The 288358-nt window shown below is 41.7% G+C and overlaps 1 protein-coding gene and 5 long non-coding RNA genes across 12 annotated transcripts; 2 read left to right on the top strand and 4 right to left on the bottom strand.

Annotated features, from left to right (window-relative positions):
* Positions 1-16295: 16295 nt before the first annotated feature.
* LOC135974357 (uncharacterized) lies at positions 16296-24074 on the bottom strand. The gene is made up of 3 exons (XR_010591599.1): positions 23270-24074; positions 19655-19801; positions 16296-19538 (listed from the first exon to the last, which is right to left on the bottom strand). It is a non-coding gene; the product is annotated as an uncharacterized LOC135974357 (long non-coding RNA).
* A 1209-nt stretch (positions 24075-25283) lies between these two features.
* LOC135974356 (uncharacterized) lies at positions 25284-33289 on the bottom strand. Its single transcript, XR_010591598.1, has 2 exons — positions 32998-33289; positions 25284-25672 (listed from the first exon to the last, which is right to left on the bottom strand). It is a non-coding gene; the product is annotated as an uncharacterized LOC135974356 (long non-coding RNA).
* Positions 33290-47604: 14315 nt separating this feature from the next.
* Positions 47605-61420, top strand: LOC122174728 (uncharacterized). Its single transcript, XR_006176937.2, has 3 exons — positions 47605-47794; positions 49972-50092; positions 61038-61420. It is a non-coding gene; the product is annotated as an uncharacterized LOC122174728 (long non-coding RNA).
* Positions 53780-136600, bottom strand: UBE2E3 (ubiquitin conjugating enzyme E2 E3). Of its 7 annotated transcripts, none has more exons than XM_065561923.1 (6): positions 135906-136600; positions 133962-134164; positions 131069-131119; positions 59711-59843; positions 57939-58086; positions 53780-56258 (listed from the first exon to the last, which is right to left on the bottom strand). In XM_065561923.1, exons 2-6 carry the CDS (start codon positions 134153-134155, stop codon positions 56161-56163), a joined length of 624 nt encoding a protein of 207 aa, XP_065417995.1. In that variant the 5' UTR covers positions 134156-134164; positions 135906-136600; the 3' UTR covers positions 53780-56160. The 7 variants fall into 7 exon arrangements, with proteins under 7 accessions (XP_065417995.1, XP_005300552.1, XP_005300551.1 ...); XM_005300495.5 differs by lacking the exon at positions 135906-136600 and adding an exon at positions 135760-135875; XM_005300494.5 differs by lacking the exon at positions 135906-136600 and adding an exon at positions 135259-135652.
* On the top strand, positions 118237-272491 carry LOC135974358 (uncharacterized). Its single transcript, XR_010591600.1, has 2 exons — positions 118237-118324; positions 272375-272491. It is a non-coding gene; the product is annotated as an uncharacterized LOC135974358 (long non-coding RNA).
* LOC112061803 (uncharacterized) lies at positions 145354-153331 on the bottom strand. Its single transcript, XR_002890401.3, has 3 exons — positions 152882-153331; positions 151991-152478; positions 145354-150563 (listed from the first exon to the last, which is right to left on the bottom strand). It is a non-coding gene; the product is annotated as an uncharacterized LOC112061803 (long non-coding RNA).
* Positions 272492-288358: the final 15867 nt, after the last annotated feature.

Here is a 288358-nt window from a genome sequence, read left to right as displayed (position 1 = left end):
CAATTAATGCCCTAATGCTAGACCTGATCTTCTTACTCAGCTATTCTTACTCAAACAAAATTCCCATTGTATATTTCACTTTAATGGAGCCTATATTACATAAAAGAGACTAAAATGAAACAAACAAAAATCCCCACGGAACTGGAACAAGAAGAGTTCTAAATTCCCTTCTAAATATAGAACACTTTCCTTTTTTCTTATACTTTCTAAATAAGTTCTCCTGTGTCTGCTGATTAAGCTCTACCTTTGATACGCAGTATGAAACTTACATTGATTACTGTTCTTTCATCAGTAGGGTTAGGAAGTCTGGTTCTTATTTATTAAAAATGCTACTTTCAAAGCAGTTCTCTTTCAACAAAATGATAGCCTTGTAATGGAGCAATGTCATGTGAAGCACTTCAACCACATAAAGCAAGAAAGATTCCTAGTTGGCTCAAATCAACAGCAGAGATGGCATAAATGGTAAAATATGACACTAAATGAAGATACCATCTGTCTACACTATTGAAGCTTATCCCTAGTAATACAGCATGTGTGTACGCAAGTACACACACACACAGAGCAAGGATCAAATCCTGTGCCATCTTCTGCAGCTGTGGAATTTCGCAGAACTAGTGTGGTTCCATTGTGCATTGGAAAGGGACAGCATGTATGGAGTCTGCAGAGGGGGTCCACACCTCCTGCATTCTACACAGCACTGTCACATGGGCAGCGCACTCTGTTACAGCAGTGCAAAGAGGTGTTTTGGTGCAGGCAGGAGTGTAGCCACAGATCCAATGTCCAAATTCTGCTCTGGGAGTGACCATGTGTATTCTCCACAGTTGCAATACCAGCTATGAAGTTGTTCCATTGGAAAGAAGATTCTGATTCCTCTTAGCTCCAGGAGCTGTATTCTGGAGCTTACTTAGGAATGTGCAGAAGGACCAAGATTTTGTCCTTGTTTTACATATCTTTTTCCCCCAGTACACACAGACCAACTACATACATTTGGTCTAAAATGACTTATTTTAGATAAAAGAAAGCAATAAGAAGGAAGTTCAAAAGTTAACTCTTCTCGAGACAGAGGGCGTGTATGTCTTCTCTCTGCCCTGCAACAGGCTGCAGCAACTCCGAGAACCAAATAATAGCTGTTGTCTTTGATCACAGACAGAGTTCTTAGAAATGTAGGGCCAGATCCTCAGCAGATGTAAATCAAGGGAGCTCCCTTGATTTCAAAGTCAATTTATACTAGCTCAGGCCCATAAAGTGCAGTACGCAAAACAAAGGCATCACACTTTCATAGCTATATGCATCATGGGCCCTAGACATTATGTATAAAGAGTTTGAGGCCAATTCTGTTTCAACTGATTATCATTTAAAATGACATGCTTGTAAAGTTCTATTAAAATATGAATTAAGTAATAACTCAGTTGTTCCTAGTCACATTTGGGGTTCACTTGTAGCATGTACCCACAGCACCATGCTGGGCTAATGCAGAAGTGCCCATGCCCCGCAGGAGCTTTAGGAGACATTGTGCTTGGTGGCTACCTTGGATTTGAGGAGCAGAGAGATGACCATTGCCTGAACCTTGAAGGGGGCTGATATGTTAATTTCAATGGAGTAAGTGGGCCCAGAGAGTTAAAGGTGTTAACATGACCCTGCCATAGTACAGCATTAAACAGTTAAACATGGTTCAGGGCTAGGAGTACAGAGATCTTGGCTTGCTCAATCCCCTGGCAAACACACCAGAAATGTATTGATTAGAAGACACAAGAGAAAGAAACTAAAAAAACAAAAACATTTTTAAATTAAGTGGTTATGCAAAACAAACGTCATCAAAACTTATTAAAGTCCATTTTTCAGAAAGAGGGTATTAGTTAATCTCTTATTCTGTCAAGCTCTCCTTCTTAGAGAAGAAACTTGTTGAATTTTGAGTGGATTGTGATGAAAGGGGGTTACTTTTCCTGCTTTTAACAAGACAGACAGACAAACAAAGGGGGAGAAGAGAAAGGATAGTAAAGGTGGGGGAAATACAGCTGGTCTCTGGTCAGATGAAAGAGAGAGAGAGAGTGAGGGATGGAAATGAACACATGACAGAAGGGAACACATAGCAGGATCTCAGATGTATCAAACTGGGATCCTTGGTGATGATGGTCAGGCATCCTCACTAGTGTGCTGGTCTGAGCAACCCAGTAATGGAGACTTACCAATGAAGAACAATCTTTGGAGCAAAGCAGAGGACTGTTGGCCTACCCACAGGGAATCCCAGGGGTCTGTTCAAACCCTGTTTGGCCCCCAAAGTCTCTCCTTTTAGAACTCCAAATTGGGGGCAGAAGGTGGAATAGACCAGACCCCCCCACATTATTTTGTTCACCAGCAAGGCATAATTTTTGACTTACCAATTTGGGGCCATTAATTTACAATTTTACAGTCTTTGATTTGCATCAGGAGTAGTTTTTTGTTTGGACTAATTCGGTCTGTCTGTCTCATTTTCATATCTCTTCGGCCTGGTCCACACTAACCCCCCACTTCGAACTAAGATACGCAACTTCAGCTACGTGAATAACGTAGCTGAAGTCAAAGTACTTAGTTCGAACTTACCGCGGGTCCAGATGCGGCAGGCAGGCTCCCCCGTCGACTCCGCGTACTTCTCTCACGGAGCAGGAGTACTGGCATCGACGGCGAGCATTTTCGGGATCGATCCCAGAAGATCGATTGCTTACCGCCGGACCCGGAGGTAAGTATAGACCTACCCTTCCATCAACATTCATTGTTATAGGTTATTGTAACATTTCATCCACTTTCCAGTAGTTTAACTCACAATTATGGTAGATTTATAGGCCCCATGTACTACAACATGGTACAATGTCCAGTCCCCTTTGCAATCTGTCAGCTCTGCTGTCTGGGGAGGGGGTCTAGCAGGATAAGATGCAGGGATCATACCCCACCACTTCTTTGTTCCTTCCTGCCCATGCTGAACAGGCTACTGGCTCTTAGTGGCTCTGTGCTTCATTCCCTTAGCATGGACATTCAAGATGAGGGTATAGGCTCATTGTGCCTTTTTCTTCTGTGACTGGGTATGTACAGGCTCTGTAAGGGTTAATGTGGGCCTGAGAGTCCAGTTATGCTACCTGGCAGCACCTGGAGGGTGGGCCACACTTAAAGATCAGTGCCAGCTGGGAGAGGAGTTGAGTGGTTAGTATAAACAGCGGAAGTTTGGAGCAGAAGGTGGCTGTAGGGGGAGTGGAAAGAATACTGCAGTCATTCTTTGTGAGTAGAGAGGTTGGCAGAGGAAGAGACCCCAGGGAGGCATTCAACTGAGGAACATGAAAGGTCAAGCCCAAGGAGGGTGGAAATGGCTTTGTTTATATTTTGTGGTTTGAGACTTTGTTAGGGGATTCTAGGGGAGGTCCCTGAGAGTCCTGGTCCTGAAACAAGATTGAACCTAGAGAGGCTGTGGGGAGGGAGAAGACATGAGAAAAGCTGAGTAGAAAGAACTCTATGGAGGAAGCAACAATAAGTCTGGTGCACTGAACCCTGACTGCCTGTTTTAGGGTCCTTGGACTGGAACCCATTGGAGTGGGAGGGCCTGGGGTCCCCTGCCAGCCACTGCTAATGTGGCAGGAGGCCCTGAGAAGGGGACAAGGTTGAAAAAAGCCCTGAGAGAAAGGTGGGAGGACCACAGGAACCAGAGTTAGGGCCAAAGAGCTTTTTGTAAGGCGCTCTGGACTTTTGTGGGATCCTCTTAACCTGAAACGGGTGGGACTAAATTGTGATCTGGGCAGAGGGCTGAGTTATAGGAAGAGAAATCACCTGGACCAGCTGCCAGCAGGGAGTGCCAGCTGGTACACCACATCCAGCCATAGGTGGGCACACCAGCAGCGAGTGAACTCTTGACATCTTCCCTTTCACACCTCCACAAGTGTGTGATACAATATCCTTTCTTAATGGTATGTCATTTTTCTGAAACACAACTTCATTAAATGCTAAAAATATCTTTCCAGTTAAACTTTTACAAGAAATTGCAGTCATTCAGCAGCACAATACCATACCAAGCTATTCATGACTTCTGCCAGTTCAAATGAACCTTAAGTACTTCTCCCTTTGCCAGTGAGTTGCACAGAGCCCACCATAAATGTATGCATAAAAACATGTCCGCTACAACAAGAGCCATAGTAGGAGAGACCCAGAGCTCAGTGGTTCAGAGCTCAGCTTTGCAAACTCTCTTGTCAAGATGCCACAGGAAAGTAGATGTGACATTTAAAAGGAAAATTACACAAATACAAGATAATGAAGAAATAAAACCATGATGGTTGTTACAACCTGGCCCAGTTCTCCACAGTAAGGTCACAAGTCTGTTGCAAGTGGATATAATTGCTGGGTCCCAAGTGCTTCCAAGCCAATAGGGTCTGGGTAGAGTTTAGTTTCTAGCTCTGGGGCCTTTGATCTCTGCCTGATGCCCTTCTGAGGGAGGAGGGGTGCCTCTGTCCACCTGCTGGAGATTCCAAAATTGCCTGAAGCCTCCTGAGCCCCCCGTTGCTTACACATGCTCTCCCAGAGATCCAGTTAGCCTGTGTGCTGCCTGGGCTTCTAGTTTATCCCCTTCAGGGACAATATGGCAGGAAAGCAAGGAACAGACTTAGTAAAGTCATTGTGAATTCGTTAACCACCATGACTTTACTCTTTACACCCCTGAGAGTTACAAATCTTTGAATGTAACAAAAGTCCTGAGATGCTCCTTCCCCTTGTTTGACCTCACCCTTCTGTGAGTCTGTGGTTTGTCAGTATTTCAGGCTGGCAGAGTCCCTCTTGTTCTCTCTCTCTTGCATGTCCTTCTTACAAGTGGTGATGGTTGCCCTGCCTTGCTGCACAGAGCAGAACCCTGCTGCTAAGTAGCGTTAACAGAAATGCCTGTAAGTTGAGTGCATGGTCTCATTTCACTCAATCAGTTCTGTTATTGTCAGATTTTTGAACTAATTTTCTGTGCAATTTTGAAAGTACAATACTGAGAAAACTGTGTTACATGCATGGCCCTATTTAAAAGTTAAAGAACAAACACTTTTAAAGTAACAAACTTGTTTTCTCTATTGAACCTTTGTGGTTTAATGGACTTAAACTCATGGTTTGTTTTCTCTTCCTGTTTTGTTGTTACTTAAAAATAGTTACAGGAGCAAACATTTTTAGAAATTACCATTGGGGTGGGTACTACTTCTTTTCTTGCACCTTTTTTTAAAAACTGCTTTACTTGCTAGCCAACTTCCTTCCACCCTCTCAGAAGGTATATTACACCCATTTAAACTCGCTTCCACCAGAGGCAATGCAATGGGGAGGAGTGGGGATCCAGGGTCACATGCCTCCCCCCGCCTGCTCCAGATTTCTGCCTCCTATTTAACAACAGCTAAATGTTCCTAGGGGATCCATCCAGAGTGGCAGCTGCAGACTCTGCCCCACAGGGCAGTGGGGTGGGCAAGTCCTCAGGCTGCCTCTCACTGGAACATTCAGCAACATGGAGGCAACAGCTCCCCCTGGCGGCAGCACTCACCGTGCGCCCATGCTGCACAGGGAGACAGGAAGCAGCAGGGTGGCTGGCTCCCTTCCCTCCCCCCCACCCCACGCCCTTCTCCTTCCTTGCTGCTGGAGTTCCCCAGCGCTTCCCACTGCCTGCTATGCAGACTGCCCTGGGGTGAACGCCACATACCTATTCTCAGGGCAAAGGCCACTCTCCCACTCCTATAGCAGGGGCTCAGCCAGGGAAAACTGCTCCCCTCGCACTGCAGTAGAGCTTGCCCTGCTTTCCATTTAGCAACAGCTTCTAGATCCAGAGACGATACATGGGGCAATCTAGGGTGACCAGATGTCCTGATTTTATAGGGACAGTCCCGATTTTTGGGTCTTTCTTATATAGGCTCCTGTCCCGATTTTTCACATTTGCTGACTGGTCACCCTAGGGCAATCACATGCCCCCTCCCAAAATTTTAAATTGTGCCCCCCCCCAACAGTTATGCATCACCTCTGGCTTCCACCAATTTACCCTATCACTTCCATTACCTCTGAATATGAATCAGTGACAGCAGTGGTCATAAATTCCTGAACTTTTTATTAAGAGTTGCATGGAGATTTTGCTCTGCATTGTCCAGTCACATCCATGACAGCTGTTACTAAGAATGTGTGTGTCACTTTGAACATTTAAAGGATTGTGTCTTGTTAAATAATATTGTATTGAGACACTACAGGCCCAGTACTGAAGTTCTCACTCAGGCAAAACTCCCACTGAAGTCAGTTAGAGGCTTGCCTGATTTAAAACCCCCATGACTATGGCAAAATGACTAACTGAAATGCCCATGGTTTAAATAATAATTGATTTGAGGGCTTTGGTACAACTCTCTCAAACTGGTTGAATAGTAGGTGCCACTTATCTACATCCAAGTATTATTTTCACCATAATAAACTACACATTTTGGGCCCTGATCCTGCAAACATTCATATACACGAGTACCTGCATGTGTAAGTATCCCCACTGAGCTCAGTAGGAATACTTATCTGCATAAAGTTACTCCCAAGAGTACCAGATCACAACTTTAATTTGCATCTAACATCATGTGAGATTAACTCGTTCTTTACAGAAACATCTTATGCTAATGTTTTTCCTTGCAACTTTGACTCATGTATTTCCGCTTCTACCCTGCTTTATAATTAATGGTTTTCAAAAGCTATTTTCAAACAGCTCAGGAGAATCTCCAGATGGAATAAACACCAAAAGGGAAACCACAGGAATTTTTAATAGTTTAAAAATATTCCAACAATCTATAGCTAGTGACCTAAAGCAAATTATGGCAGACAATAAATAAATGGAGATCTTAATGAGCCAAAATCCTCAGCTGGCGTAAATCAACACAGCACCATTGAAGCGATGGCCCATTATCTTCAGTTTAAACTATTGGCTTATTAGCAAAGGAAAAACTGTAAAACATTGTGGAACTGCGAATCATGGTCTTAGTACTGGATACACGGTTTATTGCAGTAAAAAAATGCAATTTCAAAATTCCTTATCACTTATGTCTGTACAGTGAAGGAAATATAGCTCATCATATAGCTGAGAATGTGCTTACTTTCCTCCAAGGCATTATTTCCTCATTTAAGAAAAATAGTTGAGTTTTTTTGACAGACCTGAATAATATCAAACTGTTTTTTCAACCTCATGAATGAAACTGTCTTGCTCTCTGCTCCCTTGGCACTTCCTGTTGTTCATATCAATTGCAGCAGGAAGTTGTATGATAGAATCAGCATGTCTGTGTTTAGAATGTTAACCTTAGTCCTAGTCTAAAAATGTGACACTATTATTTCTCTTACATATTTTCCCCTAAACGCTGTAATGAAGTGTGGGAACTCTCAGTGTGCATGACAGAAAAATATTGATAGTTTTGGAGAGGTCAGATGCAGGCACAATGCTGGGGTGGGGGCAGCTTTCCCACAGAATTCTGCTTGAGTAAGCTACCTGATTAGGAGCAGATATTGCCAGTTTCCAAATCGATCTTGATAAGTTTTACCAATAAGCAAGTAAAATGAATCCACCCATTAGAAAAGCATGGAAAGGTTTATATGGTTGGTATTTAAAATCAATAACAACCCTGAACATGTGGGAGTGTTCAGATCTGGGACTTTGTTTTGAGTCTATTTCTATTTTAAAATGAGAGACTAATAAGGCATTACAGTCATATAGCACCTTTCATCTAAGGACCTCCATTTAGGTAACTCTTAGTTACAGAGGGGGCTAAAGATTCAAGTCCAGGTCGTACCCATATTTAGTTTCTCCTTCTCTGTTTGACTATAGGGTGGAAGTTCACTAAGTAATTTCAAGAGTCAGAAAGAGCACTAAGAAAATGTTGGGGTTTTTTTTATATAACTCTTTTGCTGTCTATCTTGTTCAGTATTCCTAATCATGCAGATACATTACTCTACTCACATAAGTAATCTCCTGGGACTTAAGTTAAGTTAAACACACACATCAATGTTTGCAAGGTCACAGACTTGAAATTTGTCAATTACTCTTCTGAAGTATTTTACTATATAAAGTAGTAGAATACATGCTGCAAACTCCACCTATAATTGGCAGCCTACCATTCACGCTGGGCTAGCTTCAACTCTGAAGTTTCTTTAGCATTAATGGGAATTTTGGATACATATCAAAGGAAGTCTCTTAACTACCTATGAGAATAAAAATGAAATATCTTTTTACGTTTTTAACACATTGTGACAAATGCATCATATTACATCTGGATTTGTCAGACTGCTTTATGTCATGTGATGCTCTGTAATGTGATGTAACTAAATGCATATTCCAAGTCATACCCAAGTAAGACTTAAAAAAAAAAAAAAAAAAAAAAAACTTAAACTCCAGCTGCCAATTTGGAGAAACTGGCAGAATTTGTTCTGTCAATTTTCTACTGAAACAGATCAACTCTGCTCACTTAGCATTCTGTTAACTGAAAACAATTCTCTACATTATTTTGTCCTGCTCACATCTGACCCCTGTAGGTTCTAGATTTAAATTTAATTGGATGCAAAAAAGGTACAAAAGAACATTCAGGAAATGCAGCAGTTCGTAATGCGTGTCTCTAACCTGACTATCTTGTACGTACCATATGTATCTATGTATACGCAGTTATTTCTTTTCTGTCACTTTATATTAGGCTAGAGATTTATCTGTATTAATGTTAAGTATATACCATGTAATAATATACAATATTAACATCCTTAACTTTTCCATTTCATTGCTTTCATACTGTTTTCAAAGCAAAAACTTTTTTTTTAGCTTTGTAAACAAACAAAGAATTGCCTGGGCTTAATAATAGTTAAATGGTCCCAGTAAGTTGCTGAGGTTCATACCTCTCTGAGATGAATGAAATGGAGATGGTGGTGGTGGTAGTGGTGTTACACTTTTGCTGCTGCAATTATTTAGTTGGAGACAGTGTTCTGAAAGGCTAAATTAACAGGACAGAAGCACATAATGATACATTTTTACAGCAATATCATGGTTACTGACAATGACAGAAATTGAAATCTGTTTTAAATTAAAGCTTAACGTATCTGTAAGAACCAGTATATATTACAAACTTGGGAGGAAACCTTAAAAAACACAATATTCAGTTTCACACGCATGACCTTATATGGATGATTTGAAAGCACTGGCTTTTGTTTTTGAAGTCTGTGTTTCTATGAGATTTTTGCAGTCTCCTGCATGCAGTTTGGCTCAGCAGCAACCCCAAAGCCTGTCATACTGAGGAGAGAAAACACACATTATGATGTCACAAAGGGGGCTTCACAGGGCTCTGATAAAAATCTCACCAGATGAGCACACTCAAGTGACTTTTTAAAAAATTCTTGATAACGGTGCTATTCAACCAATCTCTTTTCAGATCTAGCAGTGGGCACAATCCATAACAGCAGTACACATTTGTCAAGATTCAGGTGATGCAGTTCAGCCATTTGTGAATTACCTCTGAGAAAAGAAGTGCTGCAAACTCTTCCTGTAAAGTAGTATAGCCCTTCCCCGCAGAACTAAGAAACTGTTTCATTTCTCAATTAAGACTAAGCACGGAGAGCTGCAGTCCAAAAGACGACATCTATTTTTTTTTTCAAAAAGAAAAAAAAAAGTAAATGAAATTAGAGGGTTGTAACTGACACTGTCACACAACATTAGCTCCGTTGTTTGCTACCAGACGTGCTAACTAGAATATATAAATTCAGCATAGATCAGGGTTAAGCAGGACAGGAAAAATGTGAAGATACAGAAAACATAAACCTGAGCTCCTAAACTTCTTTTCTGCTCTTAGTAAAATAGTCTCTAAAGAAAACGTGAGACCGAATGTGAACTTTTTCTTTCTCTGCACATAGGACATGGATTTCATTATCATGATGATTATGGTTCTCTCTTTATAGCTTTACTGATGTTTATGATAAAGAGTTGGTGATAATCCTGTGGTTGGGAAAGTAGTTTTCTGTTCCCTAATAGCAGTGCTATCTGAGCAGGGTTCAAGATAGTTCATCTGTCATGCTAAGAATGAGACATCAAAGCAAGTTCTGCAGCAGGCAGGCAGAGCTTTCACCTACTTTACAATGAGGACCTTATTCTGCTCTAGCCAACACTGCGAGGATGAAGCAAGGACACTGACAGACGCATTATTTGCTCCCCCAGGAATCTTGCTATTCTGAACAAGTTTCCAGTGGGCCAGGTGAGTGCACCCTACAGGTACTCTGAAAAGAAACAACCTATGACCTGGCTAGAGCATGCTGACCACAGTATGAATACTCTCCAAGGGAGACTGACAAGTCATTTAGCCCACCACATCTAGTGCAAAATTACTGGGGGATGCCAGTGCCCCGCTCACCATGTTAGGGGAATATCCAGCAGCTTGTGCAGAGGATTGAGGTTTTATCTATCTATCTATATATATATACACACACACACATGCACAGTTCCCTCATCACCCTCTCACTTTGTCTATCAGCAAAATCAGATACACCAAAGTAACTGAGCAGAATTTGGCCCAAAGAATCTTAAGCAATGTACAGTCTGAAAATGTTTTCCCTGCATGGAAATAGAAACCTCCTGATGCTATTTGTGGGGCACTCAAAGTATTTTAGTTCCCAGAGCCTAATAATCAAATGTGTTCCAATGGGCTGCTCCTATATTCTTTAGATTTCCACTGTCTCCAGAATCATAATTACCAAGTTCTCAGGCTGTGTAAAGGCAGAACTTCACACTCCCAGCAAAATTCACACATATACTTCCCACTCATAACCTCCTCTCCTCACCCCTCCCCCCGAAATCTTTCAACAGGATATAAATCCATATATTTACTACTTAAGCACAATTCCATTTTGCCTATGTTGTGCTCATTTGCACCTCTAACAGGCCACACTGCAACCATAATTTGCACTTTTTAAGAAAGGAAATTCAGCTGCAGTTGTACTTGGAGAACAGAGAAAGGTGTTACTGTTCAAAAGCTGTCAAAATATAAACATACTCAGAGAAATCTATATGAGCGGGACTGTGGGGCAGTGTGTGATGACAGCCTCTTGTTACAGTGCACAGCACGTGTCCCATGGATCACACTTCTGAGGCGTCTGAGACATACTTGCTGCATTCCAGGTGTCTGCACTAGGTAAAAATCTCTGCATCATCCTGTTTTCTCTGCAATACAACCAAATCCATCGTCTCTTTTGTTATTTCCTTTTTGTTTGCTTTGCCCCCTTCTCCCCCCAGTTATTTGCAAACTGAAAAAAAAGGCAAGTGTTTTAAAAAAAACATACAGCTCTGCGAATAAGTCACTTTTATCTGTTGATGGTGAATCATGCTGACAGGCTGGAGTTGTTTACATCAAACAAACTGTCGAAAGTGCTCACTATCCAAACTGTAGAAAGGAAGAGGCTTGCAAATACAAGCACAGATCGGACTGGAGTGTAGCTCATCATTTGCATATTTCATAGAATGTACAAGTCTGACCATATGTTTACAAAGATATTTGGTATCTCAACAGCAGAAAGCTATTAAGAATAATGTAGATAATGGGGCTTAGTGGATTCTTTAATTTTTTCTATCAGGTGAGATAGATACCACAGGCTAAAGGAGCTGCATTACATGCAGTGCAGTAAGTTCCATGAACATTGCTCCGTATTGTTTCATGCTCCGTATTGTTTCAGCAATTTTTGGCGATGTTCTTGACAAAGGACCCAAAGGGGCTTTATGCCACCTATCTGCTTCCTTGCTTCCCTGGGCTGGCTATAGTCTCCAGAGCACACTGCCCCCCAGTGTGTCCCCTGTGCCAGAGGAAAAGAGTGGCATTGAGCTGTGTTGCACCCTCTAGGGACTTTACTTATTCACAAGTGTGATTAAGTTATTTATATTCTACCTAGACAGCCAGCAAAGATGGTGTGAACAGAACTTAATAGACTGACTCATGTGAACGGTGCTCTCCAGTGCTCCATTTACTAAAGGAGCTGAGTTTCAGCTTGAGTGTTGCTATCTGACATGCCCTTGTAGTTGTTTGATGGGAGTGCTAACAAACAAATAAGTTTTGCTTATGTCAATTGTTTATTGTGTTTCTCATCCAAATACACAATACAGGAACTTTTTACAGTTGTGAAGATTCTCACAAGAGGCCAGTGGAACACACTGTGGGTGGGTGCTTACTTGATTAATTTGTATATTGCCTTCCATCTGAGGATATCAAAGCACTTTACAAACATCAGCACATTAATCCTGTGCAGAAAATAAAAAGTATCCACATTTTACAGAAGGAAGAACTGAAGCAGAGAAGGGTAAGGGACTTGCGCAAGATTAAATGGTGACTCAACAGAAGAGCCAGTAGTAGAACCCAGCTTACTTGACTCCAAGTTCTGTACTTTAACTAATAGAAAAATACCTCTTACTCCATATCTAATGTATGTTTAAGAAAAAAAATAGGCTAGACAGTGTATTTATAATTAGAAAGTATCAGTGCTACATTGCTGTTCTGAGCTGGACGTCATGTGACCTTGGCTACTCTAGAAAGACAATAATCTGATAGAATTTCATTCCTTGATTTTTCTTATTGCTATTGAAAATGGAATCTGTTTGTTTATTTTTTAAAAAGGGAGGGGCACAACCAAATCCATTAACTTTGTGAGGATTTTGACATTGTTGTGACATTTCTAACATGCAAAGTTCCCAGAGTGTCTCATTTTGAACCACATCACCATCCTTGTAAACAGCAGTGGAAAATTAATGTGACTAATATATTATTATTTTCACACTTCACTTTCACCTTATTGAAATGTTATCTCAACATTTTTTTTGCCATCAGCCATATTGAGTCACACCTTGCAATTGTGGGGGGTAGCAGTGCGACAACTCACCAGCATGCCGCCTCCTGCTGGTTGTCTTGGGAATTAGCTCTCCAGCTCCAGAGCACCCTCTGGTGACCGATATCCCGCTTGCCCCCGTATCCCTCCTAGACCCCGGTGCCCCTTCCCTCGGGGTTCTGCCCTCTACAGTACCCCCACAGTCTCTGGGTCTCCCCTCCCAGGGGAACCCCCAACCCTCTATCCCCACCTTGCCTCAGTGGCTACTGCCAGTCATCATCTAGCCCCCACTCCCTGGGACAGACTGCAGTCTATAAACCACTCATCATCAACAAGGGGGGTTTTGGACCTGCTGCCTTTCCTAACCCTGGACTGCACTTCTGCAACCCTAGTACCTGCCTTAGGCCTTTACCAAGGCCTGCAGCCTGGGGAGTTGCCAGGCTGGAACTCCCCAGCCCCTCTGCCCTTCCCCAGCCCTGTTCAGCCTCAGTACCCTGCTCAGCTCCCAGACAGCCAAGTCCTTCTCTCTCCACTGCTAGAGAGAGACTGCTTGAACTGCTGCCTCACAGCCATTTTACAGGGCCACCTGTGGCCTGATTAGGGCGTGGCCCCAGCTGTGGCTGTTTCCCCAATCAGCCTACCTTTAACCCCTTTAGGGCCGGAGCAGGGTAACCGCCCCGCTACATGGGGGAACTGAAACCATTTGTCTCTGTAATTGAGACAGTACTACTTCTGTGGGTGCTGGTAATTTCTTCTGGACTGGGAAACATCCATAGTTCTTCTGGTTGGCCAGAATTTTTTACTGAGGTGGAATGTCTTTAAGAAGAGGAAGAAAAGAAAAATTAAAAGGGCTCTTACAGGGCTTTGAGGTCCTTCTACAAGTGCTGTTATTTCAGAAGGATCTCAGGCCTACAATAGAAATTAATGAGAATGACAACACTGTAGCCCAATGGGATGGGAGATTGAAAGATTTCTTTACAAAAACTCCTTTTCTATTCAGTGCCTTAAGTAATGCTATTTTACCATTGTGTAAACAGCAAGTATACAGGGTGGAGTTTTGACATGATAGTTCAAGTTAATGAATTTGGAGATAACATGTAACCGCCCTCCCCTCCCTCACTTGCTACCTCCAAATGAAAACACATAATCCGTTATCTACCTTCTGAATATCATTGTATATGATGGATCGGGAAAAAAGAGCATTGAAGCACAATGGTCTAGTGGGTATACCAGGGAACTGTGGTCAAGAGACTTAGTCTGTTCCTTACTCTTCCACTGACTCCTTTTGTAACCTTAGGCAAATGGCTCTGGGCTAGATTTTCACAGGTACAAAAAGCAGTTAGCTGCCCAATTCCCATTCACTTTCAAACTCCCATTTGTGCCTTTGGAAATTTCCCCTTTAAACTCTATGTGGCTTGCCCACCTGTCAAATGGGATGATAATATTTGCACAAATTGTAAAGCACTTTGGCATCTTTGATGGATAGCATTATATATGTATCCTATCATGAAGTAAACTTGATTTCCTATAGTAGTTGATATATTTTGTTTATGAACAAGATGATTCCATTTATAGAGAAAGAACATAATTAGTAATATACATTAATGTTTAATTTGTACAAAAATATTTTTGTTTCTCCTGCACATGTTCCGTAAAAGGCCACTTAAAAATATACTTTTAACTGTTTATTAAGGCAACGTTTACAATAAAATGTTTACATACCACATCGTAGGTTACTTATTCAGAATCAGGTTAATATTCAAAGAACGTGGCTACAGATTCTGGCTTGCTGGCTGAGGAGTACTCTGAGTACTCTAGAAAGAGTGCCCAATTTTTGAAGAACTTATCAACTTTTTGGTGCTTCTCTTGTGTACATACTTGGTGTACAAGCTTTTCCCATAGAAGGACATTCCATATTTTACTACATCACAAATCCATAGGAGGAGGGGTCATATTTCTCCAATAACGTGCAATACAAAATCAAGATGCTATGAATAAAAAAGAAATTCATTTGGCGTTCTGTTTTAAAATATAGATCCTCTACAGGAGCATTGAGTAAGCAGGTCAGAGGATCTTTAGGTGGCAGGCAATATAAAGTTCCCTTATTATCAATATTTACAAGTCAATTTTTGTTCTGAAATCTGAATCTGAAGCAGCTCTGTCTAGACCTTTAACCACAGTTGAGGAGTTGACTCAGGAGCAAGATGGAACCGTGGTTTAATTTCTGAGATATATTCAGCTTTGACTGAAAAAAAATTAAGAAAACAATGTAGATGAAAAGCTAGGAGAGGGATTTGGATGAAGAAATTAATCTGGCTAAGAGGGTCTCTATATGGGAAAGGAGCTCTATACTCCCGTTAGTCTAGCTCATGAAGAATTTTTTTTTTTATAAATTACTGTATAGATAACATTTGACTCCAATTAAGATCCATCATATTTTGGGCCTCTGTTGGAGGAACTGAGAGGAAAGGAGAACATACCTGCACATAGGGTGGTTTTATCTAGAAATGTAGATGGTTTGGGGAGGAAATTATTAAATTAATTTTATGAAAAAAAATAATTTCTAGTGGAACATAGATTTTTCTTATACAACCTGCATTTCTCTGGTCATATTTTAATTACTGGTAAATTAAATATACAAAAAGAAAGGTTTAAGGGCTTTTTATTTATTTGCTTATTGGTTTTTATAGTTTTATTCAAAGGAACATCCTTAACTGTTTGTTTATGGTTTTTTGTTTGTTTTTTATTGCATTTTTCTAAAATTTATAAGCAGTTACTCCTAGACCAAGACCATTACAGTGTTACCAGATTTGCGTGTTACTTTGGGGTACGCTCATTTATTAGGAGTATTGGGAGCATAAGCTTTTGTGGGTAAGAACCTCACTTCTTCAGATGCAAGTCTTGCATCTGAAGAAGTGAGGTTCTTACCCACGAAAGCTTATGCTCCCAATACTTCTGTTAGTCTTAAAGGTGCCACAGGACCCTCTGTTGCTTTTTACAGATGCAGACTAACACGGCTACCCCTCTGAACATTTATTAGGGTTACTCTTCTGGGGGGGGGGGTTCTGTAATTCTATCAATGTACTGCTTGTATCACTTCTGCTCTCATACGGAGCTCTACTTCTCCCTTCTGCAAGTTCCCTCCCAATGGAGCTATCCTTCAGGACCTAGGTTCCCCAGGGCTGGGTTCTTCCAGCCCCAGAATCAGATGAACACAGAGTGCGTCTGAGCAGACCAGGTCAATCAGCACTCCCAAGCTGACCCCTTATATGTCCCTGGACTCAGCAGGCTGGGTCAAGCAGCACTTCCAAGCTGTTGCCCTCATATACCTCAGGTTCAGCACATCCCTATCCCCACTTTCATGTTACAATTGTTCTGGTAGTAACTCACTTGATGAGCAAACACCACAGGATTTTTGGGTGCTGCAGGGATCTATAGCTTAGGTACGAGGAGCGTTGCTGCAGAGCAAATGGGGAAGCTAAAAAACACTCACAAGGGGGAAAGAGAGAGAGAGAAGCAACCAGCTTAACCATGAAAGTTATTTATTGCCAGGTAATAACCATACAAGGGGAGCCAAACAAACAAAACAGTTCTAATATTATATCTGACTTAAATTTGATTATAAAAGTCAGGTTTAGAAAATAATCAGTTCCTATTGTCTAACCTGAACAAAACAACTTTGGTATACTCCCTTGAGCCATCAGTTTACCCATAAACAAATCTAGTGTTCTCCCTTGAACCATTGTTCTTTCGCTACAAAAACCCCTACCCACGCTCAAGTAAGTGCTCTGATGTCTGGATCCAAAATCGGTTCCATTGGGACTTCATCTTCTCCTGACTGATCGTGCTGGGGGCGCTGCCTGTCTCCAGCACTCTGGACCCTCAGCTACCACCACCACCTGGGAACCCCAATTGATTCAAGCTTCATGGAATTGTGAGAACCCAGCTCTCTCTCTGTCTTTCTAGGTATAGCCTTCTGACACTGACTTGTGTGATCAGAGTTCCTGGCTATTGGCGGTGTTCCTGCGAGGGAGCTCAAAATGCAATTAGGCAGCTTCCGTATTTTGGATACCAATAAAGGATTTATTACTAGAATTGGTCTGATAACTGCTGAGCTGGGTGTGTGCAGGCGTGGGTTCATTAACCTCTGGAGCAGAGATCCCCCATCATGCAGTGCTTCCCTGCTTTTCTGGTCGCAGAGTTCAGTGCTGTTCTTGCCTTGGAATCTCTGTTCTCCATTCTGTATGCTAATGAAGATACCTCCCTGTCCCATCTTTGAAGCAAATGAGTTGGGGAGTTTCCTTAATCCTGTCACCCTTGTCTGGAGGGGTTTAGGTGTGTCTGCCACAGCCTTTTTATTGCTTTTTCCAAGTCTTTCTTCTGATCAGCTTTGGTTAAAGCAGAGGCTGGGATGAGGAGAAGGTCTTTTGTGAGTCAGACAGGCTGGGTACTGTGCCCTGGTTCCCCAAGAACACAGAGCTGATAGGTAACAACAGTAAATAGAGTTATTCTGGTTTTCAGCCCCTGACAAACTGGCCTCTTATATGGGCCCTCTGCACTAGGTTGAAACTCCTCTTTATGATTTAAATATGATCTTATATTACACTATTGTAAAGATAGTATAAGCGCTGAATGAGACACCGTGAGATTGATTCTCCACTGCTTTGCACCTTATTTAGCTATTTTGTTTTTGCAGTATTTTATACCCACGTTGCAATCATTCTCCACAGGTGTAAAACACTACACAAGATGTAAGGCACTGGTGAATCAGTCCCTTTATAGTTTTGAGATAACACCTAACTTCATAAATGTATTAAGAGCAAATATGCAATAGTTTTTTTTCCGGTATTATCCAAGATCATCTAAAATAAACAAACTTACAACAAATGTGTGTTATCTCAAAACATATAAAATTTATGTTGAAAAGTGTTTATTACAAATTGATACAGTATAAAAGCTTCTCTAGGATCTTCTGTATGTAAATCCCAGTATACCCTACAATGCTTCAGGGAACCTGTAAGTTAAACAATGAAATCAAGATGTTCTTTGAAATGTCAAACATAGAAAAAATATTCAGTCTCTATAGTCTGAAGCTTTAACTGCTCTGCATAGGTAGGAGCTACAGTAATGTTGCAATGCACATTATGACACTTTTCTGCACGACACTAAACCCAGTCATTGATCCATCAACAATATTTTCTTAACAGTTCTTTGCAGATGACATTTAGTATTGGAAATAAATCACCATATTGGTGATTTATTTAAAACAATAATCTGCAGTGAAAAAGTTTCTGATGGTATTCTCTAAGCTCTGTAAAGCAGTCCAGGCTACAGCTCTGGGCTCTGTGTAAACTGACTGAATCTGTCAATCAAAAAAGGGCTGCAGGCTCTCTCGTGTCAGCTCTGGTTTGTGTAGCATGGCTTCATAGGTCTAGGGTGTACTAAAGTGCCATCTATGCAAACAGATATATACACAACACTTGAAATATTAAAGATCTATTTGACTGTATATTGGAAATAAAATTACCATAATTTTGTTCTCAGATTCAGAAAAGACTGTTAATATTTAGTGTTCATTTCACTATGTTTGTGTAATTGCTCCATTTTTTCTTTCATTATTAACAGACCATATGTGTCATTAATTAGGGCTGCAGTCTTTTTTACAGCTCTTATTTGGGACTGCTGTGCACTTCTGCCTTTGGGACATCAAGATTGGGCTTTCCTTACACCATTGGGGTAGCAACACTCTTCCATAAATGAAAGAATTGGTTCCAACCGGCATGAGCTTGGTGCTGGGGAAATACACCAACAGCTGCCCCAGTTCTAACTCCTGACAAACTACAATATCCAGCAGCTTTACCAGAATAATTCAGAGTTTGTCAGTGATACTTGTGGGATGAAACAAGCAGCTCATAAAGAAAAAAATCCTATGTGGTGTCACTCACTTTCCAAGCACAGACCAGTACATGCTCAGTATCTGTCTAATCCTCTACTTTATCACTTCCCGGTCTTCTAAGTCACTGGGGGCAAAACAGGACTAATTTGTTTGGATTACAGATTTTGTTTGGCTAATTGAGATCGCTGGTGTTGGAAGACAAAAGAGCAAAACTTTTCAGCAACCAACATAGGATGTTGAATGTGGTTTTCTGCTCATGCATGCATTCTAAGGCCACCATTTCCTTTATGTTCAGTAAGCCCTTGGTCTCCTCCCCCACCTTTTATAAGGTAGCATTCCCCTTTGCAATGTTGCTATGGCAACCTTTGCTCTCACTGTTGAAGACAAAACATGCTGCTTCCTCACAGACCACCTTCAGTGCTGTTGTGTACAGGCAGGTAGGGAGAATGTTGGAAGAGAGAGGTGGCTTGCTCCTGATCTAGACAGGGAGAGCCTTTCTGGTTTCCATGATTGCTAATGTCTCCTCTGTGACCCTGATAGCTCTATATACTGTGCGTAGACAAGTAACCCCAACTGGAAGCAGTTTAGCAGCAGTTAATCTAAATCAGTAGTAAAAAAAATCTCTTCAACAAGGCAAGAGCTCCATTGTCAGAAATTTTGGGACAATAGCATCTTTATTAATCAGTCCAGGAGCTAATATTACCACCTTTCAACAAGCTCCTGCTCCCTTTTGGAGAGCCATTGGGGCTGAGGAAGATATGTCTTGCAGACTGCAGCAGTCTCTTCTTGGAGCATAAAAGCATCTGGAGAAATCATTTTTCTGCAAAACAAATGAGATTAGTCAGTTTATCTGGTGTTTATTTTGGGCTGTTCTGCAGATCTGGTAGGAGTAGACAACATTTGAATAGTTATACCACTAGTAGCAACTTAACTTACCTTTTCTTGCAGGACTGTGTGAGGATTGTCCTGACTTGAATCAAGTTTGTCAATGCCTCCACCATGCACTGGCTAAGGTTTTCTTAGGCTGGGAAGGTGCTGAAATTAGGACTCTGCTGACAAGATGCTAACCAATGCATCCATCACCTTTGAAAAGGAAGCCTAACTTAAAATTTGTCAATTAAGTAATTTTTGTTAAGGCTAATGAGGAATCATAAATGTACCTCTTAATACTGATATAAATCAAGTTAGAAACACTGAGAGGTTAATAGACTTATAAAGGAAAAAATGAACTTTTGTTGTACACATTCAAAAAACTGGACATCAGTAGAACATTTTGAGTACCCATTAATTATAATTAAATTGATGTATATTGCCCAGTAAATACACCCATCTGACTATTTGCCTCTTTTATGCATGATGGCTCAGCCAGTAGTACTTATATCCAGAAAGTCTCCTGGATATGTGATCCTTCCTATCCACTTCAATACAGAACTATGGAGGTTTGTATGACTGCAGATGAAACCTGTGGATGAGATTAAAAATTGAGGTTATTAATACTGTGGTGATGGGTCTCCAGGTAAAAGTCAAAGATCTCCTGGCAATTGCCTTGTGCAACTTTTTCTTCTTCTTTGAGTGATTGCACATGTCCATTCCAATGTAGGTATGTGTGCACCCCAAGCACAGTTGCTGTAAAATTTTCCCTCTGTGGTATCCATTGGAAGGATGCCAACAAAAAGCTCTGGTGTCCTCCAGTGCCATACATCCATAGCGCCGGTTTAAAGGGCACCGCCAAGCCCATCCATCTCAGTTCCTTCTTACCACCCATGGCAGTCACTGGATCTGCTCTATCCTTGCTCTTGCAAGTCTTCCTCAGAGGACTTTGTTCCCCTTTTTTTCTGTACATAGTTGTTGTTCATAGTTTTCTTTGTAGTTGTTAGAGTTAGTCTCTTCCATTATTAGTGGAGTTACCTCCACTTCTGGTACCAAGTCATGCCTCAGTTGCCAGGCTTCAAGCCTTGTGCTTCCTGCAGCAAGGCTGTGCCTCTGAGTGACCAGCACTGCAGTTGCCTTAAGTGCTTGGGTGAAGATCATGTTCAAGAGTGCTGCAAGATTTACAGGGACTGCAAGCCCTGTACCAAAAAGGACTGGGATGCTAGGCTGATGTCCTCTTTAATGGAAGCAGTGCTCAAACCTCCCTCAGAGCTGGATCATTCAGACTCAGCACCATGCACTTTGGAATCAGTGAAGAACACTCCTGCTGCCGTCCAGGAGCATTGGCACTGTTGACCATCTCTGTTGCCAAGGAAAAAACAAAAGAAGACGCCGACTGAGAGAGGATAGTCCCTGACTCTGAAGATGGACAGGCATGGAGACCAGAGCAGAGTGTGACTCACATCAGGCCACTCCGTGTGTCCAGCAGCTCAGTCAGCGCTATTGTCTCTGGCCTCTTCACAGGTGCCATTGAGCCCAGCACTGGACAATCGGTCGGCATCATAGGGGCAGTGCGGTACCAGCAGTTTTGGGGTGCCGTCGAGGTGCTCCTACTCAGTGGCCTCTAAGGGAAGAATACTGCTGCCCCTTTGAGCACAGCCTGATCCAGGCTCTGGTACCAAGGCCGGTGCTGAGTATGAAGAGCCAATGCCACAAGACCTGGCTGGTGCTGAAGGTGAGGAGCAGTGCCCGCTGCCGGTGCAGGCCTCCTCTTCTCCGGACAAGGCCGTGGCAGGAGCTGACATATCACCCTCCCACTATGACTATAAGGCCCATCAGGAGTTTCTCAAAAGAGTGGCCCAAAACCTGGGCATTTAGGTGGAGGAGGTTAAAGAGTCTTCCCACTCTTTGGTGAACATCTTGTCCACGGCAGGCCCATTGAGAGTGGCCCTTCTTCTCAATGAGGCCATCATGGACCCAGTAAAAGCCCTGTGGCAAACCCTGGCATCCCTACCTCCCATGAAAAGATATAAGTGGGAAACTGTTGGTCTACATGAAATGAGTGGGAAGGCAAAGGAGAATTCTACATGATGAACATAGGATATTGACACTGGGAAGAGAAGATGGTGGCCACCAGGACAGGGTTGTACTGATATTAAAGCTGAAGGCCAATATAAAGCAGAATAACCCAATATCTCCTCATATGTTGAAGGTGGGAGTCAGAATCAAATCCAATGCAGTTACAATAATACAAGTATATGAGCCAATCTTTGCAGAGCCCAAGGAAGAAATAGATGAATTTTATAACAATCTACAGAAAATAACACAAGAAGTTTAAAGACAAGATGTGTTACTGGCAATGGAAGATTTTAATGTAAATATATGATCAAACTGGAGTTCCTGGGCTGGATCAGTAGGCAGATTTGGAATTGGTGAAAAAAATGAAAGAGTACTAAATTTCTGCCTAAGCACAGTCTGGTGATAATGCACATGCTATTTCAACAAAGAAAGCCTCAGTAGAAGTTGACATGGATATCACCTGATGGGCAAATGAAGAACATGATAGACTTTTTGTACTTGTGAATTGCAGATGGAAATCAAGTGTGTTATTGTGCAAATCATTTGCAGCCAATATCAGATGAGATCATTAGTTAGTGCTGGCATCAATCATTAATTGTTGAAAGCAATTTAAAAACTAAGAACTAAGAACTAAGATCTATGCTGTGGACAAATTGAAAGAACCAAATATCAGGAAACAATACAAAGAAGCCATGCAGAAAAACATCACAACTCTGGTAAAAGAAGAAATGAATATTGAAGAGATATGGAACAGTGTAAAAACATGGGATTACAAGCAGCTGAACAAGTGGTAAATTTCAAGGCCAAAATGAAGAACCCAGGTACCTAACAGATGAAGTGCTGTAGTTGAATGACAAGAATAGGAAGCTGAAGGAAACTAATAAGGAGGATGAAAGTCTAAGGCCATGTCTACACTACAAAGTTAAGTCGACTTCATGTAAGTCGATATCGAGCCTCCACTTTAAGCAGAGCAGAACAGAAACACCAATCCAGTAACCAATCCCTGTAGCAAACCTTGTTGCCTACTCTGTCCCCATATCTACTCTAGCGACACCATCAGAGGACCCAACACATCAGCCACACCATCAAGGGCTCATTCATCTGCACGTCTACTAATGTTATATATGCCATCATGTGCCAGCAATGCCCCTGTGCCATGTACATTGGCCAAACCGGACAGTTCCTACGTAAAAGAATAAATGGACACAAATTGAACATAAAAAAAAAATATTTTTTTAAGTGCCAAACAATGGAGCTTTAATCACCACCCATGTAGACTGCTCCAGAGCCTAATACAAGTAGAACTTACTGTCAGGAAGGCTTTCCTGGCTTTCACTTTGAACTTTCTTTCCTTAATTTCTCCTTATTCCTAATTGTACCCACATATATGCCCCACTGACTAATTCCTCTCCTTCCTTAGGCCCCTGATCCTGCATGTGCTTAACTTTATTATCAAGAGTAGTCCCACTGGAATCACAATAATAAAGCACATGCATAAATGTTGGCAGGAAAGAGGCCTTAGTGTTTACATTCTTCAAATATCTGTAGACTCAGACTATTATAATCTCCTTTGGCATCACTTGGCCGGGCTATACATCTTACCTGGTTTAATCTCCCCTTCTAAAGCAATCCATCCAGAACCTTAATCATTTAGTCCCTCTTCTTTCCAACTTTCGGTATCTTTCTGGTAATTAGGTACGCTAATATTCCAGGTGTGGTTGCACCAGATCTGCACTGAAGGACAATATTAAGTAAGGCTCATTCATACCGATGATGATACATTCACCGATGTACTATTCATGTCTAAAGAGCTGTACAGACATGATTCCATTGTACATACCAGGCATACACAAAGGACTGCTAAAAATAAAAACAAACAATCAAGAAAACCACTCCCATGGATGAATGCTGCATGTCCATTTTCACATGTATGCCACTGCGTAGATGTGCAGTGTTCCATAAAAGGAAACATAATTTCTTTATATTGCAAGAAATCAATTTCATAGGGTATATTTGAAAGAGTAGGACAGTTTATATGAGCAGATCATTTTCCATAGAGAAGAACTCGGAGTTTCTAAACAATGATGGTATTTCCATTGGTCTAAACCAGGAGTAGGCAGACTACGGCCCGCGAGCCATTTTAAGCCGGGAGCTGCAGGGGCGGTGGATGGGGCAGCGTGCAGAGCTGCCTGGCCGCGCCTCCGCATAGGAGCCAGAGAAGGGACATGCTGCTGCTTCCAGGAGCTGCTTGAGATAAGCGCCGCTCAGAGCCTGCACACCTAACCTCTCCCCATGCCCCAAACCTCTGCCCCAGTCCTGATCCCTCCTGCCCTCTGAACCCTTCAGTCCCAGCCCAGAGCACCCTCCTACACCCTAAACTCCTCATCCCCAGCCCCACCCCAGAGCCTGCACCCCTTCCCCACCCCAACCCCAATTTTGTGAGCATTCATGGCCCGCCATACAATTTCTATTCCCTGATGTGGCCCTCGGGCCAAAAAGTTTGCCCACCCCAGTCTAAACTCTGAAATTGGTAACTTTAATATTTCAAATTAACCCTAACTTCATTTAAAATAAGAGCATTAGAGGGACCAGAGCGTCATGGTATTTTCATTATGCAAAGAGGTAAGCAATAAATAAATAAGCAGTACATTAATATTAAATTAACAGCACAATAATTACTCATTGGGTGTAGGCAAAATCCTCAAATAAATACTTATTTAACCCTCATTTTTCACATATGCCTATTGCCTTTATCAAAAGCATATGACCTGACATTACAATCCACACCAAAACCCAGATCAGCTACAAAATCTGTTGAGATCCCTGTTGTTTGGCCGAAATGTCACTGAGCGAAAGCACAAAACCCATCTCTGTGAGCTGTTGGCACTGACTCAGGCCTTGCAAACTACAGTGTTCAGAATGTCTGAATGTAAACCATTATTATTTTGCACATTATAATATACTTAAGTACTGTGCTAGCTCTTTAAACAGCCTCATCTAGATAATCAATGTAGCCATTCTACTGAAGTGCTATCTTCCTGCTGTGAGGAAGCACAATCCCCCTCACTGCCACAGCTCCCTGCTGACTTGTTTTACAACATTTAAGCAGGAAACTGTTAAACCTTATTTCTTTCTCTTTCTTTCTTTTTTTTCCTGTGCAGACAAAAATCTGCTTTCCTGCTGCTTTCTCACTTGTCCTGAAACCCGTTAAAAAGTCTCCTAGCTTCTACCCTCAGTACTGCCCTAATTTTAACCCTAAGTAACGGTTATCTTATTTTTACTCAGATTTATAAAATGACTCATTGGATAAGACAAAGTGTGAAAGCATCTGGTAAAAGAACAGATTTCCAATGAGGCGAGGTGAAAAGGTCACTTGTGTCAAGTTCCCCATAGAAGTAAGAAGCCAGCCGCTTCAGTTGAGTCATTTATAAGCCAAAGCAAGTACATTTTGGGTATTTTCCTTTTACCATCAAAGGAGCTAAAAATAGAAAGGTCAGATCATGAAATACTGTACTGTCATTTCAAGGCATTTCTATACGTTTCTTACTACCTCTCATCAACTGCACTTTTGGAAAAGCAAGAGAAAATAATGATATGTAAAGCGAAGACAACCTAGTCAAGCTGAATAAGTATCTTCAATAGACATTGCATTTTACAGCTAAAAAGCCGACATGAGTATGTTTTTATGAGTCTTAAACTTTACTTTGACATAATGGGTAAAGTTAAAGCCTGGGGCATTTACACTATTATCAGAGGCTCTGTCAGTGAGAGCTGTAACCTAATTAGTTTTGATGCAGCAAATCAACAAAACCACTACTGGTTATGACCTCTGCCAAAAGCACTAGAGAGCCAGACAAATGAAGCTTAAGATGTTCTTAGTCGTTCTGTTGCAAAGTTCCAGATAAAATATGACAGGATGTTGTTGCTCGACTTCGGCATCAGTTCTCCAGATGGCACTCTGCATTGGCTTGTAGCAAGGCTCATAGGGAGGCTGGCACATTTTCTCTGTCAAAATGAAAGTTTTCTAATTACAAAGAGATAATGTGAAGAGATGCAAACTTAATCTCTTGAACAAAAGGTTGCAAGCTGTGTAATAGCAGTTGAGGGGAGAGATTCCACATAGTTCAGTTGCTTTAAATACTGCAGTTCAGGAAAGCTTTGTTACCCTTCATAATAATAATAAAAAAAGAAATCAGATGCAATTGACCCTATTTATTAGAATGTCTTCTGCAATACACACAGTGGTTTCATGTAACTTCTAATAGAATTAATGGACTTGATCCTCCTATCAGTTACATTGGTGTAAATCAGGACTAACTCCACTGAGTTAAAATAGTGTGAAAGTAGAACTGAGGTCCCACGGGTGTTTTATATCAAATGGCTTAAATTCTCTTGTCAGAAGAAAGCAGGGTAACTATTGTTCTAGCCAGCTGGATGGTAGTGCTAAGTAAAAATAAGCAAAGAATATATTTTCTTGAACAGTAATACATGAACTCCTTAAAGAAAAAAGAATCTGTGAGAATGTAACACAAGTGGTGAGGCTACAGAACTTGACGCTGAGATTATGGTAGATTATCTACATGGTTATGAGGCATTATCAGGTAGGCTGGAGATGTCAAACTGCCACAATGATGGAGAGATAATGGTGATGCTCTAATAACCAACAACACACAACCCTATTTAAAAATAATTCTGTGATGATAACAGTAATGTAGGTACAGTGCTATAAACCCCAAGATAATTAAAGTACCCTCTGCTTGGCCAGTCTAAACAACACAGTCATTGCCATATTTCCCTTGCTGTCCATTTGTTGTTGAAAATTGATACAAATACATTATACCAAAGAAATGGAACAGCTTCATGTCCTTTTTTGAAATGCCATTAGGGACAGTGCATAGGCTGAATTAGGCAAAAGTCTTAAAGAATGTCATTTCTGTAGATGCAACACAAAACTGTTCTATCACTTAAATTTCAGATTCTCTAAAATACAAATGAAATCTAAATTAAAGTATTGATGGGTACTAGATACCAAATGCCTTCCCCAGTAACACTGCATTTTTTTCTGGATTTATAGGAATATACTTTGGGCACTAGCATGCGACAATACAAGTACAGAAAAAGAAAAATTAGTTTCCACTCTAAAGAACTTTAAAATTCATGGGATAAAAATAAGGCTACTTTCAGAGATTCAAATAAAAAATCTGTAGAAATATTTCTACAAACACAGAAACTGGAATTAAAATAAAAAGCTTATGTATGTTTAAAAAGGAGAGAGATCTGTAATAATCATTAACCATTTTAACCATATATGTTTTGTTTACTAATGTAAAAAACAATGAATATTGTGATAGGGGTTGTTTAGAAGACTGAAAGGTCTTCTGTAGCTGTATTTCCAACATTTCCAGGGAAACTCAGTTCAAAGTGTTTATTTCTGAAAAATCAGTCTCAGCGATAAACCAGGATTATATTTTCTCAAGCAGTCTAAATCAGAACATTTTAAGATGAGTAAATCATACAGAAAATGTAACCAGGACCTTCAGAGCACTCCCACAGAATCTTCTGAAGAGTTAACATTTTCTTCAAATAATGAGCATTTTAAAAAAGTCACAACATCAACATAAAATAGTGTGTAACAGCTGTGGTAATGCTCAACATCAATTTTATGTACACTCAACTACTAAATAGCGATCACAATGACATCCCTTAGGAAGCATGAAGGGACCCAAGTGTATAGCAATTTTAAAATTGAGGTACAAAACCAAACAAGGCCCTAACATGCAAAATGCTGCTGGTTACATTCCCACAGCACCATCTAGTGGTAAGACTGTTCCTAGCCTGACTTTCTCTGCAGAGACAAATAAGAATTTACTGAGCTAAAGATACCTTTTTTTTTTAGCAGGTTTGATTGATTTGTTAGAATGAACTTGATTGATTAATAGGTTTTATAACTGAGCAAATCCCATGAACAATGATGTTAGAAAAAGTAAACTTAAATGGCAATGTGAATTACAGATCTTTAGTTTGCTCTTTACATAGCATGTGTTGTGCTACTGACAAAGACATCTACGTTACAATTCTATGAATACATATGATTTTGTAAAGTACAGTGAATACATATCCCTTATTGCAGAATTGCAATATGTTATTTGAACTCTCACTCCCACATGAAGGAATATGTAATCTTTGCTGTATTCTAAAATGTAACGTATTATTTTGTGTGAGCTGGGGGAAAGAAGCTGAAAGGACAGCAAAAAGACCACCCACCGCCTCAGACTGCTGAATTTAAGTGCAGCAGGATAGGGAAGATGAGCCTTGAAGGGGCTGGGGGGGATGGGTGATATAGTACTTGAAGAACAGGGCCTGCAGACACACCAGAGTCTGAAGGTGGGTGGGAGAGCTTTGGGTTTGGGGTTAAAGAAGGCAGGGATCTGGGGGGGCAGATGGAACATAGGAAGTGAAGGTTGACGAGGAAATAGGAGCCAAGGGACCAGCAGTCTGGGGTAGATGCAAATCTGAGGGGGCTAGAGAGAGCAAAGCCTTTTATGAGAATTTGGGAGAGCTGTGGTTGTGAGGATTGAGAAAATAAGGTGTGGAGCCTTTGGAAAGCTAGAAACCATGGACTCCAGGAATCGGGGAGTTGAGTAATTTGAGAAGGGCTAGCCTCTTTCCCTTCCCCTCACCTTGAGAAGCTGGAGCTGGGGGAAGAGAGGAGAAGCCTCTGCTCCCTGCTTTTGGCAGCAGAAGATGGTGTTCAGAAATGGGGGGGGGGGGAGGAAGCTGCTAAAAGGGGAGGTAGAGGCCAGGGACCTCAGAGAGGCAGGAGGGAAGTCTCTTCTCTCTTTCTCTCTCCCCCTTTAGGTGACTGCAAGAGAAGCTAAGCAGTGGCGATGAGTTATATGAGCCCTTGGTGCCTGTGCTCCAGCAAATTCAGGGCATGGGGGCCCAGATCCACCAATGTTCGGGGCCAGGTCTCTCCCCTGGCCCCGCCTGCCGCCCCAGTGCACCTCCCCCGGAGTGTCCCTGCAGCTCTGTGCTGCGCTCCCTCACTGGCCACTGCCGGCTACAAAAGGGAGCGGCGTTGGCAGCAGGCTGAGACGGTGGCCACAGGAGAGTAGGTGCACATGTGATGGCAGCCCTGCCCCCGCCCCCCCGGCACCCACCACAGGGGAGGTGAGGGGGCTTCCTGGACCTGAGAGGGGTCCGGCCACTAGGAGCATGTGCAGTGATGGTGCCAGGTGAATGTGCTGCTGGGGGGACTGTGGAGTCCTCCTCTCTAGCCCCAGCCCTGGGGCAGCCTGCCTGCACCCCAAACTCCTCATCCCCAGCCCTGTCCCACCCCAGAGCCTGCACCCCCAGCCGGAGTCCTCCCCCTTCCGCACCTTAACCCTCTGCCCCAGCCCTGAGCCCCCTCCTGCACATGAACCCCTCATCCCCAGCCCTGCCCCACCCCAGGGCCCGCAACCCCAGCCAGAGCCCTCATCCCCCCACACACCCCAACCCTCTGCCCCAGCCCTGAGCCCCCTCCTGCACTGTGAACCCCTCAGCCCCACTCTGCAGCCCTCACCCCCGCACCCCAACCCTCTGCCCTACCCTGAGCCCCTCCCACACCCCAAACCCCTCATCCCCAGACAGATCCCTCATCCCCTCACACCCCAACCCTCTGCCCTAACCCTGAGCCCCCTCCCACACCCCAAACCCCTCATCCCCAGTCCCATCCCAGAGCCTGCATCCTCAGCCAGAGCCCTCTTCCCCACCCCACCCCACATTGTGCTATATAGGGAAACTGTTAAACGCTTACTGTTTCCAGTCCATTTTTATATTATTTTAAAAATATATATCAGCTTACAAGGCAGGTATGGGGGGTGGGGGGACTTGGACCTATTCTGGGCACTACCAAAAATTCTACAAACCTGCCGCCCCTGAAGCTAAGAACAGGAGGAAAGGGGGCAGTGGGGTGAGGAAGGGGTAGAGTGTCTCACCAGCTAGTGATGCACCAAACCACATCTGGAAAAGAACTTCTGTGCCTGTTCAGTCCAACCAGCAACAAACTCAGAGGCCTTTTATTTAAATCACCCCAAAACACATGGGGGGGGGATCAGAGGTGAGGTTGTGATTCAGGCCCATCTCTTGTTTCATTGTGGGTTATTGGCTGTATACATGCAGGCTGCTCGTGCTTACATTTTCCAACATCCTTGTCATTACAATGTTTAAAGAATCTATTGAGTCTACTTTTTGATACACTAATAACTCCCATTAACACTAATTGGAATAACCCCTGCACATGAAGAGAAGAAGAGATCTCTCTGAGTGAAATGATTGGGCGTCATTTTGTAAATAAGTGTTAGAATGGGGAGGGATTATAAAATGTATATTCATAAAGCCTATGAGCAACATTGTTTTCTAGGATAGTTAGTAAAAGTCACTAATAATTTGCCTCAGTATTCTGGCCTTCACCGCACAATCCTTATTCCCCCTGATTCTGAGGAGACTTTTTCCAGAATAAGAACTGCCACATCAGCCCCACTGTATGGAAAATAATTGGTTAAATAAAAGTAGCTCAAGTTCCACATTATTATATCTAGGATCTGATTCTGCAAGATGCTGTGCACCTTCATTTCCCACTGACTCCAGTGAGAGCTGAGGGCTCTGGGTAACTCAAGGAGGCATCAAGCTTCTACCAGGGTTGGGCTCATAGTCTGTGCTGCCCAAAACTTGGGGTGGGTGGGTGGTGTTAATTTGAAGGGGTTTGTAAGAGCATGCTCATTAATTCAGAGTTACATTTGTTCAGCTATCTGAAGTTTATCCTTTGGGATTTCAGGTTTAAACCACAAACTGGTCCAGGTTCTCTTGGAATTAGGTCCAAGATAAATATGATGGTAGAGCAGGTACAAAGCAGTGTAGTTGCAGTAGTGTTTATTTGTATTGCAGTAGCACCCAGAGACTGGGACTTTACTCTTCTAGGCTCTGCATTCACACATAACTAAAAGATAGTGTCTGCCCCAAAGAGCTTCCATTGTAAGTATAAGAGGAGAGAGAATAGGTGGATACGGAAAACAGACATAGGGATCTCAAGGTTAATGCTGTGACCGTTATGATTATTATACTAAGTAGCAACCACAGCATATCAACTCCCTAGCCACTACTGAGTATTTTGAGGCACCTCAGTACTGGTGAAGTTTCAGGAGAGATTTGAAGGATAATGGATTCTATGGGCTTTTGCAGAGAGTTCCATGCATAAGGGGTGGCTTGGGAGAAAGCATGGAGCTGCTCGTTGGAAAATTTGCCAAACACACAAAGAAGAGACGAGTCAGGGGCTGAGAACTCAATACAGTATAAGTGATAGCAGGGCAGCCCAGAGGATTCAGGGGGCGGGGTAGAAGGGGTAGAAGGACGCCCCGCCGCAGGTCTTCAGGGCACTTCGGTGGCGGGTCCCGGAGCGGAAGGACCCCCCACCGCCGAACTGCCGCCGAAGACCTGGAGCGGAAGAAGCCTGCGAGAGTTTTCCGGGGCCCCCGGAGCGAGTGAAGGACCCTGCTCCAGGGGCCCCGAAAAACTCTCATGGGGGCCTGGGGCAAATTGCCCCACTTACCCTCCCCCCCCCCCCCCCGTGCGGCCCTGAGTGATAGGGTTAGGTCTACTGTAGAACATGTAGGGCCTTAAAAGTGAGGACAAGTATTTAATGGTTGAGGTCATGGAAAAGGGGAGCCAATAGAGGGATGCAAAGGGAGAATGACGTAGTCAAAGTGACAAGCCAGTAGACCATTTTTGTATCAAGTGTCATACTGCCTCAAACTGATAGTTTAAAAGGCAAACAGATAAGGGCCTGGGTCTACTTCTGTTGAGTGCCTATGGGAGCAAGATTGGGTCCACAGTCAGTGGGTTAGTGTTCTCCTTATTTCAAAGAGGAATTCCAAAGAACAGTTATTAATTTAAAATTACAGAAAAAGAGAAGGATATTTTTCTCATTGCAACAGCAGGATGTGAAAGTCTCAGATACAATGGAAACAAGACAGAAAGGCAGGCACTAAGGGTATGATTAAAGAAGTAGAAAAGCTGCAGAATTTGTGAGGAAACTCAAAGGGTGTGTCTGAGAAACTCCAAAATATCGAAAGCAGAACAGTATAGAGGAAGTGCTTCTAGTTTCATATAGATGTTTGTGAGCAGCAAACTGGTGGTGGGAAGATATTGTTTAAGATGACATAGATTGAATGAGATAATGGTATGTTTAGGTGCTGAATGGAAGGCTCCTCTTAGCAATTTTGGCCAGGCTTACAGAAAACTTTGCCTTTAGTCACCCTTCCCCACCAAATTTTCCGGACTCCTGCCTCACCCTCCCCAAACAAAACTTGACTCTTATTCACTCATCGCGGGAGCTGGTCGAAAAATTTCTTGAAACCTTTCATGGGAATGTATTGATTTTGTTTGAAGTTTTCACATTAATTATTGAAACATTTAATTTGATCAGATCAAAGCACTTTGTTTCAATGTTACCATTTTGACTTCTGTGTTATAATATATACAATCTATCTTAAAATGATAACACAGAAATAAAGCACTTCAACCTTATTGAAACAAAACATTTAATAAGTCGTCTGGATGTTTCCATAAAACAATTTGTCTGAATTTTCTTTTCATGAGAAATTGAAATTTCAACTTTTCATTTCAATCTGAGAGGAAAGGAAATTTTGATGTCAGAATTTCCAGCAGAACAGAAATTCTGAATTTCAACCAGCTGTACTCAACATGCTATATTAACATGAATGAATAACACAGCCTCAGTAGTTGCAGAAAGGTCTATCATGAGATAATTGTCCATATAAATTGAGGTGTGGCAACAATTAACTCTCCAGCCTTTAGAGGGTTGTATGCATATTCTGGTGAGTTTTAGGAATTATATCGCACTTTACAAACATTTACTTTCTAATTGTCATACCCCCCCATCCCCACTCCAAGAGGAAGGCAAGTGTTGTTATCCCTGTATAGGAACTTGTCCCACCCCCGTCAGCAAGGAGTTAATGAACTCTCCTGGGCACAAGTAGCTCCAACCCCATGCACCTGTGAGGCCTGCTGCACTTGGAAATGGCTGGCTTCTTAAAAGGGAGGACCCAAGCCCAGTGAGGGGTAGCACCTAGAGGGAAGATCACTAAGCTCTCTGGGTCCATATAGCAAAGGCTGCTGGCTCTGAGAATTACTGGAGATTCACTGCTGTCTGTACCCTCTGGTTGAGTAGAGGGACCTTCTTAACTCTTCCTCCACCTTAGAGCCCAGGAAGCTCAACCTGGGCCTCTTAGACTGATTAGCAAACCAACCCTACCTCAGAGATGACTCACCTGGTTGTCTTGCAAGGTGAATGGGATGAACCTGGACTCTTTGTGGGCTGTAGGACTGTTAATCTTTGCCTGTCTGGTTTGGATACTGTCAGAAGGCAGAAGAGGAACTGTCTTGCTGATACTTGTAGCCAGAGGCACATAAGCCCTTCTCAGACTGACTTTACAGCAGCCCCTGTGAAAAGAAAAAGGTGTGGGGGATGAAGGAAGCACCCAGAAGCCACCCAAATGAGGTACACTAGAAGAAAAGAATGTGACAATCTCCATTTACAGATGTGGAAACTGAGTCACAGAGAGGTTAACATTTTCATCATTTAGTTGTATAAATCCACAGCTAAAGTTTCTTCTGGCCACAGTGAGGGGCAACTCAATAGTATGAGAGGCAGTAAGGTGTACTGGTCTAGGCACAGAAGTGAGAACAAGAGACTCCTGAATTCTAATTCTGGCTCTGATACAGACTCCCACGCTGTGGGACAAATCACTTAACTTTTTGCTGTAATTTCCCTAGCTGCAAAATGTGGATAATAATAATATTTACCTACCTCACTGTGGATTGAGAGGGTAGTTAATGTTTGTAAAGCTTTAGTTATATGCTGACATTCACCAGAAAATGCACAGAGTAGCCGGGCTTGTTTATCTTGAAAAAAGTCATTTGGAAAACATTTTTCAGTGTGGTCCATTTTAGGAGCATCCTAAAGTTTCTTCCCCTCCCTAGGTCTGCCCTGTGCATAGTCGTGTGAACTGGGTTGACAGGAGGCAATGACCCTTGAGTAGTGAGGGAGGGTGAAAGAGTTTTTCTAAGCCTCACCCCAAAGGACTAAATCCAACCCAGAAATCCCATTGTGTAATAAAAGCTACATTTTTTGCAAAGTTATAATGATGCCAGATATCATATTAATTCAGAATAATTATTAAAATTCCTAGTGTGCAATAAAACCAACTGACAGTGCTTACCTTAATAGAGAGGATTTTAAAGTGACCAAGCCCTCGTGTCAGAAAATGAGGAGCTTTTATGTGAATTAAACCTCAAACATCTGCATTAATCTAACATTAATGGTCTGATTTATAAATCGAAAAGCAAGGAAGTTCAGAGTTACAGCTAAAACTACTAGCTGTCACTCTGGCTGTATTTTAATCTGTTGAGCCAGTGTATTAGGAACATGGTCGCTGCTGTACTAAAATAGACTAGACATGGGCCTGAGCCACAAAGTTTAGATACATATCCAAACTTTCCTGAAGTCTGGGGAATTTCAGAGTTTCACCTCTGGTATTTTGGGTCAAGCCCATCTCTGGAAGCAACCAGTTGCCCTTCTAGCTACATGCTGCTCATGGTGGATTGCAAAATGCCTATCTAGCCCTCCGACCTGTAGGAAAAGGCTAAACTCACCCAAGGTTTCTTTGGTAGAATGTCACACTAAATGTATAATCCAAATTACGGATTAAGTGCTGGCAATTTTTCACAAAAATCTTCCATTCATTTTTAATTATGACATTAAATGTACATGAGAAAATGTAAACTGTTACTTCCAAAGAGCTGACTCAACGAGATTATTATGAACATTCCTAAAACAAAACTAAAGAATATCAAAATTATTTGCTGAGTATATTGAGGCCCAGAGCTATTTTTGCAGCCAGTCATTTAAAAAGTTATCAATGAAATATAGATTTTATTATAGAATTATTGATGGGACACATAGCTATTAACATCTTCATAACTAAATGATATACTTCATGAAGAAGGATCACTAATTGATGGTATGGTATGTGCTTTCAAAATATCACACATGTCTAGTGGTTGCCATGCCCTCTGAAGCGTAAACAACAAAGTCAAACACTACAAAGAATGATGGATAATCACTGTCTAGCATAAATCTATTCATTTAAAAACATCTACATTTTGAATATTTTTTTCTTTCTTGAAAATATCATTAAATGAAAACTTACCTGAGAGTCATGCTTGATCCATAATCTTGTTAATGATCAAAATCAGAGTTTACAAAAAAATCATCAGAAACTACATCTATTTAGTCAGTGAGTCAGAAGGCAAATTAAACTATGTTTTTCTCCATTAAATGGCTAACAGAATATTTGTGTGTACACACACACTCTGACATAAATCATATGTGGTGGTGGTATTCATGTAATAAATTGCATGCCCATGTGATAAACTATGGAATCACATGATACATTTTGTTTCATGCAACTTCAACTTTCTCACCTACACTCTGCCCACAAAACTAGTTCCCCAAGATTATTTCTAGCATAAGAAACCAGAGAGGAGCTTCAAATGGTTCCCATTTTTGTTTAATGACCTTCCAAAGATCTGTTTTCCTTCTAATTGTGGAATTTCCCCGCAAAATGATCACCTGATCAAAGCCCAGGACAAGGAATATTCAGTGACACTGGAATAGGGATAGGTTTAAGATCTAACATCTCACAGCCCTGCAGGGCTAAATGTATAGCTTTATACACTTCTATCCCGATATAACGCTGTCCTTGGGAGCCAAAAAAGCTTACCGCATTATAGGTGAAACCGCGTTATATCGAACTTGCTTTCATCCGCTGGAGTGCGCAGCCCCCACCCCACCCCGGAGCACTGCTTTACCGCGTTATGTCTGAATTCGTGTTATATCGGAGTGCAGTATATCGGGGTAGAGGTGTATTATTGAAAAGGAGATACTCCCAGCTTCGCAGCGAGATATCCCAGTCAAGGAAAATCCAGAGATACAGATCTTAAAATTATCACACTTCTATGAATAGAAAAGCTTTTTTAGGTGTTGGATTTCTGTGCAGTTGGATTGATAGTAACTAAGGCTTGGTCTACACTACCCCCCCTAATTCGAACTAAGGTACGCAACTTCAGCTACGTGAATAACGTAGCTGAAGTTCGAAGTACCTTATTTCGAATTAGTTCAAACTTACCTTGGTCCACACTCGGCAGGCAGGCTCCCCCGTCGACTCCGCGGTACTCCTCTCGGCGAGCTGGAGTACCGCAGTCGACGGCGAGCACTTCCGGGTTCGACTTATCGCGTCCAGACTAGACGCGATAAGTCGAACCCAGAAGTTCGATTTCCAGCCGTCGAACTTGCCGGTAAGTGTAGCCAAGGCCTAAGGTTAGCACTAAGGTGTTTTACAGATACACAAAAAATGTCCCAGTTAAAAATACATACAGCTTTTTAAAATATGTAAAACAATTTCCCTAAAACTTATGTGGCTATACAGAATGCATAATTTTGTGGTCTGGCACAAAAGTTGTTACCTTTTATATCAGGGCTTATCAAACACTGGGGTGGTTGCTATAGAAGAATTATGTTGTGTCTCACTGGCATTCATTTGAAATAACCGACATAACTCATGCATTGTTTTGACACTCTGTGCCCATCTCAAGATCATGCTGCCAAAACTGTTACACTACATCACTTCATTTTATTTTAAATACTTAACTGATGCTATCACTACATGCTCCAGCTAGAACATAAATATTTATATAAAAATTAGTATGGGGATAAGATTGAGGCATATTTACATCGGCATCCAGTCTAATAGCAGTTGAAACATTTACTGTACCAAGCAAGATTTGATAAGAGTATGTTTTCACTTTTACAATAGAATATTTATAATCTATATAAATCATGTAATTATGTTAAATGAGACTTTGCAGTACACTGTACCTTAGCAATACTTTCCAAAATGTTATGTCCTTATGATTCATAGCACTCATCGGTGACTGCTTTTGGAGCAGAGTGTATGCTTTAAAGGCTAGGTGAGCCTCAAAATATTCAGAGGACTGGTTAGGGAAAGCATCCAAACGTCTGGACACTTATCCAAACTAGCTGAACCTACTGGTACTGCAGTATTGGGCTAGAAGTTGTTCTACAGCTGATTCTCACATGAGATTTGTCAGGTAGTGCCAGGACCAGGAAGCAGTGTTCATTAGTTACACTGAAATAAACAAAAAATAATGGACCGTGGGGAAAGAAATAAGCTGATTCAAATTCCAAAAAAATGCTTGATTTAAAATTTTCTGACTTACACTCCCTGTCTCCTCATTTTTGCATGGTCCAGTTTGCATTGTTGCAGAACATACAGCACTTCACCTTTCAAACTGGAACACACAGGATATGAGAGAGAATTTCTTATAAAATACATAACAAAATTATAATGTAATGAGTTAAAAATTTCTCATAGCCTAATGTTGTACACATCTCTCCACATTTTAGTGGTGTATGTCAAAGAATGAAAGGCACAGAGCTGTATGTCCTGGTGCAAATGGAAAAATGTGAATAAAACAGCAAACAAAAGGTAGCCAAGACACAGAATATACTGACCTCCATTCATTGGAATCTGCTTTCCAGTTTCTGAAAGAGACTTGGGAACCCAATATTGAAAATACCGTGTACCCAAAGGCCAGGAGCAGCTGGAAATAACATCTGTGCATGTGTTTCAGGTACAAATCCAAATACACTTTTGAACTATAGAGACACAAAGTTGACATAGACCAGAGACAATGTAGAATGACTTGCAGCAGACCACAGAACAGGTATAACACAAAAGTATACAATGCTGTGAATGAAAACACAATTCATACTCTAAAGAAAAGAAATTATAGTTGTTTCCACATAAGTCCACTACCGCGCTGGAGGAAAAACACATTCTTGACAGCCAGTCAGGAGGATCTACCTGTGTCCAGGGTTCTAAAGATAACTTGTAATTTAATTGCATACTATAAGGAAGCAATACAAATAGATAAGATACCTAATATAACTTATAAGGAAACCATTATTTGCTATTTATATAACATCAACTGTATGCTAAATGCAGAGCAACATGATGTATGAAGACAAGGGCACAGATCCCAAGATTTCAATGGGAATTAGGGGCCTAAATATCTTTGAAGATCTGGGCCAAGGTTCCTGTCCCAAAGAACTTGCAGACCCCAAATGCAGGAAAGTACGTAAGAATGTTCTTAAACTTTAGCGAGTATATAAGTGCTTTACTTAAGAGGAATGCTTAACTTTACATGTGAGTAGTCCCATTGAATTGAGTGCCATTTTTTTTTAAAGTACCACCTTTGAACTTATTGTAACAGTGCAGGAAAACTAGTATATACTTTTTTGACTATTAGCACACATACTATGTAGTACTTCACACTACTTTGTTTATACAAACTGTGCCTTGACTAGCAACATAAATCTGGGGCATTCATTGCTTCTGGAGGTTGGTATTGGGCCTATGTCATGTCATTTCAAATTCGGCCCAGGTTGGTAATGTCTCTTTACCATGTGAAGATGAAAGGAACCTATCAGCTGGTGTAGTAGTAGTCTCAGCACCTTTGGTAGCACTCCTAGCGCAGTGGAAAGAGTCAATAGGCATGGAGACTGATTGATCTCTCACTGCTACAGGAGACCCTTCGGGTCAGAGCCGAAGCACACTGGTGACACTGTGCGGGAAAGGAAGCTTGTGCTGTGCTTGTTCTGAAGTGAGCAAGAGGAATTCAGCCTCCAGGGTGGTCAATCAGCAGCTGTCAGCAGCACTAAGTTCAATGACATATTTTAAAGTGCTAGCATCAGTCTTTTTTAATGAGTGAATTTAGTGCTCACTGAAAGAGCTATCGGACAGGCTAGACAACTGGAATCCGTGCTTTGTCCATAAGAAAACCTACAGCATGAATGCTACAATGCAAGGTGTCCCACATTACCCCTGCCAAACGCACTTCCATAGCTAGCCGTAATTCACTCTCTCTGTCTATTCGGTCCTCTACATCTCTGCTCAAACTGCCTACTCAACAAGGCTCCTAGTTACTAGAACTGTGATGATAATGATAATACTTTGCACTGTTAAAAATATAGTAGTGAGTCAAAGTCTTCACCTTCTGGCTCTTTGGTAACTGAAGCAAAATGAGTTGGTGATATTCATTCAGCTCTTAGGGGACAAGTTTCCATCCTTACTTCAAGACTGTGGTGTGTGCTTAGCAGTGCAGATGAGCAGGGCTGAGCGTGGGGGAAATCCCTACCATTCGGTCTGGGTTTTTAAAATCATGTGGTCATGTACATCTGTCTTTTCTGGTTGGACACTGATTTTATATTACACGTTTTAAATGAAATGCTGAGGGCCCCCAATTCTCCACTCGGTTACCTCAGCCTAGTGCCATTGATTTCAATGGAGCTCTGCTGGTGTGACAGAGACAAAGTAGGCCCATAAAGCATAATAGCTCTCCCTGGCAGAGAAGAGCCTGGTAATTTGTTTATGGACATAGAGGGTGGAATCCTTTTGTCTTCTTTTTCACTTCCTGCTTTTTTTGCTGAAAAGACAACATTCACCCAAAACACTATGTTCATGTCTGATCACAGGAAACATTTAGAAAATATGCAGCAAGCAAAGCAATTGCCTATAAATATTTTATTAACTCTGATTTATCAATAGCAGATCTCTGCCCTTATCTCTGAAAGTTAAAGGGCCAAATTCTGTGGTGGTAATGACTTAATCAGAACTGAAGCTGATGGAAGTTTTGCTTGAGTAAAGGCTGGGGAATTTTACAAGCTAATACAATCATAATATTATGAACAGAACAGCTACCTTTGCTAATTTTTTAATGTTCTAAAATGTATTATTTTTCTGTCTAAGTTTTGTACAGTTAGATTCATAGTACTGAGGCTGCCTGGCTATAAAGAGTATGAAAGTGACAAATTTAAAAACACTATAATATTTCAAAAATAGTTGATTTTAAAAAAAGATCCTGATGCTGTGGTGGTAATGGGTTTATTTGCACTATTTGGGAATGGACAAAGTCACCAAAACTCAGGTGTCTTTATAGCGTACCACATTGCACCATACCACCATTTATATTAAATATATCCATATGTCATCCCATTCCTTAAAACAGGTTTCTTCACTTTTCAAAAGCTATTGATCCATCCTAAGTATTTTCAGGGCACCTATCAGCATAATAGCAATTAGTGCCCTCTATAGTAATAAGATTTGCTATGAAGATCTCCATTATGCATTCATTAATGGGATCTACTCTGTGCCTGTTTAAGACTCAATAGTTTTGGCTAACTGTTGGTTTTGACTGTTATGATTCCCTGTCTTCTGTCATTGCAGGGAGTCTTGCAATGTGCTCTGAAAATAATCAGACATCCGCTTTAGTTTTATCCCTTCTGGTAGGTTATTGCACAGTCAAGTGCCCTTTCCTGGGCTTCACGCTGGGCATTGTCGGCAGCATTGCTCAGAGGAGCAGAGCTGTCACAGTGCGTCATGAATGAATAGCTGATCTCTGAAGTAATTTGGTCCCAAACCATGTAGGGCCTGAAAGATTAATACCAGAGCCATAATTTAGCACCCAGAATGAAGTTGGGGCTAGTGAAGGGTAGAAAACTTGCATGATGTGTGTTTGTCACTTTCTTTCCTGCTAATGAGGCAGGCTGATGCATCCAGCACAAGCTGCAGTTTCCATTGTCTCCCACATCTTTATCTGTAGGTACACTGAGTTACAATAGTCCACCCTGGAGGGGATAAGTGAAGGGATTGGTGTGGCTAGGTTCTCAGCCAAGAGAAAGGAGTAGGGTTCCTAGCAGGATGGAGATGAAAGAAGGTATTTCCATTGTTGTTCAACATTTGGTTCTGAATCTAGTAAGCCCTAAAAGTGCAGTGGTAGAGGAAGATCAGTGTTTGCTAGCTTATGTTATACGCCTTGCCACCAGCAACACTTTTGAGCCAGCTCTTAAGTCATCATGGTGTTAATCTCTTTCAGGCATTGTAACACTGCTGAGCACAACTGCAGGGCAGAAAATATACAGCTGTATGTCATCAGAGCTGTGTTGACAATAGAGCCTGATGTGTCTCAAACCTTTGACACTGAATTATAAGCAGAAGATGAGAATAAACACCTGAATAAAACATGCACTGAGGTTTATATAACACCATTGATCCACATACAGAATGCCCAATGGAATCAATAGGAAAATATTTTGGCCAAAATTTCCAGACTTAGGTGCCAAAAGTTAAGCATGTAAATATGTGGTCTCTTTTTCGAAGGGTTCTGAGCACACACATCTCCCATTACTGTCATCTTGCAGACTAAGGGCCACATTTTGCTCTCAGATACGTTGGTGTAAATCTGAACTGAATGGACTCCTGTTCCCTCTTGTATCTCTGCCCTCCCTTCTGTAGGAACTCAGGTAGGACACTGAACCCACAACCCAAATATTTAGTCTAAGAAAGTGTGTGACATGAAACTTAGGCCATGATTGTGATCCCACAGTGATTTAACTCCATTGATTGCATTGGGGTTACTAGTGATTTAACGTTTTGTAAGTAAGAAGAGAAACAGTCCCACAGGTCCAAAAAATCTAGTATTACATTGTCATAAATCAGGCGTTATTCCACTGGTTTCAGCCTCACAGCAATGTAACTAGGAAAAAAATTTTGCCCATGAGGCTGCAAGCTAAGACTAAAGGTTATATGCTCTCATCACTGCTCATAAACAACTCCTACTGATGTGATGTGGGAGCATGGGTGGAGTAAAGGCAGTAAATGGCCCATAATACTTATATGCTATATATTTGCATGATTATGAAGGCCTGATCCTGATCTCATTTAGACTTTTTTAACATCAGTGTAACCCCGTTGGCTCCTGAATTAGTCAGGTAGCAAAGCAGCAGAATTGGGCCATGAACCATGAATTCAACTCAACTTTCAGACTATGGGCCAGATCCTTTGGCTCCTCTTCTACCTGCTTGGCACTGCTCAGGGCAGGGGAAGATTCCCCAGGAAGAGGGGAATCCTCAGTGGCTTTGATTTAAGTGTTTCAGTGCCATCCACTACTGGTGTAGTGTGTGTGGGTAAGGGCAAGACTGACAGCATGAGGCACAGATGACCCATGCCTGCCAATAGTGAGGGGGGCAGAGTGAGGGCAGCAGGCTTCAGCAGTGTTACTGAGCATGCTTAGTCCATGTACTCATGCTCAGTACAATCCAAGCAGCAAATTGGGGGGTGGGGGGAGGGGCGATGTTGCCCCTGGCATGAGGATGATGGAGGAGAAGGGGGCCAGCAGGAGTGGACTGGGCTCCAGCTGATGCTTGCCAGTATAATGCCCCCAACATAGGCACTGACTCCGTGCTCCGGAACTGGAGAGGGTGCTTAGCACCCACTGGCAGCCAGCTCCTCAACCTCCCCTCCAGCGTCTCCCACCCGCTGTGAATTAGCTGTTCAGTGGCATGCAGGAGGCGCTGGGGACAGGAAGAGGTCTGGGGAAGGGGCGGAGCGGGGCAGGAAGGGGTGAGAGCTTGGGGGAAGTGGTGAAGTGGGAGCGGGGCCTGGGACAGAGTGGGGGTCCAGAACCCCCTGGGATCTGAGTAAGTCAGCGCCTATAACATAATGGTCCTCACCAGTGTTATGGCCCCTAGAGTGCTATTCAAGCCAGCATAAGTTAGAGCCATCTTTGCTTCCCCCACCAATCAGATGTCCTGAGAGTTGGCACTAAGCTCACATCAGCTGAATATTGAGCTCAAACTTTCACATTAGTCAATTTCTCATAAAATCAGTTGGGGAAATATCTTCCTCTTTCAATTTCTTAGAAAAAGGAAGAGGTAGAAAAGCAAAGGCACTACAAGATGAGTAACTTTTATTTGTTGCGGTCTTCTGAGTCTGATCCATGCCAGCATTTAATACTTGTGCTAAAGAGAGTTAAGTGTGCGATATATGACGTATCAAGGGTACTGTCATCTGATGTTTACAGAGAGCTTGGCAGCTGTAGAAGTAACTTGAGCACCCTTTTGAAGCAGCAGCAGTTCCAATAGCTTGTGCCTCACCACAATCCTAATAGTGTTGGAGAAGTATGGAAACTTCTGCTAGATTTAAGACACACAAACAAAAAAGAGGCAAGGCTTTAACCTGTCTAGTGACATTTGACTCCTACCCACCTGCCCAATAATAATAATAAAAAACCCTCAAGAAATCCCAAGCAACACATAAGGTCCTTACAGCCAAAGTTAGTGCCAGGGACAAAGTGAGCTGCTGATAGAGCATTTGCTATGATGGGCCCTGAACTTCTGAATTCCCTCTTCTTCAAGGTCCAGAATACCCCCAGCCTCGTGAAACTCTGAAAAGGTCATCTCTTTCCCAGGGTAAGTGGAATTTTTGTGCCAAGAACTGGGTCTTGGGGTCTGCAGTGGTTTTGGTTTTCCTTTCTGGCTTTGAGGAAGTTTCTAGGTTTATTTTTCTTTGCATTATCATGTGGCAAAGGTTCCCAGGGAAGAGAGTAGGCATGTATTTAGCTGGTTAGATTATCCATTAATGTAATGGAGTTGTGTAAATCCAAATAAACAAACAGTGCTAACAAACCTAGCATAGCAGCTTCCAAGGTGAGCAACTACTTTGATCTGCACAATTTTGGTTTAACCCAGACTGTTATCATGATGGGCATCATTTGAAGGACAAAGAAAAAGTATCAACAGTGCCTTCTCAGACTGTTATTCTAAACCCAACCACACAGAGGAAGGGGAGAAAGCGGGAGGGAGGATGGATGGATACATATCTATGCATTTGCTCAAGGCAATGGAATTCCTTTTTAGGTCTTCCAAGATTGCCCAAAAAAGTAAAGTATAATCCTATTTAACCATCACGCTGCAATGTTTGAAGGTGAGTATTACTTTACTAGGATCAATACATTCAACGCAAAAGGAGTTAAGATCAAGGAAAAAATTGAAGCCAAAAGAAACTAGCAACATAATCATAGCTGCACAACTGCGTTACCATGAGACGATCATTTTAAGCCTGCATTTAATCTCATGTTTTTTTTCAAAGTTGTGGAGTGCATGTTCCCACTAAGTGTCAGGACACAACCAAGCCTGAGCCACAAGTGCCTGCTATATAATTCTGGCATTCGATAGCTCTAGACCTAGTATGCCCTGAGGCATGCTCTGATTTAAAATAATTCATCTCCAAACAGAAATAAGGAACATGATCAAGTTGTAGATTACATGGCTCACTGCCCACCGGATTTCTCTTACAAATCCCTTGGTACGCTCTGTCTCGAGCAGGAGACTATATATGCCATAAGCTAGAAAGTCCTGGATCCCCACAGTGCAATTTGTGGGACTTGGCAGTGATTCTGTAGGGATTCCAGCATTTTTGTAGAGCTATGTTGGCTCTCGAGTGTAAATTTGAACAATTTGCATAAATGTATAACCCTTTGCAGTTTGACTCTGTAATTGGCTTCAATAAAGACCCTACCACAGGCAACACCTTAAGACATCTGCAGTTTAATAGCTTCACTCCAGGTTCCTAATGTAAATTAATAGGGCAAAGAAAGCCTATACGTGTGCTGTGGTGATTCCATAGGCCTCACTTTGAAGACTGTCTAAATCTGATGGTGCAAGACTTCCTTTACAAAGTGTGTGATTTACACTTTGAGGCCTGAAACATCAATGACCACTTTAATCACTCAGTTAAAGCCTTTGCAAATCATTAGCAATTTGGTGTGTTTAAAATATTTAACCTTGCATCATAAGTCAATTTATTACACTCTGGAATGGCTACTGGAGAATAAGAAAACCGTATTAGTCCCTGATAGCTAAATAAGCAAGTACACCTCTACCCCGATATAACGCGATTCGGATATAACACGGTAAAGCAGCGCTCCGGGGGGAGAGGGGGAGGTTAGCGGGACTGCGCACTCCAGCGGATCACAGCAAGTTCAATATAACGTGGTTTCACCTATAATGCGGTAAGATTTTTTGGTTTCCGAGGACAGCGTTATATTGGGGGTAGAGGTGTATATAATCAAAGTGGAAAGCCTTAGAAACCTACAAGTCACCTATGTCAGCTTTACCTGATTTATAATGTTTAGCTGAGGTCACTCTTCTAGTAACAAAATATAAATTAAGTGCCAAGAAAAATCCCTGATCAATTACACAGTAATAGTTCACTATGACTTTCACTGATTAGAATAAACTCTTCCAAGATTTGAGCATTGGAATAGAACATGGAGAGTAAGGCATAAAACAACTCCAATGAAAGACAAATTGTTATTTAAAGCACCTTAACAGGACTTGGCTAATTTCCAGATGGCGCATATGCATGAATGTGTATTTAATCCAGGCAGTCTAATAGTTAATCTAGTAAAAAATAAAGGACTGAACACTCTTTCACTTCATGTGGATGATAGCTATTTGTTGGGATTCCTTCCAAGACCTTTTCCATTTGGCTTATCTAGAACACCTTGTCCAGTTCTGGGAGAACACTTCATCCAGTTCTCTGGAATCCAAAACACTCAGTTTGACTCTGGATTTCATCAGGTTTCTTTATTTGTCAGATAGCAAAGCTACGCTGAGTTGATCAGATTCAAACATAGGGCATGGGTATCGAGCGTATCACACATCCAAAATTACAGAGACAACCTCTTTCTTTATATACATTTACACATTACATTGTATTTTCTATACAATAAAGTACACAGTTTTGGATTGGATGGAGGTCATCTAGTCCAACCCCCGCTCAAAGCAGGACCAATCCCCAACTAAATCATCCCAGCCAAGACTTTGTCAAGTCTAACCTTAAAACCCGCTAAGGAAGGAGATTCCACCACCTCCCTAGGTAACCCATTACAGTGCTTCACCACCCTCCTAGTGAATTTTTTTTCCCTAATATCCAACCTAAACCTCCCCCACTGCAACTTGAGACCATTACTCCTTGTTCTGTCACCTGCTACCACTAGCCTAGATCCATCCTATTTAGAACCCCCTTTCAGGTAGTTGAAAGCAGCTATCAAATCCCCCCTCATTCCTCTCTTTTGCAGACTAAACAATCCCAATTCCTTCAGCCTCTCCTCATAAGTCATGTGCTCCAGCCCCCTAATAATTTTTGTTGCCATCCACTGGACTCTTTTCAATTTTTCCACATCCTTCTTGTAGTGTGGGGCTCAAAACTGGACACAGTACTCCAGATGAGGCCTCACCAATGCCGAATAGAGGGGAATGATCACGTCCCTCAATCTGCTGGCAATGCCCCTACTTATTCAGCCCCAAATGCTGTTAGCCTTCTTGGCAACAAGGACACACTGTTGACTCATATCCAGCTTCTCGTCCACTGTAACCCCTAGGTCCTTTTCTGCAGAACTGCTGCCTAGCCACTCAGGCCCTAGTCTGTAGCAGTGCATGGGATTCTTCTGTCCTAAGTGCAGGACTCTGCACTTGTCCTTGTTGAACCTCATCAGATTTCTTTTGGCCCAATCCTCTAATTTGTCTAGGTCCCTCTGTGTCCTATCCCTACCCTCCAGTGTATCTACCATGCCTCCCAGTTTAGTGTCATCTGCAAACTTGCAGAGGGCGCAATCCATGCCATCCTCCAGATCATTAATGAAGATATTGAACAAAACCGGCCCCAGGACCAACCCTTGGGGCACTCCGCTTGATACTGGCTGCCAACAAGACATGGAGCCATTGATCACTACCCGTTGAGCCCGATGATCTAGCCAGCTTTCTCTCTACCTTATAGTCCATACTTCTTTAACTTGCTGGCAAGGATACTGTGGGAGCCCCTATCAAAAGGTTTGCTAAAGTCAAGGAATAACACATCCACTGCTTTCCTCTCATCCACAGAGCCAGTTATCTCATCATAGAACACAATTAGGTTAGTCAGGCATGACTTGCCCTTGGTGAATCCATGCTGACTGTTCCTGATCACTTTCCTCTCCTCTAAGTGCTTCAAAATTCATTCCTTGAGGACCTGCTCCATGATTTTTCCAGGGACTGAGGTGAGGCTGACTGGCCTGTAGTTCCCCTGTCAAGGCAGGCCTACGCTATCCATCTGCAAAGCCTTGACCTGAATAAGATGACCCAAATCCTTCTCTCCTACATTCAGCTTTCCCTTCTCTTCCATGCTTTGCCTTGGCTGTTGTTTCAAGGCAATTGTCTTTCAAACTAGACTATTTTTATTTGATATCGTTGCATTTTTATTGGTACTGTAGCCAGTTCTCAATATTCCTGTGACAGGGTATGCCAGACACTCAGAGGCCCCCTGCTGGAGGCCTCCTGGCCCTGCCAAACCCTTCCCCAGAAAAGGGCAGTGGAGAGGATCCTCTAAACTGCCTAGAGTGGCTATATGGGACACAGCCAATCAGAGCCCAGCAGTCTAGTATAAGAAGAGCTGCAGGGCCAGAGGAAGTTCAGTGCCTTGCTGGAGCTGCAGGAGCATGGATGGGGTGTGGCTGGCTGATGGAGCTGCAGAACCCCAGACAGGGCAGTGCTGCCAGAAGCTGGGGAGTGTGAGGAGGAGCCCTGGTGTGCGGGGAGACTTTGGCAAACCAGTAAAGTGCCTAAAACCACTATGGCTTATTGTTAAAAAGCAACCTAGTCAGCAAGCTGTAAATCGGCCATTCAGCAAACTCAGCTTGACCAAGGCAGGAAGGGAGGGGGTTTTGGGGTGCCACGGAAGGGGCAGCTTGACTCCGTGTCCTTCCTGATGAGAACTGTGTTGAAGTTGCTGATTCATGCATTTTAAAAGAGCAGGAATGTCTATTGGGGTCTCAGAGCTGCAGACTCTGGAAAAACCCACACCTGGTTAATCAATAATCAGAAGGCACCTCTTACTTGAAACTGCTTACTTAACAAGGTTTCTTTAAGGGACATGTCATTCTATTACTGGTGTATAAATAAGGGGAAAAAGCTTGAGATAGTTGGACTCATTTGGGGACTCTTTTGGACTCTCCCTCTGGATACATCTAGCGGTCCCCACCGGCAGATGAAAGATTTGACCACCGGAAGCCTGCCGCTGTGTCACTCAAAAGCCACACTCCGCTTTGGTAATTATCAAGGGTTGGGGGTGTTTTACTAATCTTGTTGTGGACGTGTGTAAGTGCTTGAGACTAGTAAAGTTTAGCTTTAAGTGAAAGCACTCTTGTATTGTCCTGTTTGTGCCAGCCATCTATCGGTCGGACAGCCGTGTCTCCCCTGATTTATTTCCTGACACCTCCTCGCACAGAGTAAAGTTACCAAGAGCTTTGGGTTGAAAGAACCCCGGGTAGCACTGGTTGCTGGGACTCCATTAGGGCCAGGCCCTGAAGTAAGGGTGAAGACAATGCAGGGAAGTGGCCCAGCGAATTAGAGCACCGGTACGACATAAAGGGACACAGTAGATGGCTGCTACCTACAGGGTCCCTGGGCTGGGACCCAGAATAGTGGGTAGGCCTGGGTCCCTCCTTGCCCCACCCATTAGCCACTGGGGGAACTGATCTGGACATTGAGGTACCCCAGAGGGGAAACTGAACTGTAGTGGCCCATCTGGAGAGCTGTGACTAGAAAGGCCCCAACAGGCTGAAGACTTTGTCCCCAGGGAGGGAGCCCTCGGGCACCACACTATCCTGGAGCAGGAGCAAACTGAGAGAGAGGGCAGGCATACGCATTTGGCCAAGGGGATGCATGTGACAGGTGAGTGCACCCCGTTACAATTCCAAATATATCTTCTCTCTTTTCTGGGATAAAGATATACCCAAAGCAGATAGGTACAGTGTTAGGTGGGATGGTCATAGACTAGTACCCAAAATGTTTTATGTTTTTCCCATCCTCTTAGGTTGATAAGAATATTTTTACTGTTGTAGGTTTCAAACCTGTTTTAGGAGAGTGGGCGAGAAATGAGTATTGTGCTGAACACCTCTATTTAACAAGGCTGTAGCAGGGTCTTCCCATTTTGAACAAATTAAATACTTTTTAACTGAATTTAGTGCTTATGGAGGATGACAGATTGGCAGCAGTGAAGAATAAAGCTTTCTGCTTACTATGAGGCCAGGTAATGCAAAGGCAAGAGAGAGTCCCCCAGGAGGCATTCAGTCTCCATGCCCATGCAGGGTTACCAGATAGCAACTGTGAAAAAACAGGACAGGGGGAGGGGTTATAGGTGCCAATATAAGAAAAAGTCCCCCAAAATGGGACTGTCCCTTTAAAAACAGGGCATCAGGTCATGCCCATGCCTCCTTCGGCCTGTCTGCTGGCCCTGATGGCAATTGTGCTCTTATCCATGCCCATTAGGAACTCCACAGATCCTGGCTGTTACACAGCCAACATATGGAAACAATTTCCAGGCTTACTAGGTATCATTGAACTGGTGACCTGGAGGTGAACCTTGCACTATCCCATTACAAATTACCTGAATCCCCAGCCTTCTACAGGCAGCTTTTCGTTCCAAAGTTATATTTTATATCCTATTTACAAAAAGGCATTTGGAAGGAAAGGCATGTAAGCTCAAGTACCTTGGCTTCTATAAAGCTCATTTCCAGGAGAGCCAGTGTGTTACATAACTTCAGGTGCTGTCAAGTATATGGCTGTAAACTGTGTTACGCTGACATCTAGTGGAGATTTATTTCATCTAACATGATAAAACTGCCAATTATTCTAAAAGAAAAGCTCTTACAACTTGATTAATCCCAACAATGGGGAATCTCCAGGGAAAGCCTATTCTGAGCAGAGGCAAAACCTTCTAACCCTTTCCCCACCTCTGATAAATAACTAAGTAGCCAGAGATCTCTCTTTCTTCCTGACTCACAGAAACCAAAAGCAAATGGGAGGATTATCCCTCTCTCCCTCCTCCCAACTCTCCCCCATATTATATGGGGAGTTTCTGGGTCTTCCCTTTCTCCCTTCATGTGCAGTGGGGCTGCAGGGCCTTCCTTCTCAGCCCTGCACCCCTAGCATATTTGAGGGGAAGAAGTGGACTTGGCCATTCAAATACTCCCTCAAACTGGGAATGTACAGACAAGTACTCTACCTATGACTGAAACACCACTGTCTATGAAGCCAGTACATGAAGCTCTCAGTGCCCTTATTAACTAACCCCCACCTGCTCACTGATCAGCATGTACCTGACATGCCCCAGCGTGTAATGCTATTGTAACCCTCACCCACATGCTCAAAAACTTCCAACCTGGTCTTTTAAAACAAAACGCTGTTTCATTTTAGATGGTAATTTATTTTTTACAATCCCCAGATCACTTCCTGGTGAAAGCCAGGAGATGCTTTGAAAGCTGATATCTACCTGGTAAAACAGTGGACAAAGAGCTGATGGGACATTGCCAGAGTGCCTCACAATTCCTCCCTCAAGGAACCAGGTGAGGTGGAGGTAACAGAACTTCTCTCTTTCCTTTTCACAACCATGTGGAAATGAGGGGTGTTGGCAGGGGCAGGCGGCCATTTCTAAAGCACTTTACTAAAAGCGACAAGGGAAGAGCCTTCTCCTAAATGTGCCAGGAACAAGGTTCTTTCCCAGCCAGTAACAAGAAGCCAGACCCTCCAAAGATGTTTAGGATACTCCCATCACAGCACCGAGGAAATAGGCCAGTTTGCAATTGCTACAGGAGTGTCCTAAGTCAGTGAGAAATCACCCTTTCAGCTGATTAAACAACTGTTGTTGAGGGGCTCTGATGAGAAGCCTCTTTCAGTCCTCCTCACCTAGGCTGAAGCAGTGAAATTGGACTAGCTTGGGTTAAAGGAGAGAGCTTCTCAGGAGTGTAGAGGGTCCTTGTCAGAAAATGAACTAAGCCTAATGCCATTCAGAAAATCCAGCTTCAAGGCCAAAATGTTGAAATTGGGATGTGTAAAATTCTGAATGGATGGCCTTATTTACACACATCTCCCAATGAAGATAGATTTGAAACTTTGATATAAAATTCATTAAGGAGAATTTTACAAAATATTTCATTTAGTTGTGCAACTTCTATGAAGTTCAAGGGATTGACAACTATGAAGACCAATGTTTGGGACTAAGTGTTTGATTTGTCCTAGCTTTACTTTTTAATGCATAGTTCAGTATTTTTTTATCATCATCATTTTTCACATAATGGCCAGCTTCAATTTTTTTTTTTTTTGGTCTCATGTCAGTGAAAATCCATAGCAAAGCTAACAACCTTTGGATTTTGCTAGCTATCTAGTCAGTGTATTTGGCTGCCTCTGACACCTTTCATGTTCAGGACTTCAAAGCAAGTAGTCTCCATATCTAAGTCAATCATATAGCTCAAGAAATATAGAAATCTGCCTAGTTTTGATCCCTCCAGGATTCACTTAATACTACTTCCCTTAACACAACAACAATCCATTTTCTGGTTTAATTTTCCTGAACTATTTTAGAAATGCTTGGATCAAATATTATACTGCAGGCAATACAAAACTGTGGTTATGTTCAGTGAAGGTAAATTAGTTGCTTATGTTATATATACCAAACTAGATAAACATCTTTGCAAAAGGTAACAAATAGCATAATCATCAAGGAAAACCACTGTGTAATTTTGATTTGTGCTCTCTAACATAAGGGAAATAATTCAAGTCATATTCCATTAAAATATCTACTAAAACTATTTGTGCAATTTAAAAGGTAGATTATATGAATGTGTTTCTTACTGCCATTAAATCCATAGTTATTAAAACAGTTTAATTGGAAATCAACAATGGTACAACTGAATTAGAATGAAAAATGTTGTTGCATATTTGTAACAAATAATTCTGATAATGAACAATTAGCATACTAGCTCCAGCAAAAAACTGAAAAAAGAAACAATAGCAAGTTGCAGTCTGATCCAAATTTTCATAAATATAAAGAACATCTAAAGTACTGGAATATATAAGCACAAAGACAGGCTGCTACAATCACTGGCTGAAAGTAATCCCACCACACACAATTGTACTTCAGCAGTTTCATTTAGCTTCCATTTATTGTCCCTATATATCCTTTCCTACTGCTGTTGAGTGGTTCCTCAGATAAATGTTAGATCGCTGATGTCTAACTCAGCGGTTTGCTTCAGGGATATGTCCAGTTGGTGCATACTGGAAAATGGTCTCCCACAGGACTGAGGCTCACCCCTATTAGCTACCTATATCAGATCCCAAAAATCTCATCTATGACAGCTCACTCAGTGGAGCCTGGAATTTTTGCCATCTGGAGCTCCTCTTGAAATGATGGCCTGCCAGTTATTCTGTAGAGAGAGACAAAGCCCAGATTGATGACATGAGCTGGCTGCTGTTTTCACCTGGGCCATGCAGAAGCAGGTTGATAACTTGCCATCAGGGACCCCTTCTGTGCAATGAAACCTTCCCAATGTATGTTGCTATTAGTTTGTAAAGAACATATTCCCCCTACAAACAGCCAGTACCAGAAAAATACAAAATCTCCCTTCCAGGTTTACTGGTGTTCCTTGGAGAGCTAATGCCCATTTGATAGACAACTGCCACTCAGTGGTGGATTAGCCACTGGGGCAACTGGGCCCAGGCCCCAATTGGAATGTCCTGGTGCCCTGGCCGAGTCCGCCTGCCCACCCGCCCAGCGCTCCTGCACCCGCTCCCTAGCTAGAGGCAGAAGTAGCTGCTTCTTCCCCACACAAGTTGAGCCCAAGGGACTTTGGGGCCACAGGATTAATGTAAAGTGTAACTTCAGTTGCCAGCTCCTTGGCCCTCTCCCTTGCAGCTCTCTGTGGTGGCCTATGCAGGATCAGCAGGAAGCCCATTGGAGCTGCAAAGATATGCAGGTAAATATGTTTAGATAAATCATAAATCCCTTGAAACACAAGTATGTTAATGCACCATTATAAGATGACTGTGAAGGGCAGGATTGTGACTTGTTCTGTACCCACCTCACAGGTCACAACATCGGGGGGAGGGGAGAACCCCCTGGGGCTGCAGCTCCCCCCCACATGGACAGGCCGGCAAAGGGCAGAGCCTTGACTCTACCCTGCATGATGCTCTCCCAACACAGCTGAGCCAGTCCAGAATGAGAACAAATCTGCACCTGCTAACAGGCTGGCATAGACCTCTTCCTAGAAGTAGAGCTAATTCAGTTTCAGGCCTGCTTATGGGGCAGTGCAACTCCGGGCCGATTACATTCTCACAATCTAGCCTCAAGCGATACCCTCCTCTTCCAGTGATGTATTTCTGATAATCACAGGGCATTATGGCCTACACTGTATTTGATCACATTCCTTTTAGCTAGCTGATGTTTTACAAGGATAGATATCATAGACCAGGAAACTGCTGTCTTATGAATAATTCAGGAGCTTCTGTAAATATACAAATAAGGATATTTTAGTATATTAACTGCCTTCTGTTCCTTTAAATCTATCATTTTTCATGGGAAACTGAATACTACAGTATTTCTGAAAATGCCCTGGGCATAATTTAGAACAGCTCCAAAGCTGCTCTAAGTTACATTGCCTGCAGGCAGTGGCTGTAGTGGACAAGAAGTTGGCAGAGTGTAAATCTCCATTTGCCCCGGCATGCACCTTTCTTTCCCTCCCTGCCCTCCAACAAGCTTATGCTGAAAAGGGTGGCACAAAACTGCCTGTACTAGTTCCCTGTGTGCGGATTTCCTGTGATGGGGAATCCCTGGCTGCCCCATTAGGGTAGTTTTCCAAATGGTGCAAAAGAGCTGGAACCAGAGTGCTAGTTGAGCTCATTGTGTTTGACTTGCAAATCATGTAGATTCTGGAGAGGAAAAAGAAGGTCCAGAAAAGGAGGAGGGGGAATTTTGAAATTTTAAATACGTTTTTCACCAAAATGTCATTTATGTTGACATTTTCCAGGCAGCACTAGTTGGGGCTAGGAAATCACAGAACTGGATTTTTAATAAAATAAAAGCATACTCACTGATTTGCCAGGAGAGATTATTCGCAGTAGGAGAGCTAAGACAATGGATTGTTATACACTTCAACTTCTCTTTTGATTTAGCATTTCAAATTGGCTGTAGGGGTTCTTGGATGCAGTCAGGACTGGAAGAGATTTCTCCCCAACCCCAGGGAAACAGACACACGTGCTCATTTAACAACTAATTGATTTATTTAACAATACAAATTTTCTTTCTACTGCTTGGTTTAGCAGAGAGAAGTTGAGAAACAAAATTAGCTTATTTTTTTAAAGTTTAAATGTTTACACAAAAACAACCTTTACTTCAGTAAATATAAAATTTACACACACAAACTACATTAAAAAGAACAGAATCATGACAAACCAACAAAAGGATGGGAATTCAGAGTAAAGGACCAAAATGTCTAGGAAGGATAGAATGGGGCAGTGTTAAGAAGGCATCCCACTTGTACACCTAGGTATTTGAAGTCTGATGTGTGATATGAAACCAAGTACATTAAAATAAGAATTACATCTCTTTTATAGCATATCTTTTGTGATTATAAGTATCTGAATTCTGTAGGTCACATATTTAATATGTGAAATATATATTTTGCCCCTTATTGGAAATTCATTGGAGTGTTGTGCATGCATTCTTCTACGTACGATGATCATCAAGGTCTTTGAAGTCTCTCTCCAGACTTTAGTTATCTTTTGTATGTAGCATAGTTGCTTGGTTTTTAGAAGCATGTTTTTTGCCAATATGTATTATTTCTCACTACGTACAACTCTGTAGTGAGAAATTGAGGTTGCGTTTAGCAGTGGTTCCCAGTACTTTGTTCACTTGCACTAGTTTATTACCACACTAAGATCTCCACTGTATTGGCCAGTTCCATAACTCTTATTCCCTTCACAGCCCAAGCTCCAAATCCACCTCACAGCTCCTAAATAGATCTAGTTTGGGATATATAGTCCTGTGAGCCACCTTGAGGAAACAGTACAAATATTTAGAGTAGAGCAAATGACACATGCTAAAGGCCACCTGACCCAAGAACAGGGATTTAACAGTGATAATTAACTTTAGATAATCTTTAAATTCTTCCACTGCTTTGATATTAAAACCTTGAAATTCTGCTTTCTATACATTTAACGTACAGAACATCTTAATAATGGAAGAGCTACGTCTCCAAAAACACAAGGTCACACAGGAGAGAATTACTTTTAAAAAGGGAGCCAATTATTTATAAATTAGTTTTAAAGGGATCAATGAACATTTTAGCTGTACTCAATTACTCAAGGGTCATCACTACAGTGATCAACGCTCTAAAGAGAAAATTAGTGACTGTACTTTTCAAACTGTACAGAATATACACTTGCATTTTTGTTGCACACAAGATTTCCTGGTGAGAAGCCTAAAAGTCTCTTCTGATTTTTAGTTTCACTTGCAATAATGCACTTCCCCACAAGTGTTTCCAATCTCTTATCATTATAATAATCCCTGCCTAAATCTCCTCTAGTCCTTTCTTTCCCAGAGAGCTGACAAAGCATCCAGTCGGGCTTTGGAAGACTCTTTTCAATGGACAATTGCAGTTCTCTGGCTGGGCGAGCCACATTCTTGCCATTAAAATTAAGAAATGAAGCCTCAAGCTATCAAGAGCCTGGCCTTGCTCCAGCTGAACAAATTAATGGAAAACTCAGATTGACTATTATGGGAGCAGGATTTGGCCCATATAATTTATCCACAGTAACTGCCATATCAACCTCTCACTAACTGCTCTCATTTTAACTTAAATAACCTTCTTAGTTAAAAAATACGGGAAAATATTTCCTGTTTAAAAAAAAATCCAGTGGAATTTTTTTACTTTTAAACAATCCAGAGGTATACATTAAACATTTAATAGCAAGCCTTTGCTTGTGTATATTAATTTACCAGATGATCCATCGGGACCTGTGATACAATAGCTTTGCATCACTGTTATATTTAAATTCACTCAAATGCTAATTTAAAGTAGGAAAACAAAGAAACTGCTCCTTGGGGAACATGTTTATTGTGTTTGAGATGATACACTGGGTGCTCTCTGAGCTACAAAGGGGAAAAGGAAATCCTTTCATTACAAACTGACAAAGGTAAAAGTTAAAACAGTTTTCACAACAGCATGTACCACATATTGGAAATAGATCTGGGTTTAATACAAATGACATAATTCCTAGTAATCTACAGCTACCTTTAATAACTTCATACAGATAATGAATTAGGCTAAAATGCACTATAATATTTGGTTGACTTCAGGAACAGTATCCTTAGTACATCACAAAATACATTTTGATATCCCAAAGAAGCAAGACTTGCAAGTAGGCTTTTTAAACATAACTAATCTACAGCTACAAAGTTCTACTCCTGATAGCATTTACCTTTTTTAGGGGGCAGAATCCCGGTCTTCAAAAGGATAAAAGCAGAGAGTAGAATCAGTATAACATATACACAGAAGTCCGTATTGTAAAGGCTATAAAGATTTGTTGCACACTGTAAAGTTGCCTCCTGCACCCTCACAGAGCACAAGTAGTTTGTCATTTATGTTGCATATCTCTTGGTCCACTGTCTGGCTATCCTGTCATGTTCTGCTCTGTTGGTCAGGTACTGAGTGGCTATGCTTCCGACCAGAGGATCAGCTGTAATGGTTTGGGGGTAAAAGGAGAGGAAGATAGGGAAGAAAAACAGCATCAGAAATCATTCTATTAAAAAAAGGAAACATTAAAAAAATTACTTGCTTCCCAATATACTCTCTTTGTTAGGCCAGAAAATGCTAGGCTTTGTAGCAGAGGGCTTGACACATAAGACATTTTCAAGAACAAACACCCAAAGCAGAATGAATAGGAAGGATTTTAATCTGTTTTGATTATCTGCAGGCTCCAACATTTAGTTTATTTAAAAGAGAGACAGACATCTGTGTTAAAATGTTATAGCTTTTCATTTTAGCTGACTGTCTGAACAACAGCTACAGGCTAGGAGTTGTGTAAAACTAGAAGCAACCCATGAGCCATTTGTGTCTGGAACTGCTTGATATTATGCAATGTATATAGAATATTTTCACACTTTTAAAATGTTAAACTAAAAAAAAAAAAACTTCACATGCCACAGGAGGCCAAACTGCTCCTGTACAGATTAACACATCACCAGTCAGAGGTGACAAAAGCATGGTCTGAAAGATTTCCTCATGACACCCTTAAAAGAGCAGCTGGTTACTTCCAAGCTTATTAAATACCACAGAGTCATCTACATTTTCATACAGTCGCACCAGACTCTACCGCCTCAACTGGAAGCCCATTCTCCTGATTGGTCCCTCATAGAGTATGTCTACACTGCAAAAAACAAACGCATGCAGCGAGGCGCAGGTATCCAGGCCCCAGCACCAGGGGAAGCGCTCTCCCCCAGTCTCATTCAATTTGAGCTCTGGCTCCCTGGTCAACTCATTCCCAACTCAACCCCTTTAACAACTTGAAATAAAAGAGAAGGAAAAGCAGGGGAGCTGAAATGTTGTTTGTTTACAGGGATAGGATACACCATTAACATTTTACCTTCTTTGCTTTCCCCCTTCCTTTATTTGAAAACAGAGTGTAGCTTCGAATGAACAAACATGAAAAATTGGATATTTCATAGAGTAACTGTATGTGCTAATTTACAACATTTTTATGAATGCAAAGTGCTGGATGCATAGTGTTGTGTATATTAACGAATTCAAGGCTCTTTCATGATAAAACCCTTGACCAAATCCTGCTCCCATTTAACCTAGTGTAAATCCAGAATAAATCCATTGATTTAAAAGTATTGGCCCCTATTCCTTCCAGTTTGTATTCTCTTCCCCTCCCCTCCCCAAAAAATATATTTAAGGAGGCTGAACAGGAAGGTGTTTTTCATATAATGGTCAAGTGGTTAAGGCAATGGACAGGGAGTCAGGAGATCTGGGTTCTGTTTCTGGATTGTCCACTAACCTGCCGTGTACTATTGGGCAAGTCATGTCAACTCTCTGTATCCCCGTTTCGTCCTTCTGCAAAACGGGATAATGCTATTTACCCTCCTTAAAGATGGATGAGTGAAGAGAGACATATGAGAGCTAAGGACTGATGTGCAGATCTTGGCTTTGGCTATGCAAAGGCTAGAAAATATATTACAGGGAGCAATCTTGCCACAATACACGTTTAGATGGATTTAAATAAAACAAGGGGTTTTAATCTCTAATCTCAAACATCTATTTTGAGAATGACAGAATTATTCTGTAGAGAATCATCTACTGAATCATTTTTGCAGCAAATGAGCAAGAGTTCATGCTTGGTAAATTAGAATTTGCTTACCAGGATTGCAGTCTGTCAAGAGAGAACAAATAGACAGCAAAACTTTTGAAATAGTCAAAGCAGGGCTCCAGTTGTCTTTCAGAATATCCAGACAGATGACTCCCTGACTGTTGATGTTGCAGTGATAGATTCTGGTACGGAAAGTAACCTAAAGTTACAGACAAAAATCATTAAATGTTATCTATGAATAGCCTGTCCCTAGCTTTTGGTAGCAGAAGTTTTGAAGGATGCACTCTGAATGGAGCAGAACTTCTGCAAAGACCTTTCTCGTTCACTGCATATTTTGTAAAATGCACTTTATTAAAAAAGTGCACATTTTGCTTCATTCATTGTAACTCTGCAGGAGTCTTGGCCTCATTCACTGCACATTTGGTAGGTAAATCACTTTTATACAGACTCTTTGGCATGCACACAGAGTCATACATAGTACTACAAATGCAGCGTGTATTCAGTATAAATATTATATTGTGTTTGAGTAACAGTATGATCATGAGCAAGACTATATTACAATTTATTGCAATGCATACATATGAAAAAATGGACAGGGTTTGGCTTGCATGTGTAATCTTAGCTTTATCTTTTCCTTACTTTTCTGTACCTAACTGTGCAACCCTAGTATCCATTTAAATATTGCTTTTTAGGGAATGTATAGCTATTGTCATCTTCAAAGCATTTTACATACTAAATCATCATCACATCCCTGTTAGGCAGGAATTACTATACTTATAACACATTTCTACTGCAGTAAGTGCCATCATCCTTCTGTTTTAATTGATTTCAGATTAATATTTGTATAGTATGAAAATGGTTTCTGTGCATAAACAAAATGAGTGAGAAATATTTCAATGCATTAGTTGCAGAAGGCACAGTTTATGGCAGAGATGAGTAAAACATCCATTTTCATTTTACTGTACTTTGGGAGACAGCTGAATGTTTGATGAAACTCACCCAACTCACACAATAGTATAAGCTTGATGTGGAATTAGAAATATTCTGCAAAAACTCTTCATCATTCCATGAAAACAAATTTACACCAAAGAACGTTATGGTTTGTGTTTTGTGCTTTTCGGGAAGTCTGAGAATGCATTATTCTTTATGTTGTAGGGCCCCAAGGAACCAACATACATAAATAAATAAAAAAGACACTTCAATGTGCAGTGGCAGTCAAAAAGGCAGATCTAATCAGTTTCAGTTACACTGACATTGTATAATAATGGATACTATCATAGGATTCTTACCCAACCAGAAGGTACAATGTAACATTTTTTAGTTGAATTTATTTAGTTCTAATATCCTTTCTTTTTGTTACTGATTGCTATGAAACTTATGTGTAAAGAGAAGATATCTTTTATTGGAATTAGTTTTTCACCTATTACTAGGGCTACCAGATAGCAACTGTGAAAAAAAGGGGACGGGGATGGGGAGTAATAGGTGCCTATATAAGAAAAAGTCCCCCAAAACGGGATCGTCCCTTTAAAAATGGGACATCTGGTCACCCTACCTATTACTCCTGACCAATTACTTTAGAATTATCACTCAATTGATCACTAGGAAAGTTGGAAAAAAACAGTATGAATTCTGAAGCAGACATATTTCTGGAAATTGTTCGCCAAGATTTTCAAAGGTGGTTTTGGGGCATCTTTTAGGACATCTTAAAGGGGCCTGATTTTCAGAAAATGCTGAGCACTCATCTGAAAATCAAGGCCTTTCTCCAAAAATCACTAGTCATTTAAAAAAATCTTGGTTACTATAAATAAAAACCTTACCCTTACCTTTGGTGGCTTGAATGGATAATCAGATGAAAATGTGATATCCAGGAAAAAAACACCTCCTTCATATACAGAACCTGGGGGTCCAAGTATAGTTGATCTCCATTCATAAATGTTATCTCCTTTAGGGCCAGCACTATTTAAAAAGAGAGAGAGAGAGAATCAATTGTACCTTTGTGAATAACATATGTAGTGATTACCTTTTTACCAGTTATTATGTTTAATATCAATCATTTACATGACTTCAGTAGGTGCCAAGCTTCTCATTGACTTCAGTGGGGGATTATTGGTTAAAACTAGGCATTGTACGTAGGTACCTAGCTGAATCAGGACCTTACTTCTTTTGAATGTTCTGGCAATGGACTGGATTAACCATTCCATGTTCTGGCAATGTAGTGGATTCATTGGACTATCACTGTATTAAACACAATTCCCATCTTTGTGTTTTGGAGTATTTAGCTGCAGTAAGCTTCTGTGTTCTGTCCTTCCAGCTACATGGAACATACATATAAAAAAGAAATTATACCTCACACCCATTCACTGGCTCTGGGGCATTAGAAAAAAATTGTCACAATTTATATTAAGGGCACATTTATGAATAGTTTATAAAGGGGTAATATAATAAACAATTAATAGATGTTTTGATAAGTGGTTAATTGATTTAGAGCTTGTTAGGCTCCAACAGGTGAACAGATTGTTTGTAACCATGGCTTATAGCCATCTATAAACACCTTCTATGGATGTGCTTATACCCAACTGTAAAATATACTACTCCAGTCTGTAATATCTATTAACCATTTATAAAATTAAATTATAAAAGTACCTTAAAGTGTGATTAACGAGTGTAGTAGTGTTGAGCTGTTACATGTTTACTGTCACTTGTTTAGGATAAGATAGAGTAAAATTTTGTACTCCCTACCCTGGAAAGTTTAAGGTTCTCTTATGGGGAAAAAAAATAAGGAATTGAATCTATTGTAACACAGCACCCCCAAATTAATAGGAACACCCATATTTCTATATTTGTGTTACTAAATGCTGTATATTTTAAAAATGGTAATATTACAGACATTTTCCTCAGGAAGGAAAGCGCATGTTATATAAATTTTCTAGCAACTGAATTGATGTCAATGTTACAAAACTGTTTATGAAATAATGAGCTAACACTTTCCCAAGTGTTGGGATGTTATAAAATGTGAGAGTCTGTCTAGATTCCTTCACAAATATCCAAAACAAAACTATTTCTCCATAAAGCAGGCACTGATTTAAAAAAACATAAGTAAGCCTCTACAAAACCATAATTTAAGGTAATGTTTTGATTTTACATTTGCAGATTCCTCTCTTGATGAGATCCACGCTGATGGCTGTGCAGAGTAACATAGCTTGAGAAAGTGGCAATATGAGCACTCATGTCTTACTATAAACCAGTTTCTTTCCTGCTTTAATACGCAGAAGAGGAACTTTTTCATCATCATGCATCCACACATCCTGTGTCATAAACAGGGAAGCATTTTTTAGCCTTAAGATGACATTCAAGAGACAGACAAATGCTGATTTTAATTATGAATTCTCTTCCAGTTATAATTCATAGCTTATTCATGTTTGTTAATCAGTGACTGTTTTATGTATTAAATAATTAGTCTGTTTGAGGCCTTTTCTTTATATTGCAAAAATAATCAGGAATTCTAGCTAGCATTTTTAAATAAATTTTAAAAATAATCTCTGGTGGTATTGTAGCTATTGTCCTTTTACCAAAAATAAAAGTAGACAGCTTCCAGGTTATAATTATTTTAACTTTGTTGAAAAGAAATACTATGGATAAAATTTGGGCCTGTAAACCTTGACCCATGTCCTTTTGATTTGTATTGCATGTACGAAGGAGTTAACAAAAACTGCAGATAAATTTTAGAAGAAAAAAAGTGAAAACTGTGTAGGAGGATGCCAAGCAATAGTTCTTAAGGTTGCAGTAAATTGTTTGTACCTCACATCACTACTGTAGATTATTCCATTCATGCTTTCTAAAAAGCAATTAACATAAGAACTAAAAATACTGGAGCAATAATGATAATATTTAAAACCCACATAGGCCACTGAAAAGTTTTAATTAATTCTTGATATTCATCAGGCTTATAGCTAATTAATATTATGCTTGAAAACTAAATTTCTATGAAGCGATTCAATTTCAGCATTAGTTGTCCTAATGGTTATTTTATAGTCTAATGCAGAGGCTAGTGTTCTTGCCTCATGTGTCAGCTACCTTTCTCTCATACAACTCTAATGGCTGGATGGCATTCAATCAGATTAATGAAATAGCTGAATTACAATAGCGACATATTTCAGCCAAATGAATCAGTCACAATTAAGTACTGCTATGGCGTCTAGCTTTGAGCCAAACTATCTGGTAATCACTCGCCATCTTGGAACAAGGCACCTATCCGTTAACAGCCCAGTATCTAAGTGCAATAACTCTCCATTTATTATTTAGTGTTATCTTCTATGCTACTATTAGTCCTATGTAAAAGGATAAGGTTACATGTAGGGAGGAGAATGCTATTTTGAAGGTTAGAATATTCTCACCTTTATAAGAAGGGAAGAAAGTGCCCTATTGGTACAATATTCAACATCCCTCTCACAGCTGAGAAAACACTGCCACAACTTCAGAAATAAGATAACACTGTATTTACTCAAAGGAGAAAATTGTTAAATCAAAAGGTTAGTCATTGTATTACTTTTAACTGAGGTTTGGGAAATGTGTTACAACAGTTGGAAACAGTACCCCATGCTCCAATGGTGTGAGAGATACTTTAGCTTCATTAGTGACTGAAAACTTCAGCAATTGCGACATTATTGGTATGTGGAGACCATACTAAAGAGTGTAATACACAGCTAAGACAACACACCAGGCTATTTCCAATCAGTTTTTTTCTACAGCACATTCAAGCATTAAATACTGAACAGCCGCTGGCTAAATTTACCAAGCTACATTTTATTCTTTTCTCTACCTGTCGAACAGAGCAACACTCCCTCTCTCACAGTGCTGATGGAGTATGACTGACACGAGGATCAGCAAACCAGAGACTAGAACTACTCACAATAGGATCAGGGCACCAAGGATCCAGTGATTAGAGAGATTGTGGAGAGCATTGGAACCCAAAGGCCTAATTCAGCAAAGTGTTTAATCATGTGTCTACATGTAAAAATGCAAATAGCCCCATGGCCCTGATTCTCCACTAGGTCAATATGCAGCTTAGAGATAGCGGAGCACGGTGGCTGCAGGGAGCCAGATGCAGCTCGCGGACTCAGGCCTGGCAAAATCTAAGGGGCAGCCCTCACCTAGGCCAGCAGAAGATTGGGAGTAGTGGAGATTTGCTCTGGCACACATATATATCTAAGTATTCTAGCTATGTAGCATATCGGTGCAGTTAATTACTACTGTCTTGCTGCCCTACCACATTAGTTGCCGGCACATCCAAAATTCAGTTAACACACTTTAATAATGCAATTTTTTTTATTTTTTTTTGCAAATAGGCTAAACAAATCAGACAAAGGAACAAAGCAATCACATTTTTTCAGTGATGAGAAATCTATGCTTTAAAATTTACAGAAAATTTTACTTTATAGGTTAAAAAAAATTGATTAGTGCAATTAGAGATATATTGCTAAAATAAAGTTAACCAAAAACAGCTGCTCCTTAAATACCTGCTGCTTCACTGATGGGAAGGACTGTGACTCAGGGTATGTCTACATAGAAGCTGGAAGGTGTAATTCCCAGCATGGGTACACATACATGTGCTAGCTCTGCTCAAGCTGCCTAAGGGCAGGTCTACACTACTGCTTAATTTGATCTAACTTACACTGTGCATAGGTGTGGAAACACCCCAGTGAGACAAATTTCCCCACTGGCGCTATGTTGGCAGGAGACACTCTCCCACTGACAGAGCTTATGCTTCTCACCGAGGTGACGTAATCACACTGACTCCCATCAGCATGGCATGTCTTCATCACAGCGGTGCAGCTGCGCCGAAGTAGACTTGCCCTGAGTACAATCTTGGCCAACCTCCAGGTACAAAAAAGGGTGGCAGCCCGAGCCGCCAAAGCCACTTTGCTATTTTAAGGTGCTATCATGTGCATGTTTACCTGTGCTGGGAATTACACCTCCCTGTAGACCAGTGGTTACCAAACTGGGGTTCACGAAATGTTACAGGGGGTTCTCGGGGAAAAAATTCCCTAATGGCGGACACAGCGGTTCCTAGGGACCCCGGGCAGCATGGCGCTAGCAGCCTGGAGCCCCTGGACTTCCAAGAGCTAAGCAGATCAAAGCAAGCATATCTATCACACTGAGGAGATTTAAACTTCAAGACTCCTTATAAGAAATGGAAAGGGAGGTGGATATTTTTTGCTGTTTTTAAAATTAAATAGGCAGCTAGTATTGTTTTTAAAATTATTATGAAGAATATGTTTAAGCTTTGTTGTAACGTGCGTTGTTTGCCTGGACTACACAAGACCTGAATGCTTATGTAGGAGGAACTCTTTGAGTTGGCTTCTTAAATACCTTCATACTGTTTCACATCTGATACTCCTTGATGAAACATAGGAGCCTTGTCTCATAACAGACTTATTCAAAGTGATTCAAGCTACGGAAGTGAGATCTTGGAAGAGTGTTGCCATTTTCATAATGTAATAAAAATAATGTAATTATAAATAATAATTAATATTAGTGTGCAATAAGCATGTCATAAAAATAAATTTTATATTTCCAAGATCACTGCTTTTATAATTTATACTCAGGTAAAGGAGAAAATCCCTGGAAATATTCATTTTTAGGAGGGGGTTCGTGAGACTTGACATTTTAGTGAAAGGGGTTCACAGGTTGTTAAAGTTTGGGAACCATTGCTGTAGACATATCCCAAGACAAGACAAGGGACATATACATATCTTATCTGAATGACAAGCGGAAGCAATATACTGTGTAATCCTATGTCTGTAACCATTGCTCTCCCATACTCCTTTCCCTGGCCATCCTTTTCTTGCAGGGCATCTAAAATTAGACCTGGTCTATACTAGTCTTTTCTCCCTAAAACTTCCTGCCATTGCTAAAACCAGTGCAGCTCTAGTGTAGAAAAAGTGCCAGCAGTTTTATTCTCATGTCTTCTACATCTGCTCTGGATGAGTTAAGTGATGAACAAAACTGCAGGAGCCTGGAGACATGTCTACACCAGGACTTCCATCAATGCTATGCTTGTGAAGTTGCCACATTGGTTGCAAAGGTGGAAAACGTTTGGAGAAAAATATTAGTGTAGATACATCCCTTGGCCCTGATCCTGCAATGAGCTTTGTGTGGGTGCAGCGGACTGTCTGCACAGAGATCAGGGTTTTAGTGCTTGGTCCTGTACCATTGATGTCAATGGAAGCAGAAGCAGGCTATTAGCTTATAAGTTCTTTGGGACAAGGAATTGGTCTTTTTAGATGATTCTGTAAAGTGCCTAGGATACTCTGGGGCAATTTGAAAATAAACACAAATATAATTTCTAGTATGAATTTGATCTGAGATTTGTAGCACTACAAGACCAGTGAAACAAAAACATCTCTTGTCAGAGTGCACCTGTCCTTCCTTATAAAGTGTGAGTTTGTACAAACACTTGTCCAGAAGGTGGACTGATCCTGAGATTTCAATGGGAGCTTCCCATGACTGTACCGGTTTTGGACAAAAAACTGAAAACAAACAAGACTTGTAATTTCATCCACTCTTTTTAGGATTCTTCCAGTACAAAAGAGAGAATCCTAGGAAGCTTTCTGCCATCAAAGCCCCAATTTATTCAGCCAAAGATTGTTCATCAATATTGAGGTGCGCTTTGTTTCATAGGTACCTTCAGCGCCATATTTTTACAGACACCACCATTTTGTCTTGACTAGTCATAATAATGGATGTATATTTTTTCATGAAATACAGTTTGTATGTACTGGTCTTATATTAATTTGGTGCAAGAGTAGTTGGTCAAATTTACCAGTCTATTATGCACATCAGTGAAATGTAGGGAAAATTATTTTTATTCATGTACTTTTTATTAAATGTTAGAATTACAATATGAATGTTCTAATGTGCTACACTTCCTCTCTGAGCCTAATGATTAGGATTCCTTGTTACAGTTCATTAAATGCATTCAAAGCGCCCACCTGGAGCCAGTTGCAGGAACTTTGCCTAAGACAATACTTTCTAACTTAACTGGTGCAAGTGACAGTAAAATACCATATATTATTAAGTATTCTTCCACTGACAATACTTCTCATTTTAAATAATTAGACCTAAAATTTAGGCACGATTCATAATTTCATAATGGTGGGGTTGGGTAAATAAAAAGGAAGGGGGAGAGAAAGGTAATTTACAGCCACTTGCGCAAAGTCAACTCTATGCTGACCTTAGTTATGGGAGGTAATGGAGGACTGTAATATGCAAAGGTAATAATGAGATGTAATAAAGGGAAAAAAGATTGGCTGAATACCAGGAAAACGTCCAAACAATGGGATCTGTCAGACTGTACAACAGCCTCCTAAGACAAGCTCTTACAACTGCAATGGACACGGGGTGACCGAAAAGACCTTTCCAGTCTCTGATTGGAATTCCTTCCCAACCAGGGCACTGAAAAGTTAAAAAATAAAATAAAACAAAAGATACTAGTCTATAGCCCCATTATGGCTGCCAGAGTGGGGCAACAGCCATAATGCTGATGTCAGTGGAGGCTTCCCCCAGCATGTGAGAATCACTGAGTGGCATAAAGCTGCCATAACCATTCCTATGCCACTCACCTTTTCAGGCATGACTCTGTATAAAGTGGCAGGGTTGGAACAGCTCTAATTCGGGGATCCCCACATGTCAGAATGGCCCCTTAGGATGCTGAGTGAATCTAAGACATTCTGATTTATGGTGGGGAGTGGCCTTGTCCCCAGGCAGCTTCAGGCATCCAATTAAGCTGCAAATAGGGCATATTTAGGCTAACCAGTGCAGAGTGGTATTGCTGGGGCAGTGAATGGGAAGACTGCCTGAGTCACTGTGGGAGTGATGTAGTTAGGACAGCAGGCGTGAGAACTGAATGATGCTGCTTGTGCAGAGACACTTTGAAAGAGTCCCCTAGAAGCAGGGCCGGCTCTGGCTTTCTGGCCGCCCCAAGCAAAAAAAAAAAAAAAAAACCTGCGGCGTGGCCGGAGCCAGGGTGCAGGGGGACTCCCTGCCCTGCAGATGTGCCCCGGCTAGCAGGGGGAGGGGGAGGGAGCGGGGAGAGAGAGAGAAGGGGGGCGGCCAGGGCTTCAGCAGGGCGCTCCCGTCCTCCACGCTGCTGCCCCCTACAGGGCGACCGGAGCGGAACCAAAAAAAAAAAGCGGCCGTGCCGCCCTAGGATTGGGCGGAATGCCGCCTCCTACAAGCTGCCGCCTCAGGCACCAGCTTGCTCAGCTGGTGCCTGGAGCCGGCCCTGCCTAGAAGGTAGAACCAGGATGTGACCTTACCTGGCTGGAGGCTGAGTCATGAAGCAGCTGTACAGCGATTCCATAAGTGACAGGAGAGCGGCAATGGTGGAAGGGGCACTGACCTGGGCGGAGCTAATACCCAGAATTGCCAGAAGCCACTGAGCGGTGAGTAGAGTACCCCTTTTGCGGTGACAAAGCCCTTTTTGCAACCTTTGCTATGTTCCATAAGTGATGACATTGAAATGCGTCAGAGTAAAACTTTTGTGAATTTCAACCCTGAGACACTTAACAGGGACCCAGCAGGAATGGAAGTGAAGTCAGTGTGAAATGAATTCATTATTTACATTTACGGGGATTTCTAGAGTACTTAGCACCACAGTATCTGAGTGCATATGTGTAGAGCCCTGCATGGATATAAAACTTGTATCTGCATCCAATCTGCAAACACGGTCCACAGCTATAAAGGGGATATCTGCAGATTTGTGGAGCTCTACTTATGTCCTCCATACACAGAATGCTATATGGCTTTTATTGGCAAGGCCCTCAGATGCCATTTTATCTCTACAGCAGCCTAATTTTGAAAGACCGATAGTTTTTTTTGCTGACATAGGACACATTTTTAGAAAAGCAGGATATATACAGTAGAACCACAGAGTTACGAACTAACCAGTCAACCACACACCTCATTTGGAACCAGAAGTATGCAATCAGGTAGCAGCAGAGAGAGGGGGGGAAAAAAACAAGTACAGTACTGTGTTGAATGTAAACTACTAAAAAAAAAGGCAAGTTAAACAATTTGACAAAGTAAGGGAACTGTTTGTGTGCTTGTTTCATTTAAATTAAGATGGTTAAAAACAGCATTTCTGAGCTGCATAGTAAAGTTTCAAAGTTGTATTAAGTCAATGTTCAGTTGTAAATTTCTGAAAGAACCACCATAATGTTTTTGTTCAGAGTTATAAACAACCTCCACTCCCAGGGTGTTCATTACTCTGAGGTCCTACTGTATAATGATGGATCTAATCAAAGTGCCTTTTTTGATAATGTTTATTTAGGAAACTAGATTTGAAGTAGCCTCATCAGTTTCTGGTTTATGTTCAAAAGTTCTAGTCCGCTGTGCACTTTATATAGCTGTAACTGTCATTATTTTATAGCTGATAGTTCAGTGGCAAATGCCTTTTGCCTAAACAAGAAAGATTGTTTACTGCTCTAAAACATCCATAAAGGGAGCATGTAACTGAAGATACATGGAGTCTAGTTCACTGCACAAACCCTTGCTTCTGTCACTCCTTAAGTATATCACGCCCTTAAGCCTAAAGTCTAGAAATCACTGATGGAAATCCCTATTTCTTTGTCTTATGGATCCCCTGCTAATTCAGGCTTGATTGTGAAGTAACATAGAACTTGTTCCTGAGTATTTTAGCACTGCTGACAGAAAAACTCCAGTTTTTTAGACAATTAAAACTGCTAACCCTAAACTTCTCTTCAGTTAAAGAACACAGCATTGTAATAAACACAGCTGGGTAATTTGTTAATCATTTGATACTGCTGTCAAAGCTGCACTATGGAGCTACCAAGTAATGTATTTTGGAAGGCTGATAGTTTTTCTCTGCCAGAAGACATAGGACAAAGAACCATTCAATTAATTTCTTGCTACTGTAGCTCAGCCTTATTTTCACATTTGTATTTGAGCTAGTTTTTAATCCCATTACTTGCTAATGTTAATCGTAACCAGAGTCAATCTTTTTTCCAAAACACACTGAAGAAATCCATAAAGTTCGAGTTCTTGACATTTTTCTGTTGGGCAACAGAATCCTGAAAAAGTTAATTTGGTACAATACAAAATATTGAGTTTAAGCCAGTCAATGTGTTGCTTCATTGTCACTAACAAGGGATACAAAAGTCATTTTAGTCTACCCTCCAACAATAGACTTGTAATAGGATTACCATATTTTAAGTGTCCAAAAAGAGGACACTCCGAGGGGCCCCGGCCCTGCCCCCACTCCGCCCCCGCCCCTTTCCCGCCCCCCCCCGCCCCGCTCCTTCCTGGCCCCGCCCCAACTCCGCTGATTTGATTCGTGGGAAGCCTGAAACAGGCAGGTAAGCTGGGGCTGGGGGGGGCGCGAGGAGGCACGGTCCAGTCCAGCCCCCACGGCCGAATGGCTCCCTCCGGCGGCCAGCCGGCCGGCCCAGGCCAAGAGGCTCTGGCCCCGGCGTCGCCCGGCTCGGCTCAGGAAATCCCAAAAAGCCGGACATGTCCGGGAAAATAGGGAGGGAGGGGTCATGGGGCTTGGGTCCGGGCCGGAGCGGCTGGGGCCGGCGGTGCTCGGCCAGGACTGGTGCCGGGCTGGAGCCGCTTGGCTGGAACCGGGGCCGGAGCCGAGCTGGGCCGGAGCCGCTGGGACCAGGGCCGGGGGTGCCCGAGCCGCTGGGGCCGGTGGTGCTCGGCCGGAGCCGCTTGGTCAGAACCGGGGCCTGAGCCGAGCTGGGCCAGAGCTGCTGAAGCCGGGAGTGCCCGAGCCGCTGGGGCCGGTGGTGCTCAGCCAGAGCCGCTTGGCCGGAACCGGGGCCGGGAGTGTCCGGGCTGCTGGTGTCAGGCCGGAGCCGCCGGTGCTCGGCCGCCGGTGCTCGGCCAGGACCGAGGCCGGGCCCAAGTCGAGCTGGGCCGGAGCCACTGGGGCCAGGGTGGGCCGGAGCCGCTCGGCCGGAACCAGGGCCGGCGCCCCAGGGCCCGAGCCAAGCCGGGCGGGAGACACCGGGGCCAGAGCCTCTTGGCTAGGGCTGGCCGGCCACCGGAGGGAGACGCTCGGCCAGGGGGGCCAGACTGGGCCGTGCCTCCTCGCGCCCTGCCACCGCCCCAGCCCCAGCTTACCTACTGCTTCCCTGTTTCAGGCTTCCCGCGAACATTTGATTCGCGGGAAGCAGGGGAGGGGGAGGAGCAGGGGATGGAGCGTTCGGGGGGAGGGCGGAGTTGGGGGACTTTGGGGGCAGGGCGGGGAAGGGGTGGAGTTGGGGCGGGGCCGGGGCCCTGTGGAGTGTCCTCCTTTTTTAAATTAAAATATGGTAACCCAAGTCTGGACTCCTCCCTTGCCTTCCCTTTTGCAGTCTTTCTTCTTGGGTAGACAGGCCATGGAGAGGAGGAGTCCTGTTTGCCTTCCTCCTCGCCCTGAAATAGGATTTACTAAGGCGGGAATTGTTTGTTTCCCAAACTTCCCCCACCCTTCCCTTACAGTGGAAAGTTACCAGAAGTCCCAGCTAATGTTTTAGTGTCAGGTGACAAGACCACCTGACGCTAATGTTTTAGTGTCAGGTGACAAGACCACCTGACCCTGTAGTATCAGTGTCCATGAGTCAATGGCAGTATGGAGCGTCCACAGGAAGGCCAAACTTTTCACAGCTCATTGCCCTCCCTGAGGGCCATCCACCCTGTCTGGCTTTTCCATTGTTGTACCTGAAGCAGTAGCAGTGGGTGTCACCCAAAATAACATAGTTGAAATACAGATACACAGTCAATATTCCTAACTTCAAATTCAGAAACGATACAGGCATACAAATTGGATAATCACATTCAGTAAATCATAACCTTTCCAATGATCTCACATGAGCCATCTGGCATAAAGTATATCTCAGTTATGTAACTCATATCATAATAGGGTGACCAGATCACCCAAGTCAAATATTGGGACGCGGGGGCATGGCGGGGTGGGGAGGGGAAGGGGCAGCAGGGCAAAAAAAAACAAACACCCCCCCCCTTCCTCCACAAGCGCTGGAGGGAGGCCCGGGAGACGCAGGGGAAGCGTGGGGCCAGGGTGAGTGTGAGTCTGGCCTGGCCCCGAGCGCAGGCAGGACTCAGTCGGGCGGTAGGGAGAGTAAGGGGGCGGCCCACGGGGCCAGGTGGCAGCTGTTCTCTCCCCTGGGCAGCGGAACTCGGGAGCAGCCGCTGCTGCAGCTCCCACTGCCACAGGGGGAGGAAGGAGCCGATGGCCAAGCTCGGCGGCTGCGGCTCTGGCACCCAGGCCCGAACCCCCCGAGCCTGGGCCTGTTGCGGGGACCCAGCAGCGCGCACGCTGCGCCCAGCCCCTGGCCAGTCACGTCTGGGCTGCTGCCCAGCTGGTGCTATCCCGCAGCGGCCCCGGAGTGGGGGCAGCAGGCCCCAGCCCCTCCCATCCTGCTTGGGTCCCGCAGGGGAACGAACGGGGCTGGGCTGCCGATGCCTCCGCCCCGCGGCCACCGCAGGATAGCACCAGCTGGGCAGCCAGCCCAGACGCGACTGGCCAGGGGCTGGGCGCAGTGTGCGCGCTGCTGGATCCCCACAACAGGCCCAGGCTCGGGGGTGCCAGAGCCGCAGCGGCCGAGCTTGGCCATCGGCCACTTCCTCCCCCCGCGGCAGTGGGAGCTGCAGCAGCGGCTGCTCCCAAATTCCGCTGCCCGGGTGGGGAGAACAGCCGCCGCCTGGCCCCATGGGCCGCCGCCCTCCTCTCCCTACCACCCAACTGAGTCCTGCCTGCGCTTGGGGCCAAGCCGGACTCTCACTCACCCCGGCCCTGTGCTCCCCCTGCGTCTCCCGGGCCTCCCTCCACAAGCGCCGGAGGAAGGAGGAATGGCGAGCCTGGGAAAGAGGGGGGGGATTTGGGGAGGGAGCCAATGGGGGAGGGAGGGGGCAGAGTAGGGGAGGGGAGGGCGCAAGCACTTCCGGGCTCCGGAGTATTTGCTTGTTTGTTCAGTGTCCTGACCTAACATTGGTCGGGACGTGGGACAAACAAGGAAATATCGGGACAGTCCCGATAAAATCGGGACGTCTGGTCACCCTATATCATAAGTATATTTTCATAAAGAATATGGAATGACATCACAAAGCAGTCTCACTGAGAATGTCCTTTATAATTTAAAAAAAATAGCTTTAAACATTTAGTCCATTTACAAAGTTTGGTGTCTAATCTATCAGTCTGGTAACATGAGTAGCCTGATTTTCAGGGGGACGAATCTCTGAAATCACTGGAAGCTGTCAAAACAAGCCACTCATGCATGTACCTAAATGTGGATTTAGATGCCTAACTTTTAGACACCCAACACTGAAAATTTTTGGCCTAAATATTTAATAAAATATTCTACACATTCCCTTCTGCTGATCACATTAACAACTGTAATTAAAAACAAAAAAACCTACACATACACCAGAATATTTTAAACTCCCTTTCCAGACAGCAATGCAAAACAACTCCACCGATGAACAGAGTGTTTTCAACACAAGACCCACAGAGCTCATTACACAATCACTCTAGATTATAGTTCAGGTCCAAAGGCTGATTCCAGGAATAAATAATTGAAAGCTGTTACTATTGTGGAAATATATCCCTGCATCCTGACAAGGAAAAAAAAATGCAATGCAGTGAACAGAATTTATTTTGGGACTTTGTGAGAAATCAAAAAAGAGACAGTCGCCATGAAGTCACTCTTACTGATATTTATCCGTTATCCACGTATCAGAAAATCAACACCCTAGATTTTTGTTAATACTGGGAAAGGATTGTGTGACTTTGCTTTTGTTGCAATGTCATGTGGATACAATTACTTCACTCTCTAACAACCTCTCTCTACAACAAAACATCTCGATTTTTTTAACCTCAAAATCAAACTGTTGGCGTAACCTAAGGCCTTGCCTACACTGCCCGCAGTTTGGACTATGGGAGTATGAATAGCAGCGGGCACCAAAATGCTGCACTGTAACTCCCCCATGAGGACACTGTGGCCATGAACTATACATTAATGTAATCTTTGTCAAACAGGATCATGTTAATGCAAACTAGGAACCTTTTAATTAGCGCCTGAAATGTCCATGTGGGGGAGTTACAGAGCAGCACTTTGGTGCATGCTGCTATTCACACCCCTGTAATCCAAACTGCAGGGCAGAGTAGGCATAGCTTTAGTCAATTAGTGGTTTAGTCGTTGGTCATGTAGGGCACACTTGCATATAAGTTTAACTCTATTCTTCTGAAAATTCTCCCTCCCCCAATTCATTTCCACATCCAAGACTAAGCATGGATAAAGTTAACGAAAAAGAATAGGGAGAATCTTAATTATTGGATAAGTCCCTTGAGGCAGTAAGAATCTGACAAGCATCTCTCTGAGTAGCAATAAAAGGCTGGACTCGTCAAAAATAAAACGGTCACTCCAAACAAAGAGGGCCAAACGGCCTTTTACCATTGGTTCTAAGAGCTATTTTTTCCCCCACTTCCACCAGCCACCTATGCCTCAGTGAAGCAGCATTAGTTCAATCTTTACAAGGGTTAACACAGGCTGGATAAAATCGTTTTTGTGAAATCATTTTCCTGGTAGAGCTCTTCCTTGTTCAATACAACCCTCAACAACCGATTAAAGTAGGCAATTGTGTAGGAATTCTGAAGTACAAGTCTTCTACCCCTTTTGAATCCACTTAGTGCTCAACTATTTGAGGTGAAAAGCAAGGAGGTATGAATTTCTTCACATGCTTGACCTTTTTCTATCCTCTCCAGAAGCTTCCTGTTATAGTCCTTCTGCTTCTCCTGTTTACAAATCTCATATTTTATTCCATGAACAAATATGTTGTTTAAGTCTTGCTAGTTACTGATTCAGTAATTTATCATCAACGTATATATTTTTTGAAGTAGGAACAAGTTAGTTTTCCTGCTCCAAATCCTAATCATTGCAGCCTATATCACTAATCACTCAAGAAAAATAGAATAAATATTAAATAGAATCTTGCCAATGCAGACACCACCTGCTTTCACAGGTGAATTTACACCACCTTCACAGTTTGATCAAAGCCTGACTGAATAAGCGCAGCTATCTAATTTGTTAGGGGTCTATGGACGGAGGAATTGAATATCAGCCTAATCTTTTGGGCCGGGCCAGTTTTATTTACCTGCTTATTTGGGTTACATAATTTGATTGTACATTTAAATGATGAAAGTCTTAATCGGGGTAGAATTTTGAAAGGAGACATTCAGCATGATTTATTCTTAGACAAGAGTAAGCTTAATGAATTACCACTGTTGTAAAATTCATCAAGTTATGTACAAATTAGATATGATTACTCATTCAACATGTCTTAATATCGTATACTGATATATAGCTCTGTTTTCATAATATTTTTCAGTCACATAATTTAATACCCTTGCTAATTTAGACAAACATTTAGTTAATAATCCAGTGCAACTAGTGTCCATTTTGACAAGCAGTCCAACTAAAGAGTGGTGTGTGTCTGTCATATATAAAATACACACACACAGACACACACACACACACACTTGCTGCCATTCTAACTTAAAACTTGGACAGTATTGCAAAGAAATGGCATTTAAGAAAAAGCTTTGTGCAGCTCTCATTCTACACATTCATTGCACTTTACAGAAACAGCTGTTGAGATCAAACTGCACTACTAGTTAAACCATCAAGATCTCCTCTCAATAGTTACATGATTATATAAAACCAAAACTTTATTATAGAAAAAGGCTAATACCAACTCAGTGAAATCTGTCTAGCTAACTCAAGGAAATCCTTCTAGAATCTCAGTGTAATAACTTCTGTAATCCATTTGTGACCTTTGTCGGTTGGCCCACCGAGCCACTAGGGGACAGTGGGAGCTACTGCCTCACTGGCCAGCTTGAGTCACGCCGTCTGTCACTAGAGAATTAGCGGAGGGAGGGGCGCTGGCGAGGGTCTAGAGCGCGCCCCTCAGGCAGGGGGAGCGGCAGGCGAGGGTCTAGAGCATTGTCGGGATTCTGCTACCCAAGGCAGGTTGGTCGGGGTAGGGGAACACAGGCCCATCCAACTCCACTGTGTTCCAGCCCAGGGCTCTGACAGTGGCAGGGCGAGAGTCCCGCCATTGCGTCAGTGGGGTCCTTCCGCAACACACTGACCAAATAGACTCAGCGCACTGTGCAGTTCTGTTCCTGGGCTACTTCCTACCCAGTCGCTCGAGCAAGTCCCTCCAGCTCATCCGGGTACTCAGCTGCTGGCAGCTCCAGCTCCCCCTCCGCGTCAGCTTCCTCCGGGTACTTGGCGGCGGGCAGTCCTGGTAGCCCCAGTCCTTCCTCCAGGTCAGGTTTCTCCTGGTCCAGGGCCTCCCCTGACACGGCAGCAGGTCTGAAGGGAACAGCCAGCGGTCTGCATCTGCCTCCCTCCCTGGTGCTGCCCTGACTGAGCTAAGGACCCCCTCTTTTGTACTTCCTGTTCCACCCCTCCCCTTCCGGGGGGTGGAGTAAGCTTGGCCTGACCCCGCCCACTCAGGCTGAGAGAGCGGCTCTTTACCCTCAGGTTCGGAGGGAAGCCACCCTGGCTCCCTACACCATGGTACTACTACAGTACTCATCGCCTACCATTCAAGAAACTCTCCCCCCCCCCCCCCCCCCACACACAAATTTCCTATAGAAGTACCAGGGAAGGAAGGTCCTAACTGACAGATTTAATTAGCAAGAATTGAAAAACAAAAGGTTTATTTCTTGACTTAATCTTAATTTTAGGAAATGAACAAGTAGTTCCTGAAAAATACAACAGATCAAATTCTCTTGCCTGACTCTGCTACCCTTTGTGCCACTCCTGTAGCCAAAAGGGAGCAGAAAGTCCCAATACATCCCCAGCTAATACTTACCAGCTTTAGAGCTGGTGTAGCTGCCTCCAACACTAGTCCTAAGCCACAGAAGGCATGCTGAAGTGGAAAAGGGTTGTGACCACAGCACAGTGCACTCCAGTTATTCCTAGTTGGTATATGGTCTCTTTGGGATGGTAAAAGGTTGGTATAAATTAGAGCAACTGATTCTCACTGAATGGGAAAGTCAGAAGCAGTTCCCTGACTATCTGACCTCCTTAGTGCAATGTACTAAGTGGATCTCTGCTCAGGAGAAAAGCTACAACAAATTTTTGAAAGTAGGAAAAGGTTAGGGAATTACTTAAACTTTTTGAGGAAAGGCAGTTTTCCAAAAAAATGTTCAAATAATTTTCAATATCCCACTGATTATTTGTGAAAACAAGACTCCTGGTCTCCAATGCTAGGTTTCAACTTTTTTTTTTTCTGTTCATGAAGCAGAAGTAGCTGTTGTAGATTGAGGCTCCATTTGAGTTGGAAGTTAATTACCAGATGTCTTGGAAATCTCTCCAATCTGCACAACTTAATCCAGTTTGCAATGCTTAACGTCAATGCTTTGGAGCCTATTCATTTTCATTTGTGTGCGACAAATTTTCAATAAACCAGGGCTTCTATGTTCTCCTCAAATGTTAAACACTTCAACATTAAAATAGTGAATTAAATTTAGTTTTCTGTACTCTTTGCTCAAATCCCAAGGAGTTTCCGGTTTATGTGAAAATGTATTAATACTTGAAAAAAATCCCAGGATAGTTTCTTTAAATAACTGTTATCTAAATGGAACTGTAAAAATGAATACCAATAATGCTTGTAAATTATATACATGACTTGCCAAACTTATGATCACTAATATATATATATTGAAGGCAACTTAAATGGAACATCTTGAAGGGGTTTAAAAAGAGAACTGAGTAGAGTTAGATGTCTATTTCAATGAGGCTGTGCTTGATTAAAGTGTGGTCTACAATGTTTTATTCAAAAGATCTAACTAATTACTGAATGTGATCCAAGAGACGATCTATCGACTCTTCACTGGGACATTCCAACTCCTTCAAGAAAGTCTAAAGTTTTTACCCAATGGAAGCATAGAATCATAGAAGATTAGGGTTGGAAGAGACCTCAGGAGGTCATCTAGTCCAACCCCGTGCTCAAAGCAGGACTAACCCCAACTAAATCATCCCAGGCAGGGCTTTGTCAAGCTGGGCCTTAAAAAGATTCCACCACCTCCTTAGGTAACCCATTCCAGTGCTTCACCACCCTCCTAGTGAAATAGTTTTTCCTAATATCCAACCTAGACCTCCCCCACTGCAACATGAGACCATTGCTCCTTGTTCTGTCATCTGCCTAACATCTAAGATAAATAAAAATTTGTTTTTATCTTTTTTCCTGATGAATTACCAGTTTTATACACCAATTTCTAGAAATTGCTTATATCTTGTAAACCACCTAGAATAATTCTCAACTTTTTCCATACAATGATTCTATGTGACAAAAGGAAACTTTTTCAGGAAGGTGGTAAAGAACTCTCTAAACATGTTTCTGACCTAGGGTTATGATCACTATACTGAAAAACCTTGTAATAAATCTTTCAGCAACCAGAAGAATTAGCTTTATTAGTCTCAAATCATAACATACAAATGGACCTTTTCAAAGTCTGCTGTAAAAGTAATGAGAGGGGATATGAGGGACTAACCAACTGAGCTCTTGTCCACCCGTGGTAGAGGATTACCCAAGTTTCCTTTCTCTTCTGAAGAACTACTGGGATTGTAAACCACAAAGGAAAACCATACGACTCCTACACCTTCCTTTTCATCTGCATGTCCCACTGCGACCCATTATTTGACCTTATTCATTGAATTTCTAATTGTGTTGGTTTGGAAAAATTTAGTAAGGCGCTCTCTCCATAACACTTATTTTTAACCACCCCTCAAAACTATGTAGTCTTCGACTTGGAATTTAGAAGAAAGGTCTTCTTTCAAACAGATGGGCATCTTATCAGGGTCTACTAGAACTAAATGTTGTCTGGTAGGATTGCCCAGTGTGACTTGCAAAACTGCTCACAGGGGTTGTGCACAGATGTTCTGCAGAACACAGTGAAACATTTAGGTATGTTGTGGGCATGCATCCTCTGTTTTCCCCAAAAGATAATGCAGCAGGAAAACATGGAAGATTAAGGGATGAAGAGTTACTGGGTGTTGCTAAATTTAGGTATCAGTGTTGCTGAGGAAGCAAAGGTGGCTCTAAGCCACCTATTTGCATCTCCTTTTCCTGGTAGCAGACAGGAGCCAAATGGGTTCCAGGCATAAGTTAGGACAGCCACAGGTCTCCTGTACTTTAAACAGGTGGGTGCTACCTACTCAGAATCACATTGTTCCCTGGCTCTGCCCCCTCCTTGCTCTGGAATATCCCATGTGCTAAGGAATGGAAGGAACTCCCTGGTAGGTGGTGAATCGTTAACTGCCTAATTAGAGCAGCTTTTTATCTCAGGCAAATGATCTAGCCCACTGTTTTTTATACCCTGTGTAGATATGTCATCTTAAGCAGCTTTGGAAGAAAAACCTTAGTTTTTAACTACTATGCTATGGGATGCTGTTGCATAGAAGTACATGCCTCAAGTATTCAAAAACTATACTGGATTTAGATACATTGGCATTGACTATTCCTGAATTTCCTACTGTAGCACATAATAATCTGACATGAGAGGTCTTTTTCAAGTTAGTACCAGCCTAAGTGCTTAAAATACTGTTATCAGCAGATTACACTCCAGAGAATATTCAGAATAAATCAATCATATAGGCCCTGCCATACAAGGATGAATGGTTAGCACAAAAAATAGAAGCACTTAGATTACAATCTTGATTTGAGCTGCCATTGCTAATAGACGGTAAACTGAAAGAATAAAGCAATATTAAGCACAAGCCTTCTACTGCTGAAAGTGTCATGTTCTGAGAAAATACCATTACAGAAGGAGAAAAGTCCCACTGGAAAACTGACCGCTTATGAGTGGCCCCCTAAAGAGTGGCACAAATTTGCTAATAAAAAAGCATTTAAAAATTCTAAATTCTTCTAAGTGCTCACTTTGGTTTAAAAAAACCCAACAAAACAATGTAACATCATATTTCCTCAATCAATAAAGTATGCAAAGAAATGTAAGGATAAGCCACAGGTCTAGTATTTTCTCTGAGGAGAGATTTTTGCTGTTTTGCATCTTCAAAATAAAAGATCAAAATCAGAGCTGGTGACAAATTATTTAACAATTTTTCTAAAAAAGGAATGAAGTGTTTTTCATTGTTTTTTTTTCTTGATAAATTCAATTTTTTTTTAAATTTTTGTAAGAGCTCGTTTTCACTTTTTTCCTCATGATTTCCCTCCTTTTTTTTCCACTGGAAAAGGAGGGACAATTTTTTAAAAAAAGTGTTTGAAAGAGTGCAGGAATAAGTTTTCACTTTAATACTATTTCCTCTGCTGGTTTTTACATGGTAAAAAAAATATGGGAAGAAGTTTTTTTTTCTTTTCTTTAAAAAGAGAATGAAGTTTCCCTCCAAAATTTGAAAAATCTTGCTTCAAAAATGTATGGGGGAGAGAAGAGGGAAATCTGAAGAAAATGAAGTCTCTTAAAGCTTCCATTTAGTCAAAAAAACAAATTCTCTCCAGTAACTGCCACAGAGCAGGAACATTCCAGCCTGTATACTGCTCAAGCCACTTTCGTTACAACCAGTTTAGATGACACTGTCACTTTTCTGTCTAACCCATCTCTGAAATGCTCCATGATTAAGGCCAGGTAACAGGTGAGTTTCTAGTTCTCTGTGCTTGCATGAATAGAAAACATTTTTCCCCAGACACGAACATAAACTGAACATTTTCTTCAGATTCCACTGTTCCATGACTTACTGAAACTCCAAAATAACTATCACTTCAGCTCAAAATGTCTAAGTCTAAACTTCTCGTGATTCTGTACCCCAGGTATCTTTCTTGCACAGCTCAGTTGGTATCTTAAAATAAAAAGTGTAATGAGTACCTATAAAAAAGGGGATTTCTGTTTTCCTCTACATGCCAATGAAAGATTTCAGTGTCTTTTTTTTTTAAATAAGCATGGTTGTGTGACAGAAGGTACAGCTATATATTTTATGTATATTGCATTGTCACTAATTAGTTTCTAAAGCCTCTTAATTACATTTATTTCGTCTCTGGAGAAAGTGATCCAATATTGCTAAGTGTAACCTGTATTATTTGCCTTTTGACCAATTAGCTTAACTGCTTTCATTTAACCTTGCCAGGTAAAGGCAACTCCATTTAAAAATATCACTCGTCTTTCATAAAATATTTTTCATGGTAATTCCAAATGTCTCAAGAGAATACCACACCAATGTAAACCAGTTCTCTGAAATCAGAAGTTAACAGTCCACATCAGACGTTTTAAGATGTCCATTATAAAGCATCTAAAATATCACTGAACTGATCTACTATGGCTGATACATGGAATATCAATACAGATGTTATTAATGGTCAGTAAACTATCATCCTTATAAAGTGTTCATTAATGACCCTATACTGAATTTCAGTCTTCAACTATGTTAGATTCAATATGGTAGTTGCTCAAAAACTATCAGAAGTGAGACAACATTAACTGAGGCGTGGTCTACATTTAAAAATTAGACTGACCTAGCAACATCCCCCAGGGCTGTGAAAAAGTTTGTGCCGTGAATGCTGTGTCGACCCAGCTAGATCAACAGAAGAATTCTTCTGTCAAACTAGCTACTGCTCTTGGAGAGATGGATTAATTACACAGACGGAAAAATCCCTTGAACACATTGTGGTACTGTTGACGCTGGAAGCGTCTGCAGTACAGAAGCCCAATCTTCCATGAACATAGCTGCATCTACAGTGGGGATTATGTCAGCCTAGTTGTGTTGGCCAGGGGGTCTAGTTTTTCCCCATCTGGGCTATTACAAAGGAGCTTTTTAACATTAACAACTATGGAAACTTATGTGACTGGCTCTATAGTATGGGCCTTATCCAAAATCCACTGAAGTAAATGAGTATTTCTCCATTAACTTCAGTAGGCTTTAAATCAGGCCCTACTGGTAAAACTTGCAAAATCACCTGAGAGCCACTGACTTCCAATTGGACTTAGGCTTCTAAATGACTCAGGTGTTTTTCAAGATTGGACTTAGGAGCCTAAGAGTCTTAGATGCTTTGGCTCAATTTTTCAAATCTGCTTACAGGTAATTTGTGTCACCACTGTAAATAACAAAGGTTTAAATTAGGAATCAGGTCTTTCAAAGGGCAAAGTTCAATAAGAGAAGATTGGACACCTCTGCCTTCTACATTCTATTCCTCATGCCTTCAGAAGTAGAGTGAAAGGTCACGTCTGCTATTTCAGCATAAAGAACAGTGTAGAACACTTACACTTTTTCATAGAAATAAAATTACAGCATGTGAAAGAAAGGACCATTCCAGCACTATAAAAATGTGAACCTGTCTTATATGGGAACATCATATGAGCCAAAAATGTAATTCTCAGACAGCAGCAGAGTTTTTTTTCCAAATCTGAAGAAAACATTATGCTGTTTATATTTTCAGAAGAGGGACACTGCTAAATCTGGTGTCCTTCCTTAAGTCAGAACCAAAGTTGAGGCAATGACACTGTTTCCATTTCACTCTTTTGCTCTCCACAGTCAATGAGAATGTGACCTGTCATTTCTAAGTTTCATTTCTGTAGTGTCCCCTTATAAGGCCAATCATGGCACTAAAGGCGTTCCCTCCCTCCATCCACCAGTTGTGGCCATAAGCTTGGCATCAACCTATACCCAGCTCAATAACAGTAAAAACAAAAAACCCTCAACCTTTGGCAGCCTGCACCTTTAAATAAATCAACAAACAACACAACAGAACTCAAAGGCCAATGAAGCGTTTGAGGGCAAGACCCCGGTCTGGCCCTGGGGTTCTGGGTTAGCACCGAGGAGCTCCTCCTCTCTTCCAGCCTCACCCTGCACTGTTCTGAGAGGAAGCAGGCAAGCCGCCCTAACTGGCCTATTGGCCCTTGACTGGCCAGTATTTCCTCCTGGCTCTTCTAGCCCCCTGGACTACTGCCTTGTTGGTAACCCCATGGAGTGGATTTTCCCTGAACAGGGGGTGTCAGGGCACTGAGAAGGCCTTATGGCCCCTGTCACAGGCCCATCCCCACAGTCTGTAGGCAGACTAAAGACAAAATTAAGAATTCCATTGTTTGTCTGCACCGGACTCTGTTCTCAGTAGGGTGACCAGATGTCCCAATTTTATAGGGACAGTCCCGATATTTGGGGCTTTGTCTTGTATAGGCTCCTGTTACCTCCCATCCCCGTCCCGATTTTTCACACTTGCTGTCTGGTCACCCTAGTTCTCAGTCCTTCCTAGAACCAGTCAAGTGCTCATTTGGGAGTAGACAGGTGTTAAACCACTACAATGTCAGGTAATGCACTGTTCAGCCACTGTTATTGGTTGGAGGCTTTGGGTAAGATGAGTGTGGCACCATACTCTAAAAATGGTCAAGTTTGGACTTATCCACCTGAAAGTAAAGAGCTGCAAAGCAGAGAACCTCCCACCCAGAAGGCCCTGCCCCAGTTCTTGAAATTCTTACCAAGTGATCCCTCCTCAGTCTTTGTTCTTGTTCCCAGGCAAACATGGTCACCCGGCCATCGTTCTTAGTCCTTTGTTCTCCAACTGGTCATAACCAGCAGACGTAGGCCCCCCCCTGGTCGTTAGCTGCTAGGTACTAGATGTCCAGGCAATTGTCTGGGCCCAGGCCCCAGACAGCTAAGCATCAGCTACACCTGGATTGCTGGGTCTCTGCAAAGAATAAACAACCTTTTCCTCCCACCTAGTTAACCATGCAGCTATAGGGGAAACTGAGGTACACAATAGTCATCCAAAATATTATCAAAAATTCCCAGTCCATCACAACCTATTTATATTGCATATTTTAAAAAATAATCCTACTCAAAACACCCATCCCAAACTCTAGGCATCCCTTCCACTATTTAGCTCTTAATAATCAATAACTGCACTGGTCACTTAAAATCAACTGCTATCCTTCCTATATAATCATAATCTAATCCCACTTCAGATCAATTATACTGTATTTACAAATAACCCTGCCTGCTCACCAAGGAGGAAAAGGAAGAATTTTGCAGTAAGTCTGGGAGGCTCTGGCAAACCAAAGGAAGGGACGCCCTCCTGGAGAATGCTATATATTAAGGAAACCAGAGTAATCTCGACTAACTGCTGCTGAAGTATTATCAAACAAGGAGAAAGGCAGTCTCTCCGGTAACCACATCCTAAAACCTTTAAGACTTTAAAGGTCAAACATACCACACTGAAATCCATCTGGAAGCCCAGAGGCAGTTTGTGGAGCACCAGAGTTATGAAAAGTTTAGTTTAACAGCCATATGCTGGATTTCAGCTTCTGAATGGCCTCCAGGTGTAGTTCTGAGAAAAGTATATAACAGAATCTAATCTCAAGGTGACTAAGGTATAGATAAGTGTAGCAGGGTCCTCAACACAGAAGGTCCCCATCCAAAACAAAAAGGTTGCACTCACTGCACCAAGAGCAAATGAATATAGTTCTTCAGCACTGCTGTCACTTGCACAGCTCTAGAAGACCCCTGAATAGATAACCTGATTTACAAATAATGGTTCCTCAACACCAGTCACTAGCTGCAGTTTATCGAGTTTTGATAAATTCCTCCAGGCTAGCTCCTCAGTACCACTACACAATCACACCCCTCCTCCTGGACCCAGCTTCTGGAGCTCTCCCCTCCCACGCTCTCCCAAACATTGACTCCATTCGTTGCCATCCCTTTAAAAACACAATGCAAGTGGGTATCTTTTTTTTAAAACCTCAGGCTTGCTCTGCCTCCCAGATATCCTAGTTCTCCCATGGCTCCTCAGACATTGCTCTGCCTCTCTTGCATTCCCTGTCCCAGGTCAGTGGTCTTTCATATAGCCCTCTACTCAGCTTCAGGTGTACTCTTCCTTTTCACGTGAACATGTGCCCCTGAAATGCTTCCAAGTTGCTACTGTTCTTCCAACAAGTGTCCTGAACTGCCTGTGAAAACAATCTAACTTAGAGATGACCTAGATGTCTGCTAATATCTTCACAACCATTAAAAACAGTAATTAGACAGGCTGAAGTATTTGATCTGTCGCTATCATTTATTCCAGTGGTTCTCAAACTGGGGCCGCTGCTTGTGTAGGGAAAGCTCCTGGCGGGCCGGGCCGGTTTGTTTACCTGCCGGGTCCGCAGGTGCGGCCAATCGTGGCTCCCATTGGCCGCGGTCCACCGCTCCAGGCCAATGGGAGCTGCAGGAAGTGGCGCGGGACAAGGGATTTGCTGGCTGCCGCTTCCCGCAGCCCCCATTGGCCTGGAGCGGCGAACCGCGGCCAGTGGGAGCCGTGATTGGCTGAACCTGCGGACCCGGCTGGTAAACAAACCGGCCTGGCCCACCAGGGGCTTTCCCTACACAAACGGCGGCCCCAGTTTGAGAACCACTTATTTATTCTATCAAAGAAAAAGTAATCTCTTGTTGGCAATTTAATCTTTTCATATTCGTACTGGCAAGATTTGGTATAATGAGCCCTTTCTTTAAAACACAAAGTATACCATATGTATGTGACACTTCCCAGGGGTATCCAGGGCTGTAACACACCTCACCACTTGCCCTCCGCATGAGGAAGTCTTGTCCTTGTCTGTGTCTGCTGTGCGTCAGCGCCCTGATTACATCAGCCTCTGGCAACATAAGCATGGTCCTCCAGCCCTCCACAGGCCTCACTCTCTCTGTCCAGGCTAGCGATAGGCATGCCTCAATCTCTGAGTCCTCTGAGCATTCCCTGTAGGGTTCAGGCCCTTATTCGCTGGACACTCAGAATTACCAGGCCTGCTCTTCCCAAAGAAAAAGTACATTGCAGCGTATTACCTATACCTTAGCACTCAGCCTCACTGAACTCACTGTACTTAGATATGTTTATAGTGAAAACAAGAATAAGTTTATTCTGTTGAATAAGAATACTGGAAACATGGTTACATTGAAACAAATCATAACACGCTTTCTAGGGACTGAATTTAACTACAAGCTCCCTTCCTATCTAAAGAAGTTTCTCACCCAAAGTTCTCTTTAGTGTTTTCAACCAAGCCTGGCTGAGATTCCTGTTTTTATGAAGCAAACTTGCTGTCAGTTTACTTCCTAGGTGAAGGATGCCAGGGGGTCTATTTGAACCCCTAAGTATACCAGCAAAGACCTCTGATGTGTACCTCAAGCTCGGGTCCTACCCTTCCTCCCCCCACACACCCATTGTTTACCTCTTCCTGTTACATTTCTCTCTCTGAAGATTTCATAATCCTTAACATTCAGTTCAGATTTGTGAGTGGATGCTCACCGTGAACCATACAATAGTGAATTGACATGTAAACAGGCAGATGGTTAAACATTTCTTGCCTGAAAGAAAACTCTTTTTCACTTTTGCTGGTGATCAGCCCCTAGACACAATGCTAAGAACATAATTTTCTGTGTCTATACGTAACTCCTTACACAAAATCTGTACATGCGTATTGCAATGATATTGATGCCCAGTGACACGGGGTTTCAGTAGAATCCACACGTGACATTCTCTGGGGAGCTAGAATGTAAATACCAGAGGGCTGTAACCCTTATGCACTTATGCCCTCTGCCAGTTAGCATCAAGAGGTCCTTAAGTCACTCCAAAGTTAAATAGGTCAATTTAAATAATTAAAACTCAAAATATTGCTATTCATGTATTCCTGATCAAGAACTAAAGGAGGCCTTTCTTTGTCTCTGGTAAGGTACTTCCCAGTGAGCGTTAAGCAGTTTACAATATAATATAGTCATAATCTGTAATGTTTTCGCTATCAAATAAGTTTAAAAAGGATCAAGCACTGCCTGTGACTGTATTTATGTTGTTAACCTCAAGAGGCTATGTTTATGTAAATCTGATATAGTTACCTGAAATAGTTTGTTCTGTTACAGTACTTGCATTTTTATTGACAAAATTTATTTCCTCTAAAAGTCCTTCCTTTTGATATAGAAATACTTCAATTCCAGAGCTGGGGAGGGACTGCTAAGGGAACATTAAGATGTAATGGGGTTTACAAACCCCACATGGAGCACAGGCAGAAGGAAGAGGAGAGTCTCCCCCTGCTTACAGGTGACTAGGCTGACCACACCCCAGCACACCTGTCAGAACTGCCAATCACGGAGGCATGTGCCGGCAGCTGGGACCAATAAGGAAAACAAGCCCAGCTATAAAGGAAAGAAAACAGTAAACAGTGGGGAGGCAGAAAGGCCTGGCATAGTGGAGGGATAACAGTTTTATGCTAGGCTACCTCCAAGAAACAAACAAGGAGATAAACTCTAGGGCTTGCAGCCTTCCTTTAGGGGCTGATAAACTCATTTTAGGTTAAGTTGATGGACTGGGCTAATGGGAGATGAATAGAAGGAGACTGGTTAGGACAAAGCTAGGACCTCTAGAGAGAGTTCCCCAAGAGTAGCTGACCTACTGTTATATGATAAGTCTTCAGAAACCAGAAAATGTTAAAACTGCATATGCAACCGTACTTCTAATTCCTCCTGCATATGCATTATAATGCTTTAATTATATTCTCACATATTGTCTAGCCAACATTTTTTGATATAAAATCTTGTCATACCATCTTCTACAGTTTACTCCAGAATCCATGACAGCTATTTATATGAAGACCATGTAGTAAATAGTTTTTACACAACTTCCTACAGATTAAGTGCACCAAGGAAGAGTGAAAAACTGATGGCTTGTACAGATGACTTAAATTTGCAGTTAAATTAGTAATCTAGTTAACTGACTATCCCCAGAAATGTGCATTGGGAAGATTGAGCTGTTATTGAAACGAATTATATAATTCTAACAACACTCAACAAAATATACCTTGGAGAAGAACACAGGGGAAAAAAGCCCTCTAAATCAAAGATAATTTATGACATGAAAATAGTGTAAGCATACAAGAAGCAAAATATTACAAAGATGTTACATCTGTATGTCATGTTGGGGAAAAACAGTAGGATCTATTTGAGAAATAATATGTAATGAAAGGTACTGTGATGCATATGCATCCAATAGACTAAGATTGTACATGCGACCTTGTTTTAATCATTTCCTTAATATTCTCTTAAGTTTACTACAGAACACATGTCCTTATCCCCTAGGACTATGAATCTTTAGTTCATCACATATAAGATAACAGAGATCTTAATGCACAGCAGTTTTTAAAAAAATATTAATAACTTATGTCATTTATGGTCAGATTATTCACATGAATAGCCCATTACAAGGATTGTTTGGAAAAGCTATGGTATTTATTTGTAATTGAAACACTTTTGAGTTATATTTGTGCAGAAAAACATCATGTAAACTTGTACAATAACTAAAAATGACTAACCTGTTTAAGTGTTTGCCTAAAGCACAGTTTTACATTAGTATTAGCAACAGAGAATAGGTTTTTTAAATGGAAATACTACAACAATTTTAAAACATTGCTGGAAATGTGTATATTATAGTGCTAAACCTGAATGTATACATTCACATGAATATTAATCATTTTATACTCATTTGTTAAGTGACCCACCAAGGTTCAACTTTTTTCTAAATATAAATCTGTCTACTCCTTTGCAATAAAACTGAACAGTGCCACACCATTTAAAGTCCGGTTTCCACCACCGTTCACACTGAATTCACAGCCAAATAACATGCACAATACTGGCTTGCTCTTATTCCCCTAGTCATTATATATCATATAGCTGATAAGAGTAAGAAATTCTTCCTTCCTTTCAGCACATACACAGAGCCAAATTCTGCTCTGGCCATGGGAGTGGTTTAAAAAAAGAAAGTTTAAGAAAGGTTTAAAGATGAATGAAGCCAGGGAGCTAGTATGAGACATAAAGGGGTGGAAAGACTTTGTTCAGCCCTCTCGGCGCTGCTGAGCTGACAGATGGGAATCAAGGAAGAAGACTACTTGGTATGGCTACTCTGGTGTAATCAGAAGCAGAATTTTAGTGCACAGTTTGTTAAAATATCTTAAATCAATGATGATCAACACCAAAATAAATTATCTGCAATGAAAACAGTTGATCTACTAAATTTAGCCTGCAGAGATGCAAGTGTGAGGCTGATAGCTGATTCTGTAAATAACTAGTCTCACCTTCCCTCTAATTCAAAAAGGAAAACTGCTTACCCATTTCCTTTTCAAAATTTTCCCTATTTATTATCTTCAGGAACAAATGGTAAGGGTATTACCTGATCATCGTTCTCCTACATCATCCCACCAGGCAAAAAATGGAAAATGGAGAAAAATGAGCACTGACAATCATAGAATGGTAGGACTGGAAGGGACCTTCAGAGATCATCTACTCCAGACCCTCGCACTCAAGGCAGGACTAAGTATTATCTAGACAAGGGGTTCTCAAACTTCATTGCACTGTGACCCCCTTCTGACAACAAAACTTACTTCACGACCCCAGGATGGGGGACTGAAGCCTGAGTCCATCCGAGCCCCACCGCCGCAGGGAGAGAGGGAGCCAAAGCCTAAGGGCGTCAGTCCCGTCACCCAGGGCTGAAGCTGAAGTCTGAGCCCTGCTGCCCAGGGTGGGGGACTCGGGCTTCATCCCTAGGCCCCAAAAAGTCTAATGCCAGCCCTGGCGACCCCATTAAAACGGGGTCCCGACCCACTTTGGGGTCCTGAACCACAGTTTGAGAACTGCTGATCTAGATCATCTCTGACAGGTGTATATCTCACCTGCTCTTAGAAATCTCCAATGACCGAGATCCCCTCCCCGGCCCCCCCCCCCCCATCCACAATTTATTCCAGTGTTTAACTACCCTGACAGGAAGTTTTTCCTAAGGTCCAGCCTGAATCATCCTTGCTGCAATTTTAAAGCCATTGCTTCTTGTCCTATCCTCAGAGGTTAACAAGAACCATTTTCCTCCTTCCTCCTTGTAACAACCTTTTATGTACTTGAAAATTGTTATGCCCCCCTCAGTCTTCTCTTCTCCAGACTAAACAAACCCACTTTTTCCAATTTTCCCTCATAGGTCATGTTTTCTAGACCTTTAATCATTTTTGTTGCTCTTCTCTGGACTTTTCTCTTATCATTTATTTGATTTCTTACAACTTATAATTTGCTATTATCATTGTACAGGGAGCAGAACAGACTGCAAGTGGTAGTGAACTCTTAAAGCCTTGGGCCACACCCTCACAAAACTACTGTAACCGAGAGCCAAATTTTGCCTTCACATTTCAATATGGTTACATGCATGTAACAGAAAAGAATTTGGACTTTAGCTTCGTATCACACTTCACTTTGGAATGGAGAAAATAAACCCTATTGGGTATGTGAAGGGAGTAATTTGTCTATAGGCAGAAGGTATGTCAGACTGTGTTGGTAGACCTTTGATGCTGAAGGGCATCGAATGAAATAGGATGTTTACAGAGCAGTTTCAAAAATTAGGCTGCAAAAAGGGGATCTGAAACTATGCAGTGAAATCTGTCCTTGTCTTTCTGAGTCTTCATTTTACCACTTCCAGCGATAGCTTAAGTGGTGGCCTGAGAAGTTTTTGGTAACAGGGTCTTCTAACTACAGCAGAGCAGTATTGCCTGCAGATGTTCTCCGCGTGGAGTTCATACCAGAAAACATCCTCCTCTTCAATCTGGATGCATACCTTTGTCCAGTAGTCTGGACAAAAAAAGATGTGCATCCAGATACAAATTCTGTTTCTGGGATAGGAGGACTGTTTAGCATTACGTTTTTGCTCTGTTTGCAATGAATCCAATTCCAAAAGTTTTAGCAAAGAAATACAGGCAAATTCAGTAGTGTTAGCTGAATATAGTTCATTCCATCTATTACTTAGGTCCAGTTTCCAGTGATGTGAGTCATCGATGTTGCAGCTTCCTTCTTGTCCCACTCGAAGAGCCTCTGCCCACCATGCCCTGACAGTGAAACTGCCCCCTAAATTTTAATGTATGGCATTTACAAGCATATGCAATTTTGATATTTGTTTTGTTTCTGCAATACTAGGGTTACCATACGTCCATTTTTTCCCGGACATGTCTGGCTTTTCGGCAATCAAACCCCCGTCTGGGGGGAATTGCCAAAAAGCCGAACATGTCCGGGAAAAATACCGGCCGGGCACTTCCTCTCCCGCGGCTGCTGTGCTCCTCCCCGGACTCAGACTTCAGCTCTGTTTAAGAGCCAAGCTGCCCGAGCCAGCGCTACCGGCTTCGGGTAGCCCCCGTGCCGCCGGACCCTGCGCCGCCGGAGCAGAGCAGCTGGAGCCGGGGAGGAGAAGTGCCCAGCCGGCGGCTGGGGTCCGGAGGCATGGGGGGCTGCCTGAAGCCGGTGGCGCTGGCTCGGGCAGCTTGGCTCTTAAACGGAGCAGAAGTCTGAGTCCGGAGAGGAGCACAGCAGCTGGAGCCGAGGAGGAGAAGTGCCCGGCCGGGGGCGCAGGGTCCGGAGGCATAGGGGCTGCCCGAAGCCCGAGTGCTACCGGCTTCATCTATTGCCTCCTAATCACAAATTCATCAAATTTCCATTTTCCAGAATCTATTACACTTTTGTTTTAACACAGACATCTCTACCACTTTAGGCTACAAATGGAGCCATGATGACAAGCTCATGACATCCTGAGATGAGCATAAAGTCAGACGTTTAGAGTCCGAAACAGCAGCTCCAAGAGACTAGTGAACTTCTGTTTACCTCAGTAGGGTAGGAACTTTGAAGTCTAATTATGGTCAATTACATTTCAATAAAACTGCTTCACTGTTGAATAACGTATCAAAAACACATCTAGAAAATGGGTTTGCTCAATGCAGCCAAGTATACACTTGGCATTGCCTGATGTTCTGTTCATTTGAATGGTTCCAGAACAAACACACATTCAGAAACATTTAAATAATCTGGAACAGCTGGCTCCAATCTTGGTTTTGACTTAGAAGAGCAAATGTTAAAAACACCAGCCAAAAAAACAAAAACCACATATTAGGGCCCTACTTACACTTAGAAATTCATCCATTGCTGATTAAGTTGGAACCAAAGGGTTCCAAATGGGTAGCAAATGGTTTAACTCCTTTTGCAGACAGCCACTTTCAGCACAGTTACAGAAAGTAAGATTGAGGCTTGGTTCTAGTGTAGATAGGGGAGCCATGAAGTTATTAGTACCAGCTCAGTGGACTAAACATAATAGCTGTCAAAAGCTATCATTGATTAAGGTGAAGTACTTAAGCAGATGTATGTTTTAGCCAGCATAAAAATGAAAACAATACCCTTCATAAAATGTCTATACAGCTACACCTCTACTCCGATATAACCCTGTCCTCGGGAGCCAAAAAATCTTACCACGTTATAGGTGAAACCATGTTATATCAAACTTGCTTTGATCCACCAGAGCGCGCAGCCCCGCCCCCCTGGAGCACTGTTCTACCGTGTTATTTCCGAATTGGTGTTATATCGGGTCACGTTATATCGGGGTAGAGGTGTATTTGAAAAGTTTTCTACCCCTCTTCTTCCTGAATATTTACACTGTCTGTACTTAATGGTGCCATGTAAACAGGACCAAAGTTCTATAACCTTAGCTATGCTTGGAAATTTCATAAAGAATTTCCATTGCTGCTGATGCCACAAAAGTCACAACATATGCACGATTCCCAGGGATGGTTTAACTTTTCAGAACGTTCAGTTAACTTGGTGGTAATAAAACACTCGAAGTCACTAGAGCCGTCTGTGCTGCAGTTCTGACTGGTTATAGTCCTGGTCAAGCTAAACCAGTGGAAACTTTTCTGTGAAATTCAATAGTGTGGCCATAGCCTAGCATAGTGACAAATCCCTTTCTGTGCTATCAGGAATATTGTAGTCTGAAGTTACATAAAAACATTTCAACATATTATACCATGATATGAAATGACAACTAAATTAGATGGCCACTTAGTCATTTAAAGTGCGACAAATTCTAATATGAAAAGTTAGTCGATATGCACAGGAATTAAAAAAAAAAAAAGTAGGGTTTGATTCTGCACTTGCCTGGGTAAGCTGCCTGCTTTTCATTGGTGAGTGGAATTTTCAAAGTAAGTGTATAGCCATTCTGGCTGTAAAGATAACCTGTCAAAGTTGGCATAAGCCAAAGCAGTGTGGTCTTACTGTCTCTGCACACAACCAGTCTCCTATGCTTTCACTGCGGTTATTCAGAGCATCTTAAACAGCAGCAAAATTGACAAATTTGATCCATTTTGCTCTGAAGCTCATTGGAAAGCTATGAGCAACATAATGGAGGAGGCAAGCAATAGGATTATTCATTGGGGGAGAGTGACTCAATAGAGGCTGCAGGAGGGGGAGAGAAACAGAAACATGAACTTTGCAGCAGCCAGAAAGCTGCGGGAAGGCTAGAGTAATGGAAATGCCACTCTCAATACTGCAGCAGACAGGAGGATTTGGGCTGAATGAGGAGGGGTTGAGAGGTAGGCTTCACATTTATTAGATGTCTGGTAGTTGAATGCTGATATGAAAGATAAGCCCACAAGTAGGGCCTAGGGAAAGCATCTGGTAGGAATCCCAGCAGGGAGAGTTGGCCTCTCACCTGATCACTCTTGCCTTGGCAGTGGTATCCCTTCATCTTTTGAATCAATCTTTGACTAGTGGGTTTATTTCTCTGGTTATTTGTTTTCTGAGAAAGTTTCCAAGCCCTATGAGGGTGAGGCAAAGGGAGTAACTGATGGATTAAAATGGCAAAAAAGTAAAGCTCAGAGAGATTTTATATATAGATTTTTTTGTAAAAGAACAAAAGAGATAATATAATGGAGGAAAAGAATATAGGTATTTAAAAATGACAGCACAAAGTAAAATAGTAGACAGCTGTTTCACTCAATTAAATTGCATGGAGTGTGCCAGATACTAATTTTTTGCCCTGGTTAGTACATTTACCAGGGCTAAGAGGTATTAGAAACATTTTTTTAGCTTTGAATATGCAGAGAATTATTAAGACTTAATCATACTATTCCCATTTAGCTAAATTCTGCTTTCATCTACACTGGTGTGAATCCTGGGTAATAGCACTAAGTTAATGACGTTTCTCTGGATTCACACAAGTGTAATAATATATTTCCCCCCCCCACACACACCCTTGACAACACTTAAGTTAGACAGTTCAAAATAATCCAATACAGCATTCTCTACAACAAACGTGCTTCATCTTATAGCTAGTAAACTAACTGGCAGTGCAAAAATCAGATGACAAAAAATTAAAATTAAAATAAACGGTAAAACCTGATAATATGGTCTAATAGCCCTTTAGGTTTAATATTAGTTTTAAAGTGAAAGGTAGTTTTAAATCTCTTAGAAAAAGATGATATAAAATATGTTCAGGTTAATTTGCTGTTCTTTTGAGCAAAAGCAAAACTGCAATCTTATCATTTGGGTTTTTCAGTCAACAGATTACATCCACAGATGCAGCTACTGTGTTATATATTCATTTCACACAATTGCTGGCATATTGCTCTAGGAGAGATCACGCACACATTTCTGTACCAGTTAAATAATCTTTCCTGAAATAAACATATCTTTTCAGCTATTGCAAGCTATAAAACTGTTCAAGAGCCCTGCAATAATCTTTTCATTAGTCTGCGATGCTTAAGCATTCAAATATTGAAACATTCCATATAAGCCTTATGAGATGGGAAGAATATAAATCCTACTCCCCCATTTCCTTAATGAGATCACCTAATAAAATTTTAAACCAATTCTCTCAGCTGCCAATATAATACGGCACTGAATGAGATCTTCCTTTTCACATTCACATATTTATTTAACTTTAAAGCTATATCTGTTGAAACCTTTTTTTAAAAAATTTCTTCACACACTTTCCTTTTTATTTTAAACCAGACTATCACCCTGCCTTGTTAGCAATCCAGTCACTTGACTATGTTGGTATTCTAAGGCTATATCTATACTACAGTGCCATTGTGCAGATGTTTCCTACAGCGATGGAAAGAGCTTTTCTGTCGCTGTAGTTAATCCATCTCTCAGAATACTTCCATTGACCTAGCCGTGTCTACACTGGGGTTAAGGCAGATTTAGCGATATCTTTTTCACACCCCCTGAGCAAGGTAGCTAAGTTGATCTAAATTTTAAGTGTAGATCTGGCCTAATAGTCCCACAATAGTTCATCTTGTATCCAGTTTGCATTTACAAAGCAGAGTTTTCGCCTGCCTCAGATTTGAAAAAAAAACACAACCAAACAAAAAATCCAATAATACCAAACTTGAGAGAGCAGCAGATTCCCATAAAGGAGAATGTCCTTTTTAAGGCTGACACTTAAGCAGTTGTAAGTGCCCCCATCTGGATAAGGTAAGGATCAAGTATCGGCCTTCCTCTGAGGGTTTTCACAATAGAAATGGAAAAACTTAGCAAAAGGTCTGGATCATATGTGTTTTGTAGGCTACTACTGGTTAATTGTTTACTTAGCACCCTCCCCCTTACAAATGTTGCTAATTTCAGTCCCTGCTCTAAACAGTTGATGCCAAGGAGAAAGAAGAAATGAACCAAATGTGTTTAGTACATGTAATATAAGCAGTCCTGGTGGCATGATACCTTCCAGTCTCTAAGGGAAAATACCAGCTGGCTTGCTACTTCAGAACGCTGCTAATGGCTGATCCATGCAGAGTGTAAAAAGAGATACTCCAGGCTGCCCCTGTAGCGGGACATAAGCAGCAGAACCATCTCACATAAACTTTATATAAGACAGCAGCATTTTAGCTCTCACCTTTCTCCCTTCCTCTACCCACAACAATTACAATTATGTTTTTACATATGTTAGTTTTATTATTTATGGGAAAGGTGTTTTAATATACCATTTCTGTTTTGCAGTGCCTTTTTTGAGGGTGGGGTGGGGGAAGCAGACGGTGGTTAGCTCAGGATGTGTCCATCATGTAATTGTACAATTGTAAGGAAAAATCCAGGAAAGAGTCATTTCTTGCTTGTAAAGTATGCTTTTGACAACTGTTGCGGACAGCGCAGCAAAATGAAGATAGACACACGCATGGATTTAAGCAGCAGGCTGCAACTTTTATTAAACTTTAACACCGGAGGGGCACTACCCACCCATCACCCATACTCTCCTATACCCGGGATTTAATTGGCTCCAATGCAAGGCTTACAGGGCTCCTTATCATATAAACTCCAGTTAGGCTCTCTTATACCCCCCGTCTCCCCGGACTCAGTTCTCCCTGAGTCCTAACACCCTCGTCCTGCAAGGGCACAGAGCGTGCAGCAGGGTGGGGACTTTGGCCTGAGAAGGCCACAAGGTCTGACCATATCACGTGAGCCCAAGGCCCATTAACAAATCCCAGGTCTTTTACTTCTGGGAACTGTTCATTTTGTTCTCTTAACCACGTTGGAAACCGGCCGCAAGTTGCAACAAATAAAAAGCTCTACCACAGAACCTCAGTTAGGTACTAAGCACATTCCTACTCAACCCATTGTGGCTTGAAGGTGCTATGAGGAAGGCAAAAAACTCCCTGGTCCTCTGCCAATTGCCCCACAGGAGGAAAAAATTCCTTCCTGACCCCCGAAACAGGGATCAGCTAGACCCAAGGCATCTGTCCGACTGGGTTCCCTTTCCAAGTTTGGGTGGGTAGCACGGGCTGCTGAAACAGAGCCAAAAGGGGCTTCACATGGCCCCTGCGTGGGTGGGTAGAGGTGGCAAATCAGAGCTAGACACTCCCTGTGGGAGGAGCTACCTATTATTCCTTGGCAAGTGTCCCCCTCTCTTGCTACTGGGACTGTCCCCCTTTCACTGCTGACCCCATCAAGTTCCCCCGCCCACTGAAGCAGGTGGGTGGCATTTCTTCCTATGCCAGCCCCGTCAAGTTAGTTTTCTGCTCTCTTGCAGAAAGGGGGAGAGGGTGGGTGAGACAGTTGTCAAAATCCCACTTCCAGGCTTGCTGACTGTCTTGCCTCATTTGTACGTGGTCTCCAGCACATAAGCGTGACTCCTCTTTTACACTCCAATGATCTTTCTGTAAGTGAGTCGGTAGCCTTCTGAGTACAGTTAGGTCAGCTGGTTAATTTTTATCTTATTCACTTTGCTGTAAAGTCTTCTACCTTTTGACAGTTCCTGCAGCATGTTTAATCGGCATTAGCAGCTTGCCTGCAAATGTGGCCACTGTGGCCGCATGCAGCCACCTGGGGTTTCCCTGTGGCCACGGCAGTTTCCTGAGCAGTGCGGGGAGGGGAGGGAGGAAGCATCAGCCCCTTCCCTTCCTCCCGGTTGCTCCTGCATGCGCTGCCTCTCTGGAGACACGCTTAAGAAGCAAGGTGAGGAGGCAAGCGGCAAGGCAAGCGTTGGGGTGAGGAGGCGAGCCGGGGTGGGGGAGGGGGGGAGAGGCGAGAAGGCGAGCGGCGAGATGAGTGGTCGGGGGGGGCGGATCTGGAGGGGGAATAAGGAGGCGAGCGGCGAGCCAACAGCAGGGTGAGGAGGCGGGCGGAGGGGGTATTTGGCTGCGAGTGGGGGAGTGAGGAGGTGAGCGGTGAGCTACCAGTGAGTGGGGTTCTTGCAGAGGGCAGGGGGTGTCTGTGGCAGGGGAGTGAGGAGGTGAGCAGCGGGTGGGAGGAGTAAGAGGAGGCAAACGGCAGGTTGGGGACTGAGGAGGGATGCAGGAGGCAAGCTGTGGGCGCATAGGCAGCGGGTTGATCACCCCTTTGGGGAGGCTAGCCCCTGACTCCACCCCTTCTGCCTGCGCACGCGCTCCCCCCCACCCCCGCAGCTGGAGTCCTGAGACCCTCTGTCTCCCCGTCTCCCCCCGCCCGGATGAAGCCACAAGACCCCCGCCCGGAGAAGCCCTGAGTGCCCCCCCTCAGCGCCCCCCCCTCAGCCAGAGGAGCTCTGGGCCGGCTGAAGCCCCAAGTCTCCCCCCCCCCCCGCCCAGAGGAGCCCCGGGCCAACCGCAGCTGCGCCTCTCCTCTCCTCCCCTCCCCAGACCCAAGCCACCCAGATATGCTTTTAATTATTATTTGGACTTCTATTATGTCAAAGCATTTTTAAATTTACTTCAGCATTGTTGTACAGACAACCACTTTTACCTAAAAAGCAAAAGAAACAATAATAAAAAAGACAAGAACGTGCAAAGCACCTTATTTGTGTTTCTATTCTGTTAGATCCAGTAAAGAACAGAGAAGACTGTGCATTATTTTTATTATTGAGTCTGCAAAAAAAACCCCAAACCCTAACATAAATAAATTACAATGATTTGGATGTATATATGTGCATATTACTTTATTAACTATAGGAAAAATCAATAATTTTAGGAAAAAGTGTCAGTGCAGCCACCACCAAGAGTTGGTGGCCGCACTCTGAGGCCACCAAAAAATTTGTTGCAAGAACCTGTCCTAGATCCTCTTCACAACACAACGTGGTGAGCAGTAAAACAGCTCAGCCGCAAGTCACCAACTCTTAGACCCGCCTTAGCCTGGTGGTTTAGCTTCATTGCTGGTAGTCAGATTCCAGCTTCTAACAGCGAGTGACTCAGTCAGGAAGGACACCGATTCAAAGGCAATTTCAGAAAAGTAGTTTCTGGTACTAGGGACAAACTGAAGTTTACCTCTTGATAGAGGTCCAAGCAGAGATAGTCACATGCCTGGCATCAAGGTTTGAACTTAGTAACATTTTATATGCTATCCTGACAGCCCAACACTTTCCAGAGTAGTTGAATTACATGTGGCAGAACAGGATTCTTGTACTGACTTAAAAAGAGCTTTGACCTTCAGCTGTGGTCTCCACATACCCACTAAAAATCTGACTGCCACCATCGGATATCTTCCTTACCCACACAGAAATAGTCAGTTAAATTAACCCCCAAGCCTGTCTCAAAGCCGGGATTTTTAAAAATGTTTTAAAATGAGAAAAACTGTTCCTGCTTTCATTGAACATATAAAATCTGGAGAAGATGCATCAGTCCAGCGCCCAGGGAAGAGAGACTGGCAGAGTCTCAGCAGCGAGGCCCGGCTGAGGGAAAAACTAGTGACATGCTGGGCAGAGTTTTATGGATGGCAGTAGAGACTAAATCTGGGAACTAGGCACTTAAAGTCTGGGGTATAGGGGCACTTAAATACCTCTGTGGATCCCACCCTTAATCATTAGTACAAATTTGCAAAGCTCCACAATTTAAGAAATATTATTTTGCATATACAAGTGTTACACTTACAGCAGTGCATTTGGTCTATACCTAATTTCTGGCTTGTTTTACCAGAAGTTAATCAATTGACATTAACCAGCACTAAGGTTTAAATTAAAAAACAAAACAAATCAAATCACACCAGCCACCCTCCCCCAATTCTAGAATATGTAACAGGCTTAAAGGGATATTAGCAACTTCAACTGTTTGAGGATTCAAGTTTTGAACTGAATTCTCTTTAAATAAAGAACATATTTTTAAATGGTTTCAGAGTAGCAGCCGTGTTAGTCTGTATCCGCAAAAAGAACAGGAGTACTTGTGGCACCTTAGAGACTAACAAATTTATTAGAGCATAAGCTTTCGTGGGCTACAGCCCACTTCTTCGGATGCATATAGAATGGAACATATATTGAGGAGATATGCATCCGAAGAAGTGGGCTGTAGCCCACGAAAGCTTATGCTCTAATAAATTTGTTAGTCTCTGAGGTGCCACAAGTACTCCTATATTTTTAAATAATTCCTTAAAAAAATTAAGGGATTTTCTGCATCTCTGATGATGTTTAGAAGTGTCTTTGTAGTACAGTGGAAAATGTGTGGGCCAGACAGCAACATCATCCAACATGCTTGGGTCTCTGGCCCTTTACTTTCCCCTCTGTACACACACATCTGCCTGATGTCTCTTCAGTTTCAGCTTTTACTGCTGAAGTTGCTGGCAAGCACCCTCCTGCAGCATCTGGAGAAGGAAACACTAGTGAGCATGTATCTGGCATGAGCGCAATGTTGACATGCCAGTGCATGAGACAGGAAGTGCAATTATCCATTAACAAAACAATGAAACTGACCATACACAGAGTGCTGCCTAACATCCAAGGTCAACAATTGGAAAAAATATTGTCACTAAACTGACATTGTCTGTAACTGTAGGCACAAACATTTTATACAAATGTGATTTCCAAGTTTATAGTGTACCTTTAAGGAACATAAATATAATTTTAAAAATCTAGTATCCTTTATATAACCGTTTCTCTAGTATTTAGCTATAGGATTAAAAGAAACTACAGTTATTTGCATAAAAAGATCAAAGCATGAAATGATAATATAGGCTTAGTTTCCTCAAAGATACTATAGTAATGTTTTGTACAAATTGCTTCTGGAATCTGAATAGGCACTCTCAGTTTATATATTTTGGTTTAGGAACACTTCCTCCCATAAGGGCTTGTCTACACTGGAACTTTACAGCACTGCAACTTTCTTGCTCAGGGTTGTGAAAAAACACCCCCCTGAGTGCAGCACTGTAAAGCGCCAGTGTAGACAGTGCACCGGCGCTGGAAGCCGCGCTCCCAGCGCTGGTAGCTATGCCCCTCATGGAGATGGGTTTTTTAGAGCGCTGGGAGAGCTTTGTAGTAGCCAAGATGCTCAATTATAGGAGATGGTCTCTCTGTCTAGAGCAGTGGTTCTCAAACTTTAACAACCTGTAAACCCCTTTCATTAAAATGTCAAGTCTCGCGAACCCCCTCCTAAAAATGAATATTTCCAGGGATTTTCCCCTTTACCTGAGTATAAATTATAAAAGCAGTGATCTTGGAAATATAAAATTTGTTTTTATGACAGGCTTATTACACACTATTATTAATTATTATTTATCATTACAGTATTTTTATAACATGATGAAAACGGCAACACTCTTCCAAGATCTCACTTTCATAGCTTGTATCACTTTGAATAAGCCTGTTATAAGACAAGGCTCCTATGTTTCATCAAGGAGCATCAGATGTGAAACAGCATGAAGGTATTTAAGAAGCCAACTCAAAGAGTTCCTCCTACACAAGCGTTCAGGTCTTGAGCAGTCCAGGCAAACAACACACGTCACAACAAAGCTTAAACTTGTTCTTCATAATAATTTTAAAAACAATATTAGTTGCCTATTTAATTTTAAAAACAGCAAAAAATATCCACCTCCCTTTCCATTTCTTATAAGGAGTCTTGAAGTTTAAATCTCCTCAGTGTGATAGATATGCTTGCTTTGAACTGCTTAGCTCTTGGAAGTCCAGGGGCTACAGGCTGTTGGCCCCGTGCTGTCCAGGGTCCCTAAGGACCTCTCTGTCTGCCATTAGGGAATTTTTTCCAAGAACCCCTTGTAACATTTCACGAACCCCACTTTGGGAACCACTGGTCTAGAGAGACAGGGAAGGTAATAGGTTGTTTAGTAGGAAAAAAACAAACCCCACACATTAAGGTTACAAATTTTTGAAAATGTTTTATTGGTTTCAATTCCATTATGACAATAGTTTAATAATACAATTGTTACACTAATATATAATGCCACCTAGTGAACAGAGTACAAAAATTCACACCTCAGGCTTTATTAAAAGATCAATTATTGTAGGAAAACTAGTGTTAGTGGAGCTGTTGTTTAGGGTTACCATATTTTAATGCTCCAAAAAGAGGACACTCCACGGGGCCCCAGCCCCGCCCCAACTCTGCCCCTTCCCCGCTCCCAGCCCCGCCCCCTCCCCTGAATGCTCCGACCCCCTCCCCTGCTTCCCGCGAATCAAATGTTCGCGGGAAGCCTGAAACAGGCAGGCAGGCAGGCAGGCAGCAAGCTGTGGCGGCGGGCGCGAGGAGGCCCCTCCAGTGGCCGGCCCCGGCCAAGAGGCTCTGGCCCCGGCGTCTCCGGCCTGGCTCTGGCCCTGGGGCGCCAGCCGTGGCCCCGGTCGAGCGGCTCCGGCCCCGGTCGAGCGGCTCCGGCTCCGGTCCCAGCGGCTCCAACCCGGCTCGGCTCGAGCCCCGGTTCCGGCCGAGTGGCTCCGGCTCTGGCCCGGCCCCGGCCCTGGAGAGTGGCGCCAGCTGGCGGCCGAGCACCCGCAGCCCCGGTTCCAGCGGCTCAGGCCCCGGCGCCGGCCGACGGCCGAGTGGCGCCGGCCGGTGGCCGAGCACCGCCGGCCTCAGCAGCTCCGGCTCTGGACCCAAGCCCCACAACCCTTCCCTATTTTCCCGACCATGTCTGGCTTTTTGGAATTTCCTCACGGACAGGGATTTGAGGACCAAAAAGCCGGACATGTCCGGGAAAATCCAGACGTATGGTACCCCTACTGTTGTTACATGTAGTATAAAATCCAGGCCTGTAAACATTTTAAAAAGTTAAAATCCACATCTTCATTTGGTCAAAGGAATGGAGCCATTTCAGGTTTCAGGTAAACTAATTTAGGAAACTTACAATATAGAGGGACCAGGGATGTAAAATGTTAACCCCCCCCCAGTGGCCCCATGCTGGCCAGAGGAGCCCCAGCCCCAGCTGACCCCAGTCAACCCTTTAATTAGTTAACTGTTTAAATGAAATCTTTTTAATCGTTTAAATCGTTTACTTTTTAAACGATATTTACATCCCTAAGATATGGTTATTCATATCAGCGTTTGAATGCACATAGTAAGCAGACACAAGGCCAAACTCACCAACGCCTTTTCAGAGAAAGTACAGCTGCAAAAAATCTATATTACATAGCAAAAGAATTTCCATGCTTTTTGAGGTATTTTTTGTGAAGACACATATTATTTGGAGAATTTATATGCAGCTTTATCTGGCCCTAATGTTACCAAAAAAAAAAAAAAAAAAAAAAAGCAGCACTGGAAAGTTGCTTGCTTTGAAAGGTGGGACAAACACCGGTGCCACCAATAGCTGTAATTAGCTGCTGATGGAAATTACCAACAGACACAACTAGAAGTTTAAATCAATTGGTTCTGCTTCCTTCTTATGAGAAAATTGGAGTTTCAGGCCTGCATTCCACATGGTGAATCTACGAGCCAATTTGACAAGTAGGGAAAATGTCCTTTTCTGTGGTCTATTTTAACTATGAATGTGCTCAATATATTTTTATACACTGTTCAGGTTCTCTTTCCCATTAAACCATAAGGCAAATAATTGGAACAAATAGTTAAAAGATGGGGATAGCTTTCCGTCCTAGTTATTTTCTTTTCACAGGTGTGGAGATGGGAGGATGGATAGGACAGGTTGCAAGGTGAGGAGATGTGAATAAGGATAATAAGGGTCACAGGACTTGCATCAGGAAAAGGAGTTTGAACAGAGGGGAGCAAAACAAAACCCCAAACTACGTATAGCTCATTTGTTTCAAGCTTCACCCAAAATTCCCCAGATTCTCTACATTTTGGCTACAGTCCTGCCCCGTCAAGTAAAATTTCAGCAATTGCTGTATAAACATTCAATTGTCCCCTGCTCTGCTTTATGGTCTAGGAAATATATTCAACTAGACATTGTTTTTGATCGGTGTTTGATTATCCCGATATTCAGAGTGACATTGCTCTGTGCTGTCAGAGTCTGTGCATCCCTGATCTCTTCTGACAGTGTCCTCTTTCACCCAAGCTGTATCAAGCTGACACTGGTTTTTGAGCTGTGAAAAATAACGGACATGACTCCTTGGCCAATGCTGGTTTGTGTGCGATAAGCAAACTCTGGACTCATTAGTCCTGCTCTAATTGAACTTTGTCTCTAGCATCTAGGGATACTTGCAGACCTGGCATGGTCAATGTGTTTCCATTGCACTTTAGTTTCCCAAGACTATCCTTAAGTTGCAGTGAAAATATCTTGCATGTTATCGATCTTCTTTTATATGACCATATACATAACTTAGTGGTCTATTTACCTTTTTGAAATGGCAATTTCTCTACAATAGGGTTACCATACTTAACAAAAAAAGAGGACCCTCCACGGGATCCTGGCCCCGCCCATTTCCCATCCCAGCCCCGCCCCAACTCCGCCCCTTCCCCGCCCCAACTCCGCCCCTTCCCTGCCCTAACGCCGCCCCTCCTCCCTCCCACTCCCAGCCACGCGGAAAGGGCTGCCCGAGCACTACCGGCTTCACGGTTTGCCGGGCAGCCCCCAGACCCTGCGCCCCCGGCCGGCGCTTCCCCAGCGCAGCTGGAGCCCAGGAAGGGAAGCGCCCAGCCGGGGGCGCAGGGTCTGGAGGCTGCCCGGCAAACCGTGAAGCCGGTAGCACTCGGGCTTCAGGCAGCCCCCTTGCCTCCGGACCCTGCGCCCCCGGCCGGACACTTCCCCTCCCGGGCTCTGGCGGCGCAGGGTCCGGAGGCATGGGGGCTGCCCGAAGCCCGTAGCGCTCGGCTCTTAAACAGAGCCGAAGAGTCAGGGGAAGAGCAGAGCCGCCGTGGCCGGAGGCTCTGCTCCTCCCCTGACTCTTCGGCTCTGTTTAAGAGCCGAGCTGCCCGAGCGCTACCGGCTTCGGGCAGCTCCCATGCCTCCCGACCCTGCGCCGCCGGAGCCCGGGAGGGGAAGTGCCCGGCCAACGGCTGGGGTCCGGAGGCAAGGGGGCTGCCTGAAGCCCATAGCGCTCGGGCAGCTCGGCTCTTAAACAGAGCCGAAGAGTCAGGGGAGGAGCAGAGCAGCCGTGGGAGGGGAAGTGCCCGACCGGCATTTTCCCCGGTCATGTTCGGCTTTTTGGCAATTCCCCCCGGACGGGGGTTTGATTGCCGAAAAGCCAGACATGTCCGGGAAAAACCGGACGTATGGTAACCCTATCTACAAGCGATTTAAATATAAAACTGGGGCCTGCCTAAACTCTCTCCAATTCACTAACCTATCAAACAAGCCCATATGGATATAAACAGAAACAAGTTTCTGTTCAGCTACCCTTCAGCATCACCACCATCTGTCTATTATGAAACTCAATCAATGATAACTTCAGACTTACCCAAGAACTAACTGAATTGGGGGATGTAACACACAACACTAAGGACAATGTTTACATGAAAGCTTCCTGGAAGAGGGCAGAGCTTAGTCAAGCGGAAACACAGGCATGGGAAAGTAACCTTTTCTGACATTAGATGGACTGGTAACATTGTAAAACTCATAGAATTTATGTAGATCCTTCTACAATAAAGTGTTGCTAGCTATTATTTTGCTGCACTTCCCGACCAGCAGCACAGCGACAGCACAGCAGAACTGCCATAATCGCTCACACTCCAGATGTCCCATTTACCCACAGCTCCCCTCTCCCAAATGCTCTTTTAGCATCCACTTCTTTTTCTTACTAATGTTGTTAATTTTTTAAAAGATATTAGCGGGAGAGGGGGAATTGTTTCAGAATACTTCCATCTCCAAGGGAAAAAAATAGACCATTTGAAACAAATATTAAGATATTTTCCCAAAAATAACTCTTGTAAAGGCCATTTTGCCACGTTTCTTTTCTTTGAAAGAACCATCTTAATATGTGAATTAGTATGGGACGTTGGCTTTTTAGACAGGGTATGATTTTCCCCTCTTCTGTTACAGGAACAGAAAAAAGTCTGTCAAGACAATCCTGTCTATGTACTAGCTTCTATTTTTTAAAGACACCACTTAATACTTAAAACTATCAGTTGGGGATTTGTACAAAAATGGGATCTTCGTTTAAGATCTCATTTGCTCCTGTTGCTTATTTGGCACCTGAAATTTTAATGCTAGGTTTCGTTTCTCTCCTTGTAATATAATCATTACTCCTACTAAACAGATGAAAGAGCGTGTTTTGGCCTATTATTTAAAAACGTGGAAGAGGAAAGACTCTGCTGGAAACGACATGGACCAGATCCTTAGTTGATGTGCACTGCCACAGCTCCCAGAGCTAAACTGATTTACACCAGCTGATGATTTTGCCCATGAATTGAGATCCTTCCAGACACATGCTCCTTTTAGAGATTAGCAGCCACATGAAGGAGAACAGGGAAAATGGCCTCAGATTCTAGCTTAGTCCAAAGAGCCAAAGGAAATTTAAGCTACATGTTGGGTGCATTAATTTGGGGGCCTGGTCCTCTGACATATTCTGGCCTCACCTGTTTGCCCTGAGTAACATGGCTGGCTTTGTGGGGCTATGAGCCACAAATCAGAAGTCAAATGCTGCTATGAGTAGCATGAGCCCCAGGACTTTCCCAAAACAAAATACATGCCTTGCCAAGTACGTACGGCATACTGCCTAGAGAGATTATGCCATGGCTTTGCCTTCTTAAGGCTCACTGCATTCAAAATGCCATTCAACCCCCAACGTGCAGCTTTCTCCCACTGGATCGGTCAGGGATGAGTATCCCTCATTAGGCTCTGCTGTTCTCCTTTCTGACTTTTCAGTTGATGTATGTTTGCTGCCTTCTAAAGGGCAGAACAAAAGGAAATATTTGGCCAATAGTTTGAAATGCATTCCTCAAATGAGAAATTACATGGAAAGTGTATAGCTTTAATGAATCCAGCCCAGGAGGAAAAAGGTGTCAGAATCACAGTTTAGTATTTTATCTTGAAAGCATATGTTATGATGACTGAGGTCTGCATGCCCACCTCTACAGGAGGAAACTAAAATAATTACCAACACTTCCAACTCAATAGATCATCTCAAAGGAGAACATAAATTCTTACTCACCGCACTAGTTTACATTTGAAATATTTTCAAAATATTGTTTTAGCTGGGTATAATAGACCCCCATAAGATTTGACACACAGCAAATAAAGGGCTCCAATTAAACAGCTGGCAAAAGGCCAGAAAGAGATAAGGGCCCAGGCTGTCACTTGCTAGACAATATATATGGTTATTTTGGCAGCCAAAACAGAATGTGATCGTTGAGCCATGACACATTTAAAAAGGCACATCATTTTATAAGGAAAAGGTTCCTGAGCGCTAAAAAACAGAAAACATTTGTAGTGTGCCTATACCAAACCCAGATGCAGAAGTAATGATGGGATCCGATTGATTGGTTCATAAAGTCACAGATTCCAAGGCCATAGAACTTCCCCAAAATAATTCCTAGAGCAGATCTTCAAGAAAAACATCCAGTCTTAATTTAAAATTATCAGTGATGGAGAATCCACCACGATCCTTGGTAAATGGTTCCAATGGTTAATTACCCTCACTGTCAAATATTTATACCTTATTTCCAGTCTGAAATGGTCTAGCTTTAACTTTCAGCCACTGGATCACGTTATGCCTTTCTCGCTAGACTGAAGAGCCCTATGAAGGGGTTAAGGAGAAACTCTGGTCCCAGCCAGCCCCAGCCAGCTGAATCTGCAGAGCATGCTCCAGCTGGAGGTGGAGCCAGTCAGCTCAGAAGGGGCCTGACAGGGTAGGGAGAGAGGCCTACTCTGAGGGCTCCTGGAGATGGGTGCTGCAGAAACCTCCTTCTGGAGAGAAAGCACCTGTCTGCTGAGCCCGGAGGGGATGACAGCTCAATTATTATCTTTTCTTTTACTACTTTAGGGCAAACTGTAAGACTTTGGGAAGAGAGTGGGTGGTAGGAAGAAGCCCGGGAAGGCAGCCTTAAGGCACTCCTGGGTACTGGACATTGGTACTTCTTACAGGGCCCTGGGCTGCAGCCCAGTGGAGTGGGAGAGCCTGGACTCTCCTACCAACCCCCCTTGTTAAGGGCCCAAAAAGCTCATTTCTAGATGTCCTTTAGGGCAAGAAGAAAAGGGTAAAGACTGTCTGGGACTGGACATTCATGGGGGTCTATAGATGGACCCTGTATCTTCCCTGAAATCCTGAAGAGAGAAGTCTGATTGATGACCTGACTGGAGGGTGGTCAACCCCCATCAAAAGGCAGATGGCCACAGGGCATGATGATGGCCCAGGGGAAAGATTAGAGTTGTGGTAAGCAGAGACCTAAACCCGTACCCCTAGGTGACACCACCAGCAAACACTGCCCATCACAAGTCCATTATTAAATATTTGTTCCCCATGTAGATACCTATAGACCATAATCAAATCACTCCTTAACCTTCTCTTTGTTAGTTAAATGGATTGAACTCTGCCGGTAAGGCAGGTTTTCTAATCCTTTAATCATTCTCATGGCTCTTCTCTGAAACCTCTCCAATTTATCAACATCCTTCTTGAATTTTGGGCACCAGAAGTGGACACAGCTTTCCAGTAGCAGTTCCACCACTGCCAAATGCAGAAATAAAATAACCTTTTAAACTCCTACTTGAGATTCCCCTGTTCATGCATTCCAGGATCATATTAACGCTTTTGTCTACAACCCCATACTGAGATTTCATGTTCAGCTGATTATCCACCACAACTCCCAAATCTTTTTCAGAGTTACTGCTTCCCAGGATAGAATCCTCCATCCTGTAAGTAGGGCCTACATTCTTTGTTCCTAGATGTATACATTTATATTTAGCTGTATTAAAACGCATATTGTTTGCTTGCGCCCAGTTTACCAAACGATCCATTGATGACTGCAAACTTTACTCCGTGATGACTTTATGTTTTCTTCCAGGTCATTTATAAAAATGTTAAATAGTGTAGGTCAAGAACCAATCCTGGCAGACTCTTCCCTCTCCCCCGGAACACACCTGCTTGAAACAATTCTCTATTTAGAGTTCCATTTTGAGACCTATCTGTTAGGCAATTTTTAATCCATTTATTGTGTGCTATGTTAATTTAACATCATTCTAGTTTTATAATCAAAATGTCTTGTGGGGATTTAATCATCTACATACAATCAAACAAAAATGTAGGTATAAAAGTCATAATGCTTTAACCTTCAAAACAAGATAAACCTACAAAACTGTGCTGTATGATTTTTTTTGTTTTTTAGTGCATTTTAATGTTAACTCAAAGACCAAGCTTTTACATAGCTGAATGTTTACTTCCAAAATTATAATGCACGTTAACTTGATTTCAAACTAAAAAAATAAATAAAAACCCCACAATTTTCCTACATACTCTGAGTATTAAAAAAAAAATTATGAACAGAATATATACATCTCCTAAATCACCTTTCTGCTACAAGGAAAAATGACTGCATAATGAAGTATATTATGATGCTTTGATAGCAATAGCTGTTTGGAAAACCAAGCCCATGAGCTTTATATTTTGTATGCAACATTCAGAAATTGCACTGTCTCACTGCATGCGTGGTTTTATTAAATAATTCAAGGACATAACAATGAACAAATGTATTGAATAAAGACATGATTTTACATTAACCCCAAACACTCATGTAAAGCCTCCCTATAACTGAGCTGAAGTTTACATGCTGATACTGCTGCATTTCTTTCTGTAATAAAGTACTCAAAAATCTTATCCATCCTCAACCCCACTGCAAAAAAACCCTCAGAATTTAAGGTAGTCCATGAGCTACAACTATAAACATATGGCATGACAGCTAAATTAAGCTACAAAGAGCTTACTTCCTAATCTTACTCTAAACTTAATACTGCACTAAAAATGTATTTAAATAAACAGTCAAAATTCATCATGTGCATTCTGTAACAGTAGGGCATTGTCTACACTTGAGAAATTTAACACCCCCCCCCCCACACACACACACACACACACACTATCTATTTTTTCAGTTTCAGTCCCACCAGGGTTAGCAACAGTGGGACTACAGGTTCAGATGGACTCTGAAGTCTCCCTACAATGCTAACACCAATGGAGCTGAACTGCTGCAGGTAATGGTGAGAAATCTTCAAAAAAATTCCCTGGCACAGACTAGAACAAGCACTAAAAAAATAATAAAAAAAAAATAAAGCAAATTATCAGTTAAGATATTGACATTCAGACTTTCATTTCTCACATACTGCTTCTCAATTGTCATTATGCCCAAAGCTGTGCAGACTTGCTCCAGAACACTCCCTTCCAGTTCCAAACATTCAACCATCAGTAACATACCTCATCTCTAACAATCAGAGAAGGCTAAAACTGCACATTTATAGTGAGGCCAAAATAAAGACTCCAGGCTGATAGCTGGCTTTACACGACTTAAAGTCTAAGCACAGCACAACATTATAAAAATTCTATAATTATCATTTGCAGTATGATAAAGAAGTATCTTTAACGACAGTGATACTAACTTAAATGTCAACAACAAAGGAAGTGGAAAAGCTCAGGCATGAAAGCAGAATATATATTTTTGGCTGTTGCTCTAGGAGATGCATCAAATAAATTTTACTCTTGAAATATAATGGACTATTGAGAGTTTCCAATGCATATCAACAAAAGAGTAAAAAATAATGCTAGTCCCACGATTTCCCCCCCCAAAGAACTTCCTTTTAAGAACACCATTCTGAAATATCACAATTCCTGCAGAATATTTTGGATCCACCAGGGTAGATAAAAATCAATTAAAATTTATTTAAAACATTTAAATAAAAAATAAATATGTAGAATCCATGAGACTTTATCAAAAACTGAGCTAAAGGCTTCTTTTCTCTCTCTCTCTCTCTCTATATATATATATATATAAAAAAAAATAAGAATCAGGGGGAAAAAAATCTAACTTTTGAGGTCAAGCTTTAAAAATATAGCACAATAGGTCAGCCCAAGTAACTTAGGACACTGTCTCATTTTCAAAAGACTTAGGCGAGTACTAGGGTTGTCAGGTGTCCAGTTTTCAACCAAACACCTGGTTGAAAAGGGACCCTTCCCAGCCCTCCTCATCCTGGTGAAAATGAGCGAGAGAGTGAGGGTGGAGGAGAGCGCGCAACAGAGAGAGGGGGAAAGATGGAGTGAGCAGGGCAGGGCCTCAGAGAAGGTGCAGAGCAAGGGTGTTCGGTTTTGTTTGGTCAGAAAGTTGACAACCCTAGCGAGTAGGAACTTAAGCTCCAGTCACTTTCACTTAGGTATATTTCAAAATTTTCCCAGGTTGACCTGAAATAATCAGTTTAATTCAGGGACTACAGTTAATCCATCTGTTCCTTTAATATACCATTTTGTTATAAATGTGAAACGTTTTGATAAGAGCAGTGTATGTATCCAAAACATTTAAGGTTGTTACTAAAAATAAATGTATATGCTGTTGTGTTTAATTAAATTCCAGTTATCATCCTATTGCAGCTTGACCCAAATCATGTGCAAAAATTATCTAGTAAATAAGCACTATATCATTCATTTTCTAACATACTAAAATGTACAATTAATAAAAATCTGAAAGTATTAAGCTATGTAATTGCTTAAATAAAAGTATTTAGGTACCGTGTACCCTCCTAGGTAGCAAAAAAATGTACCAAATCTGGTGAAAAGGCTCCATTTAGCTGTAAATCAGCATGTTTTAATGGTTATATCACCCAATCAGACTGCACCTTTCTTAAGAAAATAACTGCAGTACAAATGGAAAAGCGGATTAAAATCAAGACTTTGCACTGGGTGATTTAAACCACCTTGATTTATATCAATCCACCCTGGTATCCATTATTGTTTCTAATAACACCTAATATTATTATCACAAAGATTCAAGAAACATATTTTGTTTGTTTACTTTGCATAGTTGAACCACTTTATACATAATCAATTTCACTACTTTGAGGATGGCCATTTGCACTTCTTGTCGCACGTATTGCTAAGTAAAACTGTCTACCGTCAGCTGAAACAAGACCAGATTCAGGAAAGCACTGAATGTGCTTAAATTTATTTACATGCTTAAATGTTTTCCTGAATACGGATGGGTGAGATATATACTTCAAGACTTTCCTGAAGCAGTGATACAAACTGGAGAAGTAACAGGTAGGTGTATGAATGGAGACGCAGAGGAGGGTGGAAGAGGAGTGAGCCAGAGCTAGATACTGTTGCTCATAGATCTGCCCAAACAATCCTGCTAAATCTCAGCAAGGGAGGAGAAAAGCGTTTTTTTCCCCTCAAGAATTAAAAAACATATTGGCTGCTCTATTTGAAAATTAATGCATTTAACAAAAATTCATCATTTTAAAAAAATCAAGTTGACAGTGACCTTTTAGCATCAGGAACCCGCAATCATGATTGCATCACAGGGGAAGTGGCAGACAGTAACTAAACTGATGTTTGTGATACTACAAAAGATGAATATCACATTGAATTCACTAAATTCAAACAGCTTTCAACTACAAGTGCAGAACCGAATCATCCAGAAACCATGGAGCAGCAATTTACTGAGTTGGCGCACATGCCCAAGCCAGCCAGTGAAACAGATCAACCAACACAGTAAGCTCTACACCAGCAGTTCTCAAACTTCATTGCACCACAACCCCCTTCTGACCACATGACCCCATGAGGGTGGACTGAAGCCTGAGCCTGCCCGAGCCCCACGCAGTGGGGCCAAAGCTGAAGCCCAAGGGTTTCAGCCCGGGCACCCAGGACTGAAGCTGAAGCCCCAGGGCTTCAGCTCCAGACGGGAGGAGGGAAGGCAAAGCCAAAGTCCAAGGACTTCAGCCCAGGTGCGGGGCCCGTAACCTGAGTCCCACCATCCAGGGCTTCAGCCCTGGGCCCCAGCAAGTCTAATGCCAACACTGGCAATGCTATTAAAACGGAGTCACGACCCACTTTGGGGTCCTGACCCACAGTTTGAGAACCACTGCTCTGCTCTCTCTTACCGTGTAGAGCAGTTAAACTATTGTATTGACATAAATAAATTTAAATCTGTGTATTCTTGGCCTCCCTAAGGAAGAAGAGATATCCGATCTGCTATTTTAAGCAATGGCTGGGGGGGAAAAAAATCTAAATCTAGATATGAAAAATGTGCCAGGGTACACAGAATTAATGGGAAAGGCCCTTTACTAATAAGGAGGATGCAAAAACTGAGATTATTAAAGAAGTTTAGTAGCTGACAGGAAAAACAAGCGTTTGCAGAGCAAAGATTTTGTTCTTCCTGGATTTTGGACTCTACTCTTACTAAGAAGAGAAGCTATCTAGCTGTGAAGAGTCCCTTCATGGAATTAAATGTGATGATTCACTTTTGTAGTTAAGAAGTCTTTAGAGAAAGCACAAAGGAAAACAGTTTGGGGACATGAAGGGGGAAAAAAAACACATACCAGCCTTACTGAGCAAGACAGTACGTGAGGAATGTGGATAAAGCTGTGCTGGGAACAGTCAAAGGGATAATTGATATATAATGTAACTGAAGAAGAATGTGAATTTTAAAAATGTTAATTTATTAACATCTATCTAGTGGATCAGAGAGCTGTTTCTTGTTGTGACCATGTTAATTCAATATTACATTTGGGCTTTTCTTCTTGGCTGTAATTGCTATACAGACTTGGTCTTAAAAATACAAGAAACTATAGCATGCAATAAAGCAAAGCACTTTTACCTGCTCAGCATTGTGTTCAAGAATGTTTGTAAAACATATGTATCGGTATCCTTCCCTCCCCACAAACTGGAATACACCATAGGAAATTACAACACATTCAGCACTGTAAATCCTCTCTTCAGTATTCATATTCTGGCTGGGTATCCTGGTGTTTTAAATTTATCTAACAGAACACCAATAATAATAATAATAATAAAAACTTTAGACTTCTTTTATTTTTTTTTATATTTCACATTTAAAAAAGAAGACCCATGCAAAAAGCTTGGAGCACCGTGACAATAGTTAAATTTACAATCGACCTAGCAGCATTAATTTATTTGTATATTAGAATTAACTCTGCAAACCAGAAGAATTAAATAATTAGTGGTAACAATTTATAGCAGATAGTAAAAATGAAAATAGAAAACCTCTTGTAAAGCTTTTCTCTACCAATCATACCCAGGAATTATCATACCAAGGAACATCCTTCTTCCAAACCCTCTTTTAAGGCATTCATCTCAATTACCACAACACCATGTCCACTGTATTATTAGAACTTCTACAGGAAATTGGACCGTTATCACACTTTCACTTCTTAGCCCTTTCAATTTCAGCTCTTGGGTGCAATGTAGTGCAGCCACTTTGCATTACCTCACTGGCAGAATTTGGCCATACAGCTAGCATAGCTGGGTCACAAGGATCACTTCTCAGTGAGATGCAGGTTCATAACAGACCCTACTCTGTTCTCCCAGTGTTAGAACATGGTTATGGGACCCCTAGATAGCACTAGTTCCTGACTGAGGTTTCGGACCCTGAGGATTATTAACAGCCAGTATAATTTAGACCAGCCCCTCTAGCTGCTGTAACTTTACACTAGTGGCCCCAGAATCAGAGTGCAAATGTGAGCTTTCCTGCCCTTTTCTGACCTGCTCTTCATTGCAGTTTGACTAGGCCTCAGGGTCTGGTCTTTCAGATGGCTCAAACAATATTTTTGTAGTGCCATAATGACTGATACCGTTTTACACTTTTCTAGCATTCTACACAACTAGCAATCCCTATTGCACAGATTTTACATATTGAAGGTATGAGTGGGTACAATACAAGACATATTCTAAACACTGCTTGTCAAATTATTCATTGCAAATAACATCTGTTGCAAATCTAGTCCTATTTGACCTCTTGTTTCTCTGAATGGTGAACACTTAGAAAAAAACAAACACAAACAGTTTACACAAACAATGGTCTATGGACACTACTTATTTATTAAATGTGCTGTATGATTGTGTTTGCTTTATAATTGGACAACCGAAGGTTTCTAAATTAAGAAACTTCTAGAACACATTTTTGGATGAACATTGGTTTGTGCTAAGATTTGTGGAAACTTGTTATTCACAAATATGTCCATAAATACCTCGTAGACTCCAAACAGTAACATTCATGGGCCTAGCAAATTACAGAAAACCAGTCTCAGCACTTATATTTGTGAATCAGTTTTAAAAACAACATTTTACCACCTCAAGTTCTAAATCTAGCGCAATGTAGGTAATCACAGAAGTGGGTGGGTGACCATTGTAGCTGGAAGGTTTCCCAGATTAGTTGGCTTCTCAGGAGGATTTTAAATGGGAGCTAGCCAGCTTATTTCATGTATAGAAGTAGGAACACTTTTTCTGTCACCCTTCCTTCACCCATACCAAAACAAGAAGGCAGAGCCCAATTCTGACAACTCAGATCATGGATTCTATTATTCGGTACCTGCATCAGAAAATGCTTAGTCTTCCATGTGCAAAATCTGAAAATGCCTGTTGTAGCAGTAAAGTTAAAGAAAAAATTAACTATAGCAAATACTGATGTAAGGCTACTAATGCAGTTGCAAGTTTGTGTAACAGCTAAGGAAACAAAGCAGGGAGTTACCCTAACCCTGCATTACAATTCTGCTCAGTAAGTGGTAGTCCTTTAAAACTTAGATTTAAAAATTTTATTAAAGCTAATGTTAAAAAAAATTATATAATACATAGATTGGGAAAAGAGTGTCTGTACATCTGGGTATAGTGCTTAGATTATCCACAAATACAAAGTTAGTTTCTAAAAGTCATCTGCTACATAGAGTAAATAATCAGCAATAACCTAAATTTAGGTGAATAGATTTAACAATACAGTTTAGATATTAGAATCCAAATACTCAGGTACATCACTCATGAAAAGTTGTACAGAGATTTGGTTGTGGAAAGCAAAGTATATCAATGAGTGGAGATTGTCCCTCAGTAATTGAGAATTAGGTTGGTTGTCCATTTAGAAAATACAATCCATTAGAAAAGTATTTGTTACTTTCCTGACTGCGCTTCTCACTGGCACTCTAGCTCCATTCTTCCCTTAACAACACAGAAGATATACAAAAAAGTAACCCAGGATAGACAGGGATAGAAGAGCCTTGTTCATGCTCTAAGTCAGGGATAGGCAACCTTTCAGAAGTGGTGTGCCGAGTCTTCTTTATTCACTTTAATTTAAGGTTTCACGTGCCGGTAATACATTTTAACGTTTTTTAGAAGGTCTCTCTCTCTAAGTCTATATTATATAACTAAACTATTGTTGTATGTAAACTAAACAAGGTTTTCAAAATGTTTAAGAAACTTCATTTAAAATTAAATTAAAATGCTGATCTTATGCTGCCAGCCTGCTCAGCTCGCTGCCAGCCTGGGGTTCTGTTCACCTAGGCCGGCAGCAGGCTGAGCGGGGCCTACGGCCGGGACGCCAGCTAGCAAGGGGCTGGCAGCCGGGACCCCAGACCTGGGGGGAGGGTTCAGGGGTCAGGGCAGAGGGCTGGGGGTGTGTGGGGGGATTCAGGGGTCAGGGCAGAGGGCTGGAGGTGTGTGGGGGGTGCAGGGCAGAAGGCTGGGGGCGTGGGGAGGTTCAGGGGTCAGGGCAGAGGGATGGGGTGTGGGGGAGTGCAGGGCAGAAGGCTGGGTGTGTGGGGGGTCAGGGCAGAGGGCTGCAGGGTGTGTGGGGGGCCTCAGGGGTCAGGGCAGAGGGCTGGGGGTGTGTTGGGGTACAGGGCAGAAGGCTGGGTATGTGAGGAGAGTTCAGCCATCAGGACAGAAGGCTGGGGGTGTGTGGAGGTGCAGGGCAGAAGGCTGGGGGTGTGTGGGGGGGGTCAGGGCTGGGGTGCTCCTAGCTCCCAGCCCTGAGCAGCTCATGGCAGGGGGCTGGAAGGGATAGGCCCTGTCCCACCCCCTTCACCCAGGCCCTACCTCTTTTCTACCTCCTCTACAGAGCAGCGAGCATGCTGCCACTTATCCCCTTCCCCCTCGCAAGGGCCATCAGCTGATTGGCCAGGGAAGGAGAGGAGGCGGGGCAGGAAAGCACCATGCTGGGGGAAGAAGCAGGGGAGAGGGGAAGCTTGGCTGCCGCAGGACCAAGCTTCTGCCTCCTGCCCCCGCGGGGAAAGCGGTGGGCGGGGGGGCTAAGTGGTGCTGGGGGCTGGGACCGCGGCAGGCAGCAGCGTGCCACTCAAAATCGGCTTGTGTGCCGTGTTTGGCACGCGTGCCGTAGGTTGCCGACCCCTGCTCTAAGTGATGTCTGATGGTGTGGGAGGGATTCAAATTCCTCCATTGATTGAAACACCCCTAATTTAAAACAATTTCTGAAGTATGGATAATCTGCTATACAATAACTGATTTGCCAGCATAGAGATGTATCCTGTTGTCCTTTTTTATTTTCCAGCCTCAATGTATTTCAATGGTCAGTTCTGCACATAGGTGTTCAATGACAGGTATAACTACCTTCCCAAGAATTCAGCAGCCAAAGAATCTGGCACAACATCCACACTCTGTCTCAGAACTGTGTTCCAGATTGAAAGATTTAATTTGTGTTTGTAGGCTTCTAGCCCACATATTTGTGAAGACAGCCTAGGAAATGTGAGCCAAGTACAAACTGATGCACTGGTGTCTCCATGAGTCTGCAGAAAGTCTGAAAAAAATCGCAAATGTGAATTGCTAACACCTTCACTTCAATGTGTTAAATTGGAAACCACAAAGTGGCAGTTTAAATGTCAATTTCACTTGCTTACCATTTAATTGAAACATCCAGGTAAGATGCCTGTCCCGCCCCCACTTCCCCGTCCCCAACTGCTTGCCATGCTTCCCCACGTACCAAAATTTAAACTGTACAAGAGCCTCTGCTTCCCCAAACAACTTCTCTAGGTAGTTATGATAGTTTGTCAGTACAAAATCTCCTGCAGAATGTGGGTATGGCATAGAGTAAATCAAATCTAATACCAAGCCATATAAAGTGTACAGATTGCATTAATCATTTACATATTGAAGTAATAAATTTAAAAAACATTTAAATGAAACTTCAGCAGATCTTCCCATCAGCCTCCCTGCAGTGCTATTGTAACTCACACACCTTCTGGGTGTGGTATTCTGTCCCACCTAGTGGCATTGACACCACTTAGGCCTGGGCTACACTAGCGGGGGGGTTTGAACTAAGATATGCAACTTCAGCTACGCTATTCGCATAGCTGAAGTTGAAGTATCTTAATTCGACTTATCTGGCCGTCCTCACGGCATCGAGTCGACCGCCGCGGCTCCCCCGTCGACTCCACTTACTCCTCCTGCGGAGGTGGAGTACAGGCATCGATTCGGGGATCGATTTATCGCATCTAGACGAGACGCAATAAATCGATCCCCGATACATCGAATACTACCCGCCGATCCGGTGGGTAGTATACACGTACCCTTAGAGAGAGAGAGATAAAATGAGTCTGCTCTACAGCCTTAGCTAACAGCTGGTTGGCTTTTAGCTGATGTGCTAGAGACTCATGCACGAAGATCCAGAGCTCCCAGGTTCGATCCAGCCCGCTGACGACCAGGATCTGTCAGCATTACACTAGAACAGGGGTCGGGAACGTTCGGCACGCGGCTCGCCAGGGTAAGCACCCTGGCGGGCCGGCCCAGTTTTATTCACCTGCTGACGCGGCAGGTTCGGCCGATCGCAGCCCCCACTGGCCGCGGTTCGCCGTCCCGGGCCAATGGGGGCGGCGGGAAGCGGCGCGGGTGAGCGATGTGCTGGCCGCGGCTTCTCACCTCACAGCCGCGTGCCGAACTTTGCCGACCCCTGCACTATAACATGCAGGGACATGGCTGCAGAATTCAGGTCCAACTTATTGCAGAGTACCAGGGATCCACAGACATCACAGGGGGGCTCCTCAAATACAGAGAGTGAAATTAAATATACAAATGTACTTCTCATGAAGGCCTGTACCCAGACATCTAGCAGCAGACCTTTGCGTGCATCACACTGTATGCCACTACCACTTTTATCCACAGGTAAAGACTCACAACAGCATAAAGGAAATGGTTGGTAGGGGATTTTGAAAACATTAGGCTTCTAAAATAAAAGCTAGTTTATATGGGATCTACATAACATTCCCCAAAGATTAAAGAACTGACAGAAATGCTGATCCCTCTGTGAAGCCCCTGCATGTAGCTTCTTTATTGCAACATAAATGCAGCAGGAGAAGACTAAAATGTATTTAAAATGTTTTAATTGAAACTGCTACAAAAAGAAAGGGCAAGATAGATGTATTTTGTATGTTAAAAAGAGTCAGAAAAGTAAATTCTAGTGGTTTATATGTTTTAATACATTTAAAGAACTCTTAATATTGGGAACAGTCTTATATTTGGTAGATAAAAAGTAACTAAGGCCCCAATCCTGCAAACTCATACACATGGTTTAATCTTTACATCCTCCAGGAGGTTCACACTTTGTGCAGGCATCCACCCATACATATAGGCTTGCAGGATCAAGGTCTAGTTTTACATGTTCCCAGACACAGAAGGTGCAACATGAAAAGAGCCACCCCCACAAAGTTTAGGTCCCAGATTTAATCTATTTTACAACAGTTAGAATCTACTGGGGAATGAATGACCTAGTAAAAAACCCTCAATTTTTATTCTTTTGCAAACTTAGAACAATAATTCACTGAGAGCCCAACTTAACTAAGAGATATTGTGATACATCATTAGTATAAAGAGTCTTTTGCCATACTACACTGCCTTCAAAGAAAAATATTTTGCAATACAAGAACTCTAACACACACCAGAATGCCCTTTTTTTTAATTACTTGACTCCTACCACAGCAGGTTTGAGGTCTTATAGGGATTTTTTCCCAGCATGCTTTGTGGGAGGCTGGCCCTTTATATCTGGCAGAACCAGCCAGCTGCAGGCCTAACGTGGCCATTTACAACTAGCAATTGCACCTTCCTCTCTGGAGTGGGTAAGACCTTAATTCCTATTATATTTTCTTTTTTTATTGCTAAGGAGGCACAGTGTTTGTCAAATGGCAAAAATGACTAGAACTGATAATTATGCTAATCTGGAAAAATTACAAACAATGAAGCATAAACAGACATTTAAAACAGAACAACTTCCTTAAAGAATTTTATTCTAAAATTTACTTTTTCCAGAGACTACTTGCTTTATTTGAATTTTGACATATTTTATGTTAGCAGTAATACTTTATATGACATTTTTGCTTTTGTATTTCTCATGTGTGTAAATGAATCAGTGCTATTTTTTTGCTTTGCTCCCTTTCAGCAATCTGCCTCTTAGATGCAAAATTCAATTACCACACTTGGGGCCAAACCAACAGCTGGTGTTGTTGGATGCAATTCCACTGAGAAACTCTTATGCCAGCAGTGAATTTGGACTCTGGCTTTAAATATTAACCAAATCAGACAGACTATTAGCTAGCGTTTTCTGTAGCTAAAATTCACGCTAAAAAAAAAATCAGTCATGTTACTATTTTATACCCTCAATACTATAAATGCCACATTAAAGACTTGGAGAGAGGAGAGGAGGGCGACACTGGCTACTACAATAACTACCATATATTTCTAAGTACATACTTGGAAGAAAACTACTTTTCTGGCAAAGAGAATTGTTTGTAGTCATGTACTATGTTTGTACTTAATGTTAAGCTTTCCCTGTAACGTTTACTGCCCAAGAGCTGTTGCCTGCATAGTCTTAGATACTACAGTATTTTTCCTTTCATGTGAGAAATTGTGTGCCCACTCACAAACTGTATTTGGCATATAGCAGGTTGAATTCACCTAAGTTCAGTTTCATGGGAATATAGCATTGGTTACATTTTTCATTGTAGATGGATTCTATTCTACTAACAAAGACCTCATCTTCACTTTTCCTTTAGAAGGAAAATAAAGCTGGAAATCACTCAAGCAAGCCCTCTGTGCACAGAGCTCCAACCACAGAAATCAAAGTGGGTTTTGTGTACAGAGGGTTTGTTGGATTGTGTAATTTGGTATACATATTTTAGCCGCCTCCTGTATACTGCAACCTGTATGAAAGTCTGCATGGAGATGAAGAGAAAAACACTAGCTGATCACCCTTTGCTTAAATAGAAGCTATGCTAATAGTTGCTTCCCAATGAGAAATGTCAGCAGACAGAAATGTATCTATATCTCCTTTCATATTGCTACTAATTATGATATACTTGTTCAGATTCATTTTTTCTCAAAGCATTTCTAGTCTAAATTCTGTTTAAAATGCAAACAAAAGTAAACATTTTTCCATTTATTATTGTAGATTATAGAGAGGAAAATATCAAACCTGTGCTATAGGTCACCATACAGGAAAGCAGAAAATGAATGAGAAAACTGTTGTATAAACACGGTGGCAGATTAAGTTGTGGCTGGCTTTTTGTTTTAAATCTATCAACATTTTCACCTGGTGAGGAACCTTCTCTGAATTCTTCTGCTTCTCTCCTGTGGGATGATTCTCCATGGGATTCTCCTCACTGAAATTGGAGCTACATTCTCCCCTCTAAGAGATCATTCAGAAACCTGAATAAGGCCCCCATCCTGCAATCTGATAAGGATGGGTGGCCCTTGTGTCCATGCAGAATCTCACTGATGTCTCAGGGCTTGTCATCTTCACTGCAGGGTGAGCTCAAGATACACCTTGAGTGTTGCCCCTAACTCAGCTCCGGTCCCAAATCTTTAGCTCAAGTTCAGTGGCACTGTAAACTTGAGGTGGCTGGCCCATCAGGAGGTTTGAAGCTCAAGTGCTGCTGGCATTCAAGCTAGTGATGCAGTGGAGACGTATCTACTCCGTGATGCTATCCAATCAATTTTGTGCATGCAAGGAATGTAGGACTGGACCCCGTCCTTCCCCGCAGCCAAAAAAAAAAAAGGCAAAAAAGGAACAGAGGTCAAGATTCCCCAGAAACAACCTATTTGATATCTTAAGCTCTTAAAGGGGAACGCAGGAATTATTCTGGGGAAGTTCTTTGGCCTGTATTATACAGGAAGTCAGACTAGATGATCACAGTGGTCTCTCCTGGCCTTGAAATCTGTGAAAAGAGATTTGCTGCATGCTGTTCCATTGTGTGATGTAAGGACTAGAAACATGTATTTGAATAATTTTTCAGGTGTTTTTAAAATACAGGACTTAGTATCGTTGCTGAATGATTATGCTACAGATGTGATAATAAATGTTATTATTATAGGAAGGTTCAGAGAGTAACACTTTGTTCCTTTGATGTGCTAATTTAAATCCTAAACTATTATTAAACTAATATTCTTCACTATCTCTATTTAGAAGATCCTTAAAGAAGGTTTGGTCAGTCTCTACAAGACATAGTATATAATCAAAGAATTGTTTCAGCTCAGGCCTGAATCAGAAAATAAACTGGGGGCTTGTCTACATGGGGATACTCAGGCAAATTAATCCAAATTAACTAAATGTGTGAATATAAAGTTGTTTAGTTAAACTGCATTAAACACCTGTGTGGAGGCTTTCATGGGGAGGGATAGCTCAGTGGTTTGAGCATTGGCCTGCTAAACCCAGGGTTGTGAGTTCAATCCTTGAGGGGGCCATTTGGGGATTTAGTTAGGGTTGGACTAGATGACTTCCTGAAATCCCTTCCTACCCTGATATTCTATGAATTGAAGTGGCCTTAAAATAAAGTGAATTATGGCCACTTTTTATTCTGAATAGGAGTGTCTACACAGGGGTTCAATGAAGTTTAACTCAGGCACTTCAAATTCACACCTTCAGTTAATTCAGATTAATTTTCCTAAATGTTCCCATGTACAGAAAGCTTGAAGTGACAGGAAGTGGCAACTCCAACTCTCTGAACTGAGATTCACAGGCAAAACAATCTGATGGAGATGCATGCAGTGTGCTCAGACCTGACCATATATACTGTTTATTAAACAATAAGTGTGAAAGACTGCTGATGTTGATTAATACACAGCTTGGGTGTAAAGTATACAGGATTAATCAGCATTATCATAGTGTCTGAAGGGCCTTTATGTAAACTATTGAATGAGTATTTGAAAAGCTGATTTTTTTAAAGCTGAGAACACAATTCTTTAAATTTTACAAATCTTATCAAACAAAATAAAATTAGATAGTTTTAACAGATATATTTTGTATCTGGGACTTTTCTTAGGGTTTCCAGACAGACAGAAGGAGGTCAGTTTTCTTAAACCAGTCCTTGGGGAAGAAGTGTGTGAAATGATTTACGCAGCTCCAGAGTAGATACAAGTTTATCATAAAGAGGATTTTTTTCTTATTTCTTCAGTTTAGATGCTAATACCTATGAAGATTGGCACCAGCTTTATGAAGCCTTTGACTAAACTATAGCTATATTTCAGAGCATATATAAAAGGGAAACTGGATGCTGCTTACATAATAAGGGCCCAATCCTGCAAACACTTATGCATCTATTTAGCTTAACAAAGAGAGAGACTGACTTGATTACAGTTAATAAGTACCTACAAGAACAACAAATATTTAATGAGGGGTAATCAAGCAGAAAATGATATAAAATGATCCAATGGCTGAAAGTTGAAGCTAGGCAAATTCAGACTGGCAATAAGATGTAAATTTTTAACTGGAAGTAATTAACCATTGGACCAATTTACCAATGGGCATGGTGGATTCTCCATCACTGACAACTTTTAAATCAAGGATGGATGTTCTTCTAAAAGATCTGCTGTAGGAATTATTTTGGGGGAAGTTCTATGGCCTGTGTTATACAGGTCAGATTAGATCATAATGCTCCCTTCTGGTCTTGGAATCTCTAAACTATGAAGTTTTACTTCCATAACTAGTCCTGCTGGCTTTTATATTTCTTCAGTCTATCTTAATTCACTATTTCATTGGGACTACTCATTTGAGTGACGTTAATCATGTACAAAACTCTTTGCAGGATCTTGTTCTATACCTTGCAAGGTGCTAAACTAAACACAAAAGTACAGGGGAAAGAACAACTGCTCAGAAAAAGATTTTGGAAAATAGTTGTAGTTACCAAACCTCTGCACAGAAGAAAGTTTAAGTGGAAAAGGACTAGGAAGTTTTTATACTTAATGCATACATTCAAGAGAATAATGAATAATTCCTTAACAAAAAACTGTATTGCTGAGAACATGATGTCAGTGGTTCTTACTGCTATATTTTGGAGCCATCTTCCACTCTCCAGTTTATCAAAAATCCATTAAGTAATAACACACTTTTTCTATAGATTACATATTTACTGGTACTCCTTCCTCAGATCCTGATTGTGTTTTACACCTTACTGCTTAAGTACTCCCATTGACTACTCACAAAGTAAGGTAACAGCTGCTCTGCATGAGAAAAGGTAACAGAACCAGGCGGTTAGTACAAATGGGCAAACATATTTGATTTGTGATTACTGCACTAAATTATATCACTCTTCACTGGTTTAGTCTAATCCTCCAAAATTGCATCCTTGTTATAAGAAAAAAGAACTAAACACAAGAAATTCCTTGATAGAAGTCGTTATTAGAGCTGAATTAAGGTTATCATTAGATAACTATAGCTTTAAATGGTTGCAACCCATTGATTTACCTTCTGAAGAGATTAATGATGAAGCAAGTATCTCAGATAGAACTGATAGTCTATCATTAGAGCTGAACCAATGCTACAAGTATTTAAACATTTGTTTGAATAAGAACCGTGTGTGCTTTGTGGAATGTGACCCTTTTCCTTAAACGGTCACATTTACAGGAGCAAAATGTTATTGGTAAGAATGTATCCAGAAATATAGTGTTGGAAATAACGTGCAAATATATATTCACAGGCCATATTGAAAGCTTTGCTTCATATCTTTGTTTTTCTAGTGCCCAATTGGTAGAGTAATTACACAAAGGGTGTCTTTTTTTTTTTTTTTTTTTTTTTTTAAACAGTGGTAAGGAAGTCTTCCTTTTGGATGAAAGGCATTGTATAACTGATACCGTATTCATTTTTGGCTGCTATTTCTTTGCTTTTGTTCTCCCACCACAGAGGATCCCTAACCCCAGCATAGGCATTTTTGTGGACCTTCCCATTACGCATTCTTACATGTCCTAATCAACTCCTCTCTCTACTGGGAGCTGTTTAATGTTCCGGTTCAGATTTTCAGTGCCAAGTGATGTCAAACAATATAATACATACAAACGTGAAGGCTTTTGCCAATCAGAGGAAATAAACAATATAAATGTAAAATTAAAGGACAGCTACTGTATCTAGAAAGCAGCACGTCTGAGAAGGATGATGAAGGATAATGGGTAATAACTAAATTAGCTTGTCGTGTGAAATCCCCATCAAAAGCCAGTGCTATTGACTCCCTTCTATATTCATACACTCGTATACCTAGGGAAGTACTGGTGCTGCTTTATAGAGTCTTGATGTGCTTGTACCTAGAATATTCGCTCTGTTCTCACCATGATATGTAGGTAAACTAAAGAAAAGACAAAGTAGAAAAACAAAAATGATACTGGAGGATAAAACACCGGAGGAGAGATGGCGGGAATTAGATTTATTGAGAAACAAGATGACTTGGGGGATCAGATCACAGTCGATAAACAGCTTCAAGATAATACACATGAAGGAAAGGATTTATTCATAGCCTGTGAAGATGGTAGGACAAGCAGGTGAAGTTTTAAGATAAATATCAGGAACATTTTTAGCATGTAGAACCCTACTTGTTTTAGTCAAGGCACCATCACTACTGGTATTTAAGGCTGGTACAGAAGATATTAGTGGAAATGATATAGGGCCTGACCTGAGGTTGAGCAGAAAGGTGGCTTGTAGCCACCTCTGCCCACACCCCCCAGTCCTAGGAGACTACCAACAGCTCTAAGGGGCCACTACAGCTGCCAACCATCAGCAGGGGTAAGGGGACCCTGGCAATGTCCCCCTAAGCCAAAAGTCAGAAGGAGGGCTGGTGGTGGTAGCATTGTGCTAACAGATCAGGAATGGATTCTACTGAAAAATGCACTGAGGGGATCAAACCCAAACAGTGTATTGCCCTACTGTGGGAGGATCTTACTTTTCACAGAAACCTTTTGTACTTTGACAACACTTGTATAACCTGTAATACAGTAAGGTCCCATTGAACTGAGTGGCATAGAGCCACAATGGCACACAAGAAGCATTCCTCTGTAAAGCTCCATAAGAATTTCTGGTAGATCTAAGGCCTTGGCTACACTTACCCGGCTGGCAATCAAACTTCTTGGTTCGACTTATCGCGTCTAGTCTGGACGCGATAAGTCGAACCCGGAAGTGCTCGCCGTCGACTGCGGTACTCCAGCTCGGCGAGAGGAGTACAGCGGAGTCGACGGGGGAGCCTGCCTGCCGAGTGTGGACCAAGGTAAGTTCGAACTAAGGTACTTCGACTTCAGCTACGTTATTCACGTAGCTGAAGTTGCGTACCTTAGTTCGAATTAGGGGGGTAGTGTAGACCAAGCCTCAGTCTCTCCCAGAGCTGAGCCCTCTGATAAGGGCAGAACAGAATTACCCTGGGGCCAGCACGCTGCTCCCTTCTGATCACACGGATGGGATGCACTCATTGGCTCACCAAATGGACTCGTTAGTAGTAAACTGGCAAGTTTTAAAGCCCTAACACAGGGACAAAGGGTGCCTGAGAACTAAGCAGTGGTACTGAAATATTGAAAGTACCTACTAGCTAAAAGCTGAAATACTTGGAAAAACCAGAGTCCTGCTGAACTGTACTGCAATGCATGCTACAGTACGACCATTACATAAGGTAATATAACAAAACCCAAGTCTCTTGTTACTAATTGTATAGTATGGGCCAAAGGCAGTCTTTGGCATGCAGCTCCCCTGTTTATAGACACATGATAAACTGTAAACTGAATAGGCTGCCGTTATTTTAATGTACCGATGTTCACAGGTACAAATTACATATCACTCAAATCAACCAGATGAAGGCAGAGACCATATGTAAATTTCCTTCGCAAAAATCCTTCATGTTTTAAAATATGACGTTTATAAACTAATTTAAAGCTAATTATACAAGCAACATAACTGAAAATCTGCGTGGAAGAGCTTATTTCAAGGGACGTATGAGTAATGAAGTAATCATAAAATTAAGGTAACTAAGGAAAAGCTTTATTTAAAAACAAAGCTTGGGAAAACCTCAAAGCAATTCTGTACACTAATAATTTAAAATGAACGGCTCACAAATGATGAATTTTGTTGCGAGTTTAAGCAGGGCTAAGGGCAGCTTTTGTTGCAGTCTATCACCGTTCTTGTATCAAGAAACTGTTATTGGAAAAATCTATTTGTATCTATGATGAGTAGGAATTTTCCCTGGGATGTCCAACAGCTTTTACAAACTCAGACCTTTTATTTAAATTTCTAGACCGACCTATTGTTGCAAAGAAAATCCTCCAAATCTGAAGTGGGTTAACCATTGCTGTGCTGTCCTCCCAAGCTTGCAGAAAGACAACTCCAGTGCTGCTGCTGCTACTTAGAGCTTTCCCAAGCTGCTGAGTGAAAACTGTTGGCACTCAGAAAAATGTGGACATCAGTGAAACAGAAAAATTTTATTCTGCTACTGCTTGGGAAGCCTATAACATGGACACCAGAGCTATTCATTGAGGTGGAAAATCGAGGTTGCAGAGGATAGCAGACCCACTATCCATCTTCCTTGGGCTCAGACAACACATTTAAGGAAATGTACAGGGGCAGAGCTCCCCCCATCTCACACCCACTTTTGCAGCAGCACTGTGAGAACAGATACAGAAGGAAAATGTTCCTACTCCTTTTCAGCAGCCTGAGAGATGAGGTTTCAGATTTAATCTGTTGTCTAATAGCCAGAGGCCGATACAAAAGATGGAGCCTTCGGCAGATTACAAGGATAGCATCTTGGTGAGACTTTTCCAACAACTGGGAAGGGAGGATTTGACTGTCTGATTTGGGCATTGTTCTTGGACACTTCCATTTGCAGTCTTTGCCTAGTACGTTTAGGCCTATAGCTATCAGGTGTCTGAAAACATTTGTAAGCATTGGGTGTGAGCACTAAGCTAGAAAAGCAGTGCAGAGTTCTGAGACTATGGCTTGGTCTACCTGTTTAAGTTGCACCTGTTTAAATTCCAGCTGTTTTTAAACCCAATTAGTTACACTAGGGCAAGCCCTGTGGTGGTCTTGTTTTCTGTTCCCAGTCAACTGAAGCTAAACCAAAAAAATAAAACCCCACTGTTAAACTGAAATAAATGTGGCAACATAGGCCTTGTGTAACCCCAACAGACCCCAGTAGCTACAGGCGGGATCAAACCTGGGACCTCTGAAGCTGAGTGCATGAGATTCTACCGTTAGCTAATGCTGCAGCAAACTCAATCTCTAGCTGGGCTAGGTGCCACTAAAGGAGGACAGGCATGGGTTACACTTGCACCGGTATAACTAAATCTGTTTAAATTCAGGATGTTAGCTTAAACTGGTGCAACTTTCTTCCATAGACAAGCCCTGATTAATTTTGGAATGTAAAGCAGGAGAAGAAAAGAAACAGGAAAATGTGCACTCCAGCTATTCTGGACCAGCAGAGCAACTCATCAGCAATCGTGGGAAGTTGCTGAAATTTATAGCATCAGAGGAACTGCTCTAAGTTGTGCTAATGAACAGCAAGAATCCAGAAACTACAACAATGACACAAAGCCAGCCTTCCCCCATTCCCTTTCAGCTGCAGCTTCTGAGCTGCACATCTCAGAATTGCAGGCCCAGGTGCAGCCTTAACTAAGGAGTGGTGACTTCCATTCCAGAATAGCTTTGTGCTACGCACTAAAAGGTTATTCCAGACATGCGTCAAACCTATAAGAAAATCTCAGCAGCATGGATTTACAATGCATTGTGTGATAAAGAGCCTTGTAATACTATTCTGAAAATGTATAAAGGTGAGATTTGGCACACTTCCATACCTTGAAGCACGTTTGAGCATTTGGCCATGGTTTGAAATAGAGCTGCCTAGATGCAATGGGGTAAGAAGGGCCTTTTTCAGCCTTGCTTTATAGTGTGAAATACACAAAAGCCATTAAATACAACACACTACATCAAACAGTTAAGCCAACAAAAGCAAGAAAAATTTGGCATTAAGGTTTTCTGTCTTCAATCTATCTCTGTGTCCTAGTATTACAGTATATCTTGGAATCACTCATCTAAGACTCCTATCTTTAGACACAAGAGCGGTCTTAAGGATGAAGTGGCACTTAATTTCCTTGTGTTCGTTGTTTAAATCTTTATTTTACCATAGATTTCTGGGGCCCTATCATGCCATCATTGCACTTGGGGAAATCTTACTGAAGTCACAGAAGTTCAGAGTGTGACATGATTTAGCAGGCTACAGCCTTTACCAAGTACACCTCTACCTCGATATAACACTGTCCTCGGGAGCCAAAAAAATCTTACCACGTTATAGGTGAAACCGCGTTATATTGAACTTGCTTTGATCCACCGGAGTGCACAGCCCCGCCCCCCTGGAGCACTGCTTTACCGTGTTATATCCGAATTCGTGTTATATCGGGTTGCGTTATATCGAGGTAGCGGTGCACCTTAAAGAGAAACCAAAGGGCAACCCTGAGCACTCAAGCAATGTGGATCTCACGTAGGACTTTAGCATGTTTACAAAACAGATGCTGTAGATGTGGCTGTGGGAAGGTTTAATCAGCCAGGGGAAATCCACACTTTTCTTGTTCGTGAATTGAGGTCTACCCACCAGTCAGACATGAGTCTAGCTAACACGGCTGCTACTCTGAAACCTGTCATAGCTACAAAGGGTTAGTTTTCTTAAGCTTTTTCTTTCAATTTGTAATTTTCGTGCATTTCATATTTTGTACTTAAGTAACTTTTTTACCCAATGCTACAAATGGAACAAAAGTGTATTCTGGTTTGTGTTAAATCAGACAGACATATGCACGTCAGTGGCTGATGTGCTAATACCTAAAGCCATCATCCTGTCTGTAACCCTGTACTGCTGACAGAGCTGTAACAAATGGATAAATTTAGGCCAGGTAAATGCAGACCAGATTTACTTGCTGAGACCCTCAAGTGTCTGCTGAACATTGAATATTCATCAGCTAATACAATTACACTTAACACGAGTTACATGTTTTAAATGGCATAGAAAGCAGTTTGTACAGTACCATGCTCATAGTTATTGAGCAGCAATTAAACATTATTCCATGATGTATTATCCCCAACAGTTTTTTACCAAAATTGTTAATACATTACGCAAAATACGTTACACAATGGATAAATATCAATCAACCCTTGTACTGCATCCTGTTAAACACTAATACTTTTTTCTTTCATGCAGTACTATCACCTTATTAGAACTAAGGAATTTTAGAAATCTAATTTATTTTTACCATTTCTGCTTGTACAGTGAGTCATTTTTGTTACCATTCAATTTTGTATTATGTACTGCCATAATCCTGCAACAGTATGGTTGCAAATAAGACTGGCACATTTATAGTCAAATTGAAAAAAACACTCTTCATTAACATTAAGAAACACCTTCTGGACATTTGTAATGAATAGCAAAGCTCTCTAACTTTTAAAACACACATACAATCTATATTATGAGCCTAAAATTAACTGACATTCCCCCCCCCCCCATCTCCAAGAAATTATATTTCCCTCAAATATGCAAGGGGTGATATAGCATTTTGTTGCTTATTGCACGCAGAGCAATTAAGGTATATCATGCACATGCTGTGTCAGTTTGTGCTGACAAATTTGTGCTATAAGAAGGTATATGATGTCTTCTGCTTCACTGTTCTACATGCAACAAAATGCTGCATTCATTTCCTAATAGAAAAGCTTTTTGTGAAGGGGGGGGCGGGAAACTGTTTTAAGTTCCAATCCATGGTACTCCTGGAGTCAATGGAATTCTCTCTCCAAATTGTTCATCCCAAAAATCTGACTTGTCTCCAGAGGGATGCCAAGGTCTTTTTCACATTTATTGCTGATCTTACACAAGGTGGAAGGTACATGCCAAACAGTTGCACTGAGGAAAATGGTGCAATTTCTCTTTAAATATAATATGTATGAGACACATAGGAACAGAATTATAGATTTCTTCACTGGCCAAAAATATTTTTTCGTGCACTCTCAGAGAAATTCAAATAATTTTAGACTTTTTTGTTTATTTTTTCCCTAGTTCTTAACAATGGTCCCCGTGCTTTGGTTGGTCATGTCTACCCTGAAGACTTTATCTATGTATGTAGATATACTTAAACTGATACCAGAGGAGCAGATTTTCCCAGAGGCTAAATATGCTCGTATCAGATGTTACAGCAGAGGGTAACTATCTCCTTCTGAAAGTCAGTTGTAACATAATGTGCCCAAAATGGGTAAAGAGCAACACACGCTTTGAAATTAAAAGGTGAAGTACTTCTGGCTTATTTCCTTGTAATACCCTTTCTCCCATACCATGCCACCTTTTGGTCTCTGATAGCACTAACATGAAGGGGATGTAGAACTGGAGACCCATACTGCTTTGATCAGGGAAGACAGTGACCATACACACATATACATCAGACTATTACAGGGCGTCCATGGCATGGACCTCTCCAGATAAGATACCCTGACGGTAAGAATCAAATAAAAGAACAAAGTTGTGATAAATCCCAGTCATCCAGATAAAAATATGAAAAAATACATCTTTACTGAGTTGTAAAAACTCCTTTTACCAAAGTCTTCCAACTACTCAATATTCCAAAAAAGCGAAGTAAAACTCCAGAACATTTTCAGTATTCTCACATATGAATAATGCTGGCATTGCACAGTATCTGTTAAACTAAAGTACACTTTATGCACAGACAGCCTGCTGAAATATGTATAATAGAAAGGTAACATTAAATTAGGTATCTTATTTAAACCTAAGAAGATTTATTATAGATTTCAACATTGGATGCTTACAGTCAACATGAAATCTTTTCTTAAAATAAATATGCATCAGAGCTGATAATTTTTCAGCAAGTTTTAAAGATAAAAAGTTAGTTTAGTCAATTGTTACCGTTTAATTTTCTTACGGATTGTGCACCACACTAGTCTTAATTTTCTTTAAGACTGCATATGTCACTTATCTCTTATACACTCAAATTTCATTTTCTAAAACTACCAACAATCTCCCACTCCACTGGGAAATTTCCTTAAAATACCATGTATCAAGACAATACAATCTCTGGCTAACAGACAGAAACTTTAAATGTAATACTTCAGCTTTACTCTAAACCACTTCACTGTAATAAGATGAAAACTGTAAAAAATAAATCTCACACAGTTATTTATCTAAATTTTAGAGCATCGTAGCATCACTTTCATATATCTCAGAACGCAAAAGGTAAGTTCAAATTGTGTACAAGCACTAACTTCAAAGCTTCAGTACATTTGGAAGTTTATATAACACTTACTTTTAAAATACACAATGAATCTCTACAGAAAAATCTACTGAACAAACTCTACCATTCATATCAGTCTCAATGAGACAACTACTACATGTACTTGAAAATCCAAACTTTGTGATACATTATCAAATGTTCCCAGACAATTGTTCAATTTACCTTACACAATGTTTATATTATAGTTGTCCACTTACAAACATTGAAGAACTGCTTGTCTGTTCTGCTGAGCAAACATCTCTACCCATTTTAATTTCCTATCACTGTCCACAATTTAAAAAGTTGTTACATACCTGCAGTTAGGAGGAGGATCAAGGGTTATTTCAGCTAGCTCCTTCTGAATTCTGTGGGTGAAATGAGAACAGACACAAAGCATTTGAGATAGTCTATAGAATAAATCAGGAATTACACTGCCCTCTACCACCATGCAGTTAAATGCAAGATTGGCTGTGCCTTCAGTAATGCTAACATGGCTGCTTCCTCTTTGTTCTCAGAGGCATAACCCAAATCCCATAACAGAGAAACTTTGCAGCTTTTTTCTTACTTGATACAGTAAATGAACAGAACATTTTCACCTCATATAGGTAGAAATATCCCACAAGTACTCATAAAAGTAACTATTATCCATATCTAAATGCTTTTTACCAGAGAGATTTTCTTTTCAAGCTTATATGCAAATGAGGGAAGGGGGGGGACTATACAAGCATATTTGACAATGACTTTAAACCAGTGTAACAGAGCTGTAACTGAGACTGAATTAACAAGCTATATTGTGAACAAATACATGTTTTTGACAATATTTTACATGCTACTTCATACAGTATTTACATAGTGACTCTAAAAATTTCCCAAGCTGCTTTTATTACTGGAATAATTCTTGGAGAATCAACTTTGCTTCTGTACACACCTTATGGTACATCTCCTCCCCTGAGACAATACAGTATTTTTGCTGTTTTTATATAATATTAGTAAAATAAATTATCTTAATCAGAAACAATCCATGATAGTTTCACTGTCTCCTTTGATAGTACACCTCTACCCCGATATAACGCGACCTGATATAACACAAATTCAGATATAACACGGTAAAGCAGCGTTCCGGGGGGGGCGGGGCTGCGCACACTGGTGGATCAAAGCAAGTTCGATATAACGCGGTTTCACCTATAACGCGGTAAGATTTTTTTGCCTTCTGAGGACAGCGTTATATTGGGGTAGAGGTGTAGTTATAGAAGTGTTAATAATATCCAGAATATTTTCTAAACTTTTTGCCAATTAAACAAGTTATCCAGAAAAATACGCCTGGTTTAAAAGGTGTGTATTAAATTACTTCTAAGACTAAAGAAATTTTGTTTCTTGCTGCTAATTGTCTGTAAAACAAGAGATACTAACTTTTTAGAAAAGAAGGCCCATAAAATAAGATTGAACAGCTGTCAGTATGCTAATGTTTCCAATTTAAATGAGATCAACAGAACCTGATCCTGAAAGACCTTTCAGGAATAGTCCCATTAAGTTCAATTAGATGACTCAGAACTACTCAAGATATGTGGAATCAGACCCCATCATGATTAAGGAAAGTAAAGTTGCACGGAAAAATTCAGTGGTGAGATTTTCTGTACAATACACCTCAAGCTTTTCAAACGGGCTGGCAAAAGCATTATCTTAAACATATTATACTACAAGTTATAAAAACAATCAAATACGTTAGCTTCTTTACTGATAGTATGTTCACATGACAAATGGTACAGCTGTAGTGTGTCAAGCAACGTTGCTGTAGTAGTGTACATACTTACTACAGCGACAAAAGGGGGTTTTCTGTCACTTATAGTAAATCCATCCCTTCAAGAGGAGATAGCTAGGTCGATGGATTTCTCCCACTTACCTACCTGCATCTACAGTGGGAGTTAGGTCCATCTAATTATGTCACATGGTACGAAATTTTTCACAGCCTGGCCCCTGAGCAATGTAGCTAGGTTGACCTTGGTTTCAAGTGTAGACCAGGCCTGATTTAAAGTATCTACCTTAGCTATTACTATTTTAGACCTCTATTTCTTTACAAGTACAAAAATCAGTGGAAAATACAGGTAGTATTCTACTTCTGGCTAACACTTTAACATTTCAAGAAGTATTTACTAAAGTGGAATATAAAACTCCTGAGGTCTTTATGGAAGGTTGAGCTATAGTGTCCATGCTGAATAAGCAAAGCACAAAGTTGTTCACTAGAGAACTGACTCTAAAATTAAAAAATCATTTTCCCACTGTTACTCTTCAGATCTATTTGCTATTGGCCATCATATAATATGTATTCCTAAGGAAAAGTGAATTTAAGGGAAAGGATTAATAAATTGTGTCTTATCTCAAAAGACCACAGCAAATCAAGGGATTTAAAGTCTGCCTGTTTCACATGGCTGAAGTTAAAGAAAATGATCAGTGTGCACTTACTGAAAGCCAGTCTGACAGAAATTTTATATGTAAATACAGATATTTATCAAATAGACTACAAGAGGTTTGTGAAGTTTTTGACACTTAAAGGTAGAGGCTATATATTAATCTCCAGAGTCTGATTCTGCAGGCCCTGTCTGAAGTTGGTAGTTTTTCCAAAGGAAGAACTACAGAATAACACATTATATTAGGTTGCTGTGTATAAAGGATATACTGTATGTTGGCATGAAAAGGAAGTTATAAGTACAATCCTAAAACCATCTATTTTTGTGCCAGTTAAGTTATTGTAAATATTTTTGTATACAATAGCACTGATTGTCAACAGTACACACAATCTATTGAAATACACCAGAAGGATGGTATTCTACACAAATAAAGGAAGAAAGGCTAAGCCTTTGAACTCAGGTGAAAAAGATGTTTATAGTTCTCATACTTCTTGCAAGGATAAAATTCATGTTAGCGAATAAAAGCTTTTAGAAGCCAGTATTTTAATTTTTAAAGTTATAAAGTTCTTAAAGGTCTCTTCCAATGAAATGTGACAAGTTTATTTAACGGTTAGCTTACTAACCGTCGCATTATTGAAGCTATTGATTGACAGCCACCTAACTCAAAAAAGTTTGTAATTCAGTAAATGACTCCCTAATACAGCTTTGCAAGAATCCGTCTGTCTTAAAAATGCTGTGAAAATATTATAGCTTAAAAAATACAGTGATAGAATGTTTAACAATCACTTCTTATAGTCATTACCTTTTAGCACTAGTGGATAGCTTAGCAGTAGTTTTGCTGGATAGTTTGGTATTTTTCTTCTGTTGGGTTGCAGAAGGTTTTCTTTCTTCTTGCTCTTCAGGTTCGGGTGCTGGTGGGTCCCTCTGATCTGCATCTGAACTACCACTGCTGGTACTTGGACTTTCATCATCTGACCTTTGCCTGTCACTGGACATCGTGGTGAACTTTTGGGGGAGGAAAAGAGAGGGGAGGGGAAAAAAGCAGAGTTCACTTTAGGTTGCAGTTTGACAGTTACAAAGTAATATTTACACTTTTTTTTTTAATATAGACATCTCCAGTTTTTTTAAAGCCCACTCACATTTTTTTTTCATACTTTAGACAACATATCAATTGCCTACTTTGTTCAAAGTCATGAGACAGGGATTTTAGCAGGGTCCTTCAGGCAATGAGCATTAATAACTTATGACACATTGTAAGTAACAGACCTCGCTGACAATGTTTTTTAAAAAGTCATTAATACCCTGTAAATATTTACACTGGAGTAGAGTATTTTATTGGGTCCAAGCAGCCAGATTACCCCTTCTCTCTGAGACAGTATATTGCCAATAACACTCCGGCCGATTTCAGATTGAAATTTACACTCACTCTGTCTCTTTGTATTTAAAGGGCCGTGAGGAGGAGGAGTGATTTTTTTTTAAACACTATATATTTAAAACAACTCAGAAAGCAGAAGCCTCGGTTATTTACATGGCCAGCAGCAAGAATTGCATTTGGCCACCACAAAGCTCCTGGAGGGGGAAGAAGCTTAATTAAAACTGCACCTTCTGCAAAGCTTTTAACGCCACCGATTCTTGATCAGTTTCTACAAAACAGACCGACATTTTTAGGGGGGGAAATTATATAGATACACGCGGGAGGCACCCAAATTGGAGGGGGGGGGGAGTGCTGAAAAAGAAAATGAAGCTCCTAGTAGGAAATTGCAGCAGGGTTGAAATGCAGCTTTGCACACACACTCGCCCTCTTCTCTCCCCCCCTCCCCGGCTTTGTGGGGAGAGATCGAGCTCCCAGCGAGGAGGGTACGGAGGGGTTGTTATGGTAGGAGGCTCTCCAGGATCAGCATGGTGTGTGTGCACCAAGTGAGGCGTGAACTCAGTCCCGGCTCCTCTCTCTCCCGGCCACCGACAGGCAGCAAGCGCTGAAAACAAGAACAAAGCTCCCTCTACCAACCTCCCCCCCCCCGCGCCTCCTCCTTCTCCTCCTCCCCCCACCAAGCTCGCCCAGGCTCCTGCTGCAGCCACCTAACCCGCTTCTCCTTTACCTTCGCAGGCGTCCTGTCCCGGTGTTAGGTCGGAGGGGAGGGATGGAGGGGGGGAGGGAAGGGGATACAGTATCGGTGGAGGGGCTGGAGGAAGCCGGGGGGATATAAAGCAGCAGAGGAGGCTCTGTGGCCGGGCAGTGTGGAACATTGAGAGTCGGAGCAGGGGGGAGAGACGGGGGGAGGGTGCAGTGCGGCTCGGTGGCCGGAGGGTGGCGCTGGCGTGCCCCCTTTTTGCAAAGCGGGCTCCCGCGGCGGGGCAGGGGGTAAGAGGGAAGAGAGAGAACGCGATCTTCCCCTCGAGGGAAGGAGGCCGGATGGAACGGGGAAGAGCCGAGCGTTCTATCGCCTCCGCCCCCTTGTGTCGCTACGTTCGGATTCAGAATGTTGCAGTCAGCAAAGTTCCAAACGACATGGGGGCGGGGGAGGGGGCGCTCGCTCCCTGGCTGGTAGAGCGCGCCCCCCTCTGGGCTGGGGCACGCGCACGCTCTCTCGCTCCTCTACCTTTGCAGGGTGCGTGCGTTCTCCCGGCCTGGCCAAGGACAAAGAGTTGGTCCCTGTGTAGCCCCCAAGTTGGCATTGACAGCCTGGACCTTGCTTGTGTGTCTTACTGGTGGCTGGTCCCGTCTCCCCTCCCCCCGTACAAATACCTTTCTCGCAAGCTTGCAACTCCCGAGCAGCCACTACCGGAGGGAGAGCCTGAGATCCTGAAATTACTTCAGTGCCATGCACAAGTGTGCAAAATCCTGCTGGGGCCTCGCCAGAGCAAGGAAACTGACTTGCTCTGCTTTTGCCGGTTCCCCCTCTCTCACTCACTGCTGTTTATAGGGATGGTCACTGAACCTGCGGTGTAAAGAGGCAGGTCACTCAGGAGTAAATGTATGTATGTGGGCACTGGGATTGGTTGGGTTTGACTAATATAGTGCTTTAACATACGGCATATCGAGTCTGAGTGAAAACTAAATCCAGCCAGGTTTTGTCCCCAGCACCAATTCCTACTGACTCAAATGTTCAGTCTTTCTTGCTGCACCTGCAAAAGCCGGGCCCCAATGTGCCCCAGCACAGGAGTGCCTCAGAAATCCAGGGCCTTCTGGATCCAGCCAATTTTTGGGCCCCCAGCCCTGAAATTAAAAATGTGTAAATAGAGAAGATGGTTTACTGCTCTTACTGCCCCTTAAAATTCCAGACCTTGCTGTCCCCTAGCAGCACAGCCCCACAAAAACTCTGATTCGGCATTTGGATCAGTCCGGATTTTGATAAATAATGGCCACAAACCCAGAAACTGTACCATCAAAATAGGCAAGAAGTGCTGCTGCTATCTTTCTACAAACAAAAACAAACAAACAAAAAATCTAAACACCCTAGTACAAGAAAGTTGTAAAAACTCTTATTTGGCACCTGTGTCCTAGAGCATCCAGCCAACTTTTGGCTCCATGCCCCCTTTCTTTACATCTAAATTACACAGCTTCTCTTAGTGCACTAGAATAATCCAGGCCTTAAGGTATTATTGTGCAACAGAGCTGAAAAAAGAGGCGAGATATGCATTTCACAACTATGTAAAACAAACAGCAACAAAGTTAGCAATATGTATTCAAAATCCTGTTTATTCTAAAGTACTGGCAACAGCATGGTGATCTGAGATACTCCATAAATGACCAGCCATACAAGCTGTAAAATCTATTTTTTAGGGGGGAGAGGTGTCAAGACTAATGATCACAATATATGCCAGCTGGAGAATCATTTTACAGAGAAGCTGGTTTAGGAGGGAGAGTCATTTCCTTCCCCTGTCTAGTCATGCATAGAGTAATTTCTGGTGGTTACTAGTCCACTATATGATGTAAATAACTAAGCGCAATCAACAGCTAGAGTATTTGTACATGGCAAAAGTGGGGACAGTATGAATCTAGCACAAGAAGGATGAAAAACTGAATATTTCAACCTTGTGCAAGAGATGATCATATTGAAAATTAAATCATCTTGTATTGGAAAATTGATCATAGCCCAACAATATTTGTAGAGTAGATAGCTGATGTGGGTGGATGAGAATGGGATGGGAAAGGACTGTTTAAAATAATGTATTACTTGAAATATTTGTGCAAGTAATACATTACAAACACATTTGTAATACGTTAATAATACAGTGATTAACAAGAAATCTTTTTTGAAAAGTGTTGCCCACAAAACAGTGCACACCTTTAGCCAAATGACTTAAAACTACTTTATTTTTTTAGGCTTAATGGGAACAAGGAGCCAGATTGTGTACTCTGTGGTCTAAAAGGAATAAACAATTGGATGTGTCTGAGTTGACAATCCTCTGGGTAACTGAAGTTAGTACAAATGAAAAGTATGCTAAAGGTTTGGTGGAAGAGTGTAGTGATGTGATGTGGAGAAATAGTGGAGGTTTGTTTGTTAAAGTACGCTATGGAGAATTCCCCGCTCACCACTACAGGCAATTTGCCCCTGAGGTATGCTGTAGAAAATTCCTAGCATAAACAGTATCTAGTATGATGAGCAATCTGGGCATAATTAGTAAAAGAGAGACATGGCAATATCAAAATCTAACAGTCAGCACTACAAGGCTTTTGTTAAGATGTGGATGATGCTACAATATGGTGCTTAGTAGATTCAGAGAACTTTGAAAGTCAGGATTAAGTATTTTAAATAATATTTTATTATAGGTGAAAATGAATAATACATCCCAGCTATCCAGAGAAGGATAATTATGAAATGATAATGCAGGTTGAGTATAATTAGACTGGTCAAAGGTTGCTCACCATATCAGCTACCACATACTGGTTCCTGTTTGGCTTTTAGGATGTAAAATGAAAATAAAAAGAGAGCCCATTTAACAGGGATTAAGTGAAAAGACAAACTAGATGTGATTTTTCAGCTGTTTGTGTCTTCATCTTCAAACAGATTTATTACAGCAACTTGCTGATGTAACAGATGTTTATTTGAATGAATATTCATTCCTTTGACATCAAGTCCCAAGGGATGACACTTCCCTCTTAAGAAGCTGTGTTTTCCTTTCGTATGTTGTTTATTATTTCTATGTTGTCAGCTGACTTTTAAAAAGGGATTACATAAAAAAGGTATATAAAGTAGGTTATTGAAGAGGTATGGTACAATCAGAGCCAGAGGGGAAAATGCGAATTTTGTTGACAGTAATACGAAAACAACATACCGTGAACTTGGTGACTAATCTTATTCTTCATAATTTGACATCAGCCGGATCACTACTGATGTACCTATTACATATGTTCTTTTCCATCAACTCATTACAACTATGAGAAGAGAGCTAGCATTGTGAGGTGCAATGAGTGTAAAGCTCAACTAAGGACAGTTCAGATTGATCTGAAAAGTTCAGGACACTTGCTTGTGCGGGATACCTGCATTTCCTTTCCACAAACATTGAATATGTGCATTGGATGCTGTTTCTTTTGACCCTACCATCAAAAGCACTGTTCCTGGGCAAAATGGAGAGGCATCAGGTATGCTCTCATCAACTCCTGTGGATATCCTTTTCAGAAGCTCAGCTTCCTGGACATGGCTCAGTGGCTATTGTGACAGAACACAGATGTGTAGTTGTTATTGGTGCATGCTTTGGGCTACACGCATGTGGGAATCCCTTGTAGGATTTGGAACTCATGACTTAGTCCCCCATCCCCTCAATTTGGCAGATGGTGCAGTAGTAGAAAGTAACTAATTGCCTGACACTTTTGTCCCATTCTGACAGCAGAATCAGCAGGGAAAGCAAGTTTCCCCTTCTAGCAGCAGAACTGGGAAGAGAAGGATAACTCATTGCTTGACTCCCCTACCTCTAATCGCATAAGGCCCCACCAATGATAACAGAATGCCAGGGTTGTGGCAGTTCATCTTGACGAACAGCTTGACTGACACGGTCAGTTGTCTGCTCCATCTTCATCAAATGCTCTCATTTCTGGCTGTAAATGACTCTCTGAATAGCAATAAGTATTTCTGTTCTATGTATGTTTCCATACCGCACTATGGAATCTGAATACCTGTTGAAATTCTATTGCAGTGCCAGAGCTACAAACGCAATAGTTGCAAAGTCAAAGGAATGAATAAAGTATTTTTAGGACAGTGGTTACTATGAGATAAAAATGGATTGCACTTATATTATTATTTGATATTTATATTATGGTAGCAACTGAGGCACCAACCTAGAAGCGGTTGAGTACACAATAATTATAGGATAAGGCCCATAAAATATTTGTATTTATTGTCAGGTCCTCTGCACTGGTGAAAAAGTCAGCATGGCCTACTCACCTAGTCTACAGTGGAGAAGAAGTATCTGCCTCAAAGAATCATGATCAGCTGACTTACCTGAGAAGCACAGGATGCCTGCAAAAGTTGGAGGAAGCTATAAGGAATGGATTTGAGGGTTAAATTCACCAAAATTAGTCAAAAGTTTGGAAACAGTGAAATGGTGCTGTAGATGGCAACATGGGTCATCATTAATATTAAGCACTTTCTTTGTCACACCATCTGTGCGATGTGAGAATGAAGCTGTCTTTAAATAACTGGCTTAGTACTATTTGTCAGCTTTCTGAGAAAGACTTCATTCAAAAGTGGTTATGATCTGAAGGTGTGAGGTAGCTCTTCTTACATATCCTGTATTTTCAAAGGGAAATTTCCATTTCCCTTTGTCTTTCAGATCATGATATAATGAAGTTCTCTATTTCACACTTATTTTGGCCACCATACTCTTTCCAGGCAAGGCATGAACAGGTCTTCCTTTGGAGTCTTTCATGGCACTCTTTAACGGGCTGGATAATTGTCTATTGAGAGACATGAGGCCAATCCAGCCTGTTCAGTGTGGTGTCACCCCAGCACTCTCAGCTAAGTAAATGAGAGAAAACAAGTCTCCCAAATGACAGTGCAAAGTACTACGATCTGCAGCTAAACTTGTCTCTGTCCCTGTAATGGCGTGTGTACCCCACATAGGCCCCGAATGGGCTAATGTGGGCCTGAGAGGCCAATTAATGTACCAGGCTGCACCTGGAGTGGGAGCCAGGCTTAATTGACATGAAGCCCACTTGGGCAGGAACAGGCTGGTTACTATAAAGAGAGGAAGTTTATAGTACAAGAGGCTCATAGGGAGCAGGGCCGGCGCAACCCATTAGGCAACCTAGGTGGTCGCCTAAGGCGCTACAATTTGGGGGGCGGCAACCACGGCGGTATTTCGGCGGCGGGACCTTCCGCCGCCTCTTTGGGGGCAGCATTTCAGAGTGGGACCTTCCGCCGCCTAGGGCGGCAGAAAAGCTGGCGGTGCTCCTGATAGGGAGAGAGTCTGCAGTCACTTTCTGGGAATAGAGAAGAAGTAAAAAGGAAGCCCTTGGGGGGAAGGGGACAGGGCAGGGTGCGTGGGGGGGAGAGTAAGCCCTGGTATCCGAACTAGGCTAGGAGAAGGCTGGCTTGAAAAGCTGTGCTGCAGGAAAAAGGACACCCCTGGCAGTGGGCTCTGAGAGAAGGGCAGGACTGGGTGAGGGCTTTGAAAAGGCTCTGAAAGAGAGGCAAGGCTAGGAGAGTTGGATGATGGAAGAAGGTCCAGACTAGAGTGGAAAGAAAAAACAGAGGAGCTTGTACCCTGAGACTGACTGAAGGGAGAGGGCAGCTGGAGAGAAGAGAAGCTCCAGAGAAGGAACCCTGATGGTCATTTGCGTGGGAGGAGCCAGGCCTCTGGGAAGAGTGAGGAGGAACTCTGCAGAGCCCAGGAGCGGGGCGAAGAGTGTGCGGAGGATTGAGTGTGGAAAGAGAGAATGGTTTTGTCCCTTTCAGTTGGGACTTTATTACACTGGAAGGGGAGTGACTTATGTGACTTGGGTGAGGTGCCGAGCTGTGGAAGACATAGTGAGAGGCAGACAGCCTGCAGGAGGTGCTTGAGCCGAGGATACTGGTGACAATATGCATGGATGGAAGCTGAGGGGGTGCTTCAAGGGTGAATGTGCCCCGTCTTAGTCCACAAAGTCTAATCTGTGTCGTCTATTGTTTCATTCGCTTTTATGTTTGCAATTAAAATGTGATGAGCTTTCAATAAAGTGATCCTGGCTGCTGCTGGGGCCCCCAGTAAATGAGATGTGGCACCGCAATGTGTGCATCTTTTTATAATATTTAATAAATATGTAACTCAACCTGCTGTATCTTTTCAGGCGGGAGAGTTGTGTGACACTGCTTCCCTATGTATGTTATCGTCCTCTTGAGGTTAAAGTTGCAACTATAACAGAAAAATTAATGTAGTGAGTGGCTGTCAAATGCTCAAGTACAACTTTAAAATGCTTTAGTATGCGCATCGGTTAGCTGAAAAGATGTTCTCATATCCTGTAAACAGCAGTGGTTCAGAACACTAGACAGTAACAAACTTAACTGAAGCCACCCTTATTTGCTTATTTTCTTTGTCTAATCCTGCCTCGTCAAATTTGAATTTCGGATGGTTGCCTTTTACTTTTTCTTGTAGTATTTCTGCTAATGCCTATAGTGAATATTATGCAGTGTTGTTGTTTTTTAAAAAAGGATTAGTTGGTTAAATAAAAATAAAGAGCACTATTTTAGAGTAGAATAAATAAGAACATGGTGCTACTTTCAAAATAGTGGAAAAAATATGCTGATGAAGCTGCTTCCAGACATCTTCCATCAAAGGATTATTTCACTTTGTACTATATCCCTGATTTTGAAAGCCATAAATAACTTCTCTTGTGGTTATTCTTATCCCTAAATTACTATAAGTTGTTTAGTTTTTTTTTTAATGCATATCATGATTCCTGAGTTCTGCTTATTTTAGTTTCTATTTCAGCCCTGGGTAAGACTGGTCTCTTGGCCTTTGATGATAGCATGAACAGGACTTTGAGTAGTTATTTCCCTGTGACTAGTTCATATTGATCCTAGTGCAAAAAGAAAATCATTAACTGAGCAATTTCTTGGACAGTGGAGTTGCTCTCATGTGACTGGGGATTGAACTGGGACAATATGTGGAGGCCAAGATTTTTAAAAATAGGTGCCTAAAGTTAGGTTCCTAAATCCACTTGGGTGCCTAAGCAGATGGCCTGATTTTCAAAAGTGCCAAGCCCCTAACAGCTCCCAGTGAGGTCAGTGTTTTATACACAGTATCTCCATCTCAGCATCAGTCCAAAGATAAAATAATTTTGGAACCCATGAGAAGTCAATTTAAATTGTCAAATCATGTTCACTTTGATGACAATTTTAATAGACTTCAATGTATGATTTTTCTACTATTTGCCTAGTCTTTCCTCTCAAACATACTCTGAAGTGGTGTAATATCTAGATAGGACATAGCTCTAGCAAAAATGCTTGTGTGATATTTACCTCATTTTTATAAAGAAAAATTAGCAAATCTTTCATGGAGATACACATGGCCAAATTCGTAGCGATAAGCCTAGAGAGATGTGGCAAAATATAGTTCCCATTGGTGAAAAATGTCTCATGACTCAGAATGTGTGAATTTCTGCAAAAACAAACAAAACAACAACAACAAAACCTGTTTAGTTTCCTGCACTGAGGAAACTGCTGACTCTGTCTTTGAAATTCCTACACTGTGCATTTTTAGAATCCTATCCAACAAATAAATGAGTATGTGAAAGAACGGTTTACAAAGCTCCAAATCTACTCATTTTCTTTGTATTATTCCTTATCAGTTAAAACATTATTGACAAACTCAAAAGGCACAATACAGATGAGTAATATATAGTATATACAATATAAGGCACAGGGTTGAAAGTTAGTAGGCTAAGGGTATATTCCCAGAAGAAAAAGAAAAAAAATAAAGGGAACTGGGTGGAAGAATAGCACGTTTTCCTCCACCGCTCCTCAGTACTCAGGAATAGATCTCCAATGTGGTAAAGAGTATCCACAGAAGTAGAGCAATTATTTCATTCCCTCAAAAGCTCTTACATGAAGTAATTGTATGTGTTTCTATGTTTGTACAATGCTTACATTAACAGAGCTCAAAATCATACTGCTTCATGCCTGATCAAAAAAACTGTTTAGTCACTGACCCTCACAGCTGGTTGAGAAATCCACTCTGACTTGCCTTGTTAAAATCAGGTTAGATGACACCACAGTTCCAGGCTAACCAAACTCATCCCAAGTTGCCACGCACAATATCACCAGGATGCTCAAAACCAAGGATATGGTAGCTGTGCTATGCCATCCAGTCATGCAAAAGAGGCGAGGAAAAAGAATCATTTGAATACATCCATATCATCTGAAAATTGATGAATAAAAAACCTGTCTAGGAATCCTGCTAATCTGTAGATCTCCCAGCAGGAAAGGGTTCCCAGGAGGGATGTTGACTAATATGATGTTGGGGTCTCTAGGGCTCATCTTTCTAGGAGATTTCAGCATCCATGCAGATTATGCCCAAATCTGCTGTCCATCACGGATCTCATAAAGGTGATCTTCAGTTCAGCACATAGTTTTGTCACATTCTTAAATTAACTCTTTGGCTTATAAGTGGGCTTGAGGAATATAATAAGTACACCTCTGCCTTGGTCGGACTATTCTACCTTCTTCGAGCAGACACCAACACTCATATTTATAAACAAGAAGGTTCATCCATCGTAGTCCATTCTTTAAGTTTCATGCACACAAGTACCTTAACCAACCCATGAACCGAGAAGCCAAGGAATTGGGAGACACATGGCTACAGAGTGGCCACTAGCACTGACACTCTCACATCCTTATCCCTGTCAACCGGGTCTGCAAATTGCCTTCAGTCTCTAATGGTTTTCATGAGCTGAAGTAGAAAGAAAGGAAATTGGAGCATGAAACACAATCATGAAATTTGCAGAAACACAATCATTATAGATAAATCTACTGCAAAAGTTTCCTAAATTCTACATTGCAGCCAAGGTAAAAGTTAAGAGATCCTTTCCCCTCCTCTATCAAAGCAGCTGAATCGTGCTCTGTAAAACTTTCCTTTGCTCTGTCAACCTAGACTGAATCCATTGCGCTCCAGAAGCTAGCTCAGTACAATGTAAGGAACTGACAATATACTTTTCAGAGAAGATCAACTGCATATGGCAAGTCCTCTCCAGATGGCAGTAATCATACACCAACCCCACGACAGAATACACCTCTCTTCCCGTCACACAGATTTCAGCATGTTCCTGGGGTAAGGCAGTGCTGAAAGAAATCAGTTATCACCTGTGATTTGGACTCATGGCTATTTTGGCTGGTAAAAGATGCTCAGAAGCACCTGGCAATGCTGCTAAACAACTGTCTACACCAACTGTGAAGAGGGGAACCTACCATCCGCCTAAACTATGCTATAGTTCCCCTAGTTGTCTCAAAACCATTTTGAGATCCAGCAGACCATGCAAATTACATCCTAATGTCAAACCTCACATTTTGGGATAACATAACACAGAAGCTAATGAAGAACTACCTCCAAGCACACTTATCCACTAACAATATTTTCATTACCTTGCTGAATTGGGGCCTAAGAGAACTTCTAGCCAGTATTCTACTTACTATGCTGGCTCCCCCACAGGATTCTGGGTCAGTTTCAGAAAGCATTGTTAATTTTCAAAGTTCTCCATGGAACATTCCCCATGCCGTTGGCTGGAGTGCCTCTCATTCTCGGGCCGTGTTCTTGTTTGCCATCCACTTTCTTCAGGAACAATGAAGCTCTTAGCTTTATGGGGAAAGCTCATCAGATTTCTCAGGAACCGGGTTAAAACTTTCAAATGCCTTACTGGAGCCGGTAAGAATGACTACACAACTCGCTGTCTGCAGAGCAAAGAGTAACAATGACCTTTTTAGATTTATTATGCTCCTTCATGGCTTGAAGTAGCATTGAAGAGAAAAGGAAAGAGGCAGCACTGTAATTAGGGTTGGCAGAATTTGACTTTTTTCTAATTTTGATGGCTAATATGTGTTCATGAGCAGTTTTTCCATTTAAACTTTCAGTTGTGGGAAATTATGGGGGATCAGATACTGGTGGGGGGAATTAGGACAATAATTATTTAATGACAGTGGACATTGAGATTCAAAAGGTAAAGCTTTATAACCTTTAAAATACAACTTGTCAACATTACATGTTAAAATCTACAAAACAAATGTCCTTAAATCAAACTCTAATAAGTTCTCAAGCATCAGTTCTCTTACTTTGCTTATCTGTAAATTTCGAGTACTATAGATGGAAATGTTTTCTCATCAGTTTGTGTATGTACGGTGAAATCAACGTTTGTCGATTTAAAAAAAGAATCCTTCCAAGGCCTAGTTACAAGAATCTAGACAGATAGCCAATAGCTAGCATTGCCACATTGTGACCTAGGGGAAGCCACTGAACTGGTCTGTGCTTGAGTTTCCACACCTGTAGAATGAGGAGGATAATCCTTACCTGCTTCACAAAGGTGCTGTGAGGCTAAAATCATTGCTTTTTGTGCTTTGTGTTCCCCAGCTGAAAGGTGCTACAGAAGTGCAGAGTATTACTCTGACACCTAAGCTATCTATAACACCTGAAGGCGGGGTTGACCAAATTCTAACCAAACTCATTGAAGAGCCATGTGTAAAATGTAAGAGTGTGCAAATGAAATTATTACAGTCTCATCAGATAAGAACAGTCAAAAATAAAAGGGGGAAGGTTTGTTATAAAACAATTAGTATAATTTTAAAATAGGAAAAGACTTGAGTTAACACTTTCCTAGCAGTTTGTTTGCAGCGATGGCTGCTTACCCATCACATCACATCAAGCACCAGGGGGCATCAGAGACTACTAAGGGTCTCTGTCAGAACAATCTCTGGAAACAGAACTATGTGGACTCTAAACATATACTCACCTCCACTGCTAAGAAGGAGTAGGTCCCTGGAGGGAGTTGCTGGAATTCACTGTGGAAAGCTGAGGGCAGGAGACCATCAGAGGGGCAAACCTGCTGACAGCCTTCAGTTAGACAGCGAGGTATGGAAGGCTGAAGAGGCCTGAGGGCTAGAAGACCAGCAGAGTGGCTAGCTTGCTTACCTTTCCCAGGTAAAGGCTTGCAAGGTGGCTGTTCTGATGAAAGAACCCAGGGTGGTTGTTCCAATAAAAGAATAGGTAGGACTTAATGGAAAGCCCATGTACGGCAGAAGCTTCTGGAACTGGGTTTATGGAGACTGTGCACTGTACATGGGATAAATGGAGTGTGTTTTGGAACTTGTAAGGACTATTTGCACTCTGTGGAATAATACATTAGCCCTTGGTAGGTGTAATATTGGGTCCAAGAGAACTTGTGGTGGAGTCTTGAAGGAGCTTGAGAGTGGAAACTGAGGTGGTGACCGTAGTCATTATTGCACCCAGCTGCAAGAGGGTGCTCAGAGGTGAGGGGGATTATGACAATAAGTTATTTACTGGTAGATAGGTAAATGAAAGTTATAACTTCACAGGGACCTAGCAATGGTAGGGGGAATGAAAGGCAGGATAGCAAATGAAATTGTTTTGACAAATACGAACTGATACATCAAGAGGAGATACAGTGATGCATGATGAGAGATGTAATCCAGGATTGGAACTTTTTAGTTTTGAATGGAGACAAGATAGAGAAATAAACAATGAATGGTGTGAGGGAGCTACATTTGGCGTTCGTATACAAGAATGAGATATTGAAAAGCAACAAATTTAAACCTAATTAAAGGAAACAATTTTTTAGCAGTGAATAAATATGCTGTGGAACTCACTGCCATACAATGCAAGAGCTTAGTAGAGTTCAAAAAACGGTTTGACATTTTAGATGGATATGGGGAACATCCTCAGTTGCATTAGGGAGGATTAATTTTTATGATGGCATATAAACGCTTGTGCTTTATGGTATAAATCAGCCACAAACTGATAAGGGTCAGGAAGAAACTTCACCAATGAATAGTTTAGTCCATAATTGTCCACTATGAGGTTCCTTGCATTTGCTCTGAAGTATGACACTATGACATGGTACTGGACTATATGGACCTTTGTTCTAAACTGGAAAGGCTATTCTATGTCTTATTCTCTTAATTAGGAGAAATATTGATACTAAAATGCTTGTTTAGGCACAGACAAATACCCATGTCGCTAGAATCTATGGTGCATTGTTAGCTCCTCAGCTGTGTTAAATCACTGTTCAATTTGCAGATATCATAGCTGTATGGACCTGTGACCAATGAATTGCCACCCCCTCAACCAGTACTAATTCGTCAGGTATTCAGCAATACATTTTTATTTTCCAGTCAAGTACACCGCCCCACTGTAAAGTTAGACATAGCGTTTTATGATGACTCTGCCATATATTGTGTGTGTGTGTGGGGGGGGGGGACGACTCACCATTAGGCAAGCTACACATGAGTAACTGTACAATTTTATATATGGCAGCGGCTGCTATCACAGCTAAGATGAGGTTGTAGCAGTGTGTGTGTGTGTGTGTGTGTGTATATATATAAATATATAAATCAGCTCTTTGGCATTGCTCAAAGGATACATCCAACTGTACATTAATTGAGCCTCCTTTTCCTGATTGACCTCTGAATAAGATCTATATTTCAACTAGAGCTGATTCAAAATGATCAATTTTTTCACAAAAATATTAATGGAAAAATTATTCCTATTTTTTCCATATGAAAAATGTCAAGATTTTTCAGCCAGCTCTAATTTCAATGGCTACTCCAATGTACCCATTTTTCAGGATGCTGAGTAGCTTCATTGCCACAGACCCACGCTATCGTCACATTATAACTGGCTCTCAAAGCAGTCTTTGAGCATGGGCTTTCTATTGCTAAAGTTAATTTCCAGGTATCTCTGTAATATCCAGTGCTGAACATCTCTCAGCTCTTGAACGTTCCATGTGGTACCTTACATGTTCCCTTCTCTTCCTCCGCTCCCCCTGCAATGCTGGCTCCGAGAAGATCACTGACATCCACAGCCTCTGCAGTTCTCGCTTCTGCCATCTCTTGGCACTCGCTGAGACCTGTATTCAACCCCTCACTGACACTTCCTCCGCAGCTGCCATCTTTTACATCCACCTCTTCTCTCACACACCTTGCCCCTTAATATTCCCCAGAAGAGCAAGTTGGGGGTGTATGGCTTGTCTCTCAATCAAGCCATTACCAATCCTCCCTCCTCTCCGTTCAAGTTCCTTCTCCTCTCCCCCTCAATCATCTGCTCCCCTACTTTCCCAACCACCTGATTTTTGACTCCCAATTCTCTCACCTCAGTCTCTCACTCCTTCTTAGCAATTTCCACAATGAAATCTCATTTGACCCTTGGGTTCTGGCCCTCTCGTCCTCACTACCTTGTTTGACCTCCAATTGGATCAACTCTCTAACTCATCATAAGGACTGCTGCTTGTCACCAGCCAGCTCAGGTAAATACATGGTCCTTGTTACTGTTTCCCTCATCCTGAATTTTCTGATTATTTCTTATTTTCATTTTCTGTGCATTGTCTCTTTAGATTGGAAGCACTTTAGGGGTAGATACCATCTCCTGCCTGTTTTTGGCCTCTAGATAATACTGCTATACAAATAATAAGTAATCATAATAATAATATTGGTTGAACTGATTTTTTTTCAGACAGTTGTTTACACTTTATTTTGTTTTTCCTCAGATAAATGAAAATGGAATAGTCTCTTGTTTTCCTGTTATGATATTTTAGCTTCAGTGTTTTCATAGAATTGTAAATGAAAGTCTCATTTCACCATCTTTTCCAGTATATTAATGCTAACTTGCTCCACAGAATTCTTAATACACTCTCCCTAGAAAGAGGAAATTTGAGTGTAGAACATACAGTAAAAAATAATGGGGCATATAGAAGTAATAGCATCCTAGTGTAATCGGTGCAGAAAATACTAAAAGGAGATAAATTACATTAAAGCGAAACGTGTATTGACAAGGACTGACAGTATACTCGAAGGGAATGGCAGTCACCTAGTTCCATATGACCACAGGTCTAAAGGGATGGCACAGAATGATACTCATGGTCAGAAGCATATGAACAGAAAACAACAGGGTCCTTTCTGGATGGTTATTTTCTTCAGATATTACCTGTGCACAACGAAATGACAGTGTACTTCTGAAGAACGACAGCCCCTCACGCTATTATGTTTATCCTGACTTTTATAGGCAAACTATGATGCAATCCAGGCATAAATCTTTAGGGAAGTGGAGGTATTCACATAAAAGAAATGAACATATTTAAAACTGATTAAACTATATCAAACAGTTGGATTAGAGAAGGTTACAAAACAAATCTCTGTAAGAACGGAACATTCTTGTACCTGATTCACTTTGCTGTGCACTTTGTACTGTTTACACCAATGCAAAATGCTACATTTCTGATTTGATAGCATTTTGCACTGGTGAAAATAATTACACAGATGCAGAGCAATGGTAAATCAGGTCCTTCTAATTTTTTTTTATCAAAGAGATCTCCTACCTGCTCGACTATGTTGGACACACAATTCAGAGACTTGAGTTTATGGCAAGTGCAAATGTGCTAGGTAGCAGATATTTTACCTCAAGATGCAAGTAAAAGGGAACAGCAAATGTTTTAATCCAAGCACACAACTTCCATGCACTTCTGTTCCCTAGCTGATGTATCATTCAGTGATTAAGTGAGTAGGATTAATAAATGTATTTTTATATTTTAATAATTTTTAATAATAAGTCATCTGTTAGCAAATGTAACTGCTAACCAGGCTTTGTCAGCACTTACCCAGGTCTGATTTTGTATCTAAAACCAAAGAATCACAAGGCACCTAGATAACTGCAGCACTTTGGTTGTTAAACAGCTTTAGGTAAGTGATTTAATATAGTTGATGGAAATGCAGTCAGCATGGAATATACTATCTCCACAGATTTCGGCATCCTTGATTTTCAGAATTTCATTTCTGTGGAATAGCATTGTGAAATGATCCATGTGGGAAAATAAACTGGAACTCTTTTGGGAGCTTCTCCATGGACTTCAGGGGGAGTTGGGTTTAGCCCTTTTTCAGTTTAACCAGAAAGCAAAAAGTAATGATGCACCTGTCACCAGTTCAGCACCTTTGTAAACAAAACCAAAATGCATAGGTCACATCAAACAGGAATTGGGAAGAGTCCTGGGGTGATGTAAGCAGGGTGATGCAACTTTACTGATTTCCATGGAGTTGCGGTTACATTGCCCCAGGTCTTGATCTGGCCCAAATATTGTTAACAAAACAAACAAACTTGGTGTAAAGCAGTGAAAGCTGGCCGCTTGAGTCTAGCCATTCTGTCTGGTATTGAGAGGAATCATTCATTTGGCAGGAGAACTGGATGAAGAGAATTTGATGGGTTGCATACAAGACTGGAAAAAAAACAAAAAATGAAAGGAAATATAAACAATACAGTAGTGGGGTGAGGGAAAAGGAGGAAGAGGAAACCAAGCCAGGGAAAAGTTTTGTACTGTTTTTAAACCAGCATCAATAAAGTCCCTCAAAATATTTGATTTAAGAAAAGAGGTAAAAGCAGAGGTGGATGCTGCTATCATTCATGATTGTGGCAAAAGCAGTAGTAATTGTCTGGGTCACATTCTGTAATTGCATTACAAGCAGGGCCACCTTGTGCCTCCCACCCCTAGCCCTGCGGCAGCTCCCCCTCCCCCCCCGCCCTGAGGTGCCCCCCCCACAGCGGCAGCTCCCCACCCCAGCTCACCTCTGCTCTGCCTCCTCCCCGAGCACGCCGCCCCAGCTCTAATTCTCCTCCCCTCCCAGGCTTACGGCGCCAAATAGCCGTGGGAGGCGGGAGAAGTGGAGCGGAGACCACGCGCTTGGGGAGGGGGTGTGGGAACGCTGTAAAAAATTTGGGGGACCACTTTTTGGTGCCCCCAAATCTTGGCGCCCTAGGCAACCGCCTAGTATGCCTAAATGGTAGCACCAGCCCTGATTACAAGCAATAGCAGAAGAGAGAAGAAAATGCAGCCATCTGGGCAAGACCAGCAGCAATAGTCGAAGCAGAAGTTGTGGCAGCTAGTGAATCTATAGATAGAATGTATAGATCTAAACTCCCTTGTCCATTTATTTTAGGTTCTGTGTTAGATGCTGAGATTTCTGGCACTGTCCCTGTTAAATAACATTCTTTGCCAGAAGCTTTGGTATTTCCTTCAGAATTTTCTGAAGCACTATATGTCTTCCTGCTTTGTCAGCTTTTAATGCTTCTAAACTGCCAAATAGCCTCCAAACAGAAATGTGTCTCAGTCTTTGGGATGTTCTAGTTGCTTTTTTTTCCTTAACTATATTAATACCGTTGCATGCTGTTATTGTCTCTTTTGACTCTGGGACAAAGAATTAAGTTAAACCTTCAGTGATAGCAACTTCAATCCCTTTATCAAATAAGATTATGATCACTGCTTCCCATGTTTTTCCTACATTTGTGCCCTTGATCACATCTTCTGTTACTCCCAACCGAAACTAGTATTATTTCTTTTCTAGATGACTGATGTGTATATTGAGTTAAAAGGCCACTATAAGTGATCCAATAACTAACTGCAGCCTTATTTCCTCTCCAGCCCTTCATTTAACATTCTCTATAGTCCATGCCTGAGCAGTTAGGTCTTCCATTACTACCACAGTGGCATGTGTGTATATTTCTATGCGTTCTCTTGTTCACTGTTCATCATGCTTAATCAGTACTTGATGGTACGAAATGCAACTATGAAAAAGGAAAGCATTTGTCCCATTAAATAGTCAGCTGTTCCTACAATAAAACAACCATTTAACATAGATGAACACTAACCTTTCAGTCAAAGAAGGATATATTTTCCATATGTATTTTCTTCTCTGATTACACTGGAAACAACTGTGGGTCTTTTACCCTAGGGAAGGTCAAATTTCTTCTTTCCTAAAAGGAAGTCATCATTTTCTGCCAATCCTGGCTAAACAGATGTCATCGTCTTGAGGTGTGTTCTGCATGGATCTGGGTAATTTTTGCATGATTTTTTTTCAATCAAACAATCTTTCACAACATTTTCAGGGATCTTTCTTTTCTTTTGCTCCTGTTAGTACATGTTTGTGACTGCAATTTCCATTGGAAGATTCTATTCACTTTTTCTATAGCTCATTCAGTTCATGACAGAGAGATGATTTATTGCTGACAACACAGAATTACCTTTTGTGATACTTCCTTCCCTTTAGAGATGTAATTTATTGTAGATGACTGTTTTGTGCAAGCAGACATATTTCATGAAGAAAACTCCTGTGAGCCACGTTGTGCCCAGAGTCAAGCTGATAAAAAAAAATTGATGGAAAAGTTTTCTGTCTGAAAATATAGTTTCATCAAAATTGAAACATTTCACAGGAATGTGTTGATTTCAACCAAATTTCTGGGGGAAAGGGAGAGGCTTAACAAATTGTTTTTATTTTTCTCATTTCATTTCAATAATGTCAGTGTTTTGTTTTTATTTTATCATTTAGATTGATTTCATTTTGACTTAAATTCTAAATATAAAATATTATATATTAATATAATGATTAATAGCTTATATTGCTTTCAACATTATCAAAACCATTTGATGGAATTTTGTGTTTTTTGAGAAATGTTGATATTTTTGGCTTTTCGTTCCAGTTCGGAATAACAAATTTCACAATGTCAGAATTTCCTGCACAATAGAAACTATGTTTTTCCTACCAGCTGTAGTCCTGAGGGATATGTCCTTTCCACACATGGATCTCCCCTTCTATATGGTAGCATCAGATTGCCTCCACAGCAGCATTTCTCTCTGCTCCTGAGTCTCTGAGAACTCTCAGTAGTTCTGTGGATTTCCAAGTTGAGGGAGTGAATTAGAAGTGACAGAGATGGGCGGGGATGTACATTTGTCCCCTCTGCACACAGCACATGGGGCTCGATCCAAAGCCCACTGGAGTCAGAGGATCTTTTCATTGGCTTAAGTGGCTTTTGGAATAGCTCCTTATAGAGGGGAAAAGCCAGAAGCCGTGTTAAAGGACTCCATAACAGCAGAGTCCATTTTATGCTGGGGAACAAGAGCAAGCACCAGCTAGGCAGTCCCCAGCAATCTAGGTCTGATATACCAGGGAGTAAGGGCAGACATGCAAGTTGGCCAGAGCAGCAGAGGCACAGGGCATGTTAATGGCTCCATGGGCTGAGCAGATCCCCATCAATCTTCACTCTTGTGTTTATGGGGTGAAACCATGGTTACTTTTGAGTGGGAGGAAACTCCACAAAGGCAATCTTCTAGAGCTTCTTGGCTTCTACTTAAGGCAGACTCAGGTCTTTTGTTAACATAATGTTTTGTAAACATAAGTCAAGAAATTCTGTTTCTCAAAGTAACCTAAACTTGATTCTCGTCTGCTTTCATAATGTTTTGAATTACTGTGTGTGCCATTACTTTAATGACTCGATGTGCACTGCTTAATCTGTTACCCTATTTGCACAGTGGCAGTGTTACAAGTGCAGTGGGTACCATAATTTTAAATTTTCTGATTTTGGTATGCATCAGTACAGTTTTCTGCATTTAGTTTCTTTTTCACTGAGCATGGTTATTTGAGTGGGCTGAGATTCTGAACTTGTTTTTAATTCAAAATCATATTTTTCACTGAAAATCATATTTTTTTCCATGCAGATAATTCAAATATGAGGGCTTTTTACCCCAAAAGTATTTGCCATTGGGTTGACAACAAGCCTGAAACACTTTAAATCGGGCAGTGTGTGTTTTTTAAAATTTAAAGTGATATATTTTCAAAAGTTATAAGCACCTGGAAAAAAGTTTGTCTTCTGAACCATAACGATCATGATATCATAGCAATACTATAATAGTGCCTTATTCTACAAAGATACCTAAATATGCATTACAAAAGTTGTGCAATAATTTAATATGATGTAGTGTCTGGTGCCAAGCTTAAGAGCTGAAAACCTGAGAAAAATTAATCAGTTTTATGAGCAATCTTTTAACTAGTCACTTTGTCTTGGTGTGCTTTAGTACACTGTGAAATGAAGTAATATAATGGTGACAGTTTTTCTAGGTTCCACAAAAGGACAGTTTTCTCTGCAGCTCATCAGGACTGCTACCTGTATTTTGTGCAAAATATATTCCTTTTTTGCACACATTTTCTTATGATACATGCCCAAATAGTTTAATTACTTTGACTGTTGCTTGGATACATCTGCCTAGAATGTCAATTACAAGGCGATTTCTGTTATCTTTACTCCTTGTTCTGCCTCTTCTCTTAAAACACGGAGGGCCAAATTCTTCTTTGAAGGGAGGTGTGGACCCCTTTGGGGAAATCTTAGACATAGTCTCTGACCCCCAGGTTGAAAACCATTGTCCTAGTGCATTGGAGCCGACCACATTGAAGTCTTCAATCCGCTGATTGATATGCTGGCATTCCACTGACATAATATATTTCTTTCTCCCTTATGTTTCCTGTTCACATCAGAAAATGTAAGCATACATGGCGTATCTGTTGATATGTTATTGTAGGAGCTGCTGGTATATTTTTTCCTACTTACCACTGAAACACTGTGAATATCCATTATTACTATGAAGTCACCATCCTTAAGGGGGTCAGACTAGATAATCATAATGATCCCTTCTGACCTTAAAGTCTATGAAAAACAGCTGCTGTCACCAGGACACCATCTAGCCCTTACCTTTCTCACAAGTGTTTCTATCCATAGCACCCAAGGTTTTCAGTGTCTTGGAGCCATTGGTTTTATTTTGCAGTTATATAATTTAATAATTAATGAGTGTCCAGAGTTTGGTGACCAAAAACATTTTTTTTCTGGATTCTTACTGTCACCACTCAGACACACACAAGGCAATGATTTGTCTGAGATAAAGGTTTATTAAAGCAAAAGTATAAGAATAAAGGGAGAATAGTTCATCCAATCATGACTCATTCATTTATTCAAATTCACAGAGCTTACTGTTACTGGCAAATACTGGTTTCTCTTTCTGTGCTGAAGGCAGGCAGAGTAAGAATGCAGGTTCATGACACTCATTACATCCATGTAATATAAACAAAAGATAAGAACTGCTGTATAAGCCAGATGTGTTTTTAATTCTGTTCTGCAAGATTATTCACACTAAGCAGAAGATTTTAAGATGCATTCTTTGGCACAGATCACTTTTTCAAGAACATGTCCTTTTAGCTGATTAAATTTCTTTAACAAAATGTTTCTTTAATTTTAAGAATCACCTTCAGCCTTTGTTTAATGCTTTAGTCAAAGTTAGACTAGTATTCTTTTCTCCTTCTTATGAGGAATTTTTTCATTCAATATTTGTTAGGGTCCCTCAGGTTGTTCACAGATGTTACAGGAAAAAGTAGGTTCATTATTTAGAAACATTGCTTTCATTAGCAGGGCTTTCCCTTTTAATTCTAATCTTGCTATATGAAGGTTTAGCACATAGGTTGAGTATCGTTGTGATGGAAGATAGTGGGAAAGAGAGAGTGAGATTTGTTCTGATAGACATTAAACATCTTTGATGGGAGCTTTCATCACTTGTTCACGTTTGTATTTAACATTTTCCCCAAATTAAATGCTCCCGGACTATCAGTTGATTCCAGTTCAGATAAGATTCGTATGGCCCAAGGAATTGCTTTTGCATTCTCTCAGATAATTGTCCATCTGTTTCTCTTCATCCTTCTTCTATAATCTCTCTACCAGCAGTTTCAGATATGATGCCCTTTTCCCTAAAAGAAGTTAGTTATGCGCCACTTTCTTTGAGGTAGTTTGTGCATTTTTTAAAAGCTTCTATCATTGTTTTTTATTCTTTCTTTTGAAGTGTAGGATTTTAGCTTGAGATTAAGTTTTGTCTCACAACTTATGCTGCCTTTTCAGCTTTATTTTTCATTGTTTTAGATCATCCTATGATAGCTAATTTCTGCACTGAACTAGACAATTGTCCATGTATTGGATAATATCAAGATTATAAAACAAACTCAATTTTATTTGTTCTCTATTTTTGGGAATTTCCTGTCCTTTTCATTTTACGATCCTCCTCCTTTTTTATTTCCAAGACTAGAGCTGATCAAACACAAAGTTATTCACAAGTATGTTTATGAATCGAGGCAGTGAGTTCAATTTGCTATTACTTTTTTGAAGCATGTTGTTCACTGTTCATGAGTATTTGTACAGCTGCCTGGTATTTTAAAGTCTCTCAAATTTTAGAAGATATGATTATTCATCCAAAAATCCATACCAGAAATGTATTTACTCTTCAGTATTTGCCAATTGTTAGTTTCTTCTTTGAAAAGTTTCTAACATCCAGTCAGGAAAATAGAAACGGTACCATATGAATTAAGTCACCAATTGCACACCATGAATAGTCTGTGATCTGTTCACAAACAACACAGAAAGTTGGGATTTTCCAAAATACGCTATTTGGTGAATACTTATGAGCAATGAAGACATTCATAGAAATCAGGTTCTGATCACAAATGATTCTTGAGCAGGAAAAAAGGCTACATTTGCAACATAAGAACGGCCATACTGGGTCAGACCAAAGGTCCATTAAGCCCAGTATCCTATCCTCTGACAGTGGCCAATGGCAGGTGCCCCAAAGGGAATGAACAGATAGGTTATCATCAAGTGATCCATGCCCTGTCACCCAATCCCAGCTTCTGGCAAACAGAGGCTAGGGACACCATCCCTGCCCATCCTGGCTAATAGCCATTGATGGACCTATCTTCCATGAATCTATCTAGCTCCCTTTTGAACCCCGCTATAGTATTGGCCTTCAGAACGCCCTCTGGCAAGGAGGTTGACAGTGCGTTGCGTGAAAAAATACTTTCTTGTGTTTGTTTTAAACCCGCTACCTATTAATTTCATTTGGTGTCCCCTTGTTCTTGTATTATGAGAAGGAGTAAATAACACTTCCTTTTTTACTTTCTCTATACCACTCATGATTTTCATAAAATATCAGGATTGGAAGGGACCTCAGGAGGTCATCTAGTCCAACACCCTGCTCAAAGCAGGACCAATCCCCAAACAGATTTTTGCCCCAGATCCCTAAATGACCCCCTCAAGGACTGAACTCACAACCCTGGGTTTAGCAGGCATAGACCTCTATCATATCCCCCCCTTAGTCGCCTCTTTTCCAAGCTGAAAAGTCCCAGTCTTATTAATCTCTCCTCATACGGAAGCCTATACCCCTAAGCATTTTTGTTGCCCTTTTCTGAACCTTTTCCAATTCCAATATATCTTTTTTGAGATGGGGCGACCACATCTGCACGCAGTATTCAAGCTATGGGCGTACCATGGATTTATATAGAAGCAATATGATATTTTCTGTCTTTTTATCTATCCCTTTCTTGATGATTCCCAACATTCTGTTCGCTTTTTTGACTGCCACTGCACATTGAGTGGATGATTTCAGGGAACTATCCACAATGACTCCAAGATCTTTTTCTTGAGCGGTAACAGCTAATTTAGACCCCATCACTGTATATGTACAGTTAGGATTATGTTTTCCAGTGTGCATTACTTTGCATTTATCAACATTAAATTTCATCTGCCATTTTGTTGCCCAGTCACTCAGTTTTGTGAGATCCTTTTGTAGTTCTTCGCAGTCTGCCTGGGACTTAACTTAAAATTTTGCCACCTCACTGTTTACCACTTTTTCCAGATCGCTTATGAATATGTTAAATAGGACCGGGCCCAGTACAGATCCCTTGGGGACACCACTATTTACCTTTCTCCATTCTGAAAACTGACCATTTATTCCTACCCTTTGTTTCCTATCTTTTAACCAGTTACCAATCCATGAGAGAACCTTCCCTCTTAACCCATGACTGCTTATTTTGCTTCAGAGCCTTTGGTGAGGGAGCTTGTCAAAGGCTTTCTGAAAATCTAAATACACTATATGCACTGGATCTCCTTTGTCTGCATGCTTGTTCACCCCCTCAAAGAATTCTAGTAGATTGACGAGGCATGATTTCCCTTTACAAAAACCATGTTGACTGTTTCCAAAAAATTATGTTAATCTATGTGTCTGACAATTTTGTTCTTTACAATAATTTCAACCTATTTGCCCGGTACTGAAGTGAGGCTTACTGACTTGTAGCTGCCAGGGTCACCTCTGGAGCCCTTTTTAAAAATTGGGGTCACATTAGCTATCCTCTAGTCATTTGGTACAGAAGTTGATTTAAATGATAGGTTATAGATGACAGTTAGTAGTCCTGCAATTTCACATTTGAGTTCCTTCAGAACTCTTGGGTGAACACCATCAGGTCCTTGAGACATATTACTGTTTAGTTTATCACTTTGTTCCAAAACCTCCTCTAATGACACCTCAATTTGGGACAATTCCTCTGATCTGTCACCCAAAAAGAATGGCTCAGGTTTGGGAATCTCCTTCACATTCTCAACAGGGAAGACCAATGCAAAGAATTCATTTAGTTTTTCCACAATGGCCTTATCGTCTTTGAGTGCTCCTTCAGCATCTCAATCCTCCAGTGGCCCTACTGGTTGTTTAGCAGGCTTTCTGCTTCTGATGTATTTAAAAAAAAAATTGCTATTACTTTTCGAGTCTTTGGCTAGCTGTTCTTCAAATTCCTTTTTGGTCTTTCTAATTATATTTTTTACACTTCATTTGCCAGAGTTTATACTCTTTTCTATTTTCCTCACTAGGATTTATCTTCCACGTTTTAAAGGATGCCGTTTGTCCTCTCACTGCTTCTTTTACTTTGTTGTTTAACCATGGTGGCTCTTTTTTGGATCTCTTAGTATGTTTTTTAAATTGGGGTATGCATTTAAGTTGAGCCTCTATTATGGTGTCTTTAAAAAGTTTCCACGCAGCTTGCAGGGATTTTACTTTTGGTACTGTATCTTTTACTTTCTGTTTCACTAACCTCCTCATTTTTGTGTAATTCCCCTTTCTGAAATACAATGCTACAGTGTTGGGCCGCTGTGGAGTTTTCCCTGCCACAGAGATGTTAAATTTAATTATATTATGGTCATTATTACCAAGTGGTCCAGCTATAGTCACGTTTTGGACCTGATTCTGTGCTTCACTTAGGACTAAATCAAGAATTGCCTCTCCTCTTGTGGGTTCCAGGACTAGCTGCTCCAAGAAGCAGTCATTTAAGATGTCAAGAAACTTATCTCTGCATCCCGTCCTGAGGTGACATGTACCCAATCAATATGGGGATAGTTGAAATCCCCCATTATTATTATTGAGTTTTTTATTTTAATAGCCTCTCTAATCTCCCTGAGCATTTCAGAGTCACTAACACCATCCTGGTCTGTAATATAGCCCTACTGCTATATTCTTATTTTTCAAGCATGGAATTACTATCCATAGAGATTCTATAGTACAATTTAGTTCATTTAAGATTTTTACTTCATTTGATTCTACGCTTTCTTTCACATATAGTGCCACTCTCCCAGCAGCACAACCTGTTCTGTCCTTCCAATATATTTTGTACCCTGGTATTACTGTGTCCCATTGATTATCCTAATTCCACCAGGATTCTGTGATGCCTATTACATCAATATCCTCATTTAATACTCGGCACTCTAGTTCACCCATCTTATTATTTAGGCTTCTAGCATTGGTATATAAGCATTTAAAAAACTTGTCATTTTTTGGCTGTCCCCTATTGCATGACATAATTGAATGGGACTTTTTTTCATTTGACTGTTTCTTATCAGATCCTCCCTGTATTTTACCATTTTCCATCCTCTCCTCCTTATTAGGGCATAGGGAATCTCCATTTATAGATCCTCCCCTAAGGGATGTCCGAACCACATGCTCCACCGCACCTGTCGGCTTTCCCCCAGCCCTTAGTTTAAAAACTGTTCTACGACCTTTTTAATTTTAAGCGCCAGCAATCTGGTTCCGTTTTGGTTTAGGTGGAGCCCATGCTTCCTGTATAGGCTCCCCCTCTCCCAAAAGCTTCCCCACTTCCTAATAAATCTAAACCCCTCCTCCCTACACCATCATCTCATCCACGCATTGAGACCTGCAGTTCTGCTTGTCTAACTGGCCCTGTGCGTGAACTGGAAGCATTTCAGAGAATGCTACCATGGAGGTCCTGAACTTCAATCTCTTACCTCGCAGCCTAAATTTGGCCTCCAAGACCTCTCTCCATATCATATTTTCATGTAATGAATAATGTGACCAGTTCTATAAACCCTCTTATCAGTTGTCTTTTGCCTCCTAGCCTTTTTCAGTCAGCTTTCCCACAATGACAGAAAAATTGATTGTATTTCAGAGCTAAACCTTCATAATCTACTTCCATTTTAACTGAATGACTGTTCCAGCCAACAGTATCCTACATGTTCTTTCCTCATGGTACATATAATTCCCATCTTTAATATAATTAACTCCTAATTCACGCTTGAATCCAGTGACGTGAACATCCTCTACTTACCCATTTACAGCCCTTTGCACTGTACCAGGGTCAAGAGAGCAGTGTGGAACATTAAGTCTGCCTGCCATTGATGTGACAAGCATAGCCACACTCCATATAAGACAGGTAGTGGATGTGTTGCTCGGAAATGTAATTGTGGTCATTGGATCTACATAAATATTGTTGGTCAGAAGATCACACTAGAGTGTTGTAGGCTACTCTTTTGCTCCCTGTACTATAGTGCATTGGAACATGTTGGGTCTTTCCCTCAACGCAGCTGTGCTGTAGTGCATTTTCATGTGGGCTAAGCCCTTGCTTGCTTTTTCGGACTAGGTTTAATAATAAGAAAAAAACAGGAAGCTGACAAGTACAGACCACCTGTCAGATGGTCTATCTAACCTGCAACTTAGCATTTTGCTTAGCGTGGCAACTGACTCCTTTAAAAATGCATGCAAAGATATGTCTGCAGTTGGTAGACTGAACTGCAGGGAGCTAGTGCTACATCAAAGAAATTGAATTTTTTTTAACAGTCCCAAAATAATATTATACACTGGAAAATAACTGAATTTATTATGCCACGCAGTCTTAAGAAAGAGTATGTGTGTATGTATATTAGTTACTATATACAATTTACATACTCATGTTTGTTCATTGTAAAGAAAGTACAATGTAGCAATTACTATGTTTATTTTATTCTTTTTAGAGTTAGAACAATTTACCTAGGTGAACAAAAATCCTTTAAAACTGCAAACCTTTGGCTAAATCTTATTTTATATAAGACACTAGTGAGTTTCTGGCTAGAACAATATTCCCTTATGTGGGATAATACTACTAACATGTTTCATTTGCCAATAGTTGGCTTTTTCAAGATTTTTGAAATCACACTTGACAAAAATAGTTGGCAAGGGCATTTCTGACTTTCAGCTCTTTAAATATTGGCAAACAGATAACATTTACAGTTGTCTTGGAGTGTTCATAAAATTTTTTACTTAAGCAGAAACACTGGCATTCCAGTATATAACAGCTGCTTTGTTTAACACTGGCATGATGATCAAGTGGTCTGAAGCATTAGGCTTATTCTGTGTGCATGAGTAAAAAAACCTTTATACCTTTGTACCAGGTGTTTTGATTCTAACTGATGACAGTAAAAGGAATATAGAGAGTTCAGAGGGAAGGGACAGACTCCTTAGCACTGACTCTGTGTTTGGGTGTACTGTAGGGAGTGGTGTGGAGAGGATAGGAAGATTCTCCTTTACTCCTCATGCAAGCGTTTGACGAGAACCCTCTGTAGAACTTAAAAGTGCTCATAGCAACGTCCAGCTCCTTCATCAGCCTGGGTAGGGACTGCTGTCCCTAAGGGGAGCATGGTCTGACAGCTGGGGTGATCCTGCAGCTGCCTACTACATACGCGGTGGTGTGTACAAGTGGTACACTAGTTTCCCTTCACCTTGACCACTCAGAATTTTATCACTAGTTGGATCTGAGGAACAGAGGACAGTTAAGCTAGCTGGAACACCCACAGAAAAACCCACCGGCAGCCCCCTGATCAGTTCCTCCCCGTTCCCCCCCAGCGCCTCCCACCTCCTGCAGATGAGCTGTTCAGTGGCATACATGAGGCATTTAGGGGGAGAGGGAGGAGCGTGGATGGGGTGCGCTCGGAGGAGGGGACAAGGTAGGAGCAGGAAGAGGTGGGCGGGGCGGGAACAGGCAGGGTGGAATGGGGGTGGGGTGGGGAAAGGGGTGGAGTGGGGGCAGGGCCCGGGGCGGAGCAGGGGTTAAGCAACCCTAGGCAACTCATAAAGATGGCGCCTATGAAGCTAGCAGCACTATTCCCTCTAAAAGGGACTGGCCACTACGGGAATTCTAGAAACACAGTTATATGAGGAATCATGAGGGTGCTGTATCCCTAGTATTAGGGCATGATTTGGGTCTGTCTTTACAGAATCCAGGCCAGAATATACAATAAGGCTAAATTAAGAATTTGGCCTAACATCACTTATTGAAGAAAGGCTGTGCACGGTAGGTCTCAGACATACTTATCAATATCCAACTCAAATTGCAGTGGAATATTACAGATGAAAAATAACAATAATCAGTATCCCTGTATCTTTTAAAGTATTACTAATTTCTTAAATTCTGGAAGAGAACAGCCCTTGATATAATCAGCTGAAGGTATATCAGGATAATTTAATACACTATTAGTAGTAGGGCAATTGAGACTCCAAAAATTCTTTGGCTTGATTATAGATCTGTAAAATATTTTTATTTCTGGCTACACTAATTGGTAATTTATCAGAAAAATTATATTAAATTAAACTCTAATCCGTGACTAATCATCCTTTGCTAAAATTAATTCCTGTCTTTTAATTTCAGTATGAAGGGACAGATTGGGAAATAGATGTACATTTTTAAATGCTTTGGACTAATCCTGGCCCCCTGCTACAGCTGCTTTACACTAGTCAAGCTGTGCAAAGTGGTCACAGATGCAGTTGTTTGAAAATTTCCCCAACAGGGGAATCCACAGGTGGCACAGGATTGGCACGATAGCTCCAGCATGGCCTTCCATCCTGTGCCCTGGAACGAGAAATGGAGGATGGGCCAGTGGTTATAGTACTAGCCTGGAGCTTGGAAGACCTATGTTCAATTCCTTGCTCTGCCATATGCTTCCTGATTGACCAGAACAAGTCATCAAAGGCCTGGTTCACAAAGATATTGAAGCACTTAAACATGAAGGTAGGCTCCTCATGGGACTTGCAAAGTGCTTAAGCATGTTAGGTGTCTAAGGGTTTGTCTACATATCCCCACAGCACAGGCTAGGGGTGTGTGAGTTGCAGTGTTGCATTGTAACTTCCCTCTGTAGATCCTACTAGCACAAACTAAATGGTACCTAATTCACATTAACATACTCCAGTTTAATATAGACCTTGCGATAGCTGTGAGGAATATGTTTCACTTCTGCTTTGGTAAGAAGGTGAACAAAGCAGGCATCATTCTCTGGGATTGACTTGGTACAATTTATCCCATATTCAGCTTCGGAGGTATATGCAATCCAGTTAACTTTGTGGAAATTCCAGCACTATTTCAGCATTGATTCAATCAGCAGAACTCCAAAGCAAACCTGCAGAATAGTGGGATGCTGATGGCTACAGGACAGTGTCCAAAGACTGCTTGTGAAGCTTGCAAAGGAACACCACTACAGTCTTTAATCAGAAAGTAAAGTTCCAGGTTCAGGGTTCCATCTGGCCAAGCAAAAAGTCCCTTGTTGTTTAAGTTCAAAAAGAAGGTGGACATCTGTGAACAAGGCCCAGTCTGTGAGTTGCTCACCAGCTGCATCATTTCTGCTATATCCCATTGGAAATGGTGGCTCTGAGAGACACCTAGGTACGTGGCTGGGTGGATAAAAGATGGTAATGTGGGCTTTGGCCATTTGAGATTTGGAGGTTTGAAGACGTTTGTTATGGGCAGTTATACAGTGTTTACCACAACAACAGAGATTCCCATAGTCTTGGATTCCTCCGGGACTGAGACATCTTTAACACTGTGCCTGATGCTCATGGAGGCTATTAGTTCATAGCTATGAATTTTGTGTCTTGTAGCTTGCTCATAGTCTGCAGCGTGAGTTTCTTGAGAGCAGCAACGTTAGTGCTGTTCACCTTGACATTAGTAGCATGTGACGACAGGCCTCCCATATTGAGTTGGTACATACAAAGAGTTGGTCCGGTGGTTCTTTGGTGATATCCCAGACACAGACTCTAAACAAATTTTGCGTTGCTAATCTTACTGGGAGATTAACAAATCGATGTCCATTAGCCTGTTGAGGACATTAATTACAAGCGCACCACGCAAAGATTGTCATCTTGCCCCTTTAGCTCACAATCTAAGATTTAGGCAAAATATAACAGATGAATAAACAGACAAACAAAAATGGGGAAGGAAGGACAAAGTTGTAGAAGAGGAAAAAATTGTGTAGGCAAAAATTAATCATAACACTGTTCTCAGTAGCCACAACTAGTTGTCAGGCTATACAAATAATGTAAAAATAACCAACTTCTCTTGGACTCAAAATATTGGGACTGTCGCTATAAAATTGGGACATCTGGTCACTCTACCATTGGGGTATATTGAAGTATGCTTGGTGGACAATCGAAGATACACACAATTGCCAAAATTCACTCAAGTAAGGTGACCTTCTCCACCATTTAAGCCCCACATAAAGGATTGAGCATGGGGTCTCATGGAAAGCGTTGGGCTGGAATCAGAAGGGATGCTGTATCTGTCCTGGACATACAGTTCCCATGTTCAAAGAGCAGAAAGAACAACCAATTTTATATTCATCAGTTTATTTTGTTTTAATTTTCCTATCCCTGCTTAGTCCAAGTCAACTCCGTGTACCACATGTAAGTTCATAACAGCTCTATAATCTCTGAATTCCCCCTAGTACTTAAGGTTATGTCTGTTTTGGTATTTGAAACTCACCTTCCTCATTTGCAACACTTTATGTATAGATTTTCTTCAGTTATGCATATTGCTTAAATTGTTATGTAACAAATTTGTTTCCCTGGATTTTATGGTGTTTGTGTGCACAATTTGAATAACCCAAATAAGTTTTTAGCAGCAGGTAATAATGGTGAGGAAACATTTTAGCAGTACACACTATATTCTCAGCCACAGGAGTATCAAAATCATAAGCACAGGCATTCAGATGTTATGTCACAAGCTTCTTGAATAGAATTGGGTAAATAATTATTTTCTATCTCTAATTTTCTATGAACAGCTTTAATATGTTCATTATCTGAAATATTTGACTAATTTCTGCAAATAGTACAAATTTGATCTGTATGTTCAATGTTCAAAATTGAGATTCTGTTGATTAGTTCTTATTAGAATCATATAGGAGACATGGTATGATTCTGTTCCCTAAGTAGATGAGCATACCTTTCAGAATAAAGTTATTGGTGTAAATACAACTTCACTTGCTCTGTGAATATTCATTGTTCATCATTTCATAGAGCATTTGCAGGAAGCAGGCACATGAGTTATGAGCAGTTAGAATATTTACTTTAAAAATTTAAATGCCTATTCCCCCCAAAAAGTCTGTAGTGTTTATATTAGTCTACTAAGTAGAGCTACAGCAGGAAAAACACTTCTGTACTACAGTGATTGGCACTAAATAAATACCTCATTGTAAAAGAGAGCTGAAATAGACAGAAAGAAGTTCCCAACAGCAACAAAGACTTTAACAAAAACACACATACCATGGCAGTGGAAAACAAATTGCCAGCTATTGTAAATCCTATTATTTTCTCAATGCGTCTAAATACTGTACTGCCAGGACTCCCACTGACATTACCAGGGTGGAAATAGAATATTATTGTGAACATATTTTCAAAATACTACAGAAGCCAATGGAGTCAAAGTAATTTTCCATGGCATATGTAACATAAACCTAGGAAGCTTTCACCATACTTTTGATGTCAAAAGGTATAACTTTACTTGACCTCTGAAGTCTGTGTATAGTGCCTAGCATAATGTGGGCCTGATTCTTCACTGGGGCATTTTGTGTTGCCACAATACCAATGAATAAATAATAAAAAGTAACTATGACTAATACATTCTCTGCTTTAGCTAGCATTTTTACAGTCCCCATGCTGAGTTTCATTTGGCGCACACAGGCAGCTACAGTTTTGACATGTCTTAATTTCTTCTTTATTATGAGATTTTTACATAAGACATGCTGTGAGGAGATGTGACGAGTCACAGTTGATCATCAAGTCATGCTTTTCATATCTCACAAATGAAGGGTTGAAGATAATTGTAAGCCAGTTATCTGGGATTCAAATCAGGCAGTCCTTGGCAAGGCAATCAATGGAAGCAATATTTGTCAGGAAGGCCCATAGAGAGAAAGGGTTGTGCCCAAATTAGGAGTTTTTATTAAAATACTTTACTTCTTTTAACTAAAGATACTGTTTTATGTATATTCACTATCACTCAGAGGTGAGGTCCTCATGTATTTCACTCTTTTGCTCTGTAGTTATGCTGCAGAAGGTTTGGTCATAGTGTATAAGAGATCTGATACAGGCAGGAAAAACAAGAGGTAGCTTTTTGCTATTTATAGTTGTTATGAGAAATTCACCTTCACCATTATTCCAGTGCTTCACTTGCAGCTCTAGCACTCCATGGAAAACAGTCTCTTGCCAATACACCAGCCGTAACATCTCCAACTTGTCAGTAGAACTTTCACATTTCTTCAGGTTGTTTAAGTTCCACAGTGAGGTTAATTTTTAAATTTGTCACCATGAACTAGATTTTCAAACCATCAGAAACTGCTCACAAAAATGCACACACAATCTTTTGGGAAATGGCGGCAGTTCATATGCAGTTTGAATATTTGCACATGTAAATGATCAGTAAGCTGTGTAACTGGCAACTTATACTACCTTTCAAATAGAATTATATTACATGCATATGAAGATTGGAGGTAAAATCCTGGACCTACTGAAGATGATAGGAGTTCTATAGGGCCAAGATTTTATCCTAGTTGTGTAGTGTGCATACTTTTTTTTTCATGCAGCCTTATGCTTCTGAGCTTTAATAAAATCTGATTTTCTATGTATAATACAAATTCTGTCACATACTCACATCATGAAACAGTGCTAGTTTCACAGTGGTCACAATGCAAATTTCTCAATGTATATCTCAAATTTCACAACATGTATATATAATTTCCACAGTGTTTAATGCAGCTCCCCCAACACACTTGAGTAAAATGCAGATTTTAAGATATGCATGCTCCATAAATAACAGAGCATTGAATGCAAACTTCATAGCGTACAAGATTTTAAAAAACCCACACTGTGCAATACTTTTTAACCTGTGACACACAGCCCATTCCATATGGAACACAAATTTTGCAGTGTAAATTCCATGCTGCATGCAATATGAATTACAGACTATACAAATGATTCAACTGTTAAGCATATGTCTAGTTTTCTAATGTTATTGTGGCTACAATGAACATGGGTGAAACATAAATTCCATATCACGCGTTACATATTTCACAATGTACAGATTATGTAGCTTCCAGAAAACTGGCATAGAAAACGAATATCAGAGCATGTAATATTAAATTTCTAGCTTCAATGTGAATTTCAGAGTGAGTAAGACAAAATGGACCATACATTTGTATGTGGGATGTAAATTGCACAATACAGATTCTGAAACACACAGTGCATCTTTTGAATAAAATTTTTACAAGATATGTTTTTAAATAACAAGTCAACAAAAATACAAGAGTCACTACTAGGCCGATAAACAATTAATCAGTTCATAGATGATTCTCAAATGTTGTTTGGAATATCGAGTAAAAACCAATGTTGTACATTTAAAGACAGCTAATGTATCAAGCAAATTTCAGCAGGTTGGTAATATTGGGAACAAACAGTGCAAATTAAACAGCACACATGATGAATGATTCAAAGCATATATTCAATGCAAGTTTCCCCACACAATTTTCCAGCATGACTGTAATATAAACTTTACAGTGTATACAACACATTTAACTCAAATTCAGAATGCAAACATCACACATTGTTTTGAAGTTTTTCATATGAATGTATGTATGTGCAAAATACTTTCCAATATGTACCTAAGGACTGCCCAAACATGGGTCATGGATAGAACTGGGTGAAGTTTTTCGAACAAAACTTTTCACTGAAGAATGCAGATTTGGGTTGACTGAAACATTTTGCAAACTTGTGTCAAATTCATCAGATAGTTTTTGTTGAAGGAAAAATGCAAAAAAACCCAAGCATTTTGTCTCAATGTTTTCAAAATGGAACATTTTGATTTGAAACAACTTTACTTTGTGTTTTACATCAATTTTATTTTTACAAAAAACAAAAAAGTTAATCTCCAAAACAAAACATTTTATTTTGGGTCAAACAAAACATTATGTTCAACCCAAAATGATTTTTTTTCAGCTTTGTTTGTTGAAAAATTCAAAATAAATTTGTTTTTAGGTTGATCCAGATTTTTTTTTTTTAATTCAACCAGTAAAGCAAAAAATCACTTTGTATGTACAGGTCTGGTCATCAGCAGAATTTGAACCTTGGATTTTCAGCCCCAGAGCACAGACCTCTACTACTTGGGCTAAAAGTAATCTGTTACCTGGTAGTGGTTACATACCACACACACATTGGCTAATTTGTTATACGTACACATTTCTCTACTTACAGTGCTAATGCTACTGCACTAGTGTAGTGTAAATTTCAAAAAATACTCGATGAAATGTGCATTGCAAATATGCTGTGCAATCTGTGTTGTGCACAATTCTTTACAACTTAATGTTGATGCCATCACAAGAAATATTGTGGGCTAGGGCTGGTTGAAAAAGAGAATTACATTTTCACAAAAAAAACCAAAAATGGTTTGTCTTTGAATATTTTCTAGGTACTTTTTTTGTTTTTCAATGAAAAAATCTGAAAAAAATGAAAATTTTAGTTTTGTTTTGGATTTAAAATTTTAAAATTTAAATCCTCTGAAACCTTTAAAATTTAAGTTTTTCAGGTTATTTTACAAATCGTTGTTGATTTTGGGGAGACTTTTTCCTCATTTTAACTTTTTAAAATTCCTTCCGCCCTCCCTTCTCCGGTGGGGGCAGGGGGAATCGAAAGAAATGGGAAGAACCCTACCCAACAAACCAAATACCTTACAAAGAATTACATTAAAAAATTAATTTTCTTGATTCAACAAATTTTGTTTAGAAATTATTTTGCTGAAAAAAGTGAAATTGTGGCCAAAACAAAAAAAGAGTGGAAATATTAATAAGTTCATTGATGTTTAGGCCACAAGGGACCTTTATGATCATCTAGTCTGTTTAGATTTACCACACAGTCTTACAGAAGACTAGACATTTGAAATTTACCTTGGAGCTATGACTAGACAGCTCTTCCATTTCATGTGGGTCTACTCAGAATCCCTTACTTTTCTTATAGCTGTACCGAAATATCCAAGGGCAAAATTTGACCTACTATATTTTGGACAGGAATAGGTTTTCCTACTAGTTACAGCCTTCACCCTTGCACCCTTATCTAGGAGTTTGTTCCATGTAAATTCTAATATTTTTAGGACTGACTAGAATACTTTTTCTTCCTATCAGCCCTTTATAATATCTGAGCTGAATCAGATATTCATTAACCAACATCAACGTCAACTAAGTATATATTTTTGGTTACAATTTGGATTTGATAATGACAAAAGCAACTCCCAATGGGTGTGACAATCATGAGATAATCAGCTTTAGAGGATTAGAGGACCCCAGGGGTGTGATTAGCTCAGGTTTGCCAAACCCACCGTCATGCATTAATTTGGAGATGAGCATTTGCATTCCAACAACGTATTTTACTGGATCAGTTTGAAGACTATGACATGTTTCACTTTACTTATGAAAGACTATTCACATTTCGAAAGACAATTAGCAGCTGTTGCTAATGAAATGTGAGATAATTAAGCATGATTTGTATGGTTTACTGAAGGAGATCATTGACAGAAGTAAGGGAACATGCTAATTGTTGTTTTTAGAATTGTATTTTTCCTCACTTTTGTCAAATGTTTGACACGGTATTTTCAAGTCATTTGATTCCATACTTGACAATCTGATAACTTTTCCTTTGGTAATTAGCAATTGACAATTCTACAAGAATACTGGAACATGATCAATCTTGCATAATAAACAGAAGGGAGAAGTGAGAATAGCAACTTTTGATTAACTGAAAACATAGCTGTTGAATGCAGGCACAATTGACACACAAGCTATCTGATAGGAATTTGAAATAGTGTTACATATGTATGCACTGGTGGAATAAACTGGACATTTGATAGTTATAGTCTATCCAATCTGATGCATTTTTCTTAAATGCGCAATTACAATATTGCATAGACTTAGCCTAGCAGATGTCAAAATAACCCAGGACAATGTAAGACCTGGCCATGCAATGATAATTAAATCTGTGTCTACAGAATAAAAGGAAACCAATTCTCTATAATGATGATGTAAACAACAAAATGTATATAATTTGTTCTTGCTGTAAGATAGTTCATAATACATACGTAGTAGTTATGGACAGTAGAGACAAAAATAACCTCTTGAGGCATCCACCCCTTTTGCACAATTACTCCCTCCTTCGTGCCCATTAGTATCTCTTACACAACATGTTCTTGAATATCTCTCATGCCTTGAGCACCTTGATTGTAATCTGTCTCATCATTTTTAATTTGTGCCTCGGTCTCCCTGTCTGTAAAATGGGGGTGATAACGTTTACCCATCTGGAGCTGCTATCAACACTGATTTTACCTGTAATGGTGAAGGTACTCTGAGAAAGTGTCAAGACTGGCAAAATTTGGACCTATAATTTTCCACTGGTAGGAGCTATGTTGAAAGCTGTAGTGTTGCAGGAGTTTTTACCACCATTTTCTAAGCTGTCTACTGCTTTCAGAATTGCTACTGTTAGTGGAGCTACACTGATGCTGGATTATTAGTTTGATTTCTCCTGACGTACATGGGACTAAGAAGAGATGAGTCAGAAATGCATCTGCATTGCGTAGCCAGTGCTTGAGCTGAAAAATCCGGCTAGACATATCCAGTGCTGGATGGATTTTGGAGAAGGTACAGCATGATGGGGAGGAATAGGAGTGGTCTGTTTTCTGAAGGATTGGTTGAACTGTGACACATAATAACCCAATATCGTGAAGTTACATATTTTGTTTATGTAATTTGCATCTGTAGTATTGTTTTACATGGCAGTTAGAGCTTTTAATTTCCCTCATTATTAACTAACATGTAAAAAGGACATTTTTATGTGGTGTCTACTATGCTGTTTCCCTGCCTATGTTCACTTCCTTTAAATCTCTACTCAATTCCCTTCTGTCTCCTTTCCTCTGCTAATCTCTCCTTGGGTGTTCCCCAGTGCCAGTCATAAATTTGTCCATGGCTTGGACTGCATGCGGTCTCTCAGCATGTAATAAAAAGCAGCCAGCAATGAAGACAGGTCCAATTATCTAACCACAATACCCCAAGTTCAACCAGCAATGTTAAATGGATGTGTGCAGAACAGCTAGCATACAAAGAGGAAACAATACCAACAATGTATTGCCTTACCCTCATCTTTTGCTATCTGGGATCTGGAGCCTTGTTAAATTAGCAGTTCCCAATCTGCTGGCACTCATGGTGACAGACTCGAAGAGTGTAATGCACCTTCCATCTTGACTGCTACCAAAGCAAACGGGCAGCAATCCCTCACCCATTTACATCCCCTATTTCCCCATGCAATGACAATCGCTAAAACATGCATGGCCACCTTGTGTCCGGTAGTGAGCAACTTCTCTCATCAGGCGTTGGTAGCTTCCCACTCCTACAGCATTACTAAACTAGACACGTTCCATGCAGTTGGCCGCGTGCTCTTGTGATCGTGAGCTTTGACATTTCAGAGCTTCAGGTCCGCATTGCCACTAAGACAATCTACACTACGAAATTAGGTTGATTTTATAGAAGTCGATTTTTAGAAATCGATTTTATAGTCAATTGTGTATGACCACACTAAGCGCATTAAGTCAACTGAGTGCGTCCTCACTACCGTGGCTAGCATTGACTTACAGAGCGGTGCACTGTGGGTAGTTGTCCCACAGTTCCCAGTCTCCACCACCCATTGGAATTCTGGGTTAAGCTCCCAATGCCTGATGGGGCAAAAACATTGTCGCAGGTGGTTTTGGGTACATGTTGTCAGTCGCCCCTCCCTCTGTGAAAGCAACGGCAGACAATCGTTTCGCGCCAGACACCAGGGCGATTAGAAGAGCACAGCAAGGCGCACTGCGCATCAGAGAGGCTTTGAAAACCAGTTTCATGACTGGCCAGGCTTCGGTGTGACAGTTGTGTGTGTTTCTCCTAGATGCATACCCGCCCCCTTTGTTGATTTGAATTCCTGTAAGCCAAACCACACTCCCCCCTTTGAAATAAAGTAACTATTGTTTTGAAACCATGCATTCTTTCTTTATTAATTAAAAAAAAAAAAAGAGATAACGGACAAGGTAGCCTGGGCGGGGTGGGGGAGGAGGGAAGGACAAGGCCACATTGCTTATTGTAGCCACACTAAAAATCAACTGTTTGAATGACAGCCTTCTGTTGCTTGGGCCATCCTCTGGAGTGGAGTGGCTGGGTGTCCAAAGCCTTCTCCCCGCCCACATTCTTGGGCATCTGGGTGAGGCGGATATGGAACTTGGAGAGGAGGGCATGCAGTTATACAGTGGATGCAGCGGGGGGTCTGTGCTCTTGTTGGCTTTCCTGCAGCTCCAACAGACACTTCATCATGTCCGTCTGCATCGCCTCAGCATCGCATCCTGCCTCCGCTCTTCGTGCTCACTTAATTCTTTCCTGGTCTCTGCCACTGAATGCCTCCATGCATTAAGCGGTGCCCTATCAGTGCAGGAGGACTGCATGAGCTTGGAAAACATGTCATCGTGAGTGCGTTTTTTTCGCCTTCTAATCTGCGATAACCTCAGGGACAGAGATGATAGGGGGAGCGTAGAAACATTCTATGATTCTGGGGGGACTGCATGGTCACCTGTGCTGCTGAGTTCACCACGCTGACCAAACAGGAAATGAAATTCAAAAGTTCCCAGGGCTTTTCCTGTGTACCTGGCTAGTGCATTGGAGTTCAAAGTGCTGTCCAGAGTGGTCACAATGGAACACTCTAGGATAGCTCCCGGAGGTCAATACCATCGATTTGCATCCGCACTACCCTAAATTCGACCCTGCAAAGTTGATTTTAGCACTACTCCCCTTGCCGGGGAGGAGTACAGAAGTCGATTTTAAGAGCCCTTTAGGTCGACGGAATGGGGTTGTTTGTGTGGACGCATTCATTTTTAAATTGCCCTAACGCAATTCGACCTAACCCTGTAGTGTAGACCAGACCTAAGGGTCCAATCCTGCCACTGTTACTCGCACTAAGTAGCACCTTACTACATGAGCAGTTCCATTCAAGTAAATATTACTGCTCGGTTGAATAAGATGTTACTCAATGTACGAGCAGCAGAATCTGGCCACAAGAGCAAAGGGACAGAATGGTTTGAGAGGCAGGTGGATCAGAAAGTTTTGCCATTGGTGTGCTGGTAGGGTTTAGGCATGTGAGAGCAATAGCCCAAGCTCTTGGTAGCAGGCAGGAAGTTGAGTTTCTGCTCTAGCCACAGTGGAGAATCTGAAAAGTTTGAGAAGGGAGAAGTTTGGCAGCCAGAAGGCAGGATTAGAATTCCTTTTGTTTGGGGGATGAGTTGTTAACTTGTAATGGGGCCATTTTCCCCTGCTCCAGGAGGTAGATTCCAGCAAAAGTTTGGGTGGTCTATAGGCTGACCACATAGTGAACTAGGCAAGTGAATACAGCGTAGCTGTGTCTCATCCGTGCCTCTCTTCTGTTCCCATGCTTCAGGATATGGGCTTCTCTCACTTGGGCACAGAATTGTGAATTGGATGCTATAGTGGTTTCTGTGGGAAGGATCCAGAATTGTCAGTGGTTAAACTGAGCTGAGATGATTTCCAAATTGTTAATTAACCAAATACAGTTATCTAACATTTACAATGATGGCCAAGCAGCACTTGACCCTGGAGTCCAGCCAGACCCTTTGGATGGGTGTGTTCCCAAAACAGCATTCACTTAAGCTGTTGGCTTGGCTAAGCAAGATTTCAAAATCTATAGACAAAACCACTTACAAAAACTCTCAAAGCCTTATCTGTCGCACTAGATTTAAAATGATATTGTTCACCACTTCTGCAATTTGTATCATGATAAGTAGAGGTGGGAATTGAACAGTGACCACTGTCCCGAGTAGACATTTAGGGACACTTTCTTAAAGGTATTTAGAAGCCTTGAAATGCAGATAGGCATTGAGGTGCCTAATGATGTAGAGAGGCAACTAAATACTTTTAAAAATCTGACCCTTACTCTCTGCATCTCAGATGTTAGAGCCTACATAGTATCTTACCATTTTATAATTCTGATTTTGAAATACTGGTCTGCTTTATAAGAGAACAGATGCATTCCTCTCAGTTCTTTCTGATTCATTCATAGTGTTCTGCCACTTCTAGGGTGACAAATAATGATGCTAAAATACATCTTTAATAGTTTCTTAAATTGATAAAAAAGAAAGGGGGAGAGAGAAATGTGAGCTTAAATGTGTTTTTAAGTTGACTTTTACTCAAATGAAAAAAGTGCTGGGTACGTATAATCAAACAGTGTGGATTATAGGTCATTGAACTGAATAGGCTCTTTTCAGTCTCCTAATGCTGTGAAAAGAATGAATGTGAAATTTCTGCCTCACATATTACAGATAATGGATTTTCAACAGTCACTAGGAGACCTGCGTTTTCAGACATTGCGTCTCTTATTTACAACAACAAAAACCTTTTAATCTTCCATTAGAATACAGTTAATGCCATTGTTTTATTGTTTTGCTAAACCTCTTTCCCAAATTTTACTGTAGATAATTGTCTTCCTGGAATGAAAAGCAATAGGAATACAAAAAATACGTAGGGGCTGAATTCCTAAAGCAAAATCTGTTGTGTCTGAATGAGAATCAGGGATATTACCATCATAGCTTGCATTTAAAATAAATATAAAAAGCATGTCCAGCTTTCCTGCTCTAGAATAACTGCAAGGCTACAGGAACCATGAAAAATCCATTTAGGGGCTTATAGAGAAATATGTAATCTAAATTTCTGCAACTCAGATCAGTAGAACGCCCCGTTACAGCCTGTGACCCCAAAGGAGTCCATGTTGATGGAAGGGGAGGCAGCTGGGCTGCAAATACTATAGTATAAGAGCCACAACAGCGTGTTGCTGAAGATACCTTAAGATGCGCTTAATTGTGGATCTGTGGGCTACATGTAGATACCAGGCTAAGTTCCATGACAATCTGGCACCATTGCTGAACCCAGCTGGAGGAGGGAAACTTGCACTGGCCTTCTGAGCATATTTTTATAGCGAAGGCCTCCCATTTCATGACTTTTCTGGGGGAGGTAAGGAAGAGGGATGAGGATATATCGTATATACTCATTCATAAGCCAAATTTTTTTAGTAAGAAAGGGAAGCGCCAGAGAAGGGGATTAGCTTATGAACGGGTATAGAGAGGGAGAGAGGTGGGACACAGCCCCTCCCCCCAACAGAGGGAGCAAGGAGAGGCAGCAGAGCCAGAAGGGAAGAGGCGGGGCCAGAGTCTCTCCGCTTCTGGCCATGCTGCTCTCCCCCCAGCCTCTGAAGCAGCTGCAGCTCTGGGGCTGGCAGGCTGCAGCAGTGCCACTTGGCCCCGTCCCCCAGAGCAGGCTGTTGCTGCGCCACCCAGTCCGGCCCGCTGGAGCAGGCTGTGGCCGCGCTGCCCAGCATGCCGGAACAGCTCCAGCCAGGCCAGAGACATCCTCCCCGGCCCTCCCCAGATAAGGTGGGAAGGGATGGGATGAGGAGAGCGTGGGAGTCCTGGGCTAGGGGTGGGGTCATGTGGGGGGTGGTTATGGGGTTACTCCCCTCACCCCCAGCTTCTCCCTCCACCCAAAATTTCCCCACCAGTTGCTGTCCCGGCCCCTCAGGGTAAGCAGCTGTTTACTTAGGTTTACCTTCGTGCCTGCGGACACTTGAGGTAAACAAACCATCTCGGCCCACCAGCGGCTTATCCTAATGGCCCGGGAACCAAAGTTTGCTGACCCCTGAATTATAGGGTTGGCTTATGAACAGGTCATAAAAAATTTCCATTTTTACTTATCCATCTTGGGGGGGTCGGCTTATAAACGAACCAGCTTATGGTCGAGTATATACAGTAAGCTGAATAACTGATGCTGCAGGATGAACAAATATACTTGATACTAGGGGTACTTTGTCTTAAAGCCCTTTTTAACAGCCTGATTCTGCAAGGTGAGATCTCTTGATGGCTATTGGCCACAGTGGGCATTGAAGGCACCCAAAATCTTACAGGAAAAGGTTCTTAGTCCTTAACAAGACAACTCCCATTGTGCTCAGGATGAGTTTTGCTTTACTTAGGACTGATTAAGGAAGGCAGGATTTGGCCTAGTACTTTCCTTTCTGCCACAACAACACATAATACGACACAGCTCATTCAAGATCCTGTATCTCACTAAAGAGGATGCAAGACCATGAAGAAAGCTCTCTAATTTAAGATCAAGGCCAACCCCTGCCTCTTATAGTTTCAACTGTGTTCCCCCCCCCCCCCAGTGAATCAATAGGAAAATCATTCTGTTCAAAGAGTACATCTTAACTGGAAAAAGAAATGTTGCCAGCTTTGCATTTTGGGCATAGCTCTCTTGTTCCTAGGGTGACCAGATGTCCCGATTTTATAGGGACAGTCCCGATTTTTGGGTCTTTTTTTTATATAGGCTCCTATTATCCCCCACCTCCTGTCCCAATTTTTCACATTTGCTGTCTGGTCACCCTACCTGTTCCTCACTTTAAAATAAAAAAGCAACACCCAACAAATGCCTATGAACAACCCAGTAATTCAAAGGAGTTTACACCTGAGGGGGAAGGGGACTTCCTGATCCATTGTGTCACATTACCAAGAGGCTTTGCCCAACTAAATACAAGACACCCAGCTATTCTTTATGTAAAACCCAAAGCAATACATTAAAACTCTTGATAGATCATCTATTTCAATAAGGCACACCACATACGAATTTACATGTCTGACATGTTATATATGAATGTTCCCACAAATATGTACTTGCTTACATTTTACAAGAGTGAAAACATGTCCATATTGAGGTTTAGTCTGCAGTGTGCAGTGCTGATGTGTAATTATGAAACATTGTAGAAGTTAGCTGCAGCAGCTATTTCCCAGGTATAAATATCCAGTCCTTCTCACCACACCAAAAGTTATTAGTGTGATTTAAGGAATAACTGCTTGCAAAATTCTGTTTTTACAGAATTAGAAGTTTTGGTTTGAAGACATAAAAAGAATGACTTTTTTCTTGTCATCCATTCAATTTCTTGATTTCCACCTCCCCCCCCCCCCAAAAAACAAGGTTATGAAAGGTTCACCTTTGAGCCAAAAGGCTGTTCACCCAATTTTAACTTTTTTGACAAATAAATTGAACAGGGTTAATTATGGGCAAAGTCTAATGTTCTAGTCCTGCAAACACATACACATGTGCTTAATTTCAAGCATGTACATAGTACAGATCATTTCAATAGGACTACTTATATTGTTAAAATTGAGTATGAGTGTAGATCTTTGCATGATCAGAGCTTAAACTATTACATTGCTATTGCGTGACACAGTAACACTCATTTAATCAGAACTGGCTGATTCAGATAATTGGGGCAGAGGTTAAAATAGTGAAATCAAGATACAGATCTAAGTCCTTTAAAAAGAAGAACAGGAGTACTTGTGGCACCTTAGAGACTAACAAATTTATTAGAGCATAAGCTTCCGTGGACTACAGCCCACTTTTGTTAGTCTCTAAGGTGCCACAAGTACTCCTGTTCTTCTTTTTGCGGATACAGACTAACACGGCTGCTACTCTGAAATCTAAGTCCTTTGTCTCTTCTCCTCTGGAAATCCTTTGAAGTCTATGGATTAAAAGTACACATGAGCCCAACCCTGCTCCAGAGGTAAAATCCAAGCTTCACTGAAGTCAATGGGAGTTTTGCCATTGACTTTAATGGGGCCAGGATTTCATCCAAAGCTTTAATGGGAATTGAATCAGGCCCTATATAAGTACCAAGAATAATTAGTAGCACTATGCAATATGCACAGGAGAATGATTTGTGACTGTGGAATTTTTACTTCCTGTAAATGAATAGAGGAAACAGATTTCATTTCAGCCAAACAGAGGAGCTGCCAATGCAATGAATTACTTGACTACACTTTAAATTAATGATGAGAGAGAGAGAGAGAGAGTGAAAGAGAGAAGGGAAAAAACACACACATATACCAAAGATGCATATGTGTAGGTAAATATGTGTCTGAGAGGGAAGGAGGGGCTTCTTGAGGAGGCATAGGAAAAACAAAAGTAAGAGTAAATTACACTAAAAATGTAAATAATGTTACACAAATTCTAGAAGAATAACATGAATCCGTTTTTAAAGGCATAGTTTACACAAAGGATGTGCTGTCAGCTTAGCTCTTAATCAAAACTGGAACTCTCTAGTCAATTTCAAAATTTACAAATTAACTTTTTGGAGCCTTAGTAAAGAAAACAGATTAGTACAACTACAACTGCAGATTAGTATAAACAGATTATTACAACAGAGGTGACGCTAGAAATATTAGGTTAATGATTCATGCTATTATCCTGAAATTAACTAGTGCTCAAATTTCATGAATGAAAGTAATTCACAATTGAGCTCAACTAATGAATTATACAAAATGGTTTCTGTGCCAGCCAATCAGATGGCTTTATACCTGGCAGTTATTCATAGGTGAAAGTAAAAATAAAACTTGAGATAAAAATCTGATATCTATAACAATATCAGGACAACAGAATTAAGAGGCAACAAGGAGTCTGGTGGCACTATTGAGGGGTTCTGCTCTCAAACTCTCAGAGCATATCATCCTTGCTAAGGGAATTTTGCCTGCAAGTCTGGAACTGTCACTTTTCTCCATATGCAGTGTTATGGAAGCCATGGTGGTCCCAGGTATTAGAGAGACAAAGTGGGTGAGATAATATCTTTTATTGGACGAACTTCTGTCGAGTAGCCAAGAGCTTTTGGGGAACATTTTAGCCCTAAATGATGAAAGTTAGTGCTGACCATAATGTGTAATCATTCACAAGCATCAGTCTTTTTGTTTCCCCAAAGTACAATTCAAATAACTCCCCACAGCTGTGGAGTTTGGGTGTAACCATCCATGGTTGGGCTCATCACACACATGTAACCCTGATTTCAAAAATTGGATTGTAGTTTAATCTGACTTTCTTTCTCTCAGGCAAGGTGGGTGAGGTAATATTTTACCGACTTCTGTTGGTGGAAAGAGCCCTGAAGAAGAGCTCTGTGGAGCTCCAAAGCTTGTCTTTCACCAATACAAGTTGGTTCAATAAAAGATATTACCTCACCCACCTTGTCTCTCATATCCTGGGACCAGCACAGTTACAACAACACTTTCTCTCCTTTCTCCTGGAAGCTGTACACCTTGTTTTTCTGCCCCAGATGGAATCTTCTGGGTTGAGAATCCTTGCCAGAGTATCTAGAGGTGGACTACAAAAGTAATACTCAGCATGCTCAGCTGTGGTATGATGTTAAAGCTGCCATTAAGGGCAGACAGGTCTGAATGGAGTTGCATTGTATGTAAGAAAGCAGTATGATTGCTCACAGCTCCAGTATGAAACTGGAGAAAAGCCTGTTGAGAGTCTTTGGATTAAGTTTAGAGGCAAGAGCAACAAGGGTGATGTCGTGGTGGGCATCTGCTATAGACCACCAGACCAGGAGGCTTTCTTCGGACAACTAACAGAAGTATCCAGATCACAGGCCCTGGTTCTCATGGGGGACTTCAATCACCCTGACATCTGTTGGGAGAGCAATACAGCAGTGCACAGACAATCCAAGAAGTTTGTGGAGCATGTTGGGGACAACTTCCTGGTGCAAGTGCTGAAGGAACCAACTAGGGGCCTTGCTCCTTTTGACCTGCTGCTCACAAACAGGGAAGAATTAGTAGGGGAAGGGGAAGTGGAAGTGAGTGGCAACCTGGGCAGCAATGACCATGAGATGGTTGAGTTCAGGATCCTGAAAAAAGGAAGAAAGGAGAGCAGCAGTATACGGACCCTGGACTTCAGAAAAGCAGACTTTGACTTTCTCAGAGAACTGATGGACCAGATCCCCTGGGAGGCTAATATGAGGGGGAAAGGAGTCCAGGAAAGCTGATTGTATTTTAAAGAATCCTTATAGAGGGCGCAGGGACAAACCATCCTGATGTGCAGAAAGAATAGCAGATATGGCAGGTCACCAGCTTGGCTTAACAGTGAAATCTTTGGTGAGCTTAAACACAAAAAGGAAGCCTACAAGAAGTGGAAACTTAGACAGATGACTAGGGAGGAGTATGAAAACATTGCTCAAGCATGCAGGAGTGTAATCAGGAAGGCCAAAGCACAATTGGAGTTGCAACTAGCAACAGATGTGAAGGATAACAAGAAAGATTTCTACAGGTATGTTAGCAACAAGAAGGTGGTCAGGGAAAGTGTGGGACCCTTACTGAATGGGGGAGGCAACCTAGTGACAGATGATGTGGAAAATGATGAAGAACTCAATGCTTTTATTGCCTGAGTCTTCAAAGACAAGGTCAGCTCCCAGACTGCTGCACTGGGCAGCACAGTATGGGGAGGAGGTGTGAGCAGCCCTCAGTGGTGAAAGAACAGTTTAAGGACTATTTAGAAAAACTGGACATGCACAAGTCCATGGGGCTGGATGCAATGCATCTGAGGGTGCTGAGGGAGTTGGCTGATGTGATTGCAGAGCCATTAGCCATTATCTTTGAAAACTCGCGATGATCGGGGGAGGTCCCAGACGATTGGAAAAAGGCAAATATAGTGCCCATCTTTAAAAAAGGAAGAAGGTGAATCCAGGGAACTACAGACCAGTCAGCCTCACCTCAGTCCCAGGAAAAATCATGGAGCAGGTTCTCAAGGAATCCATTTTGAAGCACTTGGAGGAGAGGAAGGTGATTAGGAACTGTCAACATGGATTCACCAAGGGCAAGTCATGCCTAACCAACCTGATTGCCTCCTATGATGAGGTAACTGGCTCTGTGGATATGGGGAAAGTGGTGGACATGATATACCTTGACTTCAGCAAAGCTTTTGATACAGTCTCCCACAGTATTCTTGCCAGCAAGTTAAAGTATGGATTGGATGAATGGATTATAAGGTGCATAGAAAACTGTCTAGATCGTCAGGCTCAACAGGTAGTTATCAATGGCTCAATGTCTAATTGGCAGCCGGTAGCAAGCGGAGTGCCCCAGGGGTCAGTCCTGGGGCCAGTTTTGTTCAACATCTTCATTAATGGTCTAGATGATGGGATGGATTGCACCTCAGCAAGTTCGTGGATGTAGGGTGACCAGACGTCCCGATTTTATCAGGACTGTCCTGATATTTGCTTGTTTGTCCCACGTCCCGACCAATGTGCGGTCGGGACACTGGACAAACAAGCAATTTTGCCCTCCCGGAAGGGCTCTTGCCCCCTCCCCGACCCCGACTCCGCCCCCTCCATCCCCCATTGGCTCCCTCCCCAAATCCCCGCACTGGCCCCACCTCTTCCCCATGCATGTGGCACTCCTCCTCCCTCCCAGGCTTGCTGCTGTAATGGCGGGGCAAGCCTGGAGGGAGGGGGTGGTGGCCGGCTTCCAGTTCCTGGAGCTGGTGAGTAGGGGCACTGGGCGGGCAAGGGGGGCTGGCCAGGGGGCTGCTCCCCCAGGAGGTAGATGTGGGGGCTCCGGACCCCAGGAGTGGCAGGGGAGAGCGGCTCAGGGCCACACGAGTGGCCATGTAAAGTTTATCGGCTTGGACGGGACCCCGGCCGGCTCCTCGCCCCGCGCCAGCATGTCGCGCCAGCCGTCACAGGCCAGGTAAGGAGCTGAGTCACCCTCTCCCCCCTCGTCCTGGCTCCTCAGCTGAGCCCCCCCGTCACCCTCCTTGGGGAGAAGCCCCCTGGCCAGCCCCCTTGCCCGCCTGGTGCCCCTACTCACAAGCCGCAGGAACTGGAAGCCGGCCACCACCCCCTCCCTCCAGGCTTGCGCCGGCATTCCAGCTGCAAGCCTGGGAGGGTGGAGGAATGCCGCTCAGCTGAGGAGCCGGGGGGAGGGAGGACTCGGTTCCTTACCTGGCCTGCGGTGGCCGGTGGGACATGCTGGCGCGGGGTGGGGACGCTACCCCCCTACAGGGCAGGGCAAGGAGCCGGCCGGGGTCCCCGCCCCCCCCAGCCGATTAAACTTTATGTGCCCACTTGTGCGGCCCTGAGCTGCTCTCCCCCACCGCTGCCAGGGTGCGGAGCCCCGCGCCTCTCGCTCCAGCGGCTCCTTCCCCGTGGGGCAGCGGGACGTGCCGCATGTGCCCGGGGGGGGGGGGGGGGCAGCAGCCACAGCACGACCGGCACCTGCAAAACAGCTTTTTTTTTTTTTCTCCGCCCTCCCCGCCCACGCGTCCCGATATCCCCCATCTCCCCCCCCCTGCGTCCCGATATTTCCCGTCAGTGATCTGGTCACCCTATGCGGATGACACTAAGCTCGGAGGAGAGGTAGCTGCGCTGGAGGGTAAGGATAAGGTCCTGAGTGACCTAGACAAATTGGAGGATTGGGCCAAAAGAAATGTGATGAGATTCAACAAGGACAAGTGCAGAGTACTGGATTTAGGACAGAAGAATCCCAGTCACCGCTACAAGCTGGGGACCGACTGGCTAAGTGGCAGTTCTGCAGAAAAGGACCTGGGGATTACAGTGGACAAGAAGCTGGATATGAGTCAATAGTGTGCTCTTGTTGCCAAGAAGGCTTACAGCATATTGGGCTGCATTAGCAGGAGCGTTGCCAGCAGATCGAGGGAAATGATTATTCCCCTCTATTCGGCACTGGCGAGGCCACATCTGGAGTATTGCATCAGTTTTTGGACCCCCACTACAGAAAGGATGTGGCCAAACTGGAGGATGTGGAGTCCAGCGGAGGGCAACAAAAATGATTAGGGGGCTGGGACAATGACTTATGAGGAGAGGCTGGGGGAACTGGGCTTATTTAGTCTGCAGAAGAGAAGAGTAAGGGGGAATTTGATAGCAGCCTGCAACTACCTGAAGGGGGGTTCCAAAGAGGATGGAGCTAGGCTGTTGTCATCTGCCACCACTGAGAACAAGAAGCAGTGGTCTCAAGTTGCAGTGCAGGAGGTCTAGGTTGGATATTAGGAAACACTATTTCACTAAGAGGGTGGTGATGGAATCTCCAACCTTAGAGTTTTAAGGCCTGGTTTGACAAAGCCCTGGCTGGGATGATTTATTTGGGGTTGGTCCTGCTTTGAGCAGGGGGTTGGACTAGATGACCTCCTGAGGTCTCCTCCAACCCTAATCTTCTATGATTTTACGAATGGCTACACATCTGTATTTCAAAGCCAGTGAAAGTGGGCCAACTGGAACTTTGGAGATGCTGTATATAGTTTGCATAAGAATGCTCCAAGAGCTTCTACGGCAGCTGGAGAAAGGGAGTGAGTAAAATATTGCTCTTTTGTTGGGAGCTTTGAGATCAGACTGATGTAAACTAGGTGTCAGAAGCTCTAAGAAAAAGGTTGGATATAATAACCAGCTAGTAATTCAGGAGTCCTGCTACTGTCACTGTTAGAGATGGATCTGTAGTGTTCTGTTGGCCACATCGAAAATGCATCTTTTCCCAGCTGCTCACCACCTTCTGAGATAATGTTCACTCCCTAACATGAGAACTCTGAGAATTGGGAAGTATATACAATGCAAAGAAGGCGAAGGAACAGATATTCCACAATTTATTCAACCATGTCATTAAGGGACCTGACTTTCTTCTGGATTTACTGGATACTTTATGTTTTTTCAGGGCAGTTTTTATTGTATCATCAACTAATGTTATCTATTGGCCCTGGCTCACAGGGGATGGACTCTGGGCCTGCACCCACATGAGTCCTGTTGACTTCAACACTGGCATAGATCCAGTTGCAGGGTCAGAGCTTGTCTGAGCAATTTAATTTATCTGGCACCGGATAAGACAAAGAAGAAATTGGTATGACATTTGAAACCGGATAGCTTTACTATTTTAGTTGGGAAAAAAATCTGGCAACTGCTCCTGGAAGTGGCACAGTTCTATTACCAACCCAAAGCTGTTTATCTAAGAAGTGTACTAGTTATCCTGCTAGCAGTGGTCCAGCGGCATGATCTTTGTTAAAGTGCTAAAGTTGGATGTGATTGTTTTTGCGTACCTCAGATAAAGAAGATGGTTACTTTAGCACACTCGGCACATTCACTGGTTAGGCGTCAGTCCTGTAACAATTTAGTAATTTTACTCATGCAGCTAATACCATTAAATTACACATGTGCTTAAGTGTTTGCAGGATTAGGGCTTTAGCTTGTCCTAATTTAGCTTAATACTTCTTAAAATCAGAAATCGAACATATTGGGAAGTGTTTCTTGGAAAACATAAGCTCATCAAAAAGACTATTCTGAAGTGCACAGAAAGGAACCTGGGGTCACTAACATGAAACAGGATTCTTCAGGAAAATTCTTGGAGTGAAGTTGGAATTTCAAAGAGCCGCTCCCATCCCTTCCCACCCCAAAACCGAATGAGCCCAACTGAGGGATAGGGGGTGCTCCTGAGCAGATTAGGATACTTCTCCCCACATGTTGAATCCCACGTCCCACATTCTATCCTGCTAGGGTTAACATTTGAACTCAGTAGAGCTGGATGCATATTTAATGTATCCTCAGCTGAACTCATATTTCATAAAGATAATATAAAAGTACATCTCCAGTTACAATCCTGCTTCACTTACATTAATATGGTTTTAAAGTGTGAGTAGATTTTATAGTATAAAACACATTGCCTATTTTATTCAGATATGAGATTATAGTGAATAATTCATCATGAATAATTTATAAGATTAATTTGGGTGCCTCTTGCTCATACCACCAACATGAGATTTGTTTTTTGATACATACCCAAAATTCGAGCCTTGTTACTTAGTTGTGACTGGTTAGGTAAGTTGCACAGTATTCTTTCTATCCTCTGATTGGGTGAGCAATGTAAGCATTTTGGGGGCAAATATTTTTATTTGTAAATTTCAGACACACAGATAAACATGAATTTGAAATGCACTTTCAGAACAAATTGGCATCAGTAAAAATGAATCACTGAGATGATCACAGAAACAAAACACAACAGGGTGGGGAACATCATGGGAGCCAATACATTTAAAAACTTCAAACCAATATGTGCAGGCATTTTAATTATCATATCTCCAGAGGATGTACTATAGGCAGGACCGGCTCTATCGTTTTTGCCGCCCCAAGCAGAAAAAAAACAAACTATGATCGCAAGCGGCGGCAGCTCTACCGCCATTTCATTCTACAGCGGTAATTCGGCAGTAGGTCCTTTGCTCCGAGAGGGAGTGACGGCCCCGCCGCCAGATGTGCTGTCCCCCTCTTCATTGGCCGCCCCAGGCACCTGCTTGCTAGGCTGGTGCCTGGAGCCGGCCCTGACTATAGGTGCAGTACCTATTCTATCTATCTATGAGGGGCATAAAGCTGATAGAAGTCCTCTTTAAGGAAACCCCCAGCATAAAGGCCTCTGGCAGGCACTGGGCCTACTGTGCTGACTGCTCCATCCCTTGCGCCTGCAGAAGCCTCTACTGTAGGTGGCATTCTGGGCCATGTTGGAGCATAGGGAAGGAGGAGGCATGGCTGAGGCATTCTTATGACATTGTTATGCCTCTGGTGCAGCACAGATCAGAAGGTGGCATGGTAACCAGTGTGCAAGTTAGGGCGGCATTATGCCAAGGGCTGAGCCAGCTCCCAGCACCCTCAGGATACAGGAGGCTTAAGCCACCTTCCCTCAGTCTTTGCGCCAGGCTCTGCACCAGCTCAGGATGAATCAGGCTCATTGTACTACTTTAATAGTTTCAGACTCTTAATCCTATTTAGATTTTAATATAAAGGGTGGTTTCAGTTTCTGCAATTTGAGACATTAGAATCAGATTGAGGCATCTTTAATCGTAAAAGCTTCATTTCTGTAATTTATGGTATCTGCATTTTAAGCTCTACCATAAAGTGGAGTGAATTGGGGGATGATAGTTCACAACAAGGAAAAGTGATCCATCAGGAAACCTGTTTACACTAAAACATTTTGACAGCTGCAGTAATTAAACCTGCTTCCCAGGTGCAAAAGAGTGGCTTAAATGCCCCTCTGGCTACAATACTATCCACGTTTGTCTTTTTTTCCCTTAGTGTCTGTTGTGGAAACAAGGTAATAGAAGAATAGCAAATACACAGACAGCTGGACTCTACCAGTTTAATAATGAAAGTACGTAATCAGAATTTTAAAAATGTAATTGTAACTGATTTTTCTATTGTAAGTTGTATGACAATGAAAAATTCGTTTGTGCCTTTTCTTGTGCTTGGAATACAGTAAAAAGGAAATGTTAGAAACCAAGGCCGGAAGGTCATTATGATCATCTAGCCTGACCTCATATATAAAACCGGCCATAGAGTTTCCCCAAACTAATTCCTAGAGCAGATCTTTTTTAGAAAAACCCCCAGTCTTGATTTAAAAGTTGTCAGTGATAGAGAATCCTCCATGACCATTGGTAGATTGTTCCAATGAGTAATTATGGCACTAAAACTTGTTGTTACAAAGAGTTACATTCTCCCATAAAAATACCTGATCTTGAAATGTAAGATAGCTTTAGAACACAACCACACAAATCTTTTTATGTATGAGGCACATGGTTTTTCTGTGATCCTTTTTCTGGGTAACAGTGCATAATAAGTGCCAGATTAAACAAAATACTTGATGAACTCATGAGAGCATAATTTGGACAAGTGCGTACTTGTGCCATGAAACTGAAACTAAGATATATTTAAATTATACATGACATAGATCTAATTCTGCCCTCAGGCACTCTGCTATGACCCCATGAACACTCCAGGCCCAGACTAACTCGCTTCCCATCACCTATCTTTTGAAATCTACCGAGCTGACAGGTCAATGGGCATTTAACCGCCCCTTTCCTAGCACCTATTGGGAGTAACCAACCAGTCCTGCTCCCATCTTCATCTGTCAGGGGAATATCACACTCATGTCCAATTTTTCACTGGAACTGAAATCTTCAGAAGTGGGGTCCTAGTTATCCATCAAGTTGCCTAGATGAACAAGTTGACTAGATGAACAAGTTCTTTGAAAGGCCTGGACCTAGGCCACCCTGCCCTTCAACCCCCATTCCCATTGAACAGCATTTCCTGGAGTCCAGACGAAGCTTCGCCAGATGTGGACGGTTTCATCTAGGAAACTCCAACATAGTGGAGTGGGATTGAGAGGGGCAATAACTCCAGAAGCAGTGGATTACAGGCAGGAATGACAGTGGGTCTCAATGAAGTAGTGAGGTGAAGGAGGACAGTCAGAATATGTCTGGAAGAGAGGACCAGAGACAACCTGCACTTGCCAATAGTGAGGAGGAGGGTCAGAGTGAGGGCACCCGGCTTCAGCAGTGTTACCAAGCATGCTCAGTCTGTGTGAGCATGCTCAGTACAAGTCAAGCAGCAAAACATGACCCCACATGCCCCCTCCCATGTTGCCTCTGCGGAGGATTGTAACCCAAGGCTGTGAATCTCCTTGTTGCCTTCTGTCTCCAGAGTGAGGGAGTCTTGCCTGTGCCAGCTGAGTGTCAGCTCCCTAACACAACCAGCCTGCCAGCCACTCAAGCACTCTCCTCTGAGCTATACCAGCCCGGCCAGTTAACAATAGATGCACCCCAGCCGCTGAGTCCCTTCAAAGTGCTCCTCTGTGGTATCCAGCCTCTGATCACTGGATACGCACAAAAATCCCAGATCCTCTGTTTCCAAAGCAATAGTGTATTCCACTTTACCAGTTTTACTTTAGACCACTACTCCTGTATCACACACAGCACTTGTTTGATTACAATAAATCAAAAGGAAATTCATTTAAGAAGAAATAGAGGTTCAAATAGAGTGTTGGAACCAACTGGTTACAATGCAAATCAAAATCATAAAATGTGAACTAAGACCTACACTTAAGAGTTCCCTTTCCTATTTAATGAAGTAGATTCTCACCCCCAAAGTTCAGCCTCTTGCAGCGCTTGTTAGCCCCAAGGAGCCAGGACCCAATCTTTCATGAAGCACCCCTGCTCATCAAGGTACATCCTCAGTGAATCCTCAGTGTCTTTCTCCACTCTGTGATATACTGTATCAATCTTTTGTCTTTATTCACAGACAGAAGGATCCCCATGCTGTCATTTTGTTCCTCACCTCCAAGTGGTTTTGACATTTATAGTTTATCCTGGGTGGTTTTCCATTGACTTTTATGGGTTGTTGCAACAGTAGACAATTGAGAAACTCATTATGTAATTGACTAGCCAGGAAATGGTGACATAGCTGACTAGCTAGGGAGAAACAGTGAGGAGTCCTTGTGGCACCTTAGAGACTAACAAATTTATTTGGGCATAAGCTTTCGTGGGCTAGAACCCACTTCATCAGATGCATGGAGTGAAAAATACAGGAGCAGGTATAAATACATGAAAGGATGGGGGTTGCTTTACCAAGTGTGAGGTCAGTCTAACGAGATAAATCAATTAGCAGCAGGATACCAAGGGAGGAAAAATAACTTTTGAAGTGGTAAGAGAGTGGCCCATTACAGACTGTTGACAAGAAGATGTGAATAACAGTAGGAAGACAATAGTATTGGGGAAATTAAGTTTTGTAATGACCAACCACTCCCAATCTTTATTGAGGCCTAATCTGATGGTATCCAGTTTGCAAATTAATTCCAGTTCTGCAGTTTCACATTGGAGTCTGTTTTTGAAGTTTTTGTTGTTGAAGAATTGCCACTTTTAGGTCTGTTATTGAGTGACCAGAGATATTGAAGTGTTCTCCTACTGGTTTTTGAATGTTATGATTCCTGATGTCAGATTTGTGTCCATTTATTCTTTTGCATAAAGACTGTCACAATTCCCTCTCGCTTGAATGGCCATCACTGAGACATATGATTCCCTGGTCACTCGCTTTCACTCCAAGACTACAGGGGCATATTTTTCAATATAGTTACATTATTCCTTAAATATGACTTCTACACATATCTCACAATGGTTATGATTATCGGTGAGTTACAAGCTTTGAGTAATGGGCAAGTCTAGATTTTCAGAGGTTTCATTCAGATAAGCATCCAGATGTTTGGGAGCTTAGACCTTATCTAAAACTCCTGAGCCTACCTAAGGGAATTGAGCACCAGCCATAATTACTGTGTATTATCCTGTAGCTATATTTTAAAAAGTGGCCAGAGATGCTATCAAGTTAAAGAGTAATTGAGAAGTAAGTACAAAAGCTTCTGGTGGATTTTTCACTACTTTTCAGCTTAAACTTAAGTTTTACTTAAACTAAAATGCTGTTTAGTTTCCTTTTTACTGATAAAATGAAAAAAATAGTCTGAGCTAGTGCAGGTAAAACTGTTATTATTTAAATATTTATGCTGCCTGAGTGATAATATGTGTATGGGGGAGGTTCTAATTTATTTCCTCATCCCTGCCACCCCAAAGAGCCTAAATGCAAAATATTAATTTTACAGGCTAAAAGTTGAAAAGTTTTGGAAAGTGGAGTGTCAAATATAAATAGATAAATAAAACTTGTAGCCAGCTGAGTACTTGTGTATTTCAGTGCACTATAGTATGAATCAATACACTAGTATTGTGACACCTGTGAAACCCAGACAAAATCTATATATCTAGATGGGATTTATTTGGTAACAACCTTATACCTGCTATTGGTTATATGCCCTGTATGACAAAATTATATACACTGAGACATATTGACTAATACAGTAACCATGGGGCTTTCTTCATTGGAAATTGTTTTTCTGTACATTGATCACATGGATAAGTTTCATAACCCATCTTTCACTGGTGCTGGGGAACGAAAACAGAGCAAACAGCAGCCTAAGTTAGGCTGCTAGGGGCCTGATCCAACTCTCTCAGGAATCAATGGGAGTCTTTTAATTGACTTTTCATTGACTTGGATCAGATCCTAAGAAACATTATCCACTCCTATCCCAAAGCCTTTGGATGCTACTTTACACAAACACAGCACAATTAAGCCTCCACAGGTTTCTTGGGTAAGAGGCCATCCAGAGTGCTGGCAAAGACAGGGTCAGACAATTGGAAACGGCTGTTGAGAGCTAATGTAAAACTTACACAGAGGAAGAGACTTGCAGTGTACAACAAGTTTTATTGGTCCTAAAACCCCCAAGTACTATGCTACACATTCTTGAGCACCATCTACTGGCACCTCATCTATTAACTATTTCAGTGTATACAGCTGGAGTACCTCTGTAACCCGGAAACCAGTGAGCTGTCCTGTGTGAGTCATATATTGCAATAAGTGTGCTGTAGCTCATCTTGCTTGATGGATTTTCATTTGTTGTTCTGGGTGCCTTGAGTATTTAACTTCTGAACATTATAAAAATTGAGGTTTGCTTCATCAAATGTTTGAAGTAAAAATCTTATGATTGACTCTTTGGGGGTGTGTGAAATATCACCCCATTTTTCTTAAATTGTATATAAGAAATTTGGCATTATTTGTTCTATGATTGACTTCAGGAATTATTAGTATCATATAAGAAAGTTAACATAGGCGAGGAATTTTATCCTCACTTTTGATAGGAGGAGATCAGGTACAGAGTACAGCTGGTGCCCAATCAAATGCAGAGCTGCTGAATGAAAAACACAAGAATTTTTCCAATCACCATGAGGGAAGGACTGTATCCATTCTTTATCAGCCTCTGCAGTTGCTAGCCCATGGGAGAGTCTTCCACATCATGCAGCCACAGAGAGAGAGAGAGACCAAAATTGGCCCAATCAAAGGGAAAGGCCACAGACTCCAGTCACCCTGATTGGCAGTGGGGTTTATAAGAAAAATGGATCTTCTAAGTGCATCTCCAGATGTACTGAGTTGAACAGGTTCTAATCTGTCTAATGCCAGTCAGAGAATACACATAAAGGTGTCAAATTTTCCCAAATCACTTCTTTCTTGCTTAACAACCTGTTATGAATTTCAGCCAGGGAGATGAAGGAGATCACATACAGCAGAGACTACTTTCTTTGTCCCATAAAAAGCAGTGGCAGTGAGACCATAGTGCCTATCAACCTGCATTTTACAATACCTTTATCACGTAAGCAGCTTCTGAGAGAACTTTATAATATCAAAGTTAAACTGGAAAAGGAACCCCTATAAATATATTTTAAAATGGCACATTGTCTTAATTTTTTACAGCTACATTTTTAAAGATTGGGTATACAAACAGACTGTCACATAGCTAGTGCATAAAAACATTTTCCTTCTGCGTCTGTCCTACAGAGCTTTGTTTATATAAATCACCCTTAATAATACTCTCTTTGATTGCATTTTCTTCATTCTTTTGTGACATGGCATTGTTCATGTGTTTTCAAGAGCTAGTCCCAATTAAAGGTACCGGCTCTTAAAAATGAGATGCTAACATTGCTCTCTCTTCAGTGAACATCTCCAGTTTACCTTGTGACAGGCTGTCATAAAATGTGTCTCTAAAATGCCAGGTTAGATCCTTGGAGACAATCAGTAATGCAATTCTCAGTCGTGCTAAAACCCAGTGTGAGTGCACCTTATTTTTGTTGCGTGTAGTGATGTGATATCTGAGCTATTTGTTTGATGTGCCCTAAGATAAAATTAGTGGATATAATGTGAATAGATCACTCATTTGTGGAAATATTTATGGTGGTTCTTTCAGAGAATCATTCAGTTCAAAATACTGATTAGCAAAGGATGGATATTGATGGACTGCTTTGGATACTATCTTGGGTAAAATGTTTCCATGTAACAAGCTTATATTTTAAAACATTTACTTTATAAATGTTGTTTACATATTTGTACAGTAACTGATTCATAAAATGCACACAGTCAAGGATCCATCATTTCAAAATTCCATGACAATGTCACAAATATAATGTACATAAAAATCGCACGAATGAATTAATTGTAACCCAAGGCCCTGGCCCTGTAAGTACCAATGTCTGAGCTTAATTACACTCAGGATATGTCTCCACTGCAAGAAAAGACCCGTGCTGTGGCCGTAGCTGGCCCAGGTCAGCTGATTTAGATTCAGGGGTCCTGAGCTGCTGCCTATAAAATTGCAGTGTAGGCATTCGGACTTGGACTGGAGCCTGGGCTTTGAGACCCCATGAGTTGGGAGGTTTCAGAGCGTGAGCTCCAGCCTGAGCCTGAATGTCTACGCTACTATTTTTAGCTCTGTAGCCCAAATCCTGGGAGCCTGAGTCAGATGACCTAGGCTCTGAGACTCAGATGAGTAGGCTTGTTGAATTCAATGGGACTGGGCATCTGCAGGGAGCCTAGCACTAGGGATCTACAACCTTAAATGGGGCCTCCAGCTGAGATTTCCAAGAGTACATAGTGATTTCGGGTGTCCAGTATGAGATACCTTAAAGGGGTTTGTTTTTCAGAAAGTGCTGAACACCTACCCTCAGAATATCAAGCCTTTTAAGGTGTCAGGTTGGGCACCCAAAAATCACAAGTCACTTTTGAAAATCTTGACAGCTGGCACCTCCACAGTACAAATATTAATACTAGTTTGAGGCTTTCCCATCTATTTTGAATACATAATTATTCATTCATGTAGCCCTTTCTCTCTGAGGAGTCCATAGATCATTTGAACCCTTTCCCACCTCCTTCCCCATTCACCCAGAAGCCCAGCTGTCCTTTCAGGAACACTTAGTGGTTCAAAAATCACTTTTTTTTTTTTTACTTAAAATATACTAAATTTGGAACATGGAGCTGTTCCTGTTTACAAAGGACAGTGGCCGAACGGGTGATGAAATCCTTCTGATATGGGAGTGTGGCACTTTTCAGGGAGTGGGACATTTAAAATAGTCACTTATTCTCCTCCAGCCTCTTGCTTTCCTACAATATGGATTCTTTACCTATCCAACCACAACCTCCCAGGTTGCCTCGTATTATCTTTGTCACACCATTAACTTTCCCACACCCATTTCACATAATGGGTACATGGGTTTATGGATGTATTCCAGTTATGATGACCCTAGTGCAGTTTTATCCAACCCCAAGCATTTAAAAATCACGAGTCAGTTACACATTCCCGCCCCCCGCACGCCCCGTGAAATTGGCTTTAAAAAAGTGGAGACCAAAAATAATAACTCACACAGGTCTGCCTTCTGATTTTTCTGTGTTTACAACAAGCTTTCTGCACCCCCCCCCCCATTTGTGTGAGATTATTTCAGGTTGAAAATTCAATCAAAATGCAGGCCCCATACTCCTCTTGGGCTGCACTTCTTCCCTTGGAATTAGAAGAGAATGAGAAACCTTCTGTTCCTCTCCACCAGTGCTTCCCCTTCCAGTCTTCCTGTCCCTGTCACAGTCTCCCATCCCTCATCCTCCCCCTTCTATTCTCCTGAAGGTTAGCTCATACAGTCAGTTAACAGAAATCATACCAGGTGACAGAGAGGGAACCAAGGAGCACTCACTGTGAGCAGTTTATGAAAGCCCTCAAACCCCAATATGGTCATTCAAATGTGTTTGAACAATTACAAACAATGAAAATAATCATAAAAATTATAATTAGTGACAATTTGCAAAGAGGGAGGGCTCAAAACCAAGGATAAATTCTTCACTTTGAATATCACTCAGAAGGGTACAGCTACAAATACTGTACCTAATGCAATGCATTTATCTTCTGTAGAAGTGATCTTTTAAATCTCATTCATGGCATATACTGATTTGAAGCACTAACTTAGCATAATAACACTTTCAGTTGTGCATTAATAAGTAAGCCAGCATCTTAACAATGGCATCATAACATGGTATCAGCACAGAGCAGACTGAAGCCATTTCTGATTCACTCCGCATCAAATACAATATTTTTTGTTGCCTCAACATTTAGATGAAGTTCAGAGAAAACAAACAAACCTGCTTTCAATATCGTGAATTATTAGTGGAGCAGGACCCAAGCCAAAATCACCACCTAGCACTGGGAGTGAACTTCTTGAAAATTTGGATCCGTATTTTGAAGCTGAGGTCCACTTCAATTAGCAAAGTCCAGTTTTCAGTCAGTTGTTAAGATTTTGTCATTCATATTGTGTGATTCTTCACACAATAGTTGCCTGCAGAATAGAATGTGCATCATGATTCTTTTGACACCTTGAGAGTTGAGGTCCTAATTTGCAAATCAAATGGGTAAAATAAAAGAAACAAATAGATTCAATGAAATCTACTGAGTAGGTATAGTGTTCAGGTCTATGAGAGTGTGGATGACTTCAGATAAGGCAAGAATAGAGGGGACTACATTTATTTTTAACACCACTCAGACCAAAATATTTTAGCCCGCTGAATGCTTGCTTTGCAACACTATGATAATACTGCTGAAAAATCCCTTCGGTATTCAAAGCAGATATCTAATGAAAAAGAAATAAAAGTGATAGGCTATTGGCTGAAAAGATTAAAGGGATTCAAGAGCAATGTATTATTCCACCAATTAAGCCCTAATGAAATATGTACTACTTATGCTGCTTATTTTAAAAACTCTCTATACCTCAGATGCTCCAAGCTCTGAAGTTATTTAAAAATATCTGGAAGAAGCAGGCTTGCCAAAGATAAGGGAAATTGACAAAAAAAGACAGAAGAAGAAATCCTAGATGCAATAGCAAGTATGAAAAGAGGTAAAACTCCAGAACCTGATGATTTTCCAGCTGAATTTTACAAGGTATTAGTGGACCCTTTGAGAGGTACCTTCAATGCCATGCTGTTAGGGGAGGAACTTCCACAACCTACAAAAGACGCTACTGTTCTTCTCCCTAAAGCTGGAAAAGACCTTACCTTATGCAGTTCCGATAGGCCTATATCTCTGTTGAATCATGACATAAAGATTTTAGCAAAAATATGAGTGAGCCAATTGCAAAAGTCCATGCTCTCAGCTTATGTAAATACAGATCAAAGTAGGTTAGTTAAAGATAGACACGTGTCAGACTATATTTGGAGAGTACTTGGAATTATCCACAATTCCAGATAAAAAAAAAGATCAATTTCTCTTGTTCTTACTAGACACAGAGAAAGCCTTTGATAGAATAGAATGAAACTTTCAGTTTCAAGCCCTGTCCCTCTGTTTTAGTTCCTTAAATAGAGAATTGCTTTTTACACTAGCCCAAAAGCAGCTGTGTAAATTAACGGGGTTAAATCTCCCCTATTTGAATTACACCGAGGGACTAGGCAGAGATGTCCATTGTCTCCTTTATTTTTTGCACCAGCCATGGAGGCTTTTCCACAGAGGAGAACAAACAGTGGATCAATCACAAGAATAAAATTTGCCGGAACACATCAGAAAAAAGCATTATATGCAGACAATGTATTATTTGTATCTAAATCAAATATTTACCTAAAGAAATCCAGGACTTTGGGAAAGCATCCAGATTTAAAGTAAATTATGCCAAATCTGAAATGTTAGCTATAAATTTTCCAGGCTCTGAAAAGTCATTCCTCCAGAAAACATTTGAGTTCAACTGGGCAACAAATTCTATACGATACCTGGGAATTCAAATCTCAAACAACCTAGAAAAGCTCTCTCATTTAAATGTCAAACCACTACTTCAGCAAATGAAAAAAGACCTGGAATGCTGGGGGAAAATGCAATGTCTTAGTAGGGAAAAATAGACTCAGTCAAAATGAATATTCTGCCAATGCTATCTTTCTTATTTCACAATCATTCTGTGATTATCCCAGATAAAACCCTAGCAGGAATACAGAAGTTGCTGTTAGAAAGTATATGGAATTAGAAAAGACCAAGAGTGAGAGCAAATACTTTGTACAGACCCATTAAACAGGGTGGACTAACTTCCCAATATTCTATGGTACTAACATGCCAGCCAGCTCAAAGCAACAGTGGTGGATGGGGGGGGCCAAACACTGGGTCTTTATTGAACAAGAAAACTGTGGCAGTGTAAACAGTGCTAGGCTGCCATAGATCAATAAAAAATCAGGCCTGCCAGAAATTTACACACATTCTTTAGCAAAGGCTGCTCTATGGGTTTGGGGTAGAATTAGAGATAAGATCAGCCATTGCAAATAACCCAGATCTTAACCTAAATTGTGAACCAGAGAGCTTCAAAGATTAGGAGAGTCTTGGAATATACACGGTTGGCCAGCTATTCAGTAAAGAAACTTTGCTTTTCTTATTTAAAGATCAAAACTAACTTTAATTGGCCTGCTCTCGCCTGATACCAGTACTTTCAAGTCAGGCACATGTTTCTCAACTTCTCTGTATAAAACAGGTTAACTTTAATAGAAGCGATGGTGTCTGGTCAATTAAGAAACACCAAAAAGTTAACTAACTTGTCTCGATCTTTGCAGACAGTTTTCCTAACAAAGAAGTGCCCATGTATGACACACAGGAAAGAGGATGTGGATAGACAAATGGGTTTTGATTTGGAAAAGAAGACTGGCAACTTCAGTCTGTAGCACAATAAAAGAAATTTTCTTTAAGATACTGTCTCAATGGTACCTCACACCAGTGAGGTTAAAAATTAATTAGAGACTGAATGGGGATAAATGTTGGAGAAATTGTGGCAAAAGAGGAGATTTGATGCAGACATGGTGGACATGTCCAGTCATTAGAGAGTATTGGGATGTAACCATATATCACAAACTATTGGATATTTATTACCAAAGGATACTTCAGCAATCCTCCTGGGGCCTCCTGGTGGAAATGGTCACACAAAAGGAAATGAAGAATTAATCTCTCATCTGCTAGTAACTGCTTGGCTATTGGTAGACTCTCATTGGAAAAAGGAAAAATACTCCAACCACTGAGGGATGGTTCAGAAAATATGGGAAGTTGTGTTTATGGAAAAATTAACACAGCAATTACGTACCCAGCAAAATAGACAGAAGACAGATAGATACTTAGATATTTGGTTACCTTTTATTAGGTACTCAGACAAAACTGCATTCACCTGCAAAAAAAACCCCATCACACCTATCCATTTTTTTTAATGTTAACGTATGATAGACATACTTGGTCTGTTAAATATATGCACATAGAGATTTCACTCAGTTGAATAAAATCATTAGAAAAGACATAGGTATTGTAATGATGCTCACTCTGTAATATGGTATCACCCTCTTAAACAGAAAGATTTGATGACTATATTCCTGCATAATGTCTCTTTAAACAAAAGCTACCTGTTGTGATGATTGTTTTGTTTCTGATATTTACATGGCAAGGATTTGTAAACTTGTTAAAACTTCCTAAATAAATAGTGTTAAATATATATAGCAATGCTGTATTTCCAACACTTCCATTATTAACACCTAAAGCATTGTGGCAAAAGTGGGGGGGAAAATACAAAATACCTAATTACTGTACCGAACTATCTGAGATGAGAAGCCACAGATGGGGTTTACAGCCACCAATCTGTGTTAGTTGTTGATGAGGACAATAGATGTCTATGAACTTGGGCTTTTAGCAATAGATTCTTGAGCTCTTGTGTTTAAAGATGGCCTGCAACGAAAATAAAATGGACTGGTGTCCTTTTGTGTGTTTATGATGTATAGAAAAGATGTAGGGGTGAGGGCTCCCCTCCACCTCATTTTTTTTAAACTTTAGAAATTGGGGTGGTCTAGGCTGGAAGACTGATGACTGGAGGGCTAGTAAAATGGTGACAATCCAAAGGGCAAGAGACTGAGAACTGAACAATTGCAAGGGGTGGATTTTTAGTCCCACTGTTTAAAACTTTGTTTTTGATACCCTAACATTACAGGCTCTCATCATGCATCAGGAAAAGAAGCAGAAAGGGCATGAGCATTTGTTTTTAAAAAAATCCTTAGTGGGTCCTCTTTAAGAGAGAGGATCACTGAACTCCTGTGCTGCAAAGCAGCTATAAATACACTTGACCGATCCCAGGAGAAACCCAGACACTTTGGTTCCCAGCACCAGTTGGGTTCTAATAGATAATTGATTCAGGTGACCGAGTTGGTGATTTATAAGTGAACAACGCTGGGTATGTGGTTATGCTGACAAGGATTTAGTATGCCTTTGAAGGAGTTAAAACAGGATCCCTGAACAGGGGGTGATTATTTTGACCTAGCATAAATTAGAGCACCATTTCTCAACCTTTTCAAGTTGGTGGCCCCTTATTTGAAGTCAATTTTTTTTTATAACCCTGCCTTAACGTTCAATGTAAAAGTGAGACTAGGACAGTACCCATGATAATTCTATAAGCTTATCATTGTTTATTTGGATGCATGTTTCGAGAGGTTGGCAGAGAATATTTGATCTTGAAGGATAAGGATGTACAGAGAATGGGGGAAGCAAGATTTTCTTTGATTAAATTGTAATAAATTTTTCAATATCTCGTGACCCTCCTCCCTGTTTGCCTTTTGTGACCCACCTGTTGAGAAATGCTGAATTAGAGCAACCACAGGGTGGGAAGGATATTGGTTAGAAGTACAGTTATCTAAGGATCATAATGTCCTGCTGTAGTATGGCACAGGGTTTCGGAGTGCTTGTGCAAATCCAAGTGCACCTGTTATGGCCCTTGGGCCCTTTAAAATGGGTAGCTGTAGTCACAGGCACACGTCTAGGAGCAAGCATGAATATAAGGCTTCTTGTCTCTTCAGCAAGGGTAGCAGATAGGAGAGACCCAAGAGAGGGGAATCCCTGGTGTGTGGGTGTGTGGGGTTCCTTAGTAGCGAGGGCTCCCCTTGGAAAATGTGTCATCCCAGCTGGCTGAAGCTGGAAAGGCCTCGGGTAGTTTGAATTGATTTGTTGTGGGTTTGAGTTTGTGTTTTGGAAATAAAGCAAGCCCCCATGAAAGGGGGTGTGAAAAGAGCTGTAGCTGGGACTTTATTCTTCTGTGCCTGCCTGGTGAGTCTGCACACTGCCTCTGCTAGGGCCCATATACCCGCATTTAATGGCTATCCCCAGGAGTTCCCTTGCTTGGCTGGATTTTCAGTGGTTTTGAAAAAGAGAATGTATGTAACTTATAATTCACAATCCCTGCTGTGCTCTTCTCTCCTCTAAGTGGCTTGAATGTGGTCCAATCTGTGTGCAATTTCCCCAGTACTGGGTTTCTGTCATAAAATAGATCTTGTGGCTTTTGCTAGATTGAGCCATCTGATGTGCAGCACAGCTTTCCTCCAGCTCAGACAATCAGTTTGGTGCCCTTGCACATAAGCAAGAGCAGAGTGTTTTTTAATTTACACCTCTCAATACATGATAGAAACCAACTTTTGTAAGTTTTTCCAGGCTCCTTATAACATTGCTGGGTATGCAAATAATTTACAGTGTAGTAAAAATGCACAGATCTGTCCTCCAGATTGTTGCTCTGGTTTCCAGAATGTTCATAGATAATAAAGCAGGAGTGTACATTCAGGAGAAGCAGGGGTGGCTCTCTGTTTTTTGCCGCCCTAACCACGGCAGTCAGGTGGCCTTCGGCAGCATACCTGCAGGCGGTCCACTGGTCATGCGGATTCAGTGGCGTTTCTGCGGGTGATCTGCCGGTCCTGCGCCTTTGGTGTACCCGCCGCGGGACCAGCGGACCTCCCGCAGGCATGCTGCCGAAGCCTGCCTGACTGCCGCCCTCATGGCGACCGGCACGCCGCTCCCCGCAGCTTTCCGCCCCAGGCACGCACTTGCTGCTGGTGCCTGGAGCCACCCCTGAGGAGAAGGGAGTAATGTGGCTACGAATCTAACATAGAAACTACAAATCCAGGCCTGCCCAGCAGTTTGGTACAATATATTTAGATTCATTCTGGAGTTAGGGAACAGGAGATTTGTTTGTTGAAGGAAGTTATCCATTGAATAGTGATCAGGGAAACTTTCTGCCCCTTATAGACAGTGTAGTTGTAGCTGTGTTGGTCAGGATATTAGAGAGACAAGGTGGGTGAGGTAATATCTTTTATTGAACCAAACTTCTGATGACAAGAGAGACCAGTTTTTGAGCTACACAGAGCTGAAGAAGAGCTCTCTGTAGCTCAAAACCATGTCTTTCTCACCATCAGATGTCAGTCCAATAAAAGATATTACCTCACCCACCTTGTCTGCCTGTTATAGAGGCACTTGGACAGTCAGAATGTAATTTATACTGACGGGGCTGAACTAGGGTTGCCAACTTCCTACTCGCACAAAACCAAATACCTTTGCCCTGCCCCCTTCGCCACTCTCGTCCAAGGCCCCACCCCTGCTCACTCCATTACCCCCCCCCACACTTAGCTCATTCTCCCCACCCTAACTCACTCGCTCATTTTCTCCAGGCTGGCTCAGGGGATTGGAGTTCAGGAGGGGGTGAGGGCTCCATCTACGAGTGTGGGCTCTGGGGTGGGGCCAGAAATGAGTGGTTCAGGGTGTGGGAGGGGGCTCCGGGTTGGAGCAGGAGGTTGGGGTGCGGTGGCGTGAGGCCTCCGGCTGGGGGTGTGGGCTCTGGGGTCGGGCTGGGGATGAGGGGTTTGGGGTGCAGGAGGGTGCTCTGGGCTGGGATTGAGGGTTTTGGAGGGCAGGATAGGGATCAGGGCTGGGACAGAGGGTTGGGACACAGGGTGGGGTGCAGGTTCTGGGTGGTGCTTAGCTGAAGCAGCAGCATGTCTCCCCTCTGTCTCCTACGTGAAGGCGCAGCCAGGTGGCTCTGCGTGCCGGCCTGTGCACAGGTGCCACCCCTGCAGCTCTCCTTGCCCACAGTTCCCAGCCAATGGGAATGGCAGAGCCGGCACTTGGGGCGGGGGCAGCATGCGGAGCCCCCTGGCTGCCCCTATGTGTAGGAGCTGGAGGGGGGACATGCCGCTGCTTCCGGAAGCATCACGGAGCCATGGCAGGCAGGGAGCCTGCCTTAACACTGCTGTGCTGCTGACCGACTTTGAACTGCCTGGTCGGCAGTGCTGACCAGAGCCACCAGGATCCCTTTTCGACCATGTGTTCTGGTTGAAAACCGGACACTTGGCAGCCCTAGGCTGAACCCTGCAGTTGTATGCATGGAATGTCTCAAGAATCAAGGTCTGGAAATGTAAACTCTCAACTTTGTAGAGTACTTGCTTAACTTTATACAAATGATAAAGAATTTCCCCCCAGTTCTCCATTACTATCTTTGTGCTTTTCTATTCTCTGGTTATTCAGGGCCTGACCAGCCTCTGGCAGCAATTAAAGCAGCTGCAGGATTGCTCTAAGTAAAGCATTGGCTGCAATGGGCCCTCCACTAGCTGATAATAGCAACCGCAAAAAGGATGGAAACTGTAAGTACTCATGGGAGGTGGCCCTGGCCTGAGAGATGTCTGCAGAGGGAAGGCTGGATAGCAGGCAGCCTGTGAGCTGGAGCTGGGGCCTGGAGAGCTGGGTCTGAAGGCCTCAGAGCTAGACAGGGACACACTCTCTCGGCAGGGGGTCAGCAGCAGTACGAGTACACAGGGCTGCAGCCTGCAGGCAAGAAGCTGATGTGCGGAGTCACAACAAGACTCTCATATCTTTATCCCTATCCCAGACTTCCCTCAGTGACTGGGTTAGGAACGATTGTTTAAGTTGTGCCTTGGGTATTTGCACCATTTATTTCTAGCAGCCCTAGTAAAACAATTCTTTGTTAATTCATCGGATTCAGCATTAATGGAGACCTACTGTAGGCTAGCCTCTATTGAGCCTTGTACTTAGATCATCTACAGAGCTTGCCTGGGAGCTCATGGTACACTCACCATACTACCAGACATGTAGGGACAGGGGTACCCCATCACTCAAAGTGTTTTATTTAGGGCACAGCAACAGCACTTTATAGCTGAAGTCTCCTTTGTCCCAAGAACGTCTAATCTAGCCAACAAAATTGGCTTGTCCTCCATGTAGCCAAGTTAGAGTAGTAATGCACAAATATGCTCTAGTAGCATCTAGTGATCTCTAGAGCGATCCAAATCATCATACTTCCCCTTTATGATGAAATAGATACTTCTCTTTCATCTACCAGTGCCTGGATCTGTTGACCTCCTGAGTATGTTTGTCAAGTTGATCATTTCTCAAAGGCCTTTGGGAAAATATGGGCTTCTGGGTTGGGGTGCTGTGCACACTGTTTGGCACTGTACGGTTTGGTGGGCTGGTTTATTATTTTTGTTGCACATTCTCATGATTGATGACATAATTGCTGATATCTGAAGAGTGGTGATTGTGACATTTTGGAAGTTATTATGTACGTGTATGTAATGTAAGGAGTCTAGAGATTGGGATAAGCACTGCAAATATATATATATAGTGCTTTGGCTTGGTTCCATTTTCTTGCTCATTCCTTCACTCTGTGTGTTCTACTCTTGTTCTCTTGGCTTCTTTTTCTTACGGTTGAATTGTCCTGTTTATCTCAGTTGAGCATTCCTCTTGCAAGATATTCTTCCCTTTCTTCTTCTTAGAGTGAATTTTCTTTCCTGTCTGCCCCCACTTTCCCCCCCCCCCATCAGATCCTTCCTAAAGAATTAAGCTAGAGTTGCTCTTCCCTCTTTCCAGGCCAAAGTCATAGTCCTCTCTTTTTGAAACCCCTTCTCATTGTCCCCCTCCCATCCAAACCTGCCAGGACTCATATCTTCACTTCATCATAGTGTCCTTGTGGATGAGAATCTGAACATCAAATTGAAAACGATGTTGATCCACCAAAACATGTGTGTTAGGGTTGGAATGGGGAGGTTGCAGGGAAAGCCCTTGATTTACATTCCCTGCATTGCATCTGTCTATAATAGGGGTCGGCAAAGTTCAGCACGCGGCTCGCCAGGGTAAGCACCCTGGTGGGCTGGGCCAGTTTTATTTACCTGCTGACGAGCGATGTGCTGGCCGCGGCTTCTCGCCGCCCCCATTGGCCCGGGACGGCGAACCGCGGCCAGTGGGGGCTGCGATCCGCCGAACCTGCCATGTCAGCAGGTAAATAAAACTGGCCCGGCCCTCCAGGGTGCTTACCCTGGCGAGCCGCGTGCCAAACACTGCCGACCCCTGGTCTATAAGGAAGGGCATAAAGATTTTTTCCCCCCATACGAATGTGCATCCTGGGCCAGATTCACTAGTACGTATTGAATCTGGGGGGAGGGATAGCTCAGTGGTTTGAGCATTGTCTTGCTAAACCCAGGGTTGTGAGTTCAATCCTTGAGGGGGCCACTTAGGATGTGGGGCAAAATCAGTACTTGGTCCTGCTAGTGAAGGCAGGGGGCTGGACTCGTATGACCTTTCAGGGTCCCTTCCAGTTCTATGAGATAGGTATATCTCCATATATATATATATATATATATATATTGACTGCATTACAGTTATAAACCCATCTGGTAATGAATCTGGCTCCAGTATCTGCAGTGGGTTAATGTATGGGAAGCAGAATGTTTGGAGAATAATGGGAATGGCATGTAAAACTAATAAACACAGTGTTCATTTTGTGAAAGGAGAATGACATTGAGTTGAGAAAATAAGCCTGAAAAAGCTGAAATTGGAAGAACCAGATGATTGGCCCTCTGCTCATTGTATGCTCAGAGAACTTTTCAATCCAGCGAGCTATCTGTACTTGTGTTTAATGCTAAATTGTCTCTACAGTGGGGGGCTAAGCCAGATGCTGTTGTCCTTATTCAGTGGAATCTGTCAGTTTTGTGACACTCCTCTGGCCTTTAAGACATCATTGATAATGGCTGGTATATCACCATGCACAGAACTGGTATTTCTTAGGTATTTGCTACTGTCAACCAATAACCAGCACAAGCAAATGAAGAAAAATGGGAGGGGAGCAGAGCAACATAGCGTGGCTGAAAGCAAGCTGGAGATTTCAGTAACAGTGATTTGTTTGCTATGGAAGAAAATTGGTTGGCAAAAGTGCTTGATCTACAAGGGCAAATTTTTAAAAAGCCTGTTTAATAGCATGTTCTAGCAAACAAGGTACTTTCATCTCATCCTTCTTTTGCCAGCTTCCACTCACAAGGTCCTAATTAATACAGACTAGAAATAGCACACACGTGATTCTAAATACGTGCATGTCCCTGAAAGAAAATCATCAACATTTAGCTACAAAATAAACAAATCACCAAAACCACTTATTCTTAAACGGAGGTTATAAACCTTGGCCCCACTGAAGTCAGTGACAAAATTCCCATTAACTTCAGTGGGGCCAGGATTTCACCCTAAGGCCCTGATTGTAAAGAGCTGCTTGTGAGCAGACCTTTGTACTAGTTTGGAGACATCTGTAACCAGAAGCCCAGATTAACTCTAGCAGCCTAATGCTGCGGATGGCAGTGGGGCTCTGCATGGGGAAGGCGAACGGCTGAACACAGCTCATTGCAAGTGAAATCCATTCTGAATTCCCTCTTTATTAAAATGCCCTTTGCCACAGCAGAACCCCCTTGGTGCTCTAGAATATCCGTACAGTGGAGAGAGAGCAATCTGTTTCCAATCTGGCACATCTAAAATTCAAACATTTAAAATAGTTTCTTTTACAAAAATTTCTCATCTGCCTGAATATTTTAAATATATACATTTAGGGATTGTGAAAGGGTGCAGAACTTTATATCAAGGCCAGCATTCAGGGGAATAATTTTCCACTTAGTCCAGCCTCAGGAGAGCATAGGGTTGTCAGACTTAATCAGGGCTCCTGATTACAGAAAGGCCTCTACTTGGTTTCCTTCTTGATCTACATTATTAAACTACTGTCAGTCAAGTTGCTTTTTCAAATGACTCCCTGTTAAGTGCAGAAAGAGGAGGTTGTCGATAAGACAGATAATAGAAACCGTGAGATGATAATGCTGAAACCAAAAGTGAGATTGTTTTGCTTTAGCTGGATTGGACCTTTCTTTTCTGTTAATTTTTTAAAAAGTTAATTATTTTTGGAGGAGTAGGTAGGTATGGTACTTCTGGAAAATTTTGCAGTACTCCTTCCTAGGCAGTCATTTCCCATTTTGTATGTGTGCAACTGATTGTTTCTTCCTAAGTGGAGTACTTGCCATTTGTCCTTATTGAATTTCATCCTATTTACTTCAGACCATTCCTCCAGTGTGTCCAGATCATTTTGAATTTTAAACCTATCCTCCAAAGCACTTGCAGCTCCTCCCAGCATGGTATCGTCCGCAGACTTTATAAGTGTACTCTCTATGCCATTATCTAAATCACTGATGAAGATATTGAACAGAACCAGACCCAGAACTGATCCCTGCGGGACCCCTCTCAGATTCCCTTCCAGTTTGACTGTGAACCTCTGATAACTATTCTGTGGGAACGGTTTTCAAACCAGCTATGCGCCCACTTTATAGTAGCTCCATCTAGGTTGTATTTCCCTTGTCTGTTTATGAGAGGGTCATAGGAGGCAACATCAAAAGCCTTACTAAAGTCAAGATATACCACATCTACCACTTCCCCCCTATCCACAAGGCTTGTTACCCGTCGAAGAAATCTATTAGGTTGGTTTGACATTATTTGTTCTTGACAAATCTATGCTGGCTGTTACTTATCACCTCATTATCTTCTAGATGTTTGCAAATTGATTGATTGATTATTTGCTCCATTATCTTTCTAGGTTAAGCTGACTGGTCTGTAATTCCCTAGGTGGTTGTTATTCCCATTTTATAAATTGGCATTATATTTTCCCTCTCGCCTGTCTTCCATGAGTTTTCCAAGATAATCACTAATGGCTCAGATATCTCCTCAGTCAGCTCCTTGAGTATTATAGGATGTATTTCATCAGGCCCTGGTGACTTGAAGACATCTAACTTGTCCTTTCCCTATTTTAGCCTCTTCTGATCCTACCTCATTTTCATGGGCATTCACTATGTTAGATGTCCAATTGCTACTAACCTTTTTGGTGAAAACTGAAACAAAAAAGTCATTTAACATTTCTGCCATTTCCACGTTATCTGTCCTGCCCCCCATTGGGTAACAGACCTTGGTCTTCCTCTTGTTTCTAATGCAGAGGTGGGCAAATTATGGCCTGCGGGCCGGATCTGGCCCGTCAGGGCTTTGGATCCAGCTCGCGGGATTGCCACCCCTGTGGCGCTGCAGGCCCTGGAAGCGGCCAGCACCATGTCCCTGCAGCTTCTCTGAGAGTGGGGGCGGGGGGGGGCAGAGGGCTCCGTGCACTGCCCTTGACTGCAGGCACTGCGCCCCGCAGCTCCCATTGGCCAGGAAAGGGGAACTGCAGCCAATGGGAGCTTCGGGGGAGGTACCCCCCAGGGGCCACAGGGATATGGTGCCAGCCGCTTCCGGGAGCAGTGCAGGACCAGGGCAGGGCGGGGAGCCCGCCTTAGCCATGCTGCACACTGCTGCCATCCCGGAGCCGCTCCAGGTAAGTGGTGCCGGGCCGGAGCCTGCACCCCAGCCCCCTGCCCTGAGCCTCCTGTCGCACCCCGCACCCTCCAGCACCCAACCCCTGCCCTGAGACCCTTCCACATTGTGCACCCCTCCTGTACCTCAACCCCCTGTCCTGAGCCCCCCCCTACACCGCACACCCCTCCTGCACCCATAATACCTTTTAGTAACTATAGTGATGGAGATATTGTGGCGATGTTAGAAAAACTTTGAAAGGTCTCGGTTTTGTCCTGATGCAGAACAGGAAAAATTCCGAAATTTTGAAAAGTTTTGCAGGAGCAGCGAATGGTTTCCCACTCAGCTCAAGTTGTGAAGATTAATGTCTGGAAAATGCTCCAGATTCTTGAATGGACAGTATTATAGCAATGCAAATTATTACTGAATAACATAAAGAATTTATCCTCCTCTGCTAAAAATACTAGCAGAAAGTCCAAGAGTTGTCGTATAGATAAAAGGAGTTTAAATATGGAGAGGGATTGAGGGTGGCTACCTATGCCTTTATATTTCACAACACAAAAATTCTTCACATTGTTGAGGAGATGGGTAGACAATCTGCTACTGTCTGAATAGCAATAGGAACAGGGAACGTACAGGAAGATCAATTCCTGAGCCTGTGGAGAAGAGGGAGTATAGTGCAAGGGAATAAGAAACAACTATTGAAATAATTTCTGACTGTGTGAATCTATTTTAGAGGATCCAAGTGGAAAAGTCAGGGCAAAACAAAAGCAACCTCTCCACTTTGACTCATTTAAAAGCACCTTGAAGAGTGAATTGGATTTTCAGTGTTTCAACCCCCCCTAGCAGTCCTCAGTGCCATCTGGCAGAACGACAAATACATAGCCTGGCTGCCTTTTACATCGATCTTGCAGATTCATTTGCACCAGCTGCTGCAGAAAGGTCAGTGCAGAGGGAAAGAGAATGGCCACTTGGGGACATCAATGTCTAGATGTCATTTATAAAGAAGCCACTTGTGCAAGCAGGGGAAAACTATGGAAAGACAGAAACTGATAAAGGAGAGCAGGAAAAATTAAAAAAACAATGAACATGCCATTTCTTATTTGTACCTTCCTAGAAATATCAATACTAGCACTTAACTAAATGTTGCTGTGAGAGGTCAGACTCAGATTGTCACATGAAAGAACCAGGGTGGAAGAATAATTAATAAAATTACTTAATTCATTAAAATTGAAGGAAATATATCTAAAATACAGAAAAACATACTTCTACCTAAGAAGCTATTTTACAGCAGAGAATTAAAAGTGTCAGCCTAGGGCTTATTGCTAGACCCAGGCTTTTGCCAGCACTCATGTGACCTGTAACAGGAGATAAGATCAGTAGAAGAGATCTCCCATAGCTGGACACCTCAGCACTCTATCTAGGAGACAACCCGTAATGCCCCCTACATCAAATTAACATCTTCCTCTCCATTGCAGTGAAACATTGGCTCCAAACAGACTAGGTTTCTTGTCAGTATAACCCTTTAAAAATTCTTCAAAATACAATTTAAAAACAATGCTTCCAACAAAATGGCCACGAGTTATTTTACCGCATGTCCCAAAAGACATGGGCCCAAGGTCAAAGTTGACATTACCCTTCCTAGTATATGAATGGACCATGCCTTTGCTACAGGGAGTTCTAGACTCTCAGAGAAAGTAGGAGCTCCCCATTACAATGGACACATCCTTGGAATAAAAAAAAGCTTAGAGTGGAACTATGATTCTTACCCTACCTTCTTATATAAAAACCAAGAACTATGCCTGTGACAGTACAAATGCATCAGATCATTTGTACCATTTTAAGAATATTACTGCTTTTTAATAATCCATATTCAGTTAAACACACATTAGCTATTTTATTAAATGTAAAACAAGTGCTCACTTACATATACTGAAGATATTCTTTATTATAATGACACTGAATATACAGAATGGCACTTCTAAAGAACATACACAATAATGAAGAGGTTATATTTCCAACTCTGTGTGCCTAGTTCTTGCTGGCGCTTGAGAGCAGTTCTCATAGCCCACCAAACTAGTATATCTGTGCACTGCAGAGAAACCATTAATATGCACCCATATTCTGCCCAAGAACAGCCCCTGGCATGGCACCCTTGGGCACTGTCTTTCTATTAGGAATAATATGTGTGAAGCACACTGACTCATTAGATACCTACAAAAATATATGGGCTACACTCCTGATTCCTAAATGATGTCCCATAATGTCCCACTTTGGCTCCTGCCATAGCATACCTGTAAACAGGCCTCCTCACAATATTGCACAGGAACCAGATTAGAAGTGTCTGCTCCTTGCCACTGTTCCTGGTTTTCTATTATGTACCTATGAACAGTTATATGTATATAGTTCCCGCTGGAAGGAACTAGAAATCCCATAGATTTTTGGGGGGGTACTTTATTTCATTATGTTGATTCTAGTCAGTAAATAGCAGAGTACCTATCTTTGGCCACTGTCCTGCACAGTGCTCCAGGCAGAGGGGTGCCTGAGCCCACACAGAGACCCATCGACCCCAACGGGCAGGGGGACTTTGCAGGATTGGGCACTTTTTAAATACATTTAAAGACATCAAACTAGAATATCTAATGGAACACATTCCTAGTGGGAAGAATAACTTTGCTACAATATAAGTACCATAATCATAACTTCTAGATAGAATGGTGGGGACTAGCCCTTGGCAAAGCAAAATGGTCCTCTATGCAGATGGTATTCCAGTTTTTCATCTCATAGCTTAGAGAACAACAAACTTGCTTATGAGTATCTCTAAGCATTTTAAATTGCCATTTTTAGCTCTTCCTCCACCATTGCAAAGCTGCTTTATTTTCATGTCTGTTGGTACAATTGTTCTTCCTGAAACTAATTTTTTATGATATTTTGAAAATTAGTAACTACATGACCTAACTGCTTAGGATCTTACTCTTACCTACATAACATAACATTCACAAATGAATCAAAAGGCCATAGACAACTCTGATTCAAGGATAATGAAGCATGAAATGGTGTTTTGAAATTAAATTTATATCAGGAAAAAAGAGGGGGTTTCAAAATGCAAAAAAAAATTAGTGCTATAATTGTTGAGCGAAACTACTGGGAGTATGAATTCCCAGATTATTAGCAGATAGCAGGCAAATAGTTCTTCATTTTTCTTGGTTCCCAATGTACATGTCTTTGGGGTTTTTTCTAAAAATGAAAGCAATCTGTATTGTTTTATCATAATAATAATTGTGCTATTTTGAAGATGCCAGTTAAAACAGAAAGAAATGTAGCTACATTCTGTCTTGCATTTAGACAGAATGGAGCGGGTTCGGCTCCAGTAGAAATCTGGAGTTGCTTCACTATGTAATTTATAGCAGAATCTGGCCCAATATTTCCTGAAATAAAATGTAAGCTATACGTAATATAGGAATTTTATATTTTCATTTCAGAAGCGAAGGGGTTAAGCTTTCCTTGTGGCATGTTTATCTTAGTAGTAGTCATTTAAATTGGTAGCAGATTTGACGTTTTTCTTACATTTGAAGTTTTGCAAGATTTCTGATGGTTTAAGAGCTGTAAAATTATTAGCCTTTCTGTAGCACTATATGTGGTAAGGTTTCTCCTTTGTTAGTGTTCTATAATTGTTCTGTCCTTTGCAAGAGTATATACTTTACTTTTGTGTTGCATCCAAGATGAATTTTCCTGTGGTGTATATAACTAGAGCTGATCAAAAAATTTTGACAAAAAAAGTTTCCTTGAAAAAAGTGGGATTTCATTGAAAACTATTTTTTTTTCCTCAGGAAAATTTCAATTTCAGCAACATTTTTATGGGAAATTTCAAAACTAAATAGAAATTTTATTTTTAATTTATTTTTTGTTTGTTTCATTTTGGGTTGGTTTTTTTTTGCAATCGGTAAAGTTTTCTAAATTTTGGATTTGTTTTTATCTTTCTCTCCCTTTTTAAACTTTTATGTTCCATTTTTGCTAATAAATGCAATAAAAAGAATAATGTCCAGGGTTATTTAAGTCCATCACTCCATTCAACCCCCTGCCATCACACTCTTTCTTTCTTTCTTTCTTTCTTTCTTTCTTTCTTTCTTTCTTTCTTTCTTTCTTTCTTTCTTTTTCCCTCTCTAAATTTTCAAAAATATCTCATGTTTGGAAAAGCTACAGAATGACAAAGATACAGTGTTTCCATTTACTGCTGTGTAGCTTTTCCAAAATTGAGGTAGTTTTGAGAAGTTAGAGTGGCAAAAGGAAGGGGAGAACCAGAAAGAGGAAAAAAAAACCTATGGACATTCATTTTATTGCTGTCATTGGTGAAAAGGAAAATGGAGAAAAGGTGGGGGAAAATCAAAATTTTGGTTTCAACAAAAAGTCTTCTCTGATGCATTATTGTGGGGATTGCATCAGTGGTTCTCAACCAGGGGTACATGTCCCCCTCGGGGTACACAGAGGTCTTCCAGGGGGTACGTCAACTCATCTAGATATTTGCCTAGTTTTACAATAGGCTACATAAAAAGCACTAGTGCGGTCAGTACAAACTAAAATTTCATACAGACAATGACTTGTTTATACTGCTCTGTACACTATACACTGACATGTATTTACAATATTTATATTCCAATTGATTTATTTTATAATTATATGTTAAAAATGAGAAAATAAGGAATTTTTCAGTAATAGTGTGCTATGATACTTTTGTATTTTTAGGTCTGATTTTGTAAGCAAGTAGTTTTTAAGTGAGGTGAAACTTGGGGGTACGTAAGACAAATCAGACTCCTGAAAGAGGTACAGTAATCTGGAAAGGTTGAGAGCCACTGCTCTGCATGATAGGGGTGGACTCCAACCCAGAGTTATTTTATTAAAAAACAAACAAACAAAAAACGATTTGTACAGAACATTGCTTCTAGTATTCTAATGCATAAGTATTATTTCTGCAGTTCCTAATTTAGGATTGAGGATTTTGGCATTTAAAGCCTTAATTTTGGCTGCTTTGTCTAGCTCACTTTATACACATTACACTAAACAATTTTGTACAGGATCTGTAGCCCTTCTAGAGCCTTTGTAACAGAGTGCAGAGATGGATCCAGATTCCTTGGAGTTAATCCTTGCCATCCTCTTTTCCCATGGGGCTACTGCTGTTATATCCCACTGGATCTTGTGCACAGGGCACAAGATGGATTTAAGGTTTGCATTAGTTTTTTCTCTTTCTTTCCTTTTCTTAAACATTAGCTAGAGAGATTACAGGTGTTTTCATGATTTGTTTACTCAAGATATCGTAATGCTAATTGGTTTAAAATTGTGTGCAATCTCTATATTATGTGCTATTGCTGTTTGATAACAGCACATAATATAGAGGCCGTTTTATTCTCTCTGTGTAAGCAGCTATTTAACTACCTCAGTTTCAGCCTAAGTAACTTTTCTTGCTATGAAATGCTTGTCTCTGTCACTTTATGATTTGCTTTGTACCTCTCTTGCTAACTTCTACAGGAGCAGAGTTAAGATTGTTTGAATTTTGCACATGAAGAAACTCCAGTCCATGGGTGTGTCATAATAAACAGTCATTTTAGCTGTTGAATTTTATATTTTTAATGTTTCCTTTTAATTAGATGTATTCCTTGGAATAGCACTCAGCAACATTGTTTTACTTAAAGATTTTTAGGTATGGAATACAGAATAGGAAACAGTGTTCATACTTTAATTTGGTTCCTAAATATTTTCATGTCTTACTTTAACAACTCAAGATTGAAAAGTTGATCACAGTTTGCAAGTGTCCATTTCTCAAAAATTTCCCCAATAACTGGCACTAAAAGACCCCCTCTTTAGATGCTCTCAGGTCAAACCAGTCAAGGATTGAATGGGGGATATAAGCTAGGTTTCTGACTCCTAGAATTGTCAGAAGCATAATGGCTAGTGGGTGTGGAAAAGCTTGCACAGTTGTAACTGTTCTGTGGATAAACTGAAGACATTAACCTTCTGTGCTATCAATCTGTTGTGCTGACGTTGTGCTAGTTTGCTCCATATATAATACTTGTCCAATTTTTAAAACAAATTATACTGGTTCTTTTTTTCAATGGAAATGGAATTCTAGCTATTTTTGTAACAATATATTCAGCAAAAAATCCCATAGGCTATTCAAGCTTTCCTTAGCTTCAGTTCACATTCACTGCTACTGGCATTTTTGTAAAGGTTCAAATAGTTTTGGTATGTAAGCATTTATCCCATCTGTTCCTGTTCGAATTTTTAATATGTCAATGAGATCATTTCTTGGTTTCCTCTAGTCCAAAAAATACAAGATTAGGGCCAATTCTACCCATGGTTATGCCCTTTTGTGAAGTCAAAGGGAGAGTTAGGTTGTAAATGAGGACAGATTTTGGCTCTAGTCCTGAATGTTTTGGAACAGAAGAAACCAAGAGGTGACCTCATGAGATCTAAAACTTGAGACTATATATGCACAGTAAGAATGCTACATTTTACATGAGAATTTAATTCTAGATGCTCAGAGTACTTTCAAACAGGGTTCAAGTAAGTTGATTTGCTGGCCTTCCTGGGAGAAATTATTTGGTTGCCATTTTGTTCTAGGCACACCCCACAAAAGCTTCTAATTACTGAGTACGCGCATTCAGATTTAAATCACCAGAATCCTCAGCAAGAAACAAGGCCAGGTTCCAGAGGTGAAAGGTGTGAGTGCCAGAATCACAGCTATGCCCCCTACTTTTCTCTTCCTCCACTTCCCCTCATCATTATGAATCCTTTACTTTCTGCACTGCTGCATGCTTCTAGGATGCCACTTAGTGAGGAGAAGGAGTTTTAATTAGAGTTGGCTGGGAATTTCCCATCAGAATGGTTTCCCAAAGGAAACTGTCCTTTTCTCGAAAGTGAAAATTTCCATTTTCCATCAGGAACATGAAAATGACAGCTCCCCCACTGCCGGGTTGGAAGGCTCCTGTCAATTTCTCTTTCTGCCTGCTGGGAGAAAGCAAAATTGACAAGAGCCTTCCAGTGAGGGAAGGCTGAGATGCGGAGGCTGAGCTGTTTGTTCTTGCCTCCCCTGCAGCCTGGTGGCTTCTCCAGCAGCCAGGCTGGTGGGGAGCTGCAGCAGGGTTGGGGGTGTAGGGAGGCAGGGAAGCTGAGTGCCCCAGTTCTCTATCAGGCAGCTGATAAACAAAACGTTCTTTCAGTTCTCCTGAGACAGACTTTTTCTGGAAATCCCTTCTGTGCGAAATTTCACATTTTTTTACTTTTTTTTCCTGATTTGTGATTAAAACGTTAAAATGCAACATTTTTCATGAGTTGGGATTTCCATTTTTTGGTCAGCTCTAGTTCTCATAATATTCATGCTTGGTGTGCACATACTTCACATAGTCTGGCATTGCTGCGGGCATAGTACGTAGCATGGTTGTTCCAGCATGGCTCTCAGCTGGCACTAATGGTGCGGGATGTACTACAAAGCTGAAGTGTGAGGGCCATGCCCCCTCTATACCTATGGCCTGTCAAACTGCCCTGACTAGATTCCCAACCCCTGACCCTCTCCCTTTCTCCACACCAGAGGCAGGAGAGGAGTAATGAACTGTGCCAGGTATGGCGGCATACCCACTCACCATGCCATGTGAGTGCCCAGGACCAATCCGATGCAGCACACTGGGTTGTAGGGCCCTCAGCTGGACCCTTCGTAACCCACCAACTGCACTGGAATCTGTCAAAGTTGTGACCATCAACATTTAACCCCCTCCATCCCCACCTCAGACCTCCTGGATGCCGGTGGGTGAAAAATCCCACACAGTAGTTTGCTAATTTTGCCCCAAGGTAAAAAATTCCTTCCAGAGCCCAAAACTGGGGATCAATCTAGCCCCCCAAATACTAGATTAAGGGTCAGGCTGAGGCGGGAATTGGCAGCAGCTATCCAGCCTGGGAAGCAAAGAATTGCTCCCCTCCAAACCTCACAGTATGGAAGCCCATCACACAGCTCTGTCACACTTCCCCCTCCCCCACCACACACAACCAATGGCAGCAGCAATGGGTGGGACAAGCCCTAGAACCTGAACCCCAGATGCAGCACGTGACTTCCCTACCCCCTCACTCTCCCAAGCTGTCAGCATGGAGAATGGGGGGGGAACGAAGCAGCAGCCCCCACCCACTGGAGGTGAAAGGGGGAGCACATGGAACACTGCCTCAGCTGCTCCCAGCCGAGATTTCCTCTTCCCTAAGGGTGTCTCCACTGCTTCCAGCCACACCAAGTATAACTCTCAGAGTACGGACCACAATAAGCTGACATTTGTGTTAACGGGAAGTGCAGCATAGGATTGGATTGACGAATTTCATGTCATTCAAGCTCCTGAATGGTTGAAATTGGTATGCACTTTGGGCCAACTCCTTGTCCCATTGAAGTCAATGGGAGTTTTGCCATTAACTTCAAGGGGATCAGGATTTTGCCCTTTCTAAATATTTGCACTATTATTCTAAGAATGAGTCTGTGACCATAAGAAACCAGGCAAAGGTCAGTGCCCAGTGTTGCACGACCTTAAAGGTACCAAAAATACCTGACATTGTAATGCTAATGTGTGAATATTTTTATGGAGCTTTAAACATATAAAAGATATAGCATCTGCCAAGACTGGTCTAGTTTTAGCATATCTAGAAAATGAGGTTGCAGACAGAACCATTATTTCTGTGAATGTATGGTGTTCTCGGGTAGCCCAATGGTCTCCTGATAAAAGAGCCTCTTTTTCCGTCCCTAACAATCACATTTTTCCATTCCTGGGATTGTTTCCTTGAATGCATTACTGCTGTATCTCCATTTGCCAGTGCTCAGTGTGAATGCTCATTTGAATGATACATTGCATGTATCTACTCTAGTGAATATTGTTGCTCATTGTTGTGGTAGAGTTCCCTTGCAAAGTTGTGTAAGTGCATTTTGGTAATTCCTGTTTTGTACCTTGGGTCAAAATGTCCCCCTCATTAAGTATTAAATTACAACATTCTCTGCTTACCTTTTCAAGGTTCCTATGGCTGTTTGTGCAGCCACTCTGGAGCTTGTAGCCACGGAAAATAGCTTTTTGATTGTAGTCTCCTAAGAAGCCTGTTGAACAGCTGAAGATTCAGAACAATATGGACATGTGTATCCATCAGAGCAGGAAATGCCAAAAAACATTACACAGTTGCTTAACAAAAGGCAAAAAGAAACAAGTACCATCCTTAAGTTCTGTAAATGAATTTAGCGCTTCTGAATGTACAAGCCCTGGGGACTGAAGTCCATCATTTATCCACATCAGTTGAACACGGCAACATGAGCTTCCTCATACCATCACCTGCCTCAAATAGGCCTTAGTTTTGACTGAGAGGGGCCAGTTCTAAGAATAAGAGCTAACACATGGAAGTTTCTATGCCCATTCAATGCTGTTGGAGCCACAGGTTAGTTTCAGTTGTGTTGATGATTTTTTTTTTCTTTAATGTGGAAACATATCCGGTAAAAACTGGACCAAGACCACCAGCCTGTTTGCTATATAATGCCAGAGACAGGCGCTAACAACTTTCATTCACTACTGCTGGGGCTCAATTTAATTGGCATCCTACAGATTAAAAGCTCTTTCCCCATTGCCAATCTGTATTTCATCACCAATCCTCTGTACGAACCAGTCCCCATAAGACCAAAATTAATGCCACAGAGGTAAAAGAAAGGGAAATCTCATTTTATATGATCCATTATGGATCTTATGCTATAATAATTCAGTATAGACATTTTTCTTTATGATTTTTTGTTTTTATATTGATTTTTATTTGATTTTACTGATTTGACAAGTTCATTGGCTGAGGCTCTATAAGCAAATAAATCTGACTGTAAAACCCCAAACCAGTCCTGTATGTGTTTCCATCTCTGAATTGACAGGCAATGAGCTTGTGTGTCAGCAACTCTGGTTTTAAATAAACTGTTTGATAATCTAGGTCTCTTACAATGTACACAGAAAGAGCTGTTAGCTATGGTATTGTCCATGATTTAGACATTTACAAGTAGGTCCCTATGTTACCTCATTTAGTTTGCACATCTCAGCTTTCCTTGCAGTTTAAACAAAAATCATTTATGCAAAATCTGTTAGCCTGACAGTCCATTGTATCCTGGAGCTCCACTTAAGCTATGCAAGTGGGGAAATACTTCTAATATGAGCAGAGTTATAATTTGCCCAAAGGAATAAGTTTCATGTATACTGTGCTCCCAAAACTCTTTTAAAATTCAGGCACTTGACACTTCTCTTAGCTACTTCCCCATATGCTTTTACCCTTGACTTTGCCACCCACTAATTGACATGTCATAGAAATTAGAGGTGGAACATAGTTTCTACATCATTAAGTTCATCCCCAGGCCAAGCCAAAATTTCCCCAGATAGGGAATGGCTGCATCAGATATTATACTGATATTATACTCTACTTTACACTACATGGATAGTGAAATTAGTCTTGTGGAAACCACCTATAATCAAACCTATTTTTTTTTAAACAGGAAAACCTCACAAGAGGAGATTTATCACCAACACTGAAACCATTTACGGCTTTCACTGTGTTTCACTAGTCATGGAGTTACACTATATCAGGGTTCACTATAGACCCAAACTTCCATATTCTTAGTTAAACAAGTAGTTTTTTTTAGCTACAGTGAGACCACTTACATGAATAAGGGCTATTTGCGTGAATAAGTGTTTTCAGGATTCGATCATGGCCCCTTCTGATTCTTGGGTAGGTACAGCATGATCCAGTGCCCACTGAAGCCAAAGGACAGAGTCCCATGCTCAGGGCCTAAGTGTCCATAAGTGTACCGGCAGGGAACAGTGCCTGGTGATCCCAAAGGAACTGGGCCTAGGCCCAGTAAAGGGGTGTAGAGCAGGGAAGAAAGTTCCTTGTGGACCAGTTGAAAGTTTGGGGATGATCAAACTCATAGTATTTGTACAATAAATAAAGAGGGGATGCTCTACCAACATGTGGGCTCCAAATGGAATAAAAGTCTTCTTAAATTTATCATAATAACAGAGAACAACGTTGACACTATTTCAATGCTGACAATTTACCAAGAGCAATGTGTAGAGAAGAAAGGTTAAATTACTATTGGACTCGAATGAATTAGTAAATGAATGTAGCCTCTTTTCTGCTCATGGAATGTCTTTTAGCAGATTCACTCCTTCCTTGCATTTATTCATTATTTGAATTTACTCACTTTTTTTGCAAGAACTTTTATATAGGTTCTTGTACTGAACACATCCTGGTGGCAGCTGAGACACTATGGAATCTGAGTATCTACAACTTTGAGATTGAGCAGGGAACCTGGGCAGCAGCCCGCTGGGAGCAGATAGCCGGGAGCAACCGAGCTTTAGCTGGAGCCCCCCACCTGCCTCAGCTCACAGCCGGAGCTGTGAGCCAGGCACCGGGCTCACAGCAGGGAACCTACCAGCCTTTCTTGTCAATTTCAGGATGCCAGCAAAGAGCTGTGAAATTGACAAGAATTTTAGCCAGCAGCTGATGTAAGTAACCTGTGGTGTCTACGTGGACACTGCACTGACATAAGCCTTATGCCTCTCGTGAAGGTGGAGTTATTATGTCAATGTAGTAGGGCACTTACATCGGTGGGAGCAGTGCTGTAGCATAGACACTAACATAGTTAGATTGACATAAGCTGCTTTATGTTGACCTAACTCGGTAGTGTAGACCAAACCTCAGAGTGCCACAGCTAAATAAAAGGCGGAACAGATTATTTAGCATAAGTAGTTAACACTTATTTCAAGGGACCATTCAAGGTGAAGTGACCCATTAACAGTCACTGCACGCTCTTGAATAAACTGACACAGGAAAATGATAAAAGACAAAAACACCACATCACCTGTGGGTGAACACTTTTCACAAAGCGATCACTCTACACCATTATGATTTGGATGAATTCTGAATAGTTAAATATTGCTATTTTATTAAATGCATTTTATTTTGGTCTGTTTTTCCAGTTAAAGTCTGAGAAAAGTGTGGTTGGGTAGTCTTCAGAGCTATAAAATTATACTGGGTGATTGTCTTCCAGAGACTATGAAGACTGTAAATATAAGGGAAATAATCCATAGCAAAGTCTGTTCAGAGCTTCCTGGAACTGTGTAATTGTTTGTATAGTTGTTTGGCATAATTCACTAGGTAAATGGATGACACTAAGAAGATCCCTTGTGGCGAACAGTAGTATGAATTATCTAAATATATTCAAATGATTTTTTTGTTAATAACTAATCCATAGTCTTAATATCAGTAGCCTCTATATCATGTGTAAATATTGCTGACTTGGAGAGATGGCTAGAGAAGCCAGATAGAGTGAAAGTAGAGTAGTATATTTTGCCACTGTTTTATTTCCCATTCCATTTGACCTTTAAATGGATGAAAACATGTTTTTTGTAGATCACTGTATAGGTATCCACTCTGGTGACTGTTGGTAGAATTTACACATTACTTTGTGTTGCAAAGATATGACCATTTTTATGTTTATGTTTGGGTTGAAAGTGAACCTAGTTTTTGTGAAAGGTGCAGCTATGACTACACTGGAAAGGTAGGTCTTGTACTGATCACCATAAAAGATATAGCACAGATAGCGGCAGTGTAAGTTTCTCCACAGTGTTTCATTTATATGCCTCCATCCTGACCTAGAGAGATGAATTCTAGAGTTGAGAGGGTAGTTCAGTTTCTATGTCAATTCAATCAAAGGATTATGTGCCAGGGCCAATTATGAATTAGACACTTGCCTCTTAATCTGTTTTATTGTTTTGTGTTACGTTTCTGTGAAATGCCTAGAATGCAGTTAGCAGATAGGCATTATACAAAGAAAATGTGCTCAGTCTCGCCAGCAAGGAAAATGCATATACTCTGTCTGGATGTGTTTACTGAGCGAATAACTAAACATAACCTTACATTGTGGCAAAGGATTGTATAAAATGTTTGCCTTGGAATGCGAGGACTGTTTGCCACACCAGTTTTTAAAAAAATCATTCATGACCGGGAATGGGGCATTATTCAAAGTGCCTTAATCTACTGGATCACATAAGATCATATTGAATATTAGCATCAGTTTTTTATCCTTCTCAATATCTTGCTTGGCATTTTTGTAATTGCACAAATAGATTATTAGCAGTATATTAATTTATGCATATAACCCCATAAAATTGCACTGCATATTTTTATTTAATGCAGTTGATTAGTTATTTCTTCTCTTACAAAAGCTTTGTTAGCTTAAAATGAACTGAAATTGTGGCTGCTCGGTGTTGTCTGCTCATTCGAAGGAGTGTCCTATTTGTACTGTAGTGAAGTGTGCTGGAATAAGATTGTATAATTGCTGTCCCTTGTTACCTTTGCAAAAACGAGAGAAATCTTTCCCATGAGACTACACGAGAGAACAAAATGTGAAATAACTTAATACAGTGCTTGGTTTGCCTGGAAACAGAAAGTTGGGTGACTGTAAGCTGAATATAACTTGATGGAAACTACTGCAAGCAGACAGTCTTTGAAATCTCTTTGTATTTGTTCGTGCCTCAGAGTTCAGGGCTGCTTTTATCTGTTTTACTTAGAGATAATGAAAGACATACAAAACACTCAGGGCTGGATTCTCAGCTGGAGAAAACAGGCCTTACTGTATTGAAGTCACTTGAGCTGATTTACAGTAGCTGAGGATCTATCCTCCAGTATCTTAAGGCCTAAAATAGCCTGCTTTGGCAAACCTCTTATGTACCACTAATAGAGGAAAACTTCACATGGCTTGAAAAAACAAATATCAATTTCTTAGAGACCTCTGTCAGATGGCATTTTAGAACATTCAAATATTTATATGTGCAACCCAAGCATATTTAAAGAGCACAACACATGGAAATATAGTATAAAGGTAAAAATAATGCACATTTTGCTCAGGTATTAAAGAGATGATTGCCCCCTGGTTGTGTGAAAAATGAAAATGTATTATTGACATGTTCGGTAATTTGAATGCTATTAAGGGTGCAAACCTCATGTAGAACTGAGATAAGCAGAAACTGACTTGAATATTATTGCAGGGCAAACTAAACTGTCATGAAGCGTTCAACCTTTGTAAATGTGGAAGAACAGATTAATTTTCTCAATTATTTCATATTGGCAAGTTATTTATTTTCTAAAATATTTTGCGGTGTGGGGTGGGAATAGAGAACCTGATGGCAAGTGCTGAATAAGAGTTGCCTCATTAGAGATAGTATCAGGGAGTAGCCGTGTTAGTCTGTATCCACAAAAACAACAAGGAGTCCGGTGGCACCTTAAAGGCTAACAGATTTATTTGAGCATAAGCTTTTACTCATGATAGCTTATGCCCAAATAAATCTGTTAGTCTTTAAGGTGCCACCGGACTCCTTGTTCATCTCATTAGAGATGACACAGTGCTACCTTGGGAAGTAGTGGTCTACTTCCAGTACTGTTTTCTCTTCATAAATGTATTACGTGTTTAGGCTAATCCAGGTGCTATAGACTGAAAGTAATTCAGAGTGGGTTAGTGAGTAGTACGACAGTAAGACCATCATCAGTAGGAAAAGTGAAAGGATCACTGAGGAAATAATCTGAAGATAGTCTGCTTGGACAAATGTTATGACCTAATTTGTCTCAGTTTCTCAGTGTCTGGACAAGACTGGGGATTGGATGATGATAAAGAGATTTAGAGATATCAACAGTATTAGTTGGATGATCTCCTGCTTTCAGTGGATGGAGGGCACACATCTATTCTCATTTTCCTACAGTGTTTGACACTCAACCATGAGACACTGCTGTCTCACTTGAGAGGTGGCAGAGGTCCAGGGGAATGCATTAGAAGTCCTTCCTGAAGGGTTACTCCCAAAGGGCAGTGCTAAGAAATTGCACCTCCATCACCAAACCTTTCACTTACTGAGTCCCACAAGGATCAATTCTCTTTCTGGTCCCACTCAACATCTACATGTTCCCATCAGGAGAACTAGTAAGATATCAGCCTGAGTGTACAGTACCTGCAGTATGCAGAAGACACATAGCACTACTTAAGCTTCACCACATACAACTCTTTCACTATAGCCAAGATGGTCCAGTGCTTGGACAAGATCGGCTCATGGATGAAGAACAGCTAGTTGAAGCTGAACCGGAGATGTTATCTGAATGGCCAGAGGGACTTAAGGGACACTTAAGGGCAGGGCACAACATTAAAGGCACAGGGTGCAGGTAAATATCACCCAGACAGTAAATATAATCCTGACATTCTTTTATGAGTGCTACACCAGTGGTAGTACTATAGCACAAGGCCTGATATTTGTATAGTGGTTAGGGATCCCTGAGCCAGACCACTGTGGACCTTAACTCATAATGTAGTTCCCTAATCCTCAGTCCTCATTTTTGGTCCACCATCCAGTAATGATGGCATGGCAGCTGCTATCACCTGCACTCTGTAAAGTAACCAGAAAGCTAGAAACAACATTTGAATTAGCACAAAACTTTTACTGACAGGGAAGCAGGATTAATATAAAAATAAAACTCATAGATATGCATAAGAAAGGAACCCAAAAATTGTAAATAGTCAAAACCAATAAAGGGAAGCTGAAGCTGTATATTGTCTGGTGCTGAAGGTGACTGACTGTGTGTGAGTTCGTCCCGATAAGCTTCTGACTTCTTAGTAACTGATCATTACTTTGTGAGTGTTTTTGCCTTACTAACAATTTGTTAAACCCATCTGCTGAGTAGTGATTCACAGTCCAACACTAGACTATATAAGGACTGCTGATGCTAAGCCTGCAAAAGAGAGGGAAACACAGAATGACAATCCCTGGCCTCTCCCATGTTGCCCATGGGTTATGCAAAGATTGTATGGAGGGTATGAAGACATTTTACACATTCACCTTTCCCGTCTAAGTAGTCAAGCAACCCCCTTTCCTCAAGCTCTTTCTGCACTCTTTTCAGCAGTTGTATTCCTCTCACTATAGGTGGGAAGGGAGTTGGAGAGAGGAGCAACAGGGGGCTGCATCTGCAGTTGTAATAAGTTCCTTCCTATATTTTCCAGATACTATTGAATAATAAAATTGCTCTGGCACTCTTACCCCCTCCTGCCCCACCCCGCCCTGGCTCCCCTTTCTTTCCTGCCTTCTGTCTTACCCAGACCTCTTTATATTGGAGAATATAATTTATTAAATAGCTTTCAGGATTTTCTTGGTTCTGTATGGAATACTAGGGGAAGATATCCTGGTTGATAGTATGTGTATTCTCAAGCTAAGTTATTTTTCATTTAAAATAATCATGACTTCTATCATCTTTCAAAGGATTGATGGAGACTTTTAGGAAAAGAACAGATGAACCAGATTTATTTCTCTGGTTTCCCATAACACCTACTGTAGATTAAATGATAGATTTTTTTTTTCTCCACAGAGATCGTTTTTGCCATGTTTCTTTTCTTCCTTAAATTCTATTTCCTTTTTCCTCCCAGTTGTATGGTCTTATCTGAAATCCACTCTTTCATCCTGTAACAGCAGAACACCTGTATCATTGTTTTATTTCAAAGATAGGTTTAGGTTTATTCCATTAAATGACTTTCTACCTAGGGGTAGGCAAATTAGCTGTGGGGGAGAGGGGAGGTAGGAAGGAGCTCTCAAACCAAGAAATAGTAGAAATCCATGTTCAATGAGAGTGTGAATATTCAGAAACCAGACAAAAGGATCACTTACTGTCCCATGAATGTGCCTTTCTTTTCTCTTTCTTATTTTAACTGTGCAAATATCTCAAAGCATCCAGTGACCTTAGTAGAGGGAGTCAGGACATTACTTTTGTGTGTGCAAAATTTTACCAAAAAGAATATTTTTCCATTTTCATCAATATTTTCCAGATTTTAATTGAAAAAACAAACCTATTTTATGACAACCGTACTATTGGGGCAAATCTCCCTTTTGTCATAAAACCATTTTCTGCCAAAATATATTTGCATGGAAAAATTTTGACCCACTCTAGTCCTTAGTCCAAATAAAAAAAAGTCTCCCAATTATCTTTGAGCATCTTACTGAAGTTACTACAATCAACTGTAAACGACAGATTTGCTACACTACTGCACTTCCCAGTAACTCACAACACATTATTTAATATTAACAGAGAAGACAAAACTCTGATGTGTCTCCTCTTCCTGATCTGTACATCCTTATAGGATTGACATTTTATTCAACACTAAGAGAGAAAACTGGTGCCTTTCATCTGAGAGAAGCCTAGTCCACTATCTTTTTAACCTTTGTTTCCGCATCACATACTAGCCTGCTGATACTAGACAGTTTTTTGCATTCACTTTAATAACTCATTGAAAATTTGAAAAGCTTTCAGCAAAATCCACCTAAGTAAAGATTATACTTTACTTCACTAACTCATTCTATTAGATGGAATTTGACTGAGGATATCAGGGGAAAAAGTAACAATAATTGAATACATCATGTACAATGATAGCAGGGATGACATTTTATTCTGTACTGCCCAAGCTGTTTCTATTATGGTACAGAGCTCCCTGCATATCCCCCAAATTCTTTAATAGCTAGAAAAGTTGATGCTGAAAAAGCATTAAGTCAGCTTATCGTACTTGTTGAGAAGATGTATGGCCGGACTGAACTGGAGGAGCTAATACAGACCCGTGGGTGCCCAGATTTTTGGGTGCCCAACTTGAGACAGCCAGGCAGGGCTGGATTTTTTATGGAAAGGTCAGCTGTAGGTGGGGGGTGGGGTGCTGAAGATTCTGTGTCTAGGGGCACATAAGGTGTAAATCCAGCCCTGCAGCCAGGGCTGATTTTCAGAGTTGCTGAGTAGCAACAATTCCCATTGAAGTCAGCTGGGATTTTGGATGCTCAGCATCAGTGAAAATCTCAAACTGGGCACCCAGAAACTCAGCTAGTAGATGCTTTAGAACAGGGGTAGGCAACCTATGGCATGCAGGCCGAAGGCGGCACGCGAGCTGATTTTCAGTGGTACTCACACTGCCCGGGTCCTGGCCACCAGTCGGGGGACTCTGCATTTTAATTTTAATTTAAATGAAGCTTCTTAAACATTTTAAAAACCTTATTTACTTCACATACAACAATAGTTTAGCTATATATTATAGACTTATAGAAAGAGACTTTCTAAAAAGGTTAAAATGTATTACCGGCACGCAAAACCTTAAATTAGAGTGAATAAATGAAGACTCAGCACACCACTTCTGAAAGGTTGCCGACCCCTGCTTTAGAATATATAGGCCTTGGACCATATTAACTAGTATGTTTTTCTTGTTGGTGTGGAAAAACCATCTAGCAACTCTGCTCTACCCCGCCACCCTACGCCTTTACAGTTCTGTGGAGCCTGAGCTGTCCTAGTTGTCTGTCAGGTCTCAGAGGAGGAGACTCCAGAGGAAACTAGTGCTTCCTTGCTCCAGTGTGCCCCTTATAGCTCCATGGATCTCCAACCCTACAGAGCCCCCATGAAGGGCTTCTATGGGTGTGTTTTCACTACAGAGTTAATTGGGCTCTTTCTTGGGTGTTGCCTCTAACCTTCTCCCCTCCAAACACAAAACCTGAAGGTTGGTGCTTTCAACCCGGGCTAGTTGTGTGCCTAGAAGGACAATGGTAGAGTCTCTGTAACTTGAGGTCTTTAAATTATGACTTCAGTAACTTAGCCAGAGGTTATGGATCTATTACAGGAGTGGGTGGGTGAGGCTCTGTGGCCTGCAATGTGCATGAGCTAGATGACCATGATGGTCCCTTCTGGCCTTAAAGTCCATGAGCCTATGAGACAGACGAGTTCTCCGGCAATTCACTGGGAAAGAATCAGTGCAGCTCAGCTTACTGTAGCACAAAGAACCAAAATCCCAGTGACACACGAGAGTGCAGTACCAGTGAGAACACAGTTTCTCAGGTCAGGCTTTGAAATGTGGCTGCTCACACCCAGGCTAGGCTACTCTGTGTGCTCAGACTGAAGTACCAATCACCTGAGTTAACTCTGCAATAAAGACATAGGGCAGGTCTTCACTACGGGGGGGGGGGGGGTCGATTTAAGATACGCAAATTCAGCTACGCGAATAGCGTAGCTGAATTCGACGTATCGGAGCCGACTACCCCCGCGGAGCAAAATCGACCTCCGCAGCTCCCCGTCGACGGCGCTTACCCCTACCTCCGCTGGTGGAGTAAGAGCGTCGATTCGGGGATCGATTGTCGCGTCCCGACGAGACGCGATAATTTGATCCCCGAGAGATGGATTTCTACCCGCCGATTCAGGCGGGTAGTGTAGACCTAACCATAGTCTTTGTGACTAGGGTAAGCAATGCTGGCCTGACTCTCATTCACATTCTGGCAGTGTAAAGGGGTGTTAGTGTGAATGAAGGTCAGACCCCATGCACGGTATTCTAAAATCTGTGTGGCAGATTGTGAACTCCTTCTTCCCATTGGTGAGGAGTTACAAGAGTTAGTCCCTGAAATCAGTGGGTCTAGTCATGTGGGGAAGAGGTTTACACTTTGGCCTTGTGTGTTGAACAAATTGTAGCCCGTGCAATAGTTTAGGCCCTGATCCTGTTAAGAGCCTCATATGGGCAGTCAACCCAGAAGCTATGGCTTATTGTGAGATTGGGTACTTGATTTAAGTCAGTGGTTCTCAAACTTTTTGTACTGGTGATCCCTTTCACACAGGAAGCCTCTGAGTGGGACCCCCCTTATAAATTAAAAACACATTTTTTCATATTTAACACTATTTTAAATGCTACATTTATAACTCCATTTGCAATTAATTTACCTTTTCTCAATGCTTTTAAATTAAGACTAAAACACATTTTTATTGAATTATTGTTATAAGAAGAAAAGTTATTTTTTAAAATATCAACATCGGCTTTCACAACAGACTTAGTGGCCTATTGCCACCCTTACTTCTGCACTGCTTTCAGTAATACATACGATTAAGTAAGAAACAAACAAAATCCCAGACTTTTTTTAATGTTAGTTTTTAAACAGAGGTAGGTTTTGTTTTAAAAAAATACTTCCTTAAAGTAATATGCACATTATATCCCTGATTAGTGAAATCTATTCAGAACATTCAGTCATAAAAGAAGTAAACATTAGACTTCTTCCCAAGAGTTTTCTAATGGCTGAAGTGACTTTTTAAAATATGAGAGAAGTTCCACAGCTGCGTCTGTATGGGGAATAAATTTCTCTCTCTCCCGTTTTGTTTTTTTAAATAACTATTTTGTATTCTCTGATAATTGTGGTTTTAAAATGATGATCTCCTGAATACTCTGTGTTTTGGTTATCAAAATATAGTTTTGATTTAGTACACACTCAGGGGAACAGACAGTCAACTCACGAACACCTGGTTAAACAGAAACAAGGAAGTGAGGAGCTGTTTAATTCAGATTTCACTGCCTGGAGCCGTCAAACTCCGTATCTGAAATGTATATTGTTCCAATACATGCCAAGAAATGGGGGTGCAGAGAGACCAAAAGGGATATGCTAGAGGCACTGTGACTTGTTCCTTTGCTTCAATTCCCAGACAGCTAATATTTGCTCATTTCTCAAAAACTGGTGCCCTCCACTGCTTGGATTGAATCCAAACAATCTCTTGCATTTAAAAATAAACCCATCAGCAAACAGTCTGACTCAGACAGCACAGGAGCATTAAACCATTAGTATTTCTATCCAGTCTCTGCCTCGGAGTTGTGTTCCTTTGTTATAGTATTCCTAATTATGTTTTATTGTTGTCTATAAATCTTTCTTTCTTGAGACATAGTTATTGTCAAATGTGAGGCACTTCTTCCTTTCTACTTACCTTTATATCTTTTACACTATAGGGGTAAAATAGAATCATATTGACAGGATTTTATTAGGGTTAAAAATATTTGTTTAATTTCAAAAAGTATTTTCCAATCTCATTTTACTGGGGTTCCAAATTTTAAGTTATAAATGCTCAATATTTATGACATGTTTGTTGAGTGCCTAGCACAATGGGATCCAATCTTTAGGCACTACCATGATACAAAAGTGAAATAATCATTTATATTATCATCATCCAGGGCCCTCACTCAGCACTGGGGCCCTGCCGTGCTATATGCTATACAAACGCAAAGGAAGGCATGATCACTGCCTCAGAGAGTTTGCAATCTATCCTTTGCTCCTGCAAACACTTGCTAATATAGTTACCTTTTGCTGACTAATTAGCCTATCGAGTGTTTACAGGAGCAGGGCCTAAGAACACAAAATTACAGCCTAATGACTCATCTACACTTACACTGCTGCAGCTGGCTGCTGTAGTGCTTAGTGAAGACACTACGTACACCAACAGGAGAGGATCTCCCATCAGCGTAGGTACTCCCCGAGAGGCAATAGCTATGTCGATGGGGGAAGCCCCTCGTATAGTACTGTCTATATCAGGAGTTAGGTCGGTATAAATTCACTCGGGGTGTGAATTTTCCATACCCCCCAGCCGTGCAGTAATACTGACATTAATTTGTAGTGTAAACCAGGACTAAGATGTGTGAAGACGACAGTGCATTGCTATTATACTAACTAGTACAGGGGTGGGATTGTCACTGCTGTGACAGCTTCTGTATGCCACTGTGGCAGCATACAGAGGGTGTAAAAGCTCTGCACGTAGCATTAGGAGAAATTTCCCATTGCAGATACTGCATAGGACTGTCATGAGCAGCCTTAGGCAGGCCCCTCTCAAGCTCTGGTGCAGTTGGGAGGAGCTCATAGAGTGTAGCACTATGAGCATTCTGGGTGGTGCTCAGGTTCAGTGCATAGGCGTCCCAGGATGGGTTGCTATAACTGAATGAGGACTCAGGCTGCCTAGATCTTTTTTGGGAGTGGGGGGGGCATTTTATTATGAAGCATTTTGGTCCCCAGAGCATCCCAGAATCAGGACAGCCTTTGCCTTCCCTGCACCCAGCACAGCACAGACTGTCACTCCAGATGTCTTCACGTAGTGACTGCCACTGTTCACCACTAACCAGGGTCATTAATCCTTCCATTTGCAGTATTTTTTGTAAGAAACTTGAAAAGAGGCATGTGGGAAGGGGAGCTTTTTTTTTTTGACATGGATGGAGGGGAGAACAAAATATCCATTTAAAATAAAAACACAAAGTGGGGCATCTGCTAATCCTTCAGTAATATAAATCCCATTAATCCATACAAACTCATCTGTTGTGTATTCAGCAAATGTGACATGGGTGGGGGCCTTTGCTTCTGTTCAAAATTATTGATGGACACTAGTTATGAAGGAATCCAAAAATATGTCTCCAAATTTTAAACAGGTACACAAGGCACCCAACCATTCGCTGTATCACTGCAACCAGCATTGCATGTCATAAAAAAGTGAACAGAATCCTTCCTTTTAAAGTCACTGTTAAGGCTAGATCAAAGGTAGAAGATTACACAGGATGCCCAGTTTAAGAAAGTGACATTTAAGAGGTCAACATTAAATTGCAAACAATAACACTTAAGTGAATGGAGCCTGATCCATTATCATTTCAAATTAGAGAGTTTACAGCCAAGCATGTCAAATCTCACTGAGCTCCGATAAAGTAAAAAAACCCAAACCCTTGAATGGTGGTTCTACGTTGAAAAGTGACTATATAAAAATGACATAATCTTACTCAACAGTTCTGATCTCTGTGTGTATTTGGGGTCACAGCTGCTTACAGTAGTTGAAGAAATATTTTACTACTGTTAGCTACAGAGCCTATACACCTGTGAAAGAAATACACTGAGTTCAGTTTGGCCCATGCATCATCAACACAATTGTTAATTAAGTTCTAATTGGAGAGCCACCTGTTCAATCCATTATCTTCAAATTCTGTGCAACATCTGTGCCACGCCCCATGATGGCAAACATGTAACCCTGGGCATAAACTGAGGTAAAGCATCTGGCCTACAAAATCTTTATAACTGTGGACAGTTCATAAGTTGAAAGTACCCAGCTAGACTTTCAGGTTTGATAGGGAGTTTGAAGGGCTAGCACAAAGACAGAACATCATATTCTTTGTTCACTGAGCAACTCTGAGAGGAGCCATTTAGATACAATCATTGTGGAACCCCAGGATTCCATTTTTGCAGTCATATTTCAGACTATAGGCAAATTTTTAAACAAAATAGTTCAGCTATTCAGTCCTTTGAGTCTTCAGAGCAATGTGGACTTCTCCACTGGTTTGTGACATCTTCTTTAACAGGGGCAACCTTATGTAATTCAGGAAAACTTCTTATTGTTTTGTAAATGGCCTGATTCAGATTGGTACTGAATGCTCGCAACTCTCAGTGACATTTTGCACGTAATGTGCAAGTTCCTGAAGTCATAGTTTTAAGTTATATTGGGCCAAATTTTTAAAGGTATTAAGGTACCTAAACATGTAGATAGTCACCTACTGGAATTTTCAAAAACACCTAGGCACCTAACTCTCATTGGAGTTAGCACTGGGGTGCTTTAGAAATGGATTAAACTCCCAATATGTTTAAAAAACGTATTCCTAAATGATTTTCAGCATCCAAGGTCAGAGATTAGGCAGATTAAGAAGAGTATAAAGTGGATTAAGAAGAAAAAGAAATTGATTGTGAGCCTGCTCCTATCAGATGATTCAATGGGATGGCTACTAATATATTTTATGATAGGATGGAAAGCACTACTGTACAGAACATATTGATACAGTAATAAGCATAATTAAGCATTGATCATGTGACTGCATAAATAGTACCATTTAATTTTAGGATTATATCTGATCATTGATGTCATTTATACTGAGCAATTATTCTGAAATCTAATCACTACAAGCCTTTGGCAACTTTAAGCATAGTTACCACCATATTTTCTATAGGAAAATGTAAAGGTTTTCTTTGTACGGCAATTGCCAAGTAATTACTAAACAATTACATGTTTGTATGTGTCATATTATGTGGAAAAGATGTTGTAATTCTTTGTATCTGTTATCTCTGCCTGTCTGTCCTCCCCAGTGATCCGTTTCTGAGTTGTTTTTTGCCGCATTTCTAATGCAGCCCTATACTCTTAGTGATTGTATTGGTACGATACATGTGCTGATACTGCTGAGATCATTTTATCCCACAGGGCTGATTAAGACCAAGAATTAAAGGATTAAATACTTTTCCTTGGAGTTTAGTGACCACCCAGTTAACAGTACATTAGATTTAAATATCATGGCAAACTTAATTGTGAAATATGCCTTGTATGGCACTCCTGAGAAAATGGTAACGGTTATCACTTATGAAGTACCCCTTCACTTTTGTATTTATATGGATCTCATCACAGAGTATCTGAGCTTGTCCTTCATTGATTTTATCTTCACAACACCACTGCAAGTAAAGATGTATTAACCCCATTTTACAGGAAGTCTGTGGATAAGCAAGGAATCGAACTCAGGTTTCCTTAGGCTCAGTCCAATGCTCTAGCCACTAGACCATTCTTCCTTCATTGTCCTTCACTCTCATGGACATCTAATTTTTTTCATAGATCAGTGGATCACTTGACTACTCTACCTTTTATTATTATACATTATTTATATTAGTAACTAAGGCTATAAATAACTACTGATGTGAAACATTCCAGGCCGTTGCTATAATAATCTATTGTTCCATAGCAGGAAAGCTCCCTTACTGTTTTACAGCTTTTAGCTACAATCCTGGTTTTGGATCCATGTAACATACTGGGCCAAAGTTGGGGAAATGGGAATATGTGTACACCAAGTGAAGTCTGAATTGAATGGGCAAGGTATGCAGTCATCTAAGTAATGCTGTAGCATTTTTTAAGGTAAAGTTTGCTTGCAGGGGTAACCTATAGATAGCAACTACGTCTAAGAAAATGATTCTCACTGATATGCAGTCTTGGGGACTGAGACCCAGCCAGAACATATTTTACTCATGATATGCTCAGCACCTAGGAAGAAGTGCCTCACATTTGACAATAACTATGTCTCAAGAACTAAAGAAACCTGACTTTGAAATGAATCTGTAATAGCACCAGCTGGTTAATTTAAATAATCTGACAGCCTATTTACATCTGCCTGCACGTTTTCTGTACATAGCTTAGGTGCCAGTATTTGAAAAAGTGGCCCTTAATGTCTCATGTTTTGACCTTCCCTATTGAGAATTATGGCATAAGTTGCTGACGTGCTGAGCACCTGTCCTGCTTTCCACACAGCCTCAAACAGTGGTTAAGGAATTCCTTATTGCTAACGATGTCTTGAATGTTTTTATTCCTCAGCCAGAAATATTAGTGCTCTTTATTCAATTATAAATTATGCACAATCAGGAGAAGGACACGTCTCACATCTCGTTTTTAAAAGACTAGCACTAAAAGATTCCTAACCCTGTTGTACACACTTATTATGTCTGAATAATTATTGATAAGCATCCAACTTCAGGAGGCTTATCTGATTTGAACCTTCAAACCTTTTGAAATTCAACCATCACTAATCATGCTATTCCTGTATCCTTGTAGCCTGTATATTCTTTAATTGCATGCCAGATACCCCATGTTGATTAATGTCATCATCATATAACTTGTTCAATGAATGCTCATTGTACTCCACTCTAATTATGTCACACAATGCCAAAAATCCCCCCTTAAGTGGCGCTCTATCAGTTATTGATGAATAGGGTTCTTAAACTGCAAAATGGCAATCCCAGCCTATCATTCTGGTCTTGTTCCAGCTTAACATATTTTGGTTTAGAGTGAAATACCGTTATCCAACATCTTTAAAAAGAAATTGGGCCTGACCTAAGCCTGGCATACTTGTTGTTATTCCAGTTTATTTGAATCACATCCAGTTCAAAACCAAGTTACTGTGGAGGATGTTGGCAAGTGTTAAATAAAGATACTAAAACAATTAAATGTTATGCTCCTTTTCCCCCTAATCATAATATTTCAAAATCCTGTAGCACAAACTCTCAGCCTAGTGAGTAATTGTTCATAATTAACAAACAGCCCCATGGAAGGAGAAAGTGTTTCTTCTGTATTAACAAAACCAAGCAAAGGAAAACAACCTTCATAACTGTTATCCTGTGAAAAAACAAATGACTTGTTAAATTAAATCATATCAACTGATTCACATTATTAACAAAGACAAGTAGAATTACTCTATTGGAAGTCCCTACATGCATGCTCACTTTCTACAATTATTATATTCCTTCTGTTTTATAGCTACATACTCTCACAGAAAAGCACACACTTCCTAGTAGCATTATGCAATTTTTAAGAAGAACAAAAAAGCAAAATATACACTCCACGTTAACCATGCAGTAACAAAGGGAGAAAGATAGGGTCAGAGAGAGAGACACGCTGGCACACCCACATACTGAAAGCTTCCATTCTCACATTGACTGTCATGGAAAAGGAGGGAAAATCAGAATCGGGGAGAGCGGCCTTCTCTACACTAAAGGGAAAAGTTGATCTAAGCTACGCAATTTGAGTTATGTGAATAGCGTAACTCAAATCGATGTAGCTTAGATCTACTTACCACAGGGTCCACACTACGCGACATCGATGGGAGATGCTCTCCCATAGTCTCCCCTTACTCTTCTTGATTTGGTGGAGTACAGGAGTCGACAGGAGAGCGATCAGTGGTCGATTTAGTGGGTCTTCACTAGACCCGCTAAAGTGACCACCGATGCATTGATCACCGCAGCGTCAATCCTCCGGTAAGTGTAGACAAGCCCGGTCTTGCACTCAATTCTCTTTCAGAGTATTTATTTTTAAAATGTGTTTAAAAAAAAAAAAAAGCACACAAGAGAAAAGATGCTCACACAACCTGTCAATTGCTAAAACAGTTGGAATCAATTTTTCAGTTAAGATTTTTTTATCAAAGGTTTTACTAAAATCAAAATATATTGCATCTATTGCATTCTGCATGGCCTCTGACCAAAGGGCTCTAGTCTGGCAAGATTTATTCCTTTTAAACCCAGGCTTCATGTTGTTCTTCATTCAGTCACTTTCTGAGACAAATGTATAACCGCAACAGGGCATCTGTTTTTGGACAGATTGGGTGCTTGGAGACCTTATTCCTCTCCAATGCCCTGAAAAAGAGGCAGCCTTGAATTGGATGTCTGGGCTCAACAATACCTGGATACTGCTTGCAGTGGGGCATTTATGTACTGGGGCAGGGCCATGGTCCTACTTTCTCCTGCAAAGTTGTGTTGTCATGACTGTCCATGCTTTTTGCAATATTGAGCAAGTCCCACTGTTCAGTTTGCTCCCCTCTAGTACGAGGGGCATTATGCCTTATAAAGGTCTAAGATCACCAGGCACCACTGCTCAGATGTTCCTTCCTCTTCTGCCTCTTTGTGTTTCTGCCTTGTAAGAGGCATAACTGAGTTCTTGATGTTTTGTGATTTATGTTCCAGTATTTCCAATATTACTCTACGGCTGGAGGTGAGACTTACAGGGTGGGAATTATCAGGGTTACTCTGCTTTCCCTTTTTTGGAAATTAGTACATTTGCTTTCCTCCTGTCTCATACTATCCCAATTGTCCATGAATTTCCAAAAATAGTGTGTGTTAGCTATTTCCCTTAATCCCATACGATGCATATCATCTGGATCAGTTGATTTGCATGTCTTCAAATTGCCCCAGTATTCTCTTGCTTTTTATCAACAATTGTTATACATGTTCAATATTTATGACATGTTTGTTGAGTGTCTAGCACAATGGGATCCAATCTTTAGCCACTACGACAAAACAAATGTTAAATAATCATTTTTATTATTATCATCCAAAGACCCTGAAAGCAGCGCCACCACCAGCAGCTTTCTTTTCTCAATTGTTCTTGTTTAAAATACACTGATAAAAGGTGCTAGTACTCTCTCTCAGCTAAGGGTATATTGGCTATATTGTAACTTACATTTGTTTTGGTAAGACTGACTTGCACTTTTTTTGTCAAATGCATGCTGAACACCAAATGAGACAATCAGACACTAATGCTTTAGATTATCCTGTGAGCTAGAGTCTCAGCCCCTAAGAAAGGTTCCTTTGTACCACTTCATAAAGCTGTCCTATTTGGGCAGCTGGGTTCTCACTTACAGTGTAGGGAATCCCAGAGTATCATAAGGCCAGCATAATCAGCTCTCCACCACCCTTCATCATCCTTCCAACATAGGGGACCTGCTGGGGGATGATCTCTAACTGGTATAATGGCCTCTCAGGAGGGATTTGAGAAGTGAAAGAAAATAGCCTTCTTTGTCCCTTCCCTCCTTTGCTTCCTGTGCTGAACCCATCTCCCAAACATTAGGAGCTGACTCTGTGTTTACTTTACCTCTCTTACTCGTGTTTTAGTGAAGGAATGAAATAGGTGGAGGCGATCCCAGTGTTATATGGTACTTGCCCATGACAGACGAACAAGTGCCAAAGGTTCTTATGGAGATAAAAGGGTCATCTCAGATCTCTGTAACATAAAAGATACAAACATAAATAATAGCACTTTTCCTCACATTTCTACCATAAAATCTTGCAAAGGCCAATCAATATTTCCATTATTGAAACAGGCTTTGATCAACAAACAACAACTAAAACCTAGAAAAATATTTCTATATGTGATATATTAAAAAAAAATCCAGCAGCTTGGCATATAGACCCTTAATCAGGAAACCCCTTTTATATGTTATAGTAACACATAAAAAGTCAATTGAATTTAGCACCGCACCTATAGCATTGTTGTGTGGTAACACAAGTGCTAGAATGTTCCTTCTGCGGTGCTTAAACTAAGTCAGGAATATCTGAAAACACTGTTATGTGTCCTCCACTGACCCCCTGCTAGCATTCTACGTAAACTCCTGAGCCAGAAAGTTATAAAGGAGTCTATGTCCTGGAGGATGAAGTGACGAAAGACTGGCTTCAAGGGAACAAGCCAACCTCCAGTACTCATTCTGGGAACCCATTAATTTGACCTGGAGGAAAAAAATGAAGTCAACCACATCAGAATTAGCTGGCACAGATCTTATGCAATCCTGCAGTGTGAGGAGGCAGTAAAGAGTCATGCTCTGGGATCCCATTTCCAAAATGCTGGGAGAAGAATGCTGATGGTTTCTCAATATGGTTGACTTAAATATCACTCATAATAACCAATGACTTCCCACAACACGCCATCCCTTGTGAGTCAGTAGGCAAGTCTTATGACGAGTGATGTAACCTGTTCCTGTCCCCTTTGCCAAACCTTCAGACTCCTATGTGACAAATGGCCAAGTTTTCCTTCTCTTCCAGTGGCCAAACTCTCTGCCACTCTTATAGAATCATTCCCTTTATCCAAATAAAAGTTTACTCATATGTCATAATTGGAGAAGGAAGCTACATTCACTTAAAAGTAAGAAAAATAAATTATGGGAATAGAAGATTGTGTGCAGATTTTAGTGATACTTGACTATGACTGTGCCCCTATACCCACCTGCTACACACTGTTGCTATAATTTTTGTGCAAAATATGCCTTGTAAGGTATCATTTGAAAACTAATAACCTGCTGGTCAATAATATCATGGTGCAATGTATGTAGCTCCATTGTGGGTAAAATTATGAAATCCCCCTATTTAATGTTAAAGGCACATATTCAAACTCATATAGTTAAATGGACACGTTCAAACTCGCATAGCCCCGATTAGGCACAACTGGTCAAGTAGGTCTTAAACAAAAGGCTGTGTGGTTACCTCAGTTTGCATATAAGCTGTAAACAAAGTCCTCAGACAGTGAGAGGGAAAAGAAAGGAGACAAAGAAAATCTATCTCAACACCCACAGGTGAAAGAAAACTACAATGAATGCAACTTTATGATGGGGTTTCAAAGATAAAAATGAGGGGAAAACACACATCTTCCCATCCATCTCCCTTTTTGCACCTAAGAAGACAAAGGAAACAGCCGTTGGACGTTGGGGGAAGGGTCCTGACTTGAATAGCTTGGTCAGTAATGCTGATGGAAAGATGTGGTAAGGACTTTACCTTAAATCAAATATAGTTTAAGTTAGGAACTAGGAAGTGTTTTATCTTTATTTTTCTCATAACGATTTCTGACTTTTATGCCTCATTACTTGTACTCACTTAAAATCTCTCTCTTTGTAGTTAAATAAAATGGTTTTATTCTGTAATTGAAACTGATCCAATGTGCTTCAGTTAAATTGCCTGAGTAACTCCATTTAAGGCGGCAAGTTGTTGTGCATTGTTCCTGTAAAGGAACAACAACCCTAATATCGTTGGAATTTCCAGGAGAAGGCTGGACAGTATAGACAGGGCCGGCTCCAGGCACCAGCTTCTCAAGCAGGTGCTTGGGGTGGCCGCTCCGGAGAGGGGTGGCAGGTCCAGGTATTCGGCGGCAATTCGGCGGACGGTCCCTCACTCCGCCTGGGAGTGAAGGACCTCCTGCCGAATTGCCACCGCAGATCGCGATCGCGGCTTTTGTTTGGTTTTGTTTTGGCTGTTTGGGGCGGCCAAAACCCTGGAGCCGGCCCTGAGTATAGAACATACTTTTGGGAGGAAATCTGGACTGGGAGTGTGTTTGGGGTCACCCTGCAGTGTAACAAAGGCTGGTAAAAGTCAGAGTATAACCAAAGTGTGGCTGGCGGATTACAATTACACACAGACGCTCAGTGTGTGGTTTGCATTCTGGAAGGCTGTTTGTGAGCAATCCAGCTGGGAGCAACTGCAGCAAGGCATTGTAAGGCTCCCATGGTTGTGGGGCTGGGGGGGGGGGGGGAGAGACAGCCTCTCACTGGTCTAGTTTGCGCTCCGGAATATCACAATGACCCTTTTTTGCTACTGTAGCCAATGAAATAGTCACGAGAAAATCTGACACTGGAAAAGTGTGTGTAAGAGTTCAGACTTCCACTTTCCCTCCAATATTAATTTGGTTCAGCCAGGTAATAGGTTAAGTTATTCAAAAGGACGGTGGGATCTATTCCATTTATGCTTTTTTGGTAGGGTTCATACAGTAATAATTAAACAGACACTTTATGAATGCAAATTTGTGACTGAAGTAAGAGAACTGATGCATCAAGAACATTGCTTAAAGGATTTGTGAACTAGAAAACAGTGATTCCTCCCTTTTAGATCAAAATAGTTACACAACACTTACAAGCAGTGAATGTTCAGATAGCTTTGAAAAGTATCTAGCAGTATAAAGCAGAGATTATAAAACATTACTTTAGAGCATTTTATGTCTTAGAATGAATATATCTAACTGACATTGTTGCATATAATTCTTTCATATTTAAACACCTGGTTTCAACCTTTAAAGGTTTTATATAGTCAATTTATGGGATACCGGAGGCATGTGTAGGCTCATTTGCTCTGCACAGTAAAAATATAAGCTGACTCTCCACAATGGCTTAATGTTTTTATAAGAAGAGATGAGAGGAGAATATTACAGGATCATTTCAAATGGTGCATTTACTTTGTTAAGGCAACTTAAAGCAGAACACAGGAATTAAATATTGCATCACTTCAATCTGTTTGTGGAATATTGGTGGGGGCAGACAGCATGTGCTCCCCCTCTGATCATTATGTATAACAACGACTAGTACATTTAATAAGCCTTACTTTTCCTGGCTTTCAATATTCAAATATAAACTCACCAATATGTATATTAACTCCAATTAAACATTCGCCATACTAGATTGTTGTGGTTGTCCTCGAAATTATGATAAATTCCAGGTTCCTTCTATACAATTATATAACAAAGCGTTACATTATTTTAGAAAATTGGTGAATGCTGCAATCAGCATTGTTATACATTTATTTTTAAATTCTGAGGAAGAGTTGCTGAAAACAAGTCACTAGAACAATTGTGTATTTCACCGCTAATCTATTTTATGTTTTATTAAATGTTCAGTGTTATTTTTGTAATTCATTTACTTGGTAATAGGCAGCAGAGCCATAATCCGAGCTGCTTAACAATTCAGAAATGGCTTTGGGGTTTGGATCCTCTAAAATTAAATAGGATCATTCATCTGGCTGGACAAACTACAAACACAAATATCTTTTTTGTGCTATGCAGTTGGTTATAGCATTATAGTGTTTGCTTATTAGCTGGTGTTCCCATTGAGGTTCCATCAGCGATTTCATTCTAATCCATTGCTTTCTGTTCACAATTTTCTAAAAAGTACATTGGGGTGAAATTTTCCAGGCTTGAATTCAGCTCCAAGGTGATACACAAATATAAATAAAAAATAAAGTGTGTGTTTATAAAGTTTCAGCAAAATGTATTCAACTATTTTTGAGTTCTGAGAGAGTGAAAAAATATCCAGTAATTTCCCCATTGTTTGAAAAACTAAAATGTTATTTGAGCACAGATAACTCAGACATGGCTGACTCACCTACCACATGGAATTTTCCAGGGCTCTAATCACCCTCTAATGATGAGCAGACTGAGGCACAGCGGTGCACCTTCTTAATGCTCAGTACCAAAGGTGGTTGCAAACCAGAAAGTGGTAGCAAGGCACACAGGCAACAGGAGTGAAGGAGGCTGACATGCTATATCAGCTAGGAAGGCCTGGTGAAGAAAACTTAGGCTATGTCAATACTACAAGCTAGGGGAATGATTCTCAGCTCACGTATGCATACTTGCCCTAGCTCTCATCAAACTAGCGTGAGTATGTCTGCGCAAGCTGGGAATCACACTGCTAGCGTAGACATAGCCTTAGAGGCGTGGTTAATTCATATAAGCTTTGGAAAGCATCCAAATATATAGAGAGTTACCATTATTGAGCCTCTGAGTCTTATGAGGTTTGCCCATCATTATTTACATGCACCTGAAGCATGCAACTATAACAGCCTAATAGTATGCCTTATGTATTATTGCTTATATACACTCAGATGGTGACATTGTTATGACTGCATATCTAGCAATAAAAAGAACATCATGTTCTGAAATGGCTTAGATAACTGGTTAGTTTGCAAAGATGTGTGGGATAAAAGCCAGATTCTGAGTGTAAAACTTTCAATCACAGACTAATTTCCTTCCAAGTTCCTAACAGTGAGGAGCACTGAATGCTTTAAATTAGCAACCTGCAATCTATATTCGTTCTGAAAAGTCACATTAAGCCTCTAATTTTGAAAATTGACAAAAAGTCAAGCAAGGTACGTTATTTTAGAATGTAATGGCTCCATGGGGAGCTATTTACATGATCCAACATAAGACTTAGTGCATTGCACATAAATCAAAACACAAATATCCCCTATACTCAGTTCTGTTAGTTATGTTGTGAGTATTTTATTTTTCTGTGAATAAAAGTTTATTCCCTTTTCTTTGTGAAAGGAACAAGTGATCAATCTTACCTAAGGAGTCTTTAACAAGCTTTGAGAAAAAAATCTTACATAGTCATAGCAACAGACGGCATCAGTCCACAAAAATTGAACAATAACAGCTAAATGTATTGTTGACAGCCAAAGACATTAACCTACAAAGGCTTCCAAGAGAACATGGTGAGAAGTAGTTGAATTAAATGATAATTTTGCCACTGTATTCAGATGACGCAAATGGGGAGAATACACACACGACTCTATTGGAGCCTTCCCGTTTTGAGTGTAGTAGTCACTGATGTGCTAGAGGTGTGAGGGAGCACTGAACCAGTGGCAGTTTGGAGACGCCGCACACAAGAGATTCATCTGATAGTTAGTTCTCAATAGGTTGCTGCTTGCAGAAGGTGGGAAAGGTTTTGCACATTTGGTCACTGCAGACGCAGTGCTTTTGCTGAATCTGCTCCTGTATCTGAGTGCATGTTAGCTGAAATGATCTCTGTAGTATCTAGAAGGGCTTTAAGGGGCTATCAGCACCTCTTGGGAACATAAAAATATTCATACTGGGGCAGATTAATAGTCCATCTAGCTCAGTATCCTGTCTTCTGACAGGGGCCAGATGCTTTAGAGGGATTGAACAGATCAGGGCAACTATCGAGTGATCCATTTCCTGTCGTCCAGTCCCAGGTTCTGGCAGTCAGAGGCTTAGGGACACCTGGAGCATGGGGTTGCATCCTTACTATCTTCGCTAATAGCTACTGATGGACTTATCCTCCATAAATGTATCTAATTCTTTTTTGGACCCAGTTATGCTTTTAGCCTCCACAACATCCTCTGGCAACAAGTTCCATGGGTTGGCTGTGCATTGTGTGAAGAAGTACTTTTTGTTTGTTTTAAACCTACTGCCTATTAATTTAATTACAAAAGAACATAAGAACGGCCATACTGGGTCACACCAAAGGTCCATTTAACCCAGTATCCTGACTTCCAACAATGGCCAATGCCAGGTGCCCCAGAGGGAATGAACAGAACAGATAATCATCAAGTGATCCATTCCCTGTCACCCATTCCCAGCTTCTGGGACCTCTAGTGATCCCTAGTTCTTATTTTATGTTTTCTAAGCTAAACAGTTCCAGACTTTTTAATCTCTCCTCATATAGAAGCTGTTCCATACCCCTATTTATTTTTGCTGCCCTTCTCTGTCCATTTTCCAGTTCTAATATATCTTTTTTTGAGATTGTGCAATCAGAATTCCACACAGTATTCAAGGTGTGGGATTTACACCACAGATTTATATAGTGGCATTATATCGTCTGTCTTATTATCTATCCCTTTCCTAATGGTTCCTAACACTCTGTTAGCTTTTTTGACTGCCACTGCTCACTGAGAATATGCTTTCAGAAAACTATTCATGATGACTCCAAGATCACTTTCTTGAGTGATAACAGTTAATTTAGACCCCTTCATTTTGTATATATTGTTGGGATTATTGTTTCCAATGTGCATTACTTTGCACTTATAAACACTGAATTTCATCTGTCATTTTGTTACCCAGTCACCCAATTTTGTGAGATCCCTTTGTAACTCTTCACTTTGGACTTAACTATCTTAAGTAATTTTGTATCATCTGCAAACTTTGCCACCTCACTCTTCATCCCCTTTTCACATTTATGAATATATTGGACAACACAGATCTCAAGTACAGATCCTTGGGGGACCCCACTATTTACCAATTTCCATTGTGAACCTGATTTACACCTACCCTTTGTTTCCTCTCTTTTAACCAGTTACTGATCCATGAGAGGACTTTCCCTCTAATCCCATGACAGCTTACTCTGCTTAAGAGCCTTTGCTGAGGAACCTTGTCAGAGGCTTTCTGAAAGTCCAAGTACATTGTATCATCTGGATCAACCTTATCCACATGCTTGTTGACATCCTCAAAAAATTCTGAAAGATTGGTGAGGCATGATTTCTCTTTACAAAAGCTGTGTTTACTCTTCCCCAATATATCATGTTCATCTATGTGTCTAATAATTCTGTTTTTTGCTATAGTTGCAACCAGTTTGCCTGGTACTGAAGTTAGGCTTACTAGCCTGTAATTGCCAAGATCATATCTGGAGCTCCTTTTAAAATATCAGCGTTACGTTAGCTATGTGTGTTTATATATATATATATATATATATATATTAGTATATGGTATAGAGGCTGATTTAAATGATACCACTACTTCTTCAATAATCAGTTAGTACCTCTTGAAAACAGTCTAGCCGTATATTACGTCGTGTGAATAGCGGAATTAAAATTGTAAGAAGGCTTAAAAATGGATTCAAATGATTTATTCAGTTTGGTTCATTGATTCTTAGTTGTTTGGCAACTGGTATCCATATTCCTTGACTAGTCATTGTCACTCAGTTTGAGAAGAATATTTCTTTGGGCTGGAGGTGATAGTTGCCACTGAAAAGTTATTTTGAGATTGAATTTGACATATTTATATGTATTGGTTATTAGGACCGTCCGAGAGAGCTGCATCCAAAGTCAATTGCAGTCCGTCCACTGATTTCATTTGGTGGCTTACAAAATTTAAAGAGAGCCTTTTCCATTCTCTTAGGAGATAGTTAAACAAAATATCCGTGACTTTGGGGAAGTTTTCTGACATGTTAAGTGGTATAACACATAATAGATAGTTAATTCTTGAGATGACATTTATTTTGATCATAGAAGTTTTACTTTAAAAGAACAGATGCAGTTGCTTCCATCTGTCTATTGAATGTAAAGTAGTAAAAAGAGAGACAGAAGTTTTTTTTTCAATATCACCTCATAGGAAAATCTGAATGTCCTAGCACTGCCAATTCAGAAGTATGGAGAAGAGACAAAGAAGGCTACTAAGCAAAAAAGGAATGGATCAGTAACTTCCTCATGCTTTCCTAGGAAACCATGCCTAGCATCCTTCGAGATACAAAGGATGTAACATTTTCAAAGGGGCACCAAAATAAATTTTTTAAAAAGCAAATAAACACATGATGACTATGCAGAATCTGAAAATCTTAACAGGACCACTGAAGGCAGAAAGTGTTTAGAAGGAATATATCTATGACTTTATCAAATCCTCACATTACTTTCCTTTTCTTTCTCCTTTTTGGGCTTAGAGACCTTGCTATAAATTATAACAAAATGTACCTAACATATAACCAAATGCATACTGCAAAAGACAGATTACCCATTAATTTATGACCAAGTAATTGTCTCCTTGCTATAATAATCACCATTTTTTATTTTACAGTTGAGTAATCACTCTTAGGAAGCCATGATATCTGGTGCAATGGAATGTAGATAAATGCAAAAAAGGATACACAGTCTGAGTAAACCAATTTAGAGATAAGTAAGCAAGGTGACTGAAAAGAAATATCACAGATTAAATGGTATTTCATAGTTTACACAAAAGAGATATTTATAAAAGAAGCAGAAAATTTCAATACATTTTTATACAATATGCGCGCACACCCACACACACACCCACACCCACACACTATATAAATATATATGTCTTATATAGAAAGCTGGAGAGATGTATTCACTTTTAATATTAGCAAGTCAGTTTACTGCTGATGAAAGTGAGGGATTTGTAAAACTGCTTAACTATGATCCCGAGACCCAGTCCAGCTTGGCTCCCTCCCAGCTATCTAACCTGCCCAGAACCTCACTTACAATAAATAAATCTTTGCACTTCTAGGGCATCTTCCATCTGAGGATCTCAGTGTCAAAACACCCCTGGTATTGCATCTGTAAGTAAATCATCTCCATTTCACAGATAGGAAAAATGAGGCACATGAGTTGGGGTGGTTTTTTTGGTGAACAGTAGAAATTTGGCTGATGATGGTAGCGAGGAGGCCCTCTGAGGCCTGGTCTACACTACGACTTTAATTCGGATTTATCAGCTTTAATTCGAATTAACCCTGCAACCGTCCACACAACGACGTTATTTAATTCGATGTAAATGGCCCTTTAAATCGATTTCTGTACTCCACCCCGACGAGCGGAGTAGTGCCAAAATCGATTTTAGCAATTCGAATTAGGGTTAGTGTGGCCGCAATTCGATGGTATTGGCCTCCGGGAGCTATCCCACAGTGCATCATTGTGACCGCTCTGGACAGCAATCTGAACTCGGATGCACTGGCCAGGTAGACAGGAAAAGCCCCACGAACATTTGAATTTCATTTCCTGTTTGCCCAGCGTGGAGAGCACAGGTGACCACAGATAGCTCATCAGCACAGGTAACCATGCAGGCTGATAATCGAAAAAGAGCACCAGCATGGACCGTGAGGGAGGTACTGGATCTGATCGCTGTATGGGGAGAGGATTCAGTGCTTGCAGAACTTCGTTCTAAAAGACGAAATGCAAAAACTTTTGAAAAAATCTCCAAGGGCATGATGGAGAGAGGCCACAATAGGGACTCTGAGCAGTGCCGCGTGAAAGTCAAGGAGCTCAGACAAGCCTATCAAAAAACAAAGGAGGCAAACGGTCGCTCCGGGTCAGAGCCGCGGACATGCCGCTTCTGCGCCGAGCTGCATGCAATTCTAGGGGGGGCTGCCACCACTACCCCACCTGTGATCGGGGATTCTGGGTCGGGGATAGTCTCATCAGCGACGCCTGAGGATTCTGCCGATGGGGGAGAGGAGGAGGAGGAGGATGAGGATGAGCTTGCAGAGAGCACACAGCACTCCGTTCTCCCCAACAGCCAGGATCTTTTTCTCACCCTGACTGAAGTACCCTCCCAAGCCTCCCAAGCCAGTACCCAAGACTCTGACCCCATGGAAGGGACCTCAGGTGAGTTTACCTTTTAAAATATAAAACTTGTTTTAAAAGCAAACGGTTTTTAATGATTACTTTGCCTGACTTTGCATTCGCGGTCAGTTCAGCTACTGGAAAAGTCTGTAGCTACTGGAAAAGTCTGTTAACGTGTCTGGGGATGGAGCGGAAATCCTCCAGGGACATCTCCATGAAGCTCTCCTGGAGGTACTCCGAAAGCCTTGCCAGAAGGTTTCTGGGCAGTGCATCCTTATTCCCTCCTCCATGGTAGGACACTTGACCACGCCATGCTTGCAGCAAGTAATCTGGTATCATTGCCTGACAAAGCCTGGCAGCGTATGGTCCCGGTGTTTGCTGGCATTCAAGCAACATCCGTTCTTTATCTTGTTGTGTAATCCTCAGGAGAGTGATATCACTCCTGGTAACCTGGTTGAAATACGGGAACTTAATTAAGGGGACAGAGGTGGCCGTTCCTATTGGGCTGTTTGCCTGTGGCGGAAAATAAATCCTTCCCTGCAGTTAGCCAAGCGCAGATGGGAAATTGGCCCTGAGTTTTTCGCGTTTGGCTAGCAGGGATCTTCCCTGTTACCAGCCATGCGGTGGGGGGAGGGGTACCGTGATCATCCCAGAGAATTCATGGCGGGAGGGGGGCGGCGGCGGGGGGGGAGGGGGTTAGTTTGGTGCCTGCAGGGATCTTCCCTGATACCAGCCACGCGGTGGGTGGGGAGGGGTACAGCGATCATCCCAGAGAATTCATGGCGAGAGGGGGGGTGGTTAGTTTGTTTTCTGGTGCTGCTGAATGTTAACAGAAAAACCGCAGCACTCTACTTGCCTGAAGGGGCCCAGACAAGCCCCCCCCCACTGCCCCCCCCCCCCAACTGGCTGAGATTGGCCAGGCTTCTGCAGCACTCTACAAGCTATGCTTGGTATGTGGGAAAGGAGGGCGCAGAAGCTTACCATGGCCGCATGCAAGCCGAATTCTGTTGCCCAGACCTGTGATCTCTAGCAGCAAAGCCACAGGCACTCAGCATTAAGAGGCAAAATGCGACCTTGCACAGAAATCACATGTGCTATGTAATGTGAACAGTGTTGGTCACCGTGAAAGAGTATAAGCATTGTTCTGCAAAATGTAGCTTTTAAAACAATTCTCTCTTTTTTCCCCTCCCTACAGTAGCTGCAAATTCCTCAAGCCTCCCTCCTCCATCCCGAAGGTTATCACAGATAAGGCGTCGTAAGAAGAGAACGCGAGACGACATGTTTTTGGAAATTATGGAATCCAGCCGCAGTGACAGAGCTCATCTGAATGAGTGGAAGGAAACAGTTTCAAAGTATAGGAAAGAAGTCAGTGAACGTGAGGACAGGAGGGACCAACGTGAGGAGAGGAGGGACCAACGTGAGGAGAGGAGAGACGCTCGAGATGAGAGGTGGCGGCAGGAAGACCAGAGGATGAAGGATGCAACGCTGGGGCTGCTCCGGCGTCTGGTGGAGGTTCAGGAACGGCTGCTGGAAAACAGACTGCCGCTTCAGCCCCTGTTCCACCCTCCCCCCTCCCCATGTTCCGTATCCTCCTCACCCAGACGTGTAAGAATGCGGGGGGGGAGGCTCCGTACACCTTCCCATTCCACCCCAGTAGACAGCCCAAGCAAAAGGCTGTCATTTTTTTAACCTTTTCTTTGTGGCTTTTTCCTTCCCAGCAATCCTCCTCCCAAATACCACCCGGGTTCCCTCCCTCTTTTTCTAATCTATTAATAAAAAATAAATGATTTTTAAATGATAGTGACTTTATTTGGTTTGAAAGAAAGCTGGGGGAAGGGGCAGGGTGGGTTCCTTACAGAAAATCAGTCAATAAAGGGGGCGGGTTTTCATGAAGGAGAAACAAACAGATATTTCACACTGTAGCCTGGCCAGCCATGAAACTGGTTTTCAAAGCTTCTCTGATGCACAGCGCTTCATGGTGTGATCTTCTAATCGCCCTGGTGTCTGGCTGCGCGTAATCAGCAGCCAGGCGATTTGCCTCAGCCTCCCACCCCGCCATAAAGGTCTCCCCCTTACTTTCACAGAGATTGTGGAGCACACAGCAAGCAGAAATAACAATGGGGAGATTTCTTTGGCTGAGGTCAGAGCGAGTCAATAATGAACGCCAGCGACCTTTTAAACGGCCAAATGCACATTCTACCACCATTCTGCACTTGCTTAGCCTGTAGTTAAACAGCTCCTGACTCCTGTCCAGGCTGCCTGTGTATGGCTTCATAAGCCATGGCATTAAGGGGTAGGCTGGGTCCCCAAGAATAACTATGGGCATTTCAACATCCCCAACGGTTATTTTCTGGTCCGGAAAGTAAGTCCCTTGCTGCAGCCCTTTAAACAGAGTAGTGTTCCTGAAGACGCGAGCGTCATGAACCCTTCCCGCCCAGCCCGCGTTGATGTTGGTGAAACGTCCCTTGTGATCCACAAGTGCTTGCAGCACCATTGAAAAGTACCCCTTGCGGTTTATGTACTCGGTGGCTTGGTGCTCCGGTGCCAAGATAGGGATATGGGTTCCGTCTATTGCCCCACCACAGTTAGGGAATCCCATTGCAGCAAAACCATCCACTATAGCCTGCACATTTCCCAGAGTCACAAACTTTCGTAGCAGCACCTGAGTGATTGCTTTGGCTACTTGCATCACAGCAGCCCCCACAGTAGATTTGCCCACTCCAAATTGATTCCCGACTGACCGGTAGCTGTCTGGCGTTGCAAGCTTCCACAGGGCTATCGCCACGCGCTTCTCAACTGTGAGGGCTGCTCTCATCTTGGTATTCTGGCGTTTCAGGGCAGGGGACAGCAAGTCACAAAGTTCCATGAAAGTGCCCTTACGCATGCGAAAGTTCTGCAGCCACTGGGAATCGTCCCAGACCTGCAACACTATGCGGTCCCACCAGTCTGTGCTTGTTTCCCTTGCCCAGAATCGGCGTTCCATGGATAGAATCTGCCCCATTAACAACATGATCTCCAAAGCACATGGGGCCCGTGGTTTCACAGAATTCTGTGTCCGTGTCCGTGTCAATGTTTTTTGTCCCATCAGGCACTGGGATCTTAACCCACAATCCCAATGGGCGCGGGAGACTGTGGGAACTATGGGATAGCTATGGAATTGCTACCCACAGTGCAACGGTGCAGAAATCGACGCTAGCCCCGGTACTTGGACGCACACCACCGAATTAATGTGCTTAGTGTGGCCGCATTCATTTCGACTTTATACAACCTGTTTTTCAAATCCGAATTATCTAAATTCGGATTAATCCCGTAGTGTAGACATACCCTTAGTGTCTCTTCCTAGTCAGTTAATACATGATATATCATTCCTGAAGGGAAGAATAGTACAGATTATTATATCTTCAGGGGTGAGAATTTGGGGTAAAAGAGAATACCAAAATGTTGGCATATCTCAAGATCAAACGCCTAACTTCAAAAAGACCTTTGCTGCTCTTTGAAAGCTCAGTTACTCTCCATTGGCTTGTTGCCCTTTCAAATTTAAATATGATAAATTAATATTGTTACATTGCAATGCAAGCATGGGGTTGAATGGTCTAGTTCAGGGATCGGCAACCTTTGGCATACAGCCCGTCAGGTAAAGCCCCTGACGGGACGGGACGGTTTGTTTATCTGCAGCGTATGCAGGTTTGGCCGATTGCAGCTCCCACTGGCCGCGATTCACCGTCCCAGGCCAATTTGGGTTGCGGGAAGCGGCGCAGGCCGAGGGTCATGTTGGCCGCCCCTTCCCGCAACCCCCATTGGCCTGGGACGGTGAATCGCGGCCAGTGGGAGCTGCAATCGGCCGAATCTGCGGACACAGCCAGTAAACAAACCGGCCTGGCCTGCCAGTGGCTTTCCCTAGTGGGCCGCGTGCCAAAGGTTGCCGATCCCTTGTCTAGTTTATAGCTAAATTGATGGTTAAGGAATTCTTTTATTGCTTGTGCTGTGGCTGTAGGACAGTTAAGTATATCTGATCAATGAAGGGTTCTGCATTGGTAAAGGAGGGAAGTTGCTGTGATTGATGCACAATATAGAGTTTTAGTTTCATAGACTCTAAGGCCAGAAGGGATCATCATGATCAATTAATCTGACCTCCTGAAGTTGCTGGTCAGACTCTCACCCACCCACTCCTGTAGTAGCCTATAACTTCTGGCTCAGTTACTGAAGTCTTCAAATCTTGATTTAAAGACTTCAAGTTACAGAGAATCCATTTACTCTAATTCAAACCAGCAAGTGACCCATGTCCCACGCTGTAGAGGAAGATGGAAAAACCACCAGGGTCTCTGCCAATTGGACTTGGGGGAAAAATTCCTTCCCAATCCCAAATATGGTGATCAGTTAGACCCAGAGCATGTGGGCAAGACCCACCATCCAGACAACTGGGAAATGTAGCTTTTTATTTTATTTAAAGTTAATTTAGTGATGTTGTATTACACCACCATGGTTTTGGCTCTGTTTGGTACACTTTCAAGCTCAACAGAATGAAATGGCCTCTGGTGCTTTTCTCAAACTTCGAGGCTCTAGGGACAAATAAAGTCCAAGGCTAATGACAACAGACACAATCACAAGTACAAAGTCTTGTCTGTACTACAAGTTTTATCAAAGCAATAATACAATTACCCATGCATACAGAAATCCTATAAAACCTATGCAATAATTATAACTAGTCATACTCACATACTCAATGATATTCTAGGGTTCGATGGACCTCTCAATAGACTATCATCACTAGAGGGATGGTTCCTGCTGAAGTTTCCTGTGGGGTTGTCCCTTGGGTCTTCCCACTCTTACCCAACCAGGGAACCTTCTTTTATATTGTAATTCTGACCACGCCTAACATCTTATGTATATGCATGAAGGTGTCAGCCTTCTTTCCCTTGTCTGTACTTTCACATTCTATGAATATTGGGGTGCTCTGTTTTTCATAGATTGTTTGTAATTTCTCTTATTCTCATTAGCATTTACACATGACATGTATTCTGCAGTCAGGACAGACATTTAAAGATGTTACAATCAGGTGTCTTTTGGTTTCAGACAATACATTTGCAGTTTATTGCAATTCATTTTTCTGTAACCTCATCTATTGGCACATCTTATGTAGTAACCTTGTGACCTTACGAGCGTAGGGTTATTCCTAGGTCACTCACTCATGCTAAGCATTCTTAAGTCTATGGCCTAGTATGGCTAAAACTAAAATCTAGATCTCAGTCTGCAGGCTTTGCATTTCAGCCATGCTTTACTTATATACCTAATACACACTCATCACTCCTAAATACTTATCATTCCTATACTTCTATAATCCTACAATTTAAATCTATTTAGCATACATTGATTATATATGAAATAGCATATACATTGACCATAACAGCACATAATACAATGGATGATAAAATGAACTACAGTAAGAATTCTCTGTAGCAACTCAGAACCTTCCCCATCTAGTGTCCCAACTCAGTCGTTGGGGATATTTGCTAATAGCAGTCGCAAATGGGCCATATGCCATTGTAGGCAATCTCATCATCCCATCCACAAATTTAGCAAGCTCAGTCTTAAAACAAGTTACGTTTCTTGCCCCACTACTCCCCTTGAAATGTTGCTCCAGAATGTCATTCCTCTGATGTTTAGAAACCTTTGTCTAATTTCAAGACTAAACTTATTGATGGCCAGTTTATATCCATTTGTTCTTGTGCCAGCATTGGCCCTTAATGCCTCTCCCTCCCTGGTATTTATCTATCTGATGTATTTATAGCGGACAATCATATCTCCCCTCATCCTTCATTTTGTGAGGCTAAACAAGCCAATCTCCTTAAGTCTCCTCTCGTAAAGTAGGTTTACCATTCTTCTGATCGTCCTAGTAGCCTTTCTCTGCACCTTTTCCAGTTTGAATTCATTTTTCTTAAACATGGGAGACCAGAATTGCACACAGTATTCCAGATTAGGTCTCAACAGTGACTTGTACAATGGTAATAACACTTCCCTATCTCTACTAGAAATACCTCTTCTGATGCATCCTAGCATTGCATTAGCCTTTTTCAAGGCCACATGATATTGGCAGCTCATAGTCAACCTGTGATCGACCAATACATCCAGGTGCTACCTTCAGCCAATCTCTTGTTACAGCACTGAACTGTTCAGTTCACCAGTGTTGTCCCTGCTTATCTAAGTTCTGTTTGTTAAGAAATACGTGCTACAAGCACCACATTCAGCTAAAAGGGACAGTTAACAGAATCTCTATATCTGAACAGTCATCTTGGCTTCTTTTTTACTACAAACTCAAAGGGTGAAAATACTTAAATACTTGCAGTGCTACGTCCATGGCTGACCTCTAAGTTCCCAAAGGCTGTGGGAACAAGGAAAATCCTTCAAGGTGTAGAAGCAGAAGGTTAAAGATGTTTCCTGCTGAGATTTCCTGTGGGACTACAAAATCTTGTCCTTCGGGTCAATGGAAATGAGAGACACTTCAGAGATAATTGCTTGGCCCTTATGGCAAAGGTGCAAGAAAAGTCTGAATGTATAATGAACCTTTAAGCATTAGACAATATTTTCAGTTGTTGTAAATTTTTCATTTGCGCTGAAGTGTTATGAAGCTAAAAGAACCAAAAAATAAACAAACTCTGACAAAATCATAAGGCAAGAAACAGAAATTAATCCAAAATGAAATGATCCGGTGCTATTGTATAAAACACTGAGAATCAAACACAGCTACAACCCTTTATCCATGTCTAATCCACTAGCATGTACTAATTCTGATAGATAAATTAGGCACATTCTCCCCTCCACTGGGAGGAACAGGGGAGAGAGAAGAACAGAGTAATATGGGGCAGAAATGTTCTGAAATTGTTGTGTAAAGAGGCTGGAAAGAGGGCTTATCCATTTTTAAAGAGTAAGGGTGAAATCCTGGCCTCGTTGAAGTCAGTGGCAGAACACCCATTAACTTCAATATTATTATTATTATTAAGCTTATTATGGTAGTGCCTAGGGGCCACCCAAATGTGGGGACCTATTATGCAAGGCACTGTACAAACATAGAACAAGAGATGGTACCTGCCCCCCAAAGCTTATAATCTAAATAGGGTCAGGATTTTACCCCATGTGTGGCATATGCTGGGAACCAGAAGAAATCTAGTCAGAGTCCCTGAGAGAGGTTTATTTCTTTCAATACTATCAGCCAGACTTGGGCAGGTAAAAAAGAAAGGGGGGAGAGAGAGAGAGAGACTGCAAGACTGTATTAGAGCATGTGAAAGGAAATGTATCAGTGATGGACTGAAAGACCAATCTGCCACATCCTAAAGCAGAGTCTGTTTTGTTTACTGAGAGCACAGCGAATTTACTGAGGATCCAGAGTCATATGGCAATTAGTAATAGAAAAGCCTATAGCAGGCACCAAAAGATCTCACTGGGCCAAACCATCAGGCTTCCAGGCACTGCTTCCAGCAAGTATAAAGCACAAACTTTCTTTTAATAAATATTGTAATTGTCTGTAAAATGCTTTGAGGGTAAAAGCGCTATAGAAATGCCAAATATTATCGTGAATTGAAAGTGGTGTCCATTTGATTTTTTTTTTTAATGATACTAGGCGTAGCAGTTTTAGGCATAGTGTTGTACATGTAGATCCAGTTTTCTGTGTACTGTACATTTAAATTTCTAGTAGTCTACAGTCAGCAGAGCCTCTGCCATTTTGTGAAGCAGAGCTGGAACTGTTTGTTATACAAGCGACATGCACTGTGCTCTCGCTTGGAGCCTTTACTTTTCTTCTTCCTTGTTTTATTATTTAGTTTAGTTTCCTTTAATCTAAAATAAAACTTACTCAGGCTGAAAGTATATGATTGTACATAAGGTATAGAAAAGCTAACCCACAGTACTAATGTGCTAATTAATAATTCTTGAGCTGGAAATCAATGCTTCTTCTCTTTATATCATTCTCTCCCCTCAGTGTAACAAATTCATACTTTCTTTAGTTTCTGAGACTTGTGCTATTCTTATGGACCACAGATTTGGGGATTTCTTTGGTATTTTTACTCCCACTATGTACAGCACCCAAGCAATGAAATAACAATATACAGAGCTAGCATTGTATAGCTATGTAACAATATGGCCCTACAAATGAGAGCCCACAGCACAATGATGACATGTGTGAGTGAACCATAAAATTATCTGTGTTTGTTCCAAGAATGTACTGTAGTGGAAGAGCTGTACTTTTGTAGTGATGCATAGCGGATATTTCTGTTCAGTATTTTTTTTAGATATTTTGGAACTAGTTTTGTGTAGTTTAGAATCTTGCCTATCGGGAAAACCTTTCCATCAGTTATGAACTCCTTGTTATAATCATGTTGGTATTCTGCTCCTGGATCACTCCTCATTCCTCTCTTTTTGCCTTTTCCTACAACTAGAGTATGTCTTCTTTGCAAAGTATTTTCAATCACAAAGATAATTATTGCTTTTGGAGGTGTCACATTTGAAAGGTGCTGTGAGGTCAAGCTCACTATCAAATACATATTTTCAGCGTGTCAAAGTTTCTGCCAATGACAGATCTGGAAGTATAGAGTGCTGCACTGTATCAATCCTTAGCAGGGCAACAGGAAATCCAGAGGCGTGTGTGTGTGTGCTCTCTGTGGCAAGCAATTGGCTACTCATTACAAAGAGCAGAGAAATACTCTAGCAAATAACTCATTCAACAAATTTTGCCCTTCTTTCTGCCCCCGGTGTCCACGAACAGATCATGATTTTCTTGAATTCAGTTGTTGTTTGAGTGTATTTGACCCTTATTTTTGTTTGTTTTATGAATTGTTGATTACCAGTTCATTCAAATATTCAATATTCAATATTTAATCATATTGGTTAGTTAACTGGTCAGAAGTCACATGGAATTGTTTCTGTTCCCTGATTTGGTGGGTTTAGTAACTCTTAGAATTAAGACTAAGTCATAAAGAAGCTGCAGTTTAATGCAAATTAGCAGACGACTAAGGAATTTAAGAAAACTTTAAACATTCTTCCTTTTGAACCACACAGGCCATGCTCAAGGCATCTTCCTAACCAAAAAATTAGGACATTTTAAGATTTATTAGCTAGACACAATGTTTAAATGTTATTTTTTCATCACAATCGTTCAAGATATATGTATGTGCCTTTTGGATACCTGTTTTGAACCCCTACTATGCTGAGCAGTGCCCCGTTCTAGGCCACTAGGGTAAACTCCACCAACTTCCTTCCTGTTTGGTGGTGCTACGATTTAACATGGGGCTGTTGGGAGCCCCATTCAGCATGTTACTGTCTCTCTTATCCCTTAGTCAGATCCCAAAGTCCATATAATCTGGAAAAAGGGCTGGTCAACAATTTCCACTGACATTTTTTTCTATGGAGAATTGAGTTTTGATTTATTTTTTGGCACAAATTTTTGGCTGGAAACTGAACATTTTTTGGCCCCAAAAGGTAACAAAACTGGGAATTTTTTCATTTATGGATAAAAAATTGGGAGGTAGGGATTGTTTTTTAATAAAAACAAAAGTTGATATTTTCGGGGGGGAGGGGCAAAGGTTCTGACCAGCTCTAGCTGGGACTATCTTCATGTAAGATGCGAAAAGAGTTCTCACATGTAAGGAAAAACAACCCTTTCATGGTCCCCATGACCTTCAGCCTTCAGACTTTCAGGGACCCAAACTGGCTACACTGCATTCAAGGCCTTCTTTGGGCATGGGCTGGGTTCTCACAACAGGACTCAAGTCTAGTTTGTGAAAATCCACTTATCCTTCAACAGTACCTGCTATTTTTCAAGAAAGTAAGAGTAAAGGTCAGCTCTGCAAAAGCAAATTAAGCTAAGTGTAATTGTCACTATGGAGGAAATGAACTCCTAAAGCTTGAATAATTGTGCTCTGTGTGGGAGTGTGAAAGGGGGAAATCTATTGGTCCTCTGTTCTTTAGGTGAATTTCTCTATAAGTAGTCGTGCAAAATTCTAAGGGCCAGATCCTCATCTGGTGTAATGTCTCCACTGAATCCAATGGAGAGATGCCAATTTACAACAGATGTAGGTCTTGTTCTAGGTTTTTCATTTTCTCATCATGGCTAGAGTGGAAATGTCTACACTGCTATTTTTAGCCCCACAGTTGACCTGGACTCTGAGATTCGCTAGCATGGGATTTTTTCTGCTCTGCAAACATACCCTGTAAAACTCCAGTCTTGCTGTCATCGAAGTCAATAGGTATTTTGCCATTCAGTTCAATTGGAACTGAATTGTTACTAAAATGCAAGTGTTTGCCAAATGTTTTCTCATCAGGTTTCTCTATTACTTCAGAATTAATTGTGGACAATTAGTTACGCAGACATGTGGGGATAATAGAGAGGTTCAAAAGGATTAAGTGTAATCTGTTCAATATGAGATTATTACATTAAAAAACTGTTAGATTTCTCTTTCTGAAAAAAATTAAAACACAGTCATGTAATAAAATTAATCTCTCATGGACAATCACTCAGTTTCTTAGCAAAATTCCCTAGTATGATCTAGCAATGATGTCTCTTTAATATTTTTGAGTTATAGGAAGCATTTCAATTAAAAACAGAGTTTTAAAGTTTCTAGGCCATATCTTGCTCTCATAGAAGTCACTAACTTTGGACCCTATGCGGCTCACAGTTGTGCAGATGTATCTCTGGTGTAACTTTGCTGAGATCAAATGACGTGCATTTTCCTCATTCAGGGGCTGTAGGGGCTGGCCCCTATGAGATTTTGCAAGCTATAAGTCTTCCCTGGTCATCTCCAATACTATCCATGTGGACTTAGATGGTATGGAAGTAGTGCAAAGCCAGTTCTGCACCTGGCAGAGGATTCATTAATGGCCTTGCTGGGGCTGAGGTGTTATGCCAGCCCTGTACAATGATAAATTGGACCCAGGAATGTTACTCTGGATTTACAGGAATTTCAATGACAGTGGAACTAGACTTCAGTAGGAGTAAACTGGGCCCCAGGTTTTTTAATGGTACAAGCAAAGAAATTGTTGGTAAAAGAAATCAAATACACCTGTGTAGTTTTAAAGAATTCTTTTTTATCACATCAGTGTACTGAGTAGCCATGTAAAAGGCAATGGTAGCATTCTAACAGACTCACTCTATTTGTTAAAAGACATTTTGGTTCTGAACATGGCGTCAAAATGATTAGCTCATTCTGTTTACTAGTGTAATTTGTTTAATTTTATTTTCTTCTGTGTTTGCTTACAGTGATTATATATATATATATATATATATATATATATGTAAGCAGAGTCAGGATGAGTTCTACCCTGACATCTGGTGGTGAATTATGGTGAGTGTGGAAAAGAACTCCAGGGGCTGATCTTGTTTGCATAGGCACACCCACTCGCCTGGCATGAAACAACAGCAACTCAAAGTGGTTACTTTGGCTGGTGTGGGATCCCCAGTTTTCTCTGTTATTGGGGCAGGAAGAGTAAAGTTTTGTTACCCTGATTCTGTGAATCAAGGCCAGTGGAACTGTTGTATGACAGAAGGACTGAGTGAGTCCTTCACCATTACCTAAGTAGCACTTGCTTGACAAGGGGCATGGGTTACAAAACCCAGTGAAGGGAGAGAGGATGGTGACAGGTATTTGTACCTGATGGTATGGGCCCCCTCTGAGGGCTTGACACACCAATTGCACTATCTCCTCTCTCCAATGTTGAATGTCAGAGCTAACTTAGATTCCATTAGGAGTCTAATTACAGGCTGCTGAGCTGAATTCACTTTGGGCCAATGGTGCACTAGCACTGGGGCTCCCCTACTATGAGCTGAAATTGCTAAGAGCTGAAATCACAAAAGAGCTAAAGTTCTTATGAGCTGAGAACACTGAGTGCTGTGTTAACTAGTGGGGGAGCCTGAAGCTATATTGCTAAGCAGCTGGTGGAGCAATTTGTGGTGATGACTGGAGGAGCAGCGAGCGGTGTGGGGCCGGTTGGAGCAGCCAAAGGAACAGCGAGTGGAGCAGTTTGCGGGGACGGCTGGAGCGGCTCACAGGTCGGGGAGCGGAGCGGAGCAGCTTGTGGGATGGCAGGAAGTGGACTGGCTTGTGGTGAAGACTGTGGCGGAACCCCACAGAGCGACGGCTGGCTGGCCTCGGATCACGTAAGGTGCCCCTTAACACCCTGCGTGCCCCCCCCTTTTACTCTGGGGCTGCACTGACCAGGGACAGAGACTTTGGGGTCTGTTGGACTTTTGGGACTTTGGGTGGTTGCTGGACCCAAGAGACTTTGGGGGTGTTGGACTTTGGGGACTCTGGGTGATTTTGGGGTTGCTGGATTCAAGAACCCAAAGGGAAAGGACACAGCCCAATTTGCTGGGGTGGGTTTTTTGCTCATGGTTTGTGTTATGAATCCTGTTTGTGGTGTTTTTCCAATTTAATGCTGATGTCGTTTACCTCATGTTATTAAACATTTTCTGTCACACTCAGACTCCGTGCTTGTGAGAGGGGAAGTATTGCCTCTTAGAGGCACCCAGGGGGTGGTATGTAATTGTCCCAGGTCACTGGGTGGGGGCTTGAGCCGGCATTGCGTTATTGAAACGGAACCCCTAGATACAGAACCCGGCCCCTGTTGCTGCCAACTTAGATGGGCAGAAGGGTTACATATATATATACAAGCCAAAAGAACAATGCACTGTATTGTTCTGTTCGCTGTTTTCTCTACATTGGCACTTTGCCAGACATGATGTCTTCACTAAATATTATGTACTTAGGGCTTTGTGTGTATTTGAGGCATTGGCCCTCGCTGGAGCAGAGTGAGTGCATCACGGCCTCAAGAGCTGTGGGAAGTTTTGTGCCTGGAGACATTTTGCTCCCGGTAGCATGGTGGAGAAGGGGCATGCTAGTTGCTACACTACTCAAGAGGGTGCAGCATATTCTCCTGTCCACATCAGGCCAGCTCTGCTGACTGATGTGGAAGGTGGTGAGCCATCCTTGCCTCTTTTGGGGCAGCAAGCGCTGTTAACAATGGTTAAATCCCTGCTGAAACTGTGTCTGCAAACTGACACCTCAAAAAGGGGTCGTTCTGTTTCTACTATCGAAGGCTTCCACTGGGTAGGTAACTTACTATGCAGTACAGTTTGAGCTTGAAACAAAATGTAAAATTTGTGTTTATTTAAAAAAACCCAATGAAACATTGCAGGTCATTTGTCCATTAAATCCCAGAAAAGGAGAAAACTAGTTCCATGAACTAGGAGCTGGACTGGGAGTTGCCTGATCACTCAGGATCTGTTTAAAAAGTCCCTGGATCCAGACACAGCAGTGAAGACAGCAGCAGAACTGATTTGGTAGCAGCAGGAATTGGGAGCTACACCAGCTGCACAGCTTTTTATTGTAATATGTACTAATGAGGGCTGATGTTTTCAACTCATGTTTTCCAAGTTTGTATGATCGCCACCATTAATATTTTTAAAAGAAAACATGTTCACATGAAGGCACAAGTCTCCAGTTCACCCGAGTCCCCATCACCACAGTCCAAAATTTGGCAACCCCTGCAGTAATCCTTCCCTCCCCACTTTGACCACATGGACTGCTGTTACCAGTGTCTGTCTGGGTCCATATGCGTAGTGGTTGACAAGTTATTGCCATGTGATTGGACTCAGACTGGCAGCTGAGTGTGGGGAGAATGTAAAACTGACAAATAAACTGATATTTACCAGTTCCAATAATCGCTGGGCTGCAAGAACGTATGTATTGGGCATCATTGTCAACCCATATGTTGGACCGTGGTGCCTAATGAGCAAATCTGCTCTCATGTACCTGCATTCATATTTCATTCTTTCTCTTTAATAAGTGAAAAAAGAATCCATTCTCATATTTCAATAGCAAAGTGATAATACAAGTAGCATGGTCCCTGAGAACTGAAGGCATAAATGAATGCCTACCCAGTTTGCTGCAAGTCATCAAATGCGCTTGTACAGAAAAACGCAAACATGTTTTCCTAATGCAGACAAGGTACAGGAGTGACGCACATGTATCTGACGGCAGGTCTCAGCTCAATATTTTCCATTTTTCTTAAGTGCTCACTAGATGAGCCAACTTACTTTTTAGTTGGAACTATCTGCAATGATTCACTCTTCGTTGGGATAGTCCTTACCCTCTTGTAAAGAACGTATTCTACAGTAAGACTTAAATTGTATAGAAGCATAAAGATCTTTATTATTTTGTGGTATGGCCTACTTGCCTCGACCAGCTCGGGGTCCATTCTGCTAGCCACTGTAAAATATGCACAGTAAATGAAAGTTCTATAATTTTAGGCTACATTTCCCCCAACATTGTTATTGTCTGTGTAAATCATTCTAACTAGCAGCGATCAGTCCCCTGTTGATGGCTGGCTTGTTCTCCTGAATGGTTAGATAGGATGTCTTGCCTGTAGCCAAAATATTATAGGTTTGAGACATCAGCACAAGTAATAGATCTGCTGGACTTCAATAGGGTTGTAACTCCCTGAGCACCATCCTTTCCCAGGAAGCTTTGCTGAATCAGGTGAATACTTTCACAGACCTTTATTTCACTAAGTTACTCATTAATTAAAAATCCCATTTAAAGTACCTAATCAATAGTGAATTGTGTATTTGCACTGGCTAGGTAACCTATGCAGGTGGCAAAAGCTCCTCTCCCAGTGATCTCTCTAGGTTCCTAAACTATACCATGGTGGACCAGAAATTATATTAGTAAAGGGCTTCCCAAATGGGTGAAGGTTGGAATAACCCCAATTTATGACAGGTTTAAGATGCAACCATGACAGCAGTTACATTCTCCTTCCTCTCCACCTTCCATCAGCCACTTGAATCTGATGTAAACTTTCACCAAAGCGTTTCTCCTTCAGGCTCTAGGCCAGCTCCTAGATGAGGATTTCTGAGACAAGTAGAATTGCTTTCTGTTAGTGGTGGCTTCTATGCTGACATCAAGTAATCACAGAGTAATCACCAACACTCCCTCTTCTGGGTTTTTCTGTTACTTGTAGCTGTGCTCCGCTGCTGCATGCACACGCGCGCACGCACACATGTACGTATATAAATATAGGATATATAAATGTAAAGGGTGCTCCACTGCTGCATGCGCACGCGCACGCACACACACACACAAATATATATATATATATATATATATAAAAACATAAAGGGTATTGTAAGATGCTATAGTATAAAAGCAGATGGGTTACACATGTCCAAATAACACAAACTGAGTTTGGGTCTGGCTACACTAGAGAGCTTACAGCGACACAGCTGCACCACTGTAAGCTCTCTAGTGTACCCATTCAGACATCAGAGCGCTCTCCTATCCCCAACAAGCAGCAAAAGCTCTCCTGCCAACATAGCACTTGTCTACACCGGCGCCTAGGTCAGTGTAACTTATGTCGCTCAGGGGGATGGCTTATTCACACCCCTGAGCAACATAAGTTAATACCGACATAAGTGGTAATGTAGACATAGCCTTAGAATATATAGAAACAGTGTTCCTTTCTTCTCACTTGTATTCTGCTTTGGTTTTTATACTATAATTTGAATAGACAAAAAAAGCCCTAGAACAATAATATATTCCCTGCTGCAATATAATTAAAAACCAAATGGTTTCCACTTAGCTATCATCAGTTGGTTTTGGTATAAAGCATGAGGTCAAAGCATAAGGTTTACAATTGCTTGTAATTTGCTATTCCATTTAATTTAATTAGTTGCATTTAAATATTAATCACTGCATACCTTTTCCCATTAATTCCACTGCAAGTGTGTCTTAGGATAAAGGCTGATGATCCCTCCCCCACAAATTGTAATCAATGACTTTATTCCTGGGATTATCTTTGGGATACCAAGAAGATGATTTTATCAGTGCAAAAGACATTAAGTTAATATTGCATTGGCATTTGCCATTCCCCCATCGTCCCAAAATGATGAGCCTCTGAACAGTAATATCTGATGGTACCATAAGTAGAATATTTTGTAAGAGCTTGTCAAAAACTAAAGGAAATAATTAGGCCAGGTCTCATGATGCTTTTGCCCAGGATCTTAGCATTAATTTGACAAATGTCTAATTATAAACCCTTCAAATGCATCCCTACCTTACTGCCTTTCTGTTGTATAATTCTATAATCCTGTCCCTGTCTCATGGCATTTCCAGATATTGTAGCTTTATTGCTATTGTTTTTCAGAATAGAGAGAGAAAAGTCTGCTTTTAAGATTATCCATCTGCAATGGTGTGGTGGGTTTAGTGACTGAAAAGAGGATCTTTCTGGTATGATGCTCCTCATAAATAATATGGAAATTGTGCCAGTTCTCCCAGGAAATATTCTCCCAGTAGTTACATACCTTTTTCTTTTCTCTCTGTGTGTGCGAGCATGCGCTCACACGTGTGTGTAAGCATTATCTACTTGGATTTCACCCAAAGGTATATTTGCTGGGGCTATCTAGCATGAATTATATGCGATGCAGAATTTTAACAAAGCATGTTAAATGAACATGAAGCTTGGAAAGTCAAGTATTCAAAACTTAGGAAATACCAGAATTAAGGTTTCCCATTCTACTTTAATATGGCCTCTTCGTGCATATGCATTATGATACATTCTTTCATACATGATCACATACAATTTTTCCACAGGATCCCTGCCTCATTCGGTCCATGAGTGTTCACTAAATAGATAATTATTCAATATTTCTTTTTATCCTCATCATTCAATGCATGACCCAGACATTACCTGTTTACATCATCCAAAACCCTACACTGAATACAGAATTATCAATTTTCCTATGGGCTTTTCTATGGTGCTGTCATAATAATATCTTAGTTCTTTGAAAACACTAATTAATTAACCTTCTCAACAGCATTGTTAAGTGAGGTAGTATATATTCTCCCCACTTGACCATGCAGAACTGAGGTACAGTTATTGGAGCCAAAATTGTCAAAGTCTCAACTAATTTTGAGGGCCCAGTTTGAGAAGACTAGGGATTGATTTTTCAGTGTGCATGTCATTTTATAATACTTTATATGTCCAGAGAAGATTGACCTCAGTTGCAGTTGAAACCCCAAATGTCTCAGGTTGGGTACATGGAGAACACATATTTGCTTAGGAACCTTAATATGGCATTCCTTACTGTGCAAACAATATAGTTTTTGGGATGTCAAGTCCTAAATTTTTATAAAACTTACAATTTTCATCATGTGGAGCCATATTTGACACCCTTTCTTCCCCCTTCCTCCCTCCCTCCCTCTGCCACCCCCCCACACCACCGCTCATCAGCAGAGTTAGGATGTTTAGCTCCACAGTACAGACCTGTACCGTTTGAACTAATGGAGTAACTAGAAGCAGTAGTAGACAAAGTATGTGGACCAGGCAGGAAGGTGAGAGACACATCTTACCAGTGGTTTCAGTTATTTCCTGACAGGAAAGGAATGTTGAGACTTAGCATTCCTGGGTTCAACTCCAGGTTCTGGAGAGTTTATAAACCCTTATTTCTCCTTTCCTGCTTCTTGTTTCCCTAGCTCCTGTCCTGTCCCCACTCCATGGCTCCTGCCCTCTACCCCAACCAATTTGGTCCTATCCTCTTTCCCCAACCCCCACCTGTCACCCATCTGCATTCAAGTCAGACTTTTTTCTCCTCCACGTTGCCTTTGTGTCAGTAGGGGGACAGTTGAGAGCACAGTGAAGACTGTGTCCATGTTCACAGTTCCTGAGCCTGAGACCCTAACGACCTCCAACAGCTAGGAGCAGCAGTCACACTTGGGCTGCAGCATGCTTAGTTGCTCTGTGGGAATGGCCCATACACAGTCCAGTCAGCACATACAAGCTGTGAGAGGATGAAGCATGCTCCGTACAGGTGGAATCTTCAGAGAATTTTGCTGACAAATTCTAACAAGTCTCTGTGAAACATGAGCGAACATAAACCTTTGAAAAACTGTAAACTTGTTCAAACTTGGTTAGATTTTCACAGGCATGGTAAGAGGCACATTTCTGATATCCTCCCAAGACACTGCCAAATGTCAAGTCCCTGATCCAAAACATGGAGACATTAGAGCATCTCAGCAAAACAGCTGCAAGAATTTTTTAACATGGAAAAAGCAAAGTATTTTGCCCTATCCTGGTCCTCAGAAATGGCTGAACCATTTTGGCTGAAACTTTCAAAATTTTTTTTATCTTAACAGACACACAGCACACAAAAATTGGCAAACTTAATCAAAGATAGGATCTTAGATTGTAAAGTATTGGGCAACCTTAATTCTCCACGTTGCTGTCTGTGCTGCCTCCCTATAATGATTTTAGGGTGAAGATAACAAATAAGCATGTATATTATCTTGTGGTAGATTTGGTTCAGTTCTCCTGGTTTTGGGCGATATAATTCCTACTCCATTTCATAATAGCCAATTATATGTTATCCCAGGGACATGGATCATGCAAATCAGCTTGTATATTTCATATTCTATTTCTCTTGTGTTTTGAACCATTATCATTACAGTGCAGCACATGAATTTGTACTGTAATTGCAGTAAATCAGCATTTTGTGGCATTATTTATAAGTAAATAAAGAGTGTTCCAATAATATTTTGAAGGCTAATAATAAAAACAAAAGTATTTAGGGGGTATTTTTACAGGGTCAATCAATTTCTCTTTCCCTTGTCCACTAGTCACTTTCTCCACAAATTATATCATCATCGCTTAATAGTAGTATACAGAATTGTACACAAAATGGCCTTCAGATTTATTAGGCTGGTTTGTATTTCAATATGTTGTCCATCTGCTGTTGATTGATTTTAACATATCTTCCACCTTATATTTCATGTTCATGAATCACCGTTTATAATAGTTAATGATGGAAACGGTCTCTTCAGTTACTGTTTGTCATTTACATAAACTTATACTATTTTGATATTAATATCCATGGAAACATATAATTTAAAGAATTGTTATGTGGTCCATTAGTATTACAATATATTGGTACTTAATTTTCCTTAAAATTGCCCACTAAGCAGTAAATTATCCCAACACATCAACTGATATACATTAACTATTCCGAGCCAGCACAACAGAATATATTTTTGCATATCACATTGTGTTAATTTGTCCTTGGTATAACTCCACAGCCTTCAACAGAGTTACACCAGGTATTAAATTGGCCCATTGTGTCAGCAAATGAGAAAAGGAAGCTATTTAATTGCTTGGGGAACAATGGTAACCAGAACTGACAGCTCACAACCACATGTTCGCAAAACGTATTTTTCGAAAATACAAATAAGTCTAGATCCCAGCAAACATTTTAAAGACACCAATTTGTTGATGGTTAGGTGAAAGATCACTATTACTATATTGTCACTACCAAATTTAATCTTGCAAAATTAAGTTTCCCTGCATGGTTGCTGAAGATTCTGAAAAATGGTAATGCCTCCAGATGAAGTGTCCATGCTCTGTTCTTACAGTGTGCATACAGCCCTACTGTCTTGCAGGCTGTCTGAGATAATTTAGTTTTATCTGATATGCTAGGTAGTGCTTACAAAATATTATTTAGCAGGATTATTGTCACTGACATGGTCAGGTGATAAGGACTCAAAGGACATTGGGCTAAATACTTATCATAGGTCTGATCCATATTAGAAAATTTGCAATGGTGGAACTAAATCTCTTTAAAATTAATCTAGTTACACCTGCATAAAGTCCTAATGTAGATGCACTCAAGCCTTGTTTAAATTGGTTTATTTTAAATCAGTAAATTTGATTTGGAAAAATTAAACTACATTGATTTAAGCAAGGTTTAAACAAGTTTCAGTATGTTTACATTAGCGGCTTGCACCTGTATGACTTGATAGATTTTAAGCTGATTTTGTTATACAGATGCAAGTCTTCTAATGGACACAAGATCTTAATTATACCAGTACATTTCTGAGCAAACTTTGACCCATCATCTCACTGATAACAATCCGGCTAAATATCAGATAATGGACTAACCAGGTTACAATCTCAGAGGGAATTCTGGCCTGCTGTATTTTATCTACTATAAACTGCATCATCTGAATCTATCTACACTATAGCAGCTACAGTGGCATAGCTGCACCGATATAGCTGTGCCACTGTAGTGCTTCTGGTGAAGACGCTCTGAGCCGCTGGGAGAGAGCTCTCCTCTGGGCTTAATAACTCTGCCTCTGTGAGAGGCGGTAGCTATGTCAGTGGGAGAAGCTCTGGTTCTTTTGTTGTGTGACAGGGTAAATAAGACTTTCACTTTACATCATTCATGATTCTATAGACCTTTATTATATCCACCCTTAGTCATCTCTTTTCTAAACTGAATAGTCCCAGACTTTTTAATCTCTCCTCCTCTGGAAGCTGTTCTATGCCCCTCATCATCCTTGTTGTCCTTCTCTGTCCTTTTTCCAGTTCTAATATATATTTTTTGAGAAGGACCAGCCAGAACTGCTTGCACTATTCAAGGTGTGGGTGAACCATGGATTTATATCATGGCATTATGACATTTTCTTCTTATCTATTCCTTTCCTTCTCCACAATGGCCTTCTCTTCTTTGAGTGCTCAATTAGCACCTTTATTATCCAGTAGCCCCACTGATTGTTTGACGGACTTCCTGCTTCTGATGTACTTGAAAAAATATTTGCGGTTAGTTTTTGAGTCTTTTGCTAGTTGCTCCGCAAATTCTTTTTTGACCTGCATAATTATGTTTTTTACACTTGAATTGCCAGAGTTTACATTCCTTTGTATTTTCCTCTCTAGGATTTGACTTTGAATTTTTAAAAGGATGCCTTTTTGCCACTAACCACTTCTTTTTTATTCTGTTGTTTAGCTGTGGTAGCATTTTTGGGGGGTCCTCACTGCTTTTTTTTATTTTCATTGAGTTTGAGCCTCTTTTATGGTGTTTTTAAATAGTTTCTATGCAGACAGCAGGCATTTCTCTCCTGTGACTGTTCCTTTTAATTTTCATTTAACTATCTCATTTTTGTGCAGTTCCCCTTTTTGAAGTTAAATGCTACACAGGTGGGTTTCTTTTGATATTTACATATACTTATACTATTTTGATATTTCCCCTCTTACAATAATGTTAAATTTAATTACATTATGATAGCTATTACTGAGCTGTTCAGGTGTATTCGCCTCTTGGTCCACTTAGGACTAAAATTGCCGCTCCCCTTGTGCATTCTAGGACTAGCTGCTCCAAGAAGCAGTCATTAATGTTGTCTAGAGATTTTATCTCCACATTCTGTCCTGAGGTGACATGTAGCCAGTCAGTATGTGGATAGTTGAAATCCCCCATTATTATTGGATTTTCTGTTTTTGTAGCCTCTCTGATCTCCCTGAGCATTGCATAATCACCATCACTATCCTGGTCAGATGGTCGGTAGTGTATTCCTACTGCTATACTCCTATTATTCAAGCATGGAATATAGGAGAAGAGGAGACCTGAAGTCCTTGTTGACTGAGGTTCCTGCTTGTTACCCTCTACCCCTCAGGTGGGTCATGTTGGCCGTTTCCTTTTCCTAATTTTCTTGTGGCTTTTTTAATATTCTTATTTCTGATTAATTTAGGTAATTGAAATATATAATTATCAACAACAGATTTCACATGTGAATATGAAATGACAAGTATACAATACAAGTAAATAAATAACACATGCCTTCATTAAAGAAGTGAGGGCATATGTAAATAGTACAAAACAGTGTAATATATAACCTAAATATAGAATATTGAGACAATGCAAGCTAACAATTAGAGATGGTTTTAAACCAAGATGTTAAATATGAATACCCTCAACTTCAATGTGTTCAAAATTCAGAGCCAGTTCACCCCGTCTATATCAATATTATCACGTAGGGTACTTGGCAATTTACCTTATTTCATCTATATTTGTTCTCACCTCTATTTCTGCTTTAAATCCAAAACTTTCCATAATGGCAAGTCCAGTTTTTTCTATAACTGTAAAACTTGAGATCCTATTTAAGGGATCCTTAAAACCATGAATACATTTCACTAGCAAATATCCACACTTTGTCATGTCTGGATAGTTTCTTAATAACTGATAAATAGGCTCTATTAAGCCCCCTCTTAACTGGGACTTGAACTCTTTGCCTTCAGCTGCTGTTTGCTTCCATAATCCTGTCTGCTTCCATTTGAATGATCAGCTGTAACTGACAACTGTGTGAAGCCCTTTGCACCTTGCACAATTTTTGCTTGTAACTGAATGAGTTTCTTTTAAAATCCCCCTTTGTTATAAATCAAGATGGGCTCGCTCTTGGCAGCTATTCTGGAAATCATAACTCACTTGCTATGTGAGGCTAGGGGACTGGGTGAAATAGAATCATGTGCTGAACCAGAGCTGTGAATCCACTTTGTCCTAGGATGCAGTTTTTGCTTGGCCAGCTTAAAGCAGAGCTCCTTACCATAATAGAATCAAGCTATTTATCCATAGTGTGCGTAGGGTATTCTGACAGTATGAAGGCTTTGGAAGAAAGCAACACACTTTTATATAGCAATTTCCTGCAGGAGACACTGGCAATTAAATTGTCAATATTTATGACCATTTAGCTTCTGTATTCTTTTGTTTGTTTCCCTTGGGCTAGTTCTTCAGCTGCATTTGAGATATACTGAGAAGGGTACAAAGATGCTTCCAAGTCACCTTTGTGTCCCCCAAAGCTGGGAGTGGCCTGGGGCCATTCTTGTCTCCAGTGTAATTTAGAATAGGCTCAGGGTTGCTCTAAGTTACACCCAGCTGTCCGTAGCCTCAGGAGTCATTCTGGCTGCTAAGGGAATGTTGGGGGGTAGGGGCATGCTGACAATACCCCCTTTCTCCTGGGAACACAGGAAAGGGGTGGAGTAGAGTCAGTCCTCTGAGGATTTCCCTTATACAAGGGGATTTTTCAAGAAGCCAGTTAAACCAGCTGCTGCTTTGAGCTACCAAAGTGGTTCAAAGAAGCTAAAGTGGACCCCAGAATAAATCTTTGTCTTTTAGGTACAACAGATTAAATAATGTGGGCTAAATCCTACTCTGTTACACCCATGGCATCAGTTGGAGTTGTGGACTGATTGGCCCTTAAATCTGCCTATAGCCCTCACCAATGTTTGTATTTGCTTGTTTATATTAGGGTTGCATAAAATGCCCAGGTGTCTTCCATTAGTTATGTCTTGTTTCATTTTGGAAAACAGATTATCTTATCTGCTTAAATATAGTTACCTTGCAGCTTATGGTATGCCTACCTGTTTGGAAATTTGCCATATAGTTCAGCCTATGCATAGTCCTACCCCACAAAGTCCAGCTATATTGGTGAAATATTAAATTAGATAAGTGAAACACCTCTCTTAGAAAGATGCTATAAATATTCATGGCCAAATTCTGCTCTGAGTACCATGCTTGCAATCTGAAGTAACGGCAGAAATCAATGGAGATACTTCAGATTCTAAAGGGAAAATTTGATTTTTATTGAAAACAGTAATGTGTATAGTATCATAGTTATTTTCCCCTCTTGGAAAAACATATATATATATATATATAGGCTGTTCAGACACTGAACAAAATTATGCAGATATAACTCTCATAATATTGGAGCCTAATTTTACAATGAATGGACGATTTTGTTTTTCTACAATTCTTACTAAGTCATGATCAGCTAAACGATAAATGAAACCTCTTGTGTTTGGAATTTCTGAATGAGTTAGACCAAAACAGATACCATAGTAATGTTATTGCTAGTAGTAAAAAGCAGAGTTCAGTAAGTGTACTCTTCAGATATTACGCTGAAAGATAGCTGCTGTAAAATACTGCCAGCAAACTGGGTATAATAAAAATCAGTTTTGTGTCTTACAACAAGACAATTAACAGTACAGCAATGTGGTGATGGATTTGTGTAAATTTAAGTAGAATAATCAAGTGAAACTTATATGAGTCTCCTGAGTGGAATATATTTATTTTCACCAAGCCCATTTTCCATTCTGTGCTCAATAACATTTGCGATACATACTGTGCAACAATAATTTAATGCTACCTTTGCTTTTCTTGAAAAGAAAAAGAAATATCAGTAGATAGCATGGTGAGCTAAACAATTACTTTCTAAAGTGATTTTAATGCAGTGAAGAATCAAGTGCAATAATATTTTAATGGTATGAAAAAGATTTTTTAAGGCTCTGTTTTGAAGCAATAAGCGATGTTGCTTGTATTGTACAGCAATCTTCTGAATGTCAGCTCATGTTTTGACAGGGTTTGTTTGTTTGTTTATTTTCTTGTGGTCCCTAAAAAATATAACCTGCCATATCACTAGCTTTTATGAACCATGCTCTGCCACTTCCACTCACATGGAGTAGAACTCTGTTAATCAAATAGCCTATAGATTTCAATGGGTCTCAGAGTAAATTTCCTACTGACCCTGAGTAAGGATGGCAGAATCTAGTGCTACATGAATGCAAATATGGAATATAATGCCTGTTGTGTACCCTTTAGTCACTGACATCACACAAGATCAAGGTCTGATCTTAGCTGTACTAATGTAAATCTGGAGGAACTCCAATGAAGCCAATAGTCTATTCAGATTTATACAAGATTAATTGTGTTCAGAATCTAGACGTTTGTGTGTGTGTGTGTGAGAGAGAGAGAATTATAACCAGAAAATGTTTGAAGCACAGAATAAAAAAGGATGAAAATGTTGTCCCTTTATGACAAAACAGTGTCACCAAAAGAAAGGGAGAAATTTCCCTGTTCTCCCTCTCCTCCCGCCCCCCCAAACTAAAACTAGACAGGATACTAAATCTATCAGTAAATTCTGTCATTCACAATGTTAACATACATGCTGTCAGGAGAATTCCAGTTCTATGCTAGGTATTCATTTTAAGTACCATTGACAGATTCACACATTTTTCCACTGGCAAAACAGTAGCTCCTGACTCTTATCCTGTACATACAGACCTGTTGCAATACATTATCATTTTCTGTTGTTGCCACCTGCCATTTAGATTAGGATCAGTATTAATGTTGTATTACAGTGTCTGGTGAATTGAGGAGATTTAATATATGCACATCTATCTCTTTCTTTTTTAGTGTTAAGTTTTGGGATGATAGTTGTTTTTAACTTTTTTCTTTAGGGGATATCAGAAAAAATAATCCGTTATAAATAAACAAAAAAAATCATATAAAAGTAATTAATAGGATTCACGCTTTCTTTCCCATGCACTTATTTTAAAATGAAATCCAGTTGCTAAGCAAAATAAACACTGCACAGTATGTTGTTATGAAAAAAGCACCAATATATAATTTCATTGAACAGACAAAATTTAATTATATTATTAACTTAATAATGGTTTCATGGAAAGCTCACTGTAACAGCATTTGTTTAAATAGAATAATAGATTTGGAATTATAATAGGCCTTATGAAATAAATTCCTTTGTCCTTGTTGAAAGATGGGTATGTTTTTCATTATGTATGTTTGACAGTTTATAAGCCAACCCGGTTTATATTAGAGTAGGTAAGGTAACTTGCAACTATTCCAAAATATTCTGCAACAACATTCCCCCTATGTGGATGCAATATGATCAAATCCCATTCTCAGCTGTCATGTTCCTGGACTTCTAGGAATGACATTGTAGAGTTACCAGTTCTGTATGGCTGACTCCGGGGATGCTGTTCCCAGAAGTAAAACTGCTTTTTAGAGGAAGGACTTCCAGCAGGGCATAAAATTGTGGCTATTTATTGCACTACTGAGTATGTGGGTAAATATTTTACTGCAAGTAGGAATTGGAGGTTAAAAGGATTATTTTCCCCTGTTTCGATCCAATTTTAGTGAAGGCATAGGCTGTTATAATTTATCTTTATCTTTTAAAATCCGTAACCCTCAAATCCTGTGAGCTCAGCTAAAACCTGTATTGGGAATTCCTGTCTAAAACAGAAAGCTAAGTAAAAGTTCTTCCATTTCTTTTCCTACCTATGATGGATTAATATGGCACATAAACAAGATTAGCCAAGAATTTGGGTCCCATGCTCTATTTATGGGAATTTAAGGGATGTTGATCTGTTTTTGGCAGAGGCTCTTCAGTTGTTAATCTGGATCAGCCCAGTATTAAACAACTAGTGTTTGCTGCAATTTTTCTTAACTTGATGTTCCTTTAGACTGCTCAGTTTTCAGCTCAGTCTAGTGGCAGTATTACCATATGGGACATCATGTCCCAGACTTAATTCCTTGCTTCTGAGTCAACATGGGTAGGTGTATATGTTGAATCAATGCAAAGTGCTTAGGCACATGTTTAAGGCTGTGACTAGTTAGCAGAATTAAGCTTTGATGTCAGTGAAACTTATGCATATGCTTAAATGCTTTGCTGAATCAGAGCCTGTAATATTGCTCTCTTTTACTACTCATATACTACAGCCCTCTACTGGATAGTATGTCATAGCTACTCAAGTGTACTGTATGTGACTAGAAGTCCTAATGCAGTACAATAGCTATGAGAGAATTTCTTTTAGCTCAAGTGTTTTGGAGACAGAATAAAAAGCTTTGGAGCTGAAGTTCCTGAGTTCCGTCCTTCGTGTTTCTTGTGTGTGATTTAGCTGCTGGCCAAATTGAGTCCAGTCTTTCTTCATTAAGGTGGCTATGATGCCATTAAGTTTGGTTTGAGGGCCTCTGTCATATGAATTAAAATGTGTTATTGACAAACTTACTCAGGATTTTAAGACTATGAGCTTTAAGGAATGTGACTGTTCCCATAACAATATATAGCTTGCGCTGAGCTTAAGAGAATTGGTACTCAGCCTCTGTTAAAACAAGTGCCACTTCTCTTCCATTGATCAGCCACCCCTACTCTCTCTTGATAAATGTAAGCATCACCTCTTTGATAGTTGCAGACCGAGGGCACAATTTCCAAACATCTAACATTTTATACAAGAAAACAAAATGTTTTACTGCCTTCCACATACCTCTGCAGAATGAAATAGTAACACAGCATTTCTTCAGAATGTAGGCTGTGCTAATCCCAGAATGCCAGAAGCAATGGTACATTTGGGGACTTTAACTTAGTAGATAAAGTTGGCTGTTGGTGAGGAGCTTTAACATGTGAAATAGAAATGTTTCAGATAAAAATATCCAAAAATAAAAAGAATGTGTCAAAGAATGCATAGTTTTTTTCATGTAACCAAAGCGTTAGTACCTTTTATGTTATGTAAATCCTATTCTATTACATGTGTATAAAGCGTGCAAATAACAACAATATAGCTCCCTAGGTAACAGAAATAAATGTGATTTAGAATGAAAGTGGACTCTTCATAAGAACAGACAACAAAGCAGCATATGTATCATTGAGAGACCTGAATACACAAAATTGTCATAGATAGATGTCTTCCAGTAGCTCCTCATATATTAAGAGTTACTAAATCGTGAGGTATCATAGCATATCAGTTTTCATAAGACGTTGACTAGTCCTGTAACAATGCAGGACTATATTCTTCCAGCTTTCTTCCCATTTAATAGTACTTGTGAGCACTCCAACTGAACTAGGACAGATCCTTAGTTGGTGTAAATTGTCATACCTCTATTGAAGTCTAGGAGCTCTGATCTGAAGAGCTGCCATGAGTCTATTTGCAGAGTTAGGTACTACTCAAATAAGGGAGGGTGGCAGAATCTGGCCTACAGTGTTAGGAGAGGCAAAGAGCATGTTTACAACTCCTCTTTCAATATACTCCCCTATTTTCATGTACTCATAACTTCTCTTTTTGTTTTCCAGCTGAAATTTTCCACAATTTGTTTCATCCTGTGGCCAATTAAAAAAGGAAACCTCTTCAGCTCTTTGAGAGTTACTGGGATCGAGAGGAAATTACCTATTTTCTATTAGAAAAATGAGGTGAGCAATATAATGTAACTTAAAATGGCTACACAAAAAATATCTTCAAATGTATATAAATGATCTTCCAGTGGCAAGTCTTTCTTAACATGTAATTGATGAAGGGGCTGCTAGTAGCTCAAAATGTTTTGCCATATGCTTTTCCCATTTCCCCCTCCCCTACCTCATGCACCCCATGGCAGCAAGACTCTAGCACACTACAGCCTTGGTAAATATTATTTTTGATTTCTAAAGGTGGGCACAAGCTGGATGAAAGCATCTCATGGCCAAATGGGGCCTGCTGGCTGGACAACCCCACTTTAGAGCATATTATATATATTTATAACTAGAAAATAATTGATTTCCTGTCAGAAGGTGACTTAGGTTTCCTTTCAGGTTGCTCCTCCTGTCTCCCCAAAGTAATGTCTAATCCTATTCTAGGCCATCAAAAACCCTGTTCTCAGGATTATTTTTAATTAATTGACTGTTCAGCAAGAATAATGACACTGCAGGTCATACAACTTCAAGCTCAATCAAACATTCCAAATGACTTTTTCATTCTCCCCTCAGATGAATACTACTATAGATCCTGATACAGTGACTCCAGCAGTGTTTAAATAAAATCCAGCTAGTATTATGACTGAAGGAATCATCATATTTCATTCCAGCTAAAATATAAATTCCTTGGATTAACTATAAACTGTTGTTTGAAATGGCTTTAGTCACTCCCCAGCAGATTATCACCAATATCTGCCACAGGGTGAAACTGTTCAAAAAGATCTGTCTTGGGGTATCACTAGTGTTAATGACAAGGAGGGAAAAGTCCTTTTGCAGCCAGAAACAAGCATTTTAAATCTTATAATGTAATTTAACACTTGTTTTCCCTTCTTTCACTGCGATAATTTGGTATTGCTGATCAGAACCTGTGAAAATTATAATTTTATATATATATATAAATCAGAAACTAGCATTATATATATATATATATATATATATATATATATATATATATATATATATATATATATATATATATAATGCTAGTTTCTGATTCACACTAACATATGTATTTTTCCATCTCAATAATTGCTGCAGTTTACAGAAAGTACAGCTATGAAATTGAATTGCAGTGGATTAAATAGAATTTCCTAAATATTTGTTTGGTGGTAGAGTGTTTTAGAGCATGGACTGTCTTCTGCTCACCTCCCAAATGTTTCTGATGGTTGTTTATTTTTAAGGTAACTACCAACATCATCCTGGGCCACCATATATATGTAAGCGGGGGAATGGTCCCGCTATTGTGGGGAAATTTCCTGACTTCTGCACTACCCCGGTGAGGTGGGCAAGCGAAAGGATCTGAGTCCCCGCTCCCACTTCCTTTACCCAGAGGCCTTCCTGCCCTTGAGGGCTCCCCTTCCACTCTCCTGTCTGGCTGAGTCCTCGTAACCCCAACAAGGCTGGGCCCAGGATTCCTGGGGGGCTCGACCCCCAACCCTGCTGTGGTCACCTAGGACAGGGGCTAGGGTGTCCCCACTCCGGGGTACTCTCTTTACACTGGGCACCTCCCTGACCCACTGATTATTCCATACAATTTAAAGCAAATACAAGTTGTTTAATTAACAATTAATTTAAAGAAAAGAACAAGGAAAAATGGGAAAGGTTAAAGGAAAACACATCACCCTGCTCTGTGGCAGGGAACATCACAACCAGTGTCTCTGGAATGTCAGGGCAGGTCACAGTCTGCTTCTTGTAGGTCCCAGGCCTCCTTCTCAGGCCCAGGCCGTGCTGCAGAGACGCTGCGGGTTGGACACTTGCAATGGTGGTGGCCACACACCTCCGGGCTTTGAGTGGTGGGACCCTTCTTCCCAGCGTCAGCCCCCCGTAGGGTTAAGGTCCCCCTCCCGGTCTGGCCTGCAAGGGCCCTTGTCTGGGGGTGTCTTTCTGTGCTGGGCCCTTTGCCCAGGTTCCCCCTTGGCTGGCCCCACTTGCTCACCACACCTGGCTCTGCAGCTGCAGCTCTGCTCCCAGCACAGGATCTGCTCTCCCCGGGCTGCGTCTCTGGCTCTGTGGCTGCAGCTCCACTCCCAGCACAGGATCTGCTCTCCCTGGGCTGCGTCTCTGGCTCTGCGGCTGCACCTCTGCTCCCAGCACAGGATCTGCTCTCCCTGGGCTGCGTCTCTGGCTCTGCGGCTGCAGCTCTGCTCCCAGCACAGGATCTGCTCTCCCTGGGCTGCGTCTCTGGATCTGGATCTGGCACGGTTCTGCTCTTCAGCTCAGCTTGGGCCCCTGCTCTCTCCTTAGCTCGGCCCCACTCAGTCTGACTCAGGCCATTCCAGTTCACACGGAGGACGGGACCCCCTCTGGCCTCCTGACTCCCTGATTAGCCTGCCCGCCCTGTCAATCAGGCTGATCTGGAGCATTGGCCTCTCCCCATGGTTCCTGGGGACTGTCAGTCTCAGGCTCCTGATTTGCCCTCGACCCTTCCCCTTTTAGTGCTGGGAGCTAGCCAACCAAAACACCCCCACTGAATGTTAGTAAGGGGGCAACAGTCCCCTTACATTCCCCCTTGCTAAAATACTGCCACATCCACAATATTCACACCGGTACATCCGGGCCCCATGGTAACAACATAACCCATGTCATTGTATATCAACAACCCATTAACAATTATCAAAAGAACATTTAACATATTTAACATTTCACATCTACTTCTTAATACCATACATAACAATATTCATTAAAACACTACATAGAACCAATAACATAATTATCTCTAAGTCTAACAGGAAGTACACCCTTATTAGCCCTCTGGGACCTTCTTAAGACTGGTGGTTCGTTACCCATATTTTCTATTTCCCTATCCTCGGGTAATACTGGGTCAGTTTGAAGGATCTGGCCATTCTCGTTAGGGTTTGGGTTTGCCCCACTCGGTCCCTCTCTATATTCGGTTTGTGGGACTAGAACCATTTCCCAATTGGTTTCAGCCTCCTCGGGGTGTACTGATCTACGCCTCCTATGGTCCCTGTCTGGACTAAGAGTGCAATGTTTCAACTGGTCCCTATGTACTACTCTCTCAGGACCTCCTCGTTCAGGCCGGATGGTGTAAACTGGTAGCTCAGGATTGTTGTGAGCGACTACAATGTGGGGATTTGACTCCCATTTGTCCTGTATTTTATTACGCCCCCGGTGTCTATGGTTACGAACTAGTACACGGTCACCAGATCTGATGAGAGCCCCACTGGACTTGCTATCATAAGTCCCTTTCCTACTTTGGGCTCTGTCTTTAGTTGTTCTGAGAGCAACTTTCCAGGCTGTCTTCAGCCTGTCATGGTGACCTTTGACCTGGTCATCATAATTGGTCATCTCATTCTTAGAAAAGACTTCTTGATGCTTCTCTGGCAACGCCCTTATGTTAGCCACATATGCAGGAATCAGCCCTTGACGTGCCGCTTGAACTGGAACTTGCAGTCTCCCATTACATCTTTCTTGAAGAAAGGTAACTCGTCCTCCCTTCTCCTTCGTCACCTGCAGCTCATTTCCTGGTACACAGCTGTGTTCGTCAAGGATCTTCCCTCTCCAAGGAGGAATAATGGTCTTCCGTTCTCTGCCCACTTTACCATTTCCCATATGCCTTGTGGGGCCCAGGGAAAGACTCTGCCTCTCCTCTCGAGCCAGTACTTTACTCAGCACAGCATTCTTCATAGAGTGCTCGTGACAGTTCATCTTCCTGGTTCCTTCTCCTGGCAGCAGTAGCTCCTTCAGCTCACTAATGATGTTCATCCCTAGAATCCCTGGGACTCCTTCTCCTATATGGCTCCCTTTTGAGGCTTTGTCTTTCAGGATGAAGATGCATTTTCCTGGCAGTGTCTGGCCCATATACTCTATGTCTGTTTCGAGGCACCCCACCACTGGGATTGCCAGTCCATTAACAGCTGTTAGACGTACAAACCGTGTGCTGTGCATGGTCAGGTCCTTGTCCTTCAGATATTTTTGAAAATGCGACTCAGTAATGGTGGTGACTTCTGAGCCAGTATCTAACAAACATCTGGTCTTCACCCCTGCTATACATACTTCAGCAGTTAGACAATCTCCAAATGCTCGCTTACAGAAATCGCTAGATATGCTGGCACTGCCCATGTTCCTCTCAACACTGTATGCAGAGGGATTTTCCACAAAGGACAGGCCTAGGAATCCTTCTGCCACTGCTTGGCCTTCTACTGTAGAGGGACCACTTGCTCCTGGTGCCCCATTGGTTTCGAGTGCCTGGGACTCTGTTCTCCTTCTCAGTGGACATTCTCGGCTAGTATGTCCTGGCCTTTCACAAGTGTAACAAATGTATCTTCCCAGCTCATCCTTCAGTGGAGATCTTCGGGATCCTGGGGCCCTTGGATATCTTGGCATATTAGTGGGAGGTTTTCCTTTCATCACCTCAGTCATCATTTTCAGCATCTCCCCCTGCTGGACCGCCAGTTTTTGGACAGCTTCACTCAAGCTTTCCAATGTTAGCTGTGTTTGGGGCAGGGCCTTTTCCCCAGCAGCTGCATTCACAAGGCCGCCACTTCGTGTACGGGGGTTAGTCTTTGCTGTCTCTGCCACAGGAACTTCCTCTTCTTCTGACCACATAATAGCAGCCTGCATGAGTTCATGGAACTTCTTACTGGGCTCTTCCTTAAACCTCCTTTTCATTTCACGGCGGAGGGAATCATCCTGGAGCCCCAGCACTAACTGCTCTTTCAGAACCGTATCTGGGTCTGGAACTCGCTGAGGGTCTCGCCGCTCCACTCTGCTCATTTTCTCCTGGAGGTCATATGCATATGCCCGGATAGTTTCACCGGGCTCCTGCTTTCTCTCAAAGAACTCCTTTAGTCGGGTTCCAATAGGTACCTTGTCCCCATACACTTCTAGGAGGAGTTCAAATATCTTTTCCACATTTTTTTTGTCTGCCACTGCCATGAACTTTACTGTGGCCTTGGCCTGGCCCTTGAGGTGCTCCTCTATGAAGTCCACATGATCTTCTTCAGGTACTCTTAGCACACGCAGAGCCGCCTTCACAGACTTGACCCACTCCTCTACTGTAATGTCTCCTGGTCTAGTCGGGAAGCCACCAAACTCCGTGACCTTCCGCTCCCGTGGGACATAAATAGTAGGGGGTTTCTTAGCTTCTGCTGTCTGTTGCTCTATTACTGCCTTGGCCAGCGATAAGGCTTCTCTCTGTTCAGTTCTAGCTTGCTGTAATGCCTCCGCTTGGTCTGATAATCTGCGCTGAAGTTCAGCAAACTGGGTTCGTAGTTCTTCAATTCCAGCCATGGTAGGGTGCTCAACTAGGCCCGGACCATGCTACTAGAACTTAACCAGAAAACCAATGGGATGGACCCTGTGGATAGGATCCTGTTCGTGACGCCAATTATGTAAGCGGGGGAATGGTCCCGCTATTGTGGGGAAATTTCCTGACTTCTGCACTACCCCGGTGAGGTGGGCAAGCGAAAGGATCTGAGTCCCCGCTCCCACTTCCTTTACCCAGAGGCCTTCCTGCCCTTGAGGGCTCCCCTTCCACTCTCCTGTCTGGCTGAGTCCTCGTAACCCCAACAAGGCTGGGCCCAGGATTCCTGGGGGGCTCGACCCCCAACCCTGCTGTGGTCACCTAGGACAGGGGCTAGGGTGTCCCCACTCCGGGGTACTCTCTTTACACTGGGCACCTCCCTGACCCACTGATTATTCCATACAATTTAAAGCAAATACAAGTTGTTTAATTAACAATTAATTTAAAGAAAAGAACAAGGAAAAATGGGAAAGGTTAAAGGAAAACACATCACCCTGCTCTGTGGCAGGGAACATCACAACCAGTGTCTCTGGAATGTCAGGGCAGGTCACAGTCTGCTTCTTGTAGGTCCCAGGCCTCCTTCTCAGGCCCAGGCCGTGCTGCAGAGACGCTGCGGGTTGGACACTTGCAATGGTGGTGGCCACACACCTCCGGGCTTTGAGTGGTGGGACCCTTCTTCCCAGCGTCAGCCCCCCGTAGGGTTAAGGTCCCCCTCCCGGTCTGGCCTGCAAGGGCCCTTGTCTGGGGGTGTCTTTCTGTGCTGGGCCCTTTGCCCAGGTTCCCCCTTGGCTGGCCCCACTTGCTCACCACACCTGGCTCTGCAGCTGCAGCTCTGCTCCCAGCACAGGATCTGCTCTCCCCGGGCTGCGTCTCTGGCTCTGTGGCTGCAGCTCCACTCCCAGCACAGGATCTGCTCTCCCTGGGCTGCGTCTCTGGCTCTGCGGCTGCACCTCTGCTCCCAGCACAGGATCTGCTCTCCCTGGGCTGCGTCTCTGGCTCTGCGGCTGCAGCTCTGCTCCCAGCACAGGATCTGCTCTCCCTGGGCTGCGTCTCTGGATCTGGATCTGGCACGGTTCTGCTCTTCAGCTCAGCTTGGGCCCCTGCTCTCTCCTTAGCTCGGCCCCACTCAGTCTGACTCAGGCCATTCCAGTTCACACGGAGGACGGGACCCCCTCTGGCCTCCTGACTCCCTGATTAGCCTGCCCGCCCTGTCAATCAGGCTGATCTGGAGCATTGGCCTCTCCCCATGGTTCCTGGGGACTGTCAGTCTCAGGCTCCTGATTTGCCCTCGACCCTTCCCCTTTTAGTGCTGGGAGCTAGCCAACCAAAACACCCCCACTGAATGTTAGTAAGGGGGCAACAGTCCCCTTACATATATATATTCAATTTTCTCCCAGGTCAGTAGCTGGCCTTCAGTTTAGCATCCTATTTTGGTCAAGGCTTTAGGAAATGTCAGAATTACCCCATGAGGGCTAACTGTTACCCCCATCTAATCCAATATCATGCGTCTAAGAGTTGTGTATATTGATGCTATAGAGTAGAGGAAGGACAGACTCCTCTATACTGCACTGGTCAACTATGCAATTTCATACTATGGGGGAAAAACTCATTCCTGATCCCATAAAAAATCAGTGCATGTCCTCCTGAAGCACAAGAAACAAATGGCTTCCTCCAATGTCTGTCACAGTTTATTGGGATAGCTGAACTTCTGACCCAGGTCTCAAGCCTTGAGCTGGCACCTTTCTTGGGGTGGAATCACACAAGAATTCCACACTCAGATGGGGACCTGGGATGCAATGCCCTGTAATCAATCATGATTACCCCAGTAGGTCTGACTTAGGTGCAATGTACCTGTGGTTCTTTTACCTCTGGTAACTCTGATCAGTGGTATCCAATAACCAGACAGCCTTCTTATAGCAAAGTATTGCATATTTAGAACCAGGCCATTTCAGAGAAAATTATTCTTAAAACAATATGCAGTCTATACACATGCCTGTGGTCCCTAAGGCTTACCATTCTCTGAAAGCTGGAAAAGGCCTCAACTGCTTCCGACACTCTCATAGGGTATGTCTCTATGGGTATATCTAAACTGTAATTAGACACCCACCGCTGGCCCATGCCAGCTGACTCAGGCTCATGGTGTTCAGCCTAAGGGGCTATTTAACTGTGGTGTAGATGTTCGGGGTTGGGCTGGAGCCCAGACTCTGGAACACTCCCACTCCTTGCAGGGTCCCAGAGCCCAGTCTCCAGCCTGAGCCCGAGTGTCTATACCACAGTTAAACAGCCTCTTAGGCCCAGCCCCACGAGCCCAAATCAGCTGGCACTGGCCAGCCACGGGTTTTTAATTGCACTGTAGACATACCCTGTGTCAGTCCATCCTCTCCATTAACAGCTCTCTGGCAACTCCTCACTCCCTCTTTCTCCAGAAAGTCTTTTTAACCTTTTTGTGTCCCTTCAATCTCCAGGCTCCCAGCCTTGGCAAAACAGCTGTGTAACTTTGATCTGGAGCCGAGAAGGAGCATCTTCACTGCTAATACCTCATCCATTGTCTTGTAATCACCCCAAATGTTTGCTGGGCAGCTGCTTATCTAGAACCATTGTGTTGCTTTCCTGCTTGTTTTTTTCCACTAATCTAGACCAATGCATTCATAGAGGAAAGCCCAATAACCCAATACAACTACACCGAGGATATCTCACTGAACAGGCCACATAGAATATATTAGATCAGTATGTGTTACACAGCAGTTCCACGTCCACCACACTGTCATTGCCACCTTGTAAAACTAGCCAGGTGAGAACAATAACCCTCCAATCTCCATGAAAACTAAGAACATCAGCAGCATTAACTGGAAGGCCGTTAGTCTCCAATGCCCAGACAAATGTTGTTTATAATGTTTCTAATTCTGTCACTTTCATAGAGAGTATTTCATATGTATATTGGTGTTACTGAATTTCTTGGGATATAACCTTGTATTTGATTTTTAAAAATTGAACCCTACATCTTGGAAAAAGCCAATGAAGTAGGATGACCAGTGCTCCGTTGTAGAACTGTCCTACTTTTCAACAAGCCAGTCTTATTTTTTGTCTGCCTCCAAGCCAGGCTAGAGCCACTACTGCAGGGTGTGAATGGAGTAGATACAGTACCCTACTACCGTATGGTGTTTTGGCCTTGTGGCTCAGTGCATTGACCTTCTGACTATGCCCCTGCCATGCCATGCCCAAATCAAGTCCACCTCCTTTCCGTCCTCCAGTATGCTAATGCAGAGAGTTGTCACAGAATAGGTTGCAGAATCCACTGCATGAGAGAACCTCTGTCTGACCACTCACTCCAACTGCACTGGTGATATTTCTGCTGCATTTTATAGTTTAAGGAACCAATTAGAGCTGATGTGGGTTTGGTCCTAAATTTGGTTGTAAATGTATTAGTTAAAAATAAGCTCTCTCTTGTCTTTGGCCATGTAGTCAACTAATTAGTAGTAGCTTTTGTGGCTTCTTTTCCCTGCAAAGAACAGTGATTTCCTGATTTGTGAATGATTCATGCTACATAGATTGACAACATAGCACCGTATACTATAATATATCTTTCAGCACTGAGAACTGCAGCTTGCCTTTCAGCAGAAAATATCTATGCTAGGGTAGATAAGGTTAAACTGCTTTGTCACTAGCCTGGTAGTGCTTTTCCAGTTACAGACTGGGTTCAGTCTGGCTTCTTGGACAGTACCAAGTACCAGTACCAAGATAAGGTGCAAGTGCTTTCAATGCACCTTACTACAGCAACCCCTTTCTGAAATGACAGCACAGGGAGCAATACTTCACAAAGGACTTGCAGAAGCCATGGCAGGTTAACACATGGGCCCATGGGGCAATGGCCAATTGGGACCCCTTCAGGAGTGCTGGAACCTGTGTAGAAGTGCAGGGCGGTGGCCACCAGCACCAGAATTGGGGCCCCACCCACTGCTCCTCCTCTCCCCCTTGAGGCCACGCCCCTTGACCAGGCTGGAAGCCAGAGCCAGGAAGTGGTAAGAGCCGCCCGGGGAGCCTGGGCTGCTGTGGGGAGACCTAGACCCTCCATCTGCCATGGGCTCATGTCCCTGTTCCCCGGGTCACTCTGCCCTGGGGAGTTGGAGGGGTCTAGGGTTCCCCAGAGCGGCCGCGATCCCTGGGCAGATCTTACCATGGCCCAGCTCGGCTTTCAGCCTGGCCAGGAGCAGGGCCTCGGGGGGAAGAGGAGGACCTGTGTGCAGGGCCCTGTGGCAAGAGGAGGTGAGGGGGGCCCCAATAAATCTTAATCCACCTCTGTACAGAAGAAGGTCACATAACCAACTGCTGAAGAGGAAGCTGTTGGGAAAGGGGTTATCTGGAGAGAGAGAGAGAGACTCAGGGGTTTCAGTTATGGAAAATAGTAGCCAAACACAGGATTTCCTCTCCCTTTCTTCTAACCTGTGCTTCCCATGCAAAGGTACACTGGAGAAAGTGAACTCAGTGAACTAGAACAGTAAACTTCCCACTCTCCATCCTGCCACCTGGAGAGGATGTCTGACTGTTCCATTTATTACTGAAGTACGAAGTGACTTGCCTCTGGGAACGGTAGGAGTCTTTTTACTCTTGACACCTTTATAGCACTGCTCTACAGCCAAAATGCTTCTGAAATAAATGTAGTCAAACTTTACTAATTCTGGGTCACTGAGAAGGAAAATGATGCTTAAAATTGTTGATTGGCTCTAGTTTTCAAGATATGCTATTGGGTCAGTATATACGACCCTTGACTTGGGAATGGTGGAGGATAAGTGAGTTATAAAGGGAAGGGATCTCAATTTAAACCAGAAATGACTAAAATACATCTTTGACTGGATCGATGAATAAATCTATGACTGGGTTTGGACAGTACTTGCTTTTTAGGCAAAACAATGAATGATGCAATCTGAAGCTGGTATTACGTCATACATGATATGAATTGCATCATGTTATTCCTAGAAGTCATGGATGATGCAATCATAATGAAGCTTACATCACTCTGCTGAACAAATTGCCCTATATCAGCTCTAGAAATCATACAGTGTCGTGCTCTCTTATTTGTCAGGGTTTGATTTTGCAAGGGACACATTTCTGTTTAGCCAAAGTGAGTAGAGATGCCTCGTACTTGTGTGAACAGTGCAGATAACTTCTATGTTTGTGGTGAAGTGACTTTTGCATCACAAAAGCACAGTATAACCACTATGGTTAAGAAAGCCTATCACCTTTATTTTGATTGCAAATTGGAGATCAGGACAAGAGGTAGGCCCCACACATATGCTGCAACACTTGTTCAACAAATCTTTGCCAGTGGTTGAACAGGAAAAGGAAATCTATGCCTTTTGCAGTGCCAATGATTTGGAGAGAGCCAACAGATCATACCAGCAATTGTTACTTCTGCAAGGTGCCTGCAGTTGGGAAAGGTGTGTGAAAGAAGAAAAAGTGGACTGTGCATTATCCAAACATTCCATCAGCTATATGCCCAGTACCCCACGGAAAAGGACTGCTGGTTCCTGATGCACCAGAATCATTGTCACTTGAGTCAGATGAGGAAGAGGAAGGAGATGAAACTTCTGGTCCTGAACCATCAATGTCACAGGACCCACATTTTCTCCCATCCTCCTCCTCTGAACCACACCTCATAACACAAGGTGAACTGAATGACCTTGTCAGGGATTTGGAACTACCCAAGAGTAAGGCAGAGTTGTTGGGCTCCAGACTACAGCAGTGGAATCTCCTGGCAGGTGATGTTAGGGTTTCCATGTGCCGTGACCATCAAAAGGATCTTGTCCCATTCTTCTTCATGGAAGGTGATCTTGTAGCCTGCAACAACATCAATGGTGTGATGGCAGCCCTCAACATCGTTCACGATCCAGATGAGTGGAGACTGTTCGTTGATTCATCGAACACGAGTTTTTAAAGCTGTTTTACTGCATAATGGCAATGTTTTGCCATCAATTCCAGTTGGTCATGCAGTCCATATGAAGGAAACCTATGACAACATGAAACAATTTTTGAGGTGCATAAACTCTGACCAACATCAGTGGCAGCTTTGTGGCAATTTGAAGGTTGTTGCTCTCTTGCTTGGTCTGCAGACTGGATACACAAAGTACTGCTGTTTTCTCTGCGAATGGGATAGTCGTGTAAGAGATTCCCACTACATCAAGAAAGATTGGCCACTCCGACAGTCATTGGAGCCTGGGAGGAAAAGTGTTCAGCATCCACCACTTGTTGAATCAAGGAAGATTTTGTTACCACCCTTACACATCAAGCTGGGTCTGATGAAGAACTTTGTCAAGGCCATTGACAAAACACAAGCAGCTTTCAAGTACCTCTGTGGAAAATTTCCAAGGTTAAGTGAAGCTAAGATAAAGGAAGGTGTCTTTGTTGGTCCTCAGATTCGTGAACTTCTTTGAGATGATGCATTTGACCATACACTGCGTGGCAAGGAAAAGACGGCATGGAAAGCCTTCCAGTTAGTGGCAATAAATTTTCTCAGAAACAACAAGGCAGACAACTACAGGTTGTTGGTGGAAAACCTCCTCAAGGCATACAAAAGCCTTGGTTGCAACATGTCACACAAGATACATTTTTTGCACTCTCATCTAGATTTTTTTCCACCGAACTGCGGAGCAGTGAGCGACGAGCACGGCGAGCGATTTCACCAGGACATTGCAACAATGGAGAAACGCTATCAGGGCAAATGGAGCCCATCAATGCTTGCAGACTATTGCTGGACAGTGACAAGAGATGCTCCATTTAATGAATACAAGAGACAAGCCAAGAAGTGCCGAGTAGACACTGAATAGGACTAAACTATGTACATAATAGTTTTTTGCCTTTTGTTTCATAATACATTTTATTTATATAACCCTTTTGCTGATTTTTAAAGTGTTACATAAACAGGACAGGTGAAATATTATCATGTAAAGCAACCATAAACACATGAAAAGACCTAGGTTTACAATTTATGATTAAAACTCTACTATCTATACAATATACATAGACATAAAATGTAAAAACTTAAATATCTTAGAAACAGTAGCCAATCAGTTGTTTTAATTGTCATATTTGAATTCACCACATCAAAATACATAATAAATAGCACATTTTATCTCTGAAGCAGACGACTTCTCAAAAATTGTAGACCAGTGTAATCGGTTGCGCAGCATGGGTAAACTCAAGCAACACAAGCCTCAGCCTTTGGCAAGAAAAAAAAAATTCTACAAGCAATTGGCTAAAGCCTCCCAAAAGTTTTAAGCGAAGTCTATGTGGGATAAGAAGCCAAATATCAGTAAATTGAAATGGTCTGCTGAAGACTCATCTTATTTTTCAGCAAGCTGTTTATTTCAGTATTGCATAGCCCTGTTCAGTCTGATGACTGGATTCTGAAAGGGGGATTGGCAACTAATGACTAAACTATATATATATATAGTTATAAATATATTTATATATATATAAAAGCAAGAATATTAATAAATAGCATTTAGGCTCTGAAAAATGGAGATAACAGTGCTCCCCTACTTAACCACCAAACTATAAAGTCAGTGTCTCTCTTTTGCCTGTTGGAGCTGTTTAGGGTGACCAGATGACAGGAAGAAAATATCGGGACACAAGGGGGGGGGAGGGGGGGGGGGTCACTGGCGGAGCAAAAAAAACCAAAAAACCGAGTGCTGGTGTAAGGACACAAACAGCTCCCTCTCCCAATTCCCTACTGTGACCCAGTGCTGCTGGCAGTCGGGGGCGGGAGCTGAGAACAGCCCAGGGCTGCGGGCAGTCAAAGGAGATTATGCACCCTTCCTTAGGTATGCATACCTTCAGCCTCTGGTTTTTAGGAGGGGGGGGGGGGGGAGAGAAACCAACAGAAAACAGCTGAGTGCTGCCGGCAGTCAGAGGAGAAGAAAAAAAAAAGCCGAGAACAGCTGAGTGCTGCCGGCAGCCCGGCAGAGAAAAAAAAAAAAAAAAAGCGGAGTGCAGCGTCCCGACCGAAGATCAATCGGGACGCGGGACAAATGCCTAAATATCGGGACGGTCCCGATTTTATCGGGACGTCTGGTCACCCTAGAGCTGTTCCACTTTATATAAATAATTAAATATCCGGTGGGATAGAGAAAGAGCATCAAACTGACTCCATAGGCTGGTGACAGGTCACTCACGTGGGATGTGGGGGACACAGGTTCAAGTCCCTGCTCTGAATCAAGTAGAGCAAGAACGTGACCTGAGTCTCCACACATTGGAGGTGAGTACATTGGCTATTCTGGGAGGGTCTCACTCTCTGGCAAGAAATTCCACCCGGCCCCTGAAAAACCTTCCCAATGACAGATTAATCAAAACCAGCATCTTTACTATAGAAAAAAAGTTTCCATTTTGACAAATGAGTATTTTGCATCAGAAGAAGCATTTTGTCAAAAAATTCCCAACCGGTGCAAAGGGGGTCTTAAATTGGAAGCAGATTATATTTGCACTCACGTCAAAGGTGCTAAAGTGGTGTAAAGTGGCCTTGATCTATATGAAGATCTGTCCCCTTAATGTTGTCAAGCACTCTGAGAACCCCAGATGAAAAGCGCTATAGAAGTACTATTTTTTAAAGAAAAAAACATATTTGTAAAGTAAAAGTTGTTGCGGCTTTAAGTTCAGTTTCTATCACTTTTGCTCTTCTACACTTAACATTCACTAAGAGTAGATATGATATCTCCCCATAAATTCTATTAAATTACAGGTAAGTGCATGGAAGGCACAGTATCGGAAGCAATCAGAATGGACTTATCATTTTGTGTGAGACAGAGAAAGTAATTATATCTAATATCTTTACATTAAAGTTCAGAGGTTAGGGAATTGCTTTCATGTTCAAATTTGAAATCTGCATGTGAATACTAACAATTGCATTTAAAAAGACTTCGTTTTCACTGATGCATTTTGCCATCTCTTGATTATTTTCAGTGGTCATTAGAATGTCTCCAGTGATATATTAATATCACTAGGAACAGGACAACAAGCAGTGCTTTGTCACATATAATTAAGAAATTGAGAAAAATAATTGCAAACTGCAGCAGGGGATGGCAAGCTATCAAAGAAATAGTCACACTAAATATTTTAAAATAAGAATGGCAAGTGCTCCTTTGTTCTCATATTGTTTTCCACATAATGCTACCAGTTAGATATATACCAGATTTGTCAAGCTAGATCCTTAAGGTAAATTGCCTTCTTGGGCAACAATCTGTAACAAATATGTAGTATCTCACATAGGATTAATACCAACATCTTATCTCTCTGGAAAAGAGATCTAAAAATATTATGGAAGGAGTGGATGAATCAGGAAATCAGTAATGAGAAAGGGCTTTTCCTCTCTGGGTCACAAGTCTGGATATGGCCCAAATAGATATTGACCGAAGGTTGTAATTATGTGATAGCAGCTTAGTAGCCTAAGTGATATGAGTTGGTACTAGTAGACACATTTACAGAAACCACATTTAGTTGACACCATTGTTAGTTTGTTTAGCAAAGAGACTCAACATGGAGATAGAACTGGTCCCTCCAGGTCATAACTGAAGCACATTGACAAGGCACAATAAGGCTGCCCATGCTATACTTGTTTGGTGGATAAATTAAAAGACTTCAGTCTCTAAGGGCATCCCTTTCACAGGAGCTAAGAAAAATGTGGTGAGGCAGTCTAGTAGCAACACAATCCTGCCTCCTATATGAGCAACTGGGGGGGTGGAAAGTGTCTTCTCAGCACCCACTGGCAGCCCCGCACATCAGCTCCATCCCCTTCCCCCCCCAGCACCTCCTAACTGCCAGAATCAGCTGTTCAGTGGTGTACAGGAGGTGCGGGGGGGGGGGGGGGGGGCGGAAGAGATGGGGGAGGGGGCAGAAGGGGGTGGAGCAAGGACAGGAAGCGGTGGAGGTGATGGCTTGGGGGAAGGGGTGGAGCGGGGGCATGGCCTGGGGCGGAACTGGGGTCCAAGCTCCTGAGAAGGAAAGACAGCCTCACTTTGTTTTTTGGCTGCATGCTGGAAGCTGAATGCATGGAGTGATGATGATAGGCTCTGAAGGATGCTATAGTTAACACTCTTTTGCCATGCTGAATATTACTGTTACATTTGGTCAGACTTTCAAAAGAGCCCAGGGCCAGATTTTCAAGTGCTCAGCACCGAACACTCCCATTGTGATACTGATGGCCAGATTTTCAAAAGAGCTCAGCATCCAATTTGCTGAGCTCTTTTGAAAATCTGGCACAAAGAGTATTTGACAATGTAAGAACTTCAGTCTCTGAGGGGGCCTGAACATATCCCTTTGACTGGGGCTTAAAAATAGAGCTGGTCAACAAATTTTGAACTTTGAAATTTTTTGATGAAAAAATTGGGGCACTTTTTTATTTTTTAGCCTGCTCTAGGTAGAAGGTTAATCAAACTAACAAAAAACCCACTAGAAGTAAAACAATTTTGGCATGAAATCAGTGAAATTGGATCTATTTTTCTCCTAAAAATATAATACATTTAATATAACTAGGAGAATTAAAGTTACCTATCCTGAGCTCTTGTGATCATTCAGATATG

The sequence above is a fragment of the Chrysemys picta genome, chromosome 11, assembly GCF_011386835.1.
Source record: "Chrysemys picta bellii isolate R12L10 chromosome 11, ASM1138683v2, whole genome shotgun sequence".
Classification (NCBI taxonomy): Eukaryota; Metazoa; Chordata; order Testudines; family Emydidae; genus Chrysemys; species Chrysemys picta.
This window is presented reverse-complemented; position numbering and strand designations above follow the sequence as displayed.

Excerpts from the sequence above, each read along its gene's own strand:
- UBE2E3 (XM_005300493.5), bottom strand. The coding sequence starts at position 134,821 with ATGTCGGTCTGTTTTGTAGAAACTGATCAAGAATCGGTGGCGTTAAAA. Across the intron at positions 134,165-134,761 it reads CGTTAAAAGCTTTGCAGAAG|TTCACCACGATGTCCAGTGA; the intron begins GTGCAGTTTTAA and ends CTCCCCCAAAAG. Across the intron at positions 56,259-57,938 it reads CTTGACAGACTGCAATCCTG|CTGATCCTCTGGTCGGAAGC; the intron begins GTAAGCAAATTC and ends AAACCATTACAG.